The sequence below is a fragment of the Oncorhynchus clarkii genome, chromosome 13 (assembly GCF_045791955.1).
Source record: "Oncorhynchus clarkii lewisi isolate Uvic-CL-2024 chromosome 13, UVic_Ocla_1.0, whole genome shotgun sequence".
Lineage (NCBI taxonomy): Eukaryota > Metazoa > Chordata > Actinopteri > Salmoniformes > Salmonidae > Oncorhynchus > Oncorhynchus clarkii.
Window position 1 is genome coordinate 20,058,252 of NC_092159.1, and position 246,892 is coordinate 20,305,143.

Below are 246,892 nucleotides of genomic sequence, written 5' to 3' on the forward strand. Positions count from 1 at the left end.
TCGGTATACTGTACACTAACCTCTAGTGTGTGTAAAGTCAGCAATGTGGAAGGACGAGTCATTTTGTAGTCCCATAAAATATATACTTTGAGTGTAGGAATTAAATAACAACAACAACAGGAAAGGAAGCGAGTGATGAGTCATCTGCTAAGCTAAGTTGTTCAGTATGTTCAGTCACTCCTAAAGGCCTCTTCATTGGACGTAGTTGTCAAGTCTGTGACTAATGACCTCTTTTTTTAATGAGTGGGAAGTCTGTTCAAAGGCAACTACAGCAATTTGAAAGGTAAAAGAGTTAAGGAGGCTAAACAGGGCTTAAAGAGATGTATGTCTGATGTTCCAATTAGAAAATACTGTACAGTACATCTTCACTGTTGGGTTTAGTCTCAGGCATCATAAATAATTATCTACACCGGGGCAGCAATATTTAACATCTGCCACTGGTAGACAAGCAGAGCTTTGTACATAATTTGATAGCAATATCTGACTCATGCAAATGAAGTTTACATCCAATCTCGATGAAGGGACAGGTTCTAGGTATAAAGGTACCAAAGCCAGTGAGATAGTCCAGAATGAACTGCTCTGAGAGTATTGGTGACACCATTGAGATGCGGGGAGAGGCAGTAGGAGGGACTCTGACAATGATGAATGAGAATAGTCTGATACAGACGACGGAAGATCATTGCACAGCCTCATGGGGGATGAGCCTGATGCGGAGAGGGGACATTGGGTATAGAACCCAACTAGAAGTGCAGATAGGACTGGAGCCCTAATGAGAGAGAGAGAGAGAGAGAGAGAGAGAGAGAGAGAGAGAGAGAGAGAGAGAGAGAGAGAGAGAGAGAGAGAGGGGGGGGGGGGGATGGTTGGAAAGGGAGAGAGACAGGGAGAGAGAGAGAAACAAAGGAGTGAAAGAGAAACACAGCCCAGACGGGATGCAGCATAGACTGGGAGATAAAACACCACTAATCTCATCCTGGCGACATACCCAACCTACTCCTACTTGTCTGTCCGTACTTCAAGTGTTACTCGGGTTGGAAAGCTGAAACTGTGATGCAACAGGGTTCTATTTTGGCTCCATGGTAGAGCCCCCGAGGGCCCGGCCTACATGATGGAGCAGGTGAAGCCACAGCACTCCTTCAGCAGGGACAGGCCTGTCTTGGTGAAGGGGGACGAGGTCTGCTGGGCCCTGGACGTTAGCCGTCTGGCTGGAATTTGACCTGGGGAAGAGGAGGTGGAGTCAGTCAGAGGATATGGGGATGTACCAGGTGGAGCACTGGTGATGCAGTAGTAGATCAGACATAATGACACACGCATTCAGACTCACCCAGACACAAGGGTACGCAGACACATGCATGCACACACACAGATGATCTGATATGAGCAGAATACACGCTGATGAAAACTAATTTTGCTCGGTGGGGAGCCAGTTCAAAGATGTATGCATTTTTGTGGGTGAAAAACATTGTTTCAAAAATAAATGCTTCAGTAGGGAAGAAAGAATTTAACAAGAAAGAGGCGCAAAACTGTCCAAAGAAATCGTCATCAAATCAAGGCCACTGACTCTTACTGCCTCAAAGTGAATACTTGAAACCGTTGAGACATACAATTGAGCATTTGAATGGAAAATAATAACTCACTATGACCACACACACACACACACACACACACACACACCTTTCTTCTTGGAGTTTCTGGGGAACTTGGACTGGAGGAAATCAGCCATTTCTTTGTCCTCCTCCCTTTCCCTGTAGAGGAGAGAAAAATGGATGAGTGGAACTTGAAACGCTACATTTCTGTCTGTTCCTGCTAGCGATGACTAAGACTCCATATCCTCATGCCCTTTCTCCCTGGGTGTCTTCACATGCCTCAAAAACAATCAATTAATACCTCGTATTGTATTTGTATTTGTATTTCGGGGGGGGGGGGGGGGGGACAAGGCAGATGGAACAGAGTTCTGTAACATAGGTGGTTCAGAACCACGCTCCCGTGATGACCTGGTTTGAGACCTGACGACATACTGTATGTACGTTGGGACCCCAAGGTAAAATGCCTAGGCTTTAGCTCAGAGAGCTAACAGTGTTCTGGTGAGCATGACACCTGGTTTCGAACCCCAGTCGGTCACACTTGCCTTAGCCTCTCAAACTCCACATCGTCAACAAGGAAATCTCTGGTCTCCACCAGCTTGTGGATCTGCTGGAGAAGATCCTCCTCTTTCTGTCTGTCCTCGTTGGACTTGTCATTGTCTGTAACAGACAAAATGTTATGAGTTTGATCACTTTGGTCATGATAATGTATGATTACACAGTGTCTCATTCCCCAAGTCGATATTAACACATTGTAATCATTACTGACACATGACATACATTTTGTGCTTGGCGAAGGATTTAATGATCTCACTTACGACTGGATTCAGACTGTGGTGCTGTAGAGCTGCGCTACAGGGTGATAGAAATGTAAAGGTAGTGTTCCAGTGTTAGATGAGACTGCATTCCCGGTGAACGCTGCATATGTCGGCTCAATGGGAAATGACCTTTACCTTTAAATTGCTCTAGAGCGCTGAACTTCAGCGATATGGATTGAATACAGCCTTAATCATTATTTTACAGCACTTACAACTCATGAAAAATCAGAAATCAGAAAATCCACAACAATTTACAACAAAGGTTTTATGAAGCACAAATTGTGTTAGGTCCCACATGCAGTGGATACATTTTGACAAAAGAAACAGATCACCAGATGCAATTTTCTGCTTACATTCTTATCAAACTTAATGTGTCAATGCCATTATCTTCACAGAACCCACTAAATCTTCCCCAAACCCAGGATAGAGGTGCTGAGTGAATGTGGTCTGGACTCTATGGAGGAGGGTCATTGAGACGCCATAGAAGGACAGAGTTCCTTCCTTGTGGTCCAGGTACACTCCTACTCTGGAAGAGCAGGGGACAGGGATATCAGTCTGTTTATCATTGTGGTAGAAGGTGCAGCTATAGTCAGAGCAGATTAAACACCAGGATTGATCATTCTTCCCAAACAAACTGCCTCTGTCTTTTCTGCTGATCCCTTGATATGAGACGGCTATACAAACTGACCCATCCCCGTCCCAGTGTACCTCCCAGTAGCAGGCTCCAGACAGACCCTCCCTACACGGCACCTGGGGGTAGAAGGTAAATCTGTCTGGATGGTCAGGATATTCCAACAACTGACACTGGTCCCATTTAACATCTCTGTTCCCCACCGACAGATACAGTTTGTTATGTGCTGTGTTGGGATCCAATGTGAGCTGATCATTTCCAGATATCTTGGCCACTTCCTCCTCCAATACATCCTCCAGTCGTTCTTTTAGTCCGGAGACTGATTTCTTCACATCTTCAAAGGAGACATGTTGGTAGACAGTGCTAGGTAAGGCTTCAGATGCAGGAGTGACACAGAGAGACTGGACAGTCTGGAGGAAATGGATGTGGTCCTCAGTTTCCTCCAGCTCATTGCCTCTCCTCCTCAGCTCAACCACCTCCTGCTCCAGTCGCACCAATCGCTCTTCAACATGAATCCCTTCAGCCCTCTCCCGGGCTATGATCAGCTTCTTCACCTCAGAGTGCCTTTTCTCAATGGAACAGATCATGCTAGTAAAGATACTTCCACTGTTCTTCACCGCACCCTATGTAGATCGCTTGAGTGACTTCATAGCCTTTCTTACTTTATTATTCTCTTGGATTCTCTGCTGGAATGTCTCCCCCAACTCATGTTTTTTTCATGGCCTTTATGTTCATCTAACAAACACTGATAACAGATAAACTGCTGATCGGACCGGCAGTAAACCTCTAGTAGTTTATCATGATGAGAGCAGATCTTCTCCTGTAGCTGTGTGGTGTGTGTAGGAGATTCATAGTGAGGCTTGAGGTGAGTCTCACAGCAAGAGGCCAGACACACCAGACAGGACTTGACAGCTTTGAGTTTTCTCCCAGAACAAAAATCTCACTCCATTTCTCAAAAATCAGCATAACAGTGAGCTGGAGGAGCAGGTTAGAGGCCTGTCTTCAGATTCAGAAGTCAGACAACAGAGTGTTTTTCTTCAGAACAGGCCTTTGGATAAATCTTTCCATACACAGAGGGCAACTGTAGAAACCCTTGTGGTCATCCTGATCCCAGCTGCCCTCAATACAGCCCATACAGTAGCTGTATCCACAGGAAGTAGTCACTGGGTCTTTTAGTAGATCCAGACAAATTGAACAACTGATCGAGTATACTATCCCCTCGTATACCTTAACTGGCAATATTGATATTGTGGCAGATTATAACCAATGCCAGCCATAGTTAACCATATAGGCTATAAAGTTATGGCTACAGGTTAAATAATTTAAAGCTCAGATTTTCTCCCCATCATAACCATCAAGGGGGGTAAATAACAGTGGTTTCTTGAAAAGGGGAGAATTTATGCTTTCCCAAAGTATTACTTTAATCCTAATATTTAAATAGCATTAGTTTTCCCCTAATATTCAACCATTTGCATTAGTTTTTCCCCATAGGAAAAAAGCAACCTCAACACGCATTTGCAGACCGCTGCGCGAGAGCAGCAACACAGACGGATGAATAACAGCTCTCATGGGAAAATAGAGCTTCTGATGTGATCAAAGCAAAAATATCCTACATGAAAGTAAGAAAGAGAGTAAAGAGTAAACATTATTGTTTCTAGTTGAGGTCAATTACAAGACAAGTGTGGCACCTGACCTTGCATCAATTCAAAAGATTGACGAGTGACTGTTGTCACCGCCTGGGAGTTGTGTGGGAGAGCCCGGCAACTGAAAATACATTTTAAGAGGATTGGAAAGCAGATGAAAATGACATTTTCATCTGTTTTGTCCAATCCTAAGAATATGAACGCATGCAGAATATTTAATGTAATCCTCTCAATGGCAGAATTGACATCTTTCAGTTGCGATGTCTGATGGAGCTGATCTGGCCGGCTCTCCCACACAGTTCCCAGGGGGTCACTTCAGTCATTTGTCAATATTTTGAACTGATGCGAAGCCAGGTGCCTCAAAGAGAAACAACGTTTACTCCCTCTCTTACATGCTGACCAAACCGCACGCGTGCATGCGTCCGCGATCTCTGAACCAATTAGATTAATTTGGGGACAGGTTGAAAAGCATTAAACATTTATGGAAACTTAGATAGCTTGCTGTTGCTAGCCAATTTGTCCTGGTATATAAACATTGGGTTGTTATTTTACCTGAAATGCACAAGGTCCTCTACTCTGACAATTAATCCACCGATAAAAGGGTAAACCGAATTTGTTTCTCGTCAAAAAAAATAGTTTGTTGATGAGTATTTTTCTTGATATTTATTGTTGACGAAATGAACACGGGATAGGAGTTTGTTCTACCACCAATTTGACCCGTTGACAGTGGATATGTTTTGGTTGAGTATTCCATGTTAATAGGGAAACATTGTTTAAAGGGGGGTTTGAGTTTGATCACTTCTATAATGACAATGTATACAGTATCTCTTCACAGGATTCTGCTGTGCTGAAGAATCATTTCAAGAATTATGTACAAATTATACAGCTATTACATTTCGTGGATGGTGAAGGGACTACTGACCTCACTTATTAATTATTTGGTAACATGTCACTGTATTTTTATTTTTTTATTTTATTTTATTTAACCTTTATTTAACTAGGCAAGTCAGTTAAGAACAAATTCTTATTTACAATGATGGCCTACACCGGCCAAACCCGGACGAACCTGGGTCAATTGTGAGAAATATATCCACTGTCAACAGGGGTTAAATCAGTGGTAGAACAAACTCAATATATGACAACAGGATGAACAGTCATTTAAAAAAAATAATTATATCTGGTTTTATAACATCTCATGCTGTGAATCATGATTAATTAAAACTACTTAAGACAGCTTATAACAAATGTTATAATGTGCTTTATAAACTAGGTAGTTTGGCTCCTGGATGATGATTGGCTGAAAACTGTGGTTTATCAGACATTATAAACTGGGTGGTTTGAGTCCTGAATGCTGATTGGTTGAAAGTCATGGTATATCAGATCGTGTACCATGGGTATGACAAAACATGTATTTTAACTTCTCTAATTATGTTGGTAACCAGTTTATAATAGCAATAAGGCACCTCTGGGGTTTGTGATATGTGGCCAACATACCAGAACAGCCCTTATTCGTGGTATATTGGCCATATACCACACCCCCTCAGGCCTTATTGCTTAAATATACCATGGGTATGACACAAAACTACTTGTTTACTCTTCTAATTAAGTTGGTAACCAGTTCATAGCAGCAATAAGGCACTCCATGTTGCGTTGTGCGTAAGAACAGCCCTTAGCCATGGTATATTGGCCATATACCACACCCCCTCTGGCCTTAATATAGCTGTTATAAGGCTTTATGAATGCATGCATAAGGACACCTACAGTAAAGTGTTACCAACTATTTTACAGCACAACAATTTACACATATCACAGGATACAAAGACAATGTCAGTTTCATTAAGCACAAATGAATTTACCCATACTCAGCCCCACATGGTCCCAGCTGAGTATGAAAGATGGGTATTGTTTGTTGAGAAGTGTTTATGCTTATGACACAACGCCACTTCCTGATTCTGTGTGTACTCTGAACCTGTAGAGGGTGTGGTGTTGGACAGAGGTCAGGAAGAGATTGTCTGTCCAATCAGAGGCAATCTTTACTGCCATTGACGGCAAGTTTTACAGTATGTCTGGAATTTAACCCTCTACAATCCATTGTACCTTAGTCTGCAGTTCAAGACCTCTCAGTAGTTGACCTCTCCATTCAAAACACTATTATCATACTCATTGCCCTAACTAAAGTGAAAAAGACAATATAAAAAAAAATATTAATAATAAATAAATAATAGTTGGGCACACAATGTAAACATAGATTATACCTGGTATGGACACCAGTTTCTGGAGCTCCTTCTTGAGGCGAGTGATTTCCTTACACAGCTGAATGTCATCCATCCTAAAGACATAAACATGTAATTATTTAAAACCCCTGCATTACTCAGAATGATTCAGCAAATGGTCCAATCGAAGTTTACATGTATTTATTAAAATGTTTTGTCATTTAGTAGACGCTCTTATCCAGAGCGACTTACAGTAGTGAGTGTATACATTTTTGATACCAGTAACCCAGTATCACAGCATCACAGAGCCTAGAGACATCCATTACTGTCAGCTAACTGAGAGGCTCACCTCCTCGACCTTTCTACTTGTCAGGTAGGATGAACAGGGATGGCGGTGGGCAAGGTGCAGAATCCCTCCCATGTGGCATCCCAAGCTCCAGAGAACAGCCACTAGACTCAACAGGATTCATCACACTTGGACTGTAATGTTGAACTCTAAAATCATTCCATGAGTTAGAGTTCTTTCAGGTGTGACATAAGACTTCTCTGGTATTCTCTACAGCGCCACATCCAATACCATTACTGTCTCTGAGCAGCCAGCCTCACATCTTCGATGTTATTTAACGTCAATGGTAGAAAGCCCCCCCCCCCCCCCGCTCAGCCTGTACTCAGCTGCCTTTCTCTCTCCCACCACATTGTACTGAACCCACTGGCACAGCTTTAAACAGAATGCCTGACTTATTAGATATTTCAGATTCTAAACAGTGTCATCAAAGGCTAAAAACAAGATCCATATATTAAATAAACACTGCTGGGCTTCCATACATTGCCTGTGCCAAAACCTCCCTCCTCCAATGAATGAGGAAAGGATTCTCTCGCTCTCTCTCTCTCTCTCCCTCCCTCCATGTAACACTTTCCAAGCATTACAATACAGGGAGTAGGACTAGGCGCTCTGCTCCATGTGATTAGACCAGGGATTCTTCAACTTTTTCAGCCTGGGACCCACATGAGAAATTCTGTGATTTCCTGGGACCCAAGCTTATGAAAACCTGCAACTATTGGTACATATCGGTACATTTAATTGCCCTTATGTTTAAAACAAATGCAATATAGACAAAAACACATGACAATGAAATGAAATACCCATATAAATAGCGATTCATGTTTATTTTTCCCCATTAAAAACACTCTTACATATCTGTCTAGGTTGGAATGGTTGGTGTTAAAATACAATAAATCATTTTCATTCCGAACTGGAATAAATTGATCATATCACACAGACGTAGACCAGAAAACAAACACGCAAGCGCACACACACACACACACACACACACACACTCCTAATGAAAGGTGTGCGGCTGATTGAAGTTTTCATCAAGAATGTCTATTCTGGGCTCACTTTTTGACAGTGCAACCCTAAGGTCATGCTTCAGCATTGAGTCTGTTTCTGTACTTGTCTTTAGTTTGCTCCTTGGTCATGAGACCTAGTGACTTCAAACAAAGTTCAGAATGTCCACTCAGTGGCCCTACACATTGCACACCCTTTAGTTTGTCAATTTCCCTCTCATATGGTTTTACATTAATTTCAACCTCTCTTTCGTATCGTCTGAGATCCCCAAAGATTGGAAATCTGCCGCGGTCATCCCCCTCTTCAAAGTGGGAGACACTCTAGACCCAAACTGTTACAGACCTATATCTATCCTACCCTGCCTTTCTAAGGTCTTCAAAGCCAAGTTAACAAACAGATCACCGACCATTTCGAATCCCACTGTACCTTCTCCGCTATGCAATCTGGTTTCCGAGCTGGTCATGGGTGCACCTCAGCGACGCTCAAGGTCCTAAACGATATCATAATCACCATTGACAAAAGACAATACCGTGCAGCCGTATCCATCGACCTGGCCAAGGCTTTCGACTCTGTCAATCACCGCATTCTTATCGGCAGACTCAACAGCCTTGGTTTCTCAAATGACTGCCTCGCCTGGTTCATCAACTACTTCTCAGATAGAGTTCAGTGTGTCAAATGGGATGGCCTGTTGTCCGGAGGACAAGGACAACAATCAGTCCAATCCATAGGACAACAATCAGTCGTATATTGCACAAATCTGGCCTTTATGGAAGAGTGGCAAGAAGAAAGCCATTTCTTAAAGATATCCATAAAAAGTGTCGTTTAAAGTTTGCCACAAGCCACCTGGGAGACACACCAAACATGTGGAAGAAGGTGCTCTGGTCAGATGAAACCAAAATTGAACTTTTTGGCAACAATGCAAAACGTTATGTTTGGCGTAAAAGCAACACAGCTCATCACCCTGAACACACCATCCCCACTGTCAAACATGGTGGTGGCAGCATCATGGTTTGGGCCTGCTTTTCTTCAGCAGGAACAGGGAAGATGGTTAAAATTGATGGGAAGATGGATGGAGCCAAATACAGGACCGTTCTGGTAGAAAACCTGATGGAGTCTGCAAAAGACCTGAGACTGGGACGGAGATTTGTCTTCCAACAAGACAATGATCCAAAACATAAAGCAAAATCTACAATGGAATGGTTCAAAAATAAACATATCCAGGTGTTAGAATGGCCAAGTCAAAGTCCAGACCTGAATCCAATCGAGAATCTGTGGAAAGAACTGAAAACTGCTGTTCACAAATGCTCTCCATCCAACCTCACTGAGCTCGAGCTGTTTTGCAAGGAGGAATGGGAAAAAATGTCAGTCTCTTGATGTGCAAAACTGATAGAGACATACCCCAAGTGACTTACAGCTGTAATCGCAGCAAAAGGTGGCGCTACAAAGTATTAACTTAAGGGGGCTGAATAATTTTGCACGCCCAATTTTTCAGTTTTTGATTTGTTAAAAAGGTTTGAAATATCCAATAAATGTCGTTCCACTTCATGATTGTGTCCCACTTGTTGTTGATTCTTCACAAAAAAATACAGTTTTATATCTTTATGTTTGAAGCCTGAAATGTGGCAAAAGGTCGCAAAGTTCAAGGGGGCTGAATACTTTCGCAAGCACTGTAGGTAGTTGTGTGGGACATGTTCAGTTCATGCCTATGATTTCAGAGTTCAACAAAGCCAACAACTGCTTCATGTGTGCCACTGATAAAGAACCTGGATGTGGCCCAAAGACTGACTGGGTTAGTAACTTCATTTAACATGTTTATAATCTTTTGACAACAGTAAGACAATTTATGATATAACACAATGGATGGCTAATTCGTCATTCGTCATACTGCATTGATATTTGATATTATTTATAACGTGTTACGCTTTGTTTTGTTTTGATCAAATGTTTTGCATGCATGCGTTCCATGTGCTGTGCCTAGGAATGAAGACAAAAGAGTTCAACAGAGTAAAGAACACAAACTGGAAGTGCTGTCTTTGTTGTTGATAATGTATGCTATACCCCATCCACACTGAAGAGGCTCTCACATGTACATCAACCAGGAATAAAGAGAAAGTTAACACTGTGAAATGTTTCATACTTAATTGAAGTTAAGTGTCTGTTGACATGTTGGAAAAGATTAAAGGTCTACAATTTCTGTTTAATTTGTCAATATTACTTTTTTATTCATTGGTTTACTGGCCACCATTGCTGTGGTTACATGTTCAGTATATGTATTGACCAGCAAACCAACTGCAGCCTACCTCACAAGCTCACTCTCCATCCCTGCTTTGGACAATTAATAGCATGACTCTCATACTTTGCCCTTTTCCTTTATGGTTGATATTAACGACGAAAGGAGATATTTTCTGTCTCTCTCCTATTGTGTACCACTGTTAAATACTGTGGAAAAAGAATAAACATGGACAATAAGTACTTAGAACTACCAATTATTGTAGATAAATACTAAAGAAAATAATAAACACAACACTGGACTGAACCCCCTTAATTGTCAAACTAATATTAATGTACAACAATATAGAAGATACATGACTAGAGGTTATGCAATATGGGTGTATATCCACTGCATGCTTCTTAGGTGTGTAATTGTCATGACCAATGAGCTATTGCAACTTTGAAACTTTGAAAAATGTACGTTACACCGCGTGATTTTACAGTACACAAACAAGAGTGTGCAATATAGAAGGGTAGTTAGCGGACATTCGGTCACATGACCAAGGAGCTATTGAAATGTTACATTTAGAAAAATTATTGTAAAATCATGTGAGATGAAAATAGACAAACTGACATGCTGACCAGACCGGACACGTCGCGTGCGCGAGCGTCGCAAAATAAATGTAGAAATCCATGTTATTAAATTATTGCACCCAACTGCTCGCGCGCGCCGACGAGCGTCTGCGACGCCAAGGGCTAAAATAGAACTCATTCCTATTTCTGACGCAGATTGCGGTGAAAGTCCTGCCTCTCTCATCTCCTCATTGGTTTATAGAAGCAGGTACCCGCGTGCCATCTTCTCATTGGTTATACCCACGTGGGTGACTGAAAGACGAACTGTTTTGCCGGTAGTTGTGGTAATACAATGAAAGTTTAGATGCGATCACCATGTAAGTTAAACGATGAAAAAGTTTGGAAGGAGGAAAGATGACTAGATACGATTCGGTTGGCCATTTTATGTGTGGATTAATTGCTGGAGTATAGGTCCTTGTGCATTTCAGGTAAAATAACAACTCAATGTTTATATCCCAGGACAAATTAGCTAGCAACAGCAAGCTAGCTAAATCGGACAAATTAAAGTTAGCTAGCAAGTGCAAGCTAACTAGCCAAATTGCCATACATGTTTAATGATTTTCGACCTGTCCCCAAATTAATGTCATTGGTTCAGAGTTTGTTTTGATATTTTAACCTGCGTGTCATGATCGCGTTTGGTCGGGGGGGGGCAAAATAAATGTATGCACGATAGGGCACGATGGCACACGCACCCAGCCGGTTTGGGTTCCGTGTGAAGGGTGTGCAATGTGTAGGGCCACGGAGTGGACATTCTGAATCTTATTTGAAGTCACTAGGTCACATGACCAAGGAGCTATTAAAATGTTGAAAAATGCAGGTAAAACCATGTGAGATGAAAATGGACAAACTAAAGGGTGTGCAATATAGAAGGGTAGTCAGTGGACATTCTGAACCTTGTTTGAAGTCACCAGGTCACATGACCAAAGAGCTATTGAAATTCTAAATTTTGAAAAATGAATGTAAAACAATATGAAATGAAAATGGACAAACTAAAGGGTGTGCAATGTCTAGGCCCACGGAGTGGACATTCTGAACCTGGTTTGAAGTCACCAGGTCACATGACCAAGGAGCTGAAAATTGACAAACTAAAGGATGTGCAATGTGTGTCTATGCCATCGGGTTAGCTACAACCAGTTTTGAAAGTGATAGGAGTAATGGTTAAAGAGCTTTTGAAATGTGAACATTTTGATTTGTCACTTTGTTGACGGTCCCTAACTGCTGTTGGTGGACCTAAGGAAAACTACAGGCGAATATCCAACCTGAAACTGTCTTTACCTCGGTCAATGCTAGCTGACTTACTTTTCCACTGTCGAAGCATTGTTTTCTGAAGCATTGTGCCCCGACAAAAAAAAGTGGAGCCGTAACGTTATACCCTGTCAGCGATTGTAAATGGAGCTTCGTAGTATTCAATACCCTGAAGAAAGGTGAAGTATGAACCCACCCATACCCGTGTACACCTACTTATCACCTTGCACCTTATTCCCATCATTCTCCTGATCCTTAAACCAGAGCTCACATGAGACAGATGTTTCTGCAGATATATTTTAACCACAAAATTAGATTGTGATTCCAAAGACAGAGGATAGAGTCCTCTTATCAACGAGAGAAGTCTGTTCAGTGAAATACTGTTTCTTCAGTCAGATCCCTCATCTCCTTAGTTGTTGTAATTATGTTCCTATTTATCATTTGAGAAGCCTTTGCTGCCAAACGGGAGGTTGCGTCAATTGAACTGACTTCAACAAACGTGGAGTGACTGCACGGATGCCCTTTGATGATAATTTAAGTCCGGATAAACTTGCTAAGGCAATAATTAAAAGTTGGGCAATTGAAGTTGTTCATAACCACTTTGTAGGTGTTCTGAAATAACTCCCTGGGTTTACCGTCATTCTGTGGATGTTTTGTCAGGACGTGTCATTTTAATTTGTTCGTTTTGAGCGACTCATTACTAAGCACTTCCCTGCACAAAACACATTGTGGGCGCTTCTGGTTATTTCTCAAAGTTTGTATGAAGCGAGCGAGTGAGAATGACAGGGCAGTGGCTGACAGCGCATCATCTGCTGCTGAACCACAGCCCTGCAGCGTGTGGGTCGCGAAGTGATCTTCAATAAAACTGCAGAAAAAAAGATCTCGTAAACAGCAAAGCACAAGGCATCTCCCTCCCACTCGCGCAGCTGGCAAATTGAGCAGAGACACAGCTGCTAAGCAGAGAGCGCACTGAACAGAGAGTGCAGTTGCATTTGGCAAAATCAGTTCCAGTAATGAATGAAATAATTATACATTTACTCTGACACGTCGTGACCCACCATTAGTGGTGGGCCCTTTAAAAAAAGCTGGGTTAGACAAACATCCAGGTCCTCGTCAGAAGAGGACAAATACATAGTGCCGCTGCAGGGAGGAAGACAGAAAAGAGGAAACCACCAGATATTCAGTTAACTGGCTGTTAACAGGGTATCAGTGTTTACACATGCACTTACTTGCACACCTGTAGAATGATGCCGGAGAGGATGGCTGATATTTTAAGTGCTCTTAACCAACTGTGCTATTTTAATAATGTATAGCTAAGCTAAGGGTAGTTTTTTTCAAGCAGAAATTTGCATCCTGTTGCACAAACTCAAAACAGTTCTGGGACACTGTGAAGTCCATGGAGAATAGGAGCACCTCCTCCCAGCTGCCCACTGCAATGAGGCTAGGAAATACTGTCACCATCGATAAATCTACTACGATTGAGAATTTAAATAAGCATTTTTCTATGTCTGGCAATGCTTTCCACCTGGTTACCCCTACCCTGAACAACAGCCATCCACCCCCCACAGCAACTCGCCAAAGCCTCCCCCATTTCTCCTTCGCCCAAATCCAGATAGTTGATGTTCTGAAAGAGCTGCAAAATCTGGACCCCTACAAATCAGCCAGGCTAGACAATCAGGACCCTATCTTTCTAAAATGATCTGCCGAAATTGTTGCAACCCCTATTACTACCCTGTTCAACCTCTCTTTTGTATCGTCTGAGATTCCCAAAGATTGGAAAGCTGCCGTGGTCATCCCCCTCTTCAAAGGGGGTGACACTCTAGACCCAAACTGCTACAGACCTATATCTATCCTACCCTGCCTTTCTAAGGTCTTCGAAAGCCAAGTTAACAAACAGATTACCGACCATTTCGAATCCCACCGTATCTTCTCCGCTATGCAATCTGGTTTCAGAGCTGGTCATGGGTGCACCTCAGCCATGCTCAAGGTCCTAAACGATATCATAACCGCCATCAATAAGAGACATTACTGTGCAGCCGTATTCATCGACCTGGCCAAGGCTTTCGACTCTGTCAATCACCACATTCTTATCGGCCGACTCAACAGCCTTGGTTTCTCAAATGATTGCCTCGCCTGGTTCACCAACTACTTCTCTGATAGAGTTCAGTGTGTCAAATCGGAGGGCCTGTTGTCCGGACCTCTGGCAGTCTCTACGGGGGTGCCACAGGGTTCGATTCCCGGGCCGACTCTCTTCTCTGTATACATCGATGATGTCGCCCTTGCTGCTGGTGATTCTCTCATCCACCTCTACGCAGACAACACCATTCTGTATACTTCCAGCCCTTCTTTGGAAACTGTGTTAACCTCCAGACGAGCTTCAATGCCATACAACTCTCCTTCCGTGGTCTCCAACTGCTCTTAAATGCAAGTAAAACTAAATGCATGCTCTTCAACCGATCGCTGCCCACACCTGCCCGCCGTCCAGCATCACGACTCTGGACGGTTTTGACCTAGAATATGTGGACAACTAAAAATACCTAGGTGTCTGGTTAGACTGTAAACTCTCCTTCCAGACTCACATTAAGCATCTCCAATCCAAAATTAAATCTAGAATCGGCTTCCTATTTCGCAACAAAGCATCCTTCACTCATGCTGCCAAACATACCATCGTAAAACTGACCATCCTACCGATCCTTGATTTCGGCGATGTCATTTACAAAATAGCCTCCAACACTCTACTCGACAAATTGGATGCAGTCTATCACAGTGCCATCCGTTTTGTAACCAAAGCCCCATATACTACCCACCACTGCGACCTGTACACTCTCGTTGGCTGGCCCTTGCTTCATACTCGTCGCCAAACCCACTGGCTCCAGGTCATCTACAAGTCTCTGCTAGGTAAAGCCCCGCCTTATCTTAGCTCACTGGTCACCATAGCTGCACCCACCCGTAGCACGCGCACGAGCAGGTATATCTCACTGGTCACCCCCAAAGCCAATTCTTCCTTTGGCCGCCACAGATGATGCAATCTCTATTGCATTCCACACTGCCCTTTCACACCTGGACAAAAGGAATACCTATGTGAGGATGCTATTCATTGACTACAACTCAGCGTTCAACACCATAGCGCCCTCAAAGCTCATCACTAAGCTAAGGACCCTGGGGCTAAAAATCTCCCTCTGCAACTGGATCCTGGACTTCCTGACGGGGCCGCCCCTAGGTAGTTTGGGTAGGTAACAACATATCCGCCATCAACACAGGGGCCCCTCAAGGGTGCGTGCTCAGTCCCCTCCTGTACTCCCTGTTCACTCATGACTGCATGGCGAGCCACGACTCCAACACCATCATCAAGTTTGCCGATGACACAACAGTGGTAGGTCTGATCACCAACAACGATGAGACAGCCTATAGGGAGGAGGTCAGAGACCTTGCCGTGTGGTGCCAGGACAACAATCTCTCCCTCAACGTGATCAAGACAAAGGAGATGATTGTGGCCTACAGGAAAAGGAGGACCAAGCACGCCCCCATTCTCATCGACAGGGCTGTAGTGGAGCAGGTTGAGAGCTTCAAGTTCCTTGGTGTCCACATCACCAACAAACTATCATGGTCCAAACACACTAAGACATGAAGATTCGTGTAGAGGGCACGACAAAACCTATTCCCCCTCAGGAGACTCAAAAGATTCTACAGCTTGAGAGTATTCTGACTGGTTCCATCACTGCCTGGTATGGCAACTGCTCGGCCTTCGAGAGTAGTGCATACGGCCCAGTACATCACTGGGGTCAAGCTTCCTGCCATCCAAGACCTCTATGCCAGGCCGGTGTCAGAGGAAGGCCCTAAAAATTATCAAAGACTCCAGCCACACTAGTCATAGACTGTTCTCTCTGCTACTGGAGCGCCAAGTCTAGGTCCAAAAGGCTTCTTAACAGCTTTTACACCCAAGCCATAAGACACCCAAGCCAAAAAGTTTATTTTATTTCTTTGAATTTACTACAGAGACCTACTTTGATCTACTTTGATCTTCACCAATACAGCCAAGAGACTGCTTCTTAATAAAATACAAAGTCTTAATAAAGAGAGATGTACAAGAAGCTAATATTTTAAAAATTGGCTGAAGAACTTGTAAAGGTAGATTGCAAGAAAAATGTCTCCTAGACAGTTACTTCTCTCCTTGTGAACACATCAACGTTGTTTTAGTACGATCCTGAACCTACGTAGGAACACACTAGGAAGTAAAGTGACCCTGGCCCGTATCCACAAAGCGTCTCAGAGTAGGAGTGCAGATCTAGGATCAGTTTAGTGTTTTAGCTCATAATGAGTAACATTACATGGACAGAGGGGACCTGATCCTAGATCAGCACTCTGAGACGCTTTGTGAATAAGGGCCCAGGCAAGTATACAGTGCCTTGCGAAAGTATTCGGCCCCCTTGAACTTTGCGACCTTTTGCCACATTTCAGGCTTCAAACATAAAGATATAAAACTGTATTTTTTTGTGAAGAATCAACAACAAGTGGGACACAATCATGAAGTGGAACGACATTTATTGGATATTTCAAACTTTTTTAACAAATCAAAAACTGAAAAATTGGGCGTGCAAAATTATTCAGCCCCCTTAAGTTAATACTTTGTAGCGCCACCTTTTGCTGCGATTACAGCTGTAAGTCGCTTGGGGTATGTCTCTATCAGTTTTGCACATCGAGAGACTGACATTTTTTCCCATTCCTCCTTGCAAAACAGCTCGAGCTCAGTGAGGTTGGATGGAGAGCATTTGTGAACAGCAGTTTTCAGTTCTTTCCACAGATTCTCGATTGGATTCAGGTCTGGACTTTGACTTGGCCATTCTAACACCTGGATATGTTTATTTTTGAACCATTCCATTGTAGATTTTGCTTTATGTTTTGGATCATTGTCTTGTTGGAAGACAAATCTCCGTCCCAGTCTCAGGTCTTTTGCAGACAATCAGGTTTTCTTCCAGAATGGTCCTGTATTTGGCTCCATCCATCTTCCCATCAATTTGAACCATCTTCCCTGTCCCTGCTGAAGAAAAGCAGGCCCAAACCATGATGCTGCCACCACCATGTTTGACAGTGGGGATGGTGTGTTCAGCTGTGTTGCTTTTACGCCAAACATAACGTTTTGCATTGTTGCCAAAAAGTTCAATTTTGGTTTCATCTGACCAGAGCATCTTCTTCCACATGTTTGGTGTGTCTCCCAGGTGGCTTGTGGCAAACTTTAAACAACACTTTTTATGGATATCTTTAAGAAATGGCTTTCTTCTTGCCACTCTTCCATAAAGGCCAGATTTGTGCAATTTACGACTGATTGTTGTCCTATGGACAGAGTCTCCCACCTCAGCTGTAGATCTCTGCAGTTCATCCAGAGTGATCATGGGCCTCTTGGCTGCATCTCTGATCAGTCTTCTCCTTGTATGAGCTGAAAGTTTAGAGGGACGGCCAGGTCTTGGTAGATTTGCAGTGGTCTGATACTCCTTCCATTTCAATATTATCGCTTGCACAGTGCTCCTGGTGATGTTTAAAGCTTGGGAAATCTTTTTGTATCCAAATCCGGCTTTAAACTTCTTCACAACAGTATCTCGGACCTGCCTGGTGTGTTCCTTGTTCTTCATGATGCTCTCTGCGCTTTTAACGGACCTCTGAGACTATCACAGTGCAGGTGCATTTATACGGAGACTTGATTACACACAGGTGGATTGTATTTATCATCATTAGTCATTTAGGTCAACATTGGATCATTCAGAGATCCTCACTGAACTTCTGGAGAGAGTTTGCTGCACTGAAAGTAAAGGGGCTGAATAATTTTGCACGCCCAATTTTTCAGTTTTTGATTTGTTAAAAAAGTTTGAAATATCCAATAAATGTCGTTCCACTTCATGATTGTGTCCCACTTGTTGTTGATTCTTCACAAAAAAATACAGTTTTATATCTTTGTTTGAAGCCTGAAATGTGGCAAAAGGTCGCAAAGTTCAAGGGGGCCGAATACTTTCGCAAGACACTGTATATGTGCTCTCAACCAGCAGCCAATTTATCCATTGACAGAGGGTCATAAATCCATAACAGTAACATGTAGGAGCCTTGCTGCCTGTCCCAGTCTAGTTTATACACCATGTTCCAGTCATTAGGTCCCAATAAATGATGGAAGTGCTGATGCTGAAGCCTTGTTTTCAGATCACAGTGCAATCTGTCAATCACTGATCTAACACTCCTTCACAGGCCAATCATGACGTCATCCCAACGCTGAAACACACAGGATGGGGGGAAATCCCAAAAGTGTGAAACCATGGTAAACACGGATCTCAACGTGCCAATCACCATGGAAACCACGGGTCTCAAAGTGCCAATCACCGAGGATATATCAGGCTGACCTCTGACCCCTATCCTGGGAGGTTAACTCAAAGCAGCCTGGGTAAAGGCTGAAGCAGACTGAATATAAACACAGACACATAGTCATTTCCTTACATGCCACACGTTGTCAGTAAGTGGTGGTCAACCACTGGTCAAAATACTAACATTCTTCTAGAGCAGGGGTGGGCAACTCCAATCCTTGTGGGCCTGATTGGTGTCACATGTTTTCTCCATCCCTAGCAAACACAGCTGATTAATCAAACTGCATTCTAAACTGAAGATCATGATTAGGTGATTATTGGAATCAGGTGTGTTAACTGGGGCTGGGGCAAAACTGTGACCCCAATCAGGCCCTCGAGGACTGGAATTGCCCATCCCTGCTCTAGAGGCTGGAGAGTGGTGTCAGACAGACAGGGTACATCATCCATGACTAGGAGGATGAGACATCAGACCATAGTGAGTTCTGGTCTCCTGCCACATGACACATTTCCCTTCTGAGGAAGTGATGACTCATAGGTCAGTGTAGTGACGTACTGTAGAGCAGAGCATTATTCATACTGTAGTGTAGATAGAGCAGAACACCACTGCTGAGTGAGGGGGTCAGCTACAGTGTCATCATTAGTATGCTACATCATTGTTAATTCAGGACTAAGTGGCAGCGGTATAATTAGAATGTTATGGACATGACTACTGAGTGAGGGGTCAGCCAGGTGACATCATTAAGAAGGGTCAGCACTAGCTACTGAGTGAGGGGTCAGCCTAATGACGTCATTATGAATGGACAGCACTAGCTAGAGTAACAGTGCTTTTAAGACAACTGGGAAAGATGAAAAAAAATTAGCTCAAATCATGGCGTCCGTGATCTTCAGGTCGGAAAGTTGGATCCAAGTCGGATCTCGTTTTTTCAAAGTTCCTGGTTGTCTTGAACCACTGAAGTCTGAAGTCAGACATTTCCGAGTTCCCAGCCTAGTGACATCACTAGCTCCTGAGGGAGAAGGTCAGTTTAGTAGCATTATCAATAGGGAAGATAATAGGGAAAGTTGTTTTTCACTCCAGCTGAGAGAGACAATGCCCTAAGGTTTATGCACTCACTCACTGTTGTAAGTTGCTTTGGATAAAAGCATCTGCTAAACGGCATATATTATTTATTGTTATATTACATGCAGTAAACAGTTCATTGTCGGTTTACAGGTTGCCTAGATGAAGCTGAATCGTGACTTGTACAGTTTATAGTTTGAACCCATGCTACTCTATTCTTTATCTAAGACAAAGAGAATGTCAGGGCACTGTTCTTATGGTTCCCCCTGTCTGTAGGACAACTGTAGCCCTCCAGTAACCCAGTTTCACAGCATTACAGTTGGGTAGCTGAGCCTAGACATCCATCACTGTCAGCTAACTGAGAGCCTCACCTCATCTACCTCTCTACCTGTCAGACGGGATGAAGAGGGACCTGCGGTGGGCAAGGTGTAGAATACAGAAGATGTATGACCTGAAAGAAACCCCACTGTTCTATTTAAACAGATTATACTCCCTTCTATTCTATTATAATGAAATCGTTGAAGCAACTTTGCTTCTATTCTTTGTTATTATTGTTATGAGTGGTGTGTTGAATGGGTTTTCTATAAACTTGATTTGATCAAGTCATGATTTACTCATGTTCCCGAATTGGCAACATACAGGGATTATTATACTAACTACTTACACTTTATATGCTCCGTCATACTCAAGAAAAATAAAATAATTTGTGTGTTATTAGTTTAAGCAGAATGTTTTTGTCTATTGTTGTGACTTAAAGGAAGATCAGATCCATTTTTTGACCAATTTATGTAGAAATGCAGGTCATTCCAAAGGGTTCACATACTTTTTCTTGCCGCTGTAGTATTTGAACTTAGATCTGATTAAGTGACATACAGTTGAAGTCGGAAGATTACATACACCTTAGCCAAATACACTGCTCAAAAAAATAAAGGGAACACTTAAACAACACAATGTAACTCCAAGTCAATCACACTTCTGTGAAATCAAACTGTCCACTTAGGAAGCAACACTGATTGACAGTAAATTTCACCTGCTGTTGTCTATTCCATTTGCACAACAGGTGGAAATTATAGGCAATTGGCAAGACACCCCCAATAAAAGAGTGTTTCTGCAGGTGGTGACCACAGACCACTTCTCAGTTCCTATGCTTCCTGGCTGATGTTTTGGTCACTTTTGAATGCTGGCGGTGCTTTCACTCTAGTGGTAGCACGAGACAGAGTCTACAACCCACACAAGTGGCTCAGGTAGTGCAACTCATCCAGGATGGCACATCAATGCGAGCTGCGGCAAGAAGGTTTGCTATGTCTGTCAGCGTAGTGTCCAGAGCATGGAGGCGCTACCAGGAGACAGGCCAGTACATCGGGAGACGTGGAGGAGGCCGTAGGAGGGCAACAACCCAGCATCAGGACCGCTACCTCCGCCTTTGTGCAAGGAGGAGCAGGAAGAGCACTGCCAGAGCCCTGCAAAATGACCTCCAGCAGGCCACAAATGTGCATGTGTCTGCTCAAACGGTCAGAAACAGACTCCATGAGGGTGGTATGAGGGCCCGACGTCCACAGGTGGGGGTTGTGCTTACAGCCCAACACCGTGCCGGACGTTTGGCATTTGCCAGAGAACACCAAGATTGGCAAATTCGCCACTGGCGCCCTGTGCTCTTCACAGATGAAAGTAGGTTCACACTGAGCACATGTGACAGACGTGACAGTCTGGAGATGCCGTGGAGAACGTTCTGCTGCCTGCAACATCCTCCAGCATGACCGGTTTGGCGGTGGGTCAGTCATGGTGTGGGGTGGAATTTCTTTGGGGGGCCGCACAGCCCTCCATGTGCTCGCCAGAGGTAGCCTGACTGCCATTAGGTACCGAGATGAGATCCTCAGACCCCTTGTGAGACCATATGCTGGTGCGGTTGGCCCTGGGTTCCTCCTAATGCAAGACAATGCTAGGCCTCATGTGACTGGAGTGTGTCAGCAGTTCCTGCAAGAGGAAGACATTGATGCTATGGACTGGCCCGCCCGTTCCCCAGACCTGAATCCAATTGAGCACATCTGGGACATCATGTCTCGCTCCATCCACCAACGCCACGTTGCACCACAGACTGTCCAGGAGTTGGCGGATGCTTTAGTCCAGGTCTGGGAGGAGATCCCTCAGGAGACCATCCGCCACCTCATCAGGAGCATGCCCAGGTGTTGCAGGGAGGTCATACAGGCACGTGGAGGCCACACACACTACTGAGCCTCATTTTGACTTGTTTTAAGGACATTACATCAAAGTTGGATCAGCCTGTAGTGTGGTTTTCCACTTTAATTTTGAGTGTGACTCCAAATCCAGACCTCCATGGGTTGATACATTTGATTTCCATTGATAATCTTTGTGTGATTTTGTTGTCAGCACATTCAACTACAGTGCCTTGCAAAAGTATTCGGCCCCCTTGAACTTTGCGACCTTTTTCCACATTTCAGGCTTCAAACATAAAGATATAAAACTGTATTTTTTTGTGAAGAATCAACAACAAGTGGGACACAATCATGAAGTGGAACGACATTTATTGGATATTTCAAACTTTTTTAACAAATCAAAAACTGAAAAATTGGGCGTGCAAAATTATTCTACAAGCCACTGATGCAGACCTTTAGAACATCTATATTTTAAAAAGTAAAATAAATACATGTAATATAGCCTACACCTTCACAATAAGTCCATTATTTATTTTAGACAGGTCTAAAGAAGCATGATATGAAGATAATGTAGTCTAGTTCAGAAGAACAGAATAGCATACTCTGAGTTGTCCTTATGTTATGTCCTGATGTGGCTATGCCAAATGGCTGTAGGCTAAACTAGTTAATTTAGCAGACAAGATTTGCTTGGAATTCCGTGGCATTATATTTTATATTATTTTATAGTATGAAGAATACAAACGATTTGAGGGTGTGCACACATGCAACTATTCTGTTTCTTATGCTGGGCATCATTCACAAGTGATAGGCTAATATTGTCACCCATCAGACTATTCTTGATTTAATCTTGTCTTTACATATAGTAAATAATATATGTATGACATTTGTTTTGATTAAGAATGGACCATTATCATGCACCTGTCTCGAAACAGGGGCAGTGGGGAAGAAATACATGTCTGCTTTTCCTGTGGTTCATTTCCAGCCAGGCAGCCTATACTCCTGTTGTAAAGATAAACAATGTGCTTAATATTAGGAAAGTTGAGGAATAAATATAGTAGGCCTAGTCTATAGAAAGCTTAGGGGAATCTCCTCTTTTTAGTAGAGGCCATCACTCTTTTTTCTCGTACAATTGCATAGCCAAAAAAATGTGGTGGTAAATGAGCTCATGGGCTCTCATGAAGTGTTTGATTAGATTTTTAGTAACATTTGCGTTGATGTCAGAGTGATTTGAGGGACAATAGAGGGCTGAGTACCAGGCAGTTAGAAGGTTGATAGGCTACTAATGACCATCAGCAGCATCAGAGCTTGGAGAAGCCTAATTACCGTGACTAACCGGTCACATGGAATATGATGGCCTTCATGACTCGTGACCGCCGCTGTGGCGGTACTAAAGTCACCGTAACAGCCCTACCTCTCTCTCCCCCTCCTTCATTCATTCCTCTCTTTCCACTCTCCCTCCTGTGTGGCATCCCAAGCTTTAGAGAACCACCACTAGATTGAACAGGATTCACCACACTTGAACTGTATTGTTACACACACACACACACACACACACACACACACACACACACACACACACACACACACACACACACACACACACACACACACACCACCCTCCTATTCAGAATAATACATGACAACACAGTAGCGATATCTAGATTAGAGATATCCAGATTAGAGATAACAGACATACAACATACTCACATGTATCTGAGTTCTGACTCTCTTCTGACCAGCACATCTCGAATCCTGTCAATCTTGAACAGCTCTCCCTCGATGTCATCTATGGTGATGGTGGAGTCTGCCATGGAGACGATGTCCTCTTCTGATCAGAGAGGACAGACAAACGTTCTGTTTTTTCTATTAAACTCCTTTCCAGTTCTACATTTTGGAATGATATGGATATGGTAGAATAGGTAGGCAGACGTGTGCTCACGCGCAAACATGCTCTCACACACACACACACACAGTCGCACATGCACACGCACGCACACACACACAGTTGGATTGGCATAGCAAAGTAACATTGTGACAAGATAAAGCTCGCATATGCATAAATATGGCTGTATCACACATGTCCTACTGTAGCATCATGGATAAGTTAGCTTGGGACAAGATCATCATCTTTGTATGGTGCCCAGCAAAACATTGATTTTGTCTGGTTCAATGCAGGCTAAGGAATTCAATTAGGGTTTGTTCCAGGATTAATCAAATACATACAGTTGAAGTCGGAAGTTTAAATACACCATAGCCAAATACATTTAAACTCGGTTTTTCACAATTCCTGACATTTAATCCTAGTAAAAAATCCCTGTCTTAGGTCAGTTAGGCTCACCACTGTTTAAGAATGTGAAATGTCAGAATAATAGTAGAGAGAATGATTATTTCAGATTTGATTTCTTTCATCACATTCCCAGTGGGTCAGAAGTTTACATACACTCAATTACTATTTGGTAGCATTGCCTTCAAATCGTTTAACTTGGATCAAACGTTTCAGGTAGCCTTCCACAAGCTTCCCACAATAAGAATTTTGGCCCATTCCCCCTGACAGAGCTGGTGTAACTGAGTCAGGTTTGTAGGCCTCCTTGCTTGCACACGCTTTTTCAGTTCTGCCCACACATTTTATATAGGATTGAGATCAGGGCTTTGTGAAGGCCACTCCAATACCTTGACTTTGTTGTCCTTAAGCCATTTTTCCACAACTTTTGAAGTATGCTTGGGGTCATTGTCCATTTAAAAGACCCATTTGCGACCAAGTTTTAACTTCCTGACTGATGTCTTGAGATGTTGCTTCAATATATCCACATACTTTTCCTTCCTCATAACGCCATCTATTTTGTGAAGTGCACCAGTCCCTCCTGCAGCAAAGCACCCCCACAACATGATGCTGCCACCCCCATGCTTCACAGTTGGGATGGTGTTCTTCGGCTTGCAAGCCGCCCCCTTTTTCCTCCAAACATAACAATGGTCATTATGGCCAAACAGTTCTATTTTTGTTTCATCAGACCAGAGGACATTTCTCCAACAAGTACGATCTTTGTCCCTATGTGCAGTCGCAAACCGTAGTCTAGCTTTTTAATGGCGGTTTTGGAGATGTGGCTTCTTCCTTGCTGAGCAGCCTTTCCGGTTATGTCGATATAGGACTCATTTTACTGTGGATATAGATACTTTTGTTCCTGTTTCCTCCAGCATCTTTACAAGGTCCTTTGCTGTTGTTCTGGGATTGATTTGCACTTTTCGCACCAAAGTACGTTAATCTCTAGGAGCCAGAACGCATCTCCTTCCTGAGCGGTATGATGGTTGCTTGGTCCTATGGTGTGTATACTTGCGTACTATTGTTTGTACAGATAAACGTGGAACCTTCAGGCGTTTGGAAATTGCTCCCAAGGATGAACCAGACCTGTGGAGGTCTACAATTTTTTTTCTGAGGTCTTGGCTGATTTCTTTTGATTTTCCCATGATGTCAAGCAAAGAGGCACTGAGTTTGAAGGTAGGCCTTGAAATACATCCATATGTACACCTCCAATTGACTCAAATTATGTCAATTAGCCTATCAGAAGCTTCTAAAGCCATGACATAATGTTCTGGAATTTTCCAAGCTATTTAAAGGCACAGTCAACTTAGTGTATAAACTTCTGACCCACTGGAATTGTGATGATAATCTATCTGTAAACAATTGTTGGAAAAATGACTTGTGTCATGCACAAAGTGTCCTAACCGACTTGCCAAAACTATAGTTTGTTAACAAGAAATGTGTGGAGTGGTTGAAAAACGAGTTTTAATGTCTCCAACCTAAGTGTATGTAAACTTCTGACTTCAACTGTACACAGCAAAAACTGAAAAACAGAGAGATATGCTTCTTAAAAAAATAAATCTAGCCTGTGCCTAGCACTTTATCTCTGATGAAAACAATTCATTAAGTCACAAAATCCACGCTTTGGCAGCAAGTTGGAGGCTTCTTCCTCAGTCATTGTTATGAGAAACGTTGAAGGTAAAAACCTTTCAGTCTTTGAGTACAAAGACTTTTTACCAATTTCCCAGCGTGTGAGAAGCAGAGGCAGAAAAACTGTGTTCCTTGTAATTACTGTTGATGATCTGAACCCATGGAGACTCTGGGGAACCATTTGAGAAAAGAGTTGACTGTCCGAGTGCTCTGGTGCAGACTGGCTCACACAGTGAGTGAGTTAGTGAGTAAATGAGAGAGACAGAGAGCGAGAGAAAGAGAAGGTTTGCGTGCGAGTGAGTCTGCCTATGAGTGTCCTACCTCCCTCACCCCCTTTGAGCGGAATATAAATCACCAAGAAAAATAAGTCTAAGTATGAACAGCTACTTATGTGGTTTTACAACGGCGGCCAGACATCAGCACAAGGAAATACCTAACAGAATGACATTATAATAAATACTTATGTTTATGTCAATGTGCATTTCTTGAATTTATGCAGGGCACACCTTGCCAGGCCATTTCTTTAAGTTGTTACTACGTTTATACTACTTTGGTAACCAGAGTGTAATTGCTACTGGTAGTTTACCATCCTTTACCTCTATTCCATCTAACCTGCTGTTACATAATGTGATCATAGATAACCTTTATAAGCTTCGTCACATCTCAGCCGCTATATCTCACTCATTTATCTGTCTGCCCCAAGCTGTTAACATCAAGCTTTGTTTTTCCTCAGTCCCAATAACTAGTGTGAGATGGAGCCAGTTCAAAGCATTTCAGCTTCAGACCCGGTGCAGAATTTCAATCGAGCTAAACACTCTGCCATGACATCAAACATTCCACTGCGTCCACCGCCCGAACTCCCTATTGCTTTCACAGATTTATGCCTACTTGTCGCACAAAAGAGAATTATACATTTATTTACCATCTGATCCTAGATCAGTATTTCTTGATCAAACGTTCAACTGCATCCATTCTCCACAACTGCCTATTTCTTTCGCAGATTTACACCTTCGAGTCACAGAAAAAAAACTGATTAGACATGGATTTAACTTTATTTACTGATCCTAGACCTGTCAGAAAGACCAGTCATTCCTTGTTGAAGGTGTATTGAGGTATGCTGATGAGTGTCCTGTGTGCCAAAAGACTGTGTTAGCCTGCTGAGCTAAAGGAAGTCAGAGGTTCAACAGTTCGGTCAGTCTGCCTTCTCTTCCTCCGAGTCTCTTCTGAGTCTCGTCTGCTGGTGTCTTGGTTCCCTAGCGGCTCTGCTAACTAACTCTTCCCCGCTGTTGAGCTGCTCTATGTTGAGCCCGACTAACTGAGACACCAGCTGGGCTGGGGATTGAGAAACCTCACACCACCACCACTGACTTACAGAGAATCTGATAGTCTCCTTCTTCCTCCTGAGGGATGAGACTGTCTACTTTGATACTCTTTACCATGGCAAATACATACAAGATGTGTGTTTTGTCTGAAAGTCAATTGAAAATAAAGCAGAGAGAGAAGGGTGGGGGAGAGCGAGAGAGAGATATCCTTTTCTCCTCCTCACACAGGCTTGCCCCAGGGATGGCAGGCTAGACTGGGCTTGATGTGCAGAATCAGATATAACATCCTTTGAGGGAGCTGAAAGGAAGAGAAGAGGTGTATTCTAACTAGCACCAACGGTGCGTTGTTACATCTGCTCCTGCCACGCCCTCTACTGCTCATCCTGTGTCTCCTTGACCTGCCGCCACTCCCCCAGTGCTCTCTCCCTCCCTCTGTGTGTGTGATTGTGTGGGTGGAGACAGGTGTGCTGGAGTCAGAGCAGATCCCCACCAGCTGCAACCTGTTCCATAACCAAGACCTCTACAAATACTCAGTCCTGCCACTTCCACGCTGACAGATCGTAATCTCTGCTCAGTCAGTCTACGGTTCTAGCCGTTTGGTACTGTTAGATCCTGTTATCCTGTTGTGCCTGTTTTCCTGGCCTGATGTTGTTTTCCTCTCCGCTACATTTCCACCCGCTCTGACTCTGGTCCCTGTCTCCATTCCCACGTCTCGTCATCCTGCTTCTCTGTCCTGGATTCCCCTCCGGATCTGCTTACCCTGTCCCCACACCTCTCACTCCAGCCTCAGCCTCAGCACCTGGTTTCCTGCAACCCGCCCGAGCTTCCCCTGACCTGCACTCCATCTTCCCCCTGTGTTTCAATAAATACCTTGGTTACTTCATCCCAGTCTCCTCATCTGAGTCTGCTCTTTGGTTCCCCTGTTCCACTCTGTGTAACATGCGTGGGTAAAATCACTGGGGAAGCCAAGCCCGTCGACTCATCCACAAAAAAAGTCATAATACAACCTATATAGCATGTACAGTAACAGACAGTTACATGTAAGCTAGTTCTTGTTTCTGACATTTTCGGTCCACTAAACAACTATTGATGTAGCACCACGGAGAGTCACCGCAAGTCACAAAGAAAACAGGAGCTGCCTCCACTATTCCGGCACCATTTCAACTTCAACATTTCAACATCATCAAATCACCTCTGCTGAGTCTAATACAGTGACAACTCAAAGATACCAAAAACAATTTAGTCCAATCAATGTAAGCTAAATATGATGTGGCTGTCCATGGTTCTGATTTCTGTGTGTGTGTGTGTGTGTGCATGTTTGTAGAGACAAGCCAATGCCATCCTCCTCTCTTTGATGTTGACGAAACGTTCTATCACTCTGTCATACAGTACATTCTTTTCATTTTTGTTGTCCTAGGCTACTTGGCTAAAAGGCTTGCTCGCTAGCCTAACTTCCATTCATGGCAAACTTTGGCTAGTTAACATTATCCTTCTACATCTAGCTACATATTGAACTTGTGTCAAATCAACTGTTATTAGTCACATGCACCGAATACAACAGGTGTAGTAGACCTTACCGTGAAATGCTTACTTACAAGACCTTAACCAACAATGCAGTTTTAAGAAAAATACCCCCCAAAAAGTAAGAAAAACCAATAATTAAACAGCAGCAGTAAATAACAATAGCGGGCTATATACAGGGGTTACTGGTACAGAGTCAATGTGTCAATGTGTGGGGGCACCAGTGTCGAGGTAATTGAGGTCATTATGTACATGCAGGTAAGGTTATAAAAGTGGCGATGCATAGATAATAACAGAGTAGCAGCAGTGTATGGTGGGGTGCAAATAGTCTGGGTAGCCATTTGATTAGCTGTTCAGGATTCTTATGGCTTGGGGTAGAAGCTGTTTAGAAGCCTCTTGGACCTAGACTTGGTGCTCCGATACCGCTTGCCGTGAGGTAGCAGAGAGAACAGTCTATGACTAGGGTGGCTGGAGCCTTTGACAATTTTTAGGGCCTTCCTCTGACACTGCCTGGTATAGAGGTCCTGGATGGCAGGAAGCTTGGCCCCGGTGATGTACTGGGCCATACGCACTACCCTTTGTAGTGCTTTGCGGTCGGAGGCCGAGCAGTTGCCATACCAGGCAGTGATGCAACCCGTCTCAGGTCAGGGGCACAACAATGTTGAATTAATGGTTGGATCAGAATTGCTGGCCTCCTCCTAGCGACTCCTGTGGCGGGCCGGGCGCAGTGCACGCTAATCAGGTCGCCAGGTGCACGGTGTTTCCTCTGACACATTGGTGCGGCTGGCTTCCGGGTTGGATGAGCATTGTGTTAAGAAGCAGTGCGGCTTGGTTGGGCTGTGTTTCGGAGGACGCATGGCTTTCGACCTTTGTCTCTCCCGAGCCCGTACGGGAGTAGTAGCGATGAGACAAGATAGTAACTACTAACAATTGGATACCACGTAATTGGGGAGAAAAGGGGGTAAAATTTAAAATAAAAAAATTAAAAGAATTGCCATTGACCAGTACGGAGAAAAAAGTAAAAGCACAAGTACAAATCCCTATCTCTATCCATGGCTAATTTAGGAAAGGGACCATTTCAGCTAGCTAGCCAAAGGAGGACAACAAGACAACGAGATGCAGCAATTCAAGTTTTCTATCAATGACGTATCAATGGGATTTGAGAGCAAACTTTTTTTTGGTGCGCCGGGATCATTCACAGTTGAGCTCGCTGGCTTACTTTGCATTCAATGCTACGGGTGGCAACAATGTCCTACTCATTTGGACCAGACAGCATCAGATAGATGGCCTACACACAGAGAGACAGCGGGGCACGAGTTACATTCAGCCTTTTGCGAATTGAAGGAAAATGATGAAACACAGAGAGACTAAAGATAAATTATTGTACGTTTTTTTTTGTCATTTTTGGGGGGAAGTCTGGCTTCCCTTGGCATCCAGTGTATATTCACTCTTATCCCTTTGGCATCTGTCAGCATTGTATTGTGTACAAGCCTGAGACTCCCAAAGAGCCAAAGCAGTCAGCGTTCTCAGCCAGGCACAAAGGACGCATACTTAGCTATATGAATCTTCACAGAGACGCTCAGCTGTGTTACTACAGTATGACACACTTCCTGATGTGACCAGCTACGACAGCGCTTACGTCAAGACAGCCATGGCACTTTCACTCCGGAGGGAGGGGTGGTCTCATCATAAAGACTGATTAGTGGACTCTGGATCGTAAAAACTTGCCAATGTTTCGAACTCCATTCAAGTAAACCTGACAACACTCCCAACATCTCCTGAAGTTCAAACCTCTCTATAACTCTATTGTCTTTAGTGTCTATTCCCATCCCTCCTCTGACCTACACTTCCTCCCTGTTAAGGACAACACCAGTGGCACGTTGGGATTTCAAAATGCCACAACAGGTTTCCCAAAAGCCATCAGTGAGAGGTTCACTGTGTACCCAGCCTCCGGCACCCATTACCTTGACAGCCATCATCACGTCTGGGACTGAGAGGTTGGTCGGGTCTGTTGTAACTAGGCGGCATGTTCACACCCCTGCACTAAGGGAAAGAGATCGGAGTAGGGCTGGAGGGGGGCCATCCCTGGAGCTAGAGCTAGGGTCACTGTGAGAGTGCATAGCAGAAGTGTGTGTGTAATTGTGTGTGTGTGTGTGTGTGTGTGTGTGTGTGTGTGTGTGTGTGTGTGTAATAATGTGTCTGAGTGTGTGTAGAGAGAGAAATTCATAATAGAGACACTGGAAGAACAGTGATCCAATTCCTCTGCAGAGCTTCTCATGTTGAGACAACTTATGTGTTCCAAACTCAATTAAAAAGTACACTACTACCTGGTTTTCAACCTTGCTCTGCGGAACTAACTTTAAAATTTGACTGTGGCTCGCTCTAAGTCCATGTCTCTCACCCTCCCTAAGAGAATGTCTAGCACACTGTCACTGCCAATTGGAGGACACTGCTGTTAGCCAACCATTACAAGTTAGCATTCAGCATCCACATAGCATATGTAATGTAGCATAGAACAATGGATGAGAGAGAACAATGGAGAGAGAGAGAGAACAATAGAGAGAGAGAGAGAGAGAGAGAGAGAGAGAGAGAGAAAAAAAGAAAGAAAGAAAGGAGAGATTCAGATTCCTCATTTTGAGGAAGTGCAGTAATAGCCTACAGGCACTTTGATTGAAGAGAAATAGAAGATAATGACTAAAACAAAGTGTTTAGTTACAAAAAAATATATAAATTATTCTCAACAAACAAACAATTTCCTATTCCTTTTGTTGTTGAAACATGAAAGCAAAAGAAGAATGACTCTGAGAGAATTGTTGATGTAATGATATCAATAGTGTGGGAACAGTGTGTCCTCAGCCTTGCGAAACTGACACTCACAGTGTTCTCTTCCATTCTCAACGTCCTGTTAAGTCTCATCAGCAGGCCATCATCTATAATTTGGGGTGCAATTTACTGACTATAATGGCGTACACCCTGTGACTGTACACATTATTCTAAAATGGACACACGCGTTATTGAAAAAACTCACTTATGGCTTTACATCACCTGCCATCACATGGTTGGAGAGTTACTTATTCAATAGAACCCAGAGAGTGTCCTTCAATGGAAGCTTCTCTAACGTCAGATATGTACAGTGTGGTATCCCTCAGGGCAGTTGCCTTGGGCCATTACTCTTCTCAATTTTTAAAAACGATTTGCCACTTGTCTTACAAGAAGCTGCAGTCAGTTATAGTCAGTGTCAGAATGGGTCATTAACAATTAACTGGCCTTAAATACATCTAAAACCAAAAGTATTGCATTTGGTTCAAAGCATTCTCCTAGACCTAAACCTCAAATGGAGTTGTGCATTAAGGGTGTGACCATTGAACAAGTGGAAGAAGCTGAACTCATGGTCAAGTCATATTGACACAGCTGTTGTAAAGATGGGGAGAGGTATGTCTGTTATAAAAAGATGTTCTGCGTTTTTGACAAAACTGTACTACTTCAGGCGCGGATCTTGATTACTGTCTGGTAATATGGTCAGGTGGAGCAAAGAAAGACCTATTAAAGCTGCAGCAGGCTCAAAATAAAGCAGCACACCTTGTCCTTAACTGCACACACAGAACTAACGTCAACAACATGCATAATAGTATTTCATGTTTGAGGGTTTAGGAGAAATTGACAACTTCTCTTGCCTAAACATTTGAATAATCAATTTGCATACACTTCAAACAGACATACACTGTACATACCGCACCAGACACACCACTATGGGTTTCTTCACTGTACCCAAACTAAAAACAGATGTAATGCGTCACTCAGTTACAGTGCCTTCGGAAAGTATTCAGACCCCTTGACTTTGTCCACATTTTGTTACCTTACAGCCTTATTCTAAATTTGATTAAATAAAAACAATATCAGAAATCTACACACAGTACCCCATAATGACAAAGTGAAAACAGGTTTTGGGATTTTTTTGCAAATGCATTAATAATAAAAAACAGAAAAACCTTATTTGCATAAGTATTCAGACCCATTGCTATGAGACTCGAAATTGAGCTCAGGTGCATCCTGTTTCCATTGATCATCGTTGATATGTTTCTACAACTTGATTGGAGTCTTCCTGTGGTAAATTCAATTGATTGGACATGATTTGGAAAGGCACACACCTGTCTACATAAGGTCCCACAGTTGTCAGAGCAAAAACCAAGCCATGAGGTCGAAAGAATTGTCCGTAGAGCTCCGAGACAGGATTGTGTCGAGACACAGATCTGGGGAAGGGTACCAAAAAAATTCTGGAGCATTGAAGGTCCCTAAGAACACAGCGGCCTCCATCATTCTTAAATGGAAGAAGTTTGGAACCACCAAGACTCTTCCTAGAGCTGGCCACCCGGCCAAACTGAGCAATCGGGGGAGAAGGGCCCTCTAGAGTTTCTCTGTGGATATGGGAGAAACTTCCAGAAGGACAACCATCTCTGCAGCACTCCACCAATCGGTTATTTATGGTAGAGTGGCCAGACGGAAGCCACTCCTCAGTAAAAGGCACATGACAGCCTGCTTGCAGTTTGCCAAAAGGCACCTAAAGACTCTCAGACCATGAGAAACAAGATTCTCTGGTCTGATGAAACCAATATTGAACTCTTTGGCCTGAATGCCAAGCGTCACGTCTGGAGGAAACCTGGCACCATCCCTACGGTGAAGCATGGTGGTGGCAGCATCATGCTGTGGGGATGTTTTTCAGCGATAGGGACTGTGAGACTAGTTAGGATCAAGGCAAAGATGAATGGAGCAAAGTACAGAGAAATCCTTGATGAAAACCTGCTTCAGAGTGCTCAGGACCTCAGACTGGGGCAAAGGTTCACCATCTAACAGGACAACGACCCTAAGCACACAGCCAAGACAACGCAGGACTGGCATCGGGAGAAGTCTCTGAATGTCCTTGAGTGGTCCAGCCAGAGCCCGGATTTGAACCCGATCGATCGAACATCTCTGGAGAGACCTGAAAATAGCTATGCAGCAACGCTCCCCATCCAACCCGACAGAGCTTGAGAGGATCTGTAGAGAAGAATGGGAGAAACTCCCCGAATACAGGTGTGCCAAGCTTGTAGCGTCATACCCAAGAAGACTCAAGGCTGTAATCGCTGCCAAAGGTTCTTCAGCAAAGTACTGAGTAAAGGTTCTGAATACTTATGTGAATTTGATATTTAATTTGTATTTATTTTTTATTAGCAAACATTTCTAAAAAAATGTTTTTGCTTTGTCATTATGGGGTATTTTGTGTAGATTGATGATGGGGAAAAAACAATTTAATCAATTTTAGAATAAAGCTGTAACCTAACAAAATGAGGAACAAGTCAAGGGGTCTGAATACTTTCCGAAGGCAGTGTATGTTTAGAGCCATGTCATCATGGAATGCTCTGCCACCAGAGGTTATTCAGGCAAAAGCAAGTTTAACTATTAAAAACGGATTTAAAAAAAACATATTCTATCACAGCACCTCTCCTCTTTCTAAAGATCAAATGTAACTGTACATGTATATGAATAGTGTGTCAATATAATTCGTATTGTTTCTTGGTGTCTTTCCAATATAGAACTCTTATATTCTTTTTTATTTTGAATTTCATGTCCTTGTCTATAACTGTTCTGTACTTTGTCATGTATTTGTACGTTTTATGTGGACCACAGGAAGAGTTAGCTGCTGCATGTGCAGCCCTCTAGTTACAGCTGTTGACTGCCACCTGTAGACGTGCATTATGAAACAAACATCAACGTCTGCATGCAACTGCAAGCATTTCCCCTGTAATAAATACTATTGTCTTTTCAGGTCAATTATGCACACACAAACAGTTCCATGTATTTACCTGTTTTGGAATTGTCTGTATTCCATTTAGTGCATTCCAGAGAGCCGTACTGATGTGATGATCCGTGTTTATTTTCCTTTTCCATCTCTCAACCGTGGGTTCGATTCCAAACTGGTCAAGGATGCGCTGTCAAACAAGTACAATGCTGTGTCTTGGAAACCGAAGGAAAACTAACAAGAAAAGGCAACTGGAGCAGTCTATGCGCACAGTCTTTCATTAAGTACCAAGCTGCATGGCAGAGAATTGTGTAAAAACGCTTCCACAACGTGCTGGTGTTGTCACGCTCTTGCCGTTATTTGAGTTTGCGGTGTTCAAGCCAAGGCTGATGATGTTTTCAATACCAACTGTAAACTCGAATATATACTTTTATATTAGACCATGGCGCCACCTTACGTTAATCGGTGGTACTACATACATGTTCCCCACAGTATCCCTCTCATTCAACATCACTGTACTTAAAGGGATAGTTCACCCAAATTACACAATTACACGTTGGTTTCCTTACACTGCAACGCTGCGTTCAAGAAAACGCAGAAATAGGAAACTCTGAAATGTCCAACTTGGAAATTCGTAGAAAGATGAGGTCATAGTTTCCCACTTGGAAAGTATTAAAATCAACCAATAGGAAGCTCTACACAAAAAACGTACACAAATTTGAACTCTGAGGTTCGGAGTTTACGAGTTGTCTTGCTTTGTTTTTAAAATTTGTGGCACAAATCCCATGCAAGTCATGGTACAGTCCAAATAATCTAAAAGTATCTCAAATGTATTGTGAAGCTCAACAAAGTCCCTTCTAGAGGATTTGAATATGATGTGGAAAATGCTAATATCAGTATATATATATATATATTTGTGCCATAAATGCTAAAAATTAGCGGTAGAACAGTACCAGGGAAACCTTGTCCATAGACTTATTGCTTATAGGGTAAGGAAACCAATGTCATTTTGTAATTTGGGTGAACTATCCCTTTAAGAATAGAATAATCAGCTCATTCATATTTCAAATCAGAAAAAGTCAACAGATTCAAATTCTATTTCTTTTTACATAAAATATACAGTAATTATATAAAAAATACATGTATTTACACTACTATTAAACAAGTAATTGCAATGACACCATACTCCAATGATTAGTCTTACATACATAACATTTAAAAAATAGACAAGTGTGCAAAAAGGTCTGTTGATGATTGATGATGCATTACAAACATACTAGCTGGCGATCAGAATACTCTTTAAGACCCTCGTTTCTTTCAATGGTATTATGACAGTGGCTTTTATAGATGTGGCCACTCAGTCAGTCAGTGTCTTTCTCTCTCTCTCTCTCTCTCTCTCTCTCTCTCTCTCTCTCTGTGTCTGTATGTCTGTCTTTCTGTCAACTACATACTTTTTATGTGTGCATATATGATAACTAGTCCCCATCACCTCATGATTTATTGTAAACCAGACAATGTCTGACAGCGGTGACTGTGTTCCATCACCTTCAAGTTAGGCGTGATAAATTCATGTGAAACAAGCAAAGGGCTCAGAGTTTAACTTTCATTTTAGCATAGGCCTCCTAGCATGGTAATAGTCAACCACACTGGGCTTTGCACCACTTGTTAGTATAGCATACAGAACAAAGTCCGACCCCCCCCCCCCCCCCCGAGTCAGTTTCCTGTCATGCAACATGTTCTTTAGGGATCTTAAAATAGGTGCCTGTTCTTTTGTGTCATGTTTTTACTGAAGGCTTGTGCACAGTGCATTCAAACTCTCAGGAACTTAGAAGAGCTCAGAGCAGACGTGGCCTGTAATAGACTATATGCCCCTTTAAATGGAACCTGTTTCTTAAAGAACGGGTCAATCCAAGAGCTTCTGTTGTTAGCTCACCAAGACATCAAACTATCTTTAAGTTGTTCTTCTGCCAAGCTTAGTAATGAAAATGACCCTACCAGGGTGATTCAGTGTCAGAACTCAAAGAGCAGCAGGTAGTGTGTTTACATGGCAAGCAGGGTTGGGGTCAATTCCATTTCAATTCAGTCAATCCCTATGGGAATTTCAGTTTACTCCGTAACTTTACTGAATTGAAATGGAATTTGCCCCAACCCTGACATCAAGGGATGGATGAGTCTTCCCTTAGGTTAGATGATTGGGAGGGTGGGCTACTCTTCTGATGGACCAGATCTTGAACCCAGGTTGTTTAAGTTTATGTTAGTCCTCTGAGCTAAAGCTTATCTAGGAGCTAATACCACCTCAGCTTCACTCTCATGCCTCATACACTCTCATAAAATTGTCAATTTTAGAGGCAATATTGTTCTTTGACTATGTCGTCAGTCAGAGATATGCCTATGGGAACAGTATATGATAAAACTGTCACAAGCAGAAACTGGAACGAGATCCAATACCCATGGCAAATTAATTTGTTTGTTGACAAATCTAACACTTGTCAAACTCAACTGGTTTTCTTGTCAAGGTTACACCAGGTACATAACCGTGGGTTACCCTTAGCTGCCACCCAGGTTCTCTTTCCACATCCCTTCAAGGTACACTGAGGCGCTGTTGTGAGTACTAAGCGCGTCCCTGATCCTCATGCAATGTAGATGGTCTCAACGTTTCAGTCTCTGTACAGTAGAGTCCATCCAGATGGTTGTGGGATCAGTCAGTTGATGATACCAGCGAAGGTATTGATTGGTAGAGGAAGTCCTTTGTTCATGTACTTGCTGAGGCCAGCGTCCCTCTCCTCTTCCCCCAAACTGAACTTGGACCGCATAGTCTTCTGGACACAGTATCCAGGGTCAAGACAGGGAGCGATCTCTATGCTGGAAATGAATTCATTGATAGAGGACATGTCAAATTATGAGAGTTAGGTAAGTATGTTTGCCAGTTTTTTGGAGCTTTAGTGACAATGAACATTGAATGAGGATTATAATATTACACTTTTTAAAAGCATATATGTGCATTTAGTTATTTACATACAACATATATATACTGTAACATGACACAATATATATCCTGTAACACGGCACAATATATATAACATGTGCATATGTAACTAAACCACACGCAGTATGACTAGGGCTAATCAAATGAGGTTAGACCAACACGCTTCAGAATACATTTCAACCAGCAACCTTCTGGTAACAAGATCATGGTTCTATCCACCAAACCACTCTCTGACCTGTTTTCATCTATTTCAAGTTTCCATGGTAGGCCAACCGTAGGCAACAGCTACAGCAACAGCTCTCACCTCTGTACGTCTCTGAAGGTCCTCCTAGAGTCTTTGTCCAGGGTCACAGTGAAGGTTTTCATCTCCAGGGTCCTGATCTTAATGTTACAGGTACGGATCTTGGCCTCCTGTGGAATTAAGTCTGTGTGTTAGGTTTGGGTTCTAGGTTCGTGAGATCATAAAGCGATGTGGGCACCATGGCTTGGTCCAGCGAACCAGGCCTTTGTGACGTTACGAACAAGACGGAGACCCAAGAATATCAAAGAGGATGAAGTAAATATGTTTTATGTCTCTGAATTTTAGAACAACCTTCGCTAATAGACATTTGTGTGTTAAAACGGTGTAAACCCACCATGGTGTTCTTGGGTTTAGTTTCGATGAAAGCGACTGTAAGACAGTTCAGATCTGAAGACGACAACAACAAAAACAAGAACATAGGCCAGGCTTCAACAGATATACAGAATAATATGGGAAAAGTAGTAGACATTTCAGAACTTATTTTTACATTCTCACAATTGTATCAATATACGACAGCATGAACATGCACTAATGTTTTACATTGTGACTTTGCCCACTGGGCACCCACTGGTTGAATCAACGTTGTTGCCGCGTCATTTCAATGAAATGACGTTGAACCGACGTGGAATAGACCCATAGGGTGACAACTCAGCGACTACTGATCACAATACAGATGAATCTAGCAGTTAATTAAATGAATATAGTAAATATCATTGTGTGTGATATGTAGTGTTGTATACCTTCAGTTTCATGGGAGGGAATGGCACTAATCTGAACACCTGAGGTCCTCAATGACATACCCTTATCTACATCTCTACCACTCAACGACACCTGGAGGGGAGGACAGAGACACAGGTCGGAGGTCATAGAGAGAAACTAACAGCTAAACGTCAAATGCAGGTTATATGATCTCTCGTCAGGTCAGGCCACTCTCATGGTGCAGTTCAAAACTCTAAACAGAGTAAAAACAGACGTTGCATCAACAGTATCAATCCCAAAAACAACGAAAATAGAGCAACACATTAGTTTATAGCCAGATGCATGCACTTTTACGTTGATGTATATTGATGAGGTAATGTTAAAAACACGGTTGAACTTCGCTGACCTTTTTGTAGTTGACAGAGACGACGGCACCACATACGTCTCCTGTGTTCTTCTTCTGCTTGATGGTTGTGGCTGAGAGTGGGAGGCCAGACGTGATCAGACCGGACGAGTGACATATGCACGTGCACACACCAATGCATGCACACACGTACACACATACACCAATGCATGCACACACACACACACCAATGCATGCACACACGTGCACATACCAATGCATGCACACGCGTACACACATACACCAATGCATGCACACACACACCAATGCATGCACACACGTACACACACCAATGCATGCACACACGTACACACACACACACTTCAAATCAGTTTGAAACAAAACATCAGATGCAGAGAACGTTGATCGGCGTACACAGGCTAAATGTTACCTTTCAAAGTAGTTGGGGACTGTTTGAACTCAGGGAAGTCCAGCCCCAAGTGGGAGAGAAACACGTCCTCCACTGGGTCCTTGGTCAGGTTGGAGAAGCAGATCTAGAACATAGGCAGGAGGATGACAATCGTGGGTCAGTTGGTAGAGCAAGGCGCTTGCAATGCCAAGGAGGTTCAGGCCAACCGTATGTAAAAATGTATGCATTCATGACTGTAAGTCGCGTTGGATAAAAGCATCTGCTAAATGGCATATATTATTGTTATAATATATGACCATTCAGATAATGTGCACTCTGGAATTTGGTGTTTTTTGTACTATGATTGAGGACTGATAATCATGAACATGCTAGAGTGCTAAAGATAAGCTATGCTCAGTCCATCGCCGCAGACTTACTGTCATTATGTCACACAATCAACAACTGACAGTGGTAGAGAGATTCGACAGTGTTTAGGCGATAACTAGACCTGTTTGTGAAGCATATGGCTACGGCTGTGTCACAAATGGCCCCCTAATCCCTATATTGTGCACTGCTTTTAACCAGGGCCCACAGGGCTCTGACTAGGGTACCATTTCAGATGCATCCTATGTCTCCTCACCTTGACAGAATAGATGGTGAAGTAAACAGGCTGCAGTCCGGTCCGCACGTAGTAGGAAATGACATCAGACAGGAAGGGGTTAGGCTCTGCCTGCTTGCTGCTGTTGGACTTCTGGAGAGAGATGGGAACATGTTAGTATGGAGCCTGGGGTTGACCAAGACAGATAGGGGTACACATGAAAGTAGCTTTTTAATACACTGAATGTTCATGTTTAGGAAGGAACTCTATTTCATTCATGTAGAGACACAGGAGAGGAGCGCTTCTTTGGTTTATAGTTCATCCACAAGGTGCTCTTTGATCATGGGATGGAATACTATAGAAAAGCCTTTGTGCAAACAAACTTCCAGAAGTAATCAAGGCAGTATCATGTAGTGGAACATTTTTAAAAGCCTTGATTGATTTCTGGCTGATGCATGGCAAGAATGTAATATACGTGTTGTAAAAAAGGCTTTTTCATTATGCCACTACATGAGTGCATTGATTACTTCCGGAAGTTTGTGTGGTGCACAAAGGCTTTTTTTAACGTTGCAGCATCAACCTGACCCTGTGTCCCTGCTACTTTTCACAATCTTTTACCCCCGATACTTCCCTATCTTTCCCTACACTGTGTCAAACAGTTTCTCTTCCCTCTATCCAGCTAAATGCTAAGATGACCCATAACAGCAAAACTATTTGCATACAGTACTCATAGGTTCCTAGTTTCGGTAAGAGCCCACAGATGTTTTTTTTGTTGCTTCCTGTAAGCAGGCAACTACTGTACAGTACTGTGCAACTCCCTTTTGTTTGCTAATCATTCAAAACACCTAGAAACATGCAAAAGGTAATTTGTTGACTTTTTTATTTGGTACAGACCGGTTGCAGAGCATAAACCACATTCAACATAACCACAACTTTATCTACTGTAAATCAGACCTACTGTAGATTAGACTAGTATTGCGTTTCCTCTTAAAATCCTGAAAGCGACACTTGATTGAGCTTGCCAGGCTAATGAAATAGTCCCGAAAGTGCAAACCCTGTCAATCTAGCATTCCAGGCAGGCTCAATCAAAAGTATCAAAAGAGAACAGAAAATACTATTTGATGCTGTCATTTCAACATAACGTAGAAACAGTAGGTTACTGTACCATTCTGGCCAGCTTGGGGATCATGGAACCCAGACTGTTGATGTTGCAGTTGTACCATGGATCCACCATTCCCAAGTAGGAACCCAGGGCACAGGGGTTTTCCCGGGATGGGGAGACGTTTTCCTGATAGAGAAGGAAGTACAACATGGTTTATTAAAGATCCACTACTGTACTAAACTGTTAGGGTTACTCAACCACAGCCAAGTTCAGTGTAAAACCAGAGAACGACATTAAGCCAGTTCAACTGACGACTGAATCCAAAAGTTACACGGTTGATTTTATGTGCATTTTATATTTACTGTACTTTTTGTCGCATTTGTTGATAAAAAAAATCTTAAAATACTCTGAATTACATTCAGTAACATGATAAGAATACTCCTGGAAGCAATCCAAAAACGGACCATCATAAATCACAATCTGGGTCAGGTGGGCATCATTTGAAAGCTTGTTCTATTGCCAACATGACTAGCTAAGTTATAAAATATGATCTTACAGTGTTACGCTTTCACAGGGCAATTCAGAGAACATATCGTAATTTTGGTGCGCATAGAAAGGACTATTCAGGTGCATTCAGGTGCATTCAGGTGCATTCAGGTGCATTCAGGTGCGTGTTCCGCTGCAGATTTTCTTCATAATACACAAACATCCCACTGGGCACAGACGTCATTTCAACGTCTAGTTTTGATTTACATTTGGCTGAGTTGTCAACGCGAAATCAACCACTGTCATTGGATTTAGGTTCAAAGTTGGGTGAAAAAAAAACACATTTCCACACGTCGATGACTTTTTCCAAATCCAGTCCGTTTCCACGTTGATTCAACATCATCAAATAGATGTCTTGTTGTTGAAATGACATGGAAACAACATTGATTCAACCAGTTTTTGCCAAGTGAGATTCTGTTCAGGACAAACCAGGATATGACGCTGTGCATTGCTTGCTGTTTGGCGTTTTAAGATTCTGTGTAGCATTTCGTGACATCTGCTGATCTAAAAAGAGCTTGTGAAATAAATGTGATCGATTGATTGATGTCATTCTTGTAACTGTACATCAAACATAGTCATCATAAACGTTGACTGTAGATTACAGGAGTTTTATGATATGGAAATGTGAAGTGCACATTTGGACATCTCATCTTTCAAAATACATCATTTACAGCATTCCCCTCAATCAGACAACAACAAAATTCCAAACGTTGTCCGATCAGTGGGAGGGATGTGGGCAACTTCTTGTCGCGTGCGTTGCTCAAGTTCAGAACGGCTGTCAGTCAAAACCCACACAGCGTTTACAGCGTATTACTGTACAGCCACTGCGTTCCAATGCAGGTACTTATCAGTGTCCAAATCTGCCATTTCAACCCGCATATCATTCTTTTGTCGTGATCATTTCACATACTGTGTGTGTGTATGTGTGTATGTGTGTGTGTGTGTGTGTGTATGTGTGTGTGTATGTGTGTGTGTGTATGTGTGTGTGTATGTGTGTGTGTGTGTGTGTGTATGTGTGTATGTGTGTGTGTATGTGTGTGTGTGTGTGTGTATGTGTGTATGTGTGTGTGTATGTGTGTGTGTGTGTGTGTATGTGTGTGTGTATGTGTGTGTGTGTGTATGTGTGTGTGTATGTGGGTGTGTGTGTGTGTATGTGTGTGGCTGTGTGTGTGTGTGTATGTGTGTGTGTGTGTGTGTGTGTGTGTGTGTGTGTGTGTGTGTGTATGTGTGTGTGTATGTGTGTGTGTGTGTGTATGTGTGTGTGTGTGTATGTGTGTGTGTGTGTGTATGTGTGTGGCTGTGTGTGTGTATGTGGGTGTGTGTTCCCAAACTGAAACACTGAAATGAGTCATATCGTTGTCTCTTGACAGGATGTAAACTGATAGGAGTGAAGTGTTAGTTTGTGGTCTTACTCTGACAGGACAGGTGGGACTGGGATCCTCACAGACAGGGATGTAGTAAAACTGGAAGTTGACTTTCATGGTCAGAAAGAGACGACGCGCTTCCCTTTTCCTGCAGAGTGAAACCAATGATTAACTAACTCTCAAACCATGCTACACAGCACACCAAAATGGGTGTAACAACCAGTCTTGAGTTAGTTAGGAATAATCCCATTGTATATTTCTGACGGAATTAACTATTAATGTGTCATGGTTTCCATTCAACTTCCTTCTTCCTGACTAGACCACGGAAATGGACAGTTAGTTTCCGATTCCATTTTTTGGAAATTATGAAATAAACCATTTTCAACAGCATAGTATAGGGCTAACCAAATTCAGATGTTGTAGGTGGAACTGTCACCAAAAAGTATACTGTGATAATTTCTAACAGAAATCGATTATATCCAGTATCCATTCTAATATATTCAATATCCATTACAAACTACATGCAGTCTCCCAGACTACATTACCCATGATCCTGGTCCCTCACCTGAGAAAGTAGAAGGCCTTAGCCAGCTTCCCCAGCACCCTGTCGTCCCCCATCACCACGATCCGGGCCGTGAAGTGCCTCTGCTGCTTGGAGAATGAGGGGGTCCCACTGCACCCCGCCTTCCTATGAAGTGTCCCCCCTCCCCCGCCTCCCCCTCCCCCGGCCACACTCCCGCTCTCCTCCAGAGCGTCCTGCATCAGGGCCATATTGTCCGTGACTGACGGCCTCATCTTGATGCCTCCTCGTCGGGTTAATCTGGCCTCCCCCTCCTCCGAACCACCAGAGGGTTCCACCACTGAAGGCTCAACCCCAGGGGGAAGGTCCCTCTCGATGCCGCTGTCGGTGGACATCACGGAGTGGCGGGGCATGGCGGAGGAGGAAGTGAGGTCGGCGGGGAGGTCGGCGAGGTCAAAGTCGGTCTCCTGGTCCTGGCTGAGGCAGAAGTGTTCCGACGACATGGAGCTGGAGCGCACGCACTTGGCCAGCTCGCGCCCTGGTGGTAGAGGTGACATCAGAGAAATAGGAACCAGAAGACATATATACTGTATCTCTATAACATGAATGTCAATACAGGTCAATGGGAACAGGAAGCAGCGAGACAAGAAAGAGCTATAATATTGGATGTTTGCATCGGGTGAGAACACAGTGTGTTAGAATAACACTCCTCATTATTCACGATTCATTCAGGATTATCCATAACCATGGTAGCATCCACATTAATGTGGAAGTGTTCAGAAACATATTCTATTCTTATTTACAATAAATGTGACTCCAAAATGTTTACTATTATTTAATTACTATTCATCTCTATTGGGCACAAAATAATCAGAAATACAACCAAAAACGAATTGCAAATGCAATCAAAAAGTTTGTAGAGTAACAAGTTGATGTAGTCAATGCGTACTAGGAATATGGGATCAAATTCTAAACTTTTGACTGCTATATTTATAAGAATTTATAGGGGTGTCAATCATTTTGACCCCTACCTTTTTGAGAGAGAAAAAAGTATACTTTTATTAAACAGAGAAACAGAGTTCATGTAACAGAGTTCTCTCATTGGTGTGTATAAACAACAGATCTCGCCACTCACAGATCTCCTCATCCTCCCTCCACAGGTGGAAGCTCATCTCCGGATTGGGAAGCGGCATGTCACACAGGCATCCACCACCACCGGAGGACAATGTGTCTAAACCAGGAAGAGCCCAAACTGTCACAATGACACCAAAAACAACACCCGCTTACTTCCTGGTCCCCATCCCCTACACTAAGTATATGGTCTCACAGTGTAGTGTCCATTTGAAAGATAGTTGTTATGATGAGAAGAATAAATATGTATTAAAAGGGAATTACAGTGTACATCCGTCCTGGGGGGGGCTCTGACTCGACAGATTTAGACATGGAGGAATTCAGTGTGAAAGATCAGCTGACCAATACAGCGATCTATTAATAACTTTCCCTGAGTCAATGACTGCTGCACTGTACGGTATGTGTCAGCTCGAAGACACACTAACACAAAAAAAGGACAGAGTTGGCAGTATTTCTCTGAATACGCCCTAAATGAAAAATGTATAACTACTTATATACAAGTACCAGCTGTAATACCTTGAAGTGTCGTCTACATTAACGTTACCCCTCCATTTTCACTTGTAAACAGAAACCAAATGCTAGTCTAAAAGAAATGGGAGATAATGTCTGGATGCTTTTTTAGATCAGTTGGTTTTGGTTTCAAACAGTCAAAAGATGACCCCTCTATGATGATCCTGTACCTGATGTGTCAGTATGGGTGAGGATCTCTCTGTAGAGTTGTCCCAGTCTCCCCCTCAGCACCACCCCTTCCCCCTTGGTGCCCTCCTCCACACTCTGCTCCAGACTGGCCACCACTTCCTGGAAGTACGGCTCCACGTCCTGGCCAATTTTCTGCCACACACACGCGCGCACAAACAGACACACACGTGCAAACAAACAGACACACACACACACACACACACACACACACACACACACACACACACACACACACACACACACACCGTCTATGAATAGAATACAGGTGAAAGGCCACCAGCGACCAGACAAACACATCTGGAAGTCTGACTTTGACACATCCTGTTGAGATGAGTGTTATATTAGGACCAGTGTGTGTAAGTGTGTGTTTTAATGGGAATGGTGCCAACCTCTGCTAGATCATGGAACTGCACAACTAAATAACACACTATTGAGTCATTATAGATCATTTGTGGTTAAGTGTGTTGCTGAATATGACTGAGATGGCATGTATGAGGCACTAGTAGAGACCTTTAGCTTTCTGAGCTTTGCTTTGGTGCAAATTGAAACTACTCAAACCACAAAGGGGTTTGTGCAATACATTGAAATAGAAACTAGTGTCAAACACAAAGTGGTATTGATTTAGATAACTTTGAACAAAACACGGCAACATTTGCAAAATGACACGACAAAACCAAAGTCAAGCTGAGATTAAACATCAAAGTAAATATCAAGACCATAAAACAAGTTTCTTTACCCCTCGAACAGAAGTCAAACCCAAAAGGTTTTTTCACTGTGTAAAATGTGGCTAGAATGTACATGTAACAAAAACAATGTGGTAATAACGAAGTTACTTTTGTTCTCCGAAGTGGGATGGATGGACAAATAAATAAAGCCAAAAAGAAAGAAATGAAGTAAATGAAGGGTTTTACCAATAACTTTGACCCTGAAACCCATCATCACATACGCATTCGGAAAGACCAGACTTTAATAGAAGAAGACACGTCATAGTGAAACTCAATGTTAACACAACCACAGCGCAACCACACTGACCTTCAGTGCCTGTGCCAGTTTAGGACCGTGGCACAGCTCCCCTCCGAGAGCAGCCTGGATGGAGTGTTGGACCACGCTCCGCATGTGGTCAAGGGGATTCAGATACCCCCCTGACCCCGAGGCCTCGATGTCCCCCCTCAGCGCCTCACCGTGGGGGCCGTAGAAGACCGCCGGATCGGCGAACACAAACACCCTAGGAGACCGTAGGAGAGATTGATTGAGATTGCCTTTGGTTATCCTTGATAAGGTTAAGGTTATCCTTATCCTTTGGTTATCCTTGCCTTTGGTTATCCTTGATCAACCAGTACCCTAATTGTTTGGTCGGGCAGTTCACACGCAACCTGCTGTTATTACAAGCTACTTTATCTACAAACAGCATGTCATTCTATACCACGAGGAAAAATGGCTTCTACACTGTACTGTGCTTCTCTCTGTGTCACCGTGTTGCATACAACTGCAAGTTAGGTTGATCTCTCACCTCTCCTGAAAGGAATGGTAGTCATTCTTCAGGCTCTGCTCTGCGACCACCATCCTCTGATACAGCACTCCTGTGGGTCAAAAAGATGTACTATCCAATGAAAAACACGTGACATTCTCGTACTACGGCCCTCGAATGCGTTGAAACAAAAACCATCCCTCTTCATTATAAAGTGTGTTACAGTAAAACGATGATCACCTTTCGAAGACAGTAAAGTCTACCAATAAAGTCTTGTCTAGCACGTAATAGAAAAACACATAACTCGACAGGTTGGTCGAAGGATGTACGTTGGTTTCAGTACCTGGTGTGTAGCGTTCTGTCTTCATGCGTCTGGTGTAGCTGAGGCCTACAGTACAGTAGGGCTGGGGGAGGGTAAGCAGCCTCTTGCAGAAGTCGTACACCCGCTTGTACAGGTCGTCAGGAAGGTAGGCTGACTGGAACGTACACAGATATACGCACAGTTAGCACTGTCAGTCAGTCACAGCTGTCCTCGGACTTACCTGAACCACCAAACACAATTGGTATGGTACATACACACAACCCTCAAATACAGTATAGTACCATTTCCCTCCATAAATACCTGCACAAACTTCCCAAAACGTCAATATACAACATATACTGTTTTCTATTGTTTTCCATCCCATTCTATTCTATTCTACTATAAAGAGCCTATGGCTCTGGTAACAACAAGAACTGTCTCTTTAAGAAGACGCTAACAGATAAAGAAGAGATAAAGGTCTACGACAGTACAGAATCCTGACCTCGCCTGACCAGGAAGTGTAGGAGACGATTTACAGGAAATAAGACTGCATCAAATCGGAGGAGATCATCAAAACAGTGGCGGGAAATGATCCAATCCCCCAAATGAAAGCTTCTCCCCAGCCAACCCTGAGACAGGTCTGTAAAGATGCTGTTGTCATGTCTGACAGGTGTTTCCTTGTGTAACGTAAGCTCCCGGAACCTACCTGGATGACAGCATAGATGAGTGTGTGGAGCAGGGGGATGATGTGTGTCCGACAGTCTACCCTCTCAGCCTGCAGACAACAAGAGACAAGCACACAAACTACTGTGTTAGTCAGTTACTCACTAATACAAAGTTTGTCTGTAAAAGATAGCTTATCTGTTACCACCAGGGCGGACTGGGACCAGAAATCGGCCCTGGCATTTCTAACACATTGGACAATGATTTTCCTTGAGGCCTCCACACCGGCCAATTAATAGCAGGTTAATTATAATTTTGTGTAAAAAAAACAACAAGTTTGACAGACCCACTGGGCTAAAAATAAACCATTCCATCTAGTGTTTGCCAGAAATGCCAGATGGCCAATCCGCCCGTTTCCCACTAGACATAACATTCATGTTTCACATTGTCGCACAATGTCCTTGACAGTCTCAGTGTTCTTTTCAAATGTATTTGGGTAGCAAATACAATGATTGTCTTATCTCTTGACACGACAGTGTAAACTAGTAACGAATGGCCCAGAGACTTATATTTCTCCATATAAGGCCCCGGAATGGCCTAACGGAGCACATTGATGACATACCCTTTCCAGCTCCTTGACGACGACTCTCACCAGAATGAGACTGTTGGCAGGATTGTTCCGAACCTTCTTGTGCAGTGTCCATCTTAGCATCCCTTCGAATAGAAACACACACTCAGCACTTGCAAACATTTCCACAGATGGCAATAAACAGCACTCACACTCTCTGTTGTTTCCATAGACAAAGCGCTACACAAATAGCTGGTGTGACTCAGTGCCAATGCTTTGTTCCATTGCACAACAAACCCAAACTGTGGATAAAACTAATAGCTGACTCAGTGCAATTTTCCGATTATTGCCAGGCAGCGGTTATGTGTCATTCTCATGTGGTTTGGGCAGATTAATATGGAACATTAAAGAGGATCAACTCCTTCTGGACGGTGGAGCAGAGAGGCAAGTCAGGGACCTTTATTCCATTTTAAACCTAGATGCTTTGTATGTAAGCCATAGGCGGCTGGTGGTATTTTAATTGGGGAGGACAGGCTCAAAGTAATGGCTGTAATTGAATAAATGGAACGGTATCAACCACATCATTTTCATGTGCTTGAAACCATTCCATTCACTTCCTCCCAGCCATTATTATGAGCAGTCCTCCCCTCACCAGCCTCCTGTGATATAAGGTACCCATATGCATCGTTATTGAGCTTTGGGTCAGTAATGTGGGGGTTACTTGATGAAGCTTGCTATGCATTTAGCTAGCACTAACAGTTGAAGCTAGCCAGTTAGCTTCAACTGACCAAACCAGACTGGAAATGTGCAACAAAAGCAGCCTGACCTGAAACGGAGCCATGCTCACTGGAAAGCAAGCCGGTTCACTACCTCTCAGCTCTGCTCAACTCAACAGTGTGTAAACCCCATAAAGAGTCTAGTGGAAACTACTGATGGGTTTACCTTTATTGAGCACAGAGGAGGGGTGTTGGCTCTCCAGCTCCCTGAGCACGGCCTGGACACTGCGGTAGATGTCCGACTCTGAGGCCAAGGGGGCGCAGCTGCCTGGAGAGTCAGGGGTCAGAGGTTAAGAATCAATATTAATAAAAGTCGTACAGCAAATGTTCCATTTTGGATCAAATGTACATGCATTCCACTCTTCAAATGACACCCTATTCCCCATATATTACCTATAGGCTCCATGCTGCTCGGGGGGCTGCTCGAGCTATCTCAGGCTGCCTTGTTGGTCATGTCTCACATGCATGGCGGGGCCACGGCCTGGTGTCTATAGGGACGGAACAGGGAGAAAGTCTAAGCTGTTAGCGGTACCCACCGGAGGCATGACAGGGGCTGTTATTCTTTATTTAACCAGGAAAAAGGCTTAAATGATGTACTGGACATTTCTTGTGGCACAGAGGTGTTAGGACTTGTGAGTCCCCAAGAGTAGAGCCAGTGAATTGACCACGAAACACACACACACACACACACACAACACCGAGCTATAAGACTGGACATAATGAGTTTCAGCAGCAGGTGCCGCGGTCACAGTCACACTACTGTTCCAATAGAACAAGGCTGATCGTTCTCATTGCCTCATAAACAACCTCTTTCTCTGCTTCTCTTTCTCAGTCTAGTTTATCGCAGCGCGAATAGAATTATACCCCGTTCCAAAGTGTTTTGTTTTTTTGGCTTTAGTTAGAGATCAGTCATCTACCCACCTGTTTCACACCATCCCCCATAACAAAGACTGAAATGACTGGGGATGTACGGAGTTCTATGGGACAGCTTCACACGTCAAGTATAAAACGATCAACCATGTCAAAATGAAAGTTCCCAAGAGTGAGAGACGATGACTTCTTGATATTCAGATCTGTGATGAGTACACTAACAGTATAAAGTTGAAGTTGGAACCTTAGCCAAATACATTTAAACTCAGTTTTTCACAATTCCTGACATTTAATCCTAGTAAAAAAATTCCCCGTCTTAGGTCAGTTAGGATCACCACTTTATTTTAAGAATGTAAAATGTCAGAATAATAGTAGAGAGAATTATTTATTTCAGCTTTTATTTCTTTCATCACATTCCCAGTGGGTCAGAAATGTACATACACTCAATTAGTATTTGGTAGCATTGCCTTTAAATTGTTTAACTTGGGTCAAACGTTTCGGGTAGCCTTCCACAAGCTTCCCACAATAAGTTGTGATGGCCACTCCAAAACCTTGACTTTGTTGTCCATCAGCCATTTTGCCACAACTTTGGGAGTATGCTTGGGGTCAGCTTTAACTTCCTGGCTGATGTCTTGAGATGTTGCTTCAATATATCCACATAATTTTCCTTCCTCATGCCATCTATTTTGTGAAGTGCCCCAGCCCCTCCTGCAGCAAAGCACCCCCACAACATGATGCTGCCACCCCCGTGCTTCACAGTTGGGATGATGTTCTTCGGCTTGCAAGCCTCCCCCTTTTTCCTCCAAACATAACGATGGTCATTATGGCCAAACAGTTCTATTTTTGTTTCATTAGACCAGAGGACATTTCTCCAACAAGTACGATCTTTGTCCCCATGTGCAGTGTCAAACTGTAGTCTGGCATTTTTTTTGCGGTTTTGGAGATGTCGATTCCTCCTTGCTGAGCAGCCTTTCAGGTTATGTCGATATAGGACTTGTTTTACTGTGGATATAGATACTTTTGTACCTGCTTCCTCCAGCATCTTCACAAGGTCCTTTGCTGTTGTTCTGGGATTGATATGCACTTTTCGCACCAAAGTACGTTCATCTCTAGGAGACAGAGCGCATATCCTTCCTGAGCGGTATGACGACTGCGTGGTCCCAAGGTGTTTATAATTGCATACTATTGTTTGTACAGATTAACGTGGGACCTTCAGGCATTTGGAAATTGCTCCCAAGGATGAACCAGACCTGTGGAGGTCTACAAATGTTTTTCTGAGGTCTTGGCTGATTTCTTTTGATTTTCCCATGATGTCAAGCATAAGGCACTACGTTTAAAGGTAGGCCTTGAAATACATCCACAGGTACACCTCCAATTGACTCAAGTGATGTCAATTAGCCTATCAGAAGCTACTAAAGCCTTGATATCATTTTCTGGAATTTTCCAAGCTGTTTAAAGGCACAGTCAACTTAGTGTATGTAAACTTCTGACCCACTGGAAATGTGATAAGTGAAATAATCTGTCTGTAAACAATTGTTGGAAAAATGACTTGTGTCATGCACAAAGTCGATGTCCTAACCGACTTGCCAAAACTATAGTTTGTTAACAAGAAATTTGTGGAGTGGTTGAAAAACTAGTTTTAATGACTCCAACCTAAGTGTATGTAAACTTCCGACTTCAACTGTACATGCAGGACGCATCATCACAAGACAAGATAGAATCCAATCAAATGTTATTTGTCACATGCGCCGCATACAACAGGTGTAGTAGACCTTACCGTGAAATGATGAATACAACAGGTGTAGTAGACCTTACCGTGAAATGATGAATACAACAGGTGTAGTAGACCTTACCGTGAAATTATGAATACAACAGGTGTAGTGGACCTTACAGTGAAATGATGAATACAACAGGTGTAGTAGACCTTACCGTGAAATGATGAATACAACAGGTGTAGTAGACCTTACCGTGAAATGATGAATACAACAGGTGTAGTAGACCTCACCGTGAAATGATGAATACAACAGGTGTAGTAGACCTTACCGTGAAATGATGAATACAACAGGTGTAGTAGACCTTACCGTGAAATGATGAATACAACAGGTGTAGTAGACCTTACCGTGAAATGATGAATACAACAGGTGTAGTAGACCTTACCGTGAAATGATGAATACAACAGGTGTAGTAGACCTTACCGTGAAATGATGAATACAACAGGTGTAGTAGACCTTACCGCAAAACGCTTACTTACTAGCCCTTAACCAACAGTGCAGTTCAAGGATTAGAGTTTAGAAAATATTTACAAAATAACTAAAGTAAAAAATCAAATAAAAAGTAAAAAATAGAAGAACAACAACGAGGCTATATACAGGGGGTTACTGGTACCGAGTCAATGGGTTAATAGAGGTAGACGGTACTGAGTCAATGTGCGGGTTAATGGAGGTAGACGAACAGTGAACTAGTGAAACTGCTGTGGAGTTCTAAACATTACTGAGCATAAAAAGGTGTATTACTGCATTGTTTCTGCAACAACTTGACTTTCACGACATGCCTCAGCTAACAGCATACTAAAATGTTTTTAAAAAAGTGAAACATTCTCAGCATAAATAACTGTATCACTTCCTCAGTTTTGGATAACCTGACCCAAAATAACACAGCTGAATTGAATTGTCACCTTACTAGTCTATAAAGTGGACCCAAATGTTCTGTTGAGACATTTCCGATCCAGTCGAAACATGGAAAGAAATCTGACAAACCATGTAACGGTTCCCTAAGCCAGAGGCAGAGTGCATGCCAAAATGCCTCTCTCTCTCCGTGTTAGTTCTCATACCGAAAGTTCACAATTAGTTTGCTGCTTCCAGTTCTATCCCAGACACATCCACCATCCAGTACCTACCGACCAAAGCACCCGAAACAGGTGAACCGCCAAAAACAAATCCCCCTACCTTTTCCCTCCCAGGAAGGTTCCTCTTTTCAGCGATACACAAAAGGTCCCCTTAATTTCCGTCACACTGGCCCAGTGTTCAACGTGCTGCTGCAGGGTCTGACAGAGAGAACAGTGAAGTGGAGTGAACTTCCTCTAACTGGGAGGTGGTGACGAGGTGGTGACAGAGAGAGTAGCAGTGTTCTGAGAGAGGGGGAGAGAGAAAGAAGTAGCAGTGTTCTGAGAGAGGGGGAGAGAGAAAGAAGTAGCAGTGTTCTGAGAGAGGGGGAGAGAGAGGTAGAGGGGGAGGAGGAAAGTGAGGTGGAGGTTTGGGGGCAAGCTAACAGCAGCAACCTGTTTGAACTGTGTTTAATGTTGTATTCTCTGTCTGTCTCTCTCTCTCTCTCTCTCTGTCGCTCTCTCTCTCTCTCTCTGTCTCTCTCTGTCTCTCTCTCTCTGTCTCTCTCTCTGTCTCTCTCTCTGTCTCTCTCTCTGTCTCTCTCTCTCTGTCTCTCTCTCTGTGTCTCTCTCTGTCTCTCTCTCTCTCTCTCTCCTCTCTCTCTCTCCTCTCTCTCTCTCCTCTCTCTCTCTCGCTCTCTCGGACTCTATTTTTGTCTTTCTGTTTTCTTGTATCTTTTTCTCAACTTTTCCCCCTCTCTTTCTCTCTCTCCCTCAGGCTGAGGCTACAGTAGAAAAATGGAGGTTAAGTTGGAGGGGATTTAACCTTGATCCCTGCAATAAAGCACGGCGCAGGGAATGACAGCAACAAGGATAACAGCGCTGCCTCAGCAACCCAGCAACTGCCTGGGTGACCACACGTTTCCTGTTCCTGATGCACCCCTCACTCACTCTCTTCCTTTCTCGCTCTCTCTCTCTCTGACTTGGTCTGTCTGTCTCTCTCTCACTCTCTCGCTTTCTACACGCTGTCCTTCACTACCTCGCCTTTCTCTCCATCCTCCCTCACTCTCTTTCCCCCTCACTCTCTCCAACACCCGTCTCTCACAGACACACTAACATATTGTTTTTTTTTAACACCTTACGTGCGGAGGTGAGGACAGGACCTGAGACATTTCCTCTCTGTGTGAATGCGTAGGGTTGCACCACACTCAACAGGCTATATTTAGGTTGGAGTGTGTGTGTGTGTGTGTGTGTGTGTGTGTGTGTGTGTGTGTGTGTGTGTGTGCACACGCATTAATATGTGTGAGTGTGTGTGCCCCAGAGGTTTCATTCATGCATTGCCTAAAAATAGCCGGTCAATTCAAAAATGTCAGTTTCTGCACTAAGTATTCATGTCCTCGCAAGCTGAGAGAGGAAAGTGTACGTGTCGCAACAATGAGTAGTGATCTGCAGACAATTCTAGGTCTGTATATCGTCTAGATTTGATATGGGTGTTGCAAGTGGCACACAACTAGAGCTCTGCCTGTGGATGAGATTTGGAGCTTTTGATAAGAGTCGCCAAAACCAATGGTAAAAGCTCGTACTTCAAGAAAGAAGTACAAGACTGAAGTCCAAGTTTGCAGAGGGGAGTGCTCTACCACCCCAAAACCCCAGGCCTCAAGTGGACATGAACACTCACAAACAATGTGCTACAATACAATCAAACATACTCTTATCAGACTGTATAATTGTACATGGTACATGGCTAAAAACAGATGTGATCCTCAAGGAGGAATATAAATATTTGTATGCAGTAATTCACTCCTTAAGGGCACTGCACTCACAATGACTTATCATAACAAAGACAAAAGTAAAGCAAGTTGTATAAATCTGATAGGCACTGCAGGAGTGGAGTCACTCAGGGCTCAGTAATCCGACCCATCCAGTTTGATAATCTCTCTGCCTAGTTACAACCCTTTCCCGTTACTTCAGTCACACCTGTGTTTACCCAGATAACCACGCCACTTTCACATGATCACATACCTATATACACCCTACAGTATATGCAGGGTTACTGAGGTGATTAAGGTTTCATACACACGCACGCATGCATGAACGCACGTGCACAAACGCACCCCATAAAAACTACTGTGCAGGACTATACAGGTGTAGAGTCCATGGCTGAGATTTAATTTATGACCTGGGCAACTTTAGTCTAACAGCCCTAGGCATTGTAATCCGTTTAAGGGCAAAACGTTATGCAAACATGCAGATTGTAGAAGTGTCTTTTCCTGCTCCTCAATACAAGCAGATAAATTAGAGTGAGCAGTTTCAGAACCCTGAATAAATATAAATGACGTGGTGTGTATAGAGAGTGTAACATTTGGAAAAGCAAATGGTATGTACAGGGGAGCAAGCGATGAGTGTTGGCAGACGCGCCGGCGACTCTGTTGCTTCCTCGCAGCTAACCACCGGCCTTCTAGTTAGCTACCTTTTGCCTGGTTAAGAAACACAAGCTGCTCTACGAAATTAGCGATGTCTAGTGATGATTTTCTCTCGTTTGAGTATAGAAAAGTAGGCTGTCTATATGAATTTGTCGTCTCGCTCAACCCTCCCACTGCATTTCATAGCCAGGTTCTATAGCCAGTCAACCTCTTTTCCTTTAGAGAAAATGGCTTGAGAGACTACCGTCCAAACGATACTACATGACCCATAATACCGGTGCTTTTTACATAGCGTATCGCTGGCCGTTCTAAAACAAGGCTACTTGCGGAGCAGACCGCTAACCATTTGTTTAGGCTACACCGCGTCGTGTTACCTCATTAGCTAGCTAGAGCTAACAACCTGCGGCGCGTTCAGCAGGATGCAACGTTTTTGGAACATTCAGATAGAAATATGCTATGCTAGAATTTCTATGACTAAGACTTAGACTATATAAATAAAAAAGAGTGGCAAAATGAACACGGGTACAGTAGTAAATATCTTAGGATGAGCTACGAGAATACAGTATGTACTATGTATACTATACTATGTATACACAGTGAGTGGACAACAGTATATAAACAGCATTTGAAGTGACCAGTGTTCAATGTCTCTCTCTTCAATGTCTCTCTATTCATGCACCTTGGTTGGGCTGCAAGGTAGCGATGGAAGGTGTCAAATATTTTCTGCATTGACTATGTTGGTTGGTTACATTCCCAAACAGGCAGTGGCAGTACCCAGTAAAGGAATGAACAGGGTTGTCTGGTATGCTCCTGCGGACGACAACAAGGACGCAGACATACCACAGCCTGGCAGTGTAAAGTAAACTAACTTCTTCCAGCCCCTGGAAGAAGAGAGAGTATAGTAATTGGTGGGGGTGGGGGATGAGGGAGGATGAGGGGTGTGTGTGTGTGTGGCTTGAGGCTTGAAATCCCAACGTTAGGACAGTGAGCAGCAAAACAATTATTATACACTGTAGGTTCACATGTACCTGTACACAAAACCTAGGGAGATACCTTGAGAACTAGTCTCGTGTAGAGTCGATATTATGTCACAGTTGAAAAACCAGACAAGCACAGTGTCAAAATAGTCCGGTAGAACATTCCTTTCATGACATAAGCAAAGAAATTTCCCAGCTAAAGTAACTCTTAAATTGTGTTGCTACAGTATGTCGTTGAGCAATGCCTCACGTCACAAGCAAGTTGACGTTTATTGTCAAGAGTTCTGTCCTGGAGGCAGAACTGAGTGATTTTCCCTTAGACAGGCCAGCTGCAAAGTCAAACTTCGATATATGCTACAAATTAATGAAAAAAAAAATGCTTTATGGCTAAGGTTAGGGTTAGCAGTGTGGTTAAGGTCAGGGTTAAGTTTAAAATCAGACTTTATGACTTTGTGGCTGTGCCATCTAGTGACCACTCTCCAGAGCTGCCTCCAGAACTAGATTCATGACGAAAAATGCTAAAAACCACACGTCACAAACTAACACTACAAAGGTTTTTTTTGTGTTGGAAACCAGTCCAGTAACAAATGGTGCAAATGTTGTTCATCGATCATTTCCATAAAAAACAAGGCACCATGTACAGAAAAAATAATCTAAAAGTGACACCATTGAAAACCAACAGTATTTCTCTCCATCAAACTAAGCAGTAATCTAAATCCAACCCCTCTCACCCAAAACACCTTACGTAACCATAACCCATACAAGATAAACTGGTCAATGATTCTCCTCCACCAGTGGCAGAAGTGCCTGTAAGAAAATAAACATAGGCTATGTCCTAAAAGTAGTGCATTCTACATACAGGGAATAGGGTGGCATTTCAGATGCACCCTCTATGCTGCTGGTGTGAGGGGGATATCAATCAAGGATATTTCCTGCATTCGCAGCAGGAACAATGTGAGGAAGTGTTTGAAGACCACTGGACTCTCGCAACCCTCTGGCCCTCTACCATAAGTTCCCCCATCACATTTGCGTCAGACCCACGCATGAGCATGCACACACACATTCAGGAGGCAGGCACACGCACACACACACACACACACACACACACACAATTCTGACTGGACACAACGGGGCTAAGGGGAAGATTTATACCCCATGTGCTAAAACCATCACGCTGGATGGAGGAAGACCAGAGGAAGAGGGTGGGTAAAGAGGGGGTCCCCAGGGGGTCTGTTGGTGTGAATTGGGTCAGCCCCTGTACAGAGGGTCACCTGAGGATGTCGCTCCTGGGGTGGTTGTTGTTTGGGCACCAGCACTCAGTGGCCAACTGTATTGTAAAGTACTGTACACACACATGCATGCACAAATATACACATGCACGCATGTTCACACAAGCACGCACAATAAATACTGTAAACCTAACCAAAATAAATATGACACTTTATAGCCATGGCAACTATTCCACTTTCACAAAGACCTACAGTACAGAACGTTTGATCCTGGTTTATCACGACTATGTTTTTTACAGCCATTTACGAAACATACTGTTCGAGGTTTTGAAATGATATCATTTGCACGATATCAAAAGTGTATGGCCTCCCTCTTATCAAAGTGATAAGAATGTTGCACTTAACGGTTTCCCATTCATTCCTTAAAGGGAAATATAATGCTTATCAAGCAAAAATCCAGGTTTGAAAACAAGGTTGTTACCATAGCTACAGTGTTGTACATTGCCTAAGCATAAATGTAATTTTTCCATTGAATGTCTAAGGAATGGTTCTGTAGATTCTAGTAGGGCTGGTTTTGACATACAATCCTGCTGTACGTGGTCATTATAAAGCCATGTTATAATGACCACGTAAACATTTATCGAGGGAGGTTGTTTGGTGTAATGCAATCTATCCGCCACTGGGGCAGGATGTACGCAGGGCGTCAGACTAGACGTGGTCGCAACACACACACACTTGGCAGGGAGCATGTCGAGCCATTGTGGAGACAACCTCCCAGGAGGCTTTGCACACGACGATGCCAAAAGTGTGGCCTTTGTTTTTATATTCTTCTTTAGGAAAACAAACGGGTGGTGTGTTGTTGAAATAAAACTGAAGTGCGTCTGAGCTGAAGTGTGTCTGTGGTTTGCCTGTGACCTCAATGTGCTCATAGTGTCAGGCTTAGACCGTGAGTAAGGTAGCATTTCAATTTACAATTCTTCAGTTAAACAAGGAGGCAAAATCTTCATTTCTAATGCCAGACTCTTAGCCTGGGTGCCAGTCTGTTACTGCTCTCCATAAGGAAACCAGGCACAGTGGAACAGACTGGCACCAAGGCTACCATATTCCCAAGAGGGCCACTCTTGATTTATGTCAACATAGGCATGCCATAAGCCTAGAGTGTTTGGATCCAGTGACTCATGGGTTGCTACTTTATAACCCCATTGAGACAGAGGGCTTTACCTAATTACATTGCCTAAGCTCTCCTCGGCTATGTACACTACCAGCATCCCATACAGAAGACCCAAGCCAATAGGTAATGTCATTGAGGGTCCATATTCAGGGGTGGCCAGGGTTTATGGGCACTCCCATAACAAATCAGAGCACCACTATAAAGAACTTAAAATATAAACTTGGGAACCCACATAAGTTCACGAAATATGAACATTGATCCAGCAATTAACACTTTACCCATACATTAAATCTGCAATATGTAACCTTTTGGGTCGACCTAACAAAATGAACATAGAAATGTGAGTTATAGATCTGTCATTCGCATTGAAAGCAAGTCCAAGAAGCGGTAGATTTGTTCTGCGTGCACTATTTCTATACCCCCTGTTCTTAAGTTTCATTTTTGCTCTTTTACTTTAGGTTTTGTACACCAGCTTGGATATGGAAAATATATCTCACAGTGGTTTAGATGGTACAATGATTCACTACAATATACTTGCTTGTTTTGTCACATAAACTGAAATTAAGGGAACAATTCAATTTAATCCATGTTGGTGCATCCCACCCTTAGAATTTTAGCAACCAAGAAATGGCAGAGCGATTCCTGTATAGTGCATCTTTAAGTTGCTCTTAGTAACACAGTAATTAAATAGCTGGAAATGGGCACCAACACCCGATGAGTAATTCGAACCCTGCCCAAACAACATCACCAACAACCAATCACGCATCTAGCCTGGTCCCAGATCTGTTTGTGCTGTCTTGTTGACTGCTGACCATACGAGTTGGCAAGACAGCATAAAAAGATCTGGGACCAGACCACCACTCATTCCAAAGCTACCCAGAATGACCAGGAAACCTGAATCTAAAACAAGGACCCTGGACAGCTGTGTTTTAGACTCACCAATACAAAACACACATCGCCCACAGAGCCAGAGCTTCAATCAGGCATTGTGTTATAAAACTGTTGTCATTATCTCAGGAGATAAAAAAAACTGTTGTTGTGCTTTGTGTATTCCAGTTGGGGCGTAGTGTGTTTGAAAAGGCATGATGGCAAAAATAGAACAACCTCGTCCCATGTCTACTCTGTTGATCTGGTTAGGTTACAGTGTGGCAGGTTCTGAACACTCAGTTATCTAAGTGTAGTACCACACTGCCACATAGATAAAGAATGAACCCGATTCTCATTCACTTGAAAACTTAAACAGCAACAGTAAAAGATTGGAACCAAACAAAATATGCAGTAATCTTGTAATGAGATAGGACGCTCTTGAAAAAAACTGATTTCAAATCTCAATGAGCCCTTCCTGGTTAAATACAGGTTACAGAAAAATATCAGAAAAAGAGTTTAACAGTGTAACATAATTGCATTGTATTTAGGTTACAAAACTGTGCAACTAGAACTTAAAACGTGAATCATGCAATGGTCCAAGAGCAATTATCTTACTATAAAACCATTCAAAATTAACAAAACAAAAACGCCATACATTTAATAAGAGAGCTTATTTTTGTTGATAAAATCACTATTTACCTGCTGTTCGGTTCAGCAAAGAAATCCATAAACTTTCTATGAGGGTGATTGAACTCTGCTCGGGAAGTACAACTTCACACGTTGCTAAAGTTGCAGCTGTGACAGCAGCACGCGGGGCAGTACAGTATGACCACGCCCACCGATGATTTATTCAACCAATACGATGTCTCAAATATTTCCCTGGCGATCTAGATTGGCTAAATCCTATCAAATAGGCCTCCAACATGTACTTTACTTGTATGTCGTGCCAGTTGAGGTTTCTCATCTTCGAATCGATTTTTAACACAGTTGATATTCTGTTTAAGTCAGCCTACTGTTACTTACTTTATGTTCAAAGACACCCAGAGAAACAAGTTGTTTTTAAATGTAGCCTCTCATTTTATCTTCTTTCATCACTATTTATTTATTGTATGATTTCTCATATAATACACACAATTTATAGAACATTGATAAGACAAAATAAAGACTACCGTTAAAATTGGTACCATATGGAGAGAACAGAAGTGCCAGACAACACTATTTTGTTATATGTTGTTACATGTACAGTACCTTTCATTTCTGTTTATTTTACATGTTTATTGAAGTTAGCTATATAGCAAAATACACAGAATGTACAAAACATTAGAAATACCTGCTTTTTCCATGACATACTGTAGACTGCACTGTTGGTTAAGGGCTTGTAAGTAAGCATTTCACGGTAAGGTCTACACTTGCTGCATTCAGCGCATGTGACAAATAAAGTTTGATTTGAATCCAGGTGAAAGCTATGATCAGTTATTGATGTCACATAAGGAGACAGGTTAAAGAAGGATTTGTTGTGTGTGTGTGTGCCATTCAGGCGATGGGCAAGACAAAATATTTAAGTGCCTTTGAACAGGGTAAGATAGAAGGTGCCGGTTTGCATGTTTCAAGAACTGCAACGCTGCTGGGTTTTTCACACACAACAATTTCCATTGTGTATCAATAATGGTTCACCACCCAAAATAAATTCAGCCAACTTGACACCTGTGGGAAGCATTGGAGTCAACATGGGCCAGTGTTCCTGTGGAAGGGCTTTCAACACTTTGTAGAGTCCATGCCCTGATGAACTGAGGCCGTTGTGAGGGCGAAAGAGGGTGTAACTCAATATTAGGAATGTGTTGTTAATGTTTTGAAGACTCGGTGTACTTGTGTAATCTATTAATCTGTTGTGTTTTCCTGACAACATAGGGCAACTGGTTAGGTCACAGTCAGGATAAACCCAGAGCCCTACCCATGTTTAACCCAAAGATTTCTAAAATACCAACCTCAACCTTTAAGCAATTTTACTGTGCATTTTATTCTGCTATATGATTGATATTTTGATATTCTGTTATATATTTTCTGCAGTGCAAAGCTGTAGACAACAATAAATTAGACAACTGATTAACAAAAGGACTGGATGAGTATATTCTGTAGCACCATAGACTGGTCTATGACACCAGGTCAATCTACCCTGGAATATCGATGTCGTCTCTGCGTCCCTGCGGTCATCAGTATCAGCTAAATAAAAATATATATCTTATGTCAAATACAGTGTCAAGTAAACATTACAGGGTGCTACTTAGTATGATACATCTTATACTATGTACAATGGAATGTCAAAAATGGGATTATTTAATACAATGTCAAATATATACATTCAAATGTAAAAACAACATTGAACATAACTGGTATTGGATGAGTCTGTGGAGTCCTGAGAAAGGCTGTTTTTCCTACCTCATTATCCTGACATTACGTGACTCTCGTGTGGGAAAGTGAACACAATAGACTCCCCTGCTGGTCTAAAGAAGTCACTGTGATATTTCAGAAATGTCCCCTTTCAGGAAACCGTTGCTCATTGCAGTGCCGGAAGAGAGGACTTGCACCAATGCTAGTGTAGCTACAGTGTAATGATGAAGTTATTTTGAGGGAAGAAATATATAGTATACAAATGTACATCATTTACATAATCCATAGTGTCCATTTCAGCAACTGGGTATTGAACCCGGGTCTCCTGAACGTCACAAGACTGTTAGCCCAACGGAAGTCTGTAGGTCTCAGGCAACGTTAGTCATCACAGGAGGAGGGTTCGCTGAACCATCCAGCAGCCATAATGTCCCTTGGATCCAAAAAGAGTCTCATCCATTCATTTTAGTCTGGTCCACAGACTCCAGGCTTTTCACCTACACTTTCTAGTCTTCCCCTCTGTTACCAGCTGTCTACAAAATAGTCAGAAATACATTCAAGTATATATATGTTTAAGGCTGGTCTTCCACTCTCAGGGCTGTGCCCCACTGAAGGTGGCTATGGGCAGGCAGAGGAGTGAGCAGAAGGTGGGGTGGAGAGGCTGGATCTGGGCGGACAGGCCCTGGCCTAACCTCCAGTCTGTAGAGCTGTCAGGCTTGTAGCATACAGACACCTCACACCTGGGAGAGGAAGAGGAAGGGAAATAGACACTGTGGTCAGATAGTGTGTGTCTGTACGTGTGCATGTTTAACTTTACTTGTGGGGACTGTGTGGATGTGTTTAACTAAGAATAGTAAACAAATAAAAATGTAACCAACTGGGGACATTTTGTTGGCCCCCAAAAGGTCAAATGCTATTTCTAGGGGATTTAGGGTTAGGATTAGGTTAAGGGTTAGTTTTAAGATTTGGAGCTAGGGTTAGGTTTAGGGTACAGGTTAGGTTTAGGGGTTAGAGAAAATGGGACTGAATTGTGTGTCCCCACAAGGTTAGTTGTACAAGACTGACAAGACTATGTGTGTGTGTGTGTGTGTGTGTATGGCTGTACCTGGTGACACCCTGGAAGATCTTCTTCTCATCCTGGTCCAGACACACAGCGAAGGTGGTGTTACCAGTCCCACTGACCTGCACCTTGTCCACCTTCACCTCAGTAACGCTCAGTTGCTGTCAAGTAGAAACTGACCATTAGAGGCATAACAAGTATATTTTGGGACTCCAAGGGTGGCTTTTCCACACACAGACTAAGCATAGTCCTGGATCAAAAACAAGAACAAAGCACAATCTCCAGTGAAAGCGTTCAGGACTAGGCTTAATCTGTGTCTTGGAAACCAGCCCTAATGACATAGAGAAAATAATTATTAGTGGCATCAGTATTTGTCTGAGCTACAGGATGCAGTGTGTCACATTAACGTAAGATCAAGTGAACAGGAAAAGGGTTGGACAACAACCACAACAAAAAAAGTCAAGTGAGAGTCGTGCTCTGTTAAGGTAGAAACTGAGACGTGTCTGTGAAAGTGTACATCGGGTTTCCTATCGGGTTGATCTAGAAAGAAGCTCGTTCTCGGGATACGAGAGATGTTGCTCCACTTATGGAGTCCTTATAGAGCACTGTGGTTTACGTAAAGTTGTTGATGTACGCCGTCTAACCGCAAGTCGCACCGACTCGATCGGACAACATCCTGCTCACCTGATTGTAGCCTTTCTTAGATTTGTTTGAGTTCTGCCTTTTCAGTACTTCTGTCATTGTCAACTGCAAGCACTCCATCTTTGAATCTGAAACCGTGGGGGAAGGAAGGGATCAAAACAGGATGTCTGCGTTGACGAAACAAACTTTCAAACGTACAACTGATTTGGCTGCTCCCTAACATGCGTGAGCCCAAAAATGTCCAACTCATGAATGAACCCAGAACATTATATTACTGTAGTTCGTTGTATTGCTGTAGTTATATCACCTAGTTCCTCTGGATTCTTGCAGGCTTTGGTCAGGTTGATGGAGGTGCAAACTTTGTCTTTCTTAGTCCATTGACTTCTCCCACTGATGACCACCTGAGAGAGGAAAAAGAAGGAGAGAGAGAGCGATACATCAGAAATGCATCAGACAACGCTGATTCTTTATGCAGTTGACACGGTCAGTATGTTCCTAGTGGGATGAAGAGCTGCTGATCACCATCTTACCCTGTTGTAAACCACCTCTAACATCAGAGGGACTGCCTCCCGGTCGCCATCGATCCCAAACCTCTTGCTCGCGGCACCTACAAAAAGGACAAACACAGAGCTTCCCTATTAGGATACAGCCATAGAGCTGAACATGGTGCTGAAGATGAATAATCAATCATTGATGATGGTGAATATGAAGAATGATGATTTATACGTTTAGTGTCACTTCGTTTTTTAAGAAACAAAAAGCGGTGGAAGAGATTGTCATGTAACATAGAAGAAACGACATGGAACAACGAGACGAACTGAGTTTCTGAATCATAGATTGAAACAGCAGATGTTCCCATAGCCATAATCCATCCAGACCTCGGACTCCCGGCTGAAGTCAAGACGCATATTTTCTGTTTGGAAAATCTTACCTGCCTGTTGTTTATTATGGGCAGGTTGCTAAGAGACGGTGCTGAGGCAGATGTACGTACCCATAGCCTTGATGGCTCGTGTACCCGCGGTGTGGCCCAGCTCTAGGGAGTGAATGAAAACCTCTGTCCTCCTCTCGCCTCCAGCTAACATCATCTACAACCCCAAGGACATCAAACACTCAACACACACATTTATAACGTGGAGGTTGAGTATAGGAGATGTGCAGTGTGTGTGTGTGAGAGAGAGAAAGAGAGAGCAGGACAGAGAAAAAGGACAGAAAAGAGAATCCAGGCCTCACCTCAGCTTGGTAGAGCTGCATCAGTGCAGGCCTGGTGGCATGGCGACAGTAGTACAACACCAGGTCAGCCAGGATGGGCAGACGATCCTCATAGGAACTATCATACAAATCGGACTCTATCTTAGAGGTTTGCTGCAAGACACAGGGAACACCATTGACTGTGTGTGAGACAACACATCCATTTTTCAATCATGTTCATCATTTGATATGTCACACAAAGTGTGGTCTTACCTGACACACCACGCTGGCTGGTAGACTGAGCAGGCTCAAGGTGTTGCGTTCGTACCAGGGGTCCAGCATACCAATGAAACGGGCTATGTCGTTAGTGCTGTCTTCTGTGCCCAGATTGTTGAGCTCCTAAAAGAACAATACGTCAGTCTCTCTTCATTTGCATCAGCTGCAGAGTAGTAATAGTATTGTATGGCCACAGAAACATTGCCTGACGACTCATCCTGAATTCGATGCTCTATCGCAGGGTTTGCCAAACTCGGTCCTGAGGGAAACAGTCTCCTAAACAGCTATCAACCCATGATCTAGAATTGACGTTAAGCTTTAGAGATGATGTTTCTTATGGTGCACCAGAAACTGTAACATGGTTTGGGTCAACCTCATCAGGAAGTGAATTGAAGTTCAATTTATAAATTGAAAAAACAAATATTATAAATCCAATGTCAATTATCTCCCCAATTGACTTGAATTGAAATAGAATTGACCCAAACTCTGACAGGGCCACTTAAAAACAGCCACTATACTATTAACCTAACTAATGATGTCACTGAAGCCCTTGACAAAAAACAGCACTGTGACTCACTTTTTATTGATCCCTCTAAGGCTTTTGATACAATTGATCATGCTATACTGAGATAGAGATTGTTGAGTGTAGGTCTTTCGGAGCATGCAGTTGCATGGTTTGCTAACTATCTGTCTGATAGTGCACTCAAGTTGATGGGCTCATGTCTGTTAAATTGTCTGTCTGTAATGGTGTGCCCCAGGGCTCTGTACTTGGTCCCCTCTTATTCACTATTTATATAAATAATTTAGACAAAATTGTGCAACTTCGCTTTTATGCTGATGATACTGTTACTTGTTGTGCCTCGTCTCTCACAAAAGCTTTCCAGAACTTGCAAACAGTTTTTTATACTGTTCAACATACCTTGTGTCAATTGAAGCTTATCCTCAATACTGACAAAACTAAACAGAAGGAGGCTAGTATCAGCTATATTTATGCCTTTACTAGACTATGGGGATATTTTATGTATGCTTCCGCTCAGTGTTTGAGATCAATCGACACCCTTTACCATGGCACTTTGCGCCATCGGCTTGGAACGCCTTACATAATACTTTTAAACTGTAAGAACTTGTCCCGATTGGTGTTTTTAAATCACTGATGAAGGATTTTGAGGCTGATTCCCTGACCTGTTAATGTTTTAAATTTGCTGTTTTAGGACTTTGTTGAATTCTATGGCCTTTACTAGATTACTTGTGGTTTTTCATGTTGTCTGTCTGTAATTGTGTAATGACTTGGTGCTGCCTATCTTGACCAGGACGCTCTTGAAAAAGAGATTTCAAATCTCAATGAGCCCTTCCTGGTGAAATAAAGGTGAAATAAAACAAATCTGATAGGGCCACTTAAAAAGAGCCACTACAATATAACAGTTGTACTCACTGTACTTCCTCTCCGTGGGCTAGCCGACTGGCCACCGGGGCTAGGGCACCTCACAACACCATCCCTCTTCACGGGCACAAAGAAGAACTGCAGCCGGAAGGCTCTGCTGAGGCTCGGGCAAGCGTTCTCTCTCTGGCGTAGGTTACTATAGGCTCTCGCCACCTTGCCCGCCACGTGGTCAGCCCCGAATACTACCACCCTCAGGGTGGTGGAATTACCGTTACCCTCCTCGTCACTGCTCAGGATGGGCCTCCGGCGGAAGCACACGTGCTTGAGGGCCTGGGGTGTACAGGGGGTCTGGAACAAAGAGTCTGGGCTGACTAGGTGCACCTGCTGCGGGAGGGAGTTGGAGCGCTTTGAACGAACCACGACCAAGTCCTTAGCATCTGGGCTGCCGAGGCTCTTGGCTCTGGTCAGGGACTGCGTCTTTGTCTTGAAGAAACGGGAGAAGTGCTGGCTCAGACGAGCCGAAGCTTTGGTTGACTTGCCGGATGATGGGCTCCGTTCCAAAGGGGAGGGGCTGGAGGTGGCGTCCTCGGGGTCTTCGTAGAAGTCGCTGTCGATGCCGGAAGTGACTGAGAGAACGGAGGGGGCGTAGGATCCGGAGGCCAAGGACAAGGTGGAGTACATGGAGTCTTTAGAGGCAGTGGAGAGTGAGGAGACGGTGGAGAAGGTAGAGGCTCGGTGGTCCACACTGCAGCAGTTGTACATAGACATGGCGGAGACAAACTCCTCCTCTCCTTCTTCCTTCTCTCCCTCTTCCTCCTCCAGGTCGAACTCTGCCCCTTCCTCCTCCTCCTCCTCCTCCTCCTCCTCCTCCTCCTCATCTTCGCCGTCACCCTGACCACTGGAGGTCTGGAAGCCGGTTAGGTCATGCTCGTTCTCCAGGATGGTGTTGAGGATATCTGAAAATCACAAAGACACAGTCCATCAGTTGCATGTACTGTAAAGCACAGTATACAAATGAATTTATCACAATCCAAGTCGAAACCATCAAACAGAAAGGAAAGTCAACCTAGGTAGGAGAAACCTAAAGAGGAACCAGACTCAAGGGGGATCCCATGACAAGTCATTTCATGAGAGAGTGAAGACCAAAGTCCTTTACCAAAGTTGTCCTTGTCCCAGTGAAACATGTAGCACTTGGCTGTGGGCAGTGGTAGAGTTTGCAACATTCCTAAAAACAGAATAAATACAACGAAACAACATTTACACATACTGTATGGAAATTTTTCTCATTAGCTTCATTTTGACAAATCAATAGAATAGGTTAGGATAGGTTAGAATAGGTTAGGCTCCGCCCTCTTACCGTCAGACTTCCTGCCATTGGACGCTGGGACGCCCATCCTCTCCCTCAGCCCCTCCAGGCCCTGGGTCACATGATCACGGCCTTTCGCCGGGTCGTCCATGGCAGCGGCTGTCTCCAGGACGTCGGTTACCATGGAGAAGATCTCCGCCAGCTCCTCTAGACTCTTGACCTGTGGAGAGAGTGTCATGTTGTGTTACTGTACAGAAGATGGGTACTAACAAACTACTAAACATTGATTTTGACTGTGATGGAAAACTAAACAGATTACACAGCCATCAAGACTAACAAAATCTTAACTAAAAAACAAAATCTATATTTCTATCGGTATCTGTACAGCGTTCCAGTGGTATATTGCGTCGTCCAGTACCTGCAGGGCTTTGTGGATGCTGGCCAGGGTGTACTTGGTGCCCAGGGTAGCCTGGTAGGCATGTTTGACCAGGTTGACGTATGTCTCTCTCTGGGACCGTTGGATACTACTCAGTTGGTCTGCTACAGACAGGAACTCAGGAGGCACCTCACTAGGGTTCATCAACAGAACCGTCCTATAGGAATGAGATGACATAGGGTTGACATGGTGGAAAACACAGGGGTGATAGAGGTCTGCACTCTAAAAACGAGTCAATATTATTATTCCTTGTTACATGAATTGTAGAACAGGAAGATACAAATGCCTTTGTCTCTCGGCACACATACAAAAACGTGTATATACAGTTGAAGTTGGAAGTTCACATACACCTCAGCCAAATACATTTAAACTCAATTTTTCACAATTCCTGACATTTAATCCTAGTAAAAATTCCCTGTCTTAGGTCAGTCAGGATCACCACTTTATTTTAAGAATGTGAAATGTAAGAATAATAGTAGAGAGAATGATTTATTTCAGCTTTTATTTCTTTCATCACAATCCCAGTGGGTCAGAAGTTCACATACACTCAATTAGTATTTGGTAGCATTGCCTTTAAATTGTTTAATTTGGGTCAAACGTTTCAGGTAGCCTTACTCAAGCTTCCCACAATAAGTTGGGTGAATGTTGGCCCATTCCTCCTGACAAAGCTGGTGTAACTGAGTCAGTAGGCCTCCTTGCTTGCACACACGTTTTCAGTTCTGCCCACAACTTTTCTATAGGGTTGAGGTCAGGGCTTTGTGATGGCCACTCCAATACCTTGACTTTGTTGTCCTTAAGCAATTTTGCCACAACTTTGGAAGTGTGCTTGGGGTCATTGTCCATTTGGAAGACCCATTTGTGACCAAGCTTTAACTTCCTGGCTGATGTCTTGAGATGTTGCTTCAATATATCCACATCATTTTCCTTCCTCATGCCATCTATTTTGTGAAGTGCACCAGCCCCTCCTGCAGAAAAGCACCCCCACAACATGATGCTTCTGCCACCCCCGTGCTTCAAGGTTGGGATGATGTTCTTCAGCTTGCAAGATTTTCCTCCAAACATAACGATGGTCATTATGGCCAAACAGTTCTATTTTTGTTTCATCAAACCAGATGACATTTCTCCAACAAGTACGATCTTTGTCCCCATGTGCAGTGTCAAACCGTAGTCTGGCATTTTTATTGCAGTTTTGGAGATGTGGCTTCCTCCTTGCTGAGCAGCCTTTCAGGTTATGTCGATATAGGACTTGTTTTACTGTGGATATAGATACTTTTGCACCCGTTTCCTCCAGCATCTTCACAAGGTCCTTTGCTGTTGTTCTGGGATTGAGTTGCACTTTTCGCACCAAAGTACGTTCATCTCTAGGAAACAGAACACGTCTCCTTCCTGAGCGGTATGATGGCTGCTTGGTCCTATGGTGTGTATACTTGCGTACTATTGTTTGTTCAGATAAACGTGGTACCTTCAGGCATTTGGAAATTGCTCCCAAGGAAGAACCAGACCTGTGGAGGTCTACAATTTTTTTTCTGAGGTCTTGGCTGATTTCTTTTGATTTTCCCATGATGTCAAGCAAATAGGCAATGAGTTTGAAGGTAGGCCTTGAAATACATCCATAGGTACACCTCCAATTGACTCAAATTATGTCAATTAGCCTATCAGAAGCTTCTAAAGCCATGACATAATGTTCTGGAATTTACCAAGCAATTTTAAAGGCACAGTCAACTTAGTGTATGTAAACTTCTGACCCACTGGAAATGTGATACAGTGAAATAAACAGTTTGTAAACAATTGTTGGAAAAATTACTTAACCAACTTGCCAAAACTATAGTTTGTTAACAATAAATTTGTGGAGTGGTTGAAAAACTAGTTTTGATGACTAAGTGTACAGTGCCTTGCGAAAGTATTCGGCCCCCTTGAACTTTGCGACCTTTTGCCACATTTCAGGCTTCAAACATAAAGATATAAAAGTGTATTTTTTTGTGAAGAATCAACAACAAGTGGGACACAATCATGAAGTGGAACGACATTTATTGGATATTTCAAACTTTTTTTAACAAATCAAAAACTGAAAAATTGGGCGTGCAAAATTATTCAGCCCCTTTACTTTCAGTGCAGTAAACTCTCTCCAGAAGTTCAGTGAGGATCTCTGAAGGATCCAATGTTGACCTAAATTACTAATGATGATAAATACAATCCACCTGTGTGTAATCAAGTCTCCGTATAAATGCACCTGCACTGTGATAGTCTCAGAGGTCCGTTAAAAGCGCAGAGAGCATCATGAAGAACAAGGAACACACCAGGCAGGTCCGAGATACTGTTGTGAAGAAGTTTAAAGCCGGATTTGGATACAAAAAGATTTCCCAAGCTTTAAACATCCCAAGGAGCACTGTGCAAGCGATAATATTGAAATGGAAGGAGTATCAGACCACTGCAAATCTACCAAGACCTGGCCGTCCCTCTAAACTTTCAGCTCATACAAGGAGAAGACTGATCAGAGATGCAGCCAAGAGGCCCATGATCACTCTAGATGAACTGCAGAGATCTACAGCTGAGGTGGGAGACTCTGTCCATAGGACAACAATCAGTGGTATATTGCACAAATCTGGCCTTTATGGAAGAGTGGCAAGAAGAAAGCCATTTCTTAAAGATATCCATAAAAAGTGTTGTTTAAAGTTTGCCACAAGCCACCTGGGAGACACACCAAACATGTGGAAGAAGGTGCTCTGGTCAGATGAAATGATGATTATGTTTGGCGTAAAAGCAACACAGCTGAACACACCATCCCCACTGTCAAACATGGTGGTGGCAGCATCATGGTTTGGGCCTGCTTTTCTTCAGCAGGGACAGGGAAGATGGTTAAAATTGATGGGAAGATGGATGGAGCCAAATACAGGACCATTCTGGAAGAAAACCTGATGGAGTCTGCAAAAGACCTGAGATTGGGACGGAGATTTGTCTTCCAACAAGACAATGATCCAAAACATAAAGCAAAATCTACAATGGAATGGTTCAAAAATAAACATATCCAGGTGTTAGAATGGCCAAGTCAAAGTCCAGACCTGAATCCAATCGAGAATCTGTGGAAAGAACTGAAAACTGCTGTTCACAAATGCTCTCCATCCAACCTCACTGAGCTCGAACTGTTTTGCAAGGAGGAATGGGAAAAAATGTCAGTCTCTCGATGTGCAAAACTGATAGAGACATACCCCAAGCGACTTATAGCTGTAATCGCAGCAAAAGGAGGCGCTACAAAGTATTAACTTAAGGGGGCTGAATAATTTTGCACGCCCAATTTTTCAGTTTTTGATTTGTTAAAAAAGTTTGAAATATCCAATAAATGTCGTTCCACTTCATGATTGTGTCCCACTTGTTGTTGATTCTTCACAAAAAAATACACTTTTATATCTTTATGTTTGAAGCCTGAAATGTGGCAAAAGGTCGCAAAGTTCAAGGGGGCCGAATACTTTCGCAAGGCACTGTATGTAAACTTCCAACTTCAACTGTAAATACACATGCAGTTACACAGAAACAGAACAAGGGGAACGCTAACAGAAGAAAAACCAACACGAGAGTGAAAAGGAAGGTGTGATATATTGGGCAGGGAAGGGGTGGGGAGAACCAATAACTGAAGAGGAGTTCCAGACGTGTGGTTTACGTGTGCATGACAAGATTGCACAATCATTCATAATAATAAGTAGTAAAATATAGCCGTTAAACTGTTGACAACCTACATTGTTTTTGAGCGATGTTTTGAAGTGGCCAGGCCTTGCTCTTCTCTCACCAGTCTGTGATAGGAAATGCCTGTGAAGTGAACACATGCTGAATAAGTTGATTGTTCTTGACTAAAGTATTGTACTGCACACAATTATATATTTTCACCTCACAACATCACAAAATAGTGATCCCCATTCACACCACTGCAAGCTCATTCATTAATTGGCCTGTACCTGATGTGACTTTCTCAGATTTCAGCAGTATTCTTTTATCTTATCTGTCATTATCCTCTTCCAGGTAGTTGACAGGTTGTTATAGTTCTGCTTTTTTTCCCTTTTGTGAATTGAAATATCACACATCCGCTTTCAAAGAACAGGCTACCACAGAACCGTCAAGCACTTCTCCATTATCACTGGCACATGTTTGCGCAGACAGGTTTACCTAACTTAAACAATGAGGTGATCAGGTTCATACAATCGTATGAATGTTATATCTGCAGTGCCTTCAAGTATTCCTACCCCTTGACTTATTCCACATATAGCAGTGTTACAGCCAAATTCAAAATTGATCTGAATTGTAAAAAAAAAAAAAACTAACATATTGTTTTTGTAAATGTATGGAAATTGAAATACAGAAATATCTCATTTAAATAAGTATTCACACCTCTTAGTCAATACTTGTTGAAGCACCTTTGGCAGCAATAACAGCTGTAAGTCTTTCTGGGTAAGTCTCTAAGAGCTTTCCACAACTGGATTATACAACATTATTCTTCACAAATTTCTTCAAGCTCTATCAAATTGGTTGTTGATCATTGCTAGACAACCATTTTCAGGACTTGCCATAGATTTTCAAGTAGATTTAAGTCATAACTGTAACTCAGCCATATTCACTGTCTTCTTGGTAAGTAACTCCAGTGTAGATTTGGCCTTGTGTTTTAGGTTATTGTCCTGCTGAAAGGTGAATTAATCTCCCAGTGACTGGTGGAAAGCAGACTGAACCATGTTTTCCTCTAGGAATTTGCCTGTTCTTAGCTCCATTCTGTTTATTTTTTTTATCCTGAAAAACTCCCCAGTCCTTAACGATTACAAGCATACCCATAACATGATGCAGCCACCACTATGCTTGAAAATATGGAGACTGGTACTCAGTAATGTGCAGGGTTGGGTAGATTACTTTCTAAATGTAACCAGTTACAGTTACCTGTCCAAAATTGTAATCAGTAACGTAAAGTATGTATTATCCAAACTCAGCAACGTCATTTGATTACATTCCATTACTTTTAGATTACTTTCCCCGTAAGAGACATTAGAAGACAAAAATGTATGTTACCAATTGAACAACATCTATTGCAGCATAAATCCATGTTATAGTTTACATAGCTAGGCCTCCCGAGTGGCGCAGTAGTCTAGCTAGCTGTGCCACTAGAGATCTTGGTTCGAGTCCAGGCTCTGTCGCAGAGAAATATGGAAGTATAGATTAGCCAAATAGTTTTGGGGTCATGCTCAGCGCAAACTAAGGACTTATTAGCAAGCCCTAATCTGTTGTTAATGATTTTGTAGTCATGGAGGACTCATTTATTCGAGCTGAAAAATAAAATGTTGCGCTCATGGAATGGCATGCTTTGCCAAGAGTGTGCAAAGCTGTCATCAAGGCAAAGGGTGGCTACTTTGAAGAATCTAAAATATATTTTGTTTAACACTTTTTTGGTTACTACATGATTCCTTATATGTTACATAGTTTTGATGCCTTCAGTATTATTCTACAATGTAGAAAATAATAAAAATGAGTAGGGGTGTCCAAAGTTTTATATATAATTTACAAGTCCAAAAATGGATATAGCAACTACAGATTGCCCCTTCAAGTCTATCAAAAGGGTGCAAGTTTGAGCATGTGTCCATCAGGCCTATGGATTTATTTTTATCAGCTATTTTTATCAGCATTAATTAGATTGCGCATTAAAAGCCCCACTTTTATTCCATAGACTTGGATCTGCACTATGCAGCTGCAAGAGCACATTTTTCACTGGCTGTCCACTGGTTTCAAAAACAATGATTGATAGGAAGTTTACATTTCTTGTATTCAACCATTATTGGGTTCAAATACACATTTAGACTTGTGAACAGTCATCCACAACAACCACAATCCGTATGGAGCAAATAGCTAAATGTCATGGCTTTAGAAGCCTCTGATAAAATTCACCCAACTTACTGTGGGACGCTTGTGGAAGGCTACCCAAAATGTTTGACCCAACAATTTAAAGGCAATGCTACCAAATACTAATTGAGTGTATGTAAACTTCTGACCCACTGGGAATGTGATGAAAGAGAATGAAATAAATCATTCTCTTCAATTATTCTGACATTTCACATTCTTAAAATAAAGTGGTGATCCTAACTGATCTAAGACAGGGAATTTTTACTAGGATTAAATGTCAGGAATGGTGAAAAACTGAGTTTAAATGTATTTAGCTAAGGTGTATGTAAACTTCCGACTTCAACTGTATGTAGATATCAATAATAAATGATATCCCCGTAGACTACACCACTGCTGTCATTCTTACCGCCAAGCGTTTATTCAAGTTGGATCATCTCTGGATGCCGACAGGAGTCGCACCATTGGAAGACATAGCTTGGACTGTGGCCTACAAAAGCCTATTCCTGCTCTTTTCCCACGATCCATCAAACACATTTGGTGTGTCATCATAGTGGTCTCGGACTTCTGGTCAGACTCGCTCAGGTGGAACAAACTTAAAATGTGCCCCTTTTTTCAAAGCCGATTTGAATGTCATTGAAAAAACAGAAGTGTCAAATATTTTTTTACGCAAACATCCTTTCTGAATTTAAAAGTAGTCCTTGAAGGAACCATCTAGTTTTTCAAAAGTAATCTGTACTCTGATTACAATATTTTTGCTGGTAATGTAACGGTTTAGTTTTTTTTGTAATCCCTTACATGTAACTACATGTAATCCGTTACTCCCCAACCCAGGTAATGTGTTGTATTGGATTTGCCCCAAACATAACAATTTATATTCAGGACAAAAAGTGAATTGCTTTGCCACATTTTTTTATTGCAAACAGGATGCATGATTTTGAATATTTATATTCTGTACAGGCTTCATTTTCCCCCCCACTCTGTCAAGTAGGTGGCGTAACAACAATGTTGTCCATGTAACTTATTCTGTGATTTGTTAAGCACATGTTTACTCCTGAACTTATTTAGGCTTGCTATAAATAAGGGGTTGAATACTTAATGACTCAAGACATTTCAGCTTTTCATTTTTTATTAATTAGTAACATTTCTAAGAACATAATCCCACTTTGATGTTATGGGGTATTGTGTGTTGGCCAGTGATAAAATAAATCTCAATTTAATTCATTTTAAATTCAGACTAACACAACAAAATGTGGAAAAAGTCAAGGGTTGTGAATACTTTCTGAAGGCACTGTATTTGTGCGTTTCATCTTACTGTTTTATCTGTTTGAGTCACTAGGGGGCAGTCACTGATCATGGGTGACTGAGCCACAGTACATGACATGGGGTGTATTCATTACGGAAAAAATGTTTACCGTTTAAGAATCAAACAGAATTAACCAGAGCAAACTGAACGAAACGGGGAGGGACCCACCTGAATTTGTTCAACAGAAACTCTTGTTTGCGTTTTCTGTGTTTGGAGTAAACAGTTTATTGCTAAACGTTTTGCAACAGAATCGGCGTAATGATTACACCCCTGAGCAACTATGGCTCGTACCATTGAGAGAGAAGTCAACCTAAGCACTTGTTGCCTCGCAAAAAAAGGAAGGCTGTCTTACACATGTCTGTTTTTGACCTCGTATTAATTCACAGTCCACATCATGATCATCAATGAAGTAAATGAATAGTTCAAAACCCCCATAGAAGCATGGATAGTTATACAAACTAGAGTAGCCCACGTCTTTCCATGTTTACCTGGGGCCTTGAGCTCCTGGTGTAAGGTGGAGAGCAGTCCTTTACACACGCTGCAGTAAGGCTCTGGCCAAGTCAGGAAACAGCCAAACACCTTACAGGCCTCCTCCAGCAGCTCCGTGGCAGGGGGACAGAAGGGGGTCTGCAACCAGAAAAACACCTAGTTACAGGTAACTAAGGTTGGGGTTCTTGTGTTTGGTTTATTGATTGATTGATTGATTGATTACCTGTAACAGAGTGGAGGAGAACATGATAGCGAGGGGAGCCACAAGCTCATACTGACACTGATCCTGGACCTGCACACACATACAGAGATCCAAAAGTTCATTCACATGTCCAGACTTCACAGTTTCAGTTCTCAATTCCCACCACAAGGTGCCATACTGCTCCTAATCACATACTGTAGATCCCACTTACATTCTGTAGAGGCGTGGGGTCATCATGACATGTGACCATAAGAATCTAGGTCATAGCAGCATCCTAAGTAGAGTTATGATGGCCTCTGCCCTTTCAGTAATGACCTGTGACCCCTCACCTCTCGGGTCTTCCTGAGGACCTGCTGCAGGAGGATGAGGAAGTTCTCTGGGTCTCTCTTCACCAATTCCTCCAGACTCCAGCGGTTCATCGATTGGCCCGCCGAGCACATCAGGACTGAAACCCACACACACACACACGTCACATCAGAGGCCACATTGTGCAACATGTTATGAATATAGAACGTGCAGCTTCCCTGAAGGGTACACAGTGTACTTCGAACAAATTAATAACGTCATTTCAACACCGTATGTGGCAACAAGGTACCTCCTGAAAATGTGATGTATAAAACCACAGTGTGTATGTAGGTGTATGATATCTGACACAGTTGGTGTTGCTACGCTCTGCTACACAAACCGATCCTACCCCCTCACACTACCTCATACTTCCAGGCACACTGTGGTCTATGTCACCACGGTCTCTCTCTCTGTGTGTGTGCGCGCGCGCACACACCACTTCCGCCACAGCCATAGTGTCAACGTTGATACTTCCTCTAGCGCGTAATTACACTCCACTGACAGTTTTCAACAACAGACAGACTCACTAGGCCTACTGGGCTTCAGATATACCGGTCACCACGAACAGTTCTGGTGTTCAGAAGTTGAGAAAGAACAATTTACGGTCAGTGTGGTCTGACTGATGACGGAGGAAGATTTTCCAGCGGAGGTGTTAACATGTGGCTGGACACTTGAAATGTGAAACGTCTCAGGCTTTTTGATATCGTGTCGACTTTCTGTGACACCACACGTAGAAAATGTCCCTACAGTTTGGAACAATACTATGACATGAACTACATGCAACGGTGACAATGAACAGGCCTGCTGTCCATATCACGTGAACAACCATATTATGCCTTTCTTAAAGAAATAAAGCACTGTATGTCTCAAGTGAAATACACTGGGAATCAAATTCCCTGAGAATGAATACTAAGTCACCAGCGAAGAGATTAAATACACCCGCCCACGTCCGACCCTGCTCAGCCCAGATGAGGCTTACCGTTCCAGGGTTGTGGCGCCGTGGGGCTGGGTCTGAGCCCATCCAGACATCGGTCCAGAGCATGCTGGATCCGGTCCTCAGTACACGACGTGTGCTGCATGTCTTCTCACGGCCTGGAGTAGAAGAGAGGGATAAGAAGATAAACATCACACCTCTCTCCAGTCATCCCTCCCTTTCCGTGAAAGCATATTAGACTGTCATCAGATCAAGGAAGTAAACACCGGTCCAGTTTTGCATCTTGGCATACATCGCAGGGGACATATGAAAATGCCCTCATGAGTTCCGTGGAAAAGCCACAGGACAGGAGGGAATTTCAGGGGGATGGAGAGATAAACAAACAGTTATTCTATTTTCTCTTCCTGCCCTTCTTATAGTTTATTACATTTCTATGGCCCTTCATAGGCATCGCCCTCATCTGTGTTCCTGGGAATCATATAGGACCTGGGGCTTCCTGATGTTAGGACGCACAACAGGGGCATGTTCAGTAGAAACCAAACGATTTGAACATGTTTTGAAACAGAGAACATGAACTGGTATATTAAAAAAAATCTCATTTTTCGGCTTCAAAATGTTTCTGTTTCACGCCTGTTTCGACCCAGGTGTTAGGATCTATGGTTGGGCTTTGTTTCAGTCGTGTTGTAATTGTGTTGAATCTCCTGTTATGCATGACAGGATGAGGGTGTTGATTTATAACAGGCAATTTCACTCTCAATCACCGGAGTTTCATGTTTCTGTAATCCAGTCTCTGCATCAACGTAATAAGATCCAATAACAGTCACATTAATAAAATGTACATTATCTCCTCAAAACTACTGGAGGCGGATTCATTTTCTGTCTATTACCATAATAACTGGTAATCATTTGTTAATAATCATGTAATTGAACTAAAATGTCTAATCGTTTTTCACAACAATCTTCAAGTAACGTCGGTGACATGTGACTACCTCACCACTTGATAACGTACAGTGATAAGTACAGTAGCCTACTGTATGAACGTGTTGACCGCACATTGATCAACAGCCGGACGTTTTTTGGTCATGACACAATCTGCAGATGTCTCAAGAAAGGCCTGTGAAAATGACTGTCAAAGTCATCGGTGTGTTGTTGACCTGCTACAGTAATGTAGGATCCTGGACATTCACAATAGAAGCAGCTATTCTATTAGCCCGGGTGCCAATCTATTTGTGCCATCATGCCCAACTTCGTATCACCCATTGTCATACCTTTATCCTGACAATCACAGCAGTAGGAGTTGGCAAGAGCACAAACAGATCTGGGACCAGGCTAGGAGTGTATGAATTGACTGTACACATTCTAAGATTCCAATATAGAGACATATCCAAAAGGTACTGTCCTCGGCGGCAGCCGCACTACGTTTTGTCCTTTCTTGCCCCACTGGGGAACTTCACCATGGGTTAGAGCCCAGGGTTGGGGTTTCCGACGTGGACAGTGGAGCTTCCTTTGTTGAGTGAAAACAAACGTTTTTTCCATAAGACAAGACACTTCAATCCCTCCCATCAACTACAAGTGTTTGTATCCAATAACAGGCTCAAAAACTCCCCATCGAGACAGAGAAATCCCCTATAACCCACTATAACCCACATGTGAGTGATAATGTGTGCCAGATAGCACCGCGCTGCATGTGAATCTGTGCCCATGAATGACTCACACAAATGCACAAAAAAAAAAAGGTCAGAGGTGTGATCGCCATGGTGATTAGGGGTAATATCTCACCAAATGACGGTGAACGAAAAACCACCAGACACCTGCTCTGAGTGGAATTATGCTGATTCTGACCAACCGATGCGCATCTGGGAGTGTTCCTCAATGGCCTTACGGCGATACAGCGATACGAGTCTGTTTTTATGTTTCAGCTTTGAGTCAAAACAAGCACTACCTCATTTGAAGCCTTTCAAATCCAGGAGCAGGCTTCATTTGGGTCCTGGAAACTCAGCTTTTAAAGTAATGTTACAGGGGCCAGACCAAGCTTTCTCAACTGGGTCATGCAGCTGCTGTTGAGAGGCAATGATGTAAATGCTCACGGTGAGAAGTGGCCCTATTTGTAGGTCTTGTGGGGGACTTTTCACAGTATTGACCACAGGACAGGAAACTGGCATTGTGTACAGATGAGCCTGGGGGGGCCACACACACACACACACATGTTGTTGATTCTTCACAAAAAAATACAGTTTTAAATCTTTATGTTTGAAGCCTGAAATGTGGCAAAAGGCCGCAAAGTTCAAGGGGGCCGAATACTTTCGCAAGGCACTGTACATACATACAAATACCACAGGAGGTTGGTGGCACCTTAATTGAGGAGGACGGGGCTCGTGGTAATGGCTGGAGCGGAATCAGTGGCATGGTATCAAATACACCAAACACATGGTTTCCATGTCATTCCATTCACTCCGTTCTGGCCGTTAATATGATCTATCCTTCCCTCTGCAGCCTCCTGTGACACACACACACACACACACACACACACACACACACACACACAGCTGGGCCAGAGAGCGCGAGTCAGACGGATGGGGGGAAAAAAAAAATGGAGGGTTACCCCCCGGCTCCAGAAGCTAACCGGCGGGGCGCCCCCCACCATTTAAGGCCCCTCCTAAGGAACCATGAGAGGAAGAGCATGTGACCAAAGGCCAGGGGGGGGGTCAGAATAATTCAACCATGATTTTCCAGCACCACTACTGTTAACAACAATATGGTGAACCCTGACAATTACAATAGAAGTTACATAAACATAAACACTTTCCATACAGCCTAGTTCTCAGCCCCCCCGTCGCCCACGCTAAAAGGTGTATTGTATCCCCAGACGTGTTATAGCCTGGTCCGAGATCTGTTTGGGCTGTCTTGCCATTGTTTGAGTTGACAGTGACCATAGGAGTTGGCAGGACAACACAAACAGGTCTGGGACCAGGCAAGACGTGTTACGAGCGGCACGGTCAGCAGGTGTAGGAAAGTTACTGTTTGATACTAACCGGTAAATGACCCACCCGGTCATTGTGGAACTATACTGTGTTGGACACCGGCCAGGTGGACTGGGAAGGAACTAATAAGTCACATAAGTTCTGATGGCTGTATCCAGTCTAGGGTCAGATGTTGACTCTGAGTATAATAAAGCAACTCTTATGATCTCATTTACACAGTAGGACATTCAAGAGTGAGTCATCCACTGCCATATAAGGGCTGACTGTCAATGATTAACTTATTTAAATGCTTATGTAGTGGTGTGAATGCATTAAGTATGGATTATGAATGTGTAGTAGAGTCCTTCAAACAAAAGTGTTAAACATTTTATAAACACCAGTGACAGTTGGATTTGTTCCACACTGTCGATGTAACGATAAGCATAGATTAAAAACGGGCTGTTCTATACTAAATTCTATTCAGGTATTGAATCATTCTGTTTACATGGCAACTACTGAAATTATATGAAACTGTGGGCTTTCATAAGAGGATGTATGAATGTCCTCTCAAACGTCAACAAGGTCACTTCCACATTTTCAGCTGTTGCAACAGAGGTTAATAAGGAAAGCTGACTAAAAGTCACATGTCTGTCTCTAGGTGCCATGTCCCCGGTCTCTCCTTTGTCCTACACGTCACATATCATTTTGGAGTACGCTACACTCTTAGGAAAAAAAAGAAAAAAGAAAGTTGAACCCCAAAAATTGTTTGTTGACAGTCCCCATGGGAGAGCACTTTGAAGAACCGTTTTTGGTTCCTGGTAGAACCCTTTTGGGTTCCATCTAGAACCCTTTCCACACAGGGTTCTACATAGGTTCTACCTGGATCCAAAAAGGGTTCAACCTGGATCCAAAAATGGTTCTCCTATGGGGACGGCCGGAGAACTCTTTGGGAACCCTTTTTTTCCTAAAAGTGTAGCGTCTGCAGGTTTTCCACTAATCTCTGATCTCAACCCAAGGTACTAGCATGACACAGCCGACCTCAACCAATTAGGTTCAGTTAGATCAACACAAACATTTGGGTCCCCGTATAAACCAAAATACTTGGAGTGCCACGATCAAGCCAACAAGTGAGTCATATTGAGCCTGACCGAACACAACCTTACTATTTAGTCTTATTGTCAGCAGATTTATAGGTCAAGCCTGAATGTGACTCAACCCTGGTGGAGCACCCTTGCACACAGCTGCGGCATGATGAAGGCCCTCAAGTAACCTCAAGTCAACAGTAACAAGATCTTCAGCTTGCCGCTAGCCGGGTTGCCAGATCTGTGTATGCTTTAGCCAACTCTCCAATACAATGAACAACAGAAGAGTCAGCACAAGCAGATCTGGCAACCAGAGTAGCTTCCCACTCTGCCTGTACCCCCCACAGAGATCCTATTAAATGACTATGTAATTCTATGGTACCCTTCCCTCAAAAACAGTGTTACGGCCATGACAACGAGCAACAGATCTGGCAACCAGGTTAGCCCTCAAATTTCTTCTCTGCCTCTATAATGCTCTACCCTCAGACACAGTGTGAGACTCTTCCTTCTTCCCAAGTCTTTCCTTTCCTCTGGCCCAGCCTGATCACATTTCCAACAGCTTCCAAACAGGAAGATAGCTCCCCAGCCCTGGAAGGGAAGCAGGTGCCTGTCCATTGTTGTGGTGTGATCAGCCTCTCAGATAGACTCCCACAGACCAGGGAGGTGGTGGTGGTGGTGGGGGGGGGGGGGGGTCGTCTCATTGTACTTTAATTGATAGTCCCATATCCCCATCCAATCTTCCTCTGTTGGGTTTAAAACACTAAAGACCCCCTCCCTGTATCACCTTACCCTCCTTTCTCTCTCTCTCCACTGGACAACTGCATGAGAACCAGCCTCTTATGGTTTTAGGAAATAACAAAAGTTGAACAATAATACGATAATGCTCCGCTGTAAAATGCTTCCTCTTTTGTTCAATGCAACTACCGGCGAGCGGGCGTCTTTCGCACGTACAGTGGGATGCAGTGGCAGGGTATTGATGATGGTAAAGTTCATTAGACTCTATGGTGGAAGTATTGTAGCGGCCACATCTGCAGTTACTGAACACTTTCAAATCGGACCCAAAAATATTTTCTCCCCCGCATTAGAGTCCTTAGTGTACACCCTACACATATTTTATGATCAGATTCAGGACACATTTAGACAGGAGACAATAGATCCACAAGGTGGATGGGAGTTAGAACAACAGTGTCATTACACACGGACTTTGATCCTCACGTCCCCAGTAAAAATACATTTTTAGAGGGAGTGGACAATTATGCAAATATGGTCTGAATTGCATGATGTTGTTGTTGTTGCACTGGATGTTATGGACTACGAGCCAGGCCTGATATAAGACACGGCTACCAAACATCCACACTGTTTTATGTATATCCACATTTATAGCTAGACTGTCAGTTAGAATATCTTGAGCACATGATATGTAAATAAGGAAAATCAGTAAGGTGTATAATATTTGATTGCTCTTAACCCAAGCATTTGTATATAATGTGCAATGTAGATATAGTATATGCAATGTGGAAGACCTGGGGGCGTGTTCAGGTGACATTTGGATAGAAATATGTTTAACAAAATATGTAGAACCAAACATGCCTCTCCGACATGTGGAATAAGGAATCATGTCAGCTCTATTCACTACATTTCTATCTGCCGCGTTCCACGTTTGCCTCCTGAGCGTACCCCTGGGTGAGTGAGGTGTATATCATGTGGGAAATTTCTGTGAAAACATAGATTCTGTAGATAAGACTGGTAAAGAGGTAAACAGGAAGATAGGTGGTGCAGACCGTACTGCATGGCGTTTTGATGTGAGTGCTAACCAAATGATCTTGTCTGCTAAAAATGGGTGTTGCCGCTTTCACTAGTGCTTGGAGATAGATATAGGGAGGTAGGTGACTTCCAATCATACGCTGAAGAGCGGCAGGTAGCCTAGCGGTTAGGAGCTTTGAGCCAGTAACCTTAAGGTGTATGGTTCGAATCCCCGAGCTGACTCTGTGAAAAAAAAAATCAGTCGATGTGCCCTTTAGCATGGTACTTAACCATAGTTGCTCTGGGTAATAATGTTTGAGAAATGACTTTGGTTAATAGTTTGCTAAGGTTACAAATATTCTCAGTGCTCTCAATAGACTGAAACCTAAAACAGAAACACACTTGCACATCAAGAGCAGGTTGTTAGAAAGTGCATTTGGAGATATGAAATAAAGTATTCTGTTTCATTCTGCCTTCGCCATAAACCAGTGGATCCACGCTGATGATTGGGATATGGATTAAATAGTTCCTTACTAGAATTATTTGATAAACTGCAACACCCAACTGCAGAGGCCATTTCCCAATCTTTGACTAATCTTTGAGCAAAACACAGAGTAGAAATATGTATGACTGTGACAGACTTCCACTTACCCATCTACAGTGCACTCGGAAAGTATTCACTTACCCATCTACAGTGCACTCTGAAAGTATTCACTTACCCATCTACAGTGCCTTCGGAAAGTATTCACTTACCCATCTACAGTGCACTCGGAAAGTATTCACTTACCCATCTACAGTGCCTTCGGAAAGTATTCACTTACCCATCTACAGTGCACTCGGAAAGTATTCACTTACCCATCTACAGTGCACTCTGAAAGTATTCACTTACCCATCTACAGTGCACTCGGAAAGTATTCACTTACCCATCTACAGTGCACTCGGAAAGTATTCACTTACCCATCTACAGTGCACTCGGAAAGTATTCACTTACCCATCTACAGTGCACTCTGAAAGTATTCACTTACCCATCTACAGTGCACTCTGAAAGTATTCACTTACCCATCTACAGTGCACTCTGAAAGTATTCACTTATCCATCTACAGTGCACTCGGAAAGTATTCACTTACCCATCTACAGTGCACTCTGAAAGTATTCACTTATCCATCTACAGTGCACTCTGAAAGTATTCACTTATCCATCTACAGTGCACTCTGAAAGTATTCACTTACCCATCTACAGTGCACTCTGAAAGTATTCACTTATCCATCTACAGTGCACTCTGAAAGTATTCACTTACCCATCTACAGTGCACTCTGAAAGTATTCACTTACCCATCTACAGTGCACTCTGAAAGTATTCACTTACCCATCTACAGTGCACTCTGAAAGTATTCAGACCGTTACAGCCTTCATCTAAAATGGATTAAATGCCATTTTTCCCCCTCATCAATCTACACACAATACCACATAATGACAAGAGCAAAAACAGTTTTGACATTTTTGCAAATGTATTAAAAATACTTCATTGACATAAGTATTCAGACCCTTTGGCTTAAGACTCCGGTGCATCCTGTTTCCATTGATCGTCCTTGAGATGTTCCTACAACTTGATTGGAGTCCACCTGTGGTAAATTCAATTGATTGGACATGATTTGGAAAGACACACCTGTTATATATATATATAACAAGGTTCCACAATTGACGATGCAAGTCAGAGCAAAAACCAAGCCATGAGGTCGAAGGAATTGTCCGTAGAGCTCTGAGACAGGATTGTGTCGAGGCACAGATCTGGGGAAGGGTACAAAAAAAATGTCTGCAGCATTGAAGGTCCGCAAGAACACAGTGGCCTGCATCATTCTCAAATGGAAGAAGTTTGGAACCATCAAGACTCTTCCTAGAGCTGGCCGCCCGGCCAAACTCAGCAATCATCGGGGGAGGAGGGCCTTGGTCAGAGAGGTGACCAAAAACCCGACACTCTGACCGAGTTCCAGTGTTCCTCTGTGGAGATGGGAGAACTTTTCAAAAGGACAACTTTCTCTGCAGCACTCCACCAATCAGGCCTTTATGTTAGAGTGGCCAGACAGAAGCCACTCCTCAGTAAAAGGTACATGACAGCCCGCTTGGAGTTTGCCAAAAGACACCTAAAGGACTCTCAGACCTTGAGAAACAAGGCCTGAATGCCTGAATGGCCTGAATGCCAAGTGTCACGTCTGGAGGAAACCTGGCACCATCTCTATGGTGAAGCATGGTGGTGGCAGCAAGTGGGGATGTTTTTCAGCGGCAGAGACTGGGACATTAGTCAGGATCGAGGAAAGATGAGCGGAGCAAAGTACAGAGAGATCCGTGATGAAAACCTGCTTTTCAGAGTGCTCAGGACCTCAGACTGGGGCAAAGGTTCACCTAACAGGACAACAACCCTAAGCATACAGCCAAGACAATGCAGGAGTGGCTTCGGGACAAGTCTCAATGTCCTTGAGTGGCCCAGCCAGAGCCCGGACTTGAACCGGATCCAACATCTTTGGAGAGACTTGAAAATAGCTGTGCACCAACTCTCCCCATCCAACCTGACAGAGCTTGAGAGGATCTGCAGAGAAGAATGGGAGAAACTCCCCAAAAACAGGTATGCCAAGCATTGTAGTGTCATACCCAAGAAGACTCAAGGCTGTTACTGCTGCCAAAGGTGCTTCAACAAAGTACTGAGTAAAGGTTCTGAATACTTTCATATTTTTCATTTTTCATAAATTTGCACAAAAATCTATAAACCTGTTTTTGCTTTGTCATTATGGCGTGTTGGTGTGGAGATTGATGAGGGGGAAAAAACTATTTAATCAACTTTAGAATAAGCCTGTAAAGTAACAAACTGTGGAAAAAGTTTTACTGATTACTGTAAGTGGTGCATCAAATCAACACATAGTTATACTGTAGGTGACAGGTGGGGTATTAGAGTATTATAACTGTGGTCCTCTGTGGCTTGGTTGGTAGATCACGGCGTTTGCAATGCCAGGATTGAAGGTTCGATTCCTGTGAACACTCGTTTGAAGAATGTATGCATGCTAGACTAAGTCGATTTGGATGAAAGCATCTGCTTAATGATATACAGTGAGGAGAACAAGTATTTGATAACCTGCTAAATTGGCAGTGTTTCCTACTTACAAAGCATGTAGAGGTTTGTAAGTTTTATCATAGGTACACTTCAACTGTGAGAGACAGAATCTAAAACAAAAATCCAGAAAATCACATTGTATGATTTTTAAGTAATTACTTTGCATTTTATTGTATGACATAAGTATTTGATCACCTACCAACCAGTAAGAATTCCAGCTCTCACAGACCTGTTAGTTTTTCTTTAAGAAGCCCTCCTGTTCTCCACTCATTACCTGTATTAACTGCACCTTGTTTGAACTCGTTATCTGTATAAAAGACACCTGTCCACACACTCAATCAAACAGACTCCAACCTCTCCACAATGGCCAAGACCAGAGAGCTGTATAAGGACATTGGGGATCAAATTGTAGACCTGCACAAGGCTGGGATGGGCTACAGGACAATAGGCAAGCAGCTTGGTGAGAAGGCAACAACTGTTGGCGCAATTATTTGAAAATGGAAGAAGTTCAAGATGACAGTCAATCACCCTCGGTCTGGGGCTCCATGCAAGATCTCACCTCGTGGGGCATCAATGATCATGAGGAAGGTGAGGGATCAGCCCAGAACTACACGGCAGGACCTAGTCAATGACCTGAAGAGAGCTGGGACCACAGTCTCAAAGAAAACCATTAGTAACACACTACGCCGTCATGGATTAAAATCCTGCAGCGCACGCAAGGTCCCCCTGCTCAAGCCAGCGCATGTCCAGGCCCATCTGAAGTTTGCCAATGACCATCTGGATGATCCAGAGGAGGAATGGGAGAAGGTCATGTGGTCTGATGAGACAAAAAGAGCTTTTTGGTCTAAACTCCACTCGCCGTGTTTGGAGGAAGAAGAAGGATGAGTACAACCCCAAGAATACCATCCCAACTGTGAAGCATGGAGGTGGAAACATCATTCTTTGGGGATGCTTTTCTGCAAAGGGGACAGGACGACTGCACCGTATTGAGGGGAGGATGGATGGGGCCATGTATCGCGAGATCTTGGCCAACAACCTCCTTCCCTCAGTAAGAGCATTGAAGATGGGTCGTGGCTGGGTCTTCCAGCATGACAACGACCCGACACACACAGCCATGCCAACTGAGGAGTGGCTCCGTAAAAAGCATCTCAAGGTCCTGGAGTGGCCTAGCCAGTCTCCTGACCTGAACCCAATAGAAAATCTTAGGAGGGAGCTGAAAGTCCGTATTGCCCAGCGACAGCCCCGAAACCTGAAGGATCTGGAGAAGGTCTATATGGAGGAGTGGGCCAAAATCCCTGCTGCAGTGTGTGCAAACCTGGTCAAGAACTACAGGAAACGTATGATCTCTGTAATTGCAAACAAAGGTTTCTGTACCAAATATTAAGTTCTGCTTTTCTGATGTATCAAATACTTATGTCATGCAATAAAATGCAAATTAATTACTTACAAATCATACAATGTGATTTTCTGGACTTTTGTTTTAGATTCCGTCTCACAGTTGAAGTGTACCTATGATAAAAATTAGACATGCTTTGTAAGTAGGAAAACCTGCAAAATCGGCAGTGTATCAAATACGTGTTCTCCCCACTGTATATATAAAAATCATTTGCATGCATACTGTATCCATGCAACCAACACATGCTTATTCATCAACTTCCTCATTGTGTATTAGAATAATGACAGTACAATCACAGGGTGTCTAAAAATAAGCCACCAAAATGCTGCTTGGTGGGGGTCTGCAAGTTTACTTCCTTGTGTGTCAGTGACATTATTTCGACAGCCCCTTAGCCTTTCCCATCACTTTAACATAATCTACCACAAACTCAAACAGTTTAATAAGCCCAGTTGGGTTTATCTGTGTTGTTTCTGATAGTCAGTCACATTTTAATTGATCCATTTGTGGAATTTGCAAGTAAAATAACTATCAGTTTAATGGATAATGACCTCAACTATCCAGAATACCCCATCACCAGAAATTGTAACTATCCTTATTTCGATGTATTTATTTTGTTTAACTAGGCAAGTCAGTTAAGAACAACTTCTTATTTACAATGACGGCCTACCCCGGCCAAACTCTAACCTGGATGACGCTGGGCTAATTGTGCGCCGCCCTATCACGGCCGGTACAGTCTGGAATCAAACCAGGGTCTGTAGTGATGCCTCTAGCACTGAGATGCAGTGCCTTAGACCGCTGCGCCACTCGGCAGCCCCATAATACCCTTTTCTTACACCCCTGGACCAACCGCCAGCCACAAACTCGGAAACACAAGCATTGAGGAAATGATATGACACTTGGGCATTGGTTAGGTTTATTCGATTGGCGAGTCTACTCCCAGGATTAGTGCAAACACAAAATGTTCCCTTCTCAGATGTATGGAACCAGTATTTTCTCCATTTGCAGTTGTGGGCGCAATGGCAACTAGAGATTTGCAATAATAAGGCATCGTCCACAGATGAAGACAACTGACAATACTAACTCATATCCAAGGTCAAATGTCTTAATTTGAATATAATTTAATTTTGAATGTCTGAGTCTGGAGTCAGACACTTCAGTACTTTACAAATTGTCCAGACGTTACACTTCTGAAACTTTCCTATTGCCTATTATTCTGGATTTAGGCTCCAGTAATTTAGATGCCGCGTGTGAGTTCGGACCTCTTGGCAGTTGCTGGACCTGGGTTCGAGTCCCAGTCGGGGCTACCACGTCCACCAAATTCCCCCTTAACCCTCAACCTTCTGGCCCGAAGCCCAGCGCACCATCGACTGTGCAACAAAAGCATGCATTGTGAAAAGACAATAGCCTTGCAGGCTTACAACCACAGACAACGCACCAGATCCCCTTTAGGAGATAGCCCACTAGTCCTCCACACGGCTTACCTGCTGTTATCGTCCAGTAACATCCATAGCCTTTCGGCGTTAGTTTGTGCGAAAGCCCCTCAGGTCCAATGACACCAATCCCACTGCCATTCATTCACAAGAGAGAAGAGGGGGAGCGCAGATGAGCCACTAGTGCTGTGTAGGGCTCCAGAGAAACAACAGCTGTAGACTACCACCAGTCACAGTAGCCACAGTAGTAGTAGTAGTAGTAGTGGAGATCTAGTCCCTGTACACGCAGAGGGCTTGTGTCAAACAGGAAGTGAATGAGAGAGGTGCATGTAAGCACATTGAGGAAGGCAGAGTGTGGGTGTCTGTTGGCCTCCCTAAAGGAAGTAATTTGTCTCGTTTGTTTGTTTCCCTGCTATTTTCATGACTAAAAATGTGTTACATTGTTTTGAATGTTGGGCTTTGATCTTTCAATTTCTAGTTTTGACTGGCTGGGTCATTGATTTAATAGGATTGACCATATTTATTACTAATCCCAATAGCATTTTGCCCCGTCTTTGCAAAGGTAGGTTTCACATCTCTCTGCCCGATACGCTTGAGAGAAAACACACCTGAGAGTTTGTCCAAGTTCAAGTTGATTCACATGACAACTGAAATCTGAATTGTGTGATGAATAATAAAAGGATACTAATAGAAAAAAAACTACTTTTAGTTTTACACTGACTTTCTAAAAGGTTAATATCTACATAACAACGAGCCTATTTTGAAATGAAAAAATGGATCTGGGCTCATTGGAACAGCCACTGTTCCAGGTCCAATTCAGCAGTTCTGTCATTTTCTCTGCCAACTGTTTTCTTCTCACTCAGGGCAGCACTATTGGTCTCCCTACTTCCCCTGATGCCACTTTGACTGTGATTTGCATTTCATGTGTTACGGTAAATCCCTCCCCCTCCCCTCCCTCTCCCCCTCTCTGAGAGGGAACAGGACGCAATGCATTAGCTAAAAACAATGGCAGTAAATAAACAGTAACTTCATGAGGTTCACAATGAAGGGGAATGTGAGTAGTTCCTGTATTACTCTGGGCTTGGGATGGATTACTTTATTCCTATCACTTTTTTTTTTAATATATAGGCCCTACTCTGGAAGTCTGAAGTCTATGATTACTATAATAGCTCTAGAAAGGTCAAAGGTGAAAATGATATCATTTAAACTGACTTTAAATGTACATTTGAGTTATTGGGAGAAGAGGCTCAGTCTAATAATAAAGATGGTTCTCCACTTGCAGTTCAACCAGTGAAGGCCACTATTACACAGATGCCATCATGCCAATGAGATTGAATAGACCCCACAAAGTACAGTAGCCAGCCCAGTTAGCCAACCTACAACAACAGTGGTGAAATACTGCCACCTCCTGTTATGAAGTCATTAGACTACAGCAGTGGTGAGGACATGGACGTGGGTTATCACGAAACTTCCCTAGTTCTTTGACTACTGCACAGAATATCAAAACGGTGCCAGATTAATATTGGTCAATGTTGGATAAACAGCACTACATTGTCTCAACGTTTGGAACAAACGTACCAAGTTCCATTCTGTTCCCAAAAGATGGCGCTCTTTCCACAGCCTCGGGATATTAAACGTGCTACAGGTGCTTGACAAACAATGCAGAACATCAACTTCCCACTCCACAGCCATCTGAAGAGATAAATGGAATACGCAATAAAAAGAAATGCTGCTGACATCATTGTTCTGGCAACCTAGATATACGTTCCTGACAGCCACTCTAGCATAGGTGTTAGCAAATGTCCATTAACGCGTGCCAAACAAACCATTTTCCAGACGGGATCTTTGGTGGAGTCTCTTGCCCTTTTATTAGCAGCGAAGCAAATATAAAAACCCATACCATATGCGAAATCATCGTTCCAATGTATAAACGGTCAAATGTATGCTCTCCATACCTGTGCATTCCCACTTCCTGGTCAACTATGTGCCTACACACGTGACCCATGACCCAAGATATAGAGCCCCATAGAGATGTTATAATACCCATAAAACCTAGCAGTCAAACAGGGAAATGATTCCAATTGTTTTTCCATCACTCATTTTTCCCATAGGAAATTTTAGAAACACTTAAAATAAGGACTGTGTTTCGTGTAGGCTTACCCTGGCGTGACGTTTTGATAACCATGTAAATGTCTCTTGGACAAGGTAACTTTTATCAATATATAAGGCTCTATTTACTCTCAGATTTGAAAATATAATTTGCATCTAAGTAGACATCATGCAAGACTACAAATCGCTGGAAGCTCCGGCACGTGGCTGCAACCTGGTCTCAGAGAATTTGTATTATTCTGTATGTAAATCTAAGACACTCCATTTAGTATGGTATGTATTAATGTGTGAATGTCCATCACCCATTTCATATGATGTGTTACAATTTACAATGTGTACTATAGTTTACAAAGTTGCAAAATGTACAATATGTTATGAATTACAATTCATATTATATGTTTATGAATTTGCAAATGTATAATATGTTACGGAGTTGCAAAATGCACAATATGTTACATATTTGCAAAACGTATGATACAATATGTTACAAATTCTAGCTAGGTGGCTAACGTAAGCTAGCTTGCTAATGTTAGCCATTAGCAGCTAATTGGCATTTCATTTTTTGGGGGTAAATACAGGCGAATATATTGGTAAAAGTCACCTTGTCCTAGAGAGATTTACATGGTTACCTAAACGTCACACCAGGATAAGCCTACACAAAACACAGGCCTTATTTTAAGTGTTTCTAAAATCCCCTATGGGAAAAATTAATGGTGGAAAACCTAGAGTGTTGTTTGAACTGGTAAAAAACCAAGATTTGTGATTTATTGCCACCTGCAGTTGTGGAATGTTTGCTAACAAGTATAATTCATTGGCTGATCCCTCCCGATGACCAGGATGGAATAATGTGATCCTTCCTTAACCCATAGGAAGTCCCAACAAGCGGGTCGGGTCGTGGCAAACGGGTCGTGGAAAATATAGTATGATATGAATTCCAATTCATACAATACATGTATGTTACAAATTTGTTACTGGTTAAAATCCCTGACTGCATCTAAGTATACCGGAAATATGACATTATTTTCCAATGGTAAACGGCCTTGATGGGATATCTTCATTTATCCATCATCTTAGAGCCTAGTATAAGAAAATGAAGTAAATATATATATATATACAAAAACAATATTAGTAGGCCAAAATGGCTCCTAGGGTTATAACAGATTTATCAAGCTCTTGAACTCAATTTACAACAGAGAATTTGCTGATTTGAACACACTATTCTAGCAATAGAGCAGGCCTACACTGCAGGGCCTATTTGTAGTCCTTCCACACCGATCTCGACAAACCCTTTCTGTATGGACCTCACTTTGTGCACAGGGACATTGTCATGCTGAAAGAGGAAAGGGCCTTCCCCAAACTGTTGCCACAAAGGTGGAAGCACAGAATAGAATGTAATACATTCTAGAATGTAATCTAGAATGTAATTGTATGCTGTAGCCTTAAGATTTCCCTTTACTGGTACTAAGGGGCCTAGCCCGAACCATTATTCCTCCTCCACCAAACTTCACAGTTGGTACTATGCATTTGGGCAGGTAGCATTCTTCTGACATCTGCCTAACCCAGATTCGTCTGTCAGACTGTCAGATGGTGAAGCGTGATTCATCACTCCAGAGAACAAGTTTACACTGCTCCAGAGTCCAAGGGCGGCAAGCTTTACACCACTCCAGCCGACACTTGGCATTGCGCATGGTGATCTTAGGCTTGTGTGCAGCTGCTTGGCCCTGGAAACCCATTTCATGAAGCACCCAATGAACAGTTATTGTGCTGACGTTGCTTTCAGAGGCCGTATGGATCTTGGTAGTGAGTGTTACAACCCAGGAAAGATGATATTTTTTTAACGTGCTACACGTTTCAGCACTTGGCGGTCTCATTACGTGAGTTTGTGTGGCCTACCTCTTCGCGGCTGAGCCGTTGTTGCTCCTAGAGGTTTCCACTTCACAATAACTGAACTTACAGATGACAGGCCAGCTCTAGCAGGGCAGACATTTGAGGAACTGACTTGTTGACAAGGTTGCATCCTATGACAGTGCCACATTGAAAGTCACTGAGCTCTTTTGTAAGTCCATTCTACTGCCAATGTTTGACTATGGAGATTGCATGGCTGTGTACTCGATCGTATACACCTGGTACCAAGGGGTGTGGCTGAAATAGCCGAATTCATCATTTGAGGGCGTGTCCCCATACTTTTGTATATATAGTGTATTATAGGCGTAATCCCCAATGAAAAGGCTATGGAAGCATTACGAGAGATATAATATGCATAGTATTCACTGCATTTATTTTCTTCAACAATTGTGAAGTCAGAAATATCGAAAAAGTCATATTTTTATAGTGGTCTTGAGCAGTTTATAAAATATGCACAGAAGTCTTATCATATTATAGAATAGGAAGAACTTTTTCGTTATTTGCACTTGGTTTCCATGAAGGTTTGATTATTTAAACTTATGGAAAACTGATAGGCTTACCGAATGGGAAGAAAAAAACCATTAGGCATGCGTATAATATGCTTAATAACTCTTAACTGGCTCACAGTCTAAATTATGAAATACAAATGCACCATAATACCCCAGAAATAACAGTAATAATAGTAGTACTACTACTAATAATAATAAATAGATTAAAAAGCCTATATTTTAACCTAATAAAAGGCTAATGCGACAAAGTCAATATTCCTGATGAAATATAAGCTTCCATTTCGTTTAGCAATATAGAAACGGTTTTATATGGAAGCCTTGGATTATGTAATCTACGTGATATAATCTACGTGATAATCAGATAAACTTGATCAGTTTGTTGTTCCTTCGCGTAGCACTTAATTAGCCGTATCTATCTTGTTATCGATAAACTACCAGTGGATGTCGTTGTTCACTCTTTTTACGCGGGAGTGTCACTCCTCAAGATGACCTCAAACTCTGCAGACGCTCCAATCGTCCTTCACTTTCTCTACGGTCAGTGCGGCAGACAGAGATAGAGGGATAGAGGAAGGGAGTGAGTGAATGAGAAAAACGGGCACACAGGGAGTGAAACAGACAGAGCGAGAGTAGCGGCTCTTACATCTAGACGCGTGTAGATATTTTACTCCCGGAGATTCAAAATAAAACAAACAAGAACACAACAGATCGCGCTTGTGACAGGACAGGCACCCGACCGAAATATTTGAATGACTTTTCTGCCTAGCTGAATTATTATTCCGAGGAATAGTGTCATATGTGGAGATTTCTTAACCTCGTAAGCCCATTTATTTCACTTAATAGGTGCATTATGAAAGGCTAATGTTATAAGTACATTTCTTCTGACAGTGTGTTCATATTAATAACGGTTCAAATTTTATTTGATGTTTTTCATGTGATGGTAATCTATATGAAAATGTTATTCGATCTATGTGCATGGTAAATTCAAATATCTATTGAGGGGTTGCTTTTCTATTTTAAATCATAGCTTTACATCTGCCGTGCTCTTTTGGACATCTTGCAAAAGTGTCTTATTTATTATCTCTCTTTTCAGGGAACGGCTGGCGTTTTTCAGCGCACGAGACACTGAAGAACAAGGAATACAATGCTAAGGATTTTGGATACCGTGGTCACTGTCGTGACCATTTCCTTTGTGGTAGAGGGGGTGCTCGGTGGCTATGGGGTGAGCATGTTCGCCGCGCAAACATCTCCCCCGGACCCTTGCTACGACGAGAACGGTAACCCGAGGAGATGCATCCCCGATTTTGTGAACTCTGCTTTCGGAAAGGAAGTCCGCACTTCCAGCACCTGTGGTAAAACCCCGGGTAGGTACTGCTTGGTAACAGAGAAGGGCGATGAGAGAAATAGGAACTGCCATACTTGCGATGCCTCGGACCCCAAAAAGTATCACCCACCGACATATCTAACGGATCTCAACAACCCCCATAATCTCACATGTTGGCAATCAGAAAATTACATCCAATACCCCCAAAACGTCACCATAACACTGTCACTGGGCAAGAAATTCGAAGTCACCTACGTAAGCCTGCAGTTCTGCTCACCTCGACCCGAATCTATGGCTATCTTCAAGTCTATGGACTACGGCAAATCTTGGGTACCTTTCCAATACTATTCGGCCCAGTGCAGGAAAATGTACACCAAACCGAGCAAGGCCACCATTACCAAACAGAACGAACAAGAGGCGATATGCACGGACTCCCACACGGACATGCACCCTCTATCCGGCGGTCTCATTGCCTTCAGCACTCTGGATGGCAGACCGTCGGCGCACGACTTCGACAACTCGCCGGTGCTCCAGGACTGGGTCACCGCCACGGATATCAAGGTGACGTTCAGCCGATTGCACACTTTCGGTGATGAGAACGAGGATGACTCGGAGCTAGCCCGGGACTCTTATTTCTATGCGGTGTCCGATCTGCAAGTTGGCGGTAGATGCAAATGCAATGGCCACGCTTCGCGGTGCGTAAAAGACAGGGATGGAAACCTTGTTTGTGAGTGCAAACATAATACCGCGGGACCGGAGTGCGACAGGTGCAAGCCTTTCCATTATGATCGGCCGTGGCAACGCGCAACAGCCAGAGAAGCCAACGAATGTGTCGGTAAGTCAAAACATTATAATCTCCAAAAACCATCCAAATTATCTTTAAGCACTGCAGCAGTTTCCTTTCCACACAATGCCTGTATCACAAGCGAAAATACATTTGGCATAAATGTTATTATTGTTTGACTCTTGTTTGTACAGTCATAGGAGATTTGACTGTTTTTAAGTTTGGTAATGTTGGTATTGGTTGGTTGAGTTAATTGCTAAGGTAGGCACTGCGCATTTGTCAGTTCTGTTGAAAAACAAAAATTCAGATAGGCTTATTTTCTCTGGATGAAAGTTGTCGAAATACTACAAGAGTTATTTGTATTGTCAGGAATTAAAAATGGGATTATAGCACATCATATTACGCACCAACAAGTACACACAAGTTTTACAAAACCTGTGTAATTTAGGTTTCCAACTCCAAGGCTCGAGGAAAAATGGCCTATCCTTTGTTGTAGTTTATATAGTTCTGGAAAACAATTTAAAATCCTTATTAGTATTAAAATGTAATAATAATAATACATTTTTATTATTATTTTGTCTCTAAATTCATTTTTATAGTTTTAAGCATTTTATTAGGCTATGTCAATTTTAGTCTGATCAGCCCACGCTGTATTAATAAACCATGCCTTCATTAAAACATGATACTGATGTGATTTGAAAATGTAGGCTATCAAAAAGAAGGCTTGTAATGGTTGTTAAAGAGGTCTGAATTAAGGATAAACCAAAACCACTGTTCGGCACGGCACAAAATGCACTCTTTCAATGAAATGATGTCGCGCGTCCATGCACATAAAAAGTCACATCTCAATTTGAAAACCTAAAAGCCCATTACCGCCATAGCTCAAATGGAGGTTTCTAACAACCACCCACTTCAGAAAGACCGCCACATCACAATGTCTAATCATTCACCACGTTGAAATGTTTCTCATGGGGAAAACTGATGTACAGTTCCAACTTTATCGCTACAATAAAGCGACGCACTGTCATTTATTTCAAGCGCATTTAAACTGCACCACCACAGTAATTGAACAGACTTCTCTGCCCGTTTAATTATCGTTTGAATCAAAGTGAATTATAGGTCTAAATTACGTTAATTTATGTATCATAAAACTATTATTAAAACAAAAAAGTATATAAAAAAAAAATCATTATTTCATCCCGAAACTTTTATGATAATGGTTATTGTTGTTGTTATTATATCAAAAGAAATGGCCTTTTTTTAAATTTATTTTTTAAACATTACAATATGATTTTTTCTTAATTGGAAACAATCTGCTAAATGTTAATCCACCTATTAAGCCTAATACTCAAATACATGTGATATTATTAGGCAATCATTATTAATTACAACCATAACACGTTATCATTACTATTGTAATCATTCTAAATATTATTAATAGGCTACTTATTAGTATTCATATGAGTATTATGTGCTGGTCTTCAACGATATCATCGGACAGAGTTAATTCGTGTGAATGCTTTAGGCCTACAAGAAGAAAAGGAACCGGAATCCATATCTACTCCGATCTTCAATGAACCGGCCCATTTAGATTTATGCTTCCCCGTCTGCCCCCATGAAGACTAATAAAGCACATAGAGGAAGTTATCACATCGTGCCTTTCAACACACTGTTTCCAACAGCGAGGCTCAATCAGCTGCTATAGAGATGGAGACAATGCCGCAGCAGAATCAAAGATATGGTAGTTGCTTTTATTGCCAGACATGCCTAAGACCCACTTAAAGATAGTATGTATTCATGCTTAGATGAGGAGAGAGAGGGAGCGTGCATGAGAATATGAGTGCTACTGGTTTAGATAAAGGAGAATGAATTATTGGAAAATTGTAGTCTGATATTGACTTGACTGTTGATATTGTATACGATTTTATCATGATGAGTGTGGTTAAAAGTTGTGATTATGGGTTGTTGATGTGAGCGAAGGGAATTGATTCCTTGTGAAATATCTCACCCTTTATAAGCCAAGTAACTGCCCGATACATGCATGCTATCAAGGTTAAGATGAGAGGTAGGCCTAGTGAGGTGTGGTTCCCTGACCGTAGTACCTAAACGACTTCATCAACCGCATTGCTGCATAATGTATGTGTCAGTACTCTATATCAACTCTGAAAATGTGCAGTATTTCATTGGCATTGTATACCAAACATTTATAATAATAGTTCAAGACTTATTAGGGCATGCAATGTGAATACAAATAGGCCTGTGTGTCTCAAGAGACATTGTTGATGGAAAAGATGATGATGATGATGAAGGTGGATCAACCTTGATTTCTCATTTCTCACTCTAGATTGGATTTGCGATTTCATGGCACACATTAATTACCGCCCTACGAAATTGGGGAGAAAAAGGGGTAAAAAAAAAGAGACTCCTCGTTCAACCCCATATTGTTTGCATCATAGAGACCCAACAGTAAAGTGAACTGACTCAAACTCCAACTTTGTCTCGGTATTTCTATTTTTTTTATATATTATTTTTTTTTACCCCCTTTTTGTGGTATCCAATTGTAGCTACTATCTTGTCTCATCGCTACAACTCCCGTACGAGGCAAGAGACGAAGGTTGAAAGTCATGCGTCCTCCGATACACAACCCAACCAAGCCGCACTGCTTCTTAACACAGCGCGCATCCAACCCGGAAGCCAGCCGCAACAATGTGTTGGAGGAAACCTTGGTTAGCGTGCACTGCGCCCGACCCGCCACAGGAGTCGCTGGTGCGCGATGAGACAAGGATATCCCTACCGGCCAAGCCCTCCCTAACCCGGACGACGCTGGGCCAATTGTGCGTCGCCCCACGGACCTCCCGGTCGCGGCCGGTTGCGACAGAGCCTGGGCGCGAACCCAGAGTCTCTGGTGGCACAGCTGGCGCTGCAATACCTTAACCCCTGCGCCACCCGGGAGGCCCTCTGTATTTCTATTTCACTGTGGTTGGGGAAAGTGGGGCTATGTTGTTTGACAGTCATCCTTGGCACATGTTGACTGTTTTGACACATAAAAGGGTTTTGTTTGCTGTTTGTTTCCATTTCAGACTTGAGCCTTGTGGAAATATCTAAGCTTTTACTATGGTGACTGGCTACGAATACACTTTGGAGAAGGTCACCCCAGTCATGTATAAAACTGTGAGGTGTTACCTCAATTAAGAGAGCTCTGAATCTGATAATATACCACTCAAAATATGACCGCAGTCAGGCTACATTTCTAAGCCCTGCCGTCAAATCCAAGATTTATACTAGTTTGCCAACGATGAGAAACACAGAGTGACACTGACTAAATTAAGTTGATCAAATAGGTGAAACACAGTGACAAATGAATACAAATGAATAAGTGATTGTCAGTGGCGGTTTCTGTGAGGAGGAAAGGAAGGCTGTGCCTCCCTCCTTGGGTCGCCAGGGCTCCCATCCTGGAAAAGCAAACAGACTTGTTTAGACACAACCACTCCGCTATAGGAATGAAGAATGAATTGTTCCCCCCTATCCCCAGTATCCTTGACACTTTATTTTTTTACCGGAACAGCATGTGTGTGTGTGTGTGTCATGTGTGTGTGGTGTGTCTCGCATGGGGCCACAAAGGAGCATCACTCATTGTATCAATCATGTTGTCAACACACACACACACACCCTGTAGCAATACATTCCTCTGCGCTGTTTGTGCTGCGGGCCGCCTGCTCCGTCAGACAAGGCGTGCAGAGCGGGGTGCGGAGGGGTGCTGTGGTCGCACACCCTCTGCTAAAACAAACACCGCCTCAGGGAGAAGAATAGTCTGCCTGACACCTCTCTGGGTTTTTGAGAGGGTGAGGTGGAGTTGGGGTAGTAGTGTGTGGCATAGTGCTGTTGTCTGTTACCACCTGTAAAAGCAATTAGTCACAGGAGGTTGGTGGAACCTTAAATGTGGAGGACGGGCTTGTGTGAATGGCTGGAGCAGAATAAAGGGAATGGTATCAAATACATTGTTTCCATGTGTTTGATGCCATTCCATTAACTCCATTCCAGCCATTATTATGAGCCGTCCTCCCCTCAGCAGCCTCCACTGCAATCAGTAATTGTAGCATAAAGATATGGCTAGGACAGAACACTGTGTGTACTATAAGCTTCAGTAACAGAGAAGTGATGTCAGAACGAGATGTACTGTACTGTACGATAAGCTTTGCTATGAGCTGCTTGGTTGGATGTGCTGAAATATTGAACACTTCCAGCACTATTTGACAGTCAGTAAATTGAAAGACTGTCTCTGGATCCTCTGCAGTCATAACAGGTTCTCAGTTACAGAGTTTATCTAGTGTAGAATTTGAAAGTGATACGGAGTGGGGACAGTCAGAGTAAATGAGAAAGGAAGCGCCAGGTGGGGAAAGGAAACGTCATCAAGACCAGCATCTTTTTCTACGGTGTGTGAAACACAACATAGGGATAGGTACTTCTATTTTATTATAGAGATAATGATAGGCACTTGTTTTTGTCATGGTCCAAAGAGCCATTGGCTGAGAATAAGAAATGTGTACAGCCTATTAGTCTGTCAGGATCTCTCTCCAGATGATGATCGTTGTCCAAGTCCTTGAATCTTGCTACTTGCTGTCATTGACTGAACCTGGATATTGGTTATCATATATATATATATATACTGCTCAAAAAAAATAAAGGGAACACTTAAACAACACAATGTAACTCCAAGTCAATCACACTTCTGTGAAATCAAACTGTCCACTTAGGAAGCAACACTGATTGACAATAAATTTCACATGCTGTTGTGCAAATGGAATAGACAACAGGTGGAAATTATAGACAATTAGCAAGACACCCCCAATAAAGGAATGGTTCTGCAGGTGATAACCACAGACCACAGACCACTTCTCAGGTCCTATGCTTCCTGGCTGATGTTTTGGTCACTTTTGAATGGTGGCGGTGCTTTCACTCTAGTGGTAGCATGAGACGGAGTCTACAACCCACACAAGTGGCTCAGGTAGTGCAGCTCATCCAGGATGGCACATCAATGCGAGCTGTGGCAAGAAGGTTTGCTGTGTCTGTCAGCGTAGTGTCCAGAGCATGGAGGCGCTACCAGGAGACAGGCCAGTACATCAGGAGACGTGGAGGAGGCCGTAGGAGGGCAACAACCCAGCAGCAGGACCGCTACCTCCGCCTTTGTGCAAGGAGGAGCAGGAAGAGCACTGCCAGAGCCCTGCAAAATGACCTCCAGCAGGCCACAAATGTGCATGTGTCTGCTCAAACGGTCAGAAACAGACTCCATGAGGGTGGTATGAGGGCCCGACGTCCACAGGTGGGGGTTGTGCTTACAGCCCAACACCGTGCAGGACGTTTGGCATTTGCCAGAGAACACCAAGATTGGCAAATTCGCCACTGGCGCCCTGTGCTCTTCACAGATGAAAGCAGGTTCACACTGAGCACATGTGACAGACGTGACAGTCTGGAGACGCAGTGGAGAACGTTCTGCTGCCTGCAACATCCTCCAGCATGACCGGTTTGGCGGTGGGTCAGTCATGGTGTGGGGTGGCATTTCTTTAAGGGGCCGCACAGCCCTCCATGTGCTCGCCAGAGGTAGCCTGACTGCCATTAGGTACTGAGATGAGATCCCCAGACCCCTTGTGAGACCATATGCTGGTGCGGTTGGCCCTGGGTTCCTCCTAATGCAAGACAATGCTAGACCTCATGTGGCTGGAGTGTGTCAGCAGTTCCTGCAAGAGGAAGGCATTGATGCTATGGACTGGCCCGCCCGTTCCCCAGACCTGAATCCAATTAAGCACATCTGGGACATCATGTCTCGCTCCATCCACCACAGACTGTCCAGGAGTTGGCGGATGCTTTAGTCCAGGTCTGGGAGGAGATCCCTCAGGAGACCATCCGCCACCTCATCATGCCCAGCACCTCAGAGCATGCCCAGGCGTTGTAGGGAGGTCATACAGGCACGTGGAGGCCACACACACTACTGAGCCTCATTTTGACTTGTTTTAAGGACATTACATCAAATTTGGATCAGCCTGTAGTGTGGTTTTCCACTTTAATTTTGAGTGTGACTCCAAATCCGGAGCTCCATGGATTGATAAATTTGATTTCCATTGATTATGTTTGTGTGATTTTGTTGTCAGCACATTCAACTATGTAAAGAAAAAAGAATTTAATAAGAATATTTCATTCATTCAGATCTAGGATGTGTTATTTTAGTGTTCGCGTTATTTTTTTGAGCAGTGTATATATAAAGGCCTAGACATTCCACTACAAATAGCTTTGCATTTGTGGAGTGATTTGAATGCAGTTGGTCTTACAAAAACAAAACCCATTGAAACAGGTTGCAGGTCGCCTTCCCTCCTTGATGTGCACTTTGCTGATTAGTTCGTCTGAATCTTAGAGGACCTTCATGCACTTCCAGGTCCATTTGGGATATTGATTCTCACAGGCCACGCGGGAGACCGTCTTTGTAATCTAATGCATTTAGGAATGGAGGCATGGAGGAGGAAGAATCGTGGGTTCAATATCAATTCAGGTGTGACCAGTCTCGGCCTGACAGACATGGCTGGATGGATAGACTCTCTCATCACGACTGTCTCGTCATGTTGAATTCGGTCGGCGTCAGCAAGGATGCTCAACTACCTGTAAGTAAGCGCGCAAGTGTCTCAATTGAATCAACTAGATTCTCTTGCTTTAGAACTCTATCCACTCAGAGTGACACTACAGCATCTGAAGGAGAATGAAGGAGACGCCAATTCAGCTAATTGTGATGAGGAAGACAATCACTTTAGGAGGAAAGTCTTTCAGATACAGAAAATTAAATGCAATGCTGTTCCACTGCATTATCTGCCTGAGTTTGTCCTGTTTTATTAGCTTCAGGTTCCATAGCTTGAAAGTGTTGAAGGAAGGGGTCTTGAATAATTCAGAGAGATTAAGAAGAATGCTTGGAGGCATGCTCAATATGAGAGAGAGAGAGAGAGACTTTTTGGATGAAACAGGCTTTATCTTTTCTTGAGAACCACTTCACGGTAGTTTTTCTACTTGTTCATAGAGTGGGTGGAGAGGGCGGGGCAGAGGAGGGGGAGGGCCCTTCTCTCAGCTCTAGAACTTTGTTGGCGCATAGAAAGCATACAGTGCCTTGCGAAAGTATTCGGCCCCCTTGAACTTTGCGACCTTTTGCCACATTTCAGGCTTCAAACATAAAGATATAAAACTGTATTTTTTTGTGAAGAATCAACAACAAGTGGGACACAATCATGAAGTGGAACGACATTTATTGGATATTTCAAACTTTTTTAACAAATCAAAAACTGAAAAATTGGGCGTGCAAAATTATTCAGCTCCCTTAAGTTAATACTTTGTAGCGCCACCTTTTGCTGCGATTACAGCTGTAAGTCGCTTGGGGTATGTCTCTATCAGTTTTGCACATCGAGAGACTGAAATGTTTTCCCATTCCTCCTTGCAAAACAGCTCGAGCTCAGTGAGGTTGGATGGAGAGCATTTGTGAACAGCAGTTTTCAGTTCTTTCCACAGATTCTCGATTGGATTCAGGTCTGGACTTTGACTTGGCCATTCTAACACCTGGATATGTTTATTTTTGAACCATTCCATTGTAGATTTTGCTTTATGTTTTGGATCATTGTCTTGTTGGAAGACAAATCTCCGTCCCAGTCTCAGGTCTTTTGCAGACTCCATCAGGTTTTCTTCCAGAATTGTCCTGTAGTTGTCTCCATCCATCTTCCCATCAATTTTAACCATCTTCCCTGTCCCTGCTGAAGAAAAGCAGGCCCAAGCCATGATGCTGCCACCACCATGTTTGACAGTGGAGATGGTGTGTTCAGGGTGATGAGCTGTGTTGCTTTTACGCCAAACATAACGTTTTGCATTGTTGCCAAAACGTTTCATTTTGGTTTCATCTGACCAGAGCACCTTCTTCCACATGTTTGGTGTGTCTACCAGGTGGCTTGTGGCAAACTTTAAACAACACTTTTTATGGATATCTTTAAGAAATGGCTTTCTTGCCACTCTTCCATAAAGGCCAGATTTGTGCAATATACGACTGATTGTTGTCCTATGGACAGAGTCTCCCACCTCAGCTGTAGATCTCTGCAGTTCATCCAGAGTGATCATGGACCTCTTGGCTGCATCTCTGATCAGTCTTCTCCTTGTATGAGCTGAAAGTTGAGGGACGGCCAGGTCTTGGTAGATTTGCAGTGGTCTGATACTCCTTCCATTTCAATATTATCGCTTGCACAGTGCTCCTTGGGATGTTTAAAGCTTGGGAAATATTTTTGTATCCAAATCTGGCTTTAAACTTCTTCACAACAGTATCTCGGACCTGCCTGGTGTGTTCCTTGTTCTTCATGATGCTCTCTGCGCTTTTAACGGACCTCTGAGACTATCACAGTGCAGGTGCATTTATACGGAGACTTGATTGCACACAGGTGGATTGTATTTATCATCATTAGTCATTTAGGTCAACATTGGATCATTCAGAGATCCTCACTGAACTTCTGGAGAGAGTTTGCTGCAATGAAAGTAAAGGGGCTGAATAATTTTGCACGCCCAATTTTTCAGTTTTTGATTTGTTAAAAAAGTTTGAAATATCCAATAAATGTCGTTCCACTTCATGATTGTGTCCCACTTGTTGTTGATTCTTCACAAAAAAATACAGTTTTATATCTTTATGTTTGAAGCCTGAAATGTGGCAAAAGGTCGCAAAGTTCAAGGGGGCCGAATACTTTCGCAAGGCACTGTATCAGTGACTTGGTACAGACATCGCTTCAAGCCCGTCCAAATCTCAATGGATCCTGCTCACCCTCCCCCCCGTAGATAACTTCACTTATCCAGCCTCAAACCGCAACATCATCTGGCCGATTTGAGCAGATCTGCTGGTTTTCTCGCCTGATTACGTTAAATAAATACGCTCCCAGGTGTTATTTTCAATCAACAGTTTGATTGACATGGGGAAGATGACTTGTGGTGGTGGATTGACATTGAGATTTGGCTCCCCTTCGGATAATTGGGCTTAAATGCTCTAACCACTTGCTTAGAGGAAACAGTGTTTTGCTGAGATGTCTTTTTGATAGAATCTTCCCTAGTTCCTTTTGAAGGAAGAAAGATCAACATTGACATGATGATATGTCAGTAATTCAAACGTTCTCACCTGAAATAACTAATTCAAGTTTTTGGAAATGGAGAACGGGGGAACTACAATGAAGACAATCATTTTGAGGATGTCGGTTAGATTGTCAAAATGTAAGACTAGTATTTACATTCACATGGTCTCCTGCAGATTCAATAAAAAAACAAAGCAACTCTTCACAAGAAAGTATACTGTATAGTGTTGTCCTTTCACACCTTTCATTTCATGTAGGAGCCCCTACAACTGAACACAACAGCAATATTCATTAACAATGATACCATGATGAGGCATGATGACCGAGCTGTGGTTTGGTTAATGTTTGAGCTGCCACCAAGGATCGGCATTCTTTATGAACCGCCGTATCCTTCATCTTCAAAGGGCGACCGCCGTCCGCCAAACGCATTGACCATCCTGACACTCACTGCTGTACAACGCCTGGCAAACAAACGGAGTGAGAAACAGAGGTGCGAAAAGAGTGTCCGAGTAGTTTGCACTTTGCACCGTGGCGTATTCCCCCCCCCCCCCCCCCCCGAAGAATCGCTACACCAGTGCCGGTAGTTCAAAGGGGTGAATGGCCTCCCTCACGCAAAGAGGACCTCCTTCCTACAAAGTGTTATCACTGTTTTACGACTTGTTTTTTAAACCATTGCATAATGGTTTATTCAGAGTCTGGATTTGGACGCACTCTAAGGGCTTCTACTTTTGGTTAACTGTGCTCTATACAGCCTTGCAACTTGCTCAGCCCCTGTTTAAGTTTAGCATATGCGTGCACTCACATACGGGCATGCATGTCTGCAACGTCACACACACCCACAGAGCCAGTCCAACTCACAGATAACTGTGACCGTAACTTTGATTCTGGGCTCACTGAAACCAGCCACAGAAGCAGACAGCCAAAACAGTCAGCCAAAACAGACAGCCAAACAGACAACTGTAATTTGTAAAACCTCCTCCACAGTGAGAAGCCACATGTTAGGTTTCTGAGGAGGCCCAGACCTCCCTCCTGCGTCTGTACTGGCCAGGGGCCACCAAGGATTCTGTTGCATTGGTGGCAGAGACGGGAAAAGAGGGGTGGGCCAGGCCTGTTTCCAGCAGGGTGCCCGGGACCATCGCAGCGGGGCCACAGCAAATTCAACCTGATGGCTGGCAGGGCTGCAGTATGGGCCCATCTGTACCTCGATTAAACCTAGTAGTGTGTTACCATCCACTACTACTCTGAACCCTGCTGGGCGCCACACGTAGCTAGTGGGAGAATGTGTTGAAATATGACATTACTGGCTCTGTGCAAAATGCTGCTGCAGTGGTGGCCTGAGTTAATGTGTGTGCCAGTGAGAGAGCGAGAGAGAGAGGGGGGGGGACTAAATGAAGGGGGATCTTTTTGTTTAGTTTTTGAATTCTCCTGTAAAGGGGTTTGATATAGATTGCAAAGGGGATTGATATCAAATCAAGTCGTATTGGTCTCATGCACATATTTAGCATGTGTTTTTGCGGGTGTAGCAGAATGCTCGTGTTCCTAGCTCCAACAGTGCAGTAACATCTAACAATTCACAACAATACACACAAATCTAAAGTAAAAGAATGGAGTTAAGAAATATATGTTCATGTTAGAATGAGCAATGTTGGAGTGGGATTAACTAAAATACAGTAGAATAGAGTATATACATATGAAATGAGTAAAACAGTATGTAAACATTATTAAAGTGACCAGTGATTCCATGTCTATGTATATAGGGCAGCAGCCTCTAAGGTGCAGGGTTGAGTAACCGGGTGGTAGCCGGCTAGTGATGGCTATTTAACAGTCTGATGGCCTTGAGATAGCGCCTGTTTTTCAGTCTGTCTGCCCCAGCTTTGATGCACCTGTACTGACCTCGGCTTCTGGATGGTAGTGGGGTGAATAGGCCGTGGCTCGGGTGGTTGATGTCCTTGACGATCTTTTTGGCCGTCCTGTGACATTGGGTGCTGTAGGTGTCCTGGAGGGTAGGCAGTGTGTCCCCGGTGATGCATTGGGCAAACCGCACCACCCTCTGGAGAGCCCTGCGGTTGCGGGCAGTGCAGTTGCCGTACCAGGCGGTGATACAGCCCGACAGGATTCTCTCAATTGTGCATCTGTAAAATTTTGTGAGGATCTTAGGGGCCCAAGACAAATTTCTTCAGCCTCCTGAGGTTAAAGAGAAGCTGTTGCGCCTTCTTCATCACACTGTCTGTGTGGGTGGACCATTTCAGATCGTCGGTGATGTGTATGTCGAGGAACTTGAAGATTTTCACCTTCTCCACTGCGGTCCCGATGATGTGTATAGGGATGTGCTCTCTCTGCTGTTTCCTGAAGTCCACGTTCATCTCCTTCATTATGATGACGTTGAGGGAGAGGTCATTTTTCTGGCACTACTCCTCCAGGGCCCTCACCTCCTCCCTGTAGGCTCTCGTCATTTTTGGTAATCAGGCCTACAACTGTTATGTCGTCTGCAAACTTGATGATTAAGTTGGAGGCACGCATGGCCACACAGTCATGGGTGAACAGGGAGTACAGGAGGGGGCTGAGCACGCACCCTTTTGTTGCCCCTGTGTTGATGATCAGTGAAGTGGAGGTGTTGTTTCCTACCTTCCCCACCTGGGGGTGGCCTGTCAGGAATTCCAAGACGCAGTTGCACAGGGCGGGGTTCAGACCCAGGGCCCCGGCTTAATGATGAGCTTGGAGGGTACTAGGGTGTTGAAGGCTGAGCCGTAGTCAATGAACAGCATTCTTGCATAGGTTTTCCTCTTGTCCAGATGGGATAGGGCAGTGTGCAGTGCGATGGCAATTGCATCATCTGTGGATCTATTGGGGCGGTATGCAAATAGAAGTGGGTCTAGTGTGTCAGATAAGGTGGAGGTGATATGATCCTTAACTAGCCTTTCAAAGCACTTCATGATGACAGAAGTGAGTGCTACAAGGGGATAGACATTTAGTTCAGTTACCTCTGCCTTCTTGGGTACAGGAACAATGGTGGCCATCTTGAAGCAAGTGGGAACAGCAGACTGGGATAGAGCGAGATTGAATATGTCCGTAAACACTCCAGCCAGCTGGTCTGTGCATGCCCTGAGGACGTGGCTAGTGATGCCATCTGGTCCAGCAGCCTTGTGAGGGTTAACACGTTTAAATGTCTTACCCACATCGGCCACGGAGAACGAGAGCCCACAGTCCTTGGGAGTGGGCCGTAGCATTGGCACTGTGTTATCCTCAACGCGGGCGAAGAAGGTGTTTACCTTGTCCGGGAGCAAGATGTCATTGTCCGCAACGTGGCTGCTTTTCTCTTTGTAATCCGTGATTTTCTGTAGACCCTTCCACATACGTCTCGTGTCTGAGCCGTTGAATTGCGACTCAACTATGTCTCTGTACTGACGTTTTGCCTGTTTGATTGCCTTACGTAGGGAATAACTACACTGTTTGTATTCAACCATATTCCCAGTCACCTTGCCATGGTTAAATGTGAGGGTTTGCGCTTTCAGTTTTGAAACAAATTCTGCAATCTATCCACAGTTTCTGATTTGGGTAGGTTTTAATAATCACGGTGGGAACAACATCCGCTATACACTTCCTGATGAACTCAGTCACCGTGTCAGTGTATACGTCAATGTTATTCTCAGAGGCTACCCGGAACATGTCTATGTCTGCATGATCAAAACCATCTTGAAGCATGGATTCCGATTGGTCAGACCAGCGTTGAATAGCCTTAGCACGGGTACTTCCTGTTTGAGGGAAGGGATGAGCAAAATGGAGTCAAGTTCTGATTTGCCGAAGGGAGGGCGGGGGAGGGCCTTGAAGGCATCTGGAAGTTGGAGTAGCAGTGGTCGAGTGTTTCAGCAGCGCGAGTACTACAGTCAATGTGCTGATAGAACTTTGGTAGCATTTTCCTCAAATGATATAGATTGCAAAGGGGGTTGCTACAGATTGTAAAGGGGGTGGATACAGATTGCAAAGGGGGTGGATACAGATTGCAAAGGGGGTGGATACAGATTGCAAAGGGAGTGGATACAGATTGCAAAGGGAGTGGATACAGATTGCAAAGGGAGTGGATACAGATTGCAAAGGGGGTGGATACAGATTGCAAAGGGGGTGGATACAGATTGCAAAGGGGGTGGATACAGATTGCAAAGGGGGTGGATACTGATTGCAAAGGGGGTGGATACAGATTGCAAAGGGAGTGGATACAGATTGCAAAGGGGGTTGATACAGATTGCAAAGGGGGTTGATACAGATTGCAAAGGGTGTTGATACAGATTGCGATACAGATTGCAAAGGGGGTTGATACAGATTGCTTTGAGTTTGAGGCATCTCTTTTGATCATCGTAGTCTTTTAATTCTGTGGTCTGTGACAGTGTCAGTCCCAGATGAGTTACAGTAATCCACTAAATCAGTTTGACAATTATCTCATAACTTTCCACTAGGACAGTGTTCCTCACAGAAAGATGCTGTGAGAGACAGCACGTTGTTGTTTTTTAGCATGTAAGGGATTCCGTACAGTAGCTAACTGTACCGCGTCAGTCACTTTGACAATAAGATCATAATGGCATTTTACATTGGTACCAAAGACAGACACATTGAAACTTAATGGTTTCTTGGACCTTTAGAGGATCCATACTTCACTGTATTGTAAGGGCCACATTTACAGCTGTCCAGGACGGTCATACTGTAGGACCTTGAATGCATGGACTGTACATACAAAAATAAATACATAGTAAAAATATCCCCAAAGACAGGGACCCCCCCTGGGCCATCTTCCCCCAGCAAGGTCAACACACGAGCAGGTCAATCTGTGCTAGTCAGAGCCCCCTGTGTTGGATCTCTCCGTCTCTTTCTCGCTTTCTTTGACAACAAGATGAGGAACTATCGTTTTTTGACGATTCACACAGAGACAATTCTGGTTAACTTCCCAAAGACTGCGCTCATATGAACTGCAGTGACTCTACTCACAAAACCTAGTGAAATTTAGACATATTAAGAATGATATTCTATTGTTATCTTGACAAACTGAAAATCTTGAAGTCTATTTTGGCCTTTGAGCAGGATGATGTAAAGTGAAAGGGCTGTTTTAAGATGCAATTTCGCTTTGACGGAATTCCAGCTTTACCCAGATAACAGATTTTGGAAGCGTATTTCAAATGGTAACACCTTATATATGGAGGAGAATGTCAAATGAGGAGAATAGATGCCGGGGCTGGTAACACAGAAAACAGTCATTTGAGCGGGAGGGTGTGTGTGTTTGTGCGTGAAAACACAATTTTAAACATGTACATGATACTGCAACAACATTTTCCCCCTCGAGGACAATAAAGTCAGTAAATTAAAGAGGGAGAGAATCTCTACATCACGTACTATGATTACAGTATGGGAAATCTATACCATCTCCTGTGGAAACACATTGTTGCTACAATACATTCCGTGACCTTCGGCAACGCTCACGCCATAACACTGAGGGCTTGTGGGACGTGTTTGATTGACAGAATAGCAAAAATGCATTCAGTTAAAGCTTTTTGTGGAATTTCAGGCTTCCTCTGGCTTTTGTTTTGTTTTGCGAGTTAGGGTTAAATGCATAATGCAACCCAGATACCACCGATGGTGTGTGTGTAGCTTGCTTGAGTACACGTTTCTGCTTTTACTCTCCTAGAGACTGAACCTTGAACCTGTTTAGAGAGGTGGTTTGGTGGGAAGCCATATCGTTGTGTGGAAGGAGAATATTGCATTACCACCTTGGCTCTGTGTTTGCTTCCACTCATCGGTAGTAAGTTCGTCCACTGTCACTGGTTTATCGCATGGTCCGCCATCACCGTGTGTGATGTCATCCCCTCACGGCCTCCAGAACGGGTTGGCGGTTGGTCGGCATGGGACACGTGTTTCTGCTCTGATCATTTGGGTGCGTTAAAACAGCACCATCTTAATGTGAAGCAGACTCCCACGCTTTCTCATTCAGCACTCTCACAACAGCTGGAGCTAATTGGGTCGGAGGATGACGGGACTTTGCGTTAACCAGCAAGGCCTTCTCTTCTGTTTCTTCTTCTCTTCTCTCTCCCTATTGGCCCGAGAGTGTCTAAGTGAGTCTAAGTGAGTACGGCATACCAAAACGCTGCAGGCTTAGACGCGGGAGACGAGGTGGGGTCCTGGTGAAAGTGAGGCGAAGAGATCACCGAACGGCGCTCCCCTCCGTTCTGTCGGCAAACGTCCGGTCACTCAATAATAAGGTGGATGAGCTTCATTCGAGAGTCTCTTATCAGAGAGATTTGAAAAGCTGCAGTATTACACGTCTTACAGAAACATGGCTGGATGATGACGCTGTGCACGTAGTACTCAGTGGATTCTCTATGCAGTGGCAGGATCGTCCAGCGGCTTCGGGGGAAGTCGAAAGGAGGTGGAGTGTCTTTATTTTCATAAATAAAAACTGCTGTGCTGGTTCAAGTGTGAAGGAAATATCAAGCTTTTGTTCATCTGCTATAGAATAACTCACGGTAAGCTGCAGACCATTGTATCTACCAAGAGAGTTCTCAGACGTAATTGTCATGACTGCCTACATCCCTCCCCAAGCCAACACTACTCTGGCACTCAATGAACTGTATGGGGCCATAAACAAACCAGAAACCGGTGGGCGGAGACTTTAACACGGGGAGACTTAAAACCGTCCTACCTCACTTCTACCAACACGTCTCCTGTGCCTCTAGGGGCACGTAAATTCTAGACCACTTTTATTCTACCCACAGAAATGCATACAAGGCCCTCCCTCGTCCTCCCTTCTGCAAATCTGACCATGACTCCATTCTCCTGATTTTTGTTTACAAACAAAAGCTCAAACAGGAAGTACCAGTGATACGCTCAATGTGGAAGTGGTCGGATGAAGCAGACGTGAGGCTATTAGACTGTTTTGCTAGACCGGGATATGTTCCAGGATTCATCCGATAGCATTGAGTTTACCACAACAGTCACTGGCTTCATCAATAAGTGCATAGAGGATGTCATCCTCAAAGTGACTATAAGAATGTATCCAAACCATGGATAACAGGCAATATCCGCGCTGGGCTACAGGTTAGAGCTACCGCTTTCAAGGAACGGGACATGAACATGGATGCATACAAGAAAGCCCGCTGCGACCTCCGGCAAGACATCAAACATGCGAAAGGACAATATAGGAGGAAGGTGGAATCCTAATACACCAGCTCCGACACTCGACGTATGTGGCAGGGCTTGCAGGGGATAATGGATTACAAAAGTAAACCCAGCCATGAGTTGCCCAGTGATGCAGAACTCCTAAACTAGCTAAATGGTTTTTATTTTCACTTTGAGGAGTGTAACACTGTGCCGTTCATGAAAGCCCCTGTTTTTACAGAGGACTGTGTGATCTCGCTCTCTGTGGCCGATGTGAGCAAAACGTTTAAACGGGTTGACAATCACAAGACGCGATACCAGAGCGCGTTCTCAAAGTATGCGCAGACCAGTGTCTTCACAGACATTTTCAATCTATACTAGTCCCAGTCTGTAAATCCCAACATGTTTCAAGATGACCACCATTGTCCTTGTTCCCAAGAGCTCCAAGGTAACCTTCCTAAATGACTATCAGGGCAATAGATAGCACTTACATCTGTAATTATGATGTGCTTGAAAGGCTGGTATTGACACACATCAACACCATTTCCAGACACCCTGGACCCATTCCAATTCGCATAAAGCCCCAGCAGATCCGCAGATGATGACAATCGCGATTGCACGTCACACTGTCCTCTCCCACCTGGACAAGAGGGGAAATAACTATGTAAGAATGGTGTTCATAGACTACAGCTCAGCGTTCAACACCATAGTCTCCTCATCACCTAGCTAGGGACCCTGGGACTAAACACCTCCTTCTACAACTGGATCCTGGACTTCCTGACGGGCCGGCCTCAGGTGGTGAGGGTAGGCAACAACACCTCCGCCATGCTGACCCTCAACACGTGTGTGTGCTTAGTCCCTCCTATACTCCCTGTTCAAACACAACTGCGTGGCCACACACAACTCCAACACCATCATCAAATTTGCTGACGACACTACGATAGTGGGCCTGATCATTAGACCGCTAAATAGCCAGAATGCTAAATAGTCAATTAATGGTACCCAAACTATATGCACTGACTCTATTTTGCACTGACCCTACGCACACTCACTACACTTTGTAGACACACCATATACACACTCACTAGACTTTATATACACACCATATACACACTCACTAGACTTTATATACACATTCACTAGACTTTATATACACACTCACTAGACTTTATATACACACTCACTAGACACCATATACACACCATATACACACTCACTAGATTATATAAACCACATACAGACTCATTCACTCACACACACTACATTGACACTCTCACACAAAACCCACACACATTCAAACACACACACACACACACACACACACACACACACTTTACCCTGCCTTCATGTACATATCTACCTCAAATACCTTATTATTATCTATCCTGATGCCTAGTTACTTTACCCTGCCTTCATGTACATATCTACCTCAAATACCTTATTATTATCTATCCTGATGTCTAGTCACTTTACCCTGCCTTCATGTACATATCTACCTCAAATACCTTATTATTATCTATCCTGATGTCTAGTCACTTTACCCAAATACCTTATTATTATCTATCCTGTCTTCATGTACATATCTACCTCAAATACCTTATTATTATCTATCCTGATGTCTAGTCACTTTACCCTGCCTTCATGTACATATCTACCTCAAATACCTTATTATTATCTATCCTGATGCCTAGTCACTTTACCCTGCCTTCATGTACATATCTACCTCAAATACCTTATTATTATCTATCCTGACGCCTAGTCACTTTACCCTGCCTTCATGTACATATCTACCTCAAATACCTTATTATTATCTATCCTGATGCCTAGTTACTTTACCCTGCCTTCATGTACATATCTACCTCAAATACCTTATTATTATCTATCCTGATGCCTAGTCACTTTACCCTGCCTTCATGTACATATCTACCTCAAATACCTCGTACCTCTGCACAGTAATCTGGTACTCCCTGTATATAGCGCCATTCTTGTGTACTTTATTTTCTTCCACGTGTTACTATTTATTTTTCAACTCTGCCTTGTTGGTTAAGGGCTCATAAACGAGCGTTTCCGGGTAAAGTCTACACCTGTTGTATTCGGTGCGTTTGACAAATCACACTTGAATTGATTTGAGTGTCAGTGCTCAGTGCTCCTCAGGCTGTCTGTCTACCTGACTCAGACTGTCCATTCACACCCAACATCTCTTCACTCAACACCTCCCACCTTTGGCACTGAACACACAACCCGCTCCAGACAGCCGCGTTTAGCTGTTTGGATGAGTCCTTGTCGGTACCTGTCTCACTCATCTCATCTGCCAACAGCTGTTTACAGTACAGAGATGTATTGTAGGAGGGTTGTTTCTAGCAATTCCCTGGCCCTCGGGGCGAGTTCAGCTAATGAATTAATGGAGGGCCGTTGATGCCGTAGTGAAAGCTATGTGTCTCTGTGTCGGGCGGTGTTTCAGAGCAGTGGTTTTGGAGCGAGATGGAGGGATGAGAGAGAGAGAGGGGAGGGATGAGGGAGGGAGGGAGGGACGAGTGAGCGAGGGAAGGACCGAGTGAGAAGGTGTGGAGGGATGAGAGAGAGCGAGAGAACAAGAGGGAGATGAAACAGAGAGAGCTTGTCCTGATGGAGATTTTGGTTTTGGAGCAAGACGGGGTGGGATGAGAGAAAGAGGGATGGAGAGACGGAGGGAGAGAGATTTAATGGAAAGTTTGGGTGGTTTGGTAGACTGAGCAGCTAACAGACGATTAGGAGCAATTAAAGCCAACGCCAGACGACATCGATGTGTTATTCACACGTTAGACAGTGTAATGTTTCAGTACCCAGTCACATGGGTCTGAATCACTCTGTTTATCAATGACACTCTGACTACAGAATGAGCACACCGTCTGCACGATCAAACAGCAATTAAATAGTACATTATATGCTCTTTGGTTTGATATTATGTTGTTGCGATTTACCCCAAAGAATGGCAACAATGTGCAGACTATTCCAAAAGAGCTGTATCTTAACAACCAATTCATTGGCTATAAATCACGATAGCCTACTTTCCATGTCCCAGGTTGTTGAAACACTGGCATTGCTGTACGGCAGAGCCCGTGTGAGATGTACTTCAGAGCCCGTGTGAGATGTACTTCAGAGCCCGTGTGAGATGTACTTCAGAGCCCGTGTGAGATGTACTTCAGAGCCCGTGTGAGATGTACTGCAGAGCCCGTGTGAGATGTACTGCAGAGCCCGTGTGAGATGTACTTCAGAGCCCGTGTGAGATGTACTTCAGAGCCCGTGTGAGATGTACTTCAGAGCCCGTGTGAGATGTACTGCAGAGCCCGTGTGAGATGTACTTCAGAGCCCGTGTGAGATGTACTTCAGAGCCCGTGTGAGATGTACTTCAGAGCCCGTGTGAGATGTACTGCAGAGCCCGTGTGAGATGTACTGCAGAGCCCATGTGAGATGTACTGCAGAGCCCGTGTGAGATGTACTGCAGAGCCCGTGTGAGATGTACTGCAGAGCCCGTGTGAGATGTACTGCAGAGCCCGTGTGAGATGTACTGCAGAGCCCGTGTGAGATGTACTACAGAGCCCGTGTGAGATGTACTTCAGAGCCCGTGTGAGATGTACTACAGAGGCCCGGCTGTAGTGCCAGATACCATGCACCTCCAGGGAGTAGACAGACAAAACCCACAGACATCACAGAGCCTCAACAGTACCCAGACATGTTCCTTTAATGGCTCCAGAAAGAAGTATGTGGACTGGAGAGATCTGCTGCTGCTGTTCTACGGTCGTCCCATCCAGGATGAGCTTCCCCCTGCGGCATCGTCCCATCCAGGATGAGCTTCCCCCTGCGGCATCGTCCCATCCAGGATGAGATTCCCCCTGCGGCATCACCCCGTTTCCCATCCCTATCACATTCCATTACTTAGCAGTGTTTAACTGTATGTCTTTCCTTAACCCTCAACCTCCTCATAATTGTGTACTTTACCCGACCTTCAAGTGCTTATTTCGGGCATTTCTGTGAACCGTGAAGTCATCAGGTTTTCTCCCTGTGTGGCAACAGGTCCTTGTTGAACTGTTTCTGATTCATTACAGTAATAGACAGGGCTGAGTTGTCTAGCTCTTTAAAGTGTCACTGGATTTTTAACAGAAGTCGTAAAGAGAACAGTAAACAGGGTAGACAAATACATGGGGGTGTGTGTGTGTGTGTGTGTGTGGCGTAGTAGCTCCATTCAGCAGTGTGTGTGACCTGCTCCTGAGGCCAGGGGTACTGTGGAGGATCACACATGATGACCTCAGCACCTCTGTGTGGTGGTTACCAGGTGGTTACCGGGCTGTGGGCAAGTGTTAGGAGCCAAGGCAAATATACAACAATTAGAGAGGGGGGAGAGAGGACTAGAGAAAGAGAGAGAGGTTTTGAGTCTTCACTGGTCAGCTAATTCAGTACCCTGTGGTTCATGCTGTATTATATGACCGTACATAAGGTAGAGGTCAGTAAAAGGCTTTAAGTGTATTGTTATTTCCCTGGGTCAGAGTCATAGTGTATCTGTATGTTCTAGCCTATTTGGGAAGGCAATGCACTGAGCACCAACAAGCACTAAAGCCCCGTGTTCTTCTAGCGACAACTCACATCAACTCTTTTTATTCTAGAGCGTTGGGCTGTTACAGCAACAACAGCAGCAATAAAACACAGACACAGAGCAAAATGTGTGTGTGTGTGTGTGTGTGTGTGTGTGTGTGTGTGTGTGTGTGCGCTTCGAGTGGTTCAAGGTGAGACCCTTGGTGTAGCAACGCAGCTGGCTCGAGTCCCCCTCCGCTCGTCGACAGGACCACCTAGAGTGAGAATGAGCACATTGGACCCAAAGCGGGGTCCATTCTATAGTTATGTATGATTAATGTGTGCATGAAGTTATTACATGTACCAAATCCCCCTGCAGTGTAGGACGTGTTGGACAGAGCGCCCCCCTCTGTCTCCCTCCGGTACTGCTGCTGATGTCTGAGGGGATTGCAAATATTGGAGCAGTTTAAAGTTGTCCCTAATGGATATATTTTTCATCCTTCTAAGTGTTCAAGTTAGCATTTGAGCCGGGGTAATCTGATCCTAGATCCTGTGGTTAGGGAAAACGTCTGGGCACAGGCCGAGTAAAGCAGAACACCTGCGGTCAGATCAAACGAGACAGTCAAACAGTGACAGTTAGTCAAACATGCGATGGCCAAAAATAATGTATCCCTGGAGTTGGTGTAGGATGAGTAAAGTGGGTGAAGGTGATTTATCTTTGTCTTTCCCATATATGTCAGGAACAGGGAGGTTGGACGGTGGGTGGCCACAAGCATTGGATTGAATCACTGTATCACCATGGACGCAGGTTACAAAGAGTGGTGTGTGTGTGTGTGTGTGTTTAGGCAGCAGAGGTCTCACGGTCAGGTTGTGATAGGACTAAAAATAATAAATGCATGACTGTCAGACTTCCAATTTCTATCCTTGTTTTCTAGAGACGTTACAAGTCTATTTGTTCTAGTTCTATGGTAAATAAAGCAGGTATGAAGATGGAGAGAGATTGACATCAATCACTGTGACTCTTATATAATAACATAGCAGCAGACTGGGTTTCACCTTGGGCATACTGTGCAACCGGACCATACTATTCAGTGTGTGTGTGTGTGTGTGTGTGCGTGTCTGTGTGCGCGAGAGATGAGAGAAAGAGAAGATGAACGTGTGTTTGCGGGAGTGTTTGCAAGTATGTGTATTTGCGGGAGTGCGTGTGTTTGGGTGCGTTGGAGACCAGTGTGCGTTTGAGACCAGTGTGTGTGGGATGGAATGCGTACTGCTGGGAAGGCTCCCGGGGAAAGTTTGCGAGGTCATCTCAATTTGCCAGGGGTGATCCATGGGTTAATCCATCACCCATTAGGTCTCACAAGACAGATAGGAGGTCGGGGAGAGGAGCCCATATCTCTCTCATCTCATCCCCCGCAAACACACACATTATTAAGAAAGAGAGGGAGAGCAAGTCAAGAGAGAGAAATGGAGAGAGAACCAGCCGGTAAGAAGAAACGGAGAGAGAACCAGCCGGTAAGAATACGCTCCACATCCTTGTCAGCCTGACACTCCCCCTTCCCCATTAACCCCTTCCCTCTCGTTGTTGCCTCCATCGATTTTAATTAGGCTTGGTTTCCAGCCGGGAAGAGAAGGGTAGTGCAGTGAGCCCCTGCTTACTCAGCCCTGATGGTCCGTTATGGGCCCTTTATAGAGAGAGCTGCTGGGCTCTTGACTCAGCAAGTTACCAGTAAGAGCTTTAAATAGCTTCCTCTTCTCACATCGCCACTGCTGTCTGGGGGTCTGACAGAAATGTGTATGTGAGAAAGAGAGAGACTGTGTGTGAGTGTGCGTTTGTGTGTGTGTGTGCGTTTGTGTGCAGTGGTGTGAGTCATTCATATGAGTCCCCCATCCCCATCTGAAAAGGCCATTAGGTTCCTGCATGGGTCCCTTCCTGCTTCTAATAACAAAAGTTCTATCTAGCACTGGAACATTGCAAAGCCAACAAATGGGCCCTAATTATGAGGGCGATAAGGAAATGGCGTCATTACTGCTAATATTAGTTTTATGAGAGGATACTGCGTCAAGTGGCCCAAGAGAGAAGGATCTCTGGGTCTCTAGTGGAAATCTATTTCCAATGGGGGCCCCCGTTCCCTTCAGGAGGATTGGTTATTATCTTAGAACTATGAACCCCTGGACCTGGGGATGGGAAAAAAAGGATGAAAAAGACCAAAATGACAGACAGAGAGAGTTGGGCCGGGATTCAAACCGACACAGATTAATGGCCTACGCACGGCGATTGACTTGTAAAAGCAATTTTCCCAGACGTTCGAGACGGAGATCCCGTAAACGCTGCGGATGTCACATTTAAAAGTCAATCGGAGCGCACAGGTCTTTAATCCGTGTTGGTTTGAATCTTGGCCTTGGTCTCAATCATGGTCCTCCCCCTCTACATGAAATGAACAATCAAGAATCTCGATCAATCAACTCAAATCTTATTGGTCACATACACATGGTTAGCAGATGTTAATGCGAGTGTAGCGAAATGCTTGTGCTTCTAGTTCCGACAGGGCAGTAATATCTAACAAGTAATCTAACAAATCCCTCCTTCCGCTACATATCCAGTGGATATCCAGAGGTAGGCTACATATCCAGTGGACATCCAGAGGTAGGCCACATATCCAGTGGACATCCAGAGATAGGCCACATATCCAGTGGACATCCAGAGGTAGGCCACATATCCAGTGGACATCCAGAGGTAGGCCACATATCCAGTGGACATCCAGAGGTAGGCCACATATCCAGTGGACATCCAGAGGTAGGCCACATATCCAGTGGACATCCAGAGGTAGGCCACATATCCAGTGGACATCCAGAGGTAGGCCACATATCCAGTGGACATCCAGAGGTAGGCCACATATCCAGTGGACATCCAGAGGTAGGCCACATATCCAGTGGACATCCAGAGGTAGGCCACATATCCAGTGGACATCCAGAGGTAGGCCACATATCCAGTGGACATCCAGAGGTAGGCCACATATCCAGTGGACATCCAGAGGTAGGCCACATATCCAGTGGACATCCAGAGGTAGGCCACATATCCAGTGGACATCCAGAGGTAGGCCACATATCCAGTGGACATCCAGAGGTAGGCCACATATCCAGTGGACATCCAGAGGTAGGCCACATATCCAGTGGACATCCAGAGGTAGGCCACATATCCAGTGGACATCCAGAGGTAGGCCACATATCCAGTGGACATCCAGTGGCCACATATCCAGTGGAGAGTAGGCCACATATCCAGTGGACATCCAGAGGTAGGCCACATATCCAGTGGACATCCAGAGGTAGGCCACATATCCAGTGGACATCCAGAGGTAGGCCACATATCCAGTGGACATCCAGAGGTAGGCCACATATCCAGTGGACATCCAGAGGTAGGCCACATATCCAGTGGACATCCAGAGGTAGGCCACATATCCAGTGGACATCCAGAGGTAGGCCACATATCCAGTGGACATCCAGAGGTAGGCCACATATCCAGTGGACATCCAGAGGTAGGCCACATATCCAGTGGACATCCAGACATCCAGAGGTAGTAGGCATCCACATATCCAGTGGACATCCAGAGGTAGGCCACATATCCAGTGGACATCCAGAGGTAGGCCACATATCCAGTGGACATCCAGAGGTAGGCCACATATCCAGTGGACATCCAGAGGTAGGCCACATATCCAGTGGACATCCAGAGGTAGGCCACATATCCAGTGGACATCCAGAGGTAGGCCACATATCCAGTGGACATCCAGAGGTAGGCCACATATCCAGTGGACATCCAGAGGTAGGCCACATATCCAGTGGACATCCAGAGGTAGGCCACATATCCAGTGGATATCCAGAGGTAGGCCACATATCCAGTAGATATCCAGAGGTAGGCCACATATCCAGTGGATATCCAGAGGTAGGCCACATATCCAGTGGATATCCAGAGGTAGGCCACATATCCAGTGGATATCCAGAGGTAGGCCACATATCCAGTGGACATCCAGAGGTAGGCCACATATCCAGTGGACATCCAGAGGTAGGCCACATATCCAGTGGACATCCAGAGGTAGGCCACATATCCAGTGGACATCCAGAGGTAGGCCACATATCCAGTAGATATCCAGAGGTAGACTACATCTAAAGCAGCAGGAACAGGAGGAATAACCTCCCTTCTTTCCGCCTCTAAGATCCTTGGGATTCGGGAATGTTTCCCTCTCTTTTTTCATTTTTCCAAGGACTCCTCATATTTTCTCCCGGAGGCTGCTAGGAGGACAGGGCGCTGGCCGGAGATAAAAGCCAGGGTAGGGATGAGAGATGATCCGTAAGAGCCTGTGTTCCTGTCTCCCGTCGTCTCTGAGGAGAGAGAGAGAGGGATGGAGCCGGGCCGGTCGTATAACAGTGGGTGGGTGGATGGGCGGCTCACTCCCAACCCAGAACTCCTTTTTAAAATGTTTTAAAGCTCATGTGGTAGAGACATATATAGGAGCTGCAACAGTAGCCATTCTGACCTTGACCGTGGCCCTGACAGTACAGGGGCCTTAACTCCCTCCCGTCTTGCCCTGCCCTCTTGGGGTGTTATATTGAGATATTGAATTGTTGTGGCATCAGGGGCTCCTCGTTGACGACCGTTTATTTATCTGGGAAGGAAGCGAGACGCGTTTCCACGAGATACATTATCTGGTTTCCCGTGAAGTGGAGGTGTTGTCAAGGCGACGGGCGGGAAATTGAAGTGAGCTCAGAGCCCCAATAACAAACAGTGACAGAGACAGAATGGAGTTGGATTAAGAAATAGAATAACAGTGGAGGTAAGTGTTTGGGCTGCACCTCTGCACCGTGGCTCTTTGACCTTAGTCGGAAATTACACTTTTTTTCTGGCCTGTTCAGATTGGTCACTCCCCCTGTATGACAATAGACAAATGTTGACAGGAGACTGATCCTGGAACAGTGAAAATTATGAAAGTTGGTTGATGGCACGCGCACAATGATGGCCAAGCAAAAAGACAACAGCATGCTTGATTTTTTTTTGATTGACACGCATATCTAAAATGTATCTTTGTTTTTTTTTATACCAAATAGCCTAAATTGGTTAATGCAGGCCTAGTTTTCAGTGCTCAGTATATCAGCTGCACATTTTTGAGACAAAAACACCTTTCCACCCCAGAATGTCAGAGAATTAATCCAAAGTCATTTTCAATAGATTATGTTTAAGTGGTCCATTGACAATAATTATGGTTCATTTTCCTGGCCCACCGAACACAATCGGTTTCAAACCGCGAGTCCCCTGCCAGAGCAAATAAAACTGCATATCTACAGAATCAATAGAACATTTAAGGTAATATTATTCTTTTCATAAATTACACAACCACTTTCATTTTGTTGGATGGCTCTGAACTAGTGCTCAGCAGCCAAACAGGCCACAGGAGTGGTATCAGGGAGCCAATAGAAATCCTATAGGTAGAATCTGGGGCATGTCATAGGCTATCTGATAGGAACAGGAAGTTTTTGGAGTTCCGTTGTGTTTTCTGATACTGTTAATATTTTATCATTTGAGAGATTCTATCCACTCTGTCACTTCCTTGTTCTGTCCTGGTCAAATAAGCACATTTCACCTCAGATCATTTCCTTCAGATACTCTGTATAAGAAAGGACAGAAACATACCGTTATGATCCGCGCATCCATTGGCTTTGAGCAGGTGCCAAACATCAAAGTTTCCCAATGAAGACCTAAGGGTTGAATCACACCTGGGATCGCAGTGTGCGTACTGCAGAGACTTCCTGTTGATGAACCATTACTCAGTCGCCATTCCAACTTTCGACCAGATTCAATACAGTACTTCAGCACTCATTTTTTGTTGGGGAAAAACATTTGATCACAGTGTAGCCGCTCTGTGGCCTCTGTATCCTCTGTGGCCTCTGTAGCCTACATTGTTCATCAGCTCCCTTCGACAGGAAAAACCTTCCACCCCAAAGGTTGTCATCAGAGATGAACTTTTACCCCAGCCTTGTCTTTCATCTGAATAAATCAGACTTGGAAATGAGACATTAAAAATAACGAGATGTTTCCCCCCACTCTTCTGATCTGGGGGACCAAAATCCTCAAATCATTACCCCCTGACTCCTCAGCATTTCCACTCAAACAATGCAGCAATTACTTCTAGAACCGTTTGCTTTTCTTTCCACAAAGTTGGACATTTTTTGGAAACTTGGGCCTTTTTTGTGTGTGCACAAGGCCACCTCAGGTTCCAAACGGTTCTGTTTCAGCAATTAGAGAACCTTGCTGAGCTTGTAATCATTATTTAGTGGTAATGCAGAACTTCCTCCATTGTGACATTACCATTTGTGAATCTGGACCTTGTTGCGCAACACTTCGAAAAACAAACTCTCAGCGTCTCCGCAAACTCTGCTCTGCAAATCCCAGCCCAGGTTCCCTAATTGACCCACTCCTGATGAGTTAATTACAACAAGGTTTGGGGTTTCTGGGTTTCAGGATTTGAGGGGCTATTTATACCCCCCATCTCAACGCCCCCCTGTATCCTTCCTCCGCAAGTCAGAAGTGTCAGAATCGGTTACGGAGACCTGAAGCTGTAATTTCGTTTAAAGTAACGTTTGGACGGAAAAAACTCCAGGAACTTCTGTTCCATAGCGGCAATTAGAGTTAGAGGGATCCAATGGTTGGTGTGTGCTGTGGGTTTCCCAGAATTCCAGTGGGGCGAGGGGTAGGGGGTGGGTGCTGTGCAAGAGGCATTATGACATGGCAGTGTTCTGTGGTAACTGCGGTTCTGGGAGCCGGTTCAGAAACAACCTTTCAGCTCCATCAGTGTCAGAAGCAATCTGCCTGGACAGAACCAGCTGGTGTAGTTATACTTGAACAAAAAATATAACCATCCATTGTTGTCATTGGATATGGATATCTGCTGGTTTCCATTTTTAGCATAATAATAAGCAACCCCTCAGAAATATGTCTTAAGTCATTGTTCTTCTCGCTTTTTCATTCGGAGTGCTTGTGCAAATACTTGTAGAGTAACGAGGCATTGTGTTTCTCCTCCAGTGTTGCAGTAAGTGACTTGTTCTTCTATAGCTTGAGTGTTAGTCTACACAGGCCCTGAAAAGACCTCTTCCTGGTCCTAGCAAAGTATGATATGTTGTTTTTTATCAGGCCCTGAAAATACCTCTTCCTGGTCCTAGCAAAGTATGATATGTTGTTTTTTATCAGGCCCTGAAAAGATCTCTTCCTGGTCCTAGCAAGCTATGATATGTTGTTTTTTATCAGGCCCTGAAAATACCTCTTCCTGGTCCTAGCAAAGTATGATATGTTGTTTTTTATCAGGCCCTGAAAAGATCTCTTCCTGGTCCTAGCAAGCTTTTTTTAAATCTGGGTTTTGGCAGATGTATTGATTTATGTACCATGATTTATTATAAGAATCATCCAGCAGACATATTCATGAAATATGTACTGTAGATGTTGTAAAGAACCCAAAATATGCTACTGTAATAAGGTCTGTGTATGCCCATTTGTGGAGGGGTCCAGGCCCATTTACAAAATCATTATGACCATCCCTTCTCCCTCTCACTTAAACAGTGGAACAGCAGCATCATCATCATCATCATTTCATCACTGTATTTGACTCTAGAACATTACCGTTCCGTATTAGTGTCCTGATGTGAGTTTCTCTGGCTAGCTGGCCTAGACCTGGCAGAGTGTCTCAGTGTGAGCTCATCTTCCACACTGTGCTCTCTCTCTCCGCTGCCGCGTCCAAGAACAACGCCTGAGCCGGGGCAGAAGCGCTGGCTTCACACCCCACTAGCCGCCCGAAGCATCCACGCTGAGGCTTTGAAGGCTTCAAACAGGGGTGGAGAAAGACGGGCCATGGTGGGAAGTGAATTCCTCCACACACACAGTCGTACTGTGGAGAGACACACACACGGTCGTACTGTGGAGAGACACACACACGGTCGTACTGTGGAGAGACACACACACGGTCGTACTGTGGAGAGACACACACACGGTCGTACTGTGGAGAGACACACACACCGTCGTACTGTGGAGAGACACACACACCGTCGTACTGTGGAGAGACACACACACCGTCGTACTGTGGAGAGACACACACACCGTCGTACTGTGGAGAGACACACACAGTCGTACTGTGGAGAGACACACACACGGTCGTACTGTGGAGAGACACACACACGGTCGTACTGTGGAGAGACACACACACGGTCGTACTGTGGAGAGACACACACACGGTCGTACTGTGGAGAGACACACACACGGTCGTACTGTGGAGAGACACACACACGGTCGTACTGTGGAGAGACACACACACGGTCGTACTGTGGAGAGACACACACACGGTCGTACTGTGGAGAGACACACACACGGTCGTACTGTGGAGAGACACACACACAGTCGTACTGTGGAGAGACACACACACGGTCGTACTGTGGAGAGACACACACACGGTCGTACTGTGGAGAGACACACACACGGTCGTACTGTGGAGAGACACACACACGGTCGTACTGTGGAGAGACACACACAATCGAAAAAACACAAACCCGAAAAAAATGTACGACGTTGTGGAATTCGGGCGAGAGTGGTGTCATTCTACAAACGAGAGAGGAACGTCGTAGAGAGGTCGTAACACACACAGTCGTACTGTGGAGAGAGTCGTACTGTGGAGAGACAACACAATCGAACAATAAACGTGTCCAAGGGAAGGCTGAGGAGCGCCGCAGGTTCCTAATTTACGGTTTCGCCGCTTCCTGCTAGGTCCCACTTCTCAATAGGAGAGACTGCACTAGATGTGTGGCAGGGAGTCAAATACGCTCCTCTCCTCCTGCAACCTTCTCCCCCCCCTCCCTCATCCCTCATTTCAATGAGCGAAGAAGTCTGCCCCGGAGGCCCAGGAGAACAGGCTCACAGAACAGGCTCAATGTTTAGTAGCTACAGGTTGGGTTTTTATCTTACAAAGTATCTGAGCTGAGACAGTGCAAATGCCTCCCCGACCGCAGCTCTCTGACAGCCCCAGTCTCTCTATTTACACTGTGGCTGAGGCTGAGTCCAGACGCTCTGAGCACAGTTCTACACACACAGAACCTATAACTCATGAGGTGTGTGTGTGTGTGTGTGTGTGTGTGTGTGTGTGTGTGTGTGTGTGTGTGTGTGTGTGTGTGTGTGTGTGTGTGTGTGTGTGTGTGTGTGTGTGTGTGTGTGTGTGTGTGTGTGTGAGAAAGAGAGCTGGAGATGTATATTTTGACAAATCTCATGTAGGCCAGTTTACAGAGGGATGTTGATGTAATATCAGTATATTGTTGTTATGAAAGTAGTTGCTCCTAACTCAATTAGGAATCTACAGTTTGTAGGCATTCGTGTGATTCAAATGACTGGAAAAACAGGCATGGTTTAACGGCTGAATCAGGGGGTTGAGAACTTTGGCACAAGTCATTTCAATGAAATCGAATTTCCTCCTAAACACATTTATGTTCATTGAATGCTTCCCAAGTTAGGTTACCATCGAGAGCCAGCCAATTATAAATACCTTAAATAAGTACCAAGCTGCGACTCTTCTGCTCACAGCCACCATCCAGGGTCATTGAGTTGTTTTAACCATGTACTTTCATTGCACCCTGTGCTGCGATCAGCCCCCCGAGACTCTTTGCACTAATTGACTGATTGTTAAAAGAGCTAGAAAAGATCAGGCAAGTTAAATATCCCAGACCTGAATGCTCTGTGAAAGAGAGGTAACTTAACACACACTCAGTGGGAGAGGGAAAGGACAAGTGTTTAGTTTGCAGGGAGAGAGAAAGCAGTCAGCCTGCAGAGCATAGCCTGTAGCAGAGAATCTAGATTCTACACCCCTTCTCTCCTCCTTTCCTCCCCCTCTTTATCTGGCACTTCTCTTCTTCTTCTCCACCACACCACCACCTCTCCTCTCTTCCCCTTTTGCCCAAACTAATGCCTTTTTATAAAAATAAAAAAAATCTGTTGCGTTGGACTTGCGTTCTAATAAAGCAGCGTGAAAACTTGTTAAGGCCAGAGCGTGGACGGCGGTAAATCGTCGAGAGGTGACACATGCTAACGACATCTGCAGGAGGCAGGGAAGGAAAGCCCCCGGTTCTCCTCGGTCCCCCGAGAAGTGTCACGCCACATTTCTGTGGTGGTAGAAGACCCAGCGGGTCGTGGTTGGGGGTAGCGCGAAAAGGTTAAAGTTCACGCACCTGGTGACAATGAGCCCTAGTGCTATAATCACTAATGAGGCTAGGAGAGAAGTGGAGCTGGTTTATTGAATAGAGCAGAGAGATTAGACTAGAGAAGGTTTTACCAGATTACTTTACTCCTACACTCTTAGAAAAAAGGGTTATTCGGCTGTCCCCGTAGGAGAACCCTTTTTGGTTCCAGGTAGAACCCTTTTTGCTTCCAGGTCGAACCCTTTTGTGTTCCATGTAGAACCCACTGGGGAGAGGATTCTACATGGAACCCAATAGGCTTCTACCCGGAATCAAAAAGGGCTTTTCAAAGGGTTCCTATGGGGCCAGCCGAAAACCCCTTTTTAGGTTCTAGATAGCATATTTTTTTTCTAAGAGTGTATACATTCATTCATTCATTCCCCCCCATTCACTTCCTCTTGGCTGTGATCATACAGTAATGATATTATCGTGCATGCTTGTTCTAGGTCCCTGATCGCTAAAGAAGTCCCTCATTGTCAATTAATCGTACATTCAAGTCAGGATTTACGATATACGTGACATCACTCTGGGCCAGATAGTGAGAAACAAGGCAATTATTTGACATGCTGTGTGTTATGATTAATGGATCTGAAAACTCCCAAGGAGGCCATTGGAAGGGGTTGCTTTACTTGATTAAACTGAACAGTCCTATAGTTATACATGCATTACCTCAAAAGAGGTGATTTGTAGACTCAAGACTTTGGGGACCTTCTGTTACTAACCTACAGTATTTGCATCACTTGTTAGTGATTTTGCATAACACTCCAAACCAGAGTGACTCACACAACAAGTGCGTTTTACGACCCCATAAAACCAAGCATAACCCAATTAGCCAACCAAAAAGACATTACTAGCCGTCTCTCATCCATGGTTCGTCTGTTGACGAGGATTTTTTTTCTCTCCCAAAAGTCCAATATGCGAAGAGCCAGCCTCAGCGAACGACAAACCCCTCTCCACCGTCTTTCAACATATGAACAAAAAATAACGTGTCACAGAGATGGTGTTAGAGGGGATATCCCCTCATGTCTGTCTCTTTCCGTCAGCATCAGAGGAGACAAGACAGGAAACGTACCCTACCTTTCCCTGCCTGAAGGGCCTTGCTAACACTAACCCCATTAATCTTCAAACACTGTTTTATTTGATCTTTTCCCTCCAAATCCAGCCAGTCATCTCTGTAACAGAAACTGCCTGTCACCTCTGTTTTGTGACTAATATGACAGGTTAATATCTTCATTTGGAGACGCAGACCTTGTGTGTGTGTGTGTGTAGGCCCGCCTTAATTGCAGACTCGGCTGGATTAGTGTAAACCGCAGTTATGATAAGTGTTGGTTTAGTTAGCATAGCGCCGTACGCCCGCCGTCTCAGTGCCTTAGTCGACAACTTGGCCTTCTCAGCCAGGCCCTCAGGCAAGAGGAAAAGAGCCTGCCAAAATATGTGAGATCAGAAAATCCCTTTTTGAATCGGTCTCATAGAAACCAAAGCAACGCAGCCCAAATAGACAGCAGGTGATATTTGACAAGAGAAGGGAGATGGGAGGGAGCCGTTGTTTACAGAGATCCGTCTCACATCTTTCTGATCAGTGTTGGGTCAGTGTAGTCCAAGAGCCGTTTGTTGATGTCCATTGCTGGGCTAGTTGGAGAAGACACACTGTTAAGTAATACGGCTGGTTGTCCAACTGTGGAAAACAGAGTTGAACAGTATTATCATTGGTTTTGAAGGTCGTGTTGACGCCGGGACTTGCGCCGGGGTTGCGAAGGGTTGAGCAATTGTTTTACACAGTTTGGTTCCCGACTTCCCGTCGATGTGATGAGGTCTTGGTTCAGTTTGATCAGGATCAGATAGAGGGCAGGATTTATCCAAAGATTTACCACAGTACCCATCGGATGAACTTTGGTCTGGCAAAAGGAAGCACGAAGCTCAGCACAATGATTCGGTCTGGAATTGACTGTGAAAAAGGAAACACTGCTCCAATGCGCCAACAGTTAAATAAAATCCATTTCTAGTCCCCAATGCTCCCCTCTCTTACCGTTCAATAAAATAAAACCCAACCGCTTCATAAGTGAAAGCAGAGATTTTGGTTTGCCCTCACTGAAATCTATAAATCCAGACAGACATTCTCAATCTGTATTGTGTTCAACACACTTCCCTGTGCCATTGACCAATCAGATTCATTTATTTGTGGAGCTCTCGGCTACAGTAACCGACCACTAGCCTGGTTACTCGTGGAGTTTGTGGCCACAATATCCCGGTTTAACTCATGGTGAATACAGCGCTCAGTCTGGTTAAACCAGACTTTGCGGATCCCACTGCTGACACCAGTGGGAGAGTTGAGGGCGATAGTGTCAGTGGATGCTCCAGCACTGTGTCCTCATGCTGTCTACCAATCAAATTCACTCATGGGAGTTCTTAGCTACAGGAACCTAATCGGATCCCACCCTTGACACAGTTGTTGGAGTTGTGACTGACAGTGCAAGTGGATGGATGCTCCTCCAGTCCAGCACTGCGTCCCCAATGGGTATCAGTCCCTCACACTATTAAGACGGCTGGGTCTTTGTGGGTATTGTTTGGTGGGGGTCTATGGGAGGCCTGACAGCCCCTATTGTATTCTTTATTCACCCCTAAAGGGCTTTCACTGCCACGGCCTGAATGGGGCCTGTCCACGTCAGATTGCCCCCATGGCATTTTCAGGGCTTAGTTCACACACAGCGCACCATCAGGATCAACAGCCTCAAGCCTTTAGTGTTCCCTGTGTGTTGGTATGTCGTTGTTTTACTGAAGAAGTGGAGGGAAGATCTTTTCCAGGCAACGGCGGCTTTATTTAGCAATTACTCATCCAAACACACGATTGAGAATAGACACAGAAACACTAACACTCACAGATGCTTAGATACTGTACACACACACACACACACACAATAGAAGCCTTGCTTAGTCAGCAAATTGAAGCACCTCAGATCAGAAGCCGGGTCCTTTACAAACTAGCCCTATTACAGGCTCCCAGCGTGAGGTGGAAGTGCCAGAGTGGCCCCGGGCCCCTACACACCTTCCAGGCCCCCGGGGCCACACCAGGGCTCCCTAACGAGAGGGCAGGCCGGACGTTAAATGGGCGCTAATGCGGAGAAAGAGGAGGCCATTGGGGCCCCTTTGTTGTTGGCCCCTGAGTGTGGCAAGATCAACAGGCCTGATTAGTCCCCATGCTGTGGGGCTATCTGCCCCCATGGAGGCTTCCTTATCTGGGCTGCTTAGGGTGAGTGATTTCTGCTACTGCAGGTTGCTGACGATGAAATGGTGGTGGAAGTGTGACCCATGAGGAACATATAGGGACTGGTAAGAGTCATAAATGGTGGAGAGGACACAAATGGGAATAGTTAGGAGCATACAGTACACCAGTGGGATAAAGTTACTCCTGAACACTGACCGAAGGAAGATTTCACATCTGTAACTTCTACCCAGAGCTACAGTATACAGTATAGTACCATTAGATATTTCAAACTGTACTCTACAGTCACCATGGGCCCTCAGTCTTCAGAAAGAACATTGTTTGCAGTACAACTGTCAAATTGAAAGTTGGATTATCTTCATTTTGGACCCATAGGCAATCCACTAGACTAGACATTCCACCTGGTTGAAACAGAGGGAATGTTGAGATGGAGAATCCTGCTCGGCAGTTAATGTTCATTCTCCTCCAGTCCCAAATCCTCTCTGCTTAGCATTAACCTTAGCCTTAGAACCTCGGCTTCATTAGGATTCCCTCTGCAGCAGAGCACCCTGCTTTCTCACAGCTCTTAATTACGGCGGAATATGTTTTATTAGCCAACTGACAGAACAGAACAGAAACACAGGAGCTCAGGCTATTCCCGTCTGTCTGCGAGGGGAATTGACTCATTTGAAGGAGGAAAATGAACGATATGAGAATGCAAATGTGTAAGAAACATCCAGAGCCAGCGGCTGCCGGAGTTAAATTCTGAAATTAGACACAAACCCATAACAGCTTGACTGATATAAAAAAGGTTACACAGTTGGGGAAAGCCTGTTTTGGTTCGTAAAAAATCCTGCCCATTTGAAAACAGTTAAATTCAGATTTCAGTCCCACAGCTAGACCAGTACATATTTCATCACAACCACAGGAGGCTTAAAACACTGATGAATATACAGCCCAGAACTCAATTGCACAAGGCTACGTCCCAAATGGCACCCTGTTCCCCATATAGTGTACTACTTTTGACCAGAGCCCTATGGTCCCTGGTAAAAAGTAGTGCACTGAATAGGAAAAAGGGGGCCTTTTGCACACAACCCACATCTCTTTAATTAAGTGGAGCCTGAGATTTAACAAGCAGCAGACTGATAAAAATCATATTTTATGTGCCAGAGACGAGTCATTAAAATGTGTGCATGTGAGACATGCCGAGAGAGAGAGAGAGAGAGAGAGAGAGAGAGAGAGAGAGAGAGAGAGAGAGAGAGAGCTAATTAGCAGTGATAAAGGAATTACATTTGCCTGATAGAATCTCAGCAGGCTGTCAGCACCTCTCCCTCTCTGTCCTCTCCCTCTCTGTCCTCTCCATCCCTGGGAAGTTTCAGGGAGGTCCTGCGCTGCTGCTCTGGCAGAGTGACCCCTCCACACCCACAAACTGACCCCCTCTTCCTCTGCCTCACACCTCCAGAAATCAGGCCCATGCCTCTCCCTTTCCTCCTACACTCCCTGATTGTCTTTTATGCTCCTGGTTTAAATTTGTGGGCTTAAGTAGTTTCCTTGAGGTTGATATAAAGTATGGAAGTCACATAGATCTACAACTCTAGAAAGATCTACAACTCTAGACAGATCTACAACTCTAGAATACACTTGGAGGATGGACCTGAAACAGATCTGAAGTGGAAACTGTTACAAACTTGCCATGACGATCTTGCGCTGATGATTGCCAATTAAAGGAACACCAGGTACACATTTTTCAATCAGATGGCTCTAAATGAATATTTCATGAAAATATGGAATAACATTGCGGGGACATGATTTCACATTGTGTCACACATGTAAGAATGGAACAACTTGTGCACAGCGCATTTGTTTGTTTTGACTGAGCCTCCACTGTAACCTCTGTAGAGAGAGTGACCATGGAGTCGACAGGGTCCTGTTTGACAATACAGACAGTTGTCTTTAATTAAATACGGAGCGTTTACGTTCTTACACATCGATACAGATACAGGTGTTTGTCTGAACGGGAATGACCTAAATCCTTCTCTTCCGGGCCATGCATTCAGACAAACGAAGGCCGCCGCTATGTTAAATGTGTGTTTCATTAGCAGCATATCGCTGACTCCATTCCCTTCATTCCCCACCTGGAAACTGATCTGAAATCAGAGTTTGTTATTGTGGGGCCTTGTCCACTCTGGTTAAGATGATCAAAGAACCGTCATCTTAATACGTTCCTTCCTGGTACGCTTTCTCTCTCTAATCTTTTATTTGTTTGTGTCACGCCAAGGTGATACTGTAGTTTCACATCAGACCTTTTTTCTTTTTCCAATTAAAAAAGTTTAGATTTCCGTCAAACCATCAAAGCAATCCTGGAACATTCCGGTAACTTGTAAAATGAATCATCACCGTCTCCGTGGCTCCAACCCAAGACGTTGTGTTCTCTTCCCTTCCCGTCCAAAATAACAGCTGGCTTTGTGCAAAATATTACAAAATGTTTGACGCACGCCGGATGATATTGAAACCGTCTGGACAGGAGAGGAGAACAAAAGGAAGAAGGCATAGGGGAATAGCTGGAGCTTTATTTAATGAGAGAGACATTAATTGAATGGACGATTTAAAAGGAATGCGTCTCCCTAACAGTTCCAGCAGTATATGTAAGGGGTGTACAGCTTTTAAATACAGGGGCACGGTTTGACACTTGACCTGTGATTTCATATTTCTATTTTATGTTGACACTGTTCACTAAGGGCCCGATTCCGACTTAGGAAATATACGCCTTTCCCAGGCACATCTTTCCTACACACACCTTTCCTACGCCAAGGGCGAAAGTGTGGTGTCAGATGTCTTTTTTTTTTACATTTTAAAATGCATTTCCTGCAATTCTACAGAGTTTGACATTACTTATTATGCCTCTTTTGAGGGATATTTTGAGGGGTATTTTGAAAACACAGTATAAGTGGAAGGATAAGTAGAGCTGGCCAATCAGCGGTCTACTCATGATTTTTTTTATGACCGGTATACGCCCACACCATTTTGTCATTGAGGTACGCCCACACCATTCCAACACAGAAAATATGCTTTTTTAACATACCTAATTACAATTTTTTGGGAAAGAAAACAATTGAACTCCTATTGTAATTAATTACAGGTAATATTTAATTGAATCCTGAAAACACTGGGCAGTTACTTTAAGCGCAAAAATAACGACTTTAAACTGTATAACTTATCAATGCGCCATCATACCAGATCATTTAATGCATAAAACCCAAAACAATGGTAGATTTAAAAATACTCTGATTTTGTAGATTATTTAGACACCTTTTAGGGTTGGGAAAGTATGTATAAATCATGAAAAAAAAACTGGTTTGGAGAGCCTTTACGCACCAAATATATTGATGAATCAAAAATACTGTGGTTTGATTCATCCTTAAAGTTGCCATATTCAAGTTCAATCTGTGAAATACAGGAAGGTTGACAATTTTTTTCAATAAGGGTTCAACAATAGTCCTATAAATCTACCCTAATCCTTACTAATCATGGAACTGTAATGACAACGGGTCCAGTCGATGTGAACCGTGCTCCAGGCTCCAGCTTTATCCTGTGTGGTCCATAATGACTCAAATAGGCTACATGTCCCCCAAAAATCATCTAAAACTATTGCTATGTTGTAATTACAATCCCCTTCACCAAGCTGATTACTCATTTACTTAGCTCTTATCAATGTATAATTTACAGTGCATGGAGAATGATGTTATTTCTATCGGGGGAAAATAAAGTAGATGCTTTTTCCACTCTGTCGGAGTTGTAACTACGTTGGAGCTGTCAAATTGGTGAGCGGATGCTCTTGATCACTGTCAGGAAGCCACTAAACCGATCCGCTCGCGTAGAAGTTCAGAACAACAAAATGTAGTTGTAGAAATAATAAAGATCAATTTTAAACGAATTCAACGAAATAATGAGGATTTATGTCAGCCTAATCGAGGTGTAGATTACATCTCACATTCCAGTGTTCGAACTTGTAAACAAGGCTGCATGGGATTTGTCCTAACGCGACTCGGTGCAGCCAATGGCAATGTCCGCATTATGTATACAGCGCTAACGCAGTTCCACCTCCAACACCGCCAAAACCACCGTTAATGCGGATGTTGGCTAAAGTGGATATGATTTGAATAGAGCATTTAATCTGATTCAATAAAGCTCCCTCATTCGATCGAAGGTAAAACAGAATGTCAGCTATGACATTTTTGTTGTTGTTGAATTGACTGGCAGTTATTAGATGTGTACTAAACAACACCAGACTGCTCTTTCATCTGTATATTATGCATCATTTGAAGTTGTCAGGACCGTCTAATCATATTGACTTGATGCTATAACTTGTTCCAAAGGGACCGTCTCAAAACATGCATTGTCAGGCATATAAGTGTGACGTCACCCATTAAACTCTCTGAATACATTTGATTTATTTGGGAATTCCCAGCTCCGGAATGACCTAATGCCCAGCTTTTACCATGGCAGTGTCTAAATCAACAAATAAACCAGACAACAAAAACTAGATTGTTCCAATGTAAAAGGAAAAATAACACACCACGAATAAACCACTGCGGTAACATGAAGCAATTGATGTAATTGTTGTCATGAAGTTTAATGCGTCAGATTTATTAGTTGATATCTGAGTGAGTATGATACATACGACATAGCTGCAGCGCTAGCGTAAATATTTCCCCTCTCTCTCTCTCTCTCTCAGATCACTTGAGGCTTTGTGTGTGTGTGTGTGTGTGTGTGTGTGTCCTGCTGTTTTTATGGGCTTTGAGAAAGTGAGATGCTGTCGGGTTGTTGAGCAAAAAAACAGTCATTTTGTTCGCAAGAAACTATTATTTCTTTATAAGGGAGAGTGGAATTCCAGGGCATGTGAATTATACACCTACTACAGCATCGGTGTGGTCCTCAGTCCTGATATATTCAATATTGTCCTGGCTACAAGAGCTGTGGGAAGTGGGCCTAGCTAACTGTCATAAACGCCACGTTTAAAAAAAATAAATAAAAAAAAATCATAGCCAAGGAAAGTGTCAACATTGAGTGAATCTGGCTGTCTGCCAATAGCCTAAGAGGCTGCTGCCAGTTGCGGATGTGTGAATCAAAATGATTGTTTGTGACTGGTGCACTTTAACTACAACGCAAGGCCTTACGGCTGAAGTAAGAGAAAGATGGGAAAGATTTAAAAATCACAGACGATATCATTATACCCCCTACGTAAGGCTTTAAATTGTGCAAGGAATCTAAAGCAGTAGTGTGTGTGTGTGCGCGCGTACATTAGAGTGTGTGTGCGTGCGTGTTGGTCTGGCACGGTTGAAGGTGTACCATAGAGTGCAGTCATATGTGTCAGTTTTTTCCAATCAGACTTTTATACCCACTTGTAGAGTGGATTAAAGTGGATTAGATCTCTAGCATGAATCTAGTCTGAGGTGGGATCTCCTGGCTGTACGTCAATTATGTGATCTTCTTACTTTCGGCTGTATGGAGCACAACTCCCTCTCAACTACTGCGGGTGCGTGTCTAATGTAATGTTTCCTTCAGTCTCCAGATATAGACCAGTCCTAAGCATGCTGTCTATAGGTTAGCGGGGTAGAGGGCATTGAACTTTTGACCCTAATAGTGCACTTCTTTGTGACCAGAGGGGCTCTGGTTAAAAGTCATACAATGTCATTTTGAGACACATTTGGTGTTCAGTGTTGCGTCATGCCTTGCATTCTAAAAATGTGCTGTAATACCGGGCCATTCTGCTGCTGATGTAACAGGCAGAATTCATCAACCCCTCCACACATGGACAACATAAACACACACCTCCCTTCTCCCCTTCGCCGCCGAAACCGCTCGAAAACCAAAACAATCGCCGAAGTAGAGACACACAATATTTTCTCATTTTGTCTTCAGGGGCTTTCTGGGTCTAATCTGATTACTTTCAGGGGCGCCCGTAGGATTAAAAGTAAACTGCGTGTCGGGGCTTCCCCGCCTGTCTGTTTTAAACCTAGGGGCAGAATAGCAAGAGCCTCCTGCTCCCTACCCCTGCTCCTTACCCCTGCTCGCTGCTCCCTACCCCTGCTCCCTACTCCTGCTCCCTACCCCTGCTCCCTACTCCCTACCCCTGCTCCCTAACTCTGCTCCCTACCCATGTTCCCTATCCCTGCTCCCTACTCCTGCTCCCTACCCCTGCTCCCTACTCCTGCTCTCTACTCCTGCTTCCTACCCCTGCCTCCTGCTCCCTACCCCTGCTCCCTACCCCTGCTCCATTCCCTGCTCCCTACTCCTGCTCCCTACTCCCTGCTCCCTACTCCTGCTCCCTACTCCTGCTCCCTAACCCTGCTCCCTACCCTTGCTCCCTACTCCTGCTCCCTAACCCTGCTCCCTACTCCCTACTCCTGCTCCCTACTCCTACTCCTGCTCCCTACCCCTGCTCCCTACTCCCTACCCCTGCTCCTGCTCCCTACCCCTGCTCCCTACCCCTACCCCTGCTCCCTACCCCTGCTCCCTACCCCTGCTCCCTACCCCTGCTCCCTACTCCTGCTCTGACACTCTGGTGTTGGGTGTTGCTATTGCGTCTGGTTTAGGGGGATAGTGAAGGGTTGAGGCGACTGGGAGACGGAATTCGTGGTGTTTGTGGAATAACGATGACAGGACTCAGGTCAGTCTGTGACCCCTGAATGTTACAACGGATGGACGGGCGGTTGGGCAGACGGACAGTGAGATGAACATTTTTGAAAATGTCTTGCAGAGTGGGTGGTCAGGCTCTAATGAAGGTTTTATATGACGTATATACATGTATTCAGTAACGAAGTTCTTCATAGCAGTCAATTTCCTGAACAAATCCATCTCTATATGAAACTAGACCAACAGTTGTCGAGTGGAACATACCTCAACTTGAGCTTGACTCCCAGGGTCAAACTTTCTCGTTAATTAGGAAAATGAGGAAGCAGGGCTGTGTGTTAGTGATAGCAATGGGGTCAGTCCGAGAGCCTGGGGACCGTTCGGAGCGAACATCTGCCAATTTTGCAACACACACACAAACACACTCTCTTTAGATCCAACTCTCTCTGGTGGTCCAATGTGGGGTGTTTCTCAGGATGTGCGAGAAACAGTAACAACTGATAGATCTAGGCCTCATTTTATATTATATGTGCTTAAAGGGATCAGTTAACACATTTTACTACCTGTGGGTCATTAACTAGTGGTGGGTTGCCGCGGTAACCCAACCTGAAGGGTTAGAGTTGATAGCCCCCTGAGGTTTGAAAATTACCACACTTTTGCTTCCTGGTCTAATTTTTTACTTCCAGATTCAATTTTACATTAAATGTACAGTATGTTCCATTTATATGAAACAAAACAAGTAGAAATTGCACTACAAATAATTGTGTCATGTCTCTTCGTTGAATATTTTCAGTTATCACCTTGCTTTCGTAATAGTAGATAATGTGTTCTCATGCCCCGAAGACAAAATGTGTATTTTATTCATTTATTTAACTAGGCAAGTCAGTTAAGAACTAAGAACAAATTCTTATTTACAATGACGGGCTGTACAGTTGGTAAATGGGAGAGAGAGAATGCACTTCAAAACACACAGTACGTGCCAGGCATTCCTATATGTGTGTGTTGAGGTGCATTGGAGTCTCATGGTAGTATAGGTAGGTGTGTGTGCTGAAACGTCTGGCAGGAGCGAGGCGCCTGCAGCTTTTGTGTGTTTCTCTATTGAAGGGCAGTCACCCTGAATCCTGCCTGGCCCACGGAGCAGGTGTGACTAGCTTATTTCTGTTTGTGTGCGTCTGTGTTGAAAGTAGCGGAAAACACAATTGTTCTCTTTCTCTCATTTGGCTGGGGTCTCATCACAGGAATCCCACCGTAGAAGTGTGCGTTTAACAGCACCAACGGGGGTTGCTCTCCAGCCTCCTCTAGTTCCTCTGCGACTGTGAAGGTGTCTCAACTTCAGACGAGGCCTGTCAGGAAGAGCTGCGGCTGTGAAACCTCAGCACAGAGAATGTCCCAGGTCAATGCAGGTGTTAAAACAACATGGGCCTTGTCTTCAGAGCTCTGAAATATAGAAAAAACCCACAAGTATAACAGGTATTCAATGGCGAGCGGCTATATCGCCATAGTTACCACCAAGACAAAGCAAGATTATTATTTGGTTGAACTCATGAAAGGGGGGGGGCTCCACATGAATGAATGGATAAGGGTTGAATGAAGCCTGAATGACATCACAACATTGCAGGAAACGCGATAAGCCAATACCAGACAAGCAAGCGGCACGTCAGCTTTTATCTTCAATTGTTTTTCATTAAGTCTAGCAGAGAAGGAAACTACCAGAATGATGTAATCGTTAAAGCAGTTTGTACTCAAACACTTTGATATTCGTATGTTGCTCAGTTAAATGTCATGTGGCATTTCTTTCTCAGTGCATTGAGAGCACGGTGCAATGCATTGCTGGAACCCCTCTCAAGCCCAGGAGGATTTGACTGAAGACAAGAGGTCTGACTCTGTACGGGCTACTGTGATGCAGGTCTATCACTTTTTAAGGTTCTAAGAACCAGAAGCTTAGATAAAAGTATGTTTTGCTCTTTCCTATTGGTCGCAATTGGAACCAGTTACTGTAGCTTGAAGCGTATTACACCTTTGCATCCCAGTTGCATACTGTATAATAGCCAACACGCCCTGTAGCATAGCTCTGTTTTGTAAAGATGGAGAGAATGCATATTGCCCAGCTGTTGTAATCCCTGCTCCCACCATTAGACAGGAAGTGAAGGAGTCTGGGTAGTGTCTGGAGCAGTCTGAGCAGTGATCCGGCAGCCTGAGGGAGCGGACACACCACACCGAGTGTCCATCTGCCGTTCATTCGCCGTTCGTTCAGGTGCAGTGTTTCAGGGACCACCCCTAAACACACACTGCGGGTGTGTGACTGCCGACGTGTTTGCGCGATTCTACATGTAGAATCGGATGACAAATTATGGCTGCCACTCTGTTCAGAGGTGCTAAGTACAGTGCCTTGCGAAAGTATTCGGCCCCCTTGAACTTTGCGACCTTTTGCCACATTTCACATTTCAACTGTATTTTTTTGTGAAGAATCAACAACAAGTGGGACACAATCATGAAGTGGAGCGACATTTATTGGATATTTCAAACTTTTTTAACAAATCAAAAACTGAAAAATTGGGCGTGCAAAATTATTCAGCCCCCTTAAGTTAATACTTTGTAGCGCCACCTTTTGCTGCGATTACAGCTGTAAGTCGCTTGGGGTATGTCTCTATCAGTTTTGCACATCGAGAGACTGACATTTTTTCCCATTCCTCCTTGCAAAACAGCTCGAGCTCAGTGAGGTTGGATGGAGAGCATTTGTGAACAGCAGTTTTCAGTTCTTTCCACAGATTCTCGATTGGATTCAGGTCTGGACTTTGACTTGGCCATTCTAACACCTGGATATGTTTATTTTTGAACCATTCCATTGTAGATTTTGCTTTATGTTTTGGATCATTGTCTTGCTGGAAGACAAATCTCCGTCCCAGTCTCAGGTCTTTTGCAGACTCCATCAGGTTCTTCCAGAATTGTCCTGTATTTGTCTCCATCCATCTTCCCATCAATTTTAACCATCTTCCCTGTCCCTGCTGAAGAAAAGCAGGCCCAAACCATGATGCTGCCACCACCATGTTTGACAGTGGGGATGGTGTGTTCAGCTGTGTTGCTTTTACGCCAAACATAACGTTTTGCATTGTTGCCAAAAAGTTCCATTTTGGTTTCATCTGACCAGAGCACCTTCTTCCACATGTTTGGTGTGTCTCCCAGGTGGCTTGTGGCAAACTTTAAACAACACTTTTTATGGATATCTTTAAGAAATGGCTTTCTTGCTGCCACTCTTCCATAAAGGCCAGATTTGTGCAATATACGACTGATTGTTGTCCTACGGACAGAGTCTCCCACCTCAGCTGTAGATCTCTGCAGTTCATCCAGAGTGATCATGGGCCTCTTGGCTGCATCTCTGATCAGTCTTCTCCTTGTATGAGCTGAAAGTTTAGAGGGACGGCCAGGTCTTGGTAGATTTGCAGTGGTCTGATACTCCTTCCATTTCAATATTCTCGCTTGTACAGTGCTCCTTGGGATGTTTAAAGCTTGGGAAATCTTTTTGTATCCAAATCCGGCTTTAAACTTCTTCACAACAGTATCTCGGACCTGCCTGGTGTGTTCCTTGTTCTTCATGATGCTCTCTGCGCTTTTAACGGACCTCTGAGACTATCACAGTGCAGGTGCATTTATACGGAGACTTGATTACACACAGGTGGATTGTATTTATCATCATTAGTCATTTAGGTCAACATTGGATCATTCAGAGATCCTCACTGAACTTCTGGAGAGAGTTTGCTGCACTGAAAGTAAAGGGGCTGAATAATTTTGCACGCCCAATTTTTCAGTTTTTGATTTGTTAAAAAAGTTTGAAATATCCAATAAATGTCGTTCCATTTCATGATTGTGTCCCAGTTGTTGTTGATTCTTCACAAAAAAATACAGTTTTATATCTTTATGTTTGAAGCCTGAAATGTGGCAAAAGGTCGCAAAGTTCAAGGGGGCCGAATACTTTCGCAAGGCACTGTACTCTCTGCCGGTAAATGCTACCGGTGTGTCCGTTCCTTAACTCTCTCTGCCAGCAATCCCTAAACCTCCGGGCCTCCAGGCAAGAGGGTTAAGGGAAGGATAGGCTTCCTATGCGATGCCCCCAAGGCAGATGGGTAGTTTTCCACCGTGATGCCTCTAAGGAAGTGAGAGGTGAGGGGGCTAAAGCCCAGTGTGAGCCCAGGCAACTAAAAATCAACAGTCCCAGAGCGGGAAGAAAACAAGCAAAAGAGGACAGCCCTAATTAAGGACCCCTGGTGTCCGGTAGAGAGCTGGGAAACCAGACCCTACAGATAAGGGACTGAGCTGTGTGTGGACCCCCTGAGACTCCTCTCTAGTCTCTAACATAACTTGTGTGAAGGAGCTAATTACAGTGTCTGGACTAAAACACCACAGCCCTTCAATGGATCGTTGTTTTAACTGGTGCAAGTTGAGAAGCGACTCTATTCCATAGATTGTGATGGGCACATGGTAACAGGAAGTAGTCTACTTGAGTGCGTGTGTGTTTCGGGAGGGAGTGAACTGAAAAACATGGGCAGATGTGTCAGGGTGGAGCCCTATCCACATGTTCCCTCCCTCCCCCCTCCTGTGGCATTGTGATGCAGTATTTGGTGCTGTACATTGTAGTGGAACTATTGTGTCCTGTGGTAAATCATTGACGAGGAAGGGAGACCCGGACGGGATGTGTGTGTGTGTGTGTGTGTGTGTGTGTGTGTGTGTGTAGTCAGACGGGGGGTTTAATGAAGTTAAGCCAAACGACGAGTCATGAATAAACATCAGCTGGCTAATTAAACTTGGCCTTAGCAACTTTATTCATTAGTAAACCAGCAGCAAACACGACCGGGGATTTGGTGTGGAATGATAATACTGTACTGAAACCTTGTCTGGTAGAGTCTTCTAGGAGGAGAGAATAACCTTGAGAGAGAGGGGAGGGCAGAGTGTGAGAGAGAGAGAGAAATAGATAGAGAGAGAACAAGAGAGAGCGAAAACAACTCGACTCAGCTCAGTGCTTGACCTCATTATCAGGGAAGTTAACTCTCACAGTATCTTACCTTGGGGGAGGGGGGGGGGGGCTGATCTGCTGAGGCCCAGGTGTCAAGTAGGATTTGTATATCTGGTAAACATACACATAGAGAATACTGTAATTATTCACAACGCTTTATCGGTTGTCAGGCACCAGACTGATAAGCGGGGTGTAGGCATCCAGAAGTGGTGTAGATACACTGCAGTAATCTATAGAGTTTGTAATTCAATTGAAGAATGTATATATATATTGTTCCCCTTTGTTCTTCCCCTGATTCTCCCTTCCTTTCTGTCTCTGCAGCCTGTAACTGTAACCTGCATGCCAGGCGATGCCGTTTCAACATGGAGCTGTACAAGTTGTCTGGGAGGAAGAGCGGAGGAGTCTGTCTCAACTGTCGCCACAACACGGCCGGACGCCACTGTCACTACTGCAAGGAGGGTTACTACAGAGACCTGTCCAAAACCATCTCTCACAGGAAAGCCTGCAAAGGTACGAGGGGTCTGGTGAGGGCTTCTGTCCCGGTCTGACTGTTAACTCTGGGGCTCTCTTGTCGCTATAGTGACATGTAGCTCTATGATACACAACTGTTATCCAAAGTTACACTTTATGTCATAAATTGAGTACATTTAGAAATTCTCCTCATCTGAAAACATCATGTTGTGATATTTATTTATTTAATAACCCAGCTAGTCATGTTGACTGGTGAATAATTAACCACTAAGCTATGTGGGAGGGACATCTCCTATGTAAAAGTTAAGAGCAGAATCAGGAGAATTTGAAAAAAAAACAGGGATCCATACATTCCTGGCCTGTCTTACCCCCATCCAGCTCTGTCAGTGGAGATGGGTCAGTGGGAGTCTGTGGTGAGGTAGGGGTTTGGGGGGTCTCCTCACTGACACAGAGTTATTTGGCTTCATTTGGGGCGAGGGATGGGGGGGATGACAGGGCAAGCAAAACAAACAGGAGAGGTGCGAAGTGATCCCCGGGCGAGGCGCAGGTCAGATGAGTGAGAGGAATGGGTAGGAGGCGACAGGAGGGGGGGACGCACTTCTACACCACGTGTGCTCATCAGGGTTCATCAGGCAGTGGGAGGGTGTAAAGGACGCCACAATTTCCTGACGTTTTTGACCTTCACCTCGGGAGAGAAGAGGGTAAAAAGAAAGAGAGGGAGAAGAAAGATGAAGTTTTCAAACCTCCTATAGCTGAAGGGGACGATAACAGGGAGCTAAAGTTCTGTTCAAACAAGGCCCCGGTAACACTGTGAACGTGCCCCGCATTCTCACTCACACACACACACACACACACACACACACACACACACTCTATAGAGTGCTTCCTTCCAAGGGCGGACTAAAGGGAAATATTACACCCCATGTTTTCCCACATTATTCATGGAGGAAGTAAATAAACAAACAAATCAATCAGTTTGACAGAGAGGCTGTCTTGTCTGTCTGAGAAAAAAGTGCATCTGTTCACTCAACCCATAGACAAGCCATAGACAAGCCATAGACAAGCCATAGACACTATTCACAGGAGGAGGGATGCCTAAGTCAATGTATTTCAACTGTTATGTTGTTTTCTTCATTTATCCACACCTGACATCAACACTACAGTATGAATGTGGAATAAGTGTCTATTTCCTGTATTGTTTGTGATTATTTGTTTGTGTCTGTTCAATGTCATATTTTCACATAACTGCAAAACATGAATTTGCTATAAAGTTACATTTCTAAAAGATTTGACAGAAAGAGAGAGAGATTGAGAGTAAACCGTCCGATTTATCCAAACACCACATCCAGCATGATTCATTCTTCTGCATGAAAAAAGTCCTAATAACAAGTCATGGAACCTAACCCAAACATCCATCCATCCCATTATTGCAGTGTTCCCAACTGACATGAACACTTCGGGAATGTCGATTCGGAATGCAAACAGACATCCATCACCAGAGGCTGTGTATCATTAACCCCCATACTATATACCCTTCCCATCTCTATGAGGCTGTGTATCATTAACCCCCATACTATATACCCTCCCCATCTCTATGAGGCTGTCTAATTGTTGGGGATTTAACCTCTGTTACTCAAATCCATCCCTTTTTCATGTGGACAAGACTTGATTGTTTCAGCACCATAACTCACCCTCACGGTGGACTTCCCTGTGATTCCTTAAAGTCTACTGATGCATTTTATCACCGTGTTGATTTTAGATAATCATATTTAATTCAATTAACATTTGAATTCAATGACATTTATTCATCAATTATATTTATTCATTTATATTTATGCCGCAGTGCTCCCCGATATGTGTGCGAAGCTCCACTATCAAAAGACTACTGCTCGTCTTTTACCCCTATTTTCAGAACCGTAGCAGATTTTAATAAGGACCAAAATGAATAATCCATCTTACTCCCAGGTGAACCCTTTTACTCTGGCTTTTTATTAAATATGATTTGCTTTACTTGGAGAGCTAATGAAGACCTCTGGTTCTGAGTCAGAGGCCACAGAGGATTTCCGAGGCTGTGTGTGTGTGTGTGTGTGTGTGTGTGTGTGTGTGTGTGTGTGTGTGTGTGTGTGTGTGTGTGTGTGTGTGTGTGTGTCAGAGGCCACGGAGGATTTCTCAGACGTAGCTGAATTAGGGTCAACAAACTAGCAGGAATTCGCTAATGGATTCACTGCAGCTTTGAGTAGTTAGTTAAGCCAAAGTTGAAATGCCACTCAAAACCCTCAATATGCACAATGAGTGTTTGGGTCTATAGCTACTGCAGAGCCTAGAGTAACCAACTTTATTTCTGTTGAGATTTTGCAAGTCTAGTTTCCTAGTTAAAAAAAAAATGTTAGGATTTACTGTAAATGATTAATTCAACATTAAGTCCATTATTTAATGGCAGGAGACTGATGCCTTAAATATTATGTCATAACAACTTGTCAAAAAGCTGTGAAAAATGCATCAGTGTGGACCTCTAGGCATCTAATTCTGAACGTGTGCATCCGGGACATGTGGGGCTGGCTCTGAACGTCTCTCGACTCCTTTGATTGTACCAACTGCCAACACTACCGACATGGAAAACCGAGAACTCTCTGTGCCTCCTTCATCATCTCAATGTCTTCTTTTCTCCAGGCTGGTCTTCATCTTTTTGACTCATGCTCGTAACTGCTTGATTCTCTCCCTCTTCGCTGCTGCCAACTTGATGGCCAAACTGTACACATCTCTCCTGTTACTTTATATGTGATGTTTTTAACATAGGTTGTGGAATATGACGTGGTTCCAGTTTTTATTTCTAGAAGATTCTAGGAATGGAGTCTACATCTGTGTTTTTTGTTTTTTTTTGGAATGTAGTGAGGATTGAGTCAAGCTTCTTGCTTATGTTCTCGAGAACTTTTACAAGCCTTAGGGCTCAATAGCATTTGCTGGCCGAGAGTACTTAACACCTCTGAACGTAATTTGCGAACCGAGTGAAAAATTAAACAGAGCGCGCTGAACGATCTGCGGACGAACGCTAGATCGACATTCGGTGTGATGTGTGAGAGCTGGGCAGACACAGTATGTAGAGGCACACAGGCTCTGTCTCTCTGTCTCTGTGTCTCTGTGTCTCTGTGTCTCTCTGTCTCTGTGTCTCTCTGTCTCTCTGTGTTAATGAAGTTACCACATACACTGCTTTACCTATTATATATCAACTCCTATGAATCTCGTGCTTAGCTTGTAAAATGATTTAAAGTCTGGCATATCATAACTCAAGATAATTCAATGAAAACTAAAACCGTGTAACTAATGTGTGTTCACTCCAGCAGTGACATAAATACACACCATGCAGCTACACTAAAGTGACAGCAATTAAGGCCCTCAGTCATTTATTGTTCAACGGGAACCTATGCTGGGTAGCTCTTGGGCAGAATAAGTCCTTTAGCAATACAAGAGGGTAGAAGAGTACAGAGTCTTGCTTTTATATGAGAAACTCGATCACTTCAAATGACTCCCATGTGAGACCATTTCGAAGGAAACTGAGAGCAACCGGCCATTTTGGCCCCGAAAGAACAGTGCCTAGAGCCTAGATTTATGGCTTCACCCCTCATTGACTAGAGCGTTAACACAGAATGCATTTTGATTGAGGGCCTGGGCCCTAAGTGAGGACTTTTGGAAGGTGCATCTTGTTCGTTTCTCCAACACCTTTGTTGGCAGAGCTACAGTGCCTTGCGAAAGTATTCAGCCCCCTTGAACTTTGCGACCTTTTGCCACATTTCAGGCTTCAAACATAAAGATATAAAACTGTATTTTTTTGTGAAGAATCAACAACAAGTGGGACACAATCATGAAGTGGAACGACATTTATTGGATATTTCAAACTTTTTTAACAAATCAAAAACTGAAAAATTGGGCGTGCAAAATTATTCAGCCCCCTTAAGTTAATACTTTGTAGCGCCACCTTTTGCTGCGATTACAGCTGTAAGTCGCTTGGGGTATGTCTCTATCAGTTTTGCACATCGAGAGACTGATTTTTTTCCCATTCCTCCTTGCAAAACAGCTCGAGCTCAGTGAGGTTGGATGGAGAGCATTTGTGACAGCAGTTTTCAGTTCTTTCCACAGATTCTCGATTGGATTCAGGTCTGGACTTTGACTTGGCCATTCTAACACCTGGATATGTTTATTTTTGAACCATTCCATTGTAGATTTTGCTTTATGTTTTGGATCATTGTCTTGTTGGAAGACAAATCTCCGTCCCAGTCTCAGGTCTTTTGCAGACTCCATCAGGTTTTCTTCCAGAATGGTCCTGTATTTGGCTCCATCCATCTTCCCATCAATTTTAACCATCTTCCCTGTCCCTGCTGAAGAAAAGCAGGCCCAAACCATGATGCTGCCACCACCATGTTTGACAGTGGGGATTGTGTGTTCAGGGTGATGAGCTGTGTTGCTTTTACGCCAAACATAACGTTTTGCATTGTTGCCAAAAAGTTCAATTTTGGTTTCATCTGACCAGAGCACCTTCTTCCACATGTTTGGTGTGTCTCCCAGGTGGCTTGTGGCAAACTTTAAACAACACTTTTTATGGATATCTTTAAGAAATGGCTTTCTTGTTGCCACTCTTCCATAAAGGCCAGATTTGTGCAATATACGACTGATTGTTGTCCTATGGACAGAGTCTCCCACCTCAGCTGTAGATCTCTGCAGTTCATCCAGAGTGATCATGGGCCTCTTGGCTGCATCTCTGATCAGTCTTCTCCTTGTATGAGCTGAAAGTTTAGAGGGACAGCCAGGTCTTGGTAGATTTGCAGTGGTCTGATACTCCTTCCATTTCAATATTATCGCTTGCACAGTGCTCCTTGGGATGTTTAATGCTTGGGAAATCTTTTTGTATCCAAATCCGGCTTTAAACTTCTTCACAACAGTATCTCGGACCTGCCTGGTGTGTTCCTTGTTCTTCATGCTTTTAACGGTTTTAACGGACCTCTGAGACTATCACAGTGCAGGTGCATTTATACGGAGACTTGATTACACACAGGTGGATTGTATTTATCATCATTAGTCATTTAGGTCAACATTGGATCATTCAGAGATCCTCACTGAACTTCTGGAGAGAGTTTGCTGCACTGAAAGTAAAGGGGCTGAATAATCTTGCACGCCCAATTTTTCAGTTTTTGATTTGTTAAAAAAGTTTGAAATATCCAATAAATGTCGTTCCACTTCATGATTGTGTCCCACTTGTTGTTGATTCTTCACAAAAAAATACAGTTTTATATCTTTATGTTTGAAGCCTGAAATGTGGCAAAAGGTCGCAAAGTTCAAGGGGGCCGAATACTTTCGCAAGGCACTGTATATATAATATCCCATTTTGGCACAGTGTTCGGGCGTGGCCCAAGGCCCACCATGCTTACAGTTTATTGGATAGGGAACCTATTGTTGATACCACACAGGAGGTTGGGCCTAAATCCCATGCAAGTATAGATAGTTAATTAACATGGTATGATAGCCAAGGTGGGCAAAAAGGTAGAAGCTCTCTGGGTGGTCTGGTTACGAATCGAACAAACTCTGCACTGCAAATATTAGTTGAGTTGAAGAGTTTGATACGCTGGCTACCATGGCACCCCTTTTAGGAGGTTTGTGGCCAAGTAATATTCAGATGCTTTGATAACGGTAAAGAAACTAAATCATTGACACCAGCCTTGGATCTTTGGTTATGATGCTTTAAAAATCTGACGATGAAAGGAGAGTGTCTGAAAGTTATTCTACTGAGAGAAATACCAAGCTTAGTGCAGCGGGGCACCATATTAGTGCCATTACTTTAATCGTAATTCACACCGTAACGTCAGCCAGTGTGTAATTACTTCAGTGAGCTGAACCATGAGGAACAAGTTTAACAAACAGAACAAAAATGTGTCTTTGTCAAAGGAAACTCTTACTTTCAGTTAGAATAACATGTAGAAGTTATTACGTTTCTCCTCTCCATTTGTCTCGCACTGTAGAACTGTTTTAACCATAAATAACATTATGTTAGAGATTTTTTTTTTTTAAATAGTGTTTCTGGAAACGAAAAATAAAGTCATATTTATGTTGCTGTTGTCAATTATAATGACTTACATCTATTGTGTTGCATGTAAAATGGCAACTATATAGGAATAATATTGTCTGTATGCCCATAGGCTCTTGCCTTGGCCAAAAGTGTGACATCCCTAAGGTTTCCCCCCCAAAAATGTATCAATAAAATACCAAAACTTATGAAAACCCAAATTGAGATAGACATTCCCTGTATCAGATAAACATGTAATTGAAAAAAGGCCTGAGTCATGTAACACTATTTAATCTCTCCTCTCCACACATTTTTTTGCGGACCAGTATTAACCTAATTATAATAGAACACAGACATGGCTCGGGTTGGGCCTTATCCAACAGCCAACAAATTATTCTTATAGGCACCGAACGCACAAACCCAAACTGAGGGGGAGCTTTGCAGTTCAAACTTCAAATGCTTTATGGTAAACGATTGGCAGAGTTAAAACATTCTCACATTGAGCAATGATCGTCTCCTATGAAGAGCGAGCTCCTTTGAAATGCCTTCCATCACCCTCCCCGTTAACCAAGAACATTTTTCACTCTTTTATGTGCAACTCCCTCCTCAAAGTGTGTGTGTGTTACACTAGTAGGGAACGCAATCATAGCTCCATCTGAGCCTCTTCAAGGTCTTCATGTAGAGGAACGAAACATTTATATACAGGACCAAGTCCCTCAACCTTCAGAGCCTAAAAAGGCCTATTCTCTCCGACTGCTCCTTTAACTAGCTCATCTTGAGGACCAAGAGAAGCACTTTCTCCCCACTTCAAGTGTGTGTCAGAGGTTGGAAGGAGCTAGCCTTTTGCTAGCCTAGCTAGCCCCTGTAACTAGCTCATCATGAGGGGCTCATTAGCACTTTCTCTGCCCTCTACAAGTGTGTGTGAATGAGGCCTGGAGGATGGAAGGAGTTAGCCTTTTTCGCTAGCTAGTGTCCCTATCTTGCCCAGCCATCTGGAGTAGCTGTGAGGAAGGATAGCAGGATAACGTAGCTACTTAAGTGCTAAGTGGACACACACTTATTAAAGCTTAAACTCTCACCAGGTGGGCCCCCAGCAGGCTGTTGCAGTCAGCAAGGGCAGGAGGAGAGAGACACCATTGTAAATACAACCCATATTTATGTTTATTTATTTTCCTTTTTGTACTTTAACTATATGCCCATCGTTGCAACACTGTATATAGCTATAATATGACATGAAATGTCTCTATTCCTTTGGAACTTTTGTGAGTAATGTTTACTGTTCATTTTATATTCTTTAATTTCACTTTTGTTTATTATCTATTTCACTTGCTTTGGAAATGTAAACATGTGTTTCCCATGCCAATAAAGCCCTTTGAACTGAATTGAAATTGAGAGCGAGAGAACAAGAGAGTCAGAATGAGAGAGAAAACGAGAGAACTAGCGAAAAAGAGCGGCCCACCTGCAGACCATGTGCGGAGCAACTTGATTTACTGGCAGGCTTAAGCTGTGGTTAGTGGGGCAGACGCTCTTAAAAACACAGTGCTAGCTCTCAGAAGGGCCGCACTTTGCCCTCCCTAACGCCCCCCCCATACCCCACTCCCCTCCGCCCCACTGACAGGCTCTTAAATTTACGTGCCTGAAGACCTGCCCGATTGGCCTCGACACTTGTTTATAGGTTGTGTAAGCCCCTCCTTTTTTTATTTGTCTCTCTCTCTCTCTCTCTGTTTTCTAGCCCACCTCTCCCAGACAAAATGAGGCAATGAAACCTGGTGACAGATTGGCCTGAAAGTGGTAATCGTTACACTCGCTTTAAAGCCCGCCGGCCTGATAAGGGGAGAGGGCTACGGATTCCCCCTTCGTTGTCTGATTAAGATAAGCGAGAGTAGCAGCAACAGCTACTGACTCACATAATACAGACAAAGAGAGAGAGAGAGAGAGAGAGGTCATGATCAGATGAGCTCCTGCATTTTTCAGCATGTTCTTTAAAAAAAGATAGATTTAGTGTTAGATAAACTTGGATTTTTTTTGTCAGGAACATATACAGGATGCTACCCTCTACAACATAACCTTCACTCCAAATCAAAACGCAAAACCTACAACCTGAATTTGGACGCAATTACGGAATCACCTGGAAGGCTTACAACTAAACTACCAAAGATTATTATTCCAACACTATACAGCAAATTCTATGGAAAACAACAGAAACCTGAAAACACCATCCAACATGGAACTGAGTGAGTAATGTTTAGTCTGAAGCTATATTTTATTTCCAAAAACCAAGAAGAAAAATACAAATACATTACAATACTTTATAAGGACTGAATGCTAAATGAAGGCTGCCAAGCTTGATACAACTTCAATTAGCACCGATGTGTCAAGTGAGAGGTGTCAAAGCCCTTTAGCCCAACAATGGCAGGAGAGTCGCACAGTCTACTCCAACCAAATTGAGAGGCATTAGAAGCTGCATCCTGCTGTTCAGAGGTAATTCAAATACAGAACTCTGTGTATGTAAAGAATGATAAGGCAAGAAAAGATCACCAAATGAAGCTCCTTATGGAAAATCAAGAGATACTTTTTGCTGACTATTATAAAAATGGGAACATCAGCAACCTCATCTTCCACACAAACCATCCCCTGGCATGGCACAGTGCTATATTAACATACTGTTAAGGGGGGGTGTGTTAACGAGGGGTGGAAACTCAGGATACTAGACAAGGACTCGGAGTCAGATAATATAAATCTCTATAAGTCTGGAACAGTATTGATACAGGGCAAACAGTTTCAGCTGGACATCCACCTAATCAAAGAATTAGCCCAGCAGGAGAATCTCTCCCTTGAGAAAGATACCCCCACCCTGAGCGGGTCAGACCAGACCTCTTCATTATATAACCCCACAGACGAGCAACACCAAGCGGAAAGTCAACCTCCCAGCACAGAGTACAACCCCCTCTTTGAAATGAAGGATACATTTACCCAGCTGGATGTATGGCAGGTGGAGCTGGAACAGCAGGCGATTACACTCCAGTCAGCACAGACTCAGACAACAGTCCAGCACAACAACACCCCCTTAACCAGACCCGAAGAGCTGGAGGTGGAGAGAGACATCTGCACTCTGGACTGTAGTGAGACAACTTTAATAATATAAAAAGCAAGAGCAGAAGAAGAACAGAGCACTAGAGGAGAGGATTAGACTGCTGGAGGTGAGGGTGAGGGGGATGGCGTGTGACAGAGAACAACCCACTAGAGAGGTGGCCACCCCCGCAGAGAAGCCAGCAGAACAGCCCACCTCAGCTCCCACCAAAATTCTTCGACACCACAGCAGAACAGTCCACACCAGACCCTGACTATAGAGTCGACGTCACAGCAGAACAGACAAATTAAGAATCCCAAGCCCAGGGGCTCTCACCCCCCCTGAGCACCCCCCCCCCCCCTGTCAGCCCTCCTGACAACCCCCCCACACCCACTGAGGGCATACACAAGACACAGATTGTACTCCTTATGGACTCAAATGGGAAATATATACAAGAAAAAACTAACTTTTTCCCAAACACTCTGGTGTCCAAACACCCAGCGCGCCCTAGACCTTCTGTCTGAGGACCAAGAGCTGGTAGTCCCACAAGAGCTGGTAGTCCCATTCACCAAACTATTAGGTGATAAACAGGTAAGGGACTCAGGGGTATATGCTAATTTGGTTAAGAGCAGACCTAACTCACTCCATTATATTAATCAAATCAGGAACATTTTACATTTGGCTAGAAAACCAATGATCTTAACAGAGAAACATGTCCACCTGTGTGCTACCTATCCCCCCACTAGAATCCCCATACTTTAATGAAGACAGCTTCTCCATCTTGGAGGGGGAAATCAATAATTTCCAGGCCCAGGGACATGTACTAGTCTGTGGCGACCTAAATGGCAGAACTGGACAAGAACCTGACACCCTCAGCACACAGGGGGACAAACACCTGCCTGGAGGTGACAGCATTCCCTCCTCCATATGCCCCCCTAGGCACAACATAACCAACAAAATTGGGTCACAACTCCTGCAGCTCTGTCGCAAGCTGGGTATGTACATAGTCAATGATAGACTTCGAGGGGACTCCTATGGTAGGTACACCTATAGCTCATCGCTTGGCAGTAGTACTGTAGACACCTCTATCAGACCACAGCAAAATCACACATCAAAGCCAAAGGAACTGAGTAATATTAAGAAATGCTATAGATAGAAGGAATGTAGTTTGGAAACCTACCAAAAAACAATTAGGCAACAACAAATTCAATCCATTTTAGACAACTTCCTGGACAAAACGTTCTACTGTAGTAGCGAAGGTGTAAACTTGGCAGTAGAAAATCTTAACTGTATATCTGACCTCTCAGCTTCCCTATTAAATCTCAAAATCTCAAATAGAAAACTGAAGAAAATGAACAACAATGACAAATGGTTTGATGAAGAATGCAAAAATCTAAGAAAGAAATTGAGAAACATGTCCAACCAAAAACATAGAGACCCGGAAAACCTGAGTCTACGCCTTCACTATGGTGAATCACTAAAACAATACAGAAATACACTACGGAAAAAGAAGGAACAGCACGTCAGAAATCAGCTCAATGTAATTGAAGAATCCATAGACTCTAATCACTTCTGGGAAAATTGGAAAACACTAAACAAACAACAACACAAATAATTATCCATCCAAAATGGAGATGTATGGGTAAACCACTTCTCCAATCTTTTTGGCTCTATAACAAAGAACAAACAGCAAAAACATATACATGATCAAATACAAATCTTAGAATCAACTATGAAAGACTACCAGAACCCACTGGATTCTCCAATTACATTGAATGAGCTACAGGACAAAATAAAAACCCTCCAACCCAAAAAGGCCTGTGGTGTTGATGGTATCTGTCACGCCCTGACCATAGTTTACTTTGTATTTTCTATGTTTTGATTGGTCAGGGTGTGATCTGAGTGGGCATTCTATGTTTCATGTCTTGTTTGTCTATTTCTATGTTCAGCCTGATATGGTTCTCAGTCAGAGGCAGGTGTTCGTCATTGTCTCTGATTGGGAACCATATTTAGGTAGCCTGGGTTTCACTGTGTGTTTGTGGGTGATTGTTCCTGTCTATGTGTTTTATCACCAGATAGGCTGTTTAGGTTTTCGTTACGTTTTGTTTTGTAGTATTGTATTGGAGATTCGTGTTTCGTATTATTAATAAACATGGATCGTAAACCACACGCTGCATTTTGGTCCGACTCTCCTTCGCATCAAGAAAACCGTTACAGAATCACCCACCACAAAGGAACCAAGCAGCGTGTCAACAGGCAAGAACAGCCCAAAGTGGAGTACAGTATGGACTATACTTCTTGGGAGGAGATAGACAGGTGGGCGGTCGACCCAGGGAGCGTGCCGGAGCCCGCCTGGGATTCGATGGAGCAGTGCGCGGAAGGATATAGGAGAATGGAGTTTGCGAAGCAAGCAAGGCGGCGCGGACGGAGGCCCCATAGTCAGCCCCAAAAATTTCTTGGGGGGGGGCTCAGGGAGAGTGTGGCAGAGTCAGGAGCCAGACCTGAGCCAACTCTCCCTGTTTATCGTGAGGAGCCAAGGAGGAGACCAGAACCAGAGCCGGTGTTGGAGGTGAGCGAAACAGAGACTGTGAAGGAGTTAATGGGGAAATTGGAGGAGAGAGAAATGAGGGAGTTGCTGTGTTGGTGTTTTAAACATGGAATTCGCCCGACGGAGCGTGTCGGGGATTTGATGGCACCTGGGTCAGCGCTCCATACTCGTCCTGAGGTGCGTGTTAGTCGGCTGGTGAAGATGGTGCCAGTCTCACGTACCAGGCCTCCTGTGCACCTCCCTAGCCTTGCACGTCCTGTGCCAGCACCGCTCTCAAGATCTCCAGTACGCCTTCACGGTCTAACCCATCCTGTGCCACCTCCACACCCCAGCCCTCCGGTAGCAGCTCCCCGCACCAGGCTTCCTGTGCGTGTCCTCGGCCCAGTACCACCAGTGCCAGCACCACGCATCAGGCCTACAGTGCGCCTCGCCTGTCCAGCGCTGTCGGAGCCCTCCTCCTCTCCAGCGCTGTCGGAGTCTCCCGCCTGTTTAGCGCTGTTAGAGCCTTCCTTCTCTACAGCGCTGCCGGAGTCTCCCGCCTGTTCAGAACTGCCAGTTAGCATAGAGCTGCCAGTTAGCATAGAGCTGCCAGTTAGCATAGAGCTGCCAGTTAGCATAGAGCTGCCAGTTAGCATAGAGCTGCCAGTTAGCTTAGAGCTGCCAGTTAGCAAGGAGCTGCCAGTCTGCAAGGAGCTGCCAGTCTGCAAGGAGCTGCCAGTCTGCATGGAGCTGCCAGTCTGCATAGAGCTGCCAGTCTGCATGGAGCTGCCAGTCTGCAAGGAGCCGCCAGAGCTGCCTGTCTGCAGGATGCCGCCAAAGCTGCCAGTCTGCAAGGAGCCGCCAGAGCTGCCAGTCTGCAAGGAGCCGCCAGAGCTGCCAGTTAGCATGGAGCAGCCAGGGCCGCCAGTCAGCATGGAGCAGCCAGGGCCGCCAGTCAGCATGGAGCAGCCAGGGCCGCCAGTCAGCATGGAGCAGCCAGGGCCGCCAGTCAGCATGGAGCAGCCAGGGCCGCCAGTCAGCATGGAGCAGCCAGTCAGCATGGAGCAGCCAGTCAGCATGGAGCAGCCAGAGCAGCCAGTCAGCATGGAGCAGCCAGAGCTGCCAGTCAGCATGGAGCAGCCAGTCAGCATGGAGCAGCCAGAGCTGCCAGTCAGCATGGAGCAGCCAGTCAGCATGGAGCAGCCAGAGCTACCAGTCATCATGGAGCAGCCAGTCAGCATGGAGCAGCCAGAGCTGCTAGTCGTCCAGACTCTTCCAGATCTGCTAGTCGTCCAGACTCTTCCAGATCTGCTAGTCGTCCAGACTCTTCCAGATCTGCCAGTCGTCCAGACTCTTCCAGATCTGCCAGTCGTCCAGACTCTTCCAGATCTGCCAGTCGTCCAGACTCTTCCAGATCTGCCAGTCGACCAGACTCTTCCAGATCTGCCAGTCGACCAGACTCTTCCAGATCTGCCAGTCGACCAGACTCTTCCAGATCTGCCAGTCGTCCAGACTCTTCCAGATCTGCCAGTCGTCCAGACTCTTCCAGATCTGCCAGTCGACCAGACTCTTCCAGATCTGCCAGTCGACCAGACTCTTCCAGATCTGTCAGTCGACCAGATTCTCCCAGATCCGCCAGTCGACCAGATTCTCCCAGATCCGCCAGTCGACCAGATTCTCCCAGATCCGCCAGTCGACCAGATTCTCCCAGATCCGCCAGTCGACCAGATTCTCCCAGATCTGCTAGTCGACCAGGATCTGCTGAAACCGCCAGCCAGCCAGGTTCTGGTAGTTTCTACTACCTGCCTGGGCTTCCTCTCAGTGCTGAGCTTCTTCTCAGTGCTGAGCTTCCTCTCAGTGCTGAGCTACCCATCTGTCCCGAGTTACCTCTGTCCCGAGCTGTCCCTCTGTCCCATGTTTTCATTGTGGTGGGTAACCTATTTAGGGACGTTTAGGAGGGGGATTAAAACTGTCATGGAGTGGGGTCCACGTCCAGCGCCAGAGCCGCCACCGCGGACAGATGCCCACCCAGACCCTCCCCTATAGGTTCAGGTTTTGCGGCCGGAGTCCGCACCTTGGGGGGGGGGTACTGTCACGCCCTGACCATAGTTTACTTTGTATTTTCTATGTTTTGATTGGTCAGGGTGTGATCTGAGTGGGCATTCTATGTTTCATGTCTTGTTTGTCTATTTCTATGTTCAGCCTGATATGGTTCTCAGTCAGAGGCAGGTGTTCGTCATTGTCTCTGATTGGGAACCATATTTAGGTAGCCTGGGTTTCACTGTGTGTTTGTGGGTGATTGTTCCTGTCTATGTGTTTTATCACCAGATAGGCTGTTTAGGTTTTCGTTACGTTTTGTTTTGTAGTATTGTATTGGAGATTCGTGTTTCGTATTATTAATAAACATGGATCGTAAACCACACGCTGCATTTTGGTCCGACTCTCCTTCGCATCAAGAAAACCGTTACAGTATCCTCAATGAAATGATAAAAAATATAAACAACAAATTCCAATTGACTATACAAAACCTCTTTAACATCATCCTTAGCTTTGGCATCTTCCACAATATTTGGACTGATCACCCCAATCCACAAAAGTGGAGACACATTTGACCCCAATAAATATCGTGGGATATGCGTCAACAGCAACCTTGGGAAAATCCTCTGCATTATCATTAATAGCAGACTCCTACATTTCCTCAGTGAAAACAATGTACTGAGTAAATGTCAAATTGGCTTTTTACCAAATTATCGTACGACAGACCACGTATTGACTCTGCACACCCTAATTAACACACAAACAAACAAACCAAAACAAAGGCAAAGTCTTCTCATGCTTTGTTGATTTCAAAAAAGCCTTTGACTCAATTTGGCATGAGGGTCTGCTATACAAATTGATGGAAAGTGGTGTTGGGGGAAAAACATACATAAAGTGGTGTTGGGGGAAAAACATTATAAAATCCATGTACACAAACAACAAGTGTGCGGTTAAAATAGGCAAAAAACACACAGTTCTTCCCACAGGGCCGTAGAGTGAGACAGGGATGCAGCTTAAGCCCCACCCTCTTCAACATATATATCAACGAAATGGCGAGGGCACTAGAAAAGTCTGCAGCACCCAGCCTCACCCTACTAGAATCTGAAGTCAAATGTCTACTTTTTGTTGATGATCTGGTGCTTCTGTCACCAACCAAGGAGGGCCTACAGCAGCACCTAGATCTTCTGCACAGATTCTGCCAGACCTGGGCCCTGACAGTAAGTCTCAGTAAGACCAAAATAATGGTGTTTCAAAAAAGGTCCAGTCGCCAGGACCACAAATACAAATTCCATCTAGACACCATTGCCCTAGAGCACACAAAAAAACTATACATACCTTGACATAAACATCAGCACCACAGGTAACTTCCACAAAGCTGTGAACGATCGTAGAGACAAGGCAAGAATGGCATTCTATGCCATCAAAAGTGACTGACCCAAACTTAAGGAAAGCTTTGACTATGTACAGACTCAGTGAGCATAGCCTTGCTATTGAGAAAGGCTGCGTGGCTCTCAAGAGAAGACAGGCTATGTGCACATTGCTCACAAAATGAGGTGGAAACTGAGCTGCACTTCCCATCCTCCTGCCCAATGTATGACCGTATTAGAGACACATTTCCCTCAGATTACACAGATCCACAAAGAATTCAAAAACAAACCCGATTTTGATAAACTCCCATATCTACTGGGTGAAACATCACAGTGTGCCATCACAGCAGCAATATTTGTGACCTGTTGCCACAAGAAGAGGTCGACCAGTGAAGAACAAACACCATTGCAAATACAACCCATATTTATGCTTATTTATTTTCCCTTTTGTACTTTAACCATTTGTACATTGTTATAACACTGTATATATACATAATATGACATATGTAATGTCTTTATTATTTTGGAACGTCTGTGAGTGTAATGTTTACTGTTCATTTTTATTGATTATTTCACTTTTGTATATTATCTACTTCACTTGCTTTGGCAATGTTAACATGTGTTTCCCATGCCAATAAAGCCCTTTGAACTGAATTGAAATTGAGAGAGAGATAGAGAGAGACTGGCTCATAGCCTGTATGAATCAACCAAAAAACAAAAGCTTCTCATAAAATCTTGTACCTAATCTCAACACTCTCTCTGGTCATTAGATCCAGTCATTTAGTAGAGTTCCAGTTAAAAGCAGAGGCTAAGCAACATTCACATAACATTCCCACCACGGGGAACGAGAATGCACATTGTGGTCTGTAACACTAGTGTAACCGCTTATACCCACAAAACCTCAAATTGCATAGCTCAAACTGAGACCTTTGATGATTCTCATAGTGAGAAGTGACACTAGAGATGTAGGGAGGGGTCATTCTGAAGGACAATACGCCCACAGGCTAAAACTCGACATCACTGGCTGAATCCAAAAGTCATTTTCTGAAACCTGACATCACTGGCTGAAAACCAGAAATTTGCTGAAACCCCAACATCGTTGGTTGTTCTGTAGGACATACTGTAAACATTCAACACGGAACACAGCCCATGGGATGCACACAACCAGACCCAAGTCACATAGTTCTGTTACCATGGCAACAACGTCTCATGGAGTTTAGGGGCTTGGTGACTAGAGGAAAGATTATTAGAGAAGTTCTGGTATTGATTAGAATATAGTATTTGTGTCATGTGTGACATATCGTTATGGTAACCACGCCATGCCTGGATATGACAGTACAAACAAACACAAGGAAAAACTTTGCCTATAGTTTACCATTATATATTATCACTGTTTATCTGTTATTGAACACTTTATCAAACTTGATATAGTGAGTTTAGTTGGCAAGATAGACCAACTGTGGGTTTAGTTGAAAATAAAGGCAGGGGGTTAGCCTAGTGCAGGCAAAAAATGTTGCATTCCTGAAGCATATGTCTTAGATAGACTCCCCAGGCAGAGAGGAAATCTGACAGCCATTTTGGTTCCAAACCACTGATTAATAAAAAACAGCCAATCAGGATTATCACTCTGATTTAATCATCTAGTAAACACAGTCGCCTGCTCTAGTCTCCTTCTTTCCCACAAAGAAAGAGCTAACGATTCCCAGCAGTCAATGTCAACTAGTACTGTATGCCAGTTTGAATATGATGAGTGTATGCTGTTCGTGTGTTCTTGCAGCGATGGCACTGCAAGTCAAGCTTGTCGTGTTGTGGACCCAAGTAAGTCCTGTCACTCTTCCTGCAGCAAGCCTCACAAGCTTCACTGTCTCTTCTGTCCTTGACGCTCACGTTTCCAACCCTGTTGTTACCACCACCACTGCTGTTGTTGTTGTTTTGTACTGTATCTGTGCTCTCTCTGTATATGGGTGTTACGTGTTTTTGTGTCCCCACCCACGCCAAACGTGTGTTCTCTTACCTCTTCTCTTCTGTTCCTCACAGCATGTGATTGCCATCCTGTGGGTGCTGCTGGCAAAACCTGTAACCAAACCACGGGTCAATGTCCCTGTAAAGACGGCGTGACTGGTATCACGTGCAACCGCTGCGCTAAAGGCTACCAGCAGAGCCGCTCGCCCATTGCCCCCTGCATAAGTACGTGGAACCCAGCCTTTCCTAGTTGCCTGAACTTGTCTCACCAGCCACATATGACTTTTGCCCATTCCATCTCTATGCTTAAACATTCATGCACACCTCCACAAAGAAAATCGACAACTTACAAAAAGGAACAAACTCACTCAACCAACCAACCAACCCTCCCAACCAACCAACCACCCCCCCACTCTATCCTGGCTTGAAAAACACACACTACATGACACAGAATCCTACTTTTCTTCTTTCTCTCTTCCATTGGTTTCCTCAGACAAGCGTTTAGCCACAGTGTTCAGCTAAAATAAACAAATCATCCCCCAGAATCCTCTGTGAAGCCTCAACCTCCCCATGTTGACAGTCCCCATAAATCCAACAGTGCCAAGTCCAGAGCCGAGTTAACGAACACCAACTTTAGGATCCACCAGTGTCCCTCATTGGCTAAAAAGGGAAAAGGGCCAATGACCAAGGGCAATCGGCATCTCCAAAAATAAATATCTGAATTTTTTGGCATTTGTTTTCAGACCCCAAAACAGTACATTTTAATTGCTGCTTTTAGTCAATAAAATGATGATTCGGAGGTTAAACAAAAGCTCTTATGAAATTAATTATTCCGAAGGGATATTTTTGGCCAATGTCCAAGCCAAGGGGATAATTAAACCTACAAACTCCATTGGAATCTGATATCTTCCATTTTCCTGGGAAAGTCGAGCCACTCAGTCGGTGGTGTGAAACTTGGAGATGCTGAGGTCCCAGCGATCAGATGGGATCAACACAAATATTTAGTTTCTTCAATAATTGCTAAATAATCTTTTTTAAAGCCCTTCCCATTAACATTTAGCAATACTGAAACCTCTTGCCAATTTCAGTTTTAACAGGGAGGGATAAAATGTCATATCTCTGACTTCATATACTTTCCAATGTGGAGGGCCATAAATCAGACCATACGAGTTGATTATGAGAAACGGGCTCATTATTATTATTATGTGATCTGGCACGCGTGGCTGAATCCTGATCGGCTATCAGGGCTTGGCAGGTCGATTAGCAGTGACACAGAGTAATCAGTAGGGAGTAAAAACCACATGGCCTCTGGCAGCAATTATTTTTCTTGTCACAAGACAGACGCTTCGATTCTTAATGAGAAAATAACAAATTAGGCCTGTATAAATTAAACAATTAAGGGAAAGGGGATACCTAATCAGTTCTACAACTGAATGCATTCAACTTAAATATGTCTTCCGAATTTAACCCAACCCCTCTGAATCAAAGAGGTACTGCCTTAATCGATGTCCACCGGCGCCCGGGGAGCATTTGTTGTTGGGGGTTAACTGCCATGCTCAAAGGCAGTACGGGAGCGACCTTTTGGTTACTGGCCCAACACTCTTAACCACTACGTTACCTGCCGCCCCTATGATGAGTAAACTTTTAGATTCCTAATGTTTATATACAGTATACAGTATTGTATACTATACTGCCTGATTGGATTAGTTTGCAGGACTTATCCCAATCAGAGGTGTTGATCAAAAGACTCGATTCTTTCTTCCTTTACCACACAGAATCTTCATCTATGCATGACGGTACACTGCTATTGTACTCCTTTCCTGTGTATCTTATCTAGCTTGCCACCCTTTCCTTTTATCTATGTGTTCTTATACAGCGGTATCTGTGCTTGTCTGTCCTTGCTTCCCCTCACTGCTTACTCACCTGTTTTGGTGGTTTTATCCCCCTTTTGCCGCCAGTGTAACAAAATGCATTATGTTTTATATCTACATCTAATGTTACCATCCTGCTCCTTTGGAGATAATAGGAGCTCTCTTTATGCATGGCTTACTTCAAACGTCAACTTCCTGCCTCTGTGAATAGCCGACACGAGAGGGTGAAGTAGAGCTGAGAGAATGAAGTCTTGGATGCAAAACCGCAGAGACCTCGTTGTGGGGGCGAATAGAGGCGTGAGGGGAGAGACGTTACAGATTTCACACTCCTCCCTGATATCTCCCCTCCAGATCTTAAGATTGCATCTCGCTGTTCCCCTTTGATCTGATCTGCCAGGTAGCTCCACCTGTACGGCATTCATATTAGGAAGTCCTCCGTTCTCAAGACTTCCTAATATGGATGCTGTACAGCTGAGAGAGTAAGTCTCTACAGGTGAAACCTAACCAGTAACCATCCCTTCGTACAGTTACCCCACACGGCACGTCTACATCTACTGAAAAACTGTAGGTTGTACACTAATGCTAAAGCTTGTCTGCTGGAAAATAAACACTCTTATTGTATACTCGTCTTATTTTACATAACTCTTTCATCAAAATAACAGTTGTCTTTAATCCTATGGAGAATGTATTAAAACATAATGAAGCTAACTTTTGTCTGTGTTTTTACCTGGAAACAGAGATTCCCGTTGTTCCCCCGACAACCACAGCCAGCAGTACAGAGAAGCCAGCAGGTGAGTGGCTCGTCTCAGTCCTTATCTCTCTGCTTGTGTGATCCTAAAATTGCTTGTGTGATCCTAATTCCTCTGCAAGGTGGGATTATCAGAACATGTTCTTGAGACTTATTTGTTGATATCAAACTGTTTAAATGCCACTGGCTACCCATAATGCCTGTAGCTAGGGTTTGGTTTACAGTGTGTATTTAGGCTGAACAGAAAACAGAAAGAACCGCTCTCCCTCTCTTCCATCCACACCCCTTCTAACTAAACATTTCCTTCACGTGAAATGTTAGTTAGAACGAGTACAGTTTAAATTGGATCCCCATTGCCTCCCCCCTCGCTCGAAGTTCATAAATATTAAATCAATTAGCCATTGCCTTGGGATGTAGCTCCTTTAATCTTACACTCTTCATCCAATTAACTGTGTAACTGGAACACAGTGGGGTGTAACAGGAACGCAGTGGGGTGTTGGCAGGCAACGCGCTGGGCCATGATATTGTTGATCTGTTGATTTTGTCTCTCTCTAAGAGGAAAAGAGAGGGAATATGGTAGAGAGAGGAAAATAAAATTATTTGGGGTTCTGGCGCTAATCAGGGAAGCAAGCTCTTTCTCAAATTCAGGAGAGAGGATACAGTAGCTTGTTCAGAGAAATTCTTCCAAATGATACAGCGTGCATCACTCTCCCACCAGCTACTGTCAAAACACAGCAGTACTCTGTATATATAATTGAATGGACTACTTCCTTAGTTAAATCTTGTTAATCAACATGGGGAGATTAAATGGAATTTGAAGGCACTTTTATATAAACATCTGTTAAACTTGAAAATTAAGCCAGAGACATGGTATGTGATATAAACTATTCAGGAAAGAATGTTAAGAACCGCATTACAAATGAGCAAAGATGACAATGAAGATTTGCCACGAGTTAAGTCAACACAAGAACCTGTCAGGGGGCAACGCAGGCCACAGACTTATTCTTTGCCCCTAGCTTGTGGAAAAGTGTAGTCATAGTGGTGTTCCTCTCTCAGACAGCGAGAGGAATCGTAGCGTGCGAGAACGCCTGGCAGCTGCTCTCATTTCTCTACTGCTGCTCTGACAGATCAGATTGACAGGGAAGTGAGGGTACTGCTGGTGTCTTTCTCCCACTTCTCTTCTCTCCCCGTTTCACACTTTGTTTTGTAATATCACCAAATCAATACAACAGGTACCGTGAAATGCTTACTTACAAGCCCTTAACCAACAATACAGTTAAAAAAAAGAGAGTTAAGAAAATATTGACTAAATAAAACTAAAGTAAAAATGTAACACAATAAAATAACAATAATAAGGTTATATACAGCGGGTACCTCAACCAGGTCAATGTGCGGGGGTACAGGTTAATCAAGGTAATTTGTACATGTAGGTAGAGGTAAAGGGACTATGCATAGATAATAAACAGCAGTAGCAGTAGCAGTAGTTCGGGTGGCCATTTGATTAATTGTTCAGCAGTCTTATGGCTTGGGGGTAGAAGCTGTTAAGGAGCCTTTTGGTCCTAGACTTGGCGCTTGCCATGCGGTAGCAGAGAGAACAGTCTATGACATGGGTAACTGGAGTCTTTGACAATTATTCTGGCCTTCCTCGGACACCGCCTAGTGGGGGCACCTAGTGGAGCCGGTGTTGAGGATCAGTGTGGCAGATGTGTTGTTGCCAACCACTGGATGGCTCAGTACGTGGACAAATGGGATCTCATCCAATACATGATTGGTGACAGATGTGGTTGTTCTTATCAGGGCTACCTCACCACCAGTCCCCCAAATGAGTGCCTATGTCTTTAGTGAAGCATATATATATATACACACATACCGAAGAAATATATAACATGCAACAATTTCAAAGATTTTACTGAGTTACAGCTCATATAACAAAATCACTGAATGTAAATAAATTAATTGGGCCCTAATCTATGGATTTCACATGACTGGGAATACAGATCTGCATCTGCTGGTCACAGACACCTTAAAAAAAAAGGCAGGGGCGTGGATCAGAAAACCAGTCCGTAGCTGGTGTGAGCACCATCTGCTTCATGCAGCACCACACATCTCCTTCTCATCGAGTTGACCAGGCTGTTGATGGTGGCCTGTCGATTGTTGTCCCACTCCTCTTCAACGGCTGTGTGAAGTTTCTGGATATTGCAGGAAACTGTAACGCATTGTCGTACACGTCAATCCAGAGCATCCCAAACATGCTCAATGGGTGACATGTCTGAGTATGCAGGCCATGGAAGAACTGGGACATTTACAGTTTTAAGGAATTGTGTACAGACCCTTGCGACATGGAGCCGTGCATTATCATGCTGAAACACGAGGTGATGGGGGCGGATGAATGGCACGTCAATGGGCCTCAGGATCTCAGACGATGCCGCAGGTGAAGTAGCCGAATGTTACATATGGTCTGCAGTTGTGAGGCCGGTTGGAAGTATTACCAAATTTTCTAAAATGACGTTGGAGGCAGCTTATGGTAGAGAAATTAACATTCAATTCTCTGGCAACAGCTCTGGTGGACATTCCTGCACTCAGCATGCCAATTGCACGCTCTCTCAAAACTTGAGACATCTGCGGCATTGTGTTGTGTGACAAAACTGAGTGGCCTTTTATTTTAGAGTGGCCTTTTATTGTCCCCAGCACCTGTGTAAGGATCATGCTGCTTAATCAGCTTCTTGATATGCCACACCTGTCAGGTGGATGGATTATCTTGGAAAGGAGAAATTCTCACTAACAGGGATGTAAAGAAATGTGTGCACACAATTTGAGACAGATAAGCTTTTTGTGCAATGGAACATTTCTGAAATATTTTATTTCAGCTCATGAAACCAACACTTTACATGTTGTGTTTATATTTTTGTTCAGTAGAGGGAAAGAGAGAGAGCGATATGCAGATATATATACATTGTTTTATCTAGATAGAGAGACTAAGTGATGAGTCATGACCTTATTGCTACTTTGGTTTGTAAGGTTGGACTAAAGGAAAAGAAACCGGTATGCTTGGGGTGGGCTCATTATACGCAAGGCTGGACAGCTGTGCAGCAGGTGCCTCCCCCCTACCTCAACCCCATCGGACTCGGTTGAGGGAAGTGGGGGGGGGGGGGGGGCATGGAGGGGTGGAATGGAGGGGTGGAATGCATGGCGAATACCTCGGAAGGCAAGGCCCAGACAAAACACATATTGTGCGGTTAGGTCACGGATAGTGTGAGTAGTCACTCCCCCTTGGTCGTCGCCTGACAGAGATGTCTGTAGAGCAACGGAATGTGGAGGAGATTATAACAGCTGAGCTGACCACCATGATACCAACCAGTGACGTGGTATTCATTAGGCACGAAATGGAAGAAAACAGTCAGAACCGTTATAAAACGGGGAGTTACTGTCGAAAGACGTCCAATGAGAAGAGCTCGTTTTCAGTTACAAATCGTTTCGGGACAGTGTGCCCTTATGAACATGATCCAAGATAATGGGCCACGATGATGATGATGATGAAAATGATGATGGCTGGAAGGGTTCAGGATTTGCGGTGAGACCCTCCCTGGATATTTGGGACATGAGTCTCTCTCTGGGTCCACTCTACACACCCTGTGTCACGTTCTGACCTTAGTCATGTTTTTTTATGTCTCTGTTATAGTTTGGTCAGGGCGTGAGTTGGGGTGGGCATTCTATGTTTTGTAGTCTAGGTTTGTATTTCTATGTGTTTGGCCTGGTATGGTCCCCAATCAGAGACAGCTGGCAATCGTTTTCTCTGATTGAGAAACATACTTAGGTAGCCTGTTCCCACCTGTGTTTGTGGGTAGTTGTTTTCTGTCTCTGTGTCTGCACCAGACAGAACTGTTTCGTGTTGGTCTATTCTTGTTATTTTGATCGTAGTGTTCAAATAAATATACATCATGAACACGTACCACTCTGCACTTTGGTCCTCTTCACCTTCTTCAACCCACGACAGCCATTACACCCTGTTAATACTCTCTGCTGCCTCACTGGGCTTTAGTGTTGTGTCATGGGATGTTATTACCTGCTCCGAGTTTAATATGGGAGAGAGAGAGAGGAGAGAGAAATGGTGACCCGAGAGTGAGGGAGAGAAAGAGAACGGGAAGAAAATAGCATCGTAATAGCATTGTATCAGCGTGTCCATCATCATCATCATCGATGCTAAACTCACAATATGATTTATGGCTTGGCAATCTCAGCCTGGCTCTCACAACATGAACACATTGGCATCAGCCTCTCTCACTCTCGTCTGTTGTCTGCATGTTGGGATGGAGCCAGCATCATTGCCCACTGACTCCACTGAAACTCAATTGCAGTAATAGGGATGACCACACTCTTGTTTTCAGATTGGTTCCACAGAACATGCCGCCCAAAACAAACAACCCACAAAAGCATCATGTCATGAATCATAAATAGACGCTTTCGCTCTCTGTTGTTTCCCAGCTGTCACTCACTGGGATCGAAAACACTACTTTTCCCTTACTTCAGGATGATAGAATGAATGAAAGAGAGAGAGAGAGAGAGGCTGTGTCCGAAATCTGTCTGGCCTACTATTTACTAAAACTGCATACTGTGTCCTAACCATACCACATACTATTTAGAACGTACTGTTCAGTCAAAATGTATTCAATAGGCAACAGATATCACCATACTAGACTCACCCTTACTGAGAATACGTCATCTGATGTGAAACTGCACCGTTTCCCTCCATTCTACCATTTTGGTGCAGCAGGTCTCACTATCAGCTGCTGTCAAACACGCCTGGATCTGAAAAGAGGATCATTATGGTGCAGCAGGTCTCACTATCAGCTGCTGTCAAACACGCCTGGATCTGAAGAGGATCATTATGGTGCAGCAGGTCTCACTATCAGCTGCTGTCAAACACGCCTGGATCTGAAAAGAGGATCATTATGGTGCAGCAGGTCTCACTATCAGCTGCTGTCAAACGCCTGGATCTGAAAAGAGGATCATTATGGTGCAGCAGGTCTCACTATCAGCTGCTGTCAAACACGCCTGGATCTGAAAAGAGGATCATTATGGTGCAGCAGGTCTCACTATCAGCTGCTGTCAAACACGCCTGGATCTGAAAAGGATCATTATGGTGCAGCAGGTCTCACTATCAGCTGCTGTCAAACACATCTGGATCTGAAAAGAGGATCATTATGGTGCAGCAGGTCTCACTATCAGCTGCTGTCAAACACGTCTGGATCTGAAAAGAGGATCATTATGGTGCAGCAGGTCTCACTATCAGTTGCTGTCAAACACATCTGGATCTGAAAAGAGGATCATTATGGTGCAGCAGGTCTCACTATCAGCTGCTGTCAAACACATCTGGATCTGAAAAGAGGATCATTATGGTGCAGCAGGTCTCACTATCAGCTGCTGTCAAACACGCCTGGATCTGAAGAGGATCATTATGGTGCAGCAGGTCTCACTATCAGCTGCTGTCAAACACGTCTGGATCTGAAAAGAGGATCATTATGGTGCAGCAGGTCTCACTATCAGCTGCTGTCAAACACGTCTGGATCTGAAAAGAGGATCATTATGGTGCAGCAGGTCTCACTATCAGTTGCTGTCAAACACGCCTGGATCTGAAAAGAGGATCATTATGGTGCAGCAGGTCTCACTATCAGCTGCTGTCAAACACGCCTGGATCTGAAAAGAGGATCATTATGGTGCAGCAGGTCTCACTATCAGCTGCTGTCAAACACGCCTGGATCTGAAAAGAGGATTCTCTTCCTCAATAGCAGGCAGTGAAATTGTAGTAGATGAAAAGCCGAAACGATTATGACATGACTTTTAAAGCATACTATTTTTGTTTTAACATACTATAAAAACATTTTATTTTCACATACCAAAAATGCCTACTGTTATGGGTGTTGGACACGGCCAGTGTTGTGTTTGAGAACATCTAAAGTGAGACCGATTCAAGACCAAGACCGGAGCAAATCGAGACCGAGTCAAGACCTAGGCCAGACAAATGCTAGTCCAATTCAACACCATGATTGTAAGTGTGTCATATCACCAACGATAAGAGTTCAAAATGTTCTGTGTTCATATTTCAGAGGAACAGTTTGTTCTTCCTTACACAGAGACAAGACCGAGACACTCAATATTTGGTCTCGAGACTGGTCTCAAGTACTACAACACTGGACACGGCCAGAGAGAAGAAAGAAATGAAGAAACAAAGAAAGAAAGAAAACAATGAAGAAAACGCCCTCTTTTTGGACAGGGTCCATCCCTACTGCTATGGTTCCAGCAGCCCAACAGCCCCGGCACTGTGGCTATAATCTAATTACATGCTTTATTTGCCACAATTTGTTTCTCAATCAGTCTTGTTCACGGAGAAGAAAGACGTAGGGAGGAGAAAGGCCTCCCCCATGCCCCTATTTACACCTCTTTGTTCCAGCTAAGCAGGTCCCTGTCACTGGGTCCTGTCTAGGTCTTTGCGCTACTTTTATCCACGTAGATAAAAGTCTGAAAAATGTGCCTAGGATTTAAAAGACTGTAAACGTCTGTGTGGAGGGTGTCAATCAATCTCTCCCACTGCTAAAGAAGCCCTGACACGTCCAGGCGACAAAAGAGCGTCTCTCAGCGCTTCTCCTTCCTCGCTCAAACAACCGAGAAACAACGGGAACGACACCTCCCAGTAAGAGAGCGTAGAGAGGGGATGGAGAGAGGAGGCGCGGAGGGGAGGTGCACAGAGCTCAGCGCCACTGGACTCTTTCCACTTCCCCTGACTAGAGTGTCCCACACAAAGGGTACATTTGTCCTCGCGGTGGGGGACTGCCTGGTCCTGTATGGGGATCTGGGGGTGCTGGTCTCAGGAGTACACTAATGGCCAACGAGCGCTATCAAAGGAAAGTATCATGATGCCATCAAGGGGGTTTATGGGAAAACAAAAGCAGCCTTTTCCACAGGTCCGGGTCATCATTTACATGGAAATCAGGCGCCGCTCTGCCTAGTATAGACTCAATTTCATCTACTGTGCCATTCCCCCCCCCCCTCACAACTACCTTCTCCAACCCCATCAGCTGAGACGATTTTAGGTTTACTTGAATCCCCTCACTCCGCCAACCAACTTCGTCCTCTTCTAGTGTCCCTCCCAAACCAATAGCCACTCTCCCGCCCTCCTCTACTTTGGGTGCATTTTTCCTCGATTCAGCGTTACCCAGGCAACCTCATTCACCCAGAATATAAAGGGAAGTATAAGGCAGGCATGGAGCAAGGACCTGGTCGCAACAATGAAGTTTGTTCATATTCAGGCTGGCTGAAAGGTCTTATCCTTCCTCCTACCAGCCCATCACCCCCTCCTCTACTCATCCTTCCCTCTCACTCCCTCTCTCTCTCTCTTTCCCTTCATCTCTCACTTTGTGAAAAGATAACACTATTAAAGCTTTTTCAGAGAGTTTTGAGGGAACTGTGCCGATAGAGTACTCTGGATCCAATGTGTGTCAGTTAGAGAGGGAAAGAAGAAAAATGTGGGGTGAATAAAGGGGAACAAATAATTGTAATTTCTATGTTTGGCCTCGCGTCATACACTCTTTACTGAAGGTGACTGGCTGTGTGATAGCACAGCGTGGGGCAATCAGGAAAGCCATGGCACCTGTTCTGTGAAGGTTAACTCAGAGAAGTGGGCTGTGTGGATACACACTTAAAGTCCCAGTAATTCATCACAAACATGTTACCTTTTCACATTACCTAACCGAACCGAGTTAAAGCAAGCAGTACTAGGCTGGCCTGATGCATCTACCATAGTTGCTGAAACTGTGGTGGAATAAACTAAATATCTGAGCCAGCACAGTACAGTTCAGAGGCCTCATTTATAAATGTTGTGTACATATAAAATATACCCCTAAAACATGCATGCGCCCATTTTTCGCCCATATTGTATTGCAAAACATGCAAGTATTGTGTGCAAAATTGGGGATATGACATGACATGACATTTCCCCAAAACCCCCACAAAAAAACTGGAAAACATAACAACAATATGCTGCCATTAGCCATTAGCGATAAGAGTGAAAATCAATGTATTTTATTTTTGGAATCTAAAATAATTTGACATACAGTACCAGAAAGTGGTCATACCCCTTGACTTATTCCATATTTGTTGTGTTAAAAGTTCAAAATGGATTAAATACATGTTTTTTTTTAAATCAACCATCTACACACAATACACCATGATTACAAAGTGAAAACATGTTTTAGAATTTCTTGCAAATGTATTGAAAATGAAATACAGAAATAACTAAATTACTTAAGTATTCACACCCCTGTGTCAATACATGTTAGAATCACCTTTGACAGTGATTACAGCTGAGTCTTTCTGGGTAAGAGCTTTCCACACCTGGATTGTACAATATTTGCCTATTATTCTTTTAAAAAATGTCAAAGTTGGTTGTAGATCATTGCTAGACAGCCATTTTAAAGTCTTGCCATAGATTTTCAAGACGATTTAAGTCAAAACTGTAACTAGGCCACACAAATTTAATGTCGTCTTGGTAAGCAATTGTTTTATTTTATTGTCATTCTGAAAGGTGAATTTGTCTCCCAGTGTCTGTTGAATAGCAGACTGAACCAGGTATTCCATTAGGATTTTGCCTGTGCTTAGCTTTATTCCGTTTCTTTTAATCCTAAAAAAAACCTCTAGTCCTTGCCGATAACAAGCATACCCATAACATGATGCAGCAACCACCAAGCTTGAAAATATGAAGAGTGGTACTCAGTAATGTGTTGGAAATGTCCCAAACATAACGATTTGTATTCAGGACAAAAAGTGAATTTCATTGCCACATTTTTTGCTGCATTACTTTTGTGACTTGTTGCATACAGGATTCATGTTTTGTAATATTTGAATTCTCTACAGGCTTCCTTCTTTTCACTCTGTCATTTAGATTAGTATTGTGGAGTGACTACATCCTCCGTTTTCTCCTATCACAGCCATTGAACTTTGTAGCTGTTTTGAAGTCATGGTGAAATCCTTGAGCGATTTTCCTTCCTCTTCGGTAAATGAGTTAGGAAGGATGCTTGTATCTTTGTAGTGTCTGGGTGTATTGATACACCATCCAAAGTGTAATTAAGAACTTCACCACGCTCAAAGGGATATTCAATGTCTGTTCATTTTATTTGTTTACTCATCTACCAATGCGAGCCCTTCTTTGCAAGGCATTGGAAAACCTCCCTGGTCTTTGTGGTTGAATCTGCGTATGAAATGTACTATTCGACTGAGGGACCTTATAGATAATTGTATGTGTGGGGTACAAAGATGAAGTAGTCATTCAAAAATCCTGTTAAACATTATTATTGGACACAGAGTGAGTCCATGCAACTTATTATGTGACTTGTTAATCACATTTTCACTCCTGAACTTATGTAGGCTTGCCGTAATAAAGGGCTTGAATACTTATTGACATTTCAGCTTTTCATTTTTTTATTCATTTGTAAACATTTCTAAAAACACAATTCCACTTTGACATGTAGGCGTGTAGGCCATAGAATATCAATTTTAAATTCAGGCTGTAACACAAAATGTGAACAAATTCAAGGGGTGTGAAAACTTTCTTTAGGCACTTTAGGAATCGATTTCCTGTTTATTTTATTTTCATAACCGCTGCAGAATAAATTCCTCCTATTTTCTAGCCATGATCGGTTCATTTTCCCGAAGTAGCCATACAACAAACAACGATGCATCTCTCATTTAATTGGGCCTAGTAGCCTAAATAGATCATCTGTTTTTTTAAAAGCTAAACTTGCTTTTTGCCTGACTAACCTCTGGTGGCAGAGCATTCCATGATGACATGGCTCTATACATACTGCACAGTACCTAGCCTAAATAGATAGGCCTCGACTTTTTAAACATGTTGTTACGTTACAGACTTATTTGAAAATGTATTCAATTGTCCCCCCCCCCCCCCCCCCCCGTCAATCTACACACAATACCCCATAATGACAAAGCAAAAACATTTTTTTGCTAATTTATAAAACTTTAAAAACTGAAATATCACATTTACATAAGTATTCAGACCTTTACTCAGTACTTTGGCAGCGATTACAGCATCGAGTCTTCTTGGGTATGACGCTATAAGCTTGGCACACCTGTATTTGGGGAGTTTCTCACATTCTTCTCTGCAGATCTTCTCAAGCTCTGTCAGGTTGGATGGGGAGCGTTGCTGCACAGCTATTTTCAGGCTTCTCCAGAGATGTTCGATCGGGTTCAAGTCCGGGTTCTGGCTGGACCACTCAAGGACATCCAGAGACTGTCCCGAAGCCACTCCTGCATTGTCTTGGCTGTGTGCTTAGGGTCGTTGTCCTGTTGGAAGGTGAACCTTCACCCCAGTCTGAGGTCCTGAGCGCTCTGGAACAGGTTCTCATCAAGGATCTAACTGTACTTTGCTTCAATCCTGACTAGTCTCCCAGTCCCTGCTGCTGAAAAACATCCCCACAGCATGATGCTGCCACCACCATGCTTCACCGTAGGGATTGTGCCAGGTTTCCTCCAGAAGTGACGATTGGCATTCAGGCCAAATTCAATCTTGGTTTTATCAGACCAGAGAATCTTGTTTCTCAAGGTCTGAGAGTCTTTAGGTGACTTTTGGCAAACTCCTAGCGGGCTGTCATGTGCCTTTTACTGAAGAGTGGCTTCCATCTGGTCACTACCATAAAGGCCTGATCGTTGGAGTACTGCAGAGATGGTTGTCCTTCTGGAAGGTTCGCCTAGAGGAACTCTAGAGCTTTGTCAGAGTGACCATTAGGTTCTTGGTCACCGTCCTGACCAAGGCCCTTCACCTCCGATTGCTCAGTTTGGCCGGGCGGCCAGCTCTAGGAAGAGTCTTGGTGGTTCCAAACATTTTCCATTTAAGAATGATGGAGAACACTGTGTTCTTGGGGACCTTCAATGCTGCAGAAATATTGTGGTACCCTTTCCCAGATCTGTGCGGACAATTCCTTCGACCCTCATAGCTTGGTTTTTGTTCTGACATGCACTGTCATCTGTGGGACCTTTTTATATAGACAGATGTATGCCTTTCCAAATCATGTCCAATCAATTGAATTTCCCACAGGTGGACTACAATCAAGTTATAGAAACATATCAAGGATGATCAATGGAAACAGGATGCGCCTGAGCTACATTTCGAGTCTCATAGCAAAGGGCCTGAATACTTATTTACATAAGGTATCTGTTTTTTATTTTTTATAAATTTGCAAACATTTCTAAAAACATGTTTTCGCTTTGTCATTAGGGGGTTATTGTGTGTAGATTGCTTAGGATTTTTGTCCATTTAATCCATTTTTACTATAACAACAAAGTGAACGTGTCTACTTTCTGAAGGCACTGTATTTCTAGTTTTGCTGTAGCCGATGTGATCCTATAGGCAGCGCAGATTATAACATACAGTCAAATTTCACAGGTGAACAGACAGTTGATCTTTTACATTGAAGTATGCATGTACAGTAGCCTACTGTAATAAAAAGACAATGTTACAGAATTCACGACAGTCCGGAATATTTGGGGAAAAAGTCAATGCAAAAACATTGTTGAATTTTAACTTCTGCTGACAGGTCCAAATAAATGTTCCATTGTTTTTTCTTTCAGAAACTGTCACAATCATTTGAAAAAATACAGAATAAATTACTGCAAAAGATGAAAACATTCTGGCAACACCTCCATAAACATTTGATAACATTTATTGTTGAAACTGCCGTGGCCTAATTCTAATAGTTCCAGATTATACAGTAAATAAATGAGTTTATTGTAACCATGAAAGGTGAATGCAGGGCGCTTCCAGGCAGAGTTATAATGCACAGTTTTACAATGGGCTGATTTATAATGGGAAATATGTATGACGTGCGCCAAGTCTATAAATATACATTTTTTTAGACATACGTATTATTTTCAGAAATTGCACATGCAGATATTTAGTCTGAAATTTACGCAATGGTTATAAATGAGGCCCATGGCCGGGCCCTAGCTGTGTCAGGTATTTATTTGTTCACTGTGGAGGAGTGGACACCTGAAAGGGCTTTGGCTAACGCTTCATGGGCCGCTAATTTTCTTCCTAACCTCTCTTTGTCGTGGCTATGACCCCCTACCTCCCCCCATCACCGGGACCACCACCCCTAGGTTCCCCTATTGCAATAAATGCCAAAGCTTGACACGGCCCGGGGGGGGGGGGGGGGGGGGGGGGGGGGGGGGGGTCTCGAAGGGTGGATTTGGGGGGCGAGTTGAAAAGGAATGGGAGCTGGGGTAAGTCAGTGGGGGCCTAGGGGGTGTATAGGTCTGGAAAGTGGGGTTTGGAGGGACATAGTGGTTGAGCTGACAAGAGAAAATTTTGCACCCTGAAATCAAAACATCTTCCCGTGGCTATGCCAACTCCTTTATCTTATTATATATATATATATATATATATATATATATATATATATATATATATATATATATATATATATATATATATATATATATATATATATATATATATATATATATCTCTCTCTCATTGTATTTGCATAGTGGCATATGTTGAGTAGAGGCATTTTGAGGATTTCCACATGGGATTTTTTTTGTATAGGTTTGGACTTTTGGTTGTTGCCTAATGTCATTTATATGATCAAAAACATTAGCAGAATCTTTTTTAATACCACACCAAAATGACCAGCTACTCTAACACTGACAAACTGAGAGCAATAAAAATGATCTGGTCTTGAATGCGAACAATAGCCCAGGCCAATGAAGAGACATTTCTACAATATTAGGAGGAATATATATACACACACAGATTGTACATTATTAGTGGGAATATATATACAGTGGGGAGAACAAGTATTTGATAACCTGCAAAATCGGCAGTGTTTCCTACTTACAAAGCATGTAGAGTTCTGTAATTTTTATCATAGGTACACTTCAACTGTGAGAGACGGAATCTAAAACAAAAATCCAGAAAATCACATCGTATGATTAAGTAATTAATTTGCATTTTATTGCATGACATAAGTATTTGATACATCAGAAAAGCAGAACTTAATATTTGGCACAGAAACCTTTGTTTGGAATTACAGAGGTCATACGTTTCCTGTAGTTCTTGACCAGGTTTGCACACACTGCAGCAGGGATTTTGGCCCACTACTGCTAATTAATTACTTAAAAATCATACAATGTGATTTTCTGGATTTTTGTTTTAGATTCCGTCTCTCACAGTTGAAGTGCACCTATGATACAAATGACAGACCTCTACATGCTTTGTAAGTAGGAAAACCTGCAAAATCGGCAGTGTATCAAATACTTGTTCTCCCCACTGTATATTATACCACAACATTGTTGAGTACTCATTTCTGATTGGTTAGAAGGGCATTCTAGAATGGACATTAAAACCAGATAACGGGACAGTTGGTCACCTTGCAATCGCAATATTCGTCTACACATGAAGACTGTACTTGCTACAAAGTTACAAAAAGCTAAACCAAAAACCACACAAACCGAAATTGTATACATTGTAAATGCAGGTTCAACAAGGGAAAGGTTCTAGCGACAGTAGCATTGATTTGTTTTTGCAGAGATCTTTTTGGGAGCATCTGATGACCTAACGTGGTGAGTGATGAGCATACATTTTCCCGGTCCCTACTGTTGCAGTCATGATGCACGTGGCGCTATGCTGTCAAATCCTTACCTGATGTTTCTGGTTTGACCAGCTGTTTTCAGCAACGGGTATTTTTGAATTCGGTTGTCATTGCCAGGTTCGCTAGCAACAAACTACACTGATCAAAAATATAAATGCAACATATAAAGTGTTGGTCCCTTGTTTCATAAGCTGAAATAAAAAATCCCAGAAATGTTCCATACGCACAAAAGCTTACTTCTTTCAAAAAAAATGTGTGCACAAATTTGTTTACATCCCTGTCACGCCTGCTTCCACTCCCCCTCTCTGGCTCTAGCGGTTACCAGGCTGCTTATCATTATGCGCACCTGTCACCATCGTTACGCATATCAGCGCTTCATCGGACTCACCTGGACTCCATCACATTATTAATTACCTCCCTTCTATATCGGTCACTTCCTCAGTTTCTTTCCCGAGTCAGCATTAATGTTGTTATGTGTCCCTTATCAAGATGCTGTTCGTGTTTTGTTTCCTGTCTGTGTCTTCATTAAATATTAACTCCCTGTACTTGCTTCTCCTCTCCCAACGTCTGTCCTTACAATCCCTGTTAGTGAGCATTTCTCCTTTGCCAAGTTAATCCATCCACCTGACAGGTGTGGCATATCAAAAAGCTGATTTAAACATCATGATCATTACACAGGTGCACCTTGTGCTGGGAACAATAAAAGGCCACTCTAAAATTAGCAGTTTTGTTATACCACAGATGTCATGTTTTGAGAGAGTGTGCAATTGGCATGCTGACTGCAGGAATGTCCACCAGAGAATCAAATGTTTATTTCTCTACCATAACCTGCCTCCAACGTCGTTTTAGAGGATTTGGCATTATGTCCAACTGGCATCACAACCGCAGACCACGTGTAACCACGCCAGCACAGGACCTTCACATCCGGCTTCTTCACCTGAGGGGTCGTCTGAGACCAGCCACCTGGACAGCTGATGAAACTGGGGGGTTTGCAACACCAAAGAATTTCTGCACAAACTGTCAGAAACCGTCTCAGGGAAGCTCATCGGTGTGCTCGTCATCTTCACCAGGGTCTTGACCTGACTGCAGTTCGGCATCAAAACGAATTCAGTGGAAAAATTCTCAACTTCGATGGCCACTGGTACGCTGGAGAAGTGTGCTCTTCACGGATGAATTACAGTTTCAACTGTATCGGGAAGATGGCGTCGTGTGGGAGAGCGGTTTGCTGATGTTAACATTGTGAACAGAGTGCCCCATGGTGGCGGTGGGGTCACGGTATGGGCAGGCATAAGCTAAGGAACAGAATTGCATTTTATCGATGGCAATTTGATACAGATACCGTGACGAGATCCTGAGGCCCATTGTTGTTCCATTCATCCGCCGCCATCACCTCATGTTTCAGCATTATAATGCACGGCCCCATGTCGCAAGGATCTGTACACAATTCCTGGAAGGTAAAAATGTCCCAGTTCTTCCATGGCCTGCATACTCACCAGACATGTCACCCATTGAGCATGTTTGGGTGCACTCTATCAACATGTACGACAGCGTTTTCCAGTTCCTGCCAACATCCAACTTTACGCAGCCATTGAAGAGGAGTGGGACACCATTCCTCAGGCCACAATCAACAGCCTGATCAACTCTATGCGAAGGATATGTGTTGCGCTGCATGAGTCAAATGGTGGTCACGCCAGGTACTGACTGACTGGTTTTCTGGTCCCTTCTGTATTCCCAGTCATGTGAAATCCATAGATTAGGGCCTAATTTATTTATTTAAATTGACTGATTTCCTTATATGAACTGTAACCCAGTAAAATATTTGCAATTGTTGCACGTTGTTTGTTTTTGTTCAGTGTATTTAGCCTGTTTTTCTATTCTAGTGTTTGATATGCTAACTCCTCGTAATGAACAGTGTCGAGTGTCCTGACGAGAAGGCAAACTTTTCTCGCTATGCCAGGCAAAATCGTTATGGATGTATCCAAATGAATGTCAATAGAAAACAGCTTTAAAAAATGCAAATGCGGCTACTTTGCTGTTATTCTGGCTGCAGAGGTCGTGACTGTGCTAGCTAGAAAGGAAGATGGAGGTTGTCAGCGAGCATGGCAACGGAACATATAGAACGAACGACTGGGTCTCGTCCATAAATATCGAACTAATCGAACGAACGACTGGCAACCAACATTTTATTTCCAAGGTAATGTACAGATTGTCGGTGTTTATCCCTTACATTTTGGCTACAGTAGGTTACTAAATAGACTTTTCAGTGGCACTACCCAATGATGAAAATGAAGCCTAGGCTACTCACCGGTGATGGCCCAATAGCCTATCTCAAGATGAGCTACTTTTGAAAAACGGTGCTGCTTGCTCAGAATCACTCAAGTCAAAATGGCTCAAAAAATCTAGTTTTTTAAAAAGATTCTACAGACAGATTAGTCTTCTCTTTTCAGAAGTAGGCATTTGCTTTCCTAACTGTATGTTTTTATCCCGATTGTATTTGGAAAAAGGCAAACTGACAGCCGCAACCAACCATAGATATAAAATCCATAGATGGCAGCTCCCATTGCTAGTGTACCCATGAGTTTAATAGTCAAACTGTCAGTGTTAGAGGTTCTAAAACCCTTCTATTGATTATATGTCCATGGCCACAACGCAACAAGCTGTTCTATATTTGGCGAGAGTGCTTTCCTGACTGTAAGTGATAATTTAATCCACAGCTATTTTTTTTTAAAGAAGCTATTGAGATTCTGCTGCTAAATTATGCTCTCTGGTGTAGTATATGGGCATGAATTTTTCAGCCAAGAGTACTATAATTTTAGGCAAAATTATTTCAATTTATCAGGAGGCAATGCAGCATCTCCAGCACCCCTACTTCCCATGGCTGAGGGTGTTGGGGGGCTTGGGGGTGCTTCTACAGGCATTAATCAGTCCCAAACTGGCACTTTGACAGGGGGGTGTTGGGTGGCGGTTGGCGTGGGGATTGTGGGGGTTAATTTGAGTGGTTTTCTGACGCGGTGGCCTGGTTGGTGGCACAATAAACAGCAGTCCAGAGGTCCTCCCATCAGAGCTATAGGGCTGGGGCGGTCGCCTGCATCCGCAGGACCCTTTTTGTCTGGTCTCATTTCTATTTGCCACCACTCCTCTCAATGCACCATAAGCCCTATTAGAGGAAGACACAATTGAACCTGGCAGATGTGTATCGGGAGTAAGTGCAGGGAATCTTGAAGGAGATGTGATGTGGTCTCACTTTTGCCTTTTTTTCACAGTTTGTGTTGCTCCCTTTAGTTGTTTTAACCTAGTGTGCATCTTATTCTCTCTCTCTCTCTCTCTCTCCTACATGCAGACTGCGACTCCTATTGCAAGGCGTCGAAAGGAAAACTGAAGATCAACATGAAGAAATACTGCAAGAAAGATTACGGTGAGTTGAGTTCCATCCTCTGTGCAGTACAGTCTACAATCCTACAGTAGAAGCTCACGCTGCCTCCTGAGCCCCGGTGGACTAGTAGCTAGCTACATCTTTATTTACAACACCCAGCACCAAGCCCAGGCATCCCCCCCAGGACAACCCTACAGCTCCTGGGCATTCTAGTGACGGCTTACTCCGGCTTTTCAAGAAAGAAAGTCAAAGGATCAAACAAAGGAGGGGGACAAGCCATCAGAGAGAAGAGCTTAGGGTGTGAGGATCGAGAGGGTGCGAAGAGGAGGGGCTTCCCGGGATGATGGACAGCCCAGCAGGTATTTAAGGGCAAGGCGGATAATGTATAAAGCAAAGTCGGTGTGACGGACAGTTGGGGTGCGCGTCTAAAGGTCCTCATTAAGGGGAACTTAAGGGATGGGCCTTTTCAGACAGGCATTCCTGTGGCCATCCCATCCGGCTGCCCTGGCCATTGAAAAGGTTGAAAAGGTGCTTTAGGTGGTTAAGACCCTGGTGAAGGTTGTGGAGGTTTGACCCTGACCTGATTGAAGCCAGTCTGTTAAATCAGTCAACCAAGAAGGGGCATCCTGCCTGAAAATACCTTGGCAGATTGAATGAATGACAGCCCAGGCATTGTTCCTGAGTTTTTTTTGTTGAGGGGTTGGATCCAGGCATGGTGTCAGGAGGAATTCCCTGTGCCACAAAAAGTGGCATAAATTATTTCTCTTTGCAGCTCTTTAAGAGGCAATTGCTAAAAAAAAAAGATGTCCGATTATAGATGTGAAAATACTCTGCCGTGTGGTGTTTGGGGGTGAAAAAAAAAAAAAAAAAAAGAAGCTTGCCATAAAGAAAAGTTCTGCACCACAATAACTAGTTTGTGGCCATTTGTAGGCGAACAGGTTTAATGAGTGGTAAAAAACAAAAGCTCTGTGGATCATTGATCCCCGGCAGCGGAGCTCATGTGTGAAGGAGGTGTAGCAGTTAGGGTCTCCAGTGAGTCAGGCATTAGGAGCCCTCGGTGGAGGATTTGGAACATGCACCTCCAATGGAGTGTAACGGGGCCATGTTTCACCTCTCAGGCCCACGCAAGAGTCAATAGAGGGGCACGCACTCTGTCCTGGGGAAGCCCAGTGATGTGTTGTGGTCTTCAGCTGTACAAACTCTTACCCTTATACACTGAAAATAAGTCTGTCTATAAGTCAGAGCTTGTCAGTGCCCACTGAAGACCCATAGGGGAGAGGAGATGGGGAGTGAGGTGGGACCCTACCCAGGTGCACCCCAGGTGCATGTCATCAAGACATCATGCTGTAGCTCAGACTCAGCAGTGTTGAGAGCGCTGCTCAACAACACAGGGAGTGTCCTCTACCCCCATCCTAGTCTCTCATAGGCAGGCAGGTCTGGCAGCCACCGGAGGAGGAGTGTGTAGACGGGACCTGCTGGTATTGATGAGTGATCCCAACACCACCCCAGCATGCCTCAGGGAAGGCTGTGACTACATGTTTTGTGTGTGTGTGTGTAATGGTACACGCTCCTCTGCTTCAGAGCAGGCTACAGTAAGGGAACCCACACTGTTTCACTCTTACTGTTCTCCTCAATGACCAATCACAGGCCATTTCCTCTGCTTCCCCCTCTGGCCGTCTCCAACATTACCCAAGCCCTAAGCAGCCCTCCCTAACCCGCCCTGGGTCCAGCCTCCCTGCCAAGGCCTGGGTTTAATCCACTTTCTCCCTGCCTCACCATACCTCAGGGGGGCTTTGTACTGGTCCTGTACAGGGATAAGACTTGCCTCGCGCTTTACACTTCAGGAAGGTTTACTGGAGGGTCCCGGTGTGGCGGAGAGCATTAGGAGTGCAGTGTCTCGCTGTGCCTCGGGCCTATGCTGGATAACATGCAGACACACTCCAACCCCCATAGAGAGCCACAGGGTGCTTGGATACAGCAATGTTTCCATACAAAAGGGCTGAAATGACAGTGGAACAGGGCTTCACAATAGGTTGAGTTATTTACAGTTTGGTCTCTCAGGGTTTCACCCTGTGTTGTTGTGCAAACACAAACAGAGAGCGCCTTCCAGTGGTGACACCAGGGAAGGACAGGGTGACAGAGGGCACCAATAGGGTTCGCCACCAGGTCAACAGCCAGTTCAACCAATGCCCATGCTAATATGACTATTAAAGACACCAGGAATGCTAATGCTAGCAGAAAAGGACACCAGGGCCCTATTTGATAACCCTGTGATCTACCATGCATGGCGTAAAATCTGCAGGGCAGTGCAGGATATGTCTCATTTAGAGCCATTTAGAGAGCCATGACATTCACGCTCAGGGATAGTCAGCCTGTGTGTATAGGAGGTTAAGCTAATGACCCCTGGTTTAACGACTGCTGTTCCATTTTAAGGTGATCTATGCTGCTTTTGAGAGCTGTCGGTGCTCTCTCTCCTTGATCCTCTCAGTAATAAATCATACCATCACAGAGCCGCTCCCCCAAAAACCCATCTCCTCACAGCCCATCCCTGCCTCTTAATCACGTCCCAAATCAAATCCCCTGACATCTATAATGGACGTGGAGCTGGATCTGCTCCCGGACGACGTTTGTCTTGACAGCACTTCCCTTGGAGGATACAAGCCTCTGATGGGCGTCTGGTTAAGTTAGAGGTCCAGTCTCCTGTCCACTGGGGCCGGCTGAGTAGGTAGTTGCCGATGGAGAAGCCAACCTCACTTTATTTTTTATTTTAAAAAAATAAAAAAGAGAATAGAACAGAACCCAACTGGCTTTGTCAGTTATGGTGTTTTCAGTGTCCCTTGGACAGTGGAGATCACAGTCTGTGGAGCTAGTAGCACTGACTGGAGACGCACATGGACCAGTGGACACAGAGGACTAAGAGCTAGAGGATTCAGCTACAGACAGCAGGCTACCCGGCGTCAGTACCGCCTGCTTCACGGTCTGTCTGATACCCTTTTTGGCTGCTGGATGGTACTAGACACGGTGTAGCATACTAGACTTACAGATGTAGGATCTTAATATGAGCTAGTCTCCTACAGCAGGAAAATAATCCTGCAGCAACGGGAAATGTAAATTAGTATGTGGATTATAATGACTGGATATTTTTGTCTGAAAGTCTGAAATTACAAAGTGGAAATTAGAAACGTTAGAAACCTTTTTAAAACTCAAAAGACGCTACACTTCTTAAATGTCCTACGCTGCAGGAAACTTCACTTGCAACAGGGTGATTCAATTAAGATCCTACACCTGTAGTGGGAGACACTAGCACTTTTCCCTCTCTCCTGTCATACTGAATGGCCAGAGAGAGAGAGATGTCTAGGCAAAGCTTTTGCAAGAAGGAAAAGGGATTCCATGGGAAATGTCCGACTCGGTCAAACTGAATTATTTTGTCCCCGGGTGCCATAGTAACTGTTGCTGGGATCATGGCGTGTGGGTCTAGAGAAGAGCAGGGTCACAGCAGGTCAGGATAGCAGGAATGGAGCAGACGATACGGACCGGGTTGCTCTCCTGTGCCAAGAGGACATGGATGGGGTTTTAATTGAAGTCTGTGATACAGACACGAACCCCGGTGATAGAGATAAGAATAACAGCACTGTCACATGTATCCCTTTGAGCAGGAAATTCTAATGCTAGAATTGAGTCAGACACAAAGACATAACAAAAATAGTCTCTCTCCCCCCTCCCCAGCTGTCCAGGTGCACATTCTGAAGGCGGACAAGGCGGGCGAGTGGTGGAAGTTCACCGTCAACATCATCTCTGTCTACAAGCAGGGCGAGAGCCGCATCCGCCGCGGCGACCAGTTCCTGTGGGTCAGGGCCAAGGATGTGGCGTGCAAGTGTCCAAAGATCAAGACCGGGAAGAAGTACCTGCTCCTGGGTAACAATGAGGATTCTCCAGGGCAGTCTGGAGTGGTGGCCGATAAGGGCTCCCTGGTCATCCAGTGGAGAGACACATGGGCCCGTCGGCTGAGGAAGTTCCAGCAACGTGAGAAGAAAGGCAAGTGCAAGAAGGCATAGGCGGAAAGGACGGCCGACGCCTGGAGCGAGGGAATGGAACGCGGGACAGGAGAACGGACGAGTGGATGTTGAAAAAGGACGAGGAGAGCGAGGGAGACTGAGGAAGGACAGAAAGGGCCTGTGCGTTGTCGCTACTTTTTCGAGTAGAAGCATGAAGAGAATATTATTGAGGAGATCTTTTCTAGTGGACTTTTGTGAAGGAGCTCACGCTGCAGGTGTCATTGCTTCGTTGTTTTTTCCTTTGAGATTTGTCTCTGTGGATTTGCCAAGTTTGCACCTATTACCAGTATATATAAAGTTATTTGTGTTTTCATTTTTTTTTCATATTGATATTTCATAGCCCTATTTTATGAGTATTATGTGCTGGTGCGAAGACACCACCAATCAAGCCACTGCATTATCACAAGCTCTGTTTTCTGTCGTTTTTAGGGTTAGCTAATAATATCACTGACAAACCAGCCTGCATCGTCAAACGTCCTCACTTCAACTTTTTTGTTGTTGAAATGGTTTATCCTATTGGCAGTGCAGTAAAAAGTGCCATAAAATAACATTGGTTCTTCTGCGCCTTGGAAATGCACGTTTCATGTATTATCAAATAAGTTGCCTTTCGCTTCACCCGGTCGTATGTAACCTAAAACGCACAGTAACTAGCTACGTTTTTTATTATATCACGGGTGTGACATATTGTACATTTGATTGAATGTTGGCCCCTAGATGAAGACCGTGAAATGGCAAGAAAGAAAATTCATGTCCATTCTTAAAGGTGTACAATATATTTGACTCCAGCATTGTTAACTACGCTTTATTAAGGATATTATTTTAAATCTACACATTTTTCTTTGTCCGGTTTCAGTATTCAAAAATGAATGCACGTTCATTGTGAATTGTGGTGATGAACACACTCTTGTACAGTTTCAAACTGCATGTCAACCTGTCTCCAGAAAGGATGGTTCTTATGTCAAATACATGGCGTCCATATTAGGACAGCGTCAGATGAGTTGATGTCCTAATATGGACACTTTATCCTTACTCTCTTTTTGACTGGTGCTGCTGCCTAATTTCATGGTTAGTGTTTTTAATAATAATTTTGCTGGATTCCCAAGAAGACAAAATGTCTGGGATTTCAAAGACAATTTAGGATCACTTGCTTTAATATTTTATTAACGTTTGGTTCAATTATACTGAACAAACATAAGTGCAACATGCAAAAATGAACGATTTTACTGAGTTACAATTCAATATAAGGAAATGAGTCAATTGAAATAAATGATTTAGACCCTAATCTATGGATTTCACATGACTGGGCAGTGGCTCACCCACTGGGGAGCCAGGCCGAGCCAATCAGAATGACTTTTCCCTCACAAAAGTGCTTTATTACAGACAGAAATCCTCCTCAGTTTCATCAGCTGTACGGGTGGCTGATCTCAGATGATCCCGCATGTGAAAAAGCTGGATGTGGCAGAGAGATATGGTAGAGAAATTAATATTACATTCTCTGTCAACAGCTCTGGTGGACATTCCTGCAGTCAGCATGCCAATTGCATGCTCCCTAAAAACTTGAGACATCTGTGGCATTGTGTTGTGTGACAAAACTGCACATTTTAGAGTGGCCTTTTATTGTTGCCAGCACGAGGTGCATCTGTGTAATGATCATGGTGTTTAATCAGCTTCTTGATATGCCACACCTGTCCGGTGGATGGATAATCTTGGCAAAGAAGAAATGCTCACTAACAGGGAGGTAAACAAATGTGTGCATAAAATTGGAGAGAAATAAGCTTTTTGTGCGTATAGAACATTTCTGGGATCTTTTATTTCAGCTCATAAAACACTTTACATGTTGCGTTTATATTTGTGTTCAGTATATATTTAATGATCAAGTGATTTAGAAGCCAGTCCTTCTAAGAGACAGAAAGCAGTGTGGTTCTTCCCCATGTTGCCTAGATTTAGAATATAGATGTTTTTTTGTTTTTTTTATATTGAAGGTGTACATTTCTGAAATATGAATTGACATTACTATTATTATACAGTACACATGCTTTATACAAAAGGAAGCATTTGCAATGATGTGAATAAAAAACCTTATCATACCTAAGGTTTCAAATAGACTAGCTACAACACAAATCTGATTGTTTTCAGAGAACGTTAACCAAGCAGTGAGATATTGGTACATATTGAATTGAAAGTGTTACATATTTATATGACCTCTCCCTAGGAACAATATTTTCCTAATACTGTAGGCTATTCACCAATTGGCACAGAATCTTTCTGTGTCGTGTTAAATTCACACTATTTTGGATGCAATTATTATTATTTTTAATCACAATGTGTAATTGAAACAAGCCTCTTCCCCAAGGTACTAAACAAAGGCCTTGGCAGCCAACAATTAAACATCTGAATAGGTAGTATTTTTATGTGAAAACTCTCAATAATATAACTATTATTAACTTCCAATGTATTGATTGTATATTTTTAGCAAAGAGAATGGACAGAGTGCACCCCTAAGAACAGCATGTCTTTTATTTGTTGTATTGAGGCAACAGAAATGGAAGAGTGCAGTTTACCTCTTTGACTGACAGTGAACTGTTCCAAACATTATTACACAAGCATTATTAGTCAGCTCTCTAAACTCTTGCTTCATCCCCCCCACCTAACTGTCCATAGACCTCACCCTTGTGCATAAGATATGCATGTTACATGCTGACTGTCACTCTAGAGTTCTTGAAAATTCTGTCTTGAGTGTGGTACGGCATCCATATTAGCAAGTTGTCCGATTTCAGACAAAACTGTCAGTGGTCTTCCTAACATGGAATTCCTAATATGGATGCCGTAGCGGCAGCTATTCAACAGCTGCAGACATTATTCAATGTCTCTTACAAGGCTGTCAAATGAATTAAGTTCAGGGCGAAACGAGGACTAAGAGGAAAAATCATGTAATTCAATCACCCCAAATGAATTAAAACCACATATTTCTCTTATTTCAAACCAATTAGATGTACATTGAGGGTCTGATTGCCAGCATCTGTGTTCCGTACCGTTTTTCTCTGTGTACAGATCAGTCATACATACACATGCTTTGTGCTGGTGTATTGAAATATTACAGATGACATATTACACGTATTTATACATACATTTACATGTTACTTCCTTTTATCGTTATATCCATACTCGTGACATTAAATGTAAATGTATTTCTGTTTGGCACATAATATATAATCAAACCTCAATCGTTTCCCCCCCCCATTTATGTCTCTGTATCCCCATGATGTAAATACATTTTAGATCAGTTTTCCAGGCAATGGATTGACAATGACCTCCTCTTTGATGAAATATGACTACCACAGACCTGTCAAAACATTGCTTTTGTTCATACTTTTTAAATTGTAAATGTTGTTTAGCTGTGTTGGCCATTGCGAAACCTTTTTTTGCGATGTTTGTTTTACGATGTGTACTAATATATGGTTATTATATATGGATATATTTAATGACACGAGACATTGTGGATTTTATTCTGTCTTTTTTCCTTTTAATTTTATTTTGATGTTTTACTTGTTTGTTGTTGTTTAGATGGTTGTGATTTTAAGAAGGAAACAATAACTACTGAACACCAAGCTGGTAGAACTAAATCCAGAATTCAGTTGAAATAAACTCTGTTAAGTCGCCACTGATGTGACTCTTTCTTTTTCTCTTATGCCTCTCTTTCTCTATCGTCTTAAAATCATTCAATGTCTGCTTTAGATCTCTGAAGCCGGAGTCCTGGGCGTAACATACACACTTCTATCAACAGCTCCACGTGTGACGTAGGGCAGCACAGTAGAGGGCGAAGCATGCTGGGTGTAGATCCAAGCTATACTGTTAGCTATACTGTTCACACGGACGCAAGCAAGCATCTCCCAGGCTTTTAAATTGACACGGTGGAAGAATGCAGAGTATGCTATAGATACAGTACCTTATCCTTAGTAGATTACCAATATTATATAACACCAAGGAGTCCATGGATCGTGCTGTTAACTGTAAATGTTGTTTATTAGAAATGACAAGGTTGCATTGAGCTAAACTGATTCACCTTCATGTTAAAAAGTGACACAGTCATACGTGTTATTTGTTTTGGCTGGCATTATCCTACAAACATGATCAAATCCCAAGACAAATGATAGCATTAGAACCGCTAGTGGGTAAATATAATAATTATTATAATAATAGATGTGTGTGAGTGAATTGCTAAGCTAGCAGAATTAGCTACCCGGAACCCAGGACCTCTCAGCCCACAGACAGAATTAGGAAAGAAAAAGGGGGTCAGTGCTACCCTTTACCCAACCAACACCCACGTAAGAAAATAAAACGATGTTTCTGGTTCCTCATAAGTCAGGGCTCAACTCTCCAAGTGTCGAGGTACAGTAGAGAACTACAATACGCTCAGTTTTCATACAAGGGGAAAGGAGAGGGGAAATATATTGGGAGGGAGAAGAGAGGGGGTGGAAGAGTCTGTGTGTCATTATTAGTGTATGTGTGTGTTTAACAGGGCACAGGGGTGGTGTGTCAGAGGTATGTATCAAGCGTCTCAGTGTAGGAGTGCTGGTCTAGAATCAGGTCTGCCTTGTCTATGTCAATTTCATTCATTGGGATATAAAAGGCAAACCTGGTCCTAAATCAGCACGCTTGATACATACCTGCATAAGTGCCTCTGCACCTCGTCTCCCCTGTAGGCTCTCTACGCAGTCTCAGTGGTCATCCCACGGACGGTGCGACGTCCAAAACGCTCCCCTCAGCCTCTTCCTTATGTGGGCCACACAGCAACCACCACTATAGCAATGAGCAGGAGCACGATCACCACCAGCATCCCTGAAACAAGAATAGAAACACAAACAGAAGGATAAGTCGGGGGGGGGGCAACTCGACAGAAATTCAAACAATCAACAACAAAAAATTACACTGTACAAAGTGTACCTAATACAGAGTAGTTACAGCACATAGACAGGTACAGTACATAAGTTACATGTACCAGGTACAGTACATAAGTTACATAGACAGGTACAGTACATAAGTTACATAGACAGGTACAGTACATAACAGTTACATAGACAGGTACAGTACATAAGTTACATAGACAGGTACAGTACATAACAGTTACATAGACAGGGAATTCTACACATTGCCTAAATTCTTCTGATCAGGCTAAGCTGGACAGCCACAGACCAAAGGAATAGGTGGTGGAAAAGCAACCAATCAGTAAACTTGAAAAAGGAAGGCCTAGGCCTTTTTCTAGTTAGCTCAGACCTTTGGCCCTAGACAATTTTCTAAATCCCCGCTGCGCCCCAGTGATTAGGCCACTACCCTCATATTACCTGCACATTTTCACCAAGATGACATAATACACATATTTACATGCAATCTAGAATTGTGACAGGTTTATTGGCACAGATCATACTGCAGTCGGCACGTGTTTCGGATCTGACTTCACTGGAGAGCGAGGGTAATCAATGTTTTACCACCAAAGCTGTGGAGAAAAGAGGAGCCCCGAAAGATTATACTGTAGCTACCTCACACTTAAATCAAAAGCTTTTTACCCCACAGGACCTCAAAATGATCCAGACACGAGGCTTTCCACAGATCACGTTTGAATTTCAATCAAGGCCAAGACATTATAGAAAAAGCATTAAAAAGTTAAAGACCAACATTTATTATCAAGACCGTAAAATGGATAGTTATTCTGTGTTTGCATATTGGCTTGTTTTATATGGGTTTGAATATTAGATGGCTAGCCGACAACCAGCGTTCAATGGGTTTTCCAGTTGTCTCGGCTAGTCCCGTTGTCATCTGACCTACAGCTGTTTCAAATCCTGAAACCTTTCTAAGGTGTTGGTAAGAATAAAAGGACTGGTGGATGGCTGGTGTCAAGTGTCATGCCTCTCAACCGTGGTGAGCTTTCAGCTAGGGGGATTTCTCTCCCAACTCCATGCCACACATTACAGTTGATATGGAAAACTATCTCCAAGGACACATTTAAGCCACATTTTCCTCTCGCTCGCTCTCTGGTGTTTCTCCTTGAACGGCATCACCATCGGGGGTGAAGATTTCAAACAACTGCATCCTGGAGAATCTGATGGCTTGATGGCTGTCGACAGTCTCTGGCTGACTCAAGTTGTCCGTGGTCGTTTCGCATGCGAGGTGGTATTTCCCCTCCCGGACTTTTCACTTTTGGTTTACATTTCTTTCATACTTTGGCTTTCTCGTCGTGCATTCTACTCTGCAGCGTAATTGCAGTCTGGTCCACAGGGAGAGATAGGGGGAAGATGAACTCAAGCTGAACTAATTGCCTGGGTCGTAGTCAGAGTAGAACTCCTAATCTAGGATCAGCCCCCCCCCCCTCCTCCCGCCAGTCCCCCATCCCCCTGTGGAATCTGGTTCATTTTGTTCTAAAAGGCAAACCTGACCCTAGATCAGGTGTTCTTATGAGACATAGGACTTGGCTAGGAAGCTTGGATGTGGCAGCAGGGAGTCCAAAGGTCTGGATGCCTCGTTAGCTTGGTTGGTTGCGACACTTTCTCCTACTTTTAGGATTTCTTCATTGATTACAGTAAACTGAGGGAAAGATCCCTCTGAGGGAAATCTCTCTGAGTTGAGTGAAGGAGATGCTGGCACAACTTAGTGGCACCATACTCTACATGCAACCAATTAGTCCTATTTCCCCCTGTGTATGATTTTTATTTCAAACTTTCAATCAAACCGCTCTGTCTGAAGCCTAGCACGCTAGTTGCCGACCTCTCAGAATGATCATTGGTCGAGGCAGGACCTCCCCACTTGATAACTTACACATGTGAGCAGAGCCGCAACAACGTAAATGTCAAGTGGGAACATTCTTCCCAACAGCCCTCATGATGGCCTTTTAAACACCTCACACTTAGAGAAATATATATACACACACACACACACACACACACACACACACACACACACACACACACACACACACACACACACACACACACACACACACACAATTAACTACGCTTCAGTGTGAAGGATATTAAACCAGGATAGTAGACTGTCATCTTTACATTCAGCTCGACTTGACGGAGGGCAGATAAACATTCTGAAGTCAAATTACGTTAGACGTTCATGTACATCGTTGGATAATAAAGTCATCATCTTCTTCGATATGTTCCCTACCACCCAGTCACCTCAGGCCCCAGACACCCTACCAACACTCCCTCCCCTTCTCTTTGGGACTGTCCCCATCTCGCTAAGTAACCAAATAAGTTACTCCTGACCCAGTCTCGACGACAGTAATGACAACAATCACATTTGCAGGCCAAATAGATGAGACGACTCTTTGTCATTGAAGCCAGGAGGTCTGCAGTGCAGTCGAACTGACCCCCCAAGATTTTTAGAGATGAGCAGAGTAAGAAGGATTGGGGAACACCCCTTTTTTTTAGCATTTCTGACATATCAGTGAGACGGATCTTAATTGGTGGCGAAAAGGGAGGTGGGTGGAGGTTGTACTTCTGTCTCTGCACATACGCACACACACACACACACACACACACCTCCCCCGCTCTTGCCCTTTGCCTGTCTTCCAGCAACTCCATTGCAATATGAATATATCGCTTCAGAACACATTGATTAACATCATATTGAAGTAATATACAGTCAAATGAAAAGCGTTCGCAGAGGAATAACACATTTCAGAGGGGCTGATCAGATCTGTCGGATGTTTATGGAGTTTGAAAAAGAAGCAGTAAAGCGACTGCTGTTTCAGATCTTTTGTTTTACAGCCATCCAATGTTCCACTCTTGCCAGCCAAAAACCAGTGGTAAAGGTGAGGTAAGCATTTGTAAACGTGACTAACCATGACACGTCAGGACCTGTTACACCTCTAGGTCATGGGTTCAACACCGCCACACGTGCAACAACCATGGATTTTTTTTGTTTTTGTTTTAGTACAACCCTAGATTTGAACGGTTTGTTTCAGTATTTTGGGGGGAAATGAATGCTAGGGCATGGGAGACTGGTAAACACGATCATATCGGCATTGGTCAAATTACATCAAAGTAATCAAAATTGGCCCTCAAAAGTATTCAAGGTTTACTTTAACAGGCTTGATGGGATTCAGTGAAATGAAGTTACATGCACCCTTTACCTACCCTCAAAGACAACCCCTCGAAAGCCCTAACATTTCAGGCCTATTTGAGATGTAAGCCACCTGCGGGATTCGAGTCTGTGAGTCTGTATGTGGGTGTGGGGTTTCCCTCAAGTCTCCGCAGGCCCATGGGATTAGTCCTTTGGAGAGAGGTCTGCCCCCACGTTGCCTGATGAGTCACTTAAGCCCTGGGAAACTCATACCACCCTCCTAGGGCCCTTTGGCGCTAAGGAGTAATCTGCCTTTCTAATACCACCTACCCCCCTCAAAACCTGTTCACTACCCATTTCCGATAGGGAAGTGACATTGAAAAGTAGGCTTTACTTTATTGCATCGTTTTACTGGGCAGCCTCAACTTTCTCATTTCGCTCAATGCTTAAAACACTGTTTAAAAAGGCTAACCCCAAGTTAGCTTTAAAAGCTTGGAACGTTTTTTTCTTGTCACCCATATATATATCCTGGTGAAATCCACGACCGTGTTGTGGTCTGATTGTGGCTCTTCCCCAGTAAACCTCAGCACCGTGAGACTGATGGCTGGAGGACTTGTAATGTGCTCGTGTCTCGACTCTCTATATTGTCTCAACAAGACCCAGGATGTTTCACAAGCCTGCCCTGAGATCCAGTCATGCACCCGTTGCTGCAGGAAGGATCCATGGCGGTATGTTATACTATGTGGGTTCTTCCTCCCTTCAGCGGACAGATGACCCCTAACCATGTTCAGCCCGTGCTCGTCCAGCCTTCTGCTTGCCAACTAAACACAAAGGTAGGATGGATTTTCCACAGCGTCCTCAGTCACTCATCTCTCTCTCCTTGTTTTTATCTCTGGCAGAAGGTCTAAGAGGTTGATTAAAGATTGACACAACTGCAAACAAAACCCTCTGGTTCCATCAGTACACATATAAGAAGATGTGAATTTGCTGCAGGTAACGCATCTAAATGCTGCAACTCCTAACAGCTCAAATCCCAACAACAGCAGCATCTTATGTTAAATCCTCAAGTTAAACACACATCTTAAGTCAGGATTCTGCCCCCACTGTGCATAATCTGGGATGTTTCTTCTCCTATGAGAGAAAGTATGTCAAGTATGCCCGTCTCCTTGTCAAAGCCAGTCTTTCCCACCCATAGGAGAACTGAAGGAAGACATAACACTCAAGTCTGGGCTTTGGACGAGCTGGGTTCCAAAAACAAATAAAGCCCAGGCTCAGGAATCATCAACACGCACCCAAGAACAAGAGGAGAAACACTCCAAAAGATGTGTGGCGTGTACTAGTTTCAATTATTTCTTTGCACGAGACCAAGACAAGTGTCAAACAAACCAGGAGAAGAGAGGATGGAAAAAGGAGGAATGGAGCGGGGACTCCCCCCCCACTACACAGAATTGTTAAGCATTGGCACTCTAGAGAAGAGAAGGGATAGGGAGAGAAGGAGACAACAATGAGAGAGAACACAGACCGATTAAAGACAGAGACAGAGAGACAGAGACACAGAGAGAGAGAGAGAGAGAGAGAGAGAGAGAGAGAGACTCCTGGGTTAGCACAATGTGCCCAGTGACTCTAGTTCTGAGATCCTCAAACAAACCTTCTCTGGGTGTCATGGTAACTGGGCAGAAATGACATCAACTGTTATATTAGCTGATCCTTCATCGCATCCCCAGATCTTACTGTTGTATCCCCGTGCCACTGTTCGCCTGTTAGTGGGGGCTCCTGGTGCAACAATGCGACCATCTCCAAGGTGACGCAGACTGGCGTTTACAAGGCAAACCTAGCTTGACTACGCCAACAAGCTTTGTCGCACATTCCCGTTCTCGCTGTACGGTAGCTAGCCTAGCTACCTCCCCTTTCTGGCATATCTTTTTCCCAGCAGAGAGAAAGAAGCAGGGTGGCCATTGAGAGAGGGAAGCCGGGCTTTGTAAGGGCTAGACCAAAGAGCCGAGTTAAACAAATTAAGGGGGGGGGGGGGTAATGGTGAGGGAGGGCCCAATTGACACAGCATCACAGCTCCTCTTTAGCTCTGTAAACCACTGATCTCCATCAAAGACTGGTACCAATAGAGGGTGGTGCTGACTTATTACACTACAGACTGGCTCCTGGGAGTTCTTTGAAAGTGGTATCAAGAAAGGCTTTTTGACTTACTACAGAGTCTGTACTACAGCCTGGCTCTTGGAAGCCCCTTTCAGAGAGTAAGGGACTGGCGATTGGATAGGGGGACCTATGTGGGACTGTTTTCTATAGTGGAGAGTAGTAGATGTGATAGAGACAATCCCCACGTCACTGTGTGGTGTTTCGGTGTCATCAATGTCGTTGTGTCTGATCAATTAAGCAGCATCGAGTCTGCTTCCGGTGGGCACAGCAATGATATCGCTGAATGGACAACGATGGATGGAGCTACTCTGGGAGAACCCATCTTTAGAGGGTTCTGATAGGAGCTCTTTAACACGATCTTTAACCATCATGAATGACTTACCTGGAGAGTAAAGATTATAGGACCGAGACTTAATATAACACATAACTGAGCGCATTTAGAGTTTGGGTCTGGCTTTCCCATTACTGAAGGTCTATGCTCCCTTTACTAGTCCATTCACAGCACACTGAACTGTACTGAGAGCTGCAGAAAGACAAAAAGGAGATGGGACCGATGCTTGTAAATCTGGATGAGAGACAGACTTATTACAGTTGGGTTAGGAACACCGAGCAGATCAAATGAGAAGGAAGATGGGCTCACCGCAGGAAGCCGACTTAGTCTCCACCAGCTTAACCCTTCTTGTCTCGTTGCGGATCCGGTCATCCGTCTTGTCCACCAGGTGGGTGAGGTCATCTATGATTTCTAAGAGGGAAAGAGAGAAGGGACACAGTTGGTTGGAACGATGCTTCAGTTCAATATCAGTTAAAGTACATCTCAAAGACCACAAAAGGAACACCTATGTGAAAATGCTATTCATTGACTACAGCTCAGCGTTCAACACCATAGTGCCCTCAAAGCTCATCACTAAGCTAAGGATCCTGGGACTAAACACATCCCTCTGCAACTGGATCCTGGACTTCCTGACAGGCCACCCCCAGGTGGTGAGGGTAGGTAGCAACACATCTGCCACGCTGATCCTCAACACTGGAGCCCCCCAGGGGTGCGTGCTCAGTCCCCTCCTATACTCCCTATTCACCCACGACTGCATGGCCAGGCACGACTCCAACACCATCATTAAGTTTGCAGACGACACACAGTGGTAGGTAGGCCTGATCACCGACAACAACGACACAGCCTATAGGGAGGAGGTCAGAGACCTGGCCGGGTGGTGCCAGAATAACAACCTATCCCTCAATGTAACCAAGACTAAGGAGATGATTGTGGACTACAGGAAAAGAAGGACCGAGCACGCCCCCATTCTCATCGACAGGGCTGTAGTGGAGCTGGTTGAGAGCTTCAAGTTCCTTGGTGTCCACATCACCAACAAACTAGAATGGTCCAAACACACCAAGACAGTCGTGAAGAATAGAGCCTATTCCCTATCAGGAAACTAAAACGATTTGGCATGGGTCCTGAGATCCTCAAAAGGTTCTACAGCTGCAACATCGAGAGCACTGGTTGCATCACTACCTGGTACGGCAATTGCTCGGCCGCAAGGCACTACAGAGGGTAGTGCGTATGGCCCAGTACATCACCGGGGCTAAACTGCCTGCCATCCAGGACCTCTACACCAGGCGGTGTCAGAGGAAGGCCCTAAAAATTGTCAAAGACCCCAGCCACCCCAGTCATAGACTGTTCTCTCTACTACCACATGGCAAGCGATACCGGAGTGCCAAGTCTAGGACAAAAAGGTTTCTCAACAGTTTTTACCCCCAAGCCATAAGACTTCTGAACAGGTAATCAAATGGCTACCTGGACTATCTGCATTGTGTGCCCCCCCCAACCCCTCTTTTACGCTGCTGCTACTCTCTGTTTATCATATATGCATAGTCACTTTAACTATACATTCATGTACATACTACCTCAATCAGCCTGACTAACCTTTGTCTGTATGTAGCCTCACTACTTTTATAGCCTCGCTACTGTACATAGCCTCGCTGCTGTTATTTTTCACTGTCTATTTACTGTTGTTTTTATTTCTTTACGTACCTTTTGTTCACCTAATACCTTTTTTGCACTATTGGTTAGAGCTTGTAAGTAAGCATTTCACCGTAAGTTCTACACCTGTTGTCTTCGGCGCACGTGACAAATAAACTTTGATTTGATGAAATTAAAAAAGTATGATTCTTTTCAGATTTAAGAGACCTCCAACAGTCCTGTGCTCTCGGCACTCGCTAATAAAATCCCCCTTTATAGAAACGCTACGGACTTGGAAGGAAACAGAGCCTATATAGGGGCTGTCGGCAGCCTCAAACAGCCCTCGAGACAAAAGACAAGAGCGATAGGGTGGGGGGGAATGTGTGAAAGCACTCTTTTCCCTTTCAAAATCGTTCAGTACTTCCTGAATCAATGCTGGCTTTAATCAGTGACTCTACTGTGATTTAATGGCTGCTCGTGGAACAGACGTCGGCCGGGCGCTGCTGCAATACAGTAGGACTTCCTGTCTTGAAGGCCGTCCAGCTGGAGGCCTGTGATTCATAACGACGAGTTGCTGTGGTGACACGACAGCCACAGTAGTCCACAACTGCTGAAGACCACCCGACACCACGACTTAGGTCACTGCCATCCAACACAACAGCTCAGCAAAATCCCAGCAGGCAAAAGTGGTTAACATGACGTCATAATAAATGTAAAACTGGTCATTTAAAAAAAAAAATAATAATTTTAACCAGTTTTGCTCCCTGGGAAATGCAGTGATAATTTACATATTACATCTCTTCACTCGCTGCAAGAGCCTGTTTTTGTATTACATTGAGTAAACTGTGTTTCAGCGGCGAGAGCCTTTGGAAATGTTTCAGCGGCGAGAGCCTTTGAAAATGTTTCAGCGGCGAGAGCCTTTGAAAATGTTTCAGCGGCGAGAGCCTTTGAAAATGTTTCAGCGGCGAGAGCCTTTGAAAATGTTTCAGCGGCGAGAGCCTTTGAAAATGTTTCAGCGGCGAGAGCCTTTGAAAATGTTTCCACTGCTGTACTTGCCATTCAACTCAAAGGCAGAGTAAAGCAATTACTCAACAATGAAACACAAACATGAAGAAATATCTGAAGAAATATGAGCGAAAAAAAAGTGTCAAAACAGCATGGCTCATTGCTCGAGTTCTACATTAAATTATTTATTGCTAAACAGAATCTAAATGATCCATTTCGTCTTTAGAGTTTGGGGGTACGTCTGTAGATCGAGCTGTGTGGCACTGGCTCGTCGTTTGTTCGATTCAAAGCCTCGATGATAGGTCCTCTCCAGTCTCCAGCAAACCTTTGACAGAATTAAAAATGCTAGGGCCACGAACAGTGACGTGTTGTGGACTGACATTTTTTTTTTAAACAAACTGAGGCTGACGAGAAAAACACCAACTGAAAGGACAGAAACTCTGTTCACATATTACCAATTTTGGCAAGTTGTAGTTTTTTTCAGGAAAGGAAAGCAAGTCTTTCACATACAGGTCCTCCTTTGGCTGCCAACTCAAACAAGCTGCTTTCTTATTTCCAGGAAACTACCTGTTTGCTGATGTCTGAGACAGACATACATGGCTAAGAGAGGGTTTTCTAGCAGGTTACAAAATTACTCCAATACAATTCGCATCCGTCCTGTGTAACATCAACTAGGATAAATTATGAAATTCCCACGAGTGAGTTCGAAGGTCATAATCAGACTATTCTTATCTCTAGTTAAGTTGTCTTTCCTAGTTTCGAGACGCCCCTTTGCCAGTGAGAAAACATGCTTCGGTAAGTGGAGTCATCAGTGGATGACAAGGGAACCTGCTTTCAGCCCAACTCAGATAATTAAGTTGGGGATAATTTGGGTGAGACGGGTCAGGCAGCGTCAGCTCTAAAGGGGCAAAGTGCGGAGGAGAGGGGCGACGGAGAGACGTGAGAGGGCAATGTGTAAAACATCTCCTGGGACATCCACCTCATCCTAGCATGAGGCAACAATTTATGAGCAGCGAAAGAGAGAGAAAGACACCAAGAGACGGTCTTACAAGTTCGACCAGCGACCCCCTTGGGACACACAAAAAAAATAAAAAACACACAAAAAAAACAACGAACCAACTCGCTTTTCCTCTTCGCATGCCGCGCTCCAGAGATACAGTTCCCAATTTCCTAATGTAGCACGTTGCGCCGATACATGACAGCTGCTCTCCCTGGCTCGGACCAGGCCTATCAGCCACACCACAAATACATGGCATGGCAAAACGAAGGTTGTTTATTTTAAATTCTATTACACTGGATAAACCTCCAAACCCACAGTGTGGGAGAGAGCACAGAGTCATAGGCTCATACTTACACAGCGATGTAATTCGCTCACTTTGAGAATTCAGGAGCAACATGCCAGAGACAGAAAACACACAAGTCACACATTCTCACACAGAAGCTTCTTAACTTAAATGAGGAGAAAGTTGGCGGGACACAGCTGTTTGTGTCTAGTTTACTATTCAGTGCACAGCACATCAACAAGTTTAATGAATGGATTTCTCCACCCACACATCCCCACAGACACAAACCAATGTGAAAGCCCAATCTAAAACAGCAATCTAAAACTGACGAAAAAACTCCCAAGCAAAGACTTTAAAAAATGCAGATAAATGGGCAACGAGCCCTCAATATTCCACCTTTTTTAAACGAAGGGACAAGTGATTGCAAGTCAGAGGAAGAGTACATTGGTAAAAACAAACAAGAGTAGCTTTCTTCACTATTAAGACAACTTCGATGTTCTTCCTTCCCTGAGGAAAGAGACATGAATCTATCAGCGTCATAATATACACTCAAGAAACTAACTACACTTTTCTTAATTAATCTACGCAAAGATATTTATGTGCTTGTTCCAACATTCCCCAAGAAAATGCAGGAGGCAATTAGCAAGTTCTTAATGGAACTGTTTCCATTGTCACCTCATTTGTTTAGCTAGAAAGACAATTAAAAACTCCAGGCGCAGTCGATTGGGGGAAAGACCGGGTGGGTGGGTGGTTGTTTGGCAGCCAAAAGACAGAGACAGCAGTGCTGTTGAGATTACGCGGACGCGTCAACTGACAGGCCAAGTTCACAGCTCTGAAAAAAAAAAAGAAGAGACTTTCCTTCCCAAACAGCAAAATAAACAGCGCAATTCTGTCTCTTCCAGAAGGGTACACGCCATTGTCACCTTGCTTTCCTCTCTTTCTCTCTCAACTAGATGCAAAGAAGGGAAAGCACCCTCGCATGAGATTGATTTTGTTTTCAGGTTGCATCATCTTCCTAGTCTTCTCCGTCTTTGTCCTTGTAACAGTACAGGTTGCCGAGGAGGAAAGGTGTAGGCGTGGCCACGACTGACGTCATTTGACACAGCAATTCCCCGACCACACCGGTGCACCGTAGGACGACGGTCCCGTTCTTCTGAGGAAACATGGCGCCGCCGAAGACTTAGGACACAGATGTTGTTCTGCGATGACGTCACCCACACCTTTACTTTCTCCTCTGCGGCCGACCACACTGCGCCCTCTCAGAGTCCCATCATGTCCCGTCCAAGACAATTACACTGCTTCTCTAAACAATGTTTCTGATTGCCTTCAGATCCAATGCCAGCTTCCTGTCTCAAGACACAATAGTTAACAGGTTCATGTCCATCCCTGGTGGATGGTCATCTGGACGGAGAGACTGAGAGACTTCCTCTCCTCTGCACATAGGGAACAGTGAGTTCTAGGATGAACGTCTTAGTTTCAGTACTGGACGGCCAATTGTTCTGGGAGACCAAAGAAGCAGAAATCCCTTTGAGGAATAGTGAGGAATAGGGTTTGTCGTGGACAATGTTCTACTTCCGTGTCCGATCACTGGCTCTGACCATGAGATTTTCCTCTCAGACGACACAGAGCAGAAAACTCGCATCATTCTCAATTTCCTTGTCTGGCATCTCAAATCATGTCTCACGCCTGCAAACAAACATTGGAGGATATGACCTCAAGGTCCAACATTACCCATTCTTGCTCATCCAGATCCAAGATCCAACTTCATTACACAACTGTAAGCAGAGCAATACTTATGGTCCGGTACGAACATACAGTGGGGAGAACAAGTATTTGATACACTGCCGATTTTGCAGGTTTTCCTACTTACAAAGCATGTAGAGGTCTGTCATTTGTATCATAGGTACACTTCAACTGTGAGAGACGGAATCTAAAACAAAAATCCAGAAAATCACATTGTATGATTTTTAAGTAATTCATTTGTATTTTATTGCATGACATAAGTATTTGATCACCTACCAACCAGTAAGAATTCCGGCTCTCACAGACCTGTTAGTTTTTCTTTAAGAAGCACTCCTGTTCTCCACTCATTACCTGTATTAACTGCACTTGTTTGAACTCGTTACCTGTATAAAAGACACCTGTCCACACAATCAAACAGACTCCAACCTCTCCACAATGACCAAGACCAGAGAGCTGTGTAAGGACATCAGGGATAAAATTGTAGACCTGCACAAGGCTGGGATGGGCTACAGGACAATAGGCAAGCAGCTTGGTGAGAAGGCAACAACTGTTGGCGCAATTATTAGAAAATGGAAGAAGTTCAAGATGACGGTCAATCACCCTTGGTCTGGGGCTCCATGCAAGATCTCACCTCGTGGGGCATCAATGATCATGAGGAAGGTGAGGGATCAGTCCAGAACTACACGGCAGGACCTGGTCAATGACCTGAAGAGAACTGGGCCCACAGAAAGAAAAGAAAACACACTACGCCGTCATGGATTAAAATCCTGCGGACACGCAAGGTCCCCCTGCTCAAGCCAGCGCATGTCCAGGCCCATTTGAAGTTTGCCAATGACCATCTGGATGATCCAGAGGAGGAATGGGAGAAGGTCATGTGGTCTGATGAGACAAAAATATAGCTTTTTGGTCTAAACTCCACTCGCCGTGTTTGGAGGAAGAAGAAGGATGAGTACAACCCCAAGAACACCATCCCAACCATGAAGAATGGAGGTGGAAACATTATTCTTTGGGGATGCTTTTCTGCAAAGGGGACAGGACGACGGCACCGTATTGAGGGGAGGATGGATGGGGCCATGTATCGCGAGATCTTGGCCAACAACCTCCTTCCCTCAGTAAGAGCATTGAAGATGGGTCGTGGCTGGGTCTTCCAGCATGACAACGACCCGAAACACACAGCCAGGGCAACTAAGGAGTGGCTCCGTAAGAAGCATCTCAAGGTCCTGGAGTGGCCTAGCCACTCTCCAGACCTGAACCCAATATAAAATCTTTGGAGGGAGCTGAAAGTCCGTATTGCCCAGCAACAGCCCCGAAACCTGAAGGATCTGGAGAAGGTCTGCATGGAGGAGTGGGCCAAAATCCCTGCTGCAGTGTGTGCAAACCTGGTGAAGATCTACAGGAAACGTATGATCTCTGTAATTGCAAACAAAGGTATCTGTACCAAATATTAAGTTCTGCTTTTCTGATGTATCCACATGAGTATGTCATGCAATAAAATGCTAATTAATTACTTAAAAATCATACAATGTGATTTTCTGGATTTTTGTTTTAGATTCCGTCTCTGACAGTTGAAGTGTACCTATGATAAAAAATACAGACCTCTACATGCTTTGTAAGTAGGAAAACCTGCTAAATCGGCAGTGTATCAAATACTTGTTCTCCCCACTGTAAGTAAGGAGGCCATTCGGGACCATTGGAGCAGAGCTGTGGCCTTGGCGCCAGTTACAAAATGGAGTGGAGTTCATCAAGGGGCAGGAAGTGCAACTGAGTGAAGCAATGGTTCAGGTATTGGGGTCTGTCAATGCAGTGTCCTGGGAGGGATTTCCCAGTCTCATCCCCCACAGGATGTGGTGTTGGGCCACAGGCCAATAGGCATCCAGTACCACCAACAGGAGCTGTCACAGCAGAGTCTGTAGAAGAGGCAAAGCAGCAGTCCTAGGCCTCGAGTGTGTGTGTGTGTCTCTGTCTGTCTCACCCCCCCCCCCCCCCCAACCATGTCTCTTGTAGGCTATTACAACAGGGCTCAGACAACTAACATCAGCCCTACACAAAACAAAGGGAAATGTCGCTCTTCGAGATGAATGAGAGGGGACTCAGTCCCTCCCCAACCTCCTTCATATCCCTCCAAACACCCAAGTTGCTGACTCATTTGTACTGGATTTGCTGTTGCGGCTTTGGGGCACCATTCTAAACAGTGACACCCCACTGGCTCCAGGACACGCTGTATTAACTGTGTGTGTTATTGTAGGATGCCTTCCCAATCCGATGGCCCGGGCACACAGAGAGAGAGCGAGAGAGCTGCTTGTTTTTTACAAACACAAAACGACTCGGCAGGCGCTCATTTTGTTGCACTTACCCGAGTGATTTCTCCTGAGGATATGACAGGCAGAGAGCTCCACTTTACACTCTGAATCCTGGGCCCCTGTCGCTAGTTACCCACCACAACTGTTACCAAGTGGTCCCAATTGTAGAGAGGAGAGGTCCCTGGTTGCCAAGCAAAACACAACACACTGTCGTTACTGAAACTTCACTTGGCGCACAATTACACTATTTACAAGAATTTGCGCCTTTCCGTCAAAGTTTGTCTTCTTCTTTTTCTTCTTAAGACTTTTCCCCCCACCTCGATGAGCATGGTAAACAAACGCACCCGAGTGGCTGCTGAGTGAGGATTAGTAAGGGCTGCACTCACAGCTCTGAGCTTTCTGACTTTATAAACTGACAGCGAAGCCCGGAGAGAGCAACGCTGAGCTGGGTCCAATAATGTGGAGAGAGAAAAACGAACTAAAAGGAGCCATTTCGATCTCAATAAGAAGGACTTGGGTAAAGAAACAGTGCAGAACATGTGTTTTGGCCAGTCTGACATGTGGGAAGTAGAAGAAATAAACAACGCCACTTTCTTCTCCTAACAACCATCGAGCGTAGCTAGTAAAAAAATAAAAAGAAAAGAGCTGTCCGTTTATTCGTTCATAATGGCGTGTCTGTTGAGGTTTACAAGACCACTTGCTGATGGGAAGTTAATGCCTTGATTTCTGAAGTCGATCCAAAACCAACAACATGCCTCAAGACATGTTGATTCATGATGAAAAAATGTGACCACAAAAATAACAAAATCAACAATAATAAAAAATAAACACTACATTTGGCCCTGTTAGCATTGCTTGTCCAATGAATCTGATTTATACAAGGTTTGTAAAGCCTCTAAGGCTCTTAGAAGCTGAAAAGTATGTGTGGAATGGACTGCTTTTACGAGAGGGGATCGATAGGCCTCGACCAAGGCAGTGACAAATGGCACCTTGGGCCACCAGAAAATAGCCTTGCCATGAGGTCGAAGATGTGTGTGAGTGTGTGTCCGTGTGTCTCTTCCTCCTGTGTGTGTCAGTCATTATCTGTAAGCAATAACACACTCGCCAGGAGCTTTTTGGAGCTGAAGCATCTCCATGCGTTTCCTCCCAGCATCTGGTCTTCTGAAGTGCCTCAGCACATGTGCATAGATTAGTCTCACCACAGGGTTGGAATTGCCCCTGCCTCCATGAATCCACAGCCCTCCACCGAGCACGACGGGGTCCCGTACCATTTACCCCAAATATTCGTCGTCAGTCGTCACACGGACACCCAAAATGGAGGTCGGGTTGACGGATGACTCTGTTTAAAGGTGGAACCTCCACTAGAAAGAATGCACTTGAAAGAGAAGCCATAGACATCCCCACCACTGAGCCTTTCACTGTGACAAGTGCAGTCCTATCCCGCCGCTGTGCCCTTGCGTTGACGAAATACAGTCGATTTGGGTCCGACTGGCGTTAGCGAAACAGGAAGTCGGGTGAATTACGGCAGTGGTTCTCAAATCTCTCCTCGGGGTCCCTCAGACGTTTCACAATTTTTGCTGTAGCCCTGAATTAGCTCACCTGACTCACTTAGTCAAGAGCTTGATGAATAGTCTTGATGAATAGTCTATCTACTGCTCTGAGCTGGACTCCCTAATCTAGTGGTTTGAGAACCTCTTTTAAAAGAGCAGAAACCCACAGCGCAGGTCGGGCACACCGCGGAACGTAGTATACTGGTCGGTTGCCAGGTTCTCAGAACCAAACCTAGGTCTTTCATACCCACCAGGCCGCAGCCATTCAGGATATTGCTTCAGAGGGTTGCCAGATTCCAGATTGATCCAGCAGCTTCCGATCATGGCCAGGTGCCACTGAACAGTGGGAGAGTGATGAGCACGAGGGTGCCGGCAGAAGAACGGCCCAGAAGCACGGGACTCAGGGCAGGGGAACCATCGTGGGCACGGTCCCACAAATCACACTTCCTTACCAAGACCTTGGAGGAGGAGGTAACACATTAAAACGGGGGAACATTTCACTTGTGCCACCACTGGCTCAGTTTAGAGTATGGTGGTAGCAACACCAGGGGCGTGGGTTTTCCGCAAGGGACACATCAACTAAGAATTGGTTGACAGTTCTGTAAATCGTTTTGCATACAAGTGTCGGCTAAATGACCATGCTGTTATCATTATTAGGGAAAAGTGGAACAGTGCAACAGGAAACACAAACTCTGGACGGATTACAGAGGGCACAGACGCAGTAAAGCATTAGGTCGTTTCCAGGATCTAGCATCGTCTCGCTGGCCTGGCACAGCAGTGCTGTAGAAACACCCTGTAGGTATTGTCAATGTAAACACCACCCGCAGAGACTATGTTTCTCACCAACAAAACAAATCTGGACTAAGTTATACTGCACCCCTGTGGAGCTGAGCTGAGCTTCCCGGCAGTACACGGAGTGTGTCTGAATGCCTGCTAAGGGTTGTAGTGGGACTTTGATGTGCAGACAGGGCCCGTTTAACACACACACATTCTGCCAGGACCCTTGTCTGGGTCCAGAGTGAGGATTCACCATCCATAATAACGCCAAGTCCCTCACTGTCCATTGACAGTGGAGAAGAAGTCCAGAGGAAAGACGTGTCTCAAACAGGAAACTATGATGGAGACGTTTTATTATGGAAAACCGATTCCACCGCCAGCTGTTGTTTAGCCATTCGGAGTACAGGAATGTGTAACAAGAGACAGTTTTGGTACTGAATATTAAAAATAAAATAAAAAGTATCACGATAACTTGACAAATCGGAGAATGACTCATGTGAAGAGAGACTGAAGTCAGTGACATCTATGAGCTGAGTAAGACATTAGGGGGCAAAAGGGTAAGGCCAACAGGATGTACTTCCAAGCGGGCCAATCTGGTTGAAAAGACGTCACTGTAACCAGTTTACAACCAGAATCCCAGCGTTGTTTTGCATGCTGGGTTGCCTTTAGCATGACTGCCCTTTCAAATGGTTCCTTACATGTCACAGGGCTCCAAGTTCCAGTACGTTACCACAGTGCACCTGAAGTCTGCTGCTGATCTATGCTGTTACCTGGGTTCAAAGTTTTGATTGGATCAGAAGAACTCCGTAACACCTCTGATAGGGGTGATATCATTGGCTTGTAAAAATTCCACAGCACTTCATACAAAGACTAAAATAACAGCAAGTAGGTGAAATAATTAAGTCACCTGCAAACATACACAACATGTTATTTTCCCTTCTGAAAGCTTCCCTGGAGCTGTTTTTATTTATGTTATGTTATTTTAATTTATGATACCATTATAAACTGTGGGTTAGAGAGAGACAGAAAGAGACAGAGAGACAGAGAGAGACAGAGAGACAGAAAGAGACAGAGAGAGAGATTGTGTGTGTGTGAGGGAGACAGACAGACAGACAAACACAGACACACAGGCAGACAGACAGAGAGAGAGAGCGAGAGAGAGGGACAGACAGAGAGAGAGAGCGAGCGAGAGAGAGGGACAGACAGAGACAGAGAGCGAGAGAAAGAGAGAGGTGGGGATACTATTGTGGTAAAAGTCCCTCTATTAAAATGTTTAAAACCCACAAACTTGGGCCGTGGCAGGGCTATGTGCTGTTGTAGCTCACGCCAGAATAAATGTTTAGGCACAGTGTTCCTGAAAAAACATCCATACAGGAAAAATACCCCCCCCTCACCCCCCTATGTAGCTTCTGGACACCAAAGAAGGTATTTCACCACCAAAACACACACCGAAACATGCTGCAAGCGTGCACACACGCAAACGGATTCACGCACACACAAGGCGTACACACACTCACACAATCATATACTGAACATACACAAGCGCAACCTATCTAAATGCCATCACATAACGTACATAGGAAAACTAAGTGAAAAGAAGAGGCTTTTAGGGGAGTACTATGCAGCAATCGTCTCCACAGCTGCGAGTGCAGATGCTGTATAATTACAGAGAGCCCTCACCGCTGATGAGGAACATGAGTAGGTGGTGATCGCTTACAGACAGGGAAACCTCTTCTGAGGTACAAAACAAATTAACAAACGTTAATTGATATTTTACGACTTTCCCTCCTCCCAAAACCTCCCCTTAAATCCACAAATCCTGGCAAAACCTCCCCTTTCATCATCAGAACTGTCTCAGCTGTCGTCTCCTTTACTGCCCACTGGTGGCGAGGTAGCTGAATTACAGCGCACTGTACCGCACAGGGCAGCAGCCAACCAGCACACTGACCAGACAGTCAGCGTCCTCTTCGTGTTCTTGTCGTTGTGTTCAAGACACCTCTGTATAGATAACCATATGGTTATGTTGTGACTGAAAGGTCAAAAAGGTAGTGTGTACAAGGCTGATGTTCCTTCCTATATGGCCTTGGCTGGCAGAGAGCCATAGAAACAGAAGCTGCCATAGGGAGGGAGCGGTAAGATGAAACAGCGGCATGCCCTGTGATGTCGAGATCTGTATCTGTCTGGACTCTGTCCTCCAGCCAGTATCAGCTCCCATCCACACGCCAGTCAGTGCACGAACCCCCTGGGAAGACTGTTCTAGATCATTCACCTTGTGTCTAGTCTACTTCATCCTGACAACAGGTAGGTACAGTAACGCCTTGTGTCTACTCTACTTCACCCTGACAACAGGTAGGTACAGTAACACCTTGTGATTACTCTACTTCACCCTGACAAAAGGTAGGTACAGTAACACCTTGTGTCTACTCTACTTCACCCTGACAACAGGTAGGTACAGTAACACCTTGTGTCTACTCTACTTCACACTGACAACAGGTAGGTACAGTAACACCTTGTGTCTACTCTACTTCACCCTGACAACAGGTAGGTACAGTAACACCGTGTGTCTTCTCTACTTCACCCTGACAACAGGTAGGTACAGTAACACCTTGTGTCTACTCTACTTCACCCTGACAACAGGTAGGTACAGTAACACCTTGTGTCTACTCTACTTCACCCTGACAACAGGTAGGTACAGTAACACCTTGTGTCTACTCTACTTCACCTTGACAACAGGTAGGTACAGTAACACCTTTGCTCTTCCGCAACATTTCACTCTGTATCTTTTAACACAAACACTTTGCTGTCGTGGATCCTGGCACAATATACACGGAGTGTATGAAACATGAGGAACACCTTCCTAATATTGAGTCGCACCGCATTTTGCCCTCAGAACAGCGTCGATTCGTCGGGGCATGGACTCTACAAGGTGTGGAAAGCGTTCTACAGTGATGCTGGCCCATGTTGACTCCAATGCTTCCCACAGTTGTGTCAAGTTGGCTGAATGTCCTTTGGGTGGTGGGCCATTCGTGATACACACCCAGCGGCGATGCAGTGCTCGACACAAACCGGTGCGCCTGGCAGCTACGACCATACCCTGTACATAGACACTTAAATATTCTGTCTTGCCCATTCAACCTCTGAATGGCACACATACACAATCCGTGTCTCAATCGTCTCAGGGCTTAAAAATCCTTCTTTAACCCGTCTCCTCCCCTTCATCTACACTGATTGAAGTGGTTTTAACAAGTGACATCAATAAGGGGTCATAGCTTTCACCTGGATTCACCTGGTCAGTCTGTCATGGAAAAAGCAGGTGTTCCTAATATTTTGTACACTCAGTGCATTATTCCTGTTTACATTGTGGGAATTCTTCCTTTTTCTCAGGACGCAGGCCTCCATAAAAAAAATATATTTTTACAGCGCCTGGTTGGGAAACGGAACAGCAGAGACCGAGAATCAAACGGCAACAGTATTAAGCCAAAACCATAACAGAGGAGAAAAATAAGACGCCGGACTAGATCAAAAGGACTTGGTTGTTCATCCGAGCGTAGGCGATCGGAGAGACACAACACAAACAGCGCTCCTCAACCTTTAACAAAACGAGGCTAAAAAGAGCTCATTTGTGAGGGCAAACTGCTTTTGAAGCTCGCCGTACGATTGCAGGGAGGGAGCCGTGAAGATGATGCCTTTTATCAAACCCTCCACTCCATGTGTTTGTCTTGTGGATTTCACACATGGGACAATAGATCAAATAGAGTGGACAGAAACAGGATGTCCTCTTTCGAAGCATGTCAAAAAGCCTTATCTTGGAAACAAAGTCGGATAAGTGATACTCATCCGCCGCGGGTTTCAAATAATCATATGATTAAAGCCTTTGACCTGCTCTTTGAGTCTTTGATTGGGATTGGTTGCGAGTCTCTGCGAAGACTTGAGGGTTTTACACGATAGCCATTGGTCACATGATGGCGGTAACTCAGATGAGTAATCTTCACAGGTGATGTCAGACATTTGTGGCAAAGGGCTGGAACAGAAGACGGGACTCACACGACCACAATGTTCCAGGATTACAGCACGGCAATATCAGATGGATTTAATTTCATGCAATATCTAATACTTCATGGAAGCCCCCCAAAATGTACGATGGGACCAACTTCGAATCAAACGTAATAAGTAGGCTACAACTTGGCAATGACACTCCCCTGACTTGAATTGACAATTAGACAAATTCCATTTAAAATGTGCTTAGTAAGGTGTCTTTACAGACGAATAAACAATTCCACCATCCCCAACAATTCCACTGTAAAACATGTGTGCGCCGCATTTTCAACAGCCTAAAGAGGCATGCGTTCCCATCGCCGAGAGACTGAACAAGCCTGGCGTCTGGAGCCCCCACCCCCCCATCACATCCTCCACATTTTCACTTATGGAACGACGCCCTTCAAAAGCTCACCAAAGACTTTGAGACGCTAATGAAGCATTACCTAATTCAAACATGAAGCCTCCCTCTCTTTTCCTAGCTCCGTCTCACTGTTTCTCTGCATCGGCTGTGATGAATGACTTCTAATGAGTCCCTGCTGTGTGGTTCAACTGGCTGCTTCTTCCAAAAGCACCCCCCTCCCATCTCTCTCACACCCACTCTTTCTCTCCATGGATGAAATCATTGGAAAATGACCCGTCTCTAGGCTGCCTTGCTTCAATGCCATTGCACAGTGTATTTCTAAGCCCATGCTTAACACCGAGTTCGATTTGACTGTGTAACATTTTACCCAACCCCAACCCTCTACAGGTAGCTTGAGCCTCCCCTCAGCCACCCTGTCACACTCGTACGAACCTATCCTATTCACTAATCACAACCTGAGCGAGAACACATGCCCCGTATATTCCATATGTGTGGCATGTTAAAAAGTAACCGTGGTGAATATTCTCTCTATTAAAAAGGGAGAGTAGATGAAGGTCTCTGCTCTTTAGCCCTGCCGAAATGGGAACCACCTGCTGGACTGAGGTGGTGGGTAAGTCTAAGCCCTTCCACTCGTTATATGGGGTGACCCACTTTACCTCCAGACGAGTGGCGAAGAAGAGGCGGTACTTTAAATACATTTACTCCACCGAGACCCCGGCGGGTTCCAAACCGTTGGATGTGGCTTCCAAACCCGGAGTGGTTAGCGATTAAGTAAACAGAGTGGGAGATTTGTTCTCGCTGTCACTCACGTTAGCCAACGAGGCCCGGCTGAGCCAAGCGAGAGCCGAGCCAGGGACAAAGTAGCATTAAATTGCAGGGAATCCTTTGCCCTCCACCAAAAGCGAAAGTGCCAGCTGAAATTGCAACCTCACCACATGGTAAATGCACTTTCCCTTCCCCATGGGGCAATCTGCGATGAAGCCCTCCTGGGGGATATTACAGAGCGATATTAAGACGTTAAGGCCAGTTTGGCGTTAAATCGAACACATACCACTGTGGTGAGGTAACACTCCTTGAAAAGTAATAGCGGTGACACGGGTATGTGAACGAAGGTACGGTATTCATAGTTAACCCCTTGGCTTCTGAGGAGGAGCTAGTGAGGTCGGTGCTGTCAAGGCACCTGAAGAGAAGTTCTGGGTCAAACGCAGGGAGGTCGATCGATGCTGGAATTCAGTCGAACCCACACTATGGCAAACACACACAACTGTGAAAATGCTAGCTTTAAGTGAAGGAGAAGTGACAAAAGATTGTTCTTACACTGAGATAAAACAATGTCATTTTTTAAAACACATTTAGAGTTTGATTGAAGTCCCTCCTTGACCTTAATAGGCAACAGGACTCAACCATCTGATTGATGTGTGTTGCGCAGTCTAACAAGAAGCCATTTTAAAACCTTAACGCCAGCTAAGACCATTTAATGTCATCTAAGACACTTTAAAAAGAGTCAGATTACTCAAAGACACGGTAATGAGAACGACTTGAACCAAACGTTTCCAAGCATTGTCTCATTCTAAAACAACCAACTAGTTCAGATGGGGGGGATGAGCCTGCTGGTGAAATCATAGTTTACTTTCCTTACATGGAGTTTTTACTGCTAATTACTGCTTATTTTTACTGCTTATTACTGCTTATTAGTTTGTGGTTTTCCAAGGGATTAAATACACAATTGATAGTTTGCGAATGAGCGTGTCACTGCCAGGCAATCTGGATGTGGTTGTTATGAGTGGAGGACCAAGGAGCCTCTCCCACTGACTCGCTGGGCCCAGGACAGGGCTCTGAGCTAGGGGACATCTGGAGGTGATCTGGGGCCCCGCTGAGAAACAGACGTGGTGCAGATGAGCTGGAGCTGGGCAACACTTCGGTCTCTGACGCCCTGCCCTGGGCTGCTGCTGTGGGGTGGTGAGTTGTCTCCATCAGAGAGAAACAGTGTGTGTGTGTGTGTGTGTGTGTGTGTGTGTGTGTGTGTGTGTGTGTGTGTGTGTGTGTGTTTTTGAGTGTGCCCGCCTGCGTGTGTGTGTCAGACCAACGTGTTGGACCAGAGAGCTTCTTCCTCAGTCTCCACTTTCACCCACGCCAAAAGTAGGGACGGGTGGTCGGATGCAACTGGTTGATGAGTAACTCGATGAGTAACTCTTTATACTGGAGTATGAGACGGAGAGGCAGCCAGCTAATCTTCACATCCCCTGGAAATCATTCAAAGACGATCATCAAACACACTCATCCCTTTAAGACCAATAACATCCCCACAGTGAGGACAGTTGTCAGCTAGCAGTCTTTTTAATTGCTGACAAAAGTGTCAGGAGGAAAGTTGGCACTTGTAATGGTTTATTCGAGGATGCTGTGGATGTGTTACTGCAAAGGCTGTGCTTAATGGGCGATATACGCAGGGTTTAATTTTTTATCCAGCTATTCCAAGCACAATTAGCCGTGGAAAGGCTTTGCCGCTCCCTTTAAAAGCAGACTCAGGGTCATTCGATCCCTTAGCCAATGAGAACAGATGATCAACAAAATGGGAAAAGAAAGAAAGAAATACACGAACAAGAGTTTTTGAGAGCCCGCCTCTTCTTTCAAAGCTGTTCCCTCTCTGGTGGTGAAGCGAGCTAAACAAGGCCACATTTTAAATCGAGCTAATTGTGTTGAAAGGGTAAATGATCATTAAAGTTAAATTAGGGTTAACTGCATTGCAATGCATTCCCACTCCTCAGTGTGTTTTGAAAACAGCTCGCTTTTAATCTGTCATCTCGTTCATATTCCACAGCAAATGATTGTTAATTACACTTCTTTATACACATATGCCTCTATCGCGCATGTTTGTGAATGTGCCAGAACCTGCGATATACATTTACATTGCCCTTGTTGTACTGACATTATTGGTGCAAAAGAGAGAGAGAGCGAGAAAAAAGACTGGGTTGGGGAAAAAAAATGGACTTTCCTAAATAATTCTATTTACTTTCCGTACAGTTGTCCTAACATGACAAAGAATGTGTGAAGAGGTGTAAAATGTCCCTCTCCGGGTCGTGCTTCGCCCCCTCTCCGTCACATAGTTTGCACACCCATAGATCACTCCTCTTTTCCGGCGTCTGGGAATTCCTGCCAGTTGCCTTTTAATGTGGGTCTCATTTCTGCTGCTAGTGTGTGCGTGTGTGTGTGTGTGTGTTGCTAACGACTGTCACGAGCGGAGCGCCACATTCGTTCCAGATGTACAGCAGCTAATCAAAGCCAAGATCCTCCGAGCAAGACAGCGGCCTGGACCGACGGCGGGAATACCTCCTACATGCTTTATGGCATCTATAAAAACAAAACATTTAAATAGAATAAATCGGAGAATTCTCTCTCGCTCCCTCCTCTTTCTCGCTCTCAGACAAAAACCACAGCTTTTATCGAGGTCTCCGAGCTGCGACAGTATTTAAATGGTTAACAGTAGACTGCCACGTGCACAGGGAAAACACATTGTTTAGCCTCGACCACAATACAGATCTACACAGAGATCGTCTGTGTATTCTTGGTCTGCTGTCTCAGAGCCCAAACTGCATATGAATCATGGGACGTGCCTGAGACGAGAGGAACGGCAATTACTGTGTCACCCAAAACACAAACGTGTGTAACACGTGGGAAAGCCCGCCAGGTTTGACCCCTTTTCCCCCAGTGTCGCTATATAATACTGTTGAATGTGTGACTGGAGAATCAGCCTACTGGCACTTCTCCAGTTCAGCCACATAAATAAACATTAGACACTCATTTAGGTATGTGGTCTTTCTTCCCAAACCACCATTGGCAGAGGAGTCCATGCATTGGGATAACATCTCTTTAAATCACTCGATGGTTGAGGCAGTACTACACTAGCCTGGTCCCAGAACTGTCTGTGCTGTCATGTGGGGTCGCGCCAATGACCACAAACAGATCTGGGACCAAGCTAAGGTACTACGACACAACCTGAAGAAGTTCCAGAATTCCAAAGCTTGGACTTCCATGAAAAAGGATATGACTTAATCAACTCTGACGGTTGCGTAGAATTGTACTCTTTAATACATGAATGGCAGTTTGCCGCATAGCTCTCTCCTCCAGCTGGACTGTCTTTGTGATTCCATCCTGACCACCTCATGTTTGTCACAAACCCCTTCTGGGGAAAAAAAAAAAAAAAAAAAGATTGGAGAAACCGAACAAACACCTCACTAGCCATTTGTGAGACAGTGCAAGACAAGCAAATGGAACCTCACACAAGAGGTCATTGGGACGTGAAAATAGGGAAACCATTTGCAAAATCAGGGACATGGCACATGCAAGGCCAGCAAATGGAACGTCAAAGAAGACGAAGCTGTACGAAGAAGTGAAAAAGAGTGAATCAATCTCACAGGGAAAACTTAAGTAGACGTTTGAATGATGAAGCTACCTTCTCCAGAAACCCTTTGAGTTCCCACATACTAATTTGCTAGCGGTCGCAAACAGAAGATCATTCATCACCATGCTGTCGCGGTCGCTTGCCCTTGCCTGAATCCCCTTCACCGCCTCATTGTTACTTTGTCCCCTTCCACTCTGCCATAGTGACACTGTGCCCCAGACAGAGACGGATGCAACTACCATCGCATGGGACAAGGAGATGGCATATGATCGATCGCGTCCAGGTCAGGATTTGTCAAACAGGAGGCCCGTCTAGCATTTTCCCGCCTTGGCTATTTTTTGTCACTCGATCACAGAGCAGTGTCATTATGAATGGGGTGGGCAGTGAATTCACATTCCTACAGCAGCGCTAGTCTGCACAGTAGACATTCCCAGATAATGTAGACATTATCCTGGATAATGACGTGGTTTTAACCAGCTTCTCCCGCTGGATTGGTTGTTCCCAGTTCTTGCTCAATTACAACTTGATCACATTTGTCAGATGATCTCTATGAGAAAAAAGCAGGAGGGAAGCGTAACTGCTGTGAGATATTCAGAATACGTCATTTCAAATGTCCTTTCCTCCAAAGGCTATTAAAATGACTGCATATGGAAAGACCTGTGCAGCCCACCACCTTCTCGCCCAGAGTTCTGTCCACAAACCTCTGGCAAGTTCCCAGGCCTTTCAGAAAATATTTTCCATCTGAGTCAGAAGTTTAGAGTGTCACAGTCACCAAGTGGGCATGAACCCGGTTTTAAAAGCTGAGGCAGACCCTAGGTACTGATTTAGGCTCAGCTTACCCTCCCCAAATCCTAACCATAATCAAAAGGAAAGAAAATGTTAAACTGACCTTAGATCAGTGTCCCTACTCTGACCTATAAAACACCCGACTCAGAGGAAGTGACTAAATATGTACATGCTCTGAGACTGTTACAGAAAGGAGGGCTTCCACAGGACACCTTCGGAGAAGAGAGAGATTTGTGGAAAATAACAGTAGTGTGACTCAAGTCAAATTAGGCTATTCTTCAATGAGAGAGGATACACCACGGCAGCCAGCAGTAGCACTTGACACGTTCAGCGTTCCAAAGCACCATAACACTGAACCTGAAAACTGTCCATGAACCACCAACAGACTTGTTTTAAGGTGTTAGGCTTGAAGGTATGCACAGTGTATTTTCTTATATCTAGTACACGAAGAATCCTCACTCTTTCCAACTATGTGGGGCTGAGTCGTGTCAAACTCCAACCACCAAGTCAGTTGGTCATATCCACCCTCTGTAACTGCTACTCAAAGCTCAGTGACACCAGACAAGAGTTGGGCGTGTCTTCATGCATGACGACGACACCCATTTTCGTGACACAAACACCAGCCCACCCCTCCTTCTTGTGTGGAAAATAAATGGGCTGATCAAATAGCATCAAACAGTGTGTGGAAAATAAATGAACTCATCCATCCATTTGATCAGCCCATGTCGACTATGTTGGATTTTTTAATGAGGCTTGTAATCGGGAAGAGAGACAAACCCTGGAATGAAAGGGTGTGTGTGCGTGTGTGTGTGTGTGTGTATGCACAAACGCTTAACCACACACCCCCATTTCCCTGGTTATTCCAACCAAAGTGAGGGTGTATTGTGGAAAACTAGTCTCTAAAGCTGGAACCCTCCACAGCCCCGCGAAAAGACCCACTTTTACAAGACTGCCTGTCACTCATAATCACAGACCACTGTGACACGGGCTGATGTCATTGTTCCAGACCCGAATCAGAGAAATATCAACACCAATAAAGTCAAACAATGTTGATTCTAGCAGCAAAAAAATAATCATTTTGTTGATATAGAACATTTAGTGAGACGCACAGGCACATTTTCTACCACATTGAATTTGGAAAGAAAAAAATATGGTTGATTTCTGCCCACATCGTGTCGGGAAATGTGAATACGCCTGGTGATGATACACATCATAAATAATCTCCACACCCAAAAATGTAAGATTCACTTTTTATTTTTATAGGTATTGCAGAAAAAAAAGATCTAAAGTATTTCTTGTCTTCACAGTTCACACCTGCAAAGCTTGGGGATTGAAATTGTTACTACTTTACACAACTCCTCCTCACCATTTCATTATGATGTTTTAAGACGGGGCTGGAAGAGAAACCCGAGGGCCTCGGGTTCATTTCTTACACTCATAACAGGTCACCTTCACAGATGACCCTGGCTTCAAGCTCTTTCCCAAAAAGGAGCCGACTGCAACCTCCACTGCACTCAGGTCAGAGGCTAGCTCCGGGCACAGAGCTTAATCTATTTACAGGGAAACACTGCAACAGGACTGAGATCAGGAGAAAAACAGAACCCCTAAAAAGACGGAGAGAGGGAACACTCAAACTGTCAGAGTCTAGGCTTTTTAAATGAAAAACATTTTCTCTGCCTCTCCATAAGCATTCTGCTATCCTGTTACTTTTTACGTTGTCGATTTTGTCATTTAATACAAGTAAGAAATGCAGCACCTACAAAGCTGTACGAAGCAATAATACGGGTCACTTAAGTACAACTCGGCAAGAAAAACATTCCAAACGCTTATTCTCATGAAGTATGCAGAAAACATTAATCGAACCTCTGTGTCTCATATAAGCGCATATAAAGCATTAACTGTTCTGTTAGGTAGATGTGTGTGTGTGTGTGTGTTCCCTGAGTGTGTGCGTGCCTGCAGGCCCGCATTCCATCATGCATTTGTGTATATAGCCCTATAGCTTAAAGACCTTTTTAAAACACCAGCCCATTCTTAATTGTACCATCAAATACAGTATGCCCATCAGAACCTGGGTGGTATGATGTCTTCAGGGTGGCATGGCTTGATTTGGTGTGGATCCAAGTCACCCACCAGTTTCTCCAGCCTGCAGACACAGCTTCCTCTCCCCCAGCACCCGCAAGGCCTGTGGGGCCCTATGCGGACTGTTCAGACCCTAAATCAAGAATGGGAACTCCCAGGACAATAACAATCAGTATGCCTGGCTGTTTGAAGTCCTTCCCTGGCCTCCCCTGCTCACCACGCTGTGTGATATATCCTATTTTTCCACCTGTCCCACACCTCTTCTGGGACCATGACATCTCGGCCATAACTCACACAGAGGGGAGAGAGAGAAGAAGGAGTGGAGAGAGATGAGGTAGAGAGAGGGGTAGGTAGAGAGAGGGGTAGGTGGAGAGAGGGGTAGGTGGAGAGAAGGGTAGGTGGAGAGAAGGGTAGGTGGAGAGAAGGGTAGGTGGAGAGAGGGGTAGGTAGAGAGAGGGGTAGGTGGAGAGAGGGGTAGGTGGAGAGAGAGGAGGGAGAGAGAGGGGTAGGTGGAGAGAGGAGGGAGAGAGAGGGCTAGGTGGAGAGAGGGTTAGGTGGAGAGAGGGTTAGGTGGAAAGAGAGGGGTAGGTGGAAAGAGAGGGGTAGGTGGAGAGAGGAGGGAGAGAGGGGGGTAGGTGGAGAGAGAGGAGGTAAAGAGAGGGGTAGGTGGAGAGAGGGGTAGGTGGAGAGAGGGGTAGGTGGAGAGAGGGGTAGGTAGAGAGAGGGGTAGGTAGAGAGAGGGGTAGGTCGAGAGAGAGGAGGGAGAGAGAGGGGTAGGTGGAGAGAGAGGAGGGAGAGAGAGGGGTAGGTGGAGAGAGGAGGGAGAGAGAGGGCTAGGTGGAGAGAGGGTTAGGTGGAGAGAGGGTTAGGTGGAAAGAGGGTTAGGTGGAAAGAGGGTTAGGTGGAAAGAGGGTTAGGTGGAAAGTGAGGGGTAGGTGGAGAGAGGAGGGAGAGAGGGGGGTAGGTGGAGAGAGGGGAGGGAGAGAGGGGGGTAGGTTGAGAGAGAGGAGGGAGAGAGAGGGGTAGGTGGAGAGAGTGGTAGGTGGAGAGAGGGGGGAGAGGGGGGTAGGTGGAGAGAGAGGAGGTAGAGAGAGGGGTAGGTGGAGAGAGGGGTAGGTAGGGAGAGGGGTAGGTAGAGAGAGGGGTAGGTAGAGAGAGAAGAGGTAGAGAGAGGGGTAGGTAGAGAGATGGATAGGTGGAGAGAGAGGAGGGAGAGAGAGGGGTAGGGAGAGAGAGAGGAGGGAGAGAGAGGGTTAGGTGGAGAGAGAGGAGGTAGAGAGAGGGGTAGGTGGAGAGAGGGGTAGGTAGGGAGAGGGTTAGGTAGGGAGAGGGTTAGGTGGAGAGAGGGGTAGGTGGAGAGAGAAGAGGTAGAGAGAGGGGTAGGTAGAGAGAGGGGTAGGTAGAGAGAGGATGTAGAGAGAGGGGTAGGTGGAGAGAGAGGAGGGAGAGAGAGGGGTAGGTGGAGAGAGGAGTGAGAGAGAGGGGTAGGTGGAGAGAGGAGGGAGAGAGAGGGGTAGGTGGAGAGAGAGGAGGTAGAGAGAGGGGTAGGTGAGAGAGAGGAGGTAGAGAGGGGTAGGTGGAGAGAGAGGAGAGAGAGAGGGGTAGGTGGAGAGAGAGGAGGTAGAGAGAGGGGTAGGTGGAGAGAGAGGAGAGAGAGAGGGGTAGGTGGAGAGAGAGGCGGTAGAGAGAGGGTAGGTGGAGAGAGAGGAGGTAGAGAGAGGGTTAGGTGAGAGAGAGGAGGTAGAGAGAGGGGTAGGTGGAGAGAGAGGAGAGAGAGAGAGGGGTAGGTGGAGAGAGAGGAGGTAGAGATAGGGGTAGGTGGAGAGAGAGGAGAGAGAGAGGGGTAGGTGGAGAGAGAGGAGGTAGAGAGAGGGGTAGGTGGAGAGAGAGGGGTAGGTGGAGAGAGAGGAGAGAGAGAGGGGTAGGTGGAGAGAGAGGAGGTAGAGAGAGGGGTAGGTGGACGGGGCAGAGGAGGTAAAGAGGAGGCAGAGAGTAAGAGGGAAAAGTAGGGAGAGAGAAAGATAGAGAGGAAAGAGAGGGTAAAAGAGAGGTTAATGCCTCGATCACACCCATAGCGTTATTGCGCAAAAATGGTACGCGACATCCTCGGGATGTGTGTGCAACAAAAGTTCAACATCCACCTTCTGCTACCATTTCTGCCAAGCCGCCTACGTTCGAGAAATCCAACGTCTGCATCACACAGAACACACTGCAATGCAATGCTGCAAGGCAAACGCAGTGCACAGTTGGAAACTAATGACCTTCTGGTTTACCAAAATGCAACGACACTGTCGGTGGGATCGAGGCGTAAGGGGAGAAAATACAGAGAAGGGAGAGGAGAAGGGCAGAAGTAACGAGGGGAGGAAGAGAGAAAGCGAGGGAAGCCTGAAGGCTCCAGAGCCCTGAGGGCCTATGTGTGAGACTGGGTGAGTTATAGTTAGTTGGTCTCGTGAACTCTGAGCCCCACTGTAAATTCAGATGGGAAGCCGGTGGAGACTGCAAGATTGGAGCCCCCCCCCCCCCACCTCATCCCTCTGTTTATCACCTCTAAGTAATACCCCCGGGGACAGGCATACAGGTGGGCCGGTCCGTGAGACCAGGCTGGCCTCCTAACACTCTCATTTGCCGGGTTTGGTTTCCATTTCAACCAGGCGGACCTGGTTAGAGGTTCGAACATACACAGGGGACTAGGCTGCGTTTGGAGAAGCAGTCGGTCGTGATCGAAAATATGGAAAGAGTGAAAGAGAGAGAGCCGTTATCAAAATCTTTGGACAAAGTGCACTTTAGGGGAATGTGGACTACCTCGCTAAAATATGAAAGCCACTTTGTATCAGGGCTGAAGTTTTCATTTGCCTGCTCCGCTCGCTTGCTGCGGGGGCATCGGGTCCGGACTCTCAGTTCCACTTACAGCCGCCGCGTCGGACGTTTTTCCCGCCCCGAGGTCTCTTGTTATTGGAAACACTGCGACGCCACGCACTTAAAAAAGAAAGGCGAAAAGAGGAATAAAAATGCGCCGGTTCGGACTCTGAGGATTAAAGGGGAACCAATGATTCCTCTCTAGCTCAATAAGGTAAGAGGAGAGCAGGCTGAAACAATCAAGCCGTTAGCTACCCTCTGACTCGGGGAGGATCGCAGGCCAAACGTCTACTGTTTGTTCCCAGCAGCAGAAGGGAAACTCGTTTTTGTTTCCATCTCAAAAGGTCATTCGATTACGCATCCCTGTGGGATCGGAGTACAGCCTCAGAAAAGGACCATACAAAGTCATCTGACCTAACTTGGAACTGGCCGTCTCAAACAAACACACTATAAATAAATTGAAATATGCATTGAATATTCATTGGTGTCCATCAAAACGGCTGAAGAATATAAACAAAGTGGTGTGATTTTGGGGCTATGGCTTCATCCGCTCCTCTCCGTTATGACTATAGATAGCTAAAACAAGATAACTAAGAAGCTGTTTAACATTATTGGGATATAGCCTACATTTACAATGTCCCAGAGGAAGGGGTCTGGGCTCTTTAGGGAGAGAACATCAATCATGTCATCACATTGTGCTCATGGCGGAGGAAAGAAAAGCACCATTTAGTCCAACGGCCCACTAATTGTCTGGCCCCCGGGGTTGTGGCGTTGTGGTGCGGCCCTGGAACACGCCAAGAACAGCAAGCAGGAACTAATGAACTCAGTGTAACATTCCTCTATCAGACCACTAAGCCCACTCACTCTATACGCTCTACAGTCAATATAGTGACACCAAGCATCTTCCTCTGCCTCTTATGGGCTTTGGGTGTCCTCCACACATCACGAGGGCCCGAACCTATTCTGTCCTCAGAAAACATCGCTTTGAATGTAGACAAAAGGTCAAAAGTGGCAAGTGATCGTTTTTTTGGGGGGCCTTTAAAAACAAACAAAAAAGTGCAGTCAAAAAAGATTTTCCTGTGTTTTATATATATTTCCACACTAGGATGGAATAACACTGTGAAAATGATGGTAAAGCCCTTTTAGTGTAAGAGCTGTTTGAAAAGGCAGCCTGAAATGTCTGCCTGTTTGGACTGCCTGGTGACAACACCAGATGGTAAATGAGTTAATACACCAATAAGAAACAGAGTCCCAAACCACTCTGCCAATAACAGCAAGTTTTCCGTTTTCCCCTCCCCACTCAGACCACTCCCAGACAGTCAGAGCAAAATTGTTGCTGAAGAAATTGTTCTTCGCTACAAAAGCTATTTTTGTTCATTTTAGATTGAAAACAATCCCAGTATGTTACTTAAATGTTACCCAGAAATGATTTGATATTGAGATAAAAATGGCTGCCATGGACATTTAAAAGGAATAATCAGGTGACACTGGAGTCTCTTGTGGTTACAACTAAGACATGTATAGTTGAGATGTAGAGTGTACAGTTGAGGAAACAATGAGATCTAATGGTCCTGCGAGAGGCGGATGATGACTATCTGGCATCCTACAACCTTTTCTCAAGTGCCTCCATCTGTAGACGAATCGGAGCGATATGCTCAGACCTGCCTTCTGCCCGCCGTCTGCCTCCTATGACAGAGCTATTTACAGCAACACAGACATTACCTCAAAGCGGATCTGATTCCAGGACAGCACTTGACTCTCTCGGCAAACGCATTAAAACAGTGCGTCAGGAAGCTCACATTCCTCCTAACCAGACCATACAGCCTGACACAGTCACAGATCCACCCCCAGCAGAGCGCTTCTCCAAGGACGGCTAGACGTTTTCTGAGAGCTCACCGTGAGGTCACTTTAACCATAGACATACATCGTCTCCGTCCCAAATGACACCCTATTTCCTATACGGCGCACTATTTCTGACCAGGATCTGGGCAAACGTAGTGCACTTTGTAGGTAACCGGGTGCCATTTGGGATGAACACTTCACTTAATTCTGTGACTCTGACCAAGGTGGTTTGGAGCACCAGTAAAGGGTACTGACCCCTGTTCCATGACTGAAATAATAGCGTGTCTGATTGATTTCACACAGTGGTTTGGAGTGGGGTGTGGCTGGTAGAACTATGCATGAACTATATACACCCACCCCTTGTTAGGGAGAGACACACACATAATATGATAAAGAGCTTGTGTCTTACTCTAGGGCTGAAAGGTAGGGTGGACTTATCTGATTGACGCAGAGTAGGTTGCAGAAGCAATAGTAGATGTACCACACACACACACACACACACACCACACAGACAGACAGACACACACACCCCTACTTACCATTCTGCTCATCCAGCTCGTTGCCTATATCCTGACCCATCAGCTTCTGTCGGCTGATGACGGCGGCTAACGCGTCCAACCCAGCATCCTGAACTGTTCAGAGAGAGGGAGAGAGAGAAAGGGGTTAACTCGTCCCTGTTCAGCATGATAGAGAGACAGACAGAAATAGAGAAAGGCTCCATAAGAGAGAGACCCATACATTATACCAGGGTTCCCCAACTGGTGGTTCGTGGGCCCAAGGGTGATTTTATTTGGCCCTCCAACTTTTCTGAGCAAAGAAATACAAATCCTGCCAAGGTAAGCGTTGATACTATGATGACAACCTGCTAAACTACACATTTTTTTCCTCAAAAGTATATATCTACAGTGTCTTCAAATGGATTCCATTTGGATTTTTTTGGCCGCTGGCCTACACACAACACCCCTTTTTTTATTATCATTTTTTTTACATTTTATGTTAACAATTTAATTAAAAATGAAAACTGAAATGTCTTGAGTCAAGTATTCAACACCTTTGTTATGGCGAGGCCAAATTAGTTTAGGAGTAAAAATGTGCTTAACAAGTCACATAATACGTTGCTTGGACTCACTCGGTGTGCAATAATAGTGTTTAACATGATTTTTGAATGACTACCTCCTCTCTGTACCCCACACATACAAGTATCTGTAAGCTCCCTCAGTCAAAATTCAAACACAATTTCAAACACAGATCCTTGCAAAGAAGGGCACTTAAAATATATATATATATATTAATTTAAAAAAAAACAGACAATGAATATCCCTTTGAGCATGGTTTGAGCCCCAGTTATTAATTACACTTTGGATGGTGTATCAATACACCCAGTCACTACAAAGATACAGGTGTCCTTCCTAACTCAGTTGCCGGAGAGGAAGGAAACTGCTCCAGGACTTCACCATGAGGCCAATGGTGACTTTATAACAGTTCCAGAGTTTAATGGCTGTGATGGGAGAACACTGAGGATGATCAACAACATTGTAGTTAATTCATAATGCTGTGAAAAGAAAGAAGCCTGTACAGAATACAAATATTCCAAAACATGTATCCTGTTTGCAACAAGGCACTAAAGTAAAATAAATTAACTTTATGTAATGAATACAAATAATTATGTTTGGGGCAAATCAAACAACGCATCATACTCCTCATATTTTCAAGCGTGGTGGCTTCATCATGTAATGGGTATACTTGTCATCAGCATGGACTACAGATTGTTTAAGGATAAAAATAAACGGAATAGAGCTAGGCACAGGCAAAATTCTAGAGGAAAACCTGGTTCAGACGGGGAGAGAAATTCACCTTTCAGCAGGACAATAACCTAAAACACAAGGCCAAATATACACTGGAGTTGCTTATCAAGACATTGAATGTTCCTGAGTGGCCTAGTTACAGTTTTGACTTAAATCTACTTGAAAATCTTTGGCAGGACTTGAAAATGGCAATGATCTAGCAATGATCTACAACCAGCTTGACAAAGCTTGAAGAATAATGTACAATTGTTGTATAATCCAGGTGTGCAAAGCTTATCCAGAAATAATCACAGCTGTAATCGCTGCCAAAGGTGATTGTAACATGTATCGATGAACACTTATGCAATCAAGATATATTCGTGTTTAATTTCTCTTGCTTCTTTTGCAAATGTTGGAATCTTTTTCCCACTTTGACAGAGTAATATGTGTAGATCATTGACAAAAAAAAAAAAAGTGCACTTAAATTCATTTTAATCCCACCTCGTTGCACATCAAAATGTGGAAAAGGTCAAGGGGTGTGAATACTTTCTGAAGGCACTGTATATATTTGTATTTGTTGTAGTTGCTGTACACCAGACGGTAAAAACACCAAATCAGCTCTAAGGGATCTTCATTTAGGAAATCTGTTCCAAAGTATTCACACTCATCATAGAGAGAGATACGTGATCGCATACAAATGTAAGCAAGGTTTGAAAATATGATGTTTTAGTGAAATACATCTGTTTGGGCTTCTTTGCGGTCAATTTGCGGTCTACAAATGATTTGTAATTGCGCTCCGTCCCCCTGACCATCCCCTCAAGAAGAAACAAAAATGGTCCCATGGCTGAATCTAGTTGATGATTCCTGCATTATACAGTTCATCAATAAACAACCCATAATAAGGAAAACCCCATTCAACTACCATACAAATACTCTAGAGCACATTACGCATCCACACAAAAATGTGTCAAATATAGCAGCGGAGAAGTGGTAAAAACTATAAAGACATGCCGAAATTCTTCTTTAATGACCCAGTGGTAGAGAGGGAGAAAGGTTGTGCACTGCTTTCACAGGGCAACCCTTTGGTGAGTAGGAATGACGCGATTGGGGTTCAGCACTGGGGAACAAGACTAGGGGGCAGCGTGCCCCAGGTGACTCACTAGCACTTAAAACGCACACACACGCACGGCAAATACATGCATTTATGCACAAACAAACACACACACACGCACACCTCAGCCTGACTTCTGTTATTCTAACTGTACAGGGTGAAAAAGGAGAGGGGGGCAGCTGAACAGTGACTTTGTGACAGAGACGGATACATAACTTGTGGGAAACTATCATTCTCTATCACAATTTTACAGAGTGGTGTTACACTGAGTTTGTCCAGGTTTTAGTATGTGCTTCATGGGGGTTCAGGGAATTGGTGAGGAGAGAAGGCCCCTTGTCTCTGTATTTGACACTGACACCACCACAGGAATCTGGGCGACCACAGATTTGGTCGCTCACTATAGGCCCTAAACTTCCATCTGGAAATCCCAATGGGGGCTCAAAACCTTGATGCGGTTTCACTGTATCCCCACAATACTGACAAACTGACAATAGCCAGATCGCAGCCAGAACCGTAATGGAGACATAACAGGAGAGTCATGTTGAGTCAGGTGAACTGTACTAGGATCAGCCTGGATGTTGTCGTTTACAGTCCATGTGGAAATGATTTAGGAACTGGGAGAGGCAGGGAAAACGAATCTGCCGAATGTGAGTTACTGTGTTCACCTCATCCTGTGACAGTGTGGATTTAGTTATCAAGGTGTAGCCTCGAGGAGGACCGCCACCTCTGTGTTTCCTACTAGAGGCACTGATCACAGGTCAGTTTTGCATCCCACTCCTCTAATGGGTAAAGTTAGGACTCTGAAGGTACAAGCTAATCCTAGATCTGATCAGGGGTCTATTCAGAATCAGTGATGTGAAACGTTCTGACTGTTGCAGATAGATATACAATGAATAGAGCTGACGACACCCCCTAGTCCACCTGACAGTTCTACAGCATGCACTTCGATCTGAACGTGGTGTAACCTTACCTTCGATGATGTGCTGCTGCTGCTGTTTGATGGCGGAGAAGCCCAGGCCCCTGGTCTCCTCTGGCTCGTGGACCAGCCAGGGGTTGACCGCGGCCCCCCCTTCTGCCCCCGCCCCAGCCATCAGGGTCGACCTGGGGAATGTCACACAACAACATGATCAGCATGCCAAGGGTGTAGCGAACGCACTCCCTGTGCCTGTCAATCACCTGACCGGGACACGCGTCCGAACAACTGACACGCGCCATCAACCCTCGGTTTCGCAACTAAACAAGGTACAACTGACACGCGTCCGAACAACTGACACGCGTCAACCCTCGGCTCCGCAAACAAACACGGTACAACGGATACGTGTGCAACCTCTGTAGCAAGCAGTTACATCTGTAACACTCATGTTACTCATCTGATGTTGCCTTTTGTAACATGTCCTTCCCTTCAGAACCCTTCAGATGAGACAAGGCTTATTTATTTTCCTGTTTGGTTTTTACGTTCTGAACAAGGAAGCAGATATGTTTTTGTTGCTTTAAAAAAAAAAAACTAGGACCGGCTTGTTCGACATGTAAACACTGCATGCTAATCATACACAGCCACAGGCCCTCAAGTTTCCAGTCGAGTTTCACTCTGACTGACACACACACAAACAGACCAGAGTGCTCTTGTTGTGTTGTGTAGCGCTTTACACTGTTGTGTGGTTTCGAGCTATTTTTCTGGTAATGGGAAAAAGCTGTCTGAGGCTGCCTCAGACCCAGAGGATGTGTTGCGGTGAAGTGTCAAGGTCTCTGTTAGATCAATCCCGTCCGTCAAGACAGTGTCTCCTACTGGTCAGACCCAGGTCCAGCAATTCCCCTCAGACAGAGCTGACTGGACAGACTGGAGGACTGGCATTGGGTGTCAGGGGACCTTGGGGGATAGCCATGTTCTGTCAGGGAAATTAGGATTGTGGCCATTGGCTGTCAGAAGTAGGCACTTAAAAAAATCTCCTCCACTTCCTTTAACAAAGCCCATTGACTACAATATCATACAGCTCATCAAATCCTTGTGGTACAAGAATGAAAAAAATATGTAATTGTAGATGTGATTCCAGGCTCATAACAAACCACAATGTCACCAGGTAAAGTAATAGTGTGATCAGAAACCTCAAATAGGTATACTTGTGGACGTTGTGAAGTTCCTCTCCTCAAGCTGGTATTGGACAGGACAGGTTGTCCAAACTTGGCGCTCAAAGTTGGTTGTGATGTGTGTCAAGCATGGCGCCATGACGCCACCTCCTTCCTTCCTCTTTCCGGGGCGAGTGTGAAATTTGAAGCACCACAAACTCCCTCTCTTTACTCCTTGGCCCAGCTTACTTAGCAGCGGCGGCCGGGGCGAGACAAGGAGGCCGGCAGCCAGCGCTAAGCTAATCTTTCTGACATGTTTGGTAACTATCCTACCGCGTGGCGGATCTCCACTTCCTCCCGACTGTGTGAAGATTAAAGCTTATCCAATTAACCGCCCACTGGGGCCCGCCAACTTAATCAGGCATCTCTGGGCAGCCCGTATCACACTCCACCGCCGCCGAGGACCCGATAGACAGACAGGCCTCTGAGGCTCTAACTCGGACAGGGCCGATTTAACTAATTTCGACTTGTTGCAGGAGTGATCAAATATAAAGTCTCTTCATGTAGACTTGTGGTGTCTCCCTTGTTGTGATGTGTGCTATGTCCTATTTATTTTTACAAATGTTATCCCAGCCCCTGTCCTCTTCAGGAGGCCTTTTGCCTTTTGGTAGGCCGACATTGTAAATAAGAATTTGTTCTAAACTGACTTGCCTAGTTAAATAAAAGTTAAAAACATTAAATATAAGGAGAGATTGATGAAGGGAAAAGGAGCGGTAAGGGGCTGGGGGGTGTTCCAAAGGGGTCAGGGGTGCAGTGAGCCTTCAAAATTGAGGTGCCGTGTCCCTTCTTTGCTTGATTAGAGGCTAATCTCTCTCTCTAATGTATTGTTTAACAAATAAAATAAGCCCCCTTATCCCGGACCAACCCCTCTCCTCGAAAAAAATCGAACAGCTTAGGTTATCCAAGCGAGGCTAATACCCACCCACCCAAAAGACCACCCACCAAGTGCCAGGCCTACCTACCCACTACCCACCTCCTCTCAAATCATCCACCCACCCCACATCAGCATCAAAGTACAGAATGTTCTGTACATCAAAATACAGTACCAGTCAAAAGTTCAGACACACCTACTCATTCAAGGGTTTCTTTATTTGTACTATTTTCTACATTGTAGAATAACAGTGAAAGACATCAAAACTATGAAATAACACATACGGAATCATGTAGTAACCCAAAAAGTGTTACAAATCAAAACATTTTATATTTGAAATTCTTCAAAGTAGCCACCATTTGCCTTGATGACAGCTTTACACACTCTTGGCATCCTCTCAACCAGCTTCACCTGGAATGCTTTTCCAACAGTCTTGAAGGAGTTCCCACATATGCTGAGCACTTGTTGTCTGCTTTTCCTTCACTCTGCAGTCCAACTCATCCCAAACCATCTCAATCGGGTTGAGGTCGGGTGATTGTGGAGGCCAGGTCATCTGATGCAGCACTCCATCATTCTCCTTCATGGTCAAATAGCCCTTACACAGTCTGGAGGTGTTTTGGGTCAATGTCCTGTTGAAAAACAAATGATAGTCCCACTAAGCGCAAACCAGATGGGATGGCGTAGTGCTGCAGAATGTTGTGGTAGACATGCTGGTTAAGTATGCCTTGAATTCTAAATAAATCACAGACAGTGTCACCAGCAAAGCACCCCCACACCATCACACCTCCTCCTCCATGCTTCACGGTGGGAACCACACATGCGGAGATCCTCCGTTCACCTTCTCTGCATCTCACAAAGACACTGTGGTTGGAACCACAAATCTAAAATTTGGACTCATCAGACCAAAGGACAGATTTCCACCGGTCTAATGTCCATTGCTCGTGTTTCTTGGCCAAAGGAAGTCTCTTCTTTTTATTGGTGTCCTTTAGTAGTGGTTTCTTGCAGCAATTCGACCATGAAGGCCTGATTCACGCAGTCTCATGTGAACAGTTGATATTGAGATGTGACTGTTACTTGAACTCTGTGAAGCATTTATTTGGGTTGCAATTTCTGAGGCTGGTAACTAATGAACTAGTCCTCTACTGCAGAGGTAACTGAGTCTTCCTTTCCTGTGACGGTCCTCATGAGAGAAAGTTTCATCATAGCACTTGATGGTTTTTGCAACTGCACTTGAAGAAACTTTAAAAGTTATTGAAGTTTTCCGGATTGACTGACCTTCATTGGACTGTCGTTTCTTTTTTCTTATTTGAGCTGTTCTTGGCATAATATGGACTTGGTCTTTTACCAAATAGGGCTATCTTCTGTATACCACCCATACCTTGTCATAACACAACTGATTGGCTCAAAAGCATTAAGGAAAGAAAAGCATTCCAGGTGAAGCTGGTTGAGAGAATGCCAAGAGTGTGCAAAGCTGTCATTTTTTTCATTGAACCTTTATTTAGGCAAGTCAGTTAAGAACAAATTCTTATTTACAATGACAGCCTAGGAACAGTGGGTAAACTGCCTTGTTCAGGGGCAGAATGACAGATTTTTATCTTGTCAGCTCGGGGATTTGATCGAGCAACCTTTCGATTACTGGCCCAACGCACTAGGCTACCTGCAGTCATCAAGGCAAAGGGTGGCTACTTTGAAGAAGAAAAAAAAATCTAAATATATTTGATATTTTAACACTTTTGGGGTTACTACATGATCCCATATGTGTTATTTAATATTTTTTTTTATCTCTTTCGCTATTATTCCACAATGTAAAAAATAGTAAAAATAAAGAAAAACCCTGGAATGAGTAGGTGTGTCCAAACTTTTGACTGGTACTGTATATTTTCCCGGGGAAACTTGAAACGGTAAGATGACAAGAGTAAGATCAACTGTGTAATTCATTGGTTGCCATTTGATTTAGTTATGGGCCACCAATGTTCGTAATTGGCTGTGGGATCTATAAAAAGGCTAAAAGCAAGCGTTCCCTTCCCTCCCCGCTTTCAGCCCCTAAGTGGATTAATCCAAACAAGAAAGTCAGTGAAACACGTATAAACGGAGCAGTCTCAGTTCAGACTGATAAGAAAATAGTTAAAGTTTCTAAAGTCTGCTCATTTGATCAATCGATGACTGATCCTGAGTTTTACCTCACTTTTACCACACACGGCCATCCACTATTCCTTGAAGATAAATTGAAAACCTCTGTATTATCCCTGTAGCATGTGCGTTATTAAAAGAACACGATCCTGTCAAATGAATGGAGTTTGACCCTCATTTAATTTCATACAAAACATACTCAAACCCTGACAGCGGAAGTCCATGCCGTTACCACTGAGTGAGCGTCATTCATTTCACCTCCTGGCTGTCCAAATATATGTCACCTGGGATGGAGCAGGTCATGCCCGATGCTAAGTAATGACCATTTTCCAAAGTGTTTTCCTAAGCTCCTGTACAGAGCTGTCACTACAATTAAGAATAATATGAGAATACAGGATATAGCCGGTGGCGTCCAGTGCTTTGATTGGTCCACTGGCAGATGAGGATGACAGGATGAGGATATGAGCTCAGCGGAGAGTGATAAACTATAAACTCGAAAAGCTTGGGTTGCACATCCGACCCCTTTAATTTTTTCACTGAGCCTCAGTGTACCAGTGTCGGGAAGTGCCAAGCGTGTGATCACCAGTGCAAGGCAAGCAAAGCCTCTTGATGAATGAGAAACTGAGCGGTGTAGAAGTCAACTGCCCTGCGCCGGGCCCCAATATGGCAGACTAGACTTCCAAAGGCATCCAATGGGCTCAGGCAAAAGGTCGTACGGAAGTCCAAAGACAAAGTTAGTGACCGTGGATCCGTTAGACCCTTTAGACACATCTGGGCTGAGACTAATTGGCAGCACTAGCAGATAGAAAGAGATAGTTCTCTGCAGGCAGGATGGGCTTTGGTGCATCACCAATTGCCTATGACTGCTGTTCAGGTTCTGGTCCATTTACATTCACTTACAATGAGTGGCGTATGCTGAAAGGAGACTTAATGAGCTGTGTGTGTGTGTGTGTGTGTGTGTGTGTGTGTGTGTGTAAATGACTTATACTTAACGAGCTGTGTGTGTGTAAATGACTTATACTTAATGAACTGTAAGAGGGAGAAATACCTTGAGGGCTCTGGCTGTGCAACGTCACCCTTGAACGTGGCATTTAGCTGCTTGTCCCTGGTGACCAGGTCGTCAACAAGGTTCTGTCTCCGATCGGCTTCCGACTGCATTCTGGAAGGGCGGTTGTATTAAGGTCGAGATTATGGTAAAAAAAATACATAATTTAGACCCCAGAACATGATTAACAAGAAAATTGACTATTATTTTACTAACATTCATCTATAAAGTAACAGACAATGCAAATCACAGATTTTCATTGCAGAAAGTGAAGGATTGATGCAATTTCTTACAAAACACTGCCCTCTACAGGACCTTTACATACAGGACCTTCACATACAACTACTATGCAGTGTCATGAATGTGAAACCAAACCGGTTTGGGGCACTGTGCTGCGTGTCATCAGTCACATGACCAGGAGGACCAGTGATCATGTGGTGAAAGGAAGGATACATTCGCCGGGAGGACGAGACTCGGAGCAAACTCTCTCTGAGCTGGTTGATGTTCTGTTTCAGCTTCTGTAGCGACGCTCGCAGTGTCATGTTCATCTGGACAGACAAATAAACACTTCTACAGTCAATTCCTAAGCATGAAATACAGTAGCTACAGTGCCTTTAGAAAGTATTCACACTCCTTTACTTTTTCCACATTTTGTTGTGTTACAGCCTGAATTTAAAATGGATTCAATTGAGATTTTGTGTCACTGATCTACACACAATACCCCACAATGTCAATGTGGAATTTTGTTTGTAGAAAATGTTAGCAATTAATACACAATGAAAAGCTGAAATGTCTTTAGTCAACAAGTATTCAACGCCTTTGTAATAGCAAGCCTAAATATGTTCAGGAGTAGAAATGTGCTTAACAAATCGCAGAATAAGTTGCATGTACTATTTCACTGTTCAATAAAAGTGGTTAACATGATTTTTTTTTATAACTACCTCATCTCTGTACCCCACACATACAATTACCTGTATCAAGTAGTGAATTTGAAGCACAGATTTAACCACATAGACCAGGGAGGTTTTTCAATGCCTCGCAAAGAAGGGTACCAATTGGTAGATGTGTACAACTTTAAAAAGTAGACGCTGAATATCCCTTTGAGTGTGTTGAAGTGGTTAATTAGGCTTTGGATGGTGTATCAATACACGAGTCACTACAAAGATCCTGGTGTCCTTCCTAACTCAGTTGCCGGAGAGGAAGGAAACCATTCAGGGATTTCACCATGAGGCCAATGTTGATTTTAAAACAGTTAGAGTTTAATATGGTTGTGATATGAGAAAACTGAGGATGCATCAACATTGTAGTTACTCCACAATACTGACATAAATTACAGAGTGAAAAAGGGAAGCCTGCAAAGAATAAGAATGTTCCAAATAAGGCATCCTGTTTGCAACAAGGCACTTAATACTGCAAAGAAATGTGCCAAAGAAATGAACTTTTTGTCCTGAATAGAAAGCATTTACAGTGCCTTGCGAAAGTATTCGGCCCCCTTGAACTTTGCGACCTTTTGCCACATTTCAGGCTTCAAACATAAAGATATAAAACTGTATTTTTTTGTGAAGAATCAACAACAAGTGGGACACAATCATGAAGTGGAACGACATTTATTGGATATTTCAAACTTTTTTAACAAATCAAAAACTGAAAAATTGGGCGTGCAAAATTATTCAGCCCCCTTAAGTTAATACTTTGTAGCGCCACCTTTTGCTGCGATTACAGCTGTAAGTCGCTTGGGGTATGTCTCTATCAGTTTTGCACATCGAGAGATTGACATTTTTTCCCATTCCTCCTTGCAAAACAGCTCGAGCTCAGTGAGGTTGGATGGAGAGCTTTCTTGAACAGCAGTTTTCAGTTCTTTCCACAGATTCTCGATTGGATTCAGGTCTGGACTTTGACTTGGCCATTCTAACACCTGGATATGTTTATTTTTGAACCATTCCATTGTAGATTTTGCTTTATGTTTTGGATCATTGTCTTGTTGGAAGACAAATCTCCGTCCCAGTCTCAGGTCTTTTGCAGACTCCATCAGGTTTTCTTCCAGAATGGTCCTGTATTTGGCTCCATCCATCTTCCCATCAATTTTAACCATCTTCCCTGTCCCTGCTGAAGAAAAGCAGGCCCAAACCATGATGCTGCCACCACCATGTTTGACAGTGGGGATGGTGTGTTCAGGGTGATGAGCTGTGTTGCTTTTACGCCAAACATAACGTTTTGCATTGTTGCCACAAAGTTCAATTTTGGTTTCATCTGACCAGAGCACCTTCTTCCACATGTTTGGTGTGTCTCCCAGGTGGCTTGTGGCAAACTTTAAACAACACTTTTTATGGATATCTTTAAGAAATTGCTTTCTTCTTGCCACTCTTCCATAAAGGCCAGATTTGTGCAATATACGACTGATTGTTGTCCTATGGACAGAGTCTCCCACCTCAGCTGTAGATCTCTGCAGTTCATCCAGAGACATCATGGGCCTCTTGGCTGCATCTCTGATCAGTCTTCTCCTTGTATGAGCTGAAAGTTTAGAGGGACGGCCAGGTCTTGGTAGATTTGCAGTGGTCTGATACTCCTTCCATTTCAATATTATCGCTTGCACAGTGCTCCTTGGGATGTTTAAAGCTTGGGAAATCTTTTTGTATCCAAATCCGGCTTTAAACTTCTTCACAACAGTATCTCGGACCTGCGTGGTGTGTTCCTTGTTCTTCATGATGCTCTCTGCGCTTTTAACGGACCTCTGAGACTATCACAGTGCAGGTGCATTTATATGGAGACTTGATTACACACAGGTGGATTGTATTTATCATCATTAGTCATTTAGGTCAACATTGGATCATTCAGAGATCCTCACTGATCTTCTGGAGAGAGTTTGCTGCACTGAAAGTAAAGGGGCTGAATAATTTTGCACGCCCAATTTTTCAGTTTTTGATTTGTTAAAAAAGTTTCAAATATCCAATAAATGTCGTTCCACTTCATGATTGTGTCCCACTTGTTGTTGATTCTTCACAAAAAAATACAGTTTTATATCTTTATGCTTGAAGCCTGAAATGTGGCAAAAGGTCGCAAAGTTCAAGGGGGCCGAATACTTTCGCAAGGCACTGTATGTTTGGGGAAAATCCAACACAACACATCACTGAGTACCACTCTTGGCTGCATCATGTTATGGGTATGCTTGTCATCGGCAGGGACTAAAGGATAAAAAGAAACGGAATACAGCTATAATCACAGGCAAAATCCTATAGATAAACCTGAGTCAGTCTGCTTTCCACCAGACACTGGGAGATGAATTCACCTTTCAGCAGGACAATAACCTAAAACACAAGGCCAAATATACACTGGAGTTGCTTACCAAGACCACATTGAATGTTCCTGGTTGGCCTAGTTACAGTTTTGAGATAAATCGTCTTGAAAATCTATGGCAAGACTTAAAAATGTCTGTCTAGCAATAATCAACATTCAACTTGACAGAGCTTGAAGAATGTTTAAAAGAATAATGGGCAAATATTGTACAATCCAGGTGTGCAAAGATCTTAGAGACTTTTCCAAAAAGACTGCAAACGGTGCTTCTACAAAGTATTGTATCAGGGGTTTGAAAACATACGTAAATTATATATTTCTGTATTTCATTAAAAAAAATGTGCCAACATTTCTAAAAACATGTTTTCACTGTCATTATGAAGTATTGTGTATATGGTAGATGATTGAGGGAAAAAAATATATTCAATACATTTTGAATTCAGGCTGCAACACAACAAAATGTGGAATAAGTCAAGGGGTATGAATACTTCCTGAAGGCACTGCTATATACTTTTGAGGAAACAAATGTGTAGTTTAGCAGTTTGTCATCATAGTATCAACGCTTACCTTTGCAGGATTCCCTCTTGTCCTCTGTTGTCTGTTTCTTTCATGAATGTTCTCTGCAATTTCTTGAACAAGGCGGCAAGTGGCATCATAATTCTGTAACCTACAAAACCAGGTTGGTATAAAATGATCTTGAGTATAGTTGTTTATGTGGTTAAAATATTTTGTGTATGAACCACTATAATAAAGCCAGTTCCAAAGACGATGCTGCAAATCTTCAAGATATAATAATAATAACAACAAACAAAACAATTGTAGACAAATTCATTTGGGCTGATTATTGAGTGTGGCCAGCTTTGTCTCAAGTTTAGACTAACTGTCATTCAGCACTGGAGCTGTGTCATTTGAGTTCTTGTTGGTACTCAATCTAAATCACAAGATCTTTCTGCTTGAGCTCACGCTTGAGATGTCATCATGTGACGACAATTTGTTCCTCATCATAGCTACATTAACCCTGCATACAGTATATTGTTTTCAGCGAAAGTGCATTAATTTCGTATGAACTATCAATGGGAATAATAATATAACTTATCGAGTCAAGTTGTAGCTAGCTATTTCTTTTTAAAAGTAGCTGTTTAAAGTGACACGAGTTAATGTTACTGTAGCTAACGTTAACTATCTAGCTAATAACACAAATATATAGGTTTGAAAACGTATTTCTATATTTTATCCAAATGCCATCTTAAATATACTCATAATGTCCACCTTAAAAGCTGCTTACCAGGGATCCTGAGACATGTTAACCACTTATAATGAATGAATTTGTCGATATTTACTCCATAAATTGTCTGATAAGCAGGGAGCACTTCTTGTTTGTGTGTGACGTCAGGATGGTGTCCTGTGAGTAACAAACTTTCAGCCGTGATTCGTTTACTGTAACCTCGATGTTGCTTTGATGAGAAGCTGATCAAATGAATCCAAATCAAATAAATTGTAATGTTGCTCTCTGACAGAGCTGCTGGTGTCCCCGAAATTCCACACCAGACTCACTGTAGCCTGCAAACCAAATGTTAATTCACAGTTTACAAATCTTCCATCCAGTCTCTGTCACTGTGTTGATGTGTAACTACCCTCTTTGGCTCGGTCATCCATTCATAAAATAAAAAAATAAAAAAAGACAATATCCAAATAATTGATAATAAATATTATGACTTCACTTGTTTCTATTTATTTATAGAGCTGTGGCTGTGTGGCCTTGGCGACAGCCAGCAATGTAATTATTTTTGTTTTGGTGGAATAAAGGTCAATAAAGGTCGACATAACCACTGCTTGTGTTTTGTTGTTTTTGAAATCTGGAAAATGTCAACATTACCTCACGTTGCCCCCTGTTTGTCTAGTGATATGGAAGTCCTTATTGTAACATTATGTTAGGATTATGACCACTACTAGTATAAACATACTGTAGGCTACTACTCCTTCAATCATCAAGATAGGCACTGAGTTTGTTTTTCCTCAACATGTATGCCCCCATTTAAATTGATCTATTTACAGAGGTTTCTTTGTTTCATAGCAAAACAATGTGTGTTTTGATCAAAACAATATCTGTTGTGTGAAATGATGACCTTTGCTAATTCTAGGAATAGAGGCGCTCATTTGGCACGCCCATGTTTTCCTATAAAAAAGTTTCATAGAGCTACTGTATGTTTCTCCAGGATAAGGGAAGGGAAAGGAAAATGCATTCAACTGAGATGGGTCTTCCGCATTTAACCCAACCCCTCTGAAAAGACTTAGAAAGTAAAATAATCTTTAATGTTTTTTGCTAAATGCTGCCATAAACATGTAAATTAACAAGAAAAGATCAACCCATGCAAACCCAGATACCAGATACAATACCAGATAAACCATAGGAAGATACCCTGGTTAAAAGTAGGATACATGCTTTGTGAGAACACTCAAGTCTGTATCGTCATGATTTTCATACATACATATTTTGATATGTCTAAGTGTGTATGAAAATAATAGCATAGCCATTCACTGCCCATATATGGCAGTATAGACTGTCCTTTACACAGTAGCCTATTATCAAATGAAACAATAATCTGCCACTTCAGTGATGTTTTGATTTCATTGCCCTAGTTCATTCATTGCTGTCCGCTGATGTTGGAAGTCGAAGAAAGGAGGCATTCCTTGTCGCCACAGTAATGGAACTTAAGTCAGAGGAATTTTCCACTCAGAATACACAAAAACACTGTAAACAAACCCATATCACGTTCTGTGCTGGTCACCTGACCAACTGACAACTGTGTCTGAAACCTACATCCACAAGGCACTCAGATGAAAAACATGACAAGGGAAGTATACCGCCACTGGAGACTGTCTTGTCATTGATGTAGAGGAGAACCAGACATTTGCAGAGGAGAATACTGTACCAGACAGCATGATCCATGTTTCAAGAACGCCCAAATTCTCCACTTGTGGGACTATACATTTAGACCCGTCTCCTATGGAAACAACCGCTGACCAGGACCAGATCTTGAGCTCAGCAGCCAGACACAGAAGACCCAGGTCCCATTCCTACTACAGCCCAGAGGACGCCAAAAGGTATGGCGTCGAGACGGCGACAGATGAGAACTTTGTCAGGCCACGCTCCAGGTCATTCTATAGTTACGAGACGTCTGAGCTCTACAGAGAGGGGAACTTTACCAGGTCCAACGCCATGAGGCCGAGATCCAACTCCCTGGAGAAGAGTGGGGACGGGAAGAAGGAGAAGAGTAGTGCGGATGGGAATCAGGGGATCCTACCTCGGCTCAACTCCAAGAGATCCAAGTCCAACACCAACAAACACTTGCCATGCAGAGATCTCAATGGTATGTAAATTACAGGATGTTTAAAAGTGTCTAATGTATGTTTATTTGACAAATTATGTTTAAAAAATATATATTTTGCCATATGCCTGGTGTTCTATGAAGAACAGAGGGGGAGAAATGCAGAATATGCACAAACACAGTGTTCTTAATCCAAAACAGGAATGTTACTGTGGATGAACACAGATTTATATTATTTTCTGAAATAATCAATTTATTAATTTCTTCCTTCCTCTCTCCAATAGGCAGAAGATGCAGTCTAAAGGGTGTCCCCATGATGACCATCTCTGAATCAGAGAACTGGGAGATCAGCTCCTGCTCTGGCATGAAGTATGGCCAGTTTGTGGACTGGGAGAAGATCGACCCTGAAGCTTCAGAGCGCTACCAGAGGATCCTGAATTCGGATCACCAGGAGCTGAAGACCATGGGTCGATCAGGGTTCTGGGTCATGCCCCATACACTAAGGGCCAAGGCCTATTATCATATAATTCATGGTATCAACTGCAGGTCCATCAAACCGGATCGAGATCATTACCAGGATGTGGCCAAGAATCTCTTCGGAGAGCAGAAGATGGGCACACACCCGTTCCCTGAGTACATGGATGATGGCGTGATCCCTAGGTACTGGCTATGAAGCTATCAGAGAAGAACGGTTCAGATGATCAAATCATGATCAAATCATTTTTGTCATTAAACTTTGATAGGAAAATTGGAAGTTTATCATGCTTTTTTCCAATATTGCATGTACATCATGTTATGCTCATGTTATGTTCTTCTTCCCACCCCCAGGTACTGCCTCAACAAAGCTGGTCTCAATTCTGTAAAAAAGGTCCTCCTCTGCATTGACAAGCACCTCCCGGACATCAACTTCTGCCCAATCCTCCCAGCCTTGGTGGCTCTCCTCCTGCATTTCAGCGAAGACGAAGCAGAGTGCTTCCACAGCGTCTGCCGCCTTATTGCCTACAATGACCCCAACAAGCGCTACATCGATCAGACATTCCTCACCTACCGGGCCTCCTGCATGACCTTCGGCGAACAACAAGTACTGCCGCGGCATCCGCAAGCTCATCGCCAGCTCCCAACAGAACCTCTTTGAGTTCTACTCCGATTGGATCATGTGGATATTTGCCGACCTCCCCTTCACATACGCTATGAGGGTCCTGGATGTCTATCTTCTGGAGGGTTACAAGGTTCTCTACAGGGTGGCTCTGGCTCTTCTCAGCTTGTACAAGGTCTCGGTTTCGTCTCGTGTCGCCGACGTGGAGGACTTCAGGCGTGACATGAAGAGCTTTGTGGAGAATGTGGCATGTCATTGCACGGTGGAGAAGCTGCTGGAGAGGGCCTTCAGTATCCAGCTGGCCACGCGGAGGGAGCTCAACCTACTGTTCAACGCTAACAAGGACTCGCTCATGCAGAAGGGCATCGGTATCCACCAGAAAAGGTGAGGCTGTTGGTCAAGGGAGTTCTTCCAGAAAATGTTTCTACTCTTGTTGAACATCTACTTGGTCCACTCTCTGTTAATGGAAAACAAAAGATAGCAAGCCATCACCAAGTCAGCCCTACTCCTCATAGGATTATTATGACAGATTACTTCCAGCTCAGTTTGTTATAGAGATGCTACAGTCGTTCTACTAAACCATTCCTAGATACTGTATCCTTTTGATCTATAAACAGTTTACAGCTCTTTACTTTCTGAGTTCCTTTACATTAATCTGTAATCTGAAGATACGCTTCAAAACAAATATTTACATTCTCAAAACTGTTTCTGTTCCTCCATAAAGGCAGTCATGCCAGGTAGTGGATTTTGACAGCTTCAGCTCCAGCGTTGTTACGGGGACAGAGATGAGGATTGTCTGGGCCTGGATCCCTGAACGCTTTGCCCTCTTCAATCCCAAAAAGCTGTTCAGCACCAACGAACATGGCCGAAGCCTGGCCTCGTAAGTGACTTTTATTCACTGTTTTACCTTAGAAGTGGATCAAGTAGTGAAGACATGTACATTCAGCAGCCCAGAACTGTCTACAGTAAATACAACAGCCCAGAACTGTCTACAGTAAATACAACAGCCCAGAACTGTCTACAGTAAATACAACAGCCCAGAACTGTCTACAGTAAATACAACAGCCCAGAAATGTCTACAGTAAATACAACAAGCCCAGAACTGTCTACAGTAAATACAACAGCCCAGAACTGTCTACAGTAAATACAACAGCCCAGAACTGTCTACAGTAAATACAACAGCCCAGAACTGTCTACAGTAAATACAACAGCCCAGAACTGTCTACAGTAAATACAACAGCCCAGAACTGTCTACAGTAAATACAACAGCCCAGAAATGTCTACAGTAAATACAACAGCCCAGAACTGTCTACAGTAAATACAACAGCCCAGAACTGTCTACAGTAAATACAACAGCCCAAAACTGTCTACAGTAAATACAACAGCCCAGAACTGTCTACAGTAAATACAACAGCCCAGAACTGTCTACAGTAAATACAACAGCCCAGAACTGTCTACAGTAAATACAACAGCCCAGAACTGTCTACAGTAAATACAACAGCCCAGAACTGTCTACAGTAAATACAACAGCCCAGAACTGTCTACAGTAAATGCAACAGCCCAGAACTGTCTACAGTAAATTCAACAGCCCAGAGCTGTATAAACTCACCTTATGGTTCAGTTACATAATAGTGAAATGCTGTGTTGTTAGTATCAACAACATTATTGCCTTAAGGTGCATGACCAAGTGTCCTTCAGTTTGTTGGCTAGAACAGTTAACGTGGCATCGGTTAACACCAGTTATTCATGTCTTTGGGAGTGTTCTGTTGGTCTGTCAGGAGAAAATGTTGAAGGTAATATTAATCAGCACTTGCAAATCCATTTAGAAATGCTCTGAATACCTATGTCACAATTACTGGCTGTTGGCTCGTCCTAGAGCTAGTCAAAACGTTGAGACGCCAATAGTTATTTTTCTACTCTATGAGAAATCTCTATGCATGTTGACTCTGATGTCCTTCAAAGAGTTTGATTGGGATTCTCTGACTTTCCCTTGTCACTGTGCTGACACGTACCTCAGCAGACATGCTTTTGAATTGGTTCTAGCCATACACAGGGTGGTCGTGACAGGATGTGATGACCCCAATTAAAAGTCTGACACTGACCAGGACGTGACCCATCCAGTGAACTTTGAACTTTCACCCCCATAAAGACATTCCAAGGGGCTGGGATTGTTGAATAACCGTTGTCTAAAAACATTACAAGTTGCATTGCCATTGTTCACTGTGAGTGCTTAAAGTAGTTAAAGTTTTTTTTTCTCATTTAAAGATTTTATTCCCGTGTTGAGGGGCATGAGCCAGCCGTCTTGCTTCTGAAAACTATGGATGAAGAGGTGAGTTTAGAGTAGCAGACAACCTTTTTTTTGTCTATTTTTTGACACTCAACTAGATTCTATGCAGACTTCTTACCCCTGTGTCACTCCACAGGTCTGTGGTGCCTTCCTGTCGACAGATTTGATTCAACGGAAAAAGTATGATTCAGAAGAACCTGCGTATTTTGGGACTGGGGAGAGCTTTGTTTTCACGTGAGAGAAATGACGATCTACAGATCTGAAATAGCTGATTTTGCAAATGTTTTTTCCTTTGATTCTGAACAATTGTGTTAGTGTAAAAAATACTGGTTAAAATCTTTACGGATCATGCCGTAGAAGAACACAGGCTCCATTCCTTTCCCATGTCAATCAGTCAATTCAGGAACATAATTGTTCATTGTTCTTAATTCGTTGTTCTTTCAGCTTCGTCCAGGCATGGAGCGCTACCAACGGGCTGTGGTTCACATTACAGCCAAGAGACAACCTTCTCCAGACCTTCGAGCTGCTAGGATCTGTGTATACACTTCCTCTGGTAAAGAGGACTCCTCCTCTACCCCAGTCTCCACCACCTCTACAACCAACCACACCACCCTGACCTGTCCAGCCGGGACCCTCCAGGACCCCAGCTACATGACCATTCCCTTCACCTCCTCCTCCCCCGGACCTCTCTCCCCCTCACCCAAGAGGGCCAAGGAACAAAGGGCCTTCATGTTCATCGCCGGAGACCACGAGAGGCTAGTCATTGGTAAGCTGCTCATATGCATGCTAAAGTGTTTGCTGTTCAGAGTCATTGGTAGAGTGTCACAAAGAGTGGTCAACAACCTTCTGAAACCTGAATAGGCCTGATGGCCTAAGGAGCATTCTTGCCACGTACAAGAGTTTTTGCAGCGACTTTGGTGATAGTGGTAGGAAACAGCTTAGGGCATCTCACATGGCCTATTCTTTGCATCCACCCTTTGTATTCTTCGTGTTGATGTCAACATTACTGAGAAGTGCAGCAGCTTGAAGTGGGCTGCTGTCATTACTGTAAATTCAATGCTGACATCTTTTACAGTGAGTGCGATGTGTTTGTCTCGCTAGGTGGCGATGGGGGTCACGCTCTCTGCCTCCAGGCTGATCTGGAGGGGGGCTACACGGAGCAATGTGACACCTTCGAGAGCGCCGCTCTCTGCAAGAGACACTTCAAGATCCGGGCATTGGAAGTGTGGGGAATTCAGAACTCCACCTCGTTCTCACACTACTTCTCTTACTGTCATTAAAAGAGGAAGCTAACATGTGTTTCCACCTCTTATATAAACTGGTTTCTCCTAATTCTGTTGTCCATTTGATTAGACTATATTTTTCTTCATGTTTATAATGAAATATTTTCTGTTCACACAATTCAAAGTAGTTACAGTGCCTTGCGAAAGTATTCGGCCCCCTTGAACTTTGCGACCTTCTGCCACATTTCAGGCTTCAAACATAAAGATATAAAACTGTATTTTTTTGTGAAGAATCAACAACAAGTGGGACACAATCATGAAGTGGAACGACATTTATTGGATATTTCAAACTTTTTTAACAAATCAAAAACTGACAAATTGGGCGTGCAAAATTATTCAGCCCCTTTACTTTCAGTGCAGCAAACTCTCTCCAGAAGTTCAGTGAGGATCTCTGAATGATCCAATGTTGACCTAAATGACTAATGATGATAAATACAATCCACCTGTGTGTAATCAAGTCTCCGTATAAATGCACCTGCACTGTGATAGTCTCAGAAGTCCGTCAAAAGCGCAGAGAGCATCATGAAGAACAAGGAACACACCAGGCAGGTCCGAGATACTGTTGTGAAGAAGTTTAAAGCCGGATTTGGATACAAAAAGATTTCCCAAGCTTTAAACATCCCAAGGAGCACTGTGCAAGCGATAATATTGAAATGGAAGGAGTATCAGACCACTGCAAATCTACCAAGACCTGGCCGTCCCTCTAAACTTTCAGCTCATACAAGGAGAAGACTGATCAGAGATGCAGCCAAGAGGCCCATGATCACTCTGGATGAACTGCAGAGATCTACAGCTGAGGTGGGAGACTCTGTCCATAGGACAACAAGTATATTGCACAAATCTGGCCTTTATGGAAGAGTGGCAAGAAGAAAGCCATTTCTTAAGGATATCCATAAAAAGTGTTGTTTAAAGTTTGCCACAAGCCACCTGGGAGACACACCAAACATGTGGAAGAAGGTGCTCTGGTCAGATGAAACCAAAATTGAACTTTTTGGCAACAATGCAAAACGTTATGTTTGGCGAAAAGCAACACAGCTGAACACACCATCCCCACTGTCAAACATGGTGGTGGCAGCATCATGGTTTGGGCCTGCTTTTCTTCAGCAGGGACAGGGAAGATGGTTAAAATTGATGGGAAGATAGATGGAGCCAAATACAGGACCATTCTGGAAGAAAACCTGATGGAGTCTGCAAAAGACCTGAGACTGGGACGGAGATTTGTCTTCCAACAAGACAATGATCCAAAACATAAAGCAAAATCTACAATGGAATGGTTCAAAAATAAACATATCCAGGTGTTAGAATGGCCAAGTCAAAGTCCAGACCTGAATCCAATCGAGAATCTGTGGAAAGAACTGAAAACTGCTGTTCACAAATGCTCTCCATCCAACCTCGAGCTCGAGCTGTTTTGCAAGGAGGAATGGGAAAAAATGTCAGTCTCTCGATGTGCAAAACTGATAGAGACATACCCCAAGCGACTTACAGCTGTAATCGCAGCAAAAGGTGGCGCTACAAAGTATTAACTTAAGGGGGCTGAATAATTTTGCACGCCCAATTTTTCAGTTTTTGATTTGTTAAAAAAGTTTGAAATATCCAATAAATGTCGTTCCACTTCATGATTGTGTCCCACTTGTTGTTGATTCTTCACAAAAAAATACAGTTTTATATCTTTATGTTTGAAGCCTGAAATGTGGCAAAAGGTCGCAAAGTTCAAGGGGGCCGAATACTTTCGCAAGGCACTGTATGTGTGTGGATGACAATGGGCTAAACTAAATAGGGTTTTTACAGTGCATTCGGAAAGTATTCAGACCCCTTGACTTTTTCCACATTGTGTTACATTACAGCCTTATTCTAAAATGTATTAAATAGTTTTTTCCCCTCATCATTCTACACAAAATACCCCATAATGATAAAGAAAAACCATGTTTTTAGACATTTCTGCAAGTTTATTCAAAATAAAAAACTGAAATATCACATTTACATAAGTATTCAGACCCTTTACTCAGTACTTTGTTGAAGAACCTTTGGCAGCAATTACAGCATCGAGTCTTCTTGGGTATGACGCTACAAGCATGGCACGCCTGTATTTGGGGAGTTTCCCCCATTCTTCTCTGCACATCCTCTCAAGCTCTGTCAGGTTGGATGGGGAGTGTCGATGCAGGTTTTCCCCAGTCTGAGGTCCTGAGCGCTTTGGAGCAGGTTTTCATTAAGGATCTGTCTGACAAGTCTCCCAGTCCCTGCCGCTTAAAAAAATCCCCACAGCATGATACTGCCTCCACCATGCTTTACCGTAGGGATGGTGGCAGGTTTCCTCCAGAAAGGATGCTTGGCATTCAGGCCAAAGAGTTCAATCTTTCATCAGACCAGAGAATCTTGTTTCTCATAGTCTGAGAGTCCTTTAGGTGGCTTTTGGCAAGCTCCAAGTGTGCTGTCATGTGTCTTTTTCTGGCTTCAACTGACCACTCTACCATAAAGGCCTGATTGGTGGAGTGCTGCAGAGATGGTTGTCCTTCTGGAAGGTTCTCCCATCTCCACAGAGGAACTCTGGAGCTCTGTCAGAGTGACCATCTGGTTCTTGGTCACCTCCCTGACCAAGGCCCTTCTCCCCGGATTGCTCAGTTTGGCCGGGTGTCCAGCTCAATGAAGAGTGTTGGTGGTTCCAAACTTCTTCCATTTAAGAATGATGGAGACCACTGTGTTCTTGGGGACCTTCAATGCTGCAGAAATTTGGTACCCTTCTCCAGATCTGTACCTCGACACAATCCTGTCTCGGAGCTCTGCGGACAATTCCTTTGACCTCATGGCTTGGTTTTTACTCTTACATGCACTGTCAACTGTGAAACCTTATAGACAGGTGTGTCCAAATCATGTTCAATCAATTTAATTTACCCCAGGTGGACTCCAATCAAGTGGTAGAAACATCTCAAGGATGATCAATGGAAACAGGATGCACAACATACTGACTCAACTCCAGCCACTTTAATAATGGAAATTGATGTAAATTGATGTAAAAATGTATCACTAGCCACTTTAAACAATGCCACTTAATATTATGTTTACATACCCTACATTACTCATCTCATATGTATATACTGTACTCGATACCATCTACTGCATCTTGTCTATGCCGTTCTGTACCATCACTCAATCATATATCTTTATGTACATATTCTTTATCCCATCAAACTTGTGTGTATAAGGTAGTAGTTGTGGAATTGTTAGGTTAGATTACTCGTTGGTTATTACTGCATTGTCGGAACAAGAAGCACAAGCATTTCGCTACACTCGCATTAACATCTGCTAACATCTGCTGTATGTGACAAATAAAAGTTGATTTGATTTGATTTGACGTGAGCTCAATTTTGAATCTCACAGCAAAGGGTCTGAATACTTGTGTAAATAAGGTTCCTGTTATTTTAATTTTTAATACATTTGCAAAAAAAATCTATACACCTGTTTTTGCTTTGTCATTATTTGGTATTATGTGTAGATTGATGAAGGGAAAAATGATCTAATCAATTTTAGAATAAGGCTGTAACATAACAAAATGTGTAAAAGGTTTAGGGCTATTTGAATTGTGTGCTATATTTGTTTGTTGATTATTCATCTACTTATCAATGAGAATGTATATTTGTGCATATGTTAATAGGGTTGCAAAGGGAGGATATACAGTGCCTTCAGAAAGTATTCACACCCCTTGACTTTTTCCACATGTTGTTGTGTTACAAAGTGTGATTCAAATTGATTTCATTGGCATTTTTTGTAAAATATCTACACAAAATACTCTGTATGTCAAAGTGAAAAAAAGTTATTATTATTATTGGAAAATAAAACAGTAATATATTTTGATTAGATCAGTATTCAACCCCATGAGTCAATACTTGTCTTTCTGGGTAAATCTCTAAGAGCTTTGCACACATGGATTATACAATATTTGACCATTATTCTTTAAAAAATGTGTCAAGCTCTGTCAAGTTGGTTGTTGATCATTGCTAGACAGCCATTTTCAAGTCTTGCCATGGATTTTCGAGACAATTTAAGCCAAAACTGTAACTAGGCCACTCAGAAACCTTCAATGTCATCTTGGTAAGTAACTCCAGTGTGTATGTGGCCTTGTGTTTTAGGTTATTTTCCTGCTGAAAGGTGAATTTGTCTCCCAGTGTCTGTTGGAAAGCAGACTGAACCAGGTTTTCTACTAGGATTTTGCCTGTGCTTAGCTCTATTATGTTTATTTTTATCCTAAAAAAAACTCCTTAGTTCATGCTGATGACAAGCATACCCATAACATGATGCAGCACCACCATGTTTGAAAATATGAAGAGTGGTACTCAGGGATGTGTTGTGTTGGATTTGCTCCAAACATAATTTTCAGGACATAAAGTTCATTTCTTTGCTACATTTTTTTGCAGTATTACTTTACTGTCTTGTTGCAAACATGATGCATGTTTAATCAAAAAAAGAAATCTGTACAAGCTTCCTTCTTTTTACTCTGTAGTTTATGTTGGTATTGTGGATTTTTGTTTGTGTTGGTGATCCATCCTCAGTTATCTCCTATCACAGCCATTAAACTCTGTTTTAAAATCACCATTGACTGGGTGTATTGATACACCATCCAAAGTGTTAAATTAATAACTGCACCCTGCTCAAAAGGGATATTCATGTCCGTTGATGCCCAATAGGTTCCCTTCTTTGCGAACGATCGGAAAACCTCTGGTCTTTGTGGTTAAATCTGTACTCAAAATTCACTGCTAGACTAAGGGACCTTACAGAAATGGGGGATTGCACACGGAGTGAGTCCATGCAACTTATTGTGACTTGTACAATTTTTACTCCTCAACTTGTGGCTTGTCATAACATGTTGAATACTAATTAACTCAAGACATTTCAGCTTTTCATTTTTGATTAATTTGGAAACATTTCTAAAACTGGCTCCGTGTAAGGATCGATGCTGGAGACGAGAAGCAGGTACAGGGAGGGAACATTTAATAACCACGGACAGGAACAGGACAGAGACAGAATACGGACAGGAACAGGACAGAGACAGAATATGGACAGGAACAGGACAGAGACAGAATACGGACAGGAACGAGACAGAATACGGACAGGAACAGGACAGAGACAGAATACGGACAGGAACAGGACAGAGACAGAATACAGACAGGCGTCTGGACAAGGGAAACGGAAACCGCAATAATGTTGACACAGGGATGAAACAGAGGAAACAGATATAGGAAAGACAATCAAAATGTGAAGGAATCCAGGTGAGTCCAATGAGCGTTGATGTGCGTAATGATGGTGACAGGTGTGCATAATGATGGTGACAGGTGTGCGTAATGAAGGGGGGGGGGGCCCAAGAGCGGACTCAGAAGAGGAAGCCGGGATGAATGCACAAAAAGGTTTGAGCACAGAGAAATGGGGAGTGCAGAACCGGGGTAGCTCAGATGAGTTGCAAAAACCAGGAGTGTAGAATGAGGTTGGAGTTGGCTGAGTAGAACAGGGGAACAGGTCCAGAGGGGAATCCAAGGTAATGGTGGTGAGTGATATCCAAAGCAAGGTGGTTGGTGGTGAGATGTGGAACAGGAGACAGGAGCCAGAGAGGTAACTGCAAGGAGAGGACAAAAATGGTGTAAGGCAGGAAAATGAGCACAGCAGAGCAACAGGATCTTGAGCATAGCCAAAAGGCTAGCGTGATAACGGACTGAGCAGATATTACGATCTGGCAGAATGGAGGTGGCAGGGATGAGTATATATAGAGGTCTTGATTTATGGGACGATTTGCAGCTGGTAGGGATCTGCTCTGACTCCAGCACACCTGTCTCCAACCACACAATCACACCAAGAGAGAGAGAGTGTATACAGGGGGAGAACAGAAGGTTATGACGAAACCGGATGAACACCAGAGGGCGTAGTGGACGCAGATGTGACACCTAGTTCCCTGGCAGTGACCAATCCATAGAAATAGGAATCAGAATGCTAGAATGGGCATGAACCTTCTTATGATGTTAATATAAAGTATCAGACATTTTGGTAAGGGAGTTGGTCAACCATGGGTTGCCAATGCTCTGATAAGAGTGTAAAACAATGAATTTATATATTATCTGCGCTGTATGTTTGTTAACTAACCAGACAGTTTTTAGAGGAGTGATCCCATAAATGTTTCGTAATAACTGCCAATATGCCAACATTCCGTTCAAACAATCAGTTGAGGATAGGACTTAGACAAGTTGTAATTGCAACAAGTACTGATATTGTATCATATAATTACACTGTTGAATGAAATACAAATGTAGACATTTATTATGGTCTATTTACGTTTATGTTATAGGCTATTTATACAGAAAATGTGTATAAAACCTGTCCATATAAACTGTATTTATAATTATATGATAATAGTTTAGGTTGACCATACTTATATTACATCATTTCTGATATATCATATGCCTTACTTTTTGTTTTCCTGCGTAAGTAAAAGCAAGAAATGCATCACCTATGCCTTTACTGTATATTCATTCCAGACTGGTTTGGATTTCTCCCTGACCACAATAGCTTCCATTTTCACTCCATTCTGGAACTTTGAGGGTTTCAAATTTAATAAGATCTCTAGCCATGTCTAGATGGAATACAACTTCTTTCAAATGTACTTCAAAATTTGTTTTGTTTTTGCATTACAGCTAACCCTTACCATAACCCTACGTTAATTCACCTAACCTGCTATGCAAGTTTTCTTAAACCTGCTACGAAAAGTCCATTTTGACAAAAGCTGTAACCCCTCTAGACGAAACCGCTCTCTATGGACCAATCACACTCC

At 43.9% G+C, this 246,892-nt stretch overlaps 5 protein-coding genes and 2 pseudogenes across 9 annotated transcripts; 2 read left to right on the top strand and 5 right to left on the bottom strand.

Moving 5' to 3' along the window:
* Positions 1 to 872: 872 nt before the first annotated feature.
* LOC139423818 (bMERB domain-containing protein 1-like) lies at positions 873 to 35,124 on the bottom strand. Its single transcript, XM_071175455.1, has 6 exons — positions 34,527 to 35,124; positions 23,605 to 23,725; positions 6,928 to 7,001; positions 2,126 to 2,240; positions 1,672 to 1,742; positions 873 to 1,214 (listed from the first exon to the last, which is right to left on the bottom strand). Exons 1-6 carry the CDS (start codon positions 34,609 to 34,611, stop codon positions 1,099 to 1,101), a joined length of 582 nt encoding a protein of 193 aa, XP_071031556.1. The 5' UTR covers positions 34,612 to 35,124; the 3' UTR covers positions 873 to 1,098.
* Positions 2,765 to 6,715, bottom strand: LOC139424134 (E3 ubiquitin/ISG15 ligase TRIM25-like; annotated as a pseudogene).
* Positions 35,125 to 35,541: 417 nt separating the features above from the next.
* LOC139424549 (phosphoinositide 3-kinase regulatory subunit 6-like) lies at positions 35,542 to 60,093 on the bottom strand. Of its 3 annotated transcripts, none has more exons than XM_071176503.1 (21): positions 59,994 to 60,062; positions 52,752 to 52,933; positions 49,330 to 49,424; positions 49,103 to 49,204; positions 48,215 to 48,306; positions 47,636 to 47,704; positions 46,972 to 47,104; positions 46,671 to 46,740; positions 46,193 to 46,385; positions 45,142 to 45,292; positions 44,466 to 44,561; positions 43,376 to 43,868; positions 42,859 to 42,958; positions 40,964 to 41,086; positions 39,841 to 39,951; positions 39,243 to 39,345; positions 38,855 to 38,925; positions 38,490 to 38,580; positions 38,084 to 38,136; positions 37,753 to 37,859; positions 35,542 to 37,324 (listed from the first exon to the last, which is right to left on the bottom strand). In XM_071176503.1, exons 3-21 carry the CDS (start codon positions 49,340 to 49,342, stop codon positions 37,165 to 37,167), a joined length of 2,331 nt encoding a protein of 776 aa, XP_071032604.1. In that variant the 5' UTR covers positions 49,343 to 49,424; positions 52,752 to 52,933; positions 59,994 to 60,062; the 3' UTR covers positions 35,542 to 37,164. The 3 variants fall into 3 exon arrangements, with proteins under 3 accessions (XP_071032604.1, XP_071032605.1, XP_071032603.1); XM_071176504.1 differs by having other exon boundaries at positions 52,752 to 52,849; positions 59,994 to 60,018; XM_071176502.1 differs by lacking the exon at positions 52,752 to 52,933 and having other exon boundaries at positions 59,994 to 60,093.
* LOC139424548 (phosphoinositide 3-kinase regulatory subunit 5-like) lies at positions 59,994 to 90,509 on the bottom strand. Of its 2 annotated transcripts, XM_071176501.1 has the most exons (19): positions 90,401 to 90,509; positions 88,874 to 88,956; positions 77,155 to 77,267; positions 76,160 to 76,275; positions 75,852 to 75,920; positions 75,628 to 75,766; positions 71,700 to 71,769; positions 67,951 to 68,125; positions 67,584 to 67,752; positions 67,383 to 67,451; positions 66,278 to 67,182; positions 64,843 to 64,968; positions 64,612 to 64,743; positions 64,373 to 64,466; positions 63,912 to 63,988; positions 63,689 to 63,782; positions 63,424 to 63,509; positions 62,785 to 62,900; positions 60,348 to 62,419 (listed from the first exon to the last, which is right to left on the bottom strand). In XM_071176501.1, exons 3-19 carry the CDS (start codon positions 77,252 to 77,254, stop codon positions 62,272 to 62,274), a joined length of 2,685 nt encoding a protein of 894 aa, XP_071032602.1. In that variant the 5' UTR covers positions 77,255 to 77,267; positions 88,874 to 88,956; positions 90,401 to 90,509; the 3' UTR covers positions 60,348 to 62,271. The 2 variants fall into 2 exon arrangements, with proteins under 2 accessions (XP_071032601.1, XP_071032602.1); XM_071176500.1 differs by lacking the exon at positions 90,401 to 90,509 and having other exon boundaries at positions 59,994 to 62,419; positions 88,874 to 89,123.
* Positions 90,510 to 93,845: 3,336 nt separating this feature from the next.
* LOC139424550 (netrin-1-like) lies at positions 93,846 to 186,200 on the top strand. Of its 2 annotated transcripts, XM_071176505.1 has the most exons (7): positions 93,846 to 94,159; positions 94,436 to 95,501; positions 141,673 to 141,861; positions 158,913 to 159,062; positions 161,446 to 161,499; positions 178,452 to 178,526; positions 182,211 to 186,200. In XM_071176505.1, the coding sequence occupies exons 2-7, from the start codon at positions 94,487 to 94,489 to the stop codon at positions 182,537 to 182,539; spliced, it is 1,812 nt and encodes a 603-aa protein (XP_071032606.1). In that variant the 5' UTR covers positions 93,846 to 94,159; positions 94,436 to 94,486; the 3' UTR covers positions 182,540 to 186,200. The 2 variants fall into 2 exon arrangements, with proteins under 2 accessions (XP_071032606.1, XP_071032607.1); XM_071176506.1 differs by lacking the exon at positions 158,913 to 159,062 and having other exon boundaries at positions 93,867 to 94,159.
* A 343-nt stretch (positions 186,201 to 186,543) lies between these two features.
* Positions 186,544 to 233,499, bottom strand: LOC139424551 (syntaxin-8-like). Its single transcript, XM_071176508.1, has 8 exons — positions 233,375 to 233,499; positions 232,657 to 232,756; positions 229,252 to 229,346; positions 228,802 to 228,912; positions 223,599 to 223,729; positions 220,273 to 220,365; positions 193,398 to 193,499; positions 186,544 to 187,378 (listed from the first exon to the last, which is right to left on the bottom strand). Exons 1-8 carry the CDS (start codon positions 233,389 to 233,391, stop codon positions 187,314 to 187,316), a joined length of 714 nt encoding a protein of 237 aa, XP_071032609.1. The 5' UTR covers positions 233,392 to 233,499; the 3' UTR covers positions 186,544 to 187,313.
* Positions 233,500 to 235,030: 1,531 nt separating this feature from the next.
* On the top strand, positions 235,031 to 240,141 carry LOC139423819 (TBC1 domain family member 24-like; annotated as a pseudogene).
* The last annotated feature ends 6,751 nt before the right edge of the window (positions 240,142 to 246,892 follow it).

Bases quoted from the DNA above. Each gene is read 5' to 3' on its own strand.
- LOC139423818 (XM_071175455.1), bottom strand. From the start codon at position 34,611: ATGGAAAAGGAAAATAAACACGGATCATCACATCAGTACGGCTCTCTG. The intron at 7,002-23,604 runs GTGAGTATGTTG...TTATGTCTTTAG, and splicing joins GAGTCAGAACTCAGATACAT to GATGGATGACATTCAGCTGT. The intron at 1,215-1,671 runs GTGTGTGTGTGT...CCTCTTCCCCAG, and splicing joins CAGAAACTCCAAGAAGAAAG to GTCAAATTCCAGCCAGACGG.
- LOC139424549 (XM_071176502.1), bottom strand. The intron at 42,959-43,375 runs GTGAGGGACCAG...TTCACTCTGCAG, and splicing joins AAGGCCTTCTACTTTCTCAG to GAAAAGGGAAGCGCGTCGTC. The intron at 41,087-42,858 runs GTAAGACCACAA...CTTCTCTATCAG, and splicing joins GTCCCACCTGTCCTGTCAGA to GAAAACGTCTCCCCATCCCG.
- LOC139424551 (XM_071176508.1), bottom strand. The intron at 220,366-223,598 runs GTAAGGTTACAC...CTCTCTGAACAG, and splicing joins GCAGCAGCACATCATCGAAG to TTCAGGATGCTGGGTTGGAC. The intron at 187,379-193,397 runs GTGAGCCCATCT...TTCTTGTTTCAG, and splicing joins GACTAAGTCGGCTTCCTGCG to GGATGCTGGTGGTGATCGTG.
- LOC139424548 (XM_071176500.1), bottom strand. From the start codon at position 77,254: ATGCAGCACACGTCGTGTACTGAGGACCGGATCCAGCATGCTCTGGAC. The intron at 67,452-67,583 runs GTAAGAGGGCGG...TTCTGTTTTTAG, and splicing joins CAATGGCAGGAAGTCTGACG to GAATGTTGCAAACTCTACCA. The intron at 64,969-66,277 runs GTGAGTACAACT...TTGTTCTTTTAG, and splicing joins GCCCACGGAGAGGAAGTACA to GAGCTCAACAATCTGGGCAC.
- LOC139424550 (XM_071176505.1), top strand. From the start codon at position 94,487: ATGCTAAGGATTTTGGATACCGTGGTCACTGTCGTGACCATTTCCTTT. The intron at 95,502-141,672 runs GTAAGTCAAAAC...CTGTCTCTGCAG, and splicing joins AGAAGCCAACGAATGTGTCG to CCTGTAACTGTAACCTGCAT. The intron at 159,063-161,445 runs GTACGTGGAACC...ACCTGGAAACAG, and splicing joins GCCCATTGCCCCCTGCATAA to AGATTCCCGTTGTTCCCCCG.